The 236752-nt window shown below is 47.6% G+C and overlaps 9 protein-coding genes, 2 long non-coding RNA genes and 1 other non-coding gene across 27 annotated transcripts; 5 read left to right on the forward strand and 7 right to left on the reverse strand.

The window, feature by feature from the left end:
• Positions 1-6314: 6314 nt before the first annotated feature.
• Positions 6315-107218, reverse strand: SIL1 (SIL1 nucleotide exchange factor). 6 transcript variants are annotated; one of them, XM_072872752.1, is made up of 13 exons: positions 107178-107218; positions 102641-102808; positions 95956-96010; positions 83862-83976; positions 80459-80594; positions 52911-53028; positions 50446-50542; positions 47270-47461; positions 42379-42500; positions 27947-27997; positions 11528-11624; positions 9086-9250; positions 6315-6770 (listed from the first exon to the last, which is right to left on the reverse strand). In XM_072872752.1, exons 4-13 carry the CDS (start codon positions 83964-83966, stop codon positions 6420-6422), a joined length of 1434 nt encoding a protein of 477 aa, XP_072728853.1. In that variant the 5' UTR covers positions 83967-83976; positions 95956-96010; positions 102641-102808; positions 107178-107218; the 3' UTR covers positions 6315-6419. The 6 variants fall into 6 exon arrangements, with proteins under 6 accessions (XP_072728853.1, XP_072728852.1, XP_072728857.1 ...); XM_072872751.1 differs by lacking the exon at positions 95956-96010; XM_072872756.1 differs by lacking the exons at positions 27947-27997; positions 95956-96010.
• A 14963-nt stretch (positions 107219-122181) lies between these two features.
• On the forward strand, positions 122182-124037 carry LOC140656631 (uncharacterized). The gene is made up of 3 exons (XR_012044128.1): positions 122182-122332; positions 122724-122821; positions 123730-124037. It is a non-coding gene; the product is annotated as an uncharacterized lncRNA (long non-coding RNA).
• On the forward strand, positions 123322-123525 carry LOC140657174 (small nucleolar RNA SNORA74). Its single transcript, XR_012044232.1, has one exon. It is a non-coding gene; the product is annotated as a small nucleolar RNA SNORA74 (small nucleolar RNA).
• LOC140656632 (uncharacterized) lies at positions 124027-127383 on the reverse strand. Its single transcript, XR_012044129.1, has 3 exons — positions 127121-127383; positions 125912-126022; positions 124027-125823 (listed from the first exon to the last, which is right to left on the reverse strand). It is a non-coding gene; the product is annotated as an uncharacterized lncRNA (long non-coding RNA).
• MATR3 (matrin 3) lies at positions 126988-155005 on the forward strand. Of its 7 annotated transcripts, none has more exons than XM_072872573.1 (15): positions 127630-127743; positions 136221-137292; positions 141833-141894; positions 142425-142466; positions 142768-142871; positions 144001-144053; positions 144526-144651; positions 145280-145405; positions 145594-145764; positions 147095-147226; positions 148657-148700; positions 149144-149534; positions 151214-151607; positions 152204-152325; positions 153938-155005. In XM_072872573.1, the coding sequence occupies exons 2-15, from the start codon at positions 136402-136404 to the stop codon at positions 153986-153988; spliced, it is 2709 nt and encodes a 902-aa protein (XP_072728674.1). In that variant the 5' UTR covers positions 127630-127743; positions 136221-136401; the 3' UTR covers positions 153989-155005. The 7 variants fall into 7 exon arrangements, with proteins under 7 accessions (XP_072728676.1, XP_072728674.1, XP_072728678.1 ...); XM_072872571.1 differs by lacking the exon at positions 127630-127743 and adding an exon at positions 127770-127912; XM_072872574.1 differs by lacking the exon at positions 127630-127743 and adding an exon at positions 131443-131597.
• Positions 155006-158743: 3738 nt separating this feature from the next.
• On the forward strand, positions 158744-168377 carry PAIP2 (poly(A) binding protein interacting protein 2). 3 transcript variants are annotated; one of them, XM_072872579.1, is made up of 4 exons: positions 158744-158897; positions 163252-163417; positions 165810-165989; positions 167287-168377. In XM_072872579.1, exons 2-4 carry the CDS (start codon positions 163280-163282, stop codon positions 167350-167352), a joined length of 384 nt encoding a protein of 127 aa, XP_072728680.1. In that variant the 5' UTR covers positions 158744-158897; positions 163252-163279; the 3' UTR covers positions 167353-168377. The 3 variants fall into 3 exon arrangements, with proteins under 3 accessions (XP_072728680.1, XP_072728681.1, XP_072728682.1); XM_072872580.1 differs by having other exon boundaries at positions 158748-158897; positions 163258-163417; XM_072872581.1 differs by lacking the exon at positions 158744-158897 and adding an exon at positions 159262-159365.
• Positions 168378-170796: 2419 nt separating this feature from the next.
• On the reverse strand, positions 170797-175126 carry SLC23A1 (solute carrier family 23 member 1). The gene is given in 17 exon segments (XM_072872651.1): positions 170797-171050; positions 171226-171321; positions 171476-171619; positions 171862-171991; positions 172068-172173; positions 172292-172439; positions 172669-172825; positions 172967-173087; positions 173199-173380; positions 173464-173531; positions 173613-173701; positions 173796-173953; positions 174064-174165; positions 174388-174459; positions 174959-175032; positions 175035-175105; positions 175107-175126. Coding segments are annotated over 17 exon segments (1977 nt in total). The 5' UTR covers positions 175112-175126.
• A 125-nt stretch (positions 175127-175251) lies between these two features.
• MZB1 (marginal zone B and B1 cell specific protein) lies at positions 175252-176533 on the reverse strand. The gene is made up of 4 exons (XM_072873427.1): positions 176342-176533; positions 175922-176028; positions 175743-175847; positions 175252-175650 (listed from the first exon to the last, which is right to left on the reverse strand). The coding sequence occupies exons 1-4, from the start codon at positions 176531-176533 to the stop codon at positions 175473-175475; spliced, it is 582 nt and encodes a 193-aa protein (XP_072729528.1). The 3' UTR covers positions 175252-175472.
• Positions 176534-177129: 596 nt separating this feature from the next.
• Positions 177130-185081, reverse strand: PROB1 (proline rich basic protein 1). Its single transcript, XM_072873324.1, is given in 2 exon segments — positions 177130-178054; positions 178057-185081. Coding segments are annotated over 2 exon segments (4059 nt in total). The 5' UTR covers positions 181619-185081; the 3' UTR covers positions 177130-177557.
• Positions 185082-185484: 403 nt separating this feature from the next.
• Positions 185485-200726, reverse strand: DNAJC18 (DnaJ heat shock protein family (Hsp40) member C18). Its single transcript, XM_072872497.1, has 7 exons — positions 200568-200726; positions 200229-200374; positions 199243-199428; positions 196634-196746; positions 195165-195274; positions 192954-193126; positions 185485-188735 (listed from the first exon to the last, which is right to left on the reverse strand). The coding sequence occupies exons 1-7, from the start codon at positions 200603-200605 to the stop codon at positions 188611-188613; spliced, it is 891 nt and encodes a 296-aa protein (XP_072728598.1). The 5' UTR covers positions 200606-200726; the 3' UTR covers positions 185485-188610.
• A 3403-nt stretch (positions 200727-204129) lies between these two features.
• ECSCR (endothelial cell surface expressed chemotaxis and apoptosis regulator) lies at positions 204130-217114 on the reverse strand. The gene is made up of 10 exons (XM_072873066.1): positions 217063-217114; positions 213612-213653; positions 212994-213044; positions 210944-211054; positions 210382-210429; positions 208427-208474; positions 207732-207830; positions 206278-206376; positions 205642-205678; positions 204130-204256 (listed from the first exon to the last, which is right to left on the reverse strand). The coding sequence occupies exons 1-10, from the start codon at positions 217112-217114 to the stop codon at positions 204130-204132; spliced, it is 714 nt and encodes a 237-aa protein (XP_072729167.1).
• A 10930-nt stretch (positions 217115-228044) lies between these two features.
• On the forward strand, positions 228045-230634 carry SMIM33 (small integral membrane protein 33). 3 transcript variants are annotated; one of them, XR_012044141.1, is made up of 3 exons: positions 228074-228262; positions 228695-229272; positions 229722-230634. XR_012044141.1 is itself a non-coding variant. In XM_072872804.1 (2 exons), exon 2 carries the CDS (start codon positions 228711-228713, stop codon positions 229131-229133), a length of 423 nt encoding a protein of 140 aa, XP_072728905.1. In that variant the 5' UTR covers positions 228045-228163; positions 228695-228710; the 3' UTR covers positions 229134-230634. The 3 variants fall into 3 exon arrangements, 2 of the variants coding, with proteins under 2 accessions (XP_072728905.1, XP_072728904.1); XM_072872804.1 differs by having other exon boundaries at positions 228045-228163; positions 228695-230634; XM_072872803.1 differs by having other exon boundaries at positions 228695-230634.
• The last annotated feature ends 6118 nt before the right edge of the window (positions 230635-236752 follow it).

Consider the following 236752-nt stretch of genomic DNA (forward strand, 5'->3'; position numbering starts at 1 on the left):
GTTAATTTCAGTCTTAATCAAAACTTCCCGTGCGAAAGCGGCAGCATCACTCCAGGGCTGCACAGTGAGGGGGGTCGGGATGTGAGTGAAGCTGTAACTTTATTAGAGAGCCAATTGTAAAGAATTACAGTAATTACTGCTTGATGTAATTAAGCGCTGGGGAAGGGCTCGTGCAGTTGGTCTCCGCTGTGGCTGCTGGAGGGGAATGCTCTCTTCTACCACGAGGAAGCAAGCGTGACCCTGTCAGGTTGTAAAAGCTGTGCGGGTACAAGGTGTGAAAGCTGTTCAGCCGTGTTCCCCGATGGTGTGTGGTGAGCGGAGCCTCTCTGTCCCGTCCCGTCCCCTGCTGCTCAGCATTGCTCTCTGTTCAACAGGAGAAGAAATCTCAGGGCTCCAGGGGCTGGGATTGCAGGGGGCCTGCGACAGCTTGGGGCAGGGAAGGGCTATGGGACCTCCCTGCCTGCCAGCGTGCGTGGGTGGGAGCGGGGCATGGCTGCTCCCCAGTCACCACCTGAAACACAGCAAAATATTTGTTTAATGGGAGGGGTTTGGTTTTTGTTTCACTGCTGTGGGATGGCAGCGCCCGGTGAGGCCATGCCTAAGCCCACCAGCCCTCCTGCCTGCACAGGGGTGCTCAGGAAGATGAACCCGCATTGCCTTCTAAAGTGTATTAGTGAAACCACATTAAATCCCCAGGAGATAGTCTTACTCCAAATTTCAAGTGCTCTTAATTCAATTCAGTGGTGAATCAAGCCACTCTGAATTTATGCTGCTTTAATTGCATGTTAAGGCTTTGCAACGAGGTTTAATGCTGTTTAATGAATGCCTTTTCCATTCAGCGCTCTCCCTTCACTCAGACCAGCTTTGCTGCTGCCCAGCTCAGAGACCAACCCTAGGCAGTGGCGGCTGCGGGCTCTCCCGGCTGGCAGGGGCAATCCTGGTGGGTAGGACGGGATGGGTGCAGAGAGGGGAGCAAAGCGCCATGAGCTGCATTTTTTAATAGCAGGATGGGCAGCAGCAGGCACAGTTGCTGGGTTCAAAACAAGCCAAGGCGCCCAAACCTCACATAGGCAGTTATGCGGGAGGGCAGAGTGGGTGATGAGGGGCGTGTGGGTTCAAAACCCCCAACAAATGGGTGGGGAAGGAAAAATCCATTAAGATGCTCCAATCCAGATGCTCCAATGCTGAAGGCTCAGGAATTCCCTGCGCTGTGGATTTTGGAGGCTGGTGAGCATCCCAGGCTGATGGCCTCTGCTCCAAGCCCCCTCCCTGCTCACCACATGCCGGGATTTGGGTTTGGGGGAGCTCAGGCTGAGCCACCACAACCCTCCTCATGCTCCTGTGGGTGCAAAGGGAAATGATGCTGTTGCTGGCCTGGGCGCATGCGCAATACCAGCCCACACAGACTGCTGCTTAATGCCTTGCCTCACCTTGGGTGCATGGGGAGCAGGAGGGGCCCTGTTATTGCCAAAACCAAGGATGAAAGTAAGTCCCTATCCCACCTCCTCTCCCCTGGACCCACAGAGGTGTATGAGCCCTGCCCAGGGGTCTCCATCTGCCCCGGGACCCTTCCAGTCCCTTCTTGCTCCGTGCTGGGGTCATGCTGGGGACATGGTCCCAGTGCCGAGGAGCTGCAGCCACAGGTCCCGGCAGCGGGCGGAGGTGCTGCACCACCCTGCAGGAAGCTGTGGGAATTTGGGTCAGCAGAATGTGAGCCACCACAGTGGGAGGTGCCCACGATGCCCTGTGCCTCTGCTGCGGCATGGCTGGGCCGGACAGCAACTGGGGCAGGACGGGCCTGTCCCTGTCCCCATCCCTATCCTGCTCACAGCTGCCAAGGGAGAGGCAGGCAGCAGGGCAGCAGCCCTGTCATTACCCCAGGCCGCAGACCAGCAACGCCGTTGCGGGAACAAGCCTGTCATTAGCAGGGACACCAGCTTGGGCTGGCATTTATGGACAGGGAAATCAGCGCAGTGCTCGCCTGCGCTTCTCCGTCACCCTCTGGCGACACGCGGGGCCATGCACACTGGGGCAGGGTGGGCAGGTTGCCTCTGTTTCAGGCTGCAGCCCCTTCAGCGGCACAGCACAGCCCTGGGCAGCACCCCACAGCTGGGGATCCCCCCGGCCACAGGGACCCCCCACAGCCTGGAGGAGGTGAGGGCTGGTGTCAGGGAGGGCTCTCACTCCTAACAACAGCCGAGGCCACGGGGGTGCCCTGCGCCCGGCAGCCTGCCCCCCCCCCCCCCCCCCCCCCGAGTAATGGCTCTGGGCAAGAGCTGAAATGGCCTTCAGCAAATAAACGCCCCCCCCCCCCCCATGCAGAGGTCTGTGGTACCATGGTGTTCAGGGGCATCAGGCAGAGATGCTAACTAACTAGTACTAGTAACTAACTAGCAGTGCACCCCGGGGGTGGGGGGTGGGGGTCACAGGCTGCAAACACCGGGCCCCTACCCCCCACCCCCAATGGAACTGGCTCCCCAAAATACCTTGGCCCCGTGGTCAAGGGGCTGTTGCCCTTTGCAGGAGCTGCTCCAGCAAACCCCTGTGCCGTTGCAGTGGGGCGCTCCCGTTTCCCCCCCACCGCGCTCCGGCGCAGAGCCTGGACCCCTTTGGGAAGGGAGGACATGGGGTTTGCACACAGCTGCTGGATGCAAGGTCCCTGAGCAGCAGCACTGTCAAAGGACCTCAGAAAGCCTTTACACTGCAAGCGTCTTCAGCAAGCTTCCAAATGGCTTGTGATAAGCAATGCCAGGATTTTTTTTTATTTCTTTTTTGCTTCCTTTTAATATTATGCGCTTCCCCGGCTGTGTTACTCCACCAGAGTGAAGGAACCTGCCGGTGGGTGTCATGACTCCTCAGCCGCTCAGCCGGAGCCTCCCCTTGACCTGGTGCTTTGCTGCTGCAGAGCAAGACCCACGTATGCCAGCCCTGCGCTCAGTGCTGCGGCCAGGCCCTACGCCGGGGAGCACGCTGGAAAGTTGTACGCAGGGTGCAGGAACAGGAGCGGCAGAAGCAATTGCAGGCTATTTTTTCCCTCCCAGAGCCAGCCCTCGCTACAAGACCCCGCGGCGGGTGGGAACAATCCGGCCGTGCTGCGCGTGTTGTCCCTGGGCAGCAGAGCTGCATCCCTGAGGGCACCAGCAGCTTCGGCCAGCGCAGGCGTCACAGAGGACCCACACCAAACAAGATACTGCTCAGAAACTTTGCAGTTTGAAGACTTAGGATTAGGGAGTGGGGTTTTGACTCTGGGGGTTGAACAGGGAGGGTTGGTCCAGCTGGGTTGCTGCTGCTGCTGGTTGTCTCCCTGCACAGCCCTTAAATAGGTGTTAAACTTTCCCTACCTCCTTAAACCCTGCTGTGAAACAGCAATGAGGCCAGGCAGGGCTGAAGAAATCCGTGCCCTGATAACCCATGCACCAGCTCTGCTCCCTGGCTGGAGACCTGCTTCCCCATAGCATTGCTCCAGGGGTCCAGGCTTTGTGCAGAAAAGCCCTGTCCCAAGCTCGCCCTGGCCATTGCCATCAGATATATCTATTTTATTTTTTTTTAACCTACAAAGCAAAACCCTGGCAGGACTGGCTGGGAAATGCATTTCAGAAAAAAAAGAAAAACCAAGAAAACCACAAACAAAAAACCAAAACAAAAGAAAAAAGAAAATAAAAAATCATTTTTAATCCCAGCAAAACAGCCTGAATTGAAACCCAAAAAGAGAAGGACAAAAAAAAAATTATAATTAGCCCCACTACTTAACAGTGACAACTGACACACCGGAAACAGTAGCCAGAAATATTTTAGCATCAAGAAGGGCTGATAGCCTTGAAATAGCCCAATCGATCGACTGCTGGCCGCGCTGGCATGGGGGGTGCCTGTCCGGGTTAGCAGCAGGGGGGTAAATCAGCAGCCCCTTGCAAAGCCCCAGGGCCGCTTGCTGCGCAGGCACATCCCCAGCGGTGGCAAAGCCCCGCGAGGCTGCGCCGGCTCCAGCTCAGGGCTGGGGGACGGTGGGGGACCAGCCTGGCTTCTTCCTTAATTTATTTTTCTGCACTTGTGTTGCTAACGTTGGTGCTGCAGCACCCGGGTCCCGTTAAGCCGGCGACAGGAGTGGCAGTTATTGAAATACCTGTGACTGCCAGAAAGCAATTCTGAAAGTGAATACAGGAATTACAAATAATCGCCTCCTTGCAGCACTGGGCGCAGGGCGTGATCCGACTGCAGCCCTCGCTGGCCGGTGCAGGGTGGCCCCAGCATCGCTCTGCAGCCAAAAGCTTTGCAGCCCGGCACTGGGACACCCCAGTGCTCGCTCTGCCCTCGCCTCTCGTCACGCTGCTGGGCAAAGCCTGTGGATAAAAAGCTGCTGCCCCCCACAAAAGCCACCCTCAAAGAGGAGTTGGCAGGAAAACTGCTGGAAGCCGCCCAAGCCAGTGGCCAGCACCCGGCTGCCACCATTTTTCAGAGCTGCATCAGCGTGCCACTGTAGGAAAACAACCCCCGTGGGGAGGGAGTGAGACAAGCGCAACCCCCAAACCGCCATGCTGCTTGCTCCATTTCTGCAGACCCCAAATCCAGGCAGGTTGACCTCTGCTACCAGCTGCCCCAAGGCCATGGGGTGTGAGGGCTCCCATCCCCCCGTAGAGGAACAGCACCTGCAGCACCAGCTGGGCACAGTCCCCATGTAGGGCACCGGTCACCCCAGCTGCATGGGCCAAGAGAATATAAAAGCCTGGTGTGAAAGGGTCCCCCCATGCACATGGCACCAGCAGAGGACAGCAGGGAGGAGCTCTTCTCTTCCTCTTCTTCCTGTCCTCTCCAATCAGTGGCCACCACCCAGCCTTTAGTGCCCATTTCTCCGCAATGCCAAAGCCCCAGCGCTGGCCCGGGTGAGACTGTCCTTGCACAGGGACAGACCCAGGCAGGGAGGCTGGGGGGGCCACACGCCCGTCTCCAGGCACAGGGCAGCACTGTGGAGCTCGCTGGGCTCACTGCAGCGTCCAACCACACACGTTTCTCTCGAGGGGACTCATGAGAAATGGAATCGATCTCTCTTTATTAAAAAAAAACAAACAAACAACCCTCCCCAAAAAGGGTTCAGAACAAGGAGAGGGTTTGGACTGAATTTAAACAGACAAAATAATGAATAAATTTAGCTTTTATAATCGTCTTCGCTGATGGTAGGGGAGGTGGCAGTCATCTCCAGGCCCGAGGCTGGGCAGCCAGAGGCTTGGGCAAGACTTTGGTTTCTTCCTCATCTGAGGAAGGATGATGTGCGAAGAGATAGAATCAGCCCGATGAGGAGAGGGCAGAACACCTTCCCCAATGGACCATCCAGCATGAGGAGCACCTCAAAGGGGGTTCATGGGGGAAGGGGACCTGAGCCTAAAGGAAAGAGAGAAGCTGCACCTGGAAGAGGTGTATGAAAGGAGATGCCCAGCCTAGCACAGAAAGGAGAGCATGCTCTACATCATGGATGAAAAATCCGTGGCTGGCCAGCCTCAGTCCCTGGAGATCATCATCTTGGAAGCCATCTCCAAGGGCAAGAAGAATGCAAGCGGAGAGATTCAATGGTTTGTTGAAGGGCAAAGTGTGCTTCACCAACTGGCTGTCCCCTATGATGGCAGGAGCAGTTCCATGGCTGTACCACACCAGGGCTTTAGATAGGTGTTTTGACTCCCAGATCGTTGGAACTTGGCTGGCCTGCAAGCACAGAGGGGCTGCAGGAGAGCTGCCACGGTGGAGCTCTCCTGATCTACACAGAGGGGGTGGTGGAGCTGGGCTCCTTGGAGGTGATCATGGCCACACTGACTTGACCAAGGGATAGTCCTGCTCCAAGTGAAGGCTGGATTAGAGACCCCCAGAGAGCCCCTCCAACCAGCGTTTCAAGGAAACGACACTCAATCCTCCTGTACAAGCACAAAACGATCCAAAGGCAAACGGTGCTTTCTGAGTGCCGAGATGCATTATACAAAGCAAATAAATGATCACAAACACGACAGGTCATCACCAGGCAAGAACAATCACCAGAGCTGCGGGAACAAATGCTTCCCTTTGCGCAGCAGAGCTGCCTAACAAGGACAGTCCCACGTCCCTCAGTCCTTCCCACCCCAAATAATCCTGCAGATGGACTGAGGACACTCAGCCATGTGCTTAAAGTATCATGGTTGGAGGATGACAGGCAACGTAAGCTGAGACTCTACCTCGTTCCCTCTAAGGTACATACTTCTATTTTTCCAGCAGTACCCCATGCAAAAGAAAACATGCCCCCAAACACGTATGTTTTAATAATGAAGCTGTTGGCACACTCGCCCAGTGGTGGGATCTCATTTAGTCCAGCAGTTTATTCAAAAGTGCATTTACACTGGTGCCATCAAAACTCACGCTGTTGCCCTGAATTATCTGGAACTGAACTGAATCTACAGCTATTTTCATCTTAATTCCTGAATTATGGTATTTACAGAGCCAAGGAGTTCCTTGAAATAGCCGTCTTTGTCACCTTCCCTCTGCTCTTCTGCTGCCAGCTCCTCGTACTCGCTGCGCAGGAGGCTGAGGGTGGTGCTGAGGGCCTGGTCCCCCCGGTAGCGCTCCTTGCAGAAGGCCATCAGCACACCCACCGTCTTGAGGACCTTCTCCCGAGTGTCGTGCTCCGGCATGGCCAGCAGGTTGGAAACAACCACGCACCAGTCCTGCTCCACCACCGCCGGGACCAGCTTGACTTGCCGGTACTGCTGGATTTTCTCTTCCATTTGATCTCCGTGCTGCGAGTCCTCAAGCAGCATCTGTGGGAAGTGGTGGAACATGGATTAATATCCCTATCAGAGAGCAACCGCTCCTAGGAGGTGACACATCACAGGAGAGGAGGATGCACTCCCTGTAACACCTGCCTTGGAAGGTGACTTGCAACGGAAAACCAAGATGAGGTTGTGTCCTGGTTCACTGTTGCCCATGCATGAAGTTGGCCACAGGGGCTGGTTGCCCACCCTGGAAAACTCTTGGTGACCAGGAGGTTCAGTATCACACAGCCCTGAAAGGGGACTCAAGGGGAAGGAAGTTCAGCAGAAGACCTGTAAAATCTCTGGGTCTGCTGCTTTGGGCTGCTGGACAGGCTCTTTCAGCACCTAGCAAACATCACTGCTTGGCTTCATGCCGCTCTGCAGAAGAGATGGAGATCTCTGTCTCTTCCAGCCACGGCCAGACCTTCCCCTCCTAGCCTGGTCCAGAAAACCCCAAATACTGAAATTCTGCAGGGACAGTGCCGAGAGCAGAAAGGCGCCCGCAGGGAGCAGGACGGGCAGGGCTGCTGGCTCCCTTCCCAGCGAGACAGACCTGCTCTGAGCAGTGCTGGGGCCAGGGGGAAGAAAGGGAAATCTCCTGCCGCCACCCCAACACCTTTCAAGGCTTGGGTGGTGGAGTGGCTCCGCTCCCTGATGGAGCACTCCTCCCGGCTTGGCTGGTGGCCCCCTGTGATAATTACTATGTCTGTGGTTCACTAATTAGTTCTGAGTAGGCTACTCGCCTTGGTCTGCTGAAGGCAGATGAAGGCTTCTGCAAGGCTGGTGAGCAGAAATCCAGCCCTGGGGAAGGGAGAAGGTGGCCAGTGTGCACCGAAGCTGCCATGAAAAGTGATCAGACAACCCTGCCCCCAGGGGCCGCTTGGGTCCCTGAGGGCACCCATAACATTTTCTCTGACCTGTTCGTCAGCCTGGCAATGGACTCCCACCATCCCCTGGGTGGCTGCTGCAGGAAGCTTTGTCATGCTGTTTTATCCCACTGATTTATGGGACATGGTGGGGACAAGGAGGGACAACGCCAAGACCCCCCCTCTCCCTGTCCCCTGCAAGGGCTGCCTGCTAAACCCCCACTGGCCATGCAGGATTTGGGGTGAAAAGGAAAGAAGGCGGCAGAAAAAGCCATCCAGAGCCCTGGCAATTCGTGCTTCAGTGCAGAGAGCTGCCGATGGTAGCTTACAATTTTCAAACCAACCTATTTCACTGTCACCCAGCCCACCCCAAATCTGCCACCCTGTCTCGGACCAGCCCTGCTCCCTGCCAAGCACTGAGGGCTCTCCCATCTCCTCCGCAGACTCAGAAAGCGAAGGGGCTGGGATTGATACGTGGTGTTCCCAGTCTGAAGGGCAGCAAAAAATCATTGTTTTAACATAAACCCGATAATTTGCTGGGCCTGCAGACTGCCCCCAGCCACAGCAGAGCTGGGAACAGATGGGGCTGCCAGAGGGGCAGCCGTAAAATGTGCAGCAGGAGTGAACGGGAATGGTGCGGGTAAAATGCCCACATAGGCTCCCTTTCCATGCGAGCAGACAGACAGGATCGCTGCATGTTAGAGCCAGCACCTGATAAGATTTCAGACCCGCTAAAATAATTTGCACCTTTACAAAGTCTCCTGGAAAACAACTGTTTTAAAACGCAGACGTTGCTCTGCAGTGCCTGAAATCCAAGTATTACAGCAGTAATAATCTGCAGGGCAAATTGGCTATAAACTGAGTGAAAGTGGATTTAATTTCCATTCTCTGGAGTAAGAGAAATGCACAGACTAAACAACAAGCGATGGCAAGGAAAGATGGGTTTTAAAATGACATTTACAGCAGTAATCCAAGGTATTTGAAAATAAAACACTTAATGTTGTGGGCTTGGCTCCAGCGAGGGAAGTGCAGGCAGGCAAGGACCTCTCCAGCAGACAGGGGCACAGCAACGGCGGCTGGTCCCCCGGCACTTGGCTGGCAGCTGGATGCCGCAGCCGAGCTCACTGCAGTCAGGTGCCTATCTTCCCTATTCAGGTCATTGCCATTTTGTTATTTAAACACCCTCGGGTGGAAATGGCAATGGTGGTTTAATGAAAAATAAAGACTTAAGCTCACTCTGGGCTCTCCCAGGCACTCGTCCCCCACAGCAGTGGCCCGTGGGCTGGAGGGAACTCATCTGGAGGGATGGAGGGAACTAACAGCATGGACCAGCACCGATGCTAGATCAGCCCCTCCTCATCCTTGTCCTGCGAGGATGCTTGATGGCCCCTTTGGCTCGGTGCGGGGGTGGGGATTGCCTGGCCGGGTCCTGTCCCCTCCCTCCTGGCTCCTCACCTTCTCCACGATGAGGTCGTAGAGGAGCGTCACCACACGGACATGGAGGGTCTCCACTCCCTTCTGCCTGAAGAGGCTCCTGAGGACCTGGAGGCCACCCAGCTTGAGGAACTGCTGCTGGGCGTAGGGGAAGTGTCTCAACATGGAGGACAGCGCGAAGAGAGCCTGGAAGGCAGAAAGGTCCATCAGCGCAGTGGCCACAGCCACTGCATTTGGTGCAGCCTCTCTTCATGGCATCCCATGGGGACAGGAGAAACATGCTCCAACCCATTTGTGCAGAGCTCTCCAGCAGATGCATTCAAACCTCTCCTTGCTGAGGGGCTTCTCCAAGAGTCCCCTTTTCTCCAGATCGCAACCCTCCCCGGTGCTGCAAGGCTGCCTGAACTTGGGTGACTTCCACTCAAACTGCAACACAGACTGTCACCACGTTTGCTAGAACAATAGCCCAGAGGGACCTGTGGCCAGCACCTGAACGAACCCAACACCATCGCTTCTCCTCGCAGTTCACCCCCACCTGTCCTCAGTACAGAGCTCAGCTACGGGCTAGGGACGGGGCGAAGGGGCATCCAAGCACCGCTCAGCAGAGCCTGATCCCCTCGACATGATTTGGACACCTGGGGAACGTCCTCTCCCTTGCACCCACACGGCTGGAGGACAAGACCGTGACGTTTCCCAGGACATAGCCCCAAAACAGGGTCTGTCATGGTGCAGCATCATGCACTGCCAGCGAGAGACACCAGCATGCCTGCACTTGCCTCCCAGGCCTTGAGTGGCACGGGGTTAACACTGAGGAGGCAATTAGGGGCCAACTGGCTGAATCTTACACTCGTCTGGTTTTGACAACCATGGTTTGCAGAGGGGACGGGCTGACGCCGCTCGGGGCAGGGCTGCTGCCCGAGTGGGGACGGGGATGCTCATCTGGGCACCTGCCAGCAAGCACAGCCGGCTCCTCCGCACACCGAGGCGGATGTGTGCATCCCTGCTCTCTGCAGACATATCTGAGCTGACAGCCATATCTTCCCCAGTCCCACTTGTTTCTATTTTCCATCTTCTGAGTTGCCGCTGGTGAATTGGAGGATGTTTCCGTCTCCTTTTTTAACCATAGGCCAAAGGACGGGGAAGGGAAGAAATGCACTTTTGGCCTCGCTGCTGCACACCGCTGCGAGTGCCGGGGTGGAAAACCCACCAGAGCAGGAGCCATGGGCTGCTGCCCCATGCAGGAAGGGGCTGGGGCACCAACCTGTTGTTGGGATCCTGGCCTGGAGAGAGACAGGAGACCATACACAGCATGGGAACTGGACATTAAAAGCCTCTATCCTCCTGGAAAAGGAGGTTCAACCCTTGGAGGCTCTCGTAAGGCCGTATGTGAATGTGGACAATACTGAGCTCATCCCTCTCGCTCTTCTCCAGGGTCTGCCAGCAGCACGTGTTCAGGCTCACTAGAAAGAAATGTCCTGCACCCACCACCACACAGGGGTTCGAGCGATGCTGGTGAGGGTCTTTGCATGCCCAGCCATCCCTCCCCAGTCCAAAACAAGCTCCGGATTGAGCCACAGGCACTCCTGGGAGGAGTTTCTGAGCATGGAGCATTCTGTGGTGCACTTCTCTGGCCGGGACTGCCTCACACCCGTGGCCAAAAGCAAAGGGGTTCCCCAGCCTCTCCCATGCCTTTCACTCACTGGAGGACTCTTACCACGGACTAAAGGGGAACATGTTTGTGGGAGCTTGTTAAAACACTAGCAGCACACTGCTGTTTGCATAACAGCAGGTGCATTAAAGATGAATGAAAGAGCTGGTGGTTCCCTTGCCCCGCCAAACCCCTTCTCACAGGAGGTCACCGTGTTAAACGGTGGGGCTGGGTTTTCGGGAGCAGCCAGATAATTTTATGACCCATAAACAGAGGCGGCATGACACACTAAAGCAAGGGTAATGCTCTCATGCTCCAGGGAGTATAGTGAGGAGGGAGGGAGCGAGGTGGCAAGGAAGCCCCCACCCCTACGGACAGCACTGCACATTTGGCTGGGGGCTCTTGGCACTGCTCAGCTTGCTCCAAAGCCACTGCCAAAAGCAGGACACGGGGCTGGCTCCAGCAATTACCTTCTTCCACACATCAGCTCTCATGTTTGTTAGCCTCTGGTTGTTATGCCTGCTACAGGGACCCCCGCCTTTCCTCCCAGAGGAGCCGCAGCACTGAGTCCTGTGCCCTGCAGGGCTGGCAGAGCTGCCGCGCGTGCTGCTGCTGGCAGCGGGGGTGAGACCCGCAGCATGGGGGGCCAGGGCTGCCGGGGGGGTCCAGCACCATGGGGTGCACTGGAGCCCACCCAGCGCAGGGAGCAGCACAGGGTCCCACACTTTCACGAGGTCAGCGATGGCCTGAGGAGTGCTTACATTGAGTTCAGCACAAAACCGGCTTTACCCAGAGGTGCATCCCTGCCCACTCACCTTCTTCTTAACAGCCAGGGGTTGTTCTGTAGCCAGAATAACCAGGAGCTTCTGCAGTGCACCCCCCTCAATGGCTTCTATCTGGACTTTGGGGTTGCTGCAGGGACAAAAGCAAAAGGCAGGTCACCAACAGAGCAGGGCATGGCAGGGTGGGATGGATGCTGGGCCTGTCTGGGGCAGCACCCCGCAGCAGACACAAACGAGGGTCAATCCAGCCTGATCCCAGAGCAAACCCCCCCAGCTCCCACCGACCATGGCTCGCAGTTATAGAGAAGGTGCAAAGCCCTGTTAACCACCCCAAACACAGTACATGACCAATGCAACCTGACGCAGTAGCAAACAGGGCTGGGGAAGGGCATGCCAGGCCATCCATGTCACCCTGCCACGTGCCCACATCCTACCTGTCTTCCCCTGGCAAGGAGCCCTGCCCTGCCCTGCATTTTCCTCTCAGCTATTAATCCTCTCACTTTACATTGCATCTATTCCTTAACAGCCTTTTATTTCGGCTCTCGCTTTCCTCCTCTCATCCTCCTCGTTTGCTGTTAACATGCATGCTGATTTATTTAAACACTCCTGTGCTACAGCACCAGCCCTCCAGCTCACCCAGAGGAAGGTCCTGCTTGTCCCTGGCACCTCTGAATCACAAATTACTCCTGGTCTCACCACCTACACACCTCTTGCATCGAGCGCTTTTCTCCAAGGACTACAAATGGCTAAATCCATCCTTCTGCCTGCAAGAACCAGGCTAAAATTTCAGGTCTGGATGTGAACAGTTGCCCCAGGTGCAGGCAGACAAAGACAAGCCTTGCCCACTGTCTGCGCTGCCCCGGCAGGGGCACCTCAGCCACACAGACGCTTTGCAAACCCACTTCTAGAACGTCTTTGAAGGTGGCGGAGAGGTTAGATGCTACAGGCTCCCTCTTTGGCAGGGCTTTCACAGTCCAAGCACAACATACCCGTTGTCTACATCCCTGATCCCGGGTCTCTCGCTCTCTGAGGAAGAGCTCCAGCACTTCAGCCTTTGCTCGACTTTGAAGCAGCAATCGCACTGCAGCCAAAGGTCACGCATCCCTGCTAAGCAAAACACCCACAGCTCTTACCGCTACCAGAAAGCTGCTGGAGCACAGTCCAAGAAACAAAAGAGACAGAGGCAGACAGGGTCATAAAAAAACAAAAACAGAAGACAAATGGACTTGGGCAGGGAGCAGCTTTGAATTAAACCCATCACTTGCAGAAAAACAGCAAAACACTAAGCTCATCTATGTCAACTAAGGTGCTGAGCAATCTCTCCAACCCTTCCTGCTCCATCCAGGCTTTGTTTCTCACACCATTGGAGTCATCCACGGCACAGAGGCAGCAGATCTGGAGTGTGGGTTCCTGACTGCAATTACCAGGCTGACCTCAAGGCAGGAAAGAAGGGTCGTTGAAAGCCACCTTTGATTTCTCCTTCCTCACCCACTTTCTTGTGGCAAGCACTCAGGCAGAGCCACGGTGCAGACACTCTTCCAAGGAGGGGGACATCTGCGACCTGCCCAGACAGGGCAGGAAGGAAAAAGAACGAACCCAGGGGCTTCAGGATCCTCCTGCAGAAAAGGTTTTCTCAGTGTGGTCCACACATATGACCGCAGACCCCCATGTGCCGGCACTGCGGCACTCCCAGCATCCCTGGGAGCAAACCAGCTTCTGGTAGTGCCTGAGTCCAGGTGGGACCTGGTGCATGTACCAAGATGTGTTTATCCCCCATCCTCACCATGTCAACAGGCACAGCAGAGTCTCCTCCTGCAGCAACAGGATATTATTTTCAGTCTCAACGTGGTGGGAGATAATGCGTGTGGCCAACCCCCTCTTTCTGCAGGGCAGCAATGGCATCTCTGATGGCCTGGCCTGGGCTCTGATTTTGGAGAGTCAGCAGGAGTCAACGCAGGCAAACGGCATCAGCCCCAAAACTTTCAGCTGCCCCCAGGCAACCCCTGGACACAAGGCAATTTCCCCCCAAATTACAACCGCCGCTCTCGTCTCCAGCCATACCTGCAGTCACACGGACAGCCACAGCCCCTCCAGCATGGGGATGGCCCAAGGAAGGTGCTGCAGCCCTGCAGCATCACAGCGCCCTGTCCAGCCTCAGCAACTTCTCCCAGAGCAAAGACAAGAAGAGTACAATAGTGGGATGGAGGAAAAACAGCTCCCAAAGCACCCAGGGGTTGGCTGAAGACTGGTCTAACATACCCCAGCAGCTAGAAATGTGCTAAGTGTGACCCTTGCCTCAAAAGAGCCACAGATAAGTAATATCTGTCCTAAAGAAGTGAATGAATCCTGCATCTCCTTTCAGCCCAGATAGATTTATAAGCTAAGCTTGTGATTAAACTCCTTTGGGAGTCCAGAGACATGACACCCAGAAGGAAGGAAATGCAGCAGTGAGAAGCAATCCACATACCAAAGTCACTGAAGGTGGCCTCAGCAGCAAGTTGGGCACAGCCAGTGCTCAAGCTGGGATGGCTGAACACAGCTGTGCTCACCACAACAGCATGGAACCTTCTCCTGCAGAGGCTGGGCAACACGAGTGCAACTGCCGGGGCCGTGATCAGAGACCTGTGCATCTCCAAAACCCACCCAGCCGCTACAGGAGATGCACAGACAGCCCTCCTGCCGTGCCAGGCTCCACTGCAAACCAGGCAGGAGGGAGAAGAAGAGTTTTTTTCCAGCTCTGTTTTTCCAGTGATGACAGCTTTGGTCTCTGCCTCTGTCTGTGTACGGTTGGGTTGCACTTGTTTCTGCTTTGAGCTTTTCTAGGGGAAGGCATGGCATGGAGGTTCAGCTCTGCCTGGCACATCATCAGCCATGCTGGCACATCATCAGTTACACTGTTTTCAATGCTGAGGCTCCATGACCAGTGCGAACGAGAGGCAAAGAAACCACAGCTGCATTTCCAGACTCCAAGGAAGAGCTGCAACTCTGACACTCAGAAAATACAACTTCTGATCTGAAAACTCGCCCAAATTTTACATGCAAGTTACTCTGGGAAAGGGAGACCAGGGTAAGTGCAGAACAAGTTTGCAGGCAGGCACTTTTCTGAGTATAACTGCACTGAAAGGAGACTCTCCTATGCTGGAGACCTCTTAATGCTATTCAAGGAAGACGTTAAGTTTGGGATATCCAAGTTCTTTTGTCACATCTATCCAAAATAAATAATAAAGACTCTTACAGCAAGGGACGCAACTGAAAAATTGGTATGCCTTTTAATGCTTGGTTGGTCACCTGGAGGATTAGGTCTAATTAAAATCTCTGAACCGTGGAGTTTTTACCAAGGAGCACCTCTAGAGATTAGGAAGCCTTCCTGGATGGTAGGCATGCTGCTCACTTCTCAATGTTTCTGTTGTTTAATGTCTCTACTATCAATAGTCTGGGCTTCACACTAACAAAAAAGCTCGTTTGAGAGTTTAGAAAACTCAGTACAGATCTGTACAAATTACACTGTCAAGCCCAGGGAAAAGCAGCCTGAACAAAATAAATACAATGAGACAGACTGTAGAGCGCTCGCACGGGAAATTCAACCTGTGCTAATCTGCTAATGGATAAGGGGATAGTGGCACCAGCAAGGAAATTCACTGAAATGAAACTGAGGCCGGGATAGAAACTAAATACAGCCTGCGACAACACTCCCCAATGCTACAGTGATGGCAGATATTTGGGAGCACTCAACAGATGAAATTAACCAGCCTCAAACCTGGGTGAGGAACAGCCACAAGGCTACGGGGACTCAACACAAGTGCCCTGCTCAGGTTCAAGCAGCTTCCTAAGAGAGCCCCTGCATGTGCTAAACACAGCCCCAGTTCACCCTGGGAGGACCCACCCTGACTGCAGGGCCACGACACGTGCCCTCCCGATGTGGCCCTCACCACACATCTGAAGTTCTTGCGCCTTCCAGCCACGTGGCCCACATCCATCACATCCATCTCTCCTTATTCTGTTCCTGAAGAGTAGAAAACAAGGCTGGGTACAGGCTCATCGTGATTGATCCATGCAAGAATCCACCTGGGTGCTGGGACAGGCTGGGGTTAATGGGCATGCTGCTAGTGTTCACACGGGCCAAGATGCATTGAGCTGGGATGAAGAGGTTGGGGAGACTTGCAGGAATCCCTACTTCCCACAGGTGCCCACGCCATCATCTCTGAGCAGCTCCTGAGAAAGCTCTGTCCCTTGCAAGGTGGGCTTTGTCCTTGGACAGAAGATCCTAAACTTCTTGAGACATGGGTCATCCATCCCAGATCGTGAGAAGACCTCTGAAGAGCTTTGGACATGGGCCACCAGACCTCCTTGATACAGAACCTGGAGACAATACCCTCTTTCCCAGGGTGTAGTCTACGGTCTACTCTCTGTGCTTTCAAATCCCAACCCAGGCTGACCCTCCACCCAACTCAAGATGTCCCTGCTGCCTGCAGACCTCCCTGCTTCTCCCCACCTCTCCCAAGGACCTCTGCAAACGGGCTCACCCAGCAGTGACAAGGCTGCTACCCACACTGTCACAAGCACGCTGCAGCACTTACGATGCGCCCTTTTGACCACAAGACAAACGACATTTGTTTCCTACTGCTGCCTCCTTCTGAAGCTCCTGGAGTTGTGACTTTGCCAAGCACAAATTTAATGTGCCTTTTCATCAGTCCAGCACATTTCCCTCTTGGTGGCTGGAGGAGGGTGACCATGCCCTTCAGTGGAGAGGGGAAAAAACCAGAAGCAGGGGAGGGAAAGCCAACAGAAAACCTCCATCTGAGCCTGCCTGCTGCAGCTCGCAATGGCAGAAGGAAACACTCCATTTTCTGCCAGTTTATATTTCACTGCGTTGGAGTTACAGCTTCCCACGAGGGGCCAGAAATTATTACAGTCAAGGCTTGTTTGCCAGAACACTGCAAGCCTCAACAGCGCATGGAGAGGGGAGCAAAAGTAATAAAAACAAGGGCTGACAGGCTGTGATCAGCGCTATCAGAGTAAAACTGAAATGAAGTTGCCACAGCACCCCAGTGACCGGTGGCAGGTCCTGCCTTGGGTGGGTGGTGAAGGCAGAGATGGGACCTGGCATCTTCCACCAGCTGCCAGGTTGGGATGTTTGCTCCCTTCTTCCTTTTTTCTTCCATTATAGCTCCTTGTGGAAGCAGCAAGACCTTAGGACAGGGATGACTGGCCAGAGGACCCACGAGCATGATGGAGGCTTCCTAGAGGACACATGGTCTCACAAGCTGGGAAACAGCCTCTCCACATGCTGTAGCTTGTAATCCCTCACACGCTGCAATTCCCCCGCACCTTGTTGTTGGGCTGTCAAGGACCTGCTTGTGGGACAGCTGCCATTTCTCCCTGGACATTGTTTTGGTCATGCTAAGGAGCAGCACTGGCACAGGGGACGCAGCTGTTGCTCCTGAAAATCCAGCATGGGCTTCTCTGCCATTTTCACTAGCAAACTCATTACATGGAAGAAGCTCCCATATGCTGAAGAAGGGATTTTTTAAGAGTACTATCCATTAAGAGATACCCTTACCCTATTCCTCCTAGGATGTCCCCAAGTACACGTGCACAAATTTAAGAGAGATTTTTCAAAGTTTTTCCAGACTGCACATGCGAGGGGTGTGGGAAGACTGAAAAGCAGCAACACAGCCCTCAGGCAACATGGGCTCTTGACATGGAACTTGCAATACAGCAGCAAAATTAGATTTAGATTTAAAAAAAAAAAAAAAAAAGCCAAGCGGTGCAGAGGGACCTGGGGACTCAGAAGCACAGACCAGGACAGACAAGCAAACGCCCTCATCTCTACTGCTCCAGCAAGGACACACACAGAGAATATTTATTTCTTGGCCTGCTTATTGTACAAACTGCACAAGACCCTAGAAAAAAAAGGGTCACCTCCTTACTCTGAGCATCCTGCTGAAGCCAGGTAAAGACAGACCAAAAAGAGGTGCGAATGGGGGAGCGCAATAGAGGGGATGCTCGTGCCCAGCAGGATCAGGGTGCTGAGCACAGCACTTCTCCTGCCCTGGCTGGAGCATGTCCTGCTGCGGTGGCAGCCACACACCCACCTCTCACGCCCACTGGCTGCTAAGCTATGCCAGCATCCTCCCCAGGGTGCAGGGAGGTAAGTCTGGAGAGCTCGTGCTTTGATGAAAGCCCGGCGTGATGGTGAAAAGGCATGATAATCAACCAAGCTAGGCAGGACTTAATGGGTCTCTTCTCTCGTCAGAACCAGCAGTCTGCGATGCCGCGTGGGAAATCAAAGCCAGGGATCAAAGTCTGTAAGTCTGTAAAACAGCCTAAAAGATTTAGTACAGTCTATTTAGCTTGTGAGAATCAGAAAGAGGCAGCAAGGCAGCATGGCTTACCTTGCCCTCCCCCTCCCTTCAGCCCCCCTCCCCAGCTTTCACTCCAAAATCCATTAATGAAGAAAATGAGAGTGCACCAACGCTTTGCTCGCAGGAGAGTGAAGTGGCTTGAACCCGAAATGTGCCTACGATGGCATTACAGCTCCAAGCCTTGCCTGGCTTCTTGTGCCTCTCAAACCGTCACACCTGGGTAAGAATTTGAAAGGCAATGGAAAAGGTCATTTTTGTGAGTCCTGGAAACCAAAAGCAATACAAGCAGGGTCACACATGAAAAGGCCAACAACTTTTTCAGAGGCCTCTCTATTTGGAGAATTTCTGACAGCTCTTGTAAATATATTCACGTTAAAATTATCTGACAAATAATAGATAGAGAGAAAACTGATCATTATGATGTCAACGCTTAAAGGTTTGACTGGAATTCAGTAATTCCAGCCCGAACTATAGCTGTAAATCTGAGACTCTGCATAAGGGCAGAAAAAAGACGCAGGATGATCAGCAACTCGTTAATACTTGCATGATTGAATTTTAGATTGCAGGTTTAAGAAAAAAAAAGCATTAAAATAGTCGAGTGAGAAGTGACACATACAGAGAATACGCTTTCCTATTGCATTCAAAGCACTGGCTATGGCATGAACTATCTCCATCAGAAATGACTGCGGAGCAGCTGTAGCAAACCAAGCTGGCTCCAAATCCATGACTCCCCAGGTACGCATCAGCTGGCTACGTTTCCTTCCGAACTTTGTTCTTAAGAGGAGGATAACTGGGACAACTCAATGCGAACAATTCTGCAGCCCCCCGTCCTCTGGAATGACCACCCTGGCTGTGCCGTGGCACGCCAGCAAACGATGCTTAAGTGCAGGGTTGGTGAATCTCTTACAAAAATACATGTTTAACACAGAGGTTTTCCATTATTGCAGAGTCCCATGCTATCTAAAAGGACATTTGCACGCACAATACGAGATGTACAGGGTAATAATAAAATAACCCCAACAAGGCTGCCTGCGATTATTTGGAGTTAGAAGGAGGAGGGATGAAGCACTGACACCCCCAAAGTCCCCACTGAGGTCCGCATACAGCAGAATTGGCCTAGAAAGCCTCTTCTCTGAGCATCAGCTCAAACCTGAGTTTCACAGACAAAGGCCTTAGGAGCTACGACTTAAGGAGATTAAAAACCACCCAGGAAAATGGAGTCCTAAGAAGTTGTGCCAATCAAAATACAGTGAAGAAGAAAGTGGGGGTGAGGGGAGAAAACCTGACAAAAGAAAAACTCGGTTTCAATAGGCAACACAATACAACGATTTTGTATGAAAGATGTGAAGCATAAAGGGGTTGTTAGATGTTCAAAAGCACAGAATATAGGAGAGACATAAAAAAAAAACCCCAAGAAGATGAAAATCTCCACTTCAATGCAATGTTGCCTTCTGACTTTCTACCAAGCCAGGCGCTCATCACGGTAGTGGGGGAGCAGCAGCATCCCTGTGAGAGCAACACGTTGCAATGTGACATAATGGAGTACATAGATGCAAGTATGGTTTTTAATGAGCAATTAGGTTATTGAGTATTTGTTGCTAAGAGGAGAATAGAACTGCAGATAATAAGTTGGAACTGAGTATGTGATTCTGTGATTTTGATGGGCTAATGTGATACTTAAACCAAGGGAGCATGAGTCACCCCAGAGAGGCAGAAATAGCATGGAAGACTGCCTGGGAAAAGCTGGGGGAACCTTGGCTTGCTGTTGACCATATATCTGTGTCCGAGGTACCAGCAAGATATAGTTGAGCTTCTTATGAGCCTGCAATGTCCCTGCTGAAAGCAGGAGGGCTATAATGTCCCATTACCGACAAGCACTGAGCTCCCTGGGGACACAGTGACATCGGGTTTAACTGGAGCAAACTCTGCTCTCAGATATGCAATATAACTGGGAATTACCTAATGTGCCCTTTGCAGTCACAATGTTTTCGAGTTGGAAGCGCAGAGCGGAGCTACTTCTCACAGTGCGGCCAGGGTCAAGAGCCATCAGGAGCCCCGCGGGGAGGGGACCTGGCTCACCAAAGCCCAGAGAGGGCAAGGCTGAGGCGGCTAATATTTTGGAACAGGAATAAAATCAGACAAGCTGCAGTGCTGTCATGTAGCATAACAGATGGATAATTAGATTTATATGAAGAGCTGTAAAAGTAAGTAATTAAATAAAAATACAGAACAGTGAATCTGCTGCAGCAAGACACCTTGTAGAGGTGCAGAAAGCCCCAGCCACAGGGGAGCGGGTGGCAGAGCCAGGGCACTCGTCTGGGACAACCAGAATGAGGACTTGCCCAAAGCATGACTGCTCCAGAGAGGAGTGATGTGAACAGAGGGACGGAGTCGAGCTGCAGCAAAACCCCTCTTTCTCCTCACCTCTCTGTGGAGCAGAGTAGAAGAGTGACTTACCAGCTCTGGACAATAAAATCTTAGGTGCCACAACACAATCAACTGTGCCAGATTGTTCTGCTGAACACACACAAAAAACCAAACTGACAGGCTGTATTTGTATCCTTCGGAAAAAAGGTACCATGAAAATGGGCTGGAGATCGCACAAAGTGAGCCCAGGCAGGAACCCCACTGCCCCGGCACATGTGAGGCTCCTGAGGACACCCCCAGAGACCCTCTCTTCTCCTGACCCTCAGCTTTGCCAGCACTGAGCTTTATTTTGGTGCCAGCACATACCCCCCAGCTACGTGAACATAATTGCTGACGGCCGGGTGACTCGCTGGTCTGCTTTGGAGCGAGTTGTGCACCTGAAGCTCCCACCAATGCCAGGGCAAATGGAGGAGCACAGCTCTCAAGCCTCAGATACCAGCTCAGCTTCCACGAGTTTAATCAAAGACCCACAAACCATTTTATGATTAAAAATCAAAGGTTTTTGGATTCTTGGGGCTATTGCCATCACCCTGTCAGCACGGAGCTTGAGGAGCCTGCAGAGGAAAGGGTATGAAACAGCATCATCAAGGCTAGCCCATCTTCTCTGTTCTGCTGATGGTGAAGGATGGGCCCGTGCAGTCCACTCCGGAGGGTTTGTCAACCCTCTGTGATTTCAGGGCTGGACTGGTGACTCATGCCCCATCTGCAACGATCAAGGGAACTGTGTGAGCTCTCTTCCAGCACAACATGTTGAATGACTGATCCTTCCAGGTAGGTATGAGCAAGCGCTCCATCGTGTGTGGAGAAGGACATTACAGGAACTCCCCCCACTGCTCAGTCACCCAAGCTAATGCTTTATTTTGAGGGGGATATCAACCTTAAGGCTATATGTACCATGCTTACAAAACACTCCTTACGCATTTCTGAAAGCCTGTTATTTTACCATAGGTCAAATGCATATCGGTGCCTAAGGATGGGGTCTGTTTCATCAGAGGCTGCATTAATAAAAAGCGAGCGATTCTCTACAAGTGCAAGCAGAACTCATTTATTTCCATGCCATCTTAGCCATAGCCCACAAAAATTGTGTTGATTTCTTTTCAAAAATCACAACACAGCAAGGAGAAAGAACAATATTGCAGGATTAATACCACATCCTTGAGCTCATCCAGTGTTTTTCATCACAGAGACTTCAAAGCACCCCCTGATTTATAGACAGGGAAACCGAAGCACTCCCAGGAGCATTGGCAGCTGCACCAGGGTGCAAGTGTGAGTGCTGGACTCCTGCCTCCCCGCTCCTCCCCTTCTTCACACTCCTTTTCTCTGCACGCCTCCACCCTCCTGGCTCCAAAACTGAACTGGCCTAGGATGGTGGCAAACTCAGGAGCAACCAGGTTCCCACCTAGCTCTTTGTTGCTGCTGCAGGACCCCTGAACAAGACCCTTCTGCGACAGTAACTCGCAGTGGAACAGCTTTGTATGGAAGCATTCCTGCAAGATCTGCCATATCGCACTGAGCATAATTCAAGGCATGCAAAGTTACTCAAATATTCCAACAGAACCTATCCACACACCTTAGGTAACATGAAAACACTGCAAAAAGCTGTCTGAAAGCACCACAGGAAGAAAGCCTAAGTGCTAACCACTGGGCTCCTAACACTTCAGCTTATATTCTCCAGCGGCAGTGAGTGCCTATCCAACGCATCCCACTAACAATCTTGAGAGATGTTAAAAGATGGCCTGAGGGTAAGACCTTTGATTGTTATTCGCTTTATTTGTTTGCTTGCTCATTTGAGCTGATTTTTCTTTAAAGACAAGTGCTAATATTATAAATAAAAAAAAGAAAGCCTTTGCCTGGTGTGTCCCTGTTGGGAATGCCAGTAGAGCACAGGCACTCTCCAGCTCTTCCACGAGACACAAAGCGAAGTGTGAGAACAGGCACTTCACTTCTCTCCCTTCCAGCAGCATCTCCGTGATGCTCTGTCCTATTTTAACCCTGCCATCTGTTTCGCAACTCTGCGTTCCTCAACCGAGGAAGGCAGTGCATTACATCAAGCAAATTCTTCTATGATCTCCCACCCATTTTGCTTATGGGATGTGCCCTGGAGCACCCCCAGGTGCCACAATGGAAGGTACTGCTCTTAAACAACCGATCCACTCATTGCTTACAAGCCTCATCTCAACCCACCACACTCCTCTACAGGGAAGGGAAGATGCTGGATCACAGGGAGAATCACACCCACTGTGATGTCATGTTTTAAACTCTGGCTGTTCCTAGTCCCACTGGGTTTAACAGTGCTATTAGAATCATTTTAGACTAGAAAAGTAGATTTGTTTCACTGAGTCATGATTCAAAAACGAGACTTTGCTCCATTTATAAAAGCAAATCACCATCTTGCAAATGCCAAGCATAGATTTCAGCTCCAAAAGCAAAGCCTGGGGAATGCTTCCAGCCGGACAGAGAATGGAAAAGCTGCATCTGCAAAAGCTGGGAAACCTTTTTTTATTTATCTGGTCTTCATAAACAGAAAGCATGACCTGTGGAACACCAGCTCCTGGAGAAATCTAATAAACTCATTCTGCATCAAGTGACTTAATCATGCATTAATAGAATGACAGCAGGAATGCCACCACAGGACCAGGGACTGTGATGCTGCAATGCAACCCACAGACGATTCAAGCCAATTCCTGGGTGGGAAGCCCTCAAGGAAACTTGGGAGTCACAGGAAGCACCAGCAATTCTTTCTGCTTTCTGATTCATCCCCACTCAAACACCCACATGCCACGGCAGAGGAGGCTGGAACTGCTACATTTAGGATGACATTTAAAAATCAAGGTTGTGCTGCTGTTGGTCATTAAAAATCCAACAGCATTTTTCAGAAACAAGTGGGTACTCGCATCAGTGTCCCTGCCAAATATCAGCACAGCAGTAATTTTTCTAGCAGCTTCAGTTAAAAGGTAAAGGAAAATTGCACCCACCTATAATTACTGTTATTACTGTTGTTTTTTAAACATTCACTATATACCTTCATATTTTCTAAATACAAAATAAGATGGAAACATTTCCCCAAGCCTTTCTAAGTGTCAGATTCATCTCATTTAACATTAGACACCTAAAATTCAGACATCTAGCTCAGACGAGCTGCCTAGGCTCCTTCATGTTCCAACCTGTGGTCTGCACATCCCTGGAGACCCAAACACTGTTTCTGTATTTCCATGGGACTTGCCCAGGCTAATCCAGAAAGGCAAATCTACAGTCAAAGGTTTTAGATTCACCCAAAAGGGGCTGCATCTATTTTAAAAAGTGTCTGAGGAATTCACGGTCACTAGCAGTAAGCAGAAATGATGATTCGCCCCGTGGGAGATGGGGCTGTCTGACTCCTGTCTTACGATGGGATGATTTGTCTTTTGGAGGCTCTCTTTGGAGGTCTTTTTGTTTGTCTCGCCTGGTTGGAGATGGAGCCTGGATAGTTAGCTCAGGTGGACACTTGCGAAGGAAGACTGAAGCTAGGTGATGTGGATCCCATCTTCAGAGAGAGGGTGAAGGAAACACCTACAAATGCCTGAATCAAGCTGTCAAGAAGTTAAAATGACCAAGCTAGCTAATAAAATATGGTAATAATGCAGTGAATTCATATACATATATAAGAAACAAAGCCACAGCAGGTACCACAGCTAAACTGGATGCTCAGAAAGGGCTGGAGCAAGGAGAGGAAGCGCATTCAGAAAGGAACATTTTGCATAAAAGATTCAATGGAATAAGATAATTATGCAAGAAGAAGGGAATTTCAGCAGTGTGTCCTACATCACTGACAGATGGAGAGAACCGATACCTTGACAAAGAAAGCTGACATTGCAATTAAGTTTTAATGACCCTAAAGGCAAAGAGAAAAAGCCCTCATCTGCTATGGTGGAGGAGAGAGGCAATGGACAGACTTAGCCTGGCAATGAAATGGTTAGGAAAAGCCAGAAAGATCTCAAGATGAACACTGTCTCTGTAATGGAGAGCAGTGATACGGGCATCAGAAGTAGGTTCTGCGAGGCAGTAGATAAGGGCTTAATCACCAGGGCAGAAGAAAGCTCTGAGAGCTGAGTGGTTGTGGAAGATGAGATGCCTGGATTCAGAAACAGCTTGAATGTGAAGGGTGAAGGAGGAAGCGGGGTTCAATTTATTCAACGCTTTGGAACTGTGGAAAGACATACGCTACGCAAATGTTAGTTGTGATGATCACTTCCCACTGCTAGACTTCGTTAAGAGAGGATGGGAATGTGACACAACCAGAAGTTCACACATGTGCTGCGAAGGCGCCGGAGGAGAGAAGACTTGCCAGTAATTGCCGGGATGTAAAACCCCACCAGTCGATTGCAGCCTAGTAAACAAATCTGGGTTTGCGTTCCCATCTGCCTTGTACTGAGGAGAGAGGGAAGCCACCGCCCGTTGGGTCTGCTAAGGGCACGGCGCACATTGCCAGGTGGTCCGCCTGCCCCAGGGGTGACGGAGTGCTGTGTCTGCCTCCAGAAGCTGTAGATGCTTAAGGAAATCATTTCAGAAACAGATGGTCCTAAACCAATGCTTCCTGCCCGGATGGACATTCGTGAACCCACATGGGAGCACCCTGCGCTGAGCTGGTGTAGAGCATCTGCTTGCCAATGTCCATTAGCTCAGCACACAGCAGTCAGACTGATTTGGGGCTGTTTACACAAAGGAGGTTGCCACGGCCTCCAGCTGAGTACACAAACCCTATGAGATGAGAAGTCGCCTGCTCTGCGCTAATGACTAACGACATGAGTGCATCATCTTCCCTTGACCATCCCCTGGAGTGTGAAACACTGGCCTCCTTCCCAGGCAGAGCTGCTAGTACCTCCCGCAGACAATATCCACTACTGATTTGTGACGATGAGATCATATCCACAAACGTCCTGCCTTCTTCTGTCCTTACTCACATCCTTCCCTTTCTGCTCCCCCCAGCAGCAAGGACACCAGCTTGCCACCAGCCCAAGGAGCATCAGTACAGCTCTTCATCCTCCCCCACTGTATGGGTTGGCTCTTCGCCTTACCCCACAGCTGATGGTATCAAGTGGCACCAGCACAGCAAGGTGAGACATTCCCCAGGCTGGGCAATGCAGAGCCCAGGTCAACAGGTATCGTGGGTGATGTGACCCGTCTGAGCAGCTGCCTGGAAACCATCACACCATGGAGAATCAGTCGTCACACTGACCTACCTCCTTCCTTCCCACTCTTCTTCTGCCTATTGTACAAAAGCAAGAAAAAATTCTCAGTTTGATGTCAATTGATCAATTTGAAATTCAGCAATAGATGTCATCTATTCTTTTCCCCCAGGAAGGCTCACTGGACAGTAAGAGTTGGAGTCAAACTGATTATCATGTTCAGAAACAGGACTTGGACAGGCTTTGTTTAAGTCCATCTTGCAGAACCAATATGTTTAGTTCAAATTCTCTCTTTTTGTGTGCGTTCTCTGAATTCCCCAAATGCAGCACGAATCTTCAACATCTGGGCGAGTTCCCAGTCCTCAAATGCTCATCTATGTTTATGTCCTTCACACTGCGCTGTGACAGCACGTGTTGCATAATGCCTTGGACAATCTGGGTCCACATATTTATGGCAATGGACCGCCGTGTTTCACAGTACAAATCTGGGGACCTACAGCTGACTGCGGACATGTGACTCATTCTTGAAATGTAGGCCACAAAGCTACTTTAGTTCTGCTTTTGCTTGTAAATCAGGGGCTTACATATGTAATTGGCCTAACAGTAAGAGCAAACAACAGCAGTGGTAGCCCAGTGCCAGCAATTATTCATGCCTATAATAAACGCCTATAAAACTGAAAACCAGCCTTTAGAAATCTGTCTCCTCACTGCACATATGAAAAAACAAAAACTCATTTGCAGAGCTTGGTCAGTGGAGTTTATAATTTTGGGGGAGAGACTGAGGGGGGTAAGGATTTTTTTTTTCTTTTTTCATTCTATAAAAACACCACTCATGCCTACGTTTAGGTCACAGATTATTTTGGCTACATTTCAGAGTTTTGGAATAAATCCAGTGACAGGCACGGAGGACAAATCTGCCCTGAGTATTCAGGTCTCTGGGAACAAGCACAGCTGATCCCCATCCCTCGGCATGCGGGAAACAGTAAATTGTTTACAGACAGCCCTTCTTCCCTGCCTCTGTGCTGAGCCAGCAGCAAGCCTGCAGATGAGCTGTCATCCCTGGAGATGACATACAACCACTGGCCCTACCACTTCTGGGCAAATGACCACGCAGCGCTATTCCGTGTGAGAGCAGAGATACTGACCCGGTGTCTTGGACAGGTCCTACCAGTTAACGATGGCATCCTCACTGATAAATCACTCCTAGTCGAGCTGCAAACAGCATGCTGCCTCTCTTTGCCCTCTTCAACCAACCATGGCTATGTCTCACTGCAACAGGGCAACGCGGCTGCTCTAGGACTTGCAGGATGAAAGGGGTGTGGTGAGATCATTCTTTCTGCTATGCATATTTCTCACCCACACCACCAGAGCAACTCGTATAAAACTCTTCTAGCACATAGCTGAAAATCAACATGGTCTTCCTTGATGGCAAAGACCCCACTGGCAACAGAAGTCCGCCCACTGGGTGGTCCTCACAAGCCCTGCAGACAATGCCCTGCTGAGATACTATCCATTTTAGTCCTTGAATAGCTTTAACAATTAGCAAGGTTGAAAGGTGTTAACACAGTGAGCAAATGGAGTGAGGATGGAGTGACTGTCAGGGAGCAGACCTGCAGCCTGGTGTGCTGGAAGGCACCACACAGGTGTGGGTGACTTCCAGCACCCCTTCACACAGCAAATTAGCATGTCACCCATACCAGTGCCCTGAAAGGCAATGCATCAAGTCTTCTCCTTGGTCCCTGCTGAGTGAAACACACAGTCACCTATCACAAGATCCTACAGATGCCCTTCCACGCACACCTCCTCATACACCCATTGGCCAAGGGCTTCAGGGTCCATGGTCCAGCAGCTTTGCTGGTGTCATGTTCCTCCAGCATCACATCAGCCCTTTGCTTCCTCCACACTCACCAGGCAGCAGCAGATTTCTCCCACTGCAGCAGCAACTTGGAGCATGACACTAGCAGGGACCTTCAACATGCTTTGGACCTCCATGGTTAAAAGGTCTGAGGTACCGACAGACTTCCTTAACCACAAATCAACCGTTTTATATTCTCCTTTGGTATTTCTAGTTGGTTTTCTCCTGCTTTAAGCGGTGGCTGAGCATGAATGGGAAGAGCTCTGTAAGGACTGCTCTCCCTCTCTTCACTATGTAAAGCTTCCCGCTTCAGAAATTTTCTGTAACTACCAAGTTTTAGTATCTTCTGAAGGAAACCGTATTCATCACAGTTCAGAAGGGACCCTTTGGCCTAATACCCACTAGAAAAACTGCCAAACTGATCCTCCCATCTCACAATTAACAGTGACAGACTTTGCCATACTGGGCGATGTGGTGCTGCTATGACAACAGGAACGGGAGACTCGTTAAGGGTCTCATCGAGAGGGATAACAAGCAATCACGGCTCACAGAGAAGGCAGAAATCAGTGAGAGCTGTTGATATCACAACATTTTGCTGGATTGGGCCAGGTATTCGGTAAGCTTTGAAAGGTTGACTCACATTGTTACTGCACAGTCGCCGTGCGTGCAACTTCTGAGGACAGGCAGATTCCTGGGGAGTAGAGATGAATATTCATGAAGGAACTCAGTTTGGGAGAGGAAATGAATCAAGTGTGACAAATGCCGCCTATTAGGAAAAGAGGGTGGCGTCTATTTTTAGTGGAGTTAAGCAAACATTAAAGCTCACTCTCCAAGAACTCCAAATAATACCACTCACTGGCTCTGCCTCTCCATTGCCAGATAAGAATTTAGCAGCACATTGCCACCAGCCAAAACCCACTCGCCTGAACAGAAGTTTTCCGACTTAGCCCCCATATGTATTTTATAAAAATAAAAGTTTTAATCTCTAATCTGCATAGGAAGATGTGATGGTTTCCACCAGGATTCCCCCCCCCCCCCCCCCCCAAATCATAAGGCTTGAAGGAACCTTTTTAAGATGGAAGAAAACGCTGCATTCAAATCTCCTAAAAGAGCACTCACGCGGAGCTGTAATCACTTCAGATGCACAGAATTATCAGGAGGAGAAAATTCATCTCACTTAGAATCAAGACCCAATTTGAAGCAGAAAGGAAGAGGCTTGGTTTGCCTCCGTGCCAAGCACTCAGACTTTTCACTGAAGTCAAAGAAGCTACAGCTGCTCTGAGCCATTGAAAATCATGCCCAGAATCTCTAGCGAAACTTGTTTGCAGAGATGGCAGCAGGCTGATAAGGATGTTGACTATTCCAAATAGGCCCACGTTATTTTATATTTTTAGAGATACTTAGCCTGCCTATTATTATTATTAAGCAGAGGTGGAGTATTTACTGCCTGCTTCTTGGAAATCTGTAAAAATGCTGCCTTTCAGCAGGCTCCTTTTTTCTTCTGGTGAACATTAAAGAGTTTCCTTCTCTCACTTTTCAGGCTTATAAGATGTCCAATTAAATAAGACAACAGAGAGAGAATATTGCCTGATAAAAATAACACGATCCCCACAAAGCTATTTGAGATGCCTTGATCTCATAACCTAAGGTGCTCCCAACCTGAGATTCAGACCCGAGCATTTGCAGAGGTCTTTCCAGGGTTGTCCTAACACTGTGAGCACTCAGAAGACCCCTGGGCAAGAGGAGAACATGAGCCAGGGATGAAAGACCTTCGCAGCAAACTCTCTCCAGGCTCAGTCCAGGTGCCACTGGCTGAGCTGGTCCCTGCCGTGCACCAAGGGCCAACTCTTCCAAATCAAAATGCCCTATTTCTTACCGACTCCTCCACTTGCAACACCACATGGCTTCTGGCACCTCTCCTGTACAGCTTCAAACATGGTCTTAAAGAGGGCTTACAAAGAAGCAGCTCTGAAATTAGATGTGTCAAGTATTTATTATTGATATCTGTCTGCGACACCAATCAGGCTGAGGTGAAAATCAACAGCAGAAAGGCATGGTCTTTCCCAGAGCAGTCAAACCCTGGGAAATCTGTTGACTGCGCACACAGGCGGTATCAATCTCATCTATGACTTTGGGATCAGAAGTGGTGTCACCTCCTGAGGTTCCCTCTCTGGCCTCTCCCTCCCAATTGAGTGTCCCCACGATTTCCCTGGCTTTCAGGTTACAAGCTCCCCTGTCATCTAGAGGGGAAGATGTCCACCATTAATGAAGCGTGGCTCATTACTAGGTGCACTGGTGCAACCTGCATGCCTAGCACAGTGCATATGGCTAGGTCCCCACCAGGACAACAGCCAGCACGCGAAGCTCACCATACATCATCTCCTTGGCGCATTACAGCATCATTTGTTAGTAAAGTTAGGCCCGTTGTCCTTTAGAGAGCACATCTCGGTCCCTCATTGCACTGGCCCTCAGCAACTGTTGCCATGGTTATTACATTTGAGTGCTTTTCATCAAGAAGATGCTGCAACTGCTGAATTGTCTCTTACAAGAGTTATTTAGGAATAACTAGTAAGTAAGTAGGAATAACGGGCTCAGACTGCCCACAGAAGCCAGCAATCCCAATTATTTTTGCTTTGATCCTGCCTTCTTTCTGGTCTCTGCCAGGTTCAGGTTTAAAGTGGGGGTTAGAGATAAGTAGAAGAGAAGGAACGCTTCCTGAAGGGAAACGCACTCAGCTCTGCCAGGAGATTAAAGGTCTCTCTTCATACAAAGCCTCTGCTTTTCAATCAATCATAAATAGGCTATAACAAGGCACAGCAATCAACCAAGCAACATATATCCTCACCTGTCGGGTTCAGGTGGAGAAATGAGATGTATTTTCCAGCTCCATCATGTTAATTGTTAATCAAGATATTGTGGGCAAAGCCCAAAATCAGTTCATCAGTCAAGGGGAGTAACTGATGTCCCAGTGCTCTCCTCCTGCAAGGTGCGGGCTGTGCCTGCCCCGGCAGGCAAGAGCGGCTCTCCCAGCAGGCACCAGCCCACAGCTCTGCCGGGGGAGCCGGCGGTTCATGTTGAGAGGTGGCCGCGTTTCAGACCCACTTGCAGCATCACAAAGTGAATGAATAAAGCCTGCTCCAGAAAGCGAAGGCCGTTTATGTTTAGCTCTCATTTAAAGCTCTGAAGAGTAACTGGGTAATGATGGAGCTGATTTCCCCCTGCAGATCAGGTCCCACAGTGCAGTTCGTTAGGCTTTTAACGACATGCCTTTTTCTGCTCTGTGTTATCCCTGGCACAGGTTTTGGGTAGGGAGGTGCATACTGCAAGACCTGAAGAACACTGCAGCTAAAGGAGAGGCACGTGGAGCCCGCTGCAGCCTGTGTGTCCACTGGCACCAGCGTTTCCCAAATCCCATCCCGTTGCAGTGGAGGGGGCTCCCTCTGCACAGAGGGATCTAAAAGAGGGAGGAAGACCTCAGCTTAATTCACAGGATCAAGCCCAAGGGCATGAAAAACGTATTAGATGTAAGCCAAGCACATCTCACACCTGGAGCCAAGAAAGCATGCTGTGCTGTGCTGCGGAGACACTCAGCAGAGCTGCAGCACTGGGTTTTAAAAGGGTGGCTGCCCAGGAGCAACTGGTCAGGACACCTGAGTCCCTACCAGGGGACTCAGGCACCGAAACTGGAGCCACCAGCCTGCCTGCTGGGGTTGAGTTCACCTCCTTGTACTGACAATGCAACACATGGCCAGCAGAGAGCTGCAGCCCCACCCCGTAGCACTACCCCCAACACTCCGACAAGCATGCCACCGCACTGCTTGGTGACCACCCACGGATGGTGAGCTCTTTCTTGTAAACAGACTGTACTTTCGTAACAGCCACATGCTAAAGACAAAGAACTGAAATTTGGATGATGTGACGCTCAGAGACATTGCGATTCAGCCTCTCCTGAGTTACCAAAAGAGACAGAAGACAACTTCACTTATTCTAGCTGAAGTAGCTGGATTTAAAGAAATTAAATTTGTCAGTTCATTAGTGTGTAACATAAGAATGAAAAATGCATTTCCAATTCCTGATCCACTAATCCACAATCCGCTGATCTGCAATCCCCTGAGTCCCCAGGGAAAGAAAAGAAAATCCACAGCAGCCTTGTTATCCCACAAGTATTATAGTATTTCTCTAAGATTTCCTGGCCAAGTCCTGCAGAAAGAGCTCACATTTTGTTAAGAGAGCCTTCCTCCCTTAACAAAATACACCCTGGCAAATTTGCTGCCCTGCTAGGGTGCATCAGGGATAATAAAAACCAAATTGCACTTGTCAAAATAAGTGAACAATGGATATTTTGTGAGGTGCCAGGCGTGATGCTTCACATGTTTGCTCAGCTCCCCATTGATCTGCGGTATCAGCTCATTTGCAGCAGCCCTCCCACTCATTAGGACAATTAGCAAGGTCCGAGTCACATTCTTAACTCGGAAGTGCTGCTACTGCACTGCCGGAAGGGGTGCTGGCACCTGTGAAAAGACTGTCCTGGCTGGACTTAAGAGATGTGTCCCTCTGTACCTTCTTCCCAGCTGATATGCACCCGTGGATGCTGCTCCTCATCCATTTTGCCCCAGGAAGATGAGTTCAACGTATCCCTGCTCTCAGGCTACAACAAGGGTGCAGGGAGTGCAGATCTGCCAAGCATGCTCACTGGCATGGGCCCCTTGGCCAGTTTGCATACCTTAAACCATGATCTCCATAGGCAACACCAACTTTCTACACCAAATCCTTCTTCAAGTTATTTTAGACCCCTCTGCCTCATTCAGCTAGCTAAGGTGGAGGCATCCACAATCCTCTCTTTGGCAAGTGTGCCCCATGCCAGCACAATCCCGTGCACAGAGGGAAGATCAGTTGTGAGCACTGAGCCATAGGGTGGAAAATTGGGCCATCTCCTGGGGCTGCCACCATTGCACTTCACCCTCCCCTTCATACTCTCTCCAGACAGATGTGCTGACATAACTCCATAACTGATCTGGTTTTGCCTTTGCAAAGCACCTCTGCCTTCACTTGCTGCTTCTCCCCAACTCCGTAGCTGCTCAGAACTTGCTGCCTATGCAAGTGTGGTCATGGTCTGAGCTGTAAGGCCAGCTTGCATGTGGAGGACTTGCTCCCAAAACATAATGGAGAGATCACCTTTCTGCAACATCTTTTCTTTCTCCTTTCCAGCAGGTATGTTAGAAATGCTTTAAAGGTCTTTGGCTACAGACTCCAGAAACATCCACTAATGCTAAAGCCAGTGCAGATAACACCACCTGGTATTTCTCCACTACTCCCTTTCAAGAGGCAGGTTCACCCTCCACGTCTCACAAGGATATGAAACCACAGCCCCTGAGGGAATTGCTCAGGTCACACGTGGAGCAGGAGCTCAGAGCGGAGCCTGAGCTCACTGCCCCCCAAAACTGCTTCCACACCTCCACATTCCCGTTCTCAAGTTTTTTGGAACATGCCTCAAAATATTCCCCCCCTCCCAGCTCCGCTCTCCATTGCGGCAGTCACACAAGAGCCATCGTGCACAGCTGCGGGAAGCTGGAGGCCAGAAATAGCAGCTCATTACTAAAGCATGTCATCGCACGCCAAGGGCCCTGATACGCCCTTCGATCCCCTCCCCGTCACCCCAACGCGCACACTGCTTTCACCACTCCACCAGCCAGTCCTCCCTGTGCCCTCCTCCAGCAACAGGTCCCACCTGGAAGGGGACAACCCAGGGCTGACTCTACCAAGTGACATCTATATTTCTCCTGCTGAAGCTCCTCAGCCTGCGCTTATGGAGATTCACACCAGCAGAATTGATCTCCAGACACTGATGGGGTAGGACCAAGCCCTGACTCCATTCTACTTTTGAAGGTTTCAATTAATCATAAAGCCAATTCCATTTTGAGCTCCATCTGTCTTTATTCCTTCAGGGACTAATAATGCCTCACCATGTGTTTTCACACACTAGCTGAACTGAAATCAAGACAGATTTCAATATGAAGTACCCAAGAAGAAAATGCATTTTTTAAAAAGAAAATTTCAGAGTCATTACCATTCTCAGCTTGGAAAAAGATCTTGTTAAGTAAAAGCAGCAGGGTATTAATTTGGAAAACAACTCAGGTGAATTCCTGCTCGTTGCAAGACATGCAAACACACTAAAATCATATTTATGGGCTTTTATGACAGAGTATGTATGGACATGTAACACAATCTGCTTCCAAAGGGAGGTGGGGAACATGCAGAGGGAGATCAGAAACACTCGTGTGTGCAGCCGCCGACCAAAGGGACTCTGGCAGCAGACACCCTGCTGTACCAGGCATGGACCAGAATCCAGAAGCCCTTTTCAATCCTCTCTGGTGCACTGGCAGAAAGAGAGAAAAAACCCAAGAACCCTTGTGGTTCATCATGTATGGCAGGTTTTAGCTGCTTAAGGCTTAGGGAAATCTCATTTGCATGTTACTGTACCGTTACCACCCCAGGTTTTTTGTTCCTACCTCCACAAAATCCAGCCACAAGGGCTTTCTGACTAGCCAGGCCTGGATGTCTGCTTTAATAAGGCAATTCCTATGTTGATCTAGTGGTTTATACAAAGCAACAGACCTAATTATTGGTGTTGGCAGATGGAGCTAAGGATTAACAACGTGACCCTCGAAACAGCCACCGCGGGGCTGTGCCCATTGTCTCCCAACTGTCGGTCCAGCAGCACCAACACATTCACTCACTCTTCACCCACATGAAGATGCGGTCCCACTTGGGTGATAGCCAAGACTGACACAGGCAGGGATGCTCAAAGCACAGGCCAGCTCCAGGATGATTAACAAAGGGAATAGGTACAGCTGGGCAACAGGAGAGAGTAACTGAGAGAGTCATGAATGTGGAGAGAAGCAGCATGACAGGACATTTATGATGACCCACATATCGCCTAGGCTCCAGCTAACACCATCTGACTGCTGGAAGAATCCTTTCTCTTTCCCATCCCCTATTTTCAGGGCATTAAAAAAAAAAAGAAAAAAAAAAAGGAGAGACAGTCTGGAAAGGATGGTTGCAATAAATTATATGATGCACTCCATGTTAAATTCATAAGGGACAAAAACAGAGAGAATCTGTGAGAACTGAAGTGTGCTGGAGGGACAGCTAGATACTTCTGATGGAAGCAAAGACGCAATCCTTTGATGGTTGCCTTCTGGAACTGGCTACAGTACCTTGGAAACTCATTAAATGCAGCAGGAAGGACAAGTGACATACATCTATTGATGCTCTGAGCAGCAAATTAGTTTTCAAATCTATTCAGGTCTCATGCAGTGCCGTTCTCCACAAGTTCTCCAACTTGCGCGATGACTCCAAGCCACCCCGTGGGGAGGGGGCTGCCCACCGGTCCAGCTCCCTGGAGACATCTCGTGGCCACAGACTGCTGGCCTGACCAGCAGGGCTCAGAAGTCTGTGCGGCTTCTGAGACAGCCAAGCCAGTGAGTCATCCCCTTCCAAAACATGCCAGGCAGCTCCAAGGACCTCTGATGGGCATCTCCTTTTAAGCAGAAATAGGATAATCTAAAATAAAGAGAGATCAAAATCCAGTTCACAAGAAGAGACAGAATGTCAGCTCCTGAGGGAAGAGCAAGGAGTCAACAGTGATGATGAGTTTCTTCAGGAAAAGATAATTTCCAGTAAGCTGTTGTTTTCTCTCTCTGCAGAACATCACCCCATTCAAAGACTTCGAGAGCCTTCAAGGGGCTGAGGTTGGCAGCAATCTGGTGGAAGACCTGAGGAACAGCCTTCATAGATGAATAATCAACTGTTTCAATGAATCTTAAAGCACATGAATAGACAGATGAGGAAAAACTTATCAAAACACTGTATCGGGAGAACAGGTAGGCTGGAAGATGCCAACCTGGGAACAAGGTCATGTGCTGGGACTTGATCCCTCTTCAACCAGGACAGGCAAGGGTGAGCCTTAGATGCCGTGAAAGCCTGCAGCTGCTGGCTTGTGTTATTTTACCTCCTATGCAAGCTCCAGGTCCAGCAGCTCTGCCTTCCTCTCCTCAGCACAAGGGGAAGAGTAGGGAAACAACAGAGGGCTGGTGAGTAAGTGTGGCTAAATCCAGAAGACGCCCCACAAGAACTAAGGGCTGCCTCCCAAGACCCCTCCGAAAGCCTGATTCTGCTACTACCATTCACACCGCAAACCTGGCTGGATCTGCCTTTGCATGCTCGCTGCGTACAGCCTGCCAGCAATTAAATCCAACAAAAACCACAATCAGGGAAGGGGTAGGAGGGTGCACACAGCAGGACCTACAAAGGAAGAGATGGGATCTGGATCCTCCTATACAAGCTCAGACAATAGCCTTAATCGTAATCGCTGGGTCAGTTCTGTCCACCCCAAACCCTGCTGGGAGCAGGTACATAATTGAGGCTGGATCCTGCATTTCCTGCTCTCATTGTTCGTCTTCCTCCCATTCTTTGCTGCTTTGTTCTATTCAGTGCACTTTTTCAACCTCCCTTCTGAAACACAGTAACAACAGGCTGCTACAGCCTCCTGTACACCGCAATTAAAGAGTAGACGCAGATGCCTCTTCTTTGTGGAGCGTTTTGCACCTATTACTTGGAGAGAATGCGGAGAACACGCGACACAGGAAAGTCACAGCAGGTCAGGAAAATAATGTAGGTGTTAGGTGAAAATCTTTGAAGCTTGTGAAGCCATTAGCCAAGTGCACAGGCTGTAGTAAAAAGGATAAACAGAGAACATGGATGATGAATAAATAGTGGCTGAAGAGACAGAGGAATACACGTTGAGTCCAGCGATGAAACCAGGTCTACACTGAGAAACAGCAAATTTGGGCTGGTTTTTTTTTTTTTTTTTTTTCAGAAAGTGAAACCAGTCCAAATGCATATTTAAATGGAAACCACCATAACAACTCAAATGCTTTAGCGGAGAGCATTTACTAAATGAGAACAGACAGAAACAATGTGTTTTATATAATGCACGACCTGGCTGTGATGAGTTTTTCCTGCAGGTTGTGTCACCAACCTCCCTGCTAAAGAGAGGGTGCGGCCGAGCACCGCCAGAGCAGCTTCCTGGCACTCCCAACCCCGGTCATGTCCCTGGGCAGTGCCAGCTCTCCTGCAGGGCTGTGTTTTCAGGGCAGGCCACCGCACGCAGGTCTTAGAACAGCGAGTAGCAGGAGACCAGCGAGACCCTGCAAGGCTCTGGGAGCGCTCGTGTGAAGGACACATGAGGAAGAGACCACCTGCATCATCAAGGCTAAGCCCTGTGATAACTGATAAAATGCAGTGGTACTCAGCGCTGGGGGGGGAATCGTGTAGGTTTGCTCACTGCCAAAGTGTGATGTGAGGCCAAACACTCCAATTTCAGACACTCCAATTTCAGCAACCTGCATCCTCACTGCTTAACCTCTTTGTCCTCCCCTCTCGCACCACCAGCCCAACCCAGACACCCTGGAATGGGGTAACTCACTCCAGAATTCCCACACTTTACAGAAGTGACAACATCCTCAGCCTAAAACCAGTCCCACAGGGTTAGGCTAAGATGTCCATCCCACCTTGTCAACTCTCCAGCAGTTGCAGGCACTTGGGGAAAATCTACTTGGCATGGGATGAGCACCCGACCCTCCGCTGCTGCACCCTGCCAGGTTCCAGACACCAGCATCTCCCCAGCATTTAAATTACCAAAGCATTTATGAAAACAAAAACAGGAGCAAACCTTGGATTCTAGATTTTTCTCACAGGGTCTGCTCTCTCTGTCTTCCTGAGAGCACAAGGATGGCAGTTTACTATTTAATTGTTAATTACACTTTCTTGTTAGATTTCAGATGCTGAAAAATATTTAGGGATTTATTCTTCTGTGTAATTAACCATAATGATGAAACATAGTTTTATACTGCACTGCAGTTTTTGTTAAGGTTATTCATAATGGGGAAAGGCTAAATAGGTTGAGATCATTATTGTTACAGAAAAAAATTGAGGTGACCCAATCAAATTAATTTGAGATTAAGTGCAGTGAGGCTGATAGCTCCACACAAGTCAGGAGCTCAAATAAAAATAGAAAAGACAATCTAAAAAGCAAGAAATTACAAGCGGGCAGGGAGTTGAGCTAGAATTACTACGTCTGGGAGGCGGCAAACACACGGCATTGGCAAACAGGGCCACTGAAAAAAACAGTGAAAAATCGATAAAGAGATGGGCAAAGATTGTGGGATGTAAAAGGAGAAGCTGGAGGAGGAAGGGACGAACATGAAGATGGATTTGAAATAAATGGGTAGGGACAGTGCTTGTTAAGCTAACTAGATTTATTTCGCTGCCCAGAAATTCTTATGTCCTTACAAGACAGCATTGAAGCAAGGTCTTTAATTTTACTTTTCCTGGGTTTATTGCTCGGGCCTTAATGTTACTTAACAGCAGTGAGCATCAACCGGTTTCACTGCAAAGCTGGACTTAATTCAAAATCGTTAAATCTGGTGGAAGCTTCTTCCTCTTGACAAAGACATCCTGAAGAAGCTGGTGCTTCTCTGACAAAACATGGAAGTTGTGCACCCTAGGAGAATGGACACCACCGAAATACTGATGGATAGAGCAGGGACGGGGAAGGCAGCATTCCCCCATCCCTCCTCCCAAAGAAAAGAAGATGAGAAAGTGGAACTGAAAACAGCTGGACATCATGATGCTAAGCACTGCTCAGACACCCCAGCACAGCACTGCGCAGGGAGGCAATGGAGCCCATCGCTCTGGGCTCTACTTTTAGGCTTATCTTGAAAAGCAGATACATGTTTTATGCCTCTCCTTGCTTTGCCAAAATGGTGCAAGCTCTAAACAAGCCTCAGAGCCGGGTAACATGAATAATGGTGATTGGGATGTTCATGATGCACACTCATAGTTTAAGGGGTTTAATCTCATGGGAAATGGTTAAGACAAGCAATATCCTGATGCGAGCCTTCTCTAGGAAACTCTTGAGTGCTACTACAAGATGATGCTTGAGTTATTACCTGTGATGAGTTTACTCCCAAGTCTTTACCAAGTCCTGTAACATTTGTTTTATAACTCAGGGCCAAAAGAGGGAACAGCAAGATCCCAGTAGCGCTGGGCTTGTTGGAAGAGGCTGTGCTGGGGACTGTCCTGCATCCTGCTAGGACATACGGCAAATGCAAGCTCAGACCATCAGTTTGAAATCCTGTCCCTGGCTACCCAGTTTGAACAGCACATGGGTTTTTAAAGGACTGGCCAAAATGCCACAAATCTCTCAATGCAGCTGCACAAGCGACTTTCCTCCTGGCTCCCCAATCTGGCCATGCCGAAATCTCACCTTTTGCACTTTCTACCCTCTCCCCATGAAATACAAACTGCTTCTCTTTGCCTTGAAGGTACCATGGCTTAGCTCCTCTCCATCCTCACCTCTAATTCACCTCTAAGCATACGGGGAGCATTTGGGATAAAGCTTCAATAATGCATTTGACATAAATTATTATTCCCTTTCTAAACGGATTACAAAAATCCTTTTATTACAAAATATTAAAACGTTCAAATTATTGGTGTGGAAAAACGTTTCCTGGAGGTAAAGTTTGTAAAAATTGAGGGTTTAATCACAAATATAATCCTTTCTGGCTAACATTTCCAGTCTTGTGAAACATCTAGATACAAATTGCACAGAGGCCTGGCTGTGCTACGAACAAAGATGCTGCCTGTAAATAGCTCAGAGGACATCAGAAGACACTTCTCTCATCAGCAATCTTTTTTAGCTCAATATAGCTCCTCTTTGCATAAAACACTGACATTTTTGCAATGTTTGGACTCAATGGTGCAAATGCTGATTGTCATCCGACGATACTAGAGTGTACCTTCAAAAATATGCAAGAACATTTTACAGACAGTAGTTTTACTTGCTTCCAAAATGCTGTATCTTAATATTTCATACTTATATATATTTAAATGTTAGTACCACTGGATAAATGCTAACATGCTTTTATGCTAATGCAATCACTGAAAATCCAGATAATGTTGTGTATTGGCATATACTGTTAGCGAATTATGGATACCTAAATGTACAATCCCACACGCCTACCAATTATTTTTGTTAGTGCATTTAACTTTTATTTGCAATCAGAGCACTTGAGAATTGTTCAAATGAAGTTTACTTTTGCAAACTGCTGAATGGAAAACATTTTGTTAAAGGTTTAAAAACAGTAAGACTGTAATGAGGTTGCAGAGTTGCAATAAGGGCACCGCTCAGAAAACTCTACCAGATGGAACGATGTTTGATTTGGTCACAGACTCAGTGATTAAAACCCAAATGCCTAAAATGAAGGATATATAAGAGAAACAAGAGATGAAATCTTGATTTCCTCCTTACCAGATGACCCTCTTCCATGGCAGAGGCTCACAGACAGAGGCAGATGGATGCTGGGAGGACAGCATCCACCCAGGCAGCACCCTAGACCCTGGGACCCTTTGCCGTGAGGACCTAACTCTCCTATGCTAAGGCTGCTTTTCAAGTCCAGTTTAGGCCAAATAAATAGGAACAGTATCAGGAGGGAGAAATCCTGTACCTTCTCCTCCTACCGCCTTTGCTGATCCAACATCTTTGGCCAGCCACCTGGCCCATTGGCTCAAGAAGCTGGTCTGCTTGAAAACCCTTTTATCCCAAATCGGTTTTCAGCACAGCCAGACCTCTGAGGCAGGTTCCAGCCGGACTGCGTGCAGGCAAGGCTTGGGTGATGCAGCTGGTTGCTCCATCCCTTATCTGCTTCACTACCTAATCAGAGTTAAAGACAACGCAAATCTAGAGAAGACCTGGATATTTTTTAAGAGTTGAAAAGTTCTGGATGCGACCCAAACGCGTTTGAGACTGCTCAGCGTCCAGTGGTTTTTTCCTGCATAAAACAACTTGCCTACAGACAACGCCAAACTCCCTCTTCGAGATTCAGCTATGCCAGGAGTTAATGACCTCCCAGGCTGGGCTGAGGAGCTGCTATGATCATGCCCTGATTTTCCTCTGGGAAGGTTTGCCTGGCTTGAAACCACTTGCCTGAGCCAACCTGGCTGAAGAGACCTGGGAGGTGGCCACAGACGCATTTGGTGAGCAGCAGACCATCGCCCCAGGCACAAGAGTACAGACCAGATCGTGCCCCTACAGCCCAGTGAGCTGTGGCACCTCTGGGCATTTACTGGAAAGTCCTACCGCCTAACTGAGGCCCCTAGGAACAACCATGAGTGAAGGAAATGAAGAACAACCCCTCAGAAAAACAGAAGACATCAGAAAATGCTTAGCGTGAAGTACTTGAAATGCCTGCAGCAGTTTAAATGGAGCACGGAGTAAGCTGAGAAAATGTATGAACAAACAAATTAAGCAGATAGCACAAAGCAGACGAGTTGGCTTGTAGGTGTCTATTGAGAAAGCTTAAGCACAGCAAGGGGAAAAAAAAGCAAACCCAAAAACCAGGCATAATATTCCTCACATTTTGGAACTGAACTCTCAGACAATACATCATCCAAACCACTCAAAATTACCATCTGTCAGAATGTCCTTTAAAGAAAAAAAGGTCTAAAAGTTTTCAAAGCAGTATTTACTATTGTCATATTAGAAAACAGATTGTTTCTGTCCAAAGAAAGGCATTTGCAATTAATTGAGGAATACCATATAAACCCATTAGTTTCATGGCCATTGCTACACGCTTATATCATGAGACAATGAATTTATTGAGTCTTCATCATGTCTAAACATCATTTAGCATCACATTAGCTAAATCAGGAAAGAAGCGATTTAATAGCCCGTCATTTTGCAAGTTACCTGCAAATGTTTCCAGAGCATCTACATCATTTTTTCTTTATGAAACATATAATTAAAAGTCTACATGCTATTAAAGAACCTAAGGAAATAATTACAATATTGCTTCAAACATTAAGATACACCAGAATATGAAGAGCAGGTCTGTGTTTCTGATGTGAAAGATCACACCTTCTTGTGATCAGTAAGTCAAACTCTGTTTCAAAATACAAGCTGGATCTTTTCCTGGTGTAAATCTGGGTACCTGCTGCTGTCCATGAGGCTGTATTACTTCACACGTGCTGAGGACCAACTGCATCACATATGTGATTGCAAAAGAAATGCAGATTTGTAGACTATATATTAGACTAAGTGATAAATAATTGGCAATAGTGGAGAAGGTGACCGTATTTTTAGGCATAGAAATATGCAGATATAATGGTCCTGACTTTCAGTCTTCAATCTGCACTTCTGAAGTTTGGGTCCATCTAAAGCATTTCTAAAGTCTCTGCACAAGTGATTGTGCAACACACACACCCTAAAGCCCCAAAACCTGTAAAACAAAAAGGGACCAATAAAACCCATTGAGCCCACATGGTACCACCTGTAGCACTACGTTACACCCTAGCACAAGGCCAACTGGGCTCCTTTGGGCAACAGCCACCTTCCAATGAACCACAAACATCCTTCAGACCAGTCTCTTCTTGATTCAGCCTGCTGACCCCATTCCTAACCCTGTGTCTAATCGACACCCCTTTGGTTATGCCTGTGGATCAGAGGCACATGTCCATGAGGCTAAAAACCCCCTCCAAAGACCACAAGAGTTGCTGTATTTCCAAAATGAGCATCTCGCTATCCTAAAGCAGCCTGGGAGCAAGGAGCAGGAGGGAGAAAGGTGCTCCCTGGGGCGCTCATAACTGCACCATCCTTGAGAAGTCCCCCCGAGAAGGCTGCCAAGGGGAGAGGAGGAGAGGCAGAATTATTCCCTTCGGACTTTGTAAAAACAAAGAGCACGGGGAAATCAAGAAACAATCATAGCTTCCACACTGAATTACTTCTGGCTAAGTCTAATGAGTAGGGTGAGGACACACTGACAAGAAGATCAGGGTAAGTGGTGCTGCAAGGAAAGGGCTAGGCAGGGGAGAAGAGAATTTGGTGTGTCGCAGGATAAGAGAAGCTTTCAGCTCCCGCTATTAGAAATAAATCAAGAGAGCTGAAGAGAAGCACAGACCCTGTCTGGTCTCCCGAGGTTTCCACCCTCGCAGTCTGGGTGGGAGAGAGCTCACCTGGACAGCGCGGCTCCCAGGACGAAGGCAGCATGCTCCTTCAGCACGGCCTCGGTGCTGTTCAGCCCATTGATCATAAGCTGGAGTCCACCCATGGAGAGGAAGTCCTTAGCATTATCCACCTGGGAGAAAGCAAGTCCCCATCAGTAAAAAACCCCCAGTCAGATTCCACTCAGCAACTCTTTGAGAACGCCTTGCTTCAGAAAGCGCAGCATCTCTTCCCTCCCAGTCTAACCAGTGCTGAGTTTTAAAAGCAATTCAAAATTAAGACAGAACGACTGTGGCTCAAATTTCGTACAATACTGTCTGTGAGCAGTGGATGTCACGGTTGCAGAAGTCTAGTCTACTGACAGGTGGCTATTATCACATGCAGAAGGCATCGCTGAAAAGTCAAATACTTTGATTAGCTATCAAAACTATTCTTGATGCATATTTCGGTAATTCAGGTGATGTAAAAAATTCAGTAAATCTGATGATGTCAAAAAACCCCCTGTTCTTTGCTTTCTCACCTGAGCAGCCATTACTGGGAACCCAGAGAATTGTATGTTTTGCAAATGCAATTAATTAATTGATGCTCTAATTGTAGCACCAGGAGTTAGGGATGTTTAAGAGCCTGTCAGTAGCAACGGTACATGGGCAGCATCACCTCTGCTCGCAGCGAGGAGCATGGGTGGTTCTGGGTGTTTTTCATCAATACTGTCAAAAACTTCATGTGGACGTGAAAAGAAAAAGCCAGTCCCTGCTTGGAAGGGTCAGCCAGGAGCTTCCCCTTGGGGCAGCCTGAGCAATGATTTTTCTAGAGCAGATGATATTGGACTAACCGCCAGCAGGGAAAAGTTTAAACATTAGCAGAGATTCATCCGTCTTTGACTTTAACCAGACTTGGGGCTAACCAGGAACAAATCACAGTGGGCATCTGTTCTCAGAGAGTAAATCAGAAAAGGGCTCGAGTGGCTCGCAAACAAAATTTAGAGGAACAGCGCAAAGTGCTTCAAGTACAAAATTCAGTCCAAAGTCAAATCGATGCATTTTGGTTTTCAAGGATTTTTTTTGCAGTTTAAAAGGGAATCTGATGAATGCTCAGAATTGCGTGTGCAAAAAATTCGGTTTTAGAATTTCAACATTTCTCCTCCCTGAAAGACAGGGATACAACAGCATATGTTGGCGGATGGAAATAGAACATAAAAATGAGTTATCGGCTACACAAACTGACCTCCTTCAGCAAGCAGACTGCACCAATGGGGTGGGACAGGACGAACACCGCAAGGCATGCAGGGTATGTTGGGCTCAGGCACTTTTAGTCAACAGTGACTTCATGCTCAGTGTTATATTTATCTCAGCTGTGTACCTTCACCAAAATTGGCCATAAGTTTGATATTTTAGGTACCCAAGAGAATGAAGAAGCTACTTAGCTTTATGTCCTATGGGTATGTCTTTACCAAAGCAGGACCTGGGGAGCTGCAGCTCGTCTCTTCTCCCCAACAGGACAATACCCACCACTTGCTCTCCCTCTGCAAAGCCAGCAACAGAAAGCCGATCTCTGCAGGTCTGCTGGGGCTGATTCAGGATTTGCAGCAGCTTTTGTATCCTTTCAGATCCTATTCTTTTAACTGTCCCTATAAACTGGACCTGTCAGACCTCTTACTTTTCTGCAGGCCCATCTTTGTCTACAAAGAAATCTGTGCAGCAACCCAATTTCAGCTACCAGTGGGTGCTTTTATTGCTCAGCCTCTGTAAAAACTCCGAGGCTGTTTTAAGGCTGGAATTGGACATTGACTTCTGCTCAAGAGGGAATGCATAGACAAGCGGAAGTTTGCATCCAGCATCAGTCGTGGTAAAACCAATCGTCCCTGTATCCTCATCAGCACTGGATTCCTTCAGGCCAGCCCCAGCATCAGTGAGACCTCAACTGCAGAATATAAATTGTGCTGTAAAGCTTATTTTGAAGACGTATTTATTTTTTTTAACTGGAGTCTGTTGTGAGAGTTCCTTCCCTCACTCACCATTTTAAAACCAACAAAACCCCCAAACCCAACAACGCTAAGGTATTAACCTCTCTGGGGAGCGGAGGATGCTGTGAGGCAGCAGCTCGTGCCTCACTTCAGTCCACTGAAATCAGCACAGAAGAAAGCTAAAGATCAAAAGAGCTCTCGAGTAAAGTACACAGGCAAGGTGGGCGAGGAGAGGGATGGGAGAAGGGCAAATATGACAGCAGTTATTCAGGGAGCCGCTTCAGATCAGAGGAGAAAGAAAACAGGGAGGGGAGGCGAGAGAGAAAAATGTTAGAAAACGAGAGCGAGGAAGAAGCAGTATGTCAACCGTACACAATGGAGAGGAAATTAGCAGTGAGAAACGGTGTAGTATGTCAGAGGAGGGGAGAGAGGAAGATAAGGAGAGTAAATAATTGAGAGAAAGAGCCTGCAACGCATGAGAATGGGTCTTGGCTCTGCACACTGCTGTGCAAGCACCGTGAATTCTGTTTATAAATGAGTTATGCTCTGGCCTCTTCACATTTGCACTTGGTTTTTATGCGTTACAGACAACCTAGCAAGCCAAACCTTCCTGCTTTTTCTCCAAGATGGGCTCCCAAGCATGCCAAGTTGAATCCTGACTGATGAGAAGCAAACCAGAGCTGGCAACCAAAAGCTGAGCAAACACAGAGCCCTTGGGCTGACTCTTCAACAGCAGGAGAGAGCATCTCTCCCCAGGCTTGGGACCAGCCACGGCTTCCCCTCCGTTCCCTCGCAGCGAGCTCAGAGGCACGTGCTGCCTCATGTCCCAGCACTCTAGGATGCCCATGACCACGCCACGGAGCAGAGAGCATCCTTTGCCTGCAAACTCTGCAGGGCACCGCTTTTTCCACTCGGCAGGGTGTTTTGTGCCCCAGAGGCAGCGGCAAGGCAGCTGGGAGCCAAACAATTAGCAAAAGGTAATGTGGCACATTACCATTCAGACAGAGGCCAGGGGAAAAGGGAGCAATGGAACCGTCACCAGTCCCACGCATAGGTGCCTGCTGCCCTGGGCCACCCACGCCTGCAAGGATCCCTGTCCTCCAGTGGCACAGCCATGGCTCATTGCAGAGGACTCCTGACAAGTTCAGCCCTTCCGGGGTTATAACAGCACAAGCGTATTTGGCTGCTATTCAGTAATTACATTAAGCCAGTGCTGCTAAAGTCAGTACCAAGCAGAGATAATGCTCTGGACGCATTCAACTGGCTGGAAGAAGAAAAAGGAGGAAAAGCCATGCTGGCTTAGAGGCAAGTCATATTTCTTATCAGCTTCCTGCCTGATGAGAAGGTGCTGCCCAGCCATCTGCCCCAACAGCACAGGCACAGAGCAACGTTGTGATCAATGCACAAAGGGGTCCTCTGTGCTCCCTGCCAGCCTCCTTGTCATTTCCCCCCTTCTGACCCCTTTGATGCTGGATGTGGTTCCCTTTGATGCTCCAGGCTCCGCACAGGGAGCAGGGACCACTTCCCTGCTCCTCTCGCCTTTCTGAAATTGTTTGCCCCATCCCGTGCTGCAAGCACGCAGGATTTTATGCTGGAATAGTCCAGACTGTTATGCTAGAAACCAAAGCATCCCAGGGTATTTGGGGGTTGCTTTTTAGCATGCCTGGCCTGATGCTCTGGCACCCTTAACCAGACAGAATTAGCCCTGAGTATAAATACGAAGCTCTTCGGGTGCCCATTGTTCACACTTATTCTCTGAGTCAGACAGATGCCGTCAGTGAAACAAAAGCATTGAGAATGAACAGCAAGGAAGCCTCTGCATGTGTATGACAGAGATTTAGTGTGGAAATTCAAGACAAAGAGCCCTGGAAATAACACTTCTATTAGCTGGTGCATGGACTCCATCTCTCAGCAGCTCATTCCTTCAGCTATTTTCCCCAAAATACCACGTTTGGTTTTAAGAAGTGCCATTCCAGTGAAAGGTCTTGTACTGGCACCTCCCAAGAGTTGTCCCATTCACCCTCTGAAAAGATAAAGTCACTGAGAGTGACACTGGAAACTCTCCCAGTCTGCTCCAGACTCTCCTAGTCGCTGGGGAGGGAGAAGCCCAGCCCTTTCCCACAAGGCAGAACACAGCCTCGATGCCCAGACACCCACCCAAGCTGCTGCAGCACAGGAAGGCACCAAGCACAAGGGAGTAGAGTGGCGTGCCTGAAGCCTGCAACCAACGGGAGGTAAAAATGTGCAAGCTGAAAGCAGAGCATGAGAGATCAGAGGAGGGGTTTAAAGTGTGAGCATAAGCCTGAGGAAGTGAGGTTTCAGGAAATATACTCAACCTCACACAGAGCCAATTAGCATGGCTCAGCTAATGCTCAGCAACTTGCCATTCACCTGAGCCTCTTCAGTCATTTCTGCCACTGGCCCAGCTGTGAGAGAGGCTCTACATGCCATTTCTTACTCATGCCAAAATACAGGTTTTTGGGTGGCTGTTGTCCTCCCCGGTACAAAGACATTCTCTGTGAACTGGTGTAAGGGGACATATCTGCAACCACAGATGCTTTCCATGGAAGAAGTGAGAAAATAATTATTTTTTTTAGCAGCCATCACTATACTTACCCAAAAATGGCAGATAAAACCCCATTTCATAACATTTAGCATATACAAGAAGAAAAAGAGAGGGCAAGAAAAAAGCCTGAGAACAGACAACAAATCAGGCAACACTAACCCCTAGGAAACTGCCTGCTACCGGTACGAGCGATGATTTATTCAAACTTGGATATAAAATAAGCCTGCAGTAGCCCTCTGCTGTCTGTTATTGTCCCAGGATTATGATAATTAAGCAATTTGTATTACCTGATACTGATAAGACAAATAAACCCATGTTTATGACACTGTATCCCCTGGATTTTACATGGTAGTTACTAATGCATTTTTCTTACCTGGTGAACATAATATTCAAGATCATAAAGCGCCGCTACTTTTTCATCCAGCGTGGAGGCAGAGCTGTTGAATTTGCCAATTAATTTAACCATAATTTCATAATCTGTTTCCATCTTCACGTTCAGCTTTTCAAACTCCTCCTTCAGCTGCTCTATGGGCCGGAACTTCTTCCTCACCTCTTCCTCGTGGGCCTTGAAAGCAGAAGGAGGAAACCAGATACAAAGCCAGGTGATAAAGAACATCAAGGAAGATGTAGAAAGAAACCCTAGCCCCAGATTTACAAGGGGAACCTGTCTGTCTATGCAAATGGATTTACCGCTGTGCATCAGAGATGCAGGGGTAGCACTGGAGGGCCCTTCTGAGAAACCGAGGAACCCAGTTATCTGTAAGATACCCACCTTGGGTACCAGCAAGCACTCCCCAAAGAGCTGAGCCTGTACCTAGGGCTTTATACACCATTTCTACGTCCTATGCACCTTCCAAAACAACATAAAGCCAAGAGGCAGGCAGCACTGCTGTTCTCTGCCTGCAAGTGGATGTTCTCAAGACCTGACTGCAAAAGCCCTGAGCAACCTCCCCAATCTCACAGCTAACCCTGCTTGGAGCCGGAGATGGGGCTGGAGACCTCCAGAGGTCCCATCCAGCCTGAAATGCCCAGTGACTCCATGCCAGTGACATCAAGGAATCAAGGAGATCTCCTCGGACACGTATGAAGACGCTTTTGTCATCCCAATCACTTAACAGGTTTCAGGATGGCTTTATCTCTCAGGGAAATGTATGCACTTGCTGTTGGGGCCAGCAGCTGTCAGAAAGCAAGGCAGGAGGACCGGCTGCAAGATAGGGGCAGCTGAAGTGCCGTGCCATGGGGCTTTGCCAGGAGATAGCTTGTCCTGCAGTGCAGCTCGTCTCCCTCATACAAACAGCACTCCAAGGGCTGCGATGAACCAAGAGAGCTGCAGAAAGGTGTGCGGTGAGAAGGAAAAGGCTCTGCTAGAGATCTAAGAGAGCCCTAGAGCCAGCAGGGACCAATTCTTCAGCATCAGCACTAGTGACCCTGGGGCAGGCGGGGACAGAGCCTGCTGCTGCAGGGGATGGAGGAAGCAGAGAGGCCAGACTGAAATGGGCTGCCCCAAGAGCAGGAGAAAGCAAGAAAGCCCCTTTTGAAAGGGATTCTGCCACAAACACCAATACCAAAACATGTTTTTATACAGGAGTGACCCCCAACTAGAGGTTTTGCATGTGCAGTGCCCCCCCCCCCAGCAAGCACTGCCCCACTCCCCCACATGTGAACAGAAACAAAGGGCTCAAGCCATCAGAGAAAAAAAAAAAGAGTGATGGAAGTAAAGCACTGTCAATCTAATGGCAGCCGTACAATCAGCGCTAATGACTATGGGCCTAATTACCTTAGGTACCGCACGGTAACAGAACACCATCCCCTCCCCAACTGCACAGAATAGCTTTTGCAGGAGCATAGATGAGAACACGCTTGGTGTAACTCAATTTACTTTGACACAGTTACTTCAAGGATGAATTTGCTCCGTGCAGGAGTGATTTTAAAGGGAGTACTTTAGGTCCATTAGACATAGCTGGTTTTAGCCCAGTTACTGGGACAATAGTTATTCTAACAGGGTTTTTTAAAATATGGCTTATTTTCACATAATCGAGTATCACTAATTTTTGCATTTAAATGACACTCATTTCAAGAAGTCCTGCTATCAGTAATGCTGGCTGCTACATAAATAATCTTTCAGGAAACTAAATAATGCCCTGGTGCCAGATAGGGGGAAAAAAAGACTTTCTGCAAATCCAAGACTTTAGAGTCTTGACTCCTACCTCAGTTTTCCTTTGACCGAGACAACATCAAGGCAGCAGGAGGAGCTAGGGCCTAAGGAAATACTGCTGAGTGGAAGAAGGGAAAAAGGGGAAAAAGGCCACTCATCCACCTGATCAGTCGCATATCATCCCACCAGTGTCATGTCAGTGGCTAGGGACCGGCTCCAAGCCTCGAGAGGACTGAAAGCAGCGCTTATATTCTATTTTACTTTGGATTGTAGACTATTTGTAACTAAATGGGAAACTTACAGCTTATATAAGGAAACTTCAGCCTATACTCCACCACAGCCATTTGGTTTTTACTACCCAGGGCATGACATTGGAAACTTAAACCATGAGATCACTTCTGGATCCAGCTGTGCCAGTGGCAGGGGATGTTATGTCCAGTGGCTTGTCACCATCACCAAATCCAGAACAGAAGAGCCTCAGCTGCACAACACTTTTTGTACTTCCTCATGCCAAAAGGACGACAGTGAACAGCGAAGTAACTTCCATTACAAATAGCGTCACACTGCAATCCAGTCCACTTCGGGGGTCTGCAGACATTTTTGTGAACCAAGCGACAGTTGAACAAATCAGTCAAAGCAATGGATAAAAATACATCCAAACAATGGAATGGAAATCAGCCTGTGGGTTCACACAAGCGTTTGCAAGTTACTTTTTGTGTTATTAATTCAGGTCTAATCACATTGGTATCAGAAAACTTAGGGGAGCAGCATCACACCAGAGAGCTTGCTGAAAGTAACTGCTTTGGGTTCAAGAAAGCTTCACTTTAGCATTAGTACACCAAGAATGGTAGTAAGATATTTGGTGTCTGGATGGCTCATCAGGATGGTTATGTGGACACTGTGTGTCCAGTTTGCTAGTTGAGATCCCCCTCACTTGAGTAAAGACCAGAAAGCAACAGCATCTGATGGCTGACGTGTCACTAAACTGCAGATCTCGGCCCACTCCACCACTGCAGCCCCTCTCCCCCTCGACAGCCCACAGGATAATTATTACCAAGAAACACCCTGAACTGTGAGAATATACTTAAGAACTTACAAGCAGCTTACAACACAAGGCCTTTAAGTTTGAAATTAATAAAACAGACGTGAACAAAAGTTTTCAATTTTTACAGAAAACCCAGGATTAGTACAAAAACGGGTGAGAGTTTCCCAGGGAATTATATGGCTATTATATTAACAGGCTACCAAAGGTATTTTAGGTCCATATTCACCAGAAGATTAGTCTGCACAGTATTTTCCCAAGCAATTACTTTAACCATTATGCTTCTGACACATGGCAGGGCATTCACATCTCTGTAGTGTGCATTGCTTTAGAAACGAGGAACTCTCCTTACCTTTCTTTCTGCCTTCTCACTTTCCTTCATTTTAGCCAACACTTTTTTGAGCTCCTGGGATGTGAATGCATTTGAGTCAACATCCACCTTGCCTAGCCTTGCAGAGGAAACAAAACAAAACATTTCATGAGTGAACAATTGTATCTGTAAAATTTTCATTGTGATATACTAGCAATAGATAATGACAGGAGGAAAGGAGCTAAGAGCACTAGATTTCCATGCATCTCACTTAAAACACAAAAAAACCCCTCCACACTCAAGATTAGTCTGAGCGCTATATTTTGTGTGTGGTTTTCAGACACCTCACCCTGACAATCAAAAAAGGCTCCGTAATCTGCATGCCAACAAAAATCTCAAGTCCTAACACAATAAAAATAGCTGATTACTTTATGCCTCTGAATTTCATGTAGCAATATAGAAAAACAGGAAACGTTTCAGAGGAAAAACAACAAAGCACCACTGTACCACTAGATCATTGCTAAGGACTTGGACAGGTGTACTTGTACATGGCTTGGACGGGTGTACTCTTTGCTGGGTAAAGAACTGGCTGGATGGCCGGGCCCAAAGAGTGGTGGTGAATGGAGTTTACTCCAGTGGGCGGCCGGTCACAAGTGGTGTCCCCCAGGGCTCGGTGTTGGGGCCAGTCCTGTTTAATATCTTGATCAATGATCTGGATGAAGGGATCGAGTGCACCCTCAGTAAGTTTGCAGATGACACCAAGTTGGGCAGGAGTGTTGATCTGCTTGAGGGGAGGAAGGCTCTGCAGAGGGACCTGGACAGGCTGGATCGATGGGCCGAGGCCAATTGTATGAGGTTCAACAAGGATCAGTGCAAGGTCCTGCACTTGGGCCACAGCAACCCCATGCAACGCTACAGGCTTGGGGAAGAGTGGCTGGAAAGCTGCCTGGCAGAAAAGGACCTGGGCTTGTTGGTTGACAGCCACCTGAATATGAGCCAGTAGTGTGCCTACGTGGCCAAGAAAGCCAATGGCATCCTGGCTTGTATCAGGAATAGTGTGGCCAGCAGGAGTAGGGAAGTGATCGTGCCCCTGCACTCAGCACTGGTGAGGCCGCACCTCGAATACTGTGTTCAGTTTTGGGCCCCCCACTACAAGAGAGACATTGAGGTGCTGGAGCGTGTCCATAGAAGGGCAATGAAGCTGGTGAAGGGTCTAGAGCACAAGTCCTATGAGGAGCGGCTGAGGGAACTGGGGTTGTTTAGCCTGGAGAAAAGGAGGCTGAGGGGACACCTTATCGCTCTCTACAACCACCTGAAAGGAGGTTGTAGAGAGGTGGGGGTTGGTCTCTTCTCCCAGGTAACAAGTGATAGGATGAGAGGAAATGGCCTCAAGTTGCGCCAGGGGAGGTTTAGACTGGATATTAGGAAATTTTACTTCACTGAAAGGGTTATCAAGCATTGGAACAGGCTGCCCAGGGAAGTGGTGGAGTCACCATCCCTGGAGGTATTTAAAAGATATTTGGATGAGGTGCTTAGGGACATGGTGTAGTGGTGGTCTTGGTAGTGTTAGGTTTACGGTTGGACTCAATGATCTTAAAGGTCTTTTCCAACCTATACGATTCTGTGATTCTGATTCTGCGACATGCAAGCTTTAACACGGAGATCTACAGCTGAAGTGCTGATGATCCTCATACACAAAGTTAGGGCAAGGGTAAGTCCAAGTAGAAATTACACAGAAATGCTTAAAACCCATTGTGTTGCTCTTTAAGTCGATCTCATTGGTTCAGGGAACTTATCTGAGCCATAAACACCCTTGTACAGAAAAAAGGAAAGCCAGCCATTGAGACATCATGAAACTAAAGAGCTTCTCCATGCTCCTAACAGGAGTAACACGGGGAGTGAGGGAAGCAGTGGTAAATCCCACACGCTTTAGGAAAGAAAGTTCCCTGTAGTAACTAAACCTGTCTTTGTTAGGAGGGTGCCAAGTGGAAAGTCAGCACCAGTAAAACTGTTTAAATGAATTTTAAAATGTGGGTAACAGGGAAAGTTACATGATCTAAGGGGAACGTTGGCAATAACTGATGTATAAATTAACGCTGCAAGCCTGCTGACTGCCCCGAGTTAAAAACAAGGTTATCTGGCTCAGGTCAACACAAAGAAAGCCCCTCACAACTGCTCTGATGGTTTAAGCTCTGAAAGAAGTTTCAGACCGATTACTGCAGATGTTTCCAAGGACTAAATGTCATTCAAAGAAGCCACATTGCAAATTTAGTTTCAGCGTCACAGCATAAGAAACCACAGAGGTGTCTATGCAGACATACTCAGTGCACTTCTACCGCCATCCCGAAGGGACTGCAAAGGACAGGGCTCAGCTTTCACTGCTGAACCCTTAAACCAGCAGTTAAGTCTCAGGAAGAGACAGCAATGAGTGCACCAGGGAACCTGACCTCTAATGGAAGACATCAATCCTGCAGCACACCCACCCCTGATGCTTTGCATCACTGTACCTTTTTCTTCGCTCTTCTCTCGTGTCACTTTTTCCATTTTCGCTATCTGGGAGCTTGGCTTCTCTGTCTCCCGTCTGCAGATTTAATCGTACGTGTGACCCTGCAGGAACAGCTTGACCTACAAACAAAGGTCAGATTATTTTAGGGCATGTGCATTATTTCAGCTTTGCACATGAAGGGTGAGCTGAAGATGCACGCTCCTACCTGAGAGAGAGAGATAAAAGCCTTGTCCCGCATGGTGAACTGGAGCGGGCTATCTGCCACCGACCACTCTTCCCTCCAGCAATGTCCCTTTGACTCAAGTGCTGTTTTAACCCTGCAGAGATGCCAACCTGACCCACCGAACGCATCCCCATGCAGCTGGGTTGGCTCTGTGCTGCAGGGGAGGAGGGACCCTGAGCAGAGCAGAGCACTGGCTCCCTCCTCCCTCCTGGGCCAATTCCTAAGAGAGCACTAAAACTCCACATCAGGAGCTGATTTGGAGACTATCTGGAGAAAGGGGAATTGGTTGCTGATTGGGGTAGACAGCATAAAATACAGCTGCCAAAGTGAAATCAAAGCATACTGCAGAGTACAGCCAGGTATGCTGAGTATCAAGTGTACTGAGGCAAGGCTGTGTTGGTTTGGAAATATTGTATTAAAAGGAATATATGATCACTACTGTCTGCCAACAAAAACACACAGAATACATTAAGCTTTGGTTTTAAATGCAGAAAAGATGGGAAATTCAGAGTGTTTTTTCTTGGTCACAATTCACCACAAGCACGTCACAATGGTCAGCCGTCGTAGAGGGATGGAGGGGTGGCAGTATTTGGTTGCTTCTTCTTGATGTTGCTTCCTCTTCTTTTAATGCTAGAAATCTGCCTGCTTAGGAGAGCAGCATCACAGCTGAATGAATAGGGAGATCTTAGCTACACATGGATGGACAGACAGACCCAGAGCTGCTCACGCTCGTCTCTCTCAATGAGGTTTCCCTATTCAGCCTTTCCTTTATCTGTTTCCTTTTACCTAAGATGACACCTAGAATAAAATACCACAGCATGTAGGAGACAGGTAGCATCTCCTACCAAACGGAAGCGAAGACAAGGATAATTATTTCATACAAGAAATATATGTTCTCAAAGACAAAATCCTCTAGTCTAGAGAACAACCTGATTGATCCCCCTTCTTCAAGACCAAAGAGACATTTCACTGATCAAAGGACCTGGTGCTTCCTGGAAAAGACTGGGATGTTTGTCACAATTCAGACAAAAACATTTCAAAGCCTAAAACTCTCCAAGCAGGTATAAATACGTTTAGAAAAACCAGGAAAATCCATTTTGGAGGATTTCCTATTAAAACAGGGTGCATTTCTGATAGCTCCTCTTTCTCTCCACCACATCCTGTCTATAGGAAGCTGCGTTGGTCGGATATGCGAGGGGACACACCTGATTATCTTCCTATCTTAAACTATGCAAGGACATGCTAGGTATGCCTCCTCTGCACTTGGCACGCTTTCCACCGATGGAACCAACCCTTCTCCTGCTCCTTTACTTGTGATACACAGGAGAGACATATGTCTATATGCCTCTTTAATATATATGTCTATGTAGAGGAGCATCTTCCCACTCTGAAAAGGTGAGCTTGGCAGGAATTCACTGTGATAGCAGAGCTGTCCCCCTCACAGGCGATGCAGGCAACACAGCTGGAACATGCCGGTCAAAAAGGAGTTTGTAGGATCTCCACAAAAAGGACACCACCACATCTCCTCTCCCTGTTTCAGGAGACACTGAGGCAGGTGGCTGCCAGCAAGGGGGAAAAAAAAAAAATTATAAAATGGCATTGCGTGCTGAACATACAGATGCATGTGGATGTCTCCCTCCCCCACAGCCATGAACACCACTTAGGGGAGAAAGCGAGGGAACAAGCTGGGTCCTTCCCTTCCCAAAGCCAGGGGCTTTCCTCGCCAGGTCACAAGCACTGGGACAGCCCAGGTTACAACCACAGCACTCACTGAAGCAAGTCCTGAATTGTCAAGCACAGCCAGAAATAAATGTCCCCGTTAGAAGAGTACAGTATATTCTGGCTGCCGTGCTCCTGGTGCATCTGGCCACGTTAGTTCACTCGGTTGCCAGGGGAGAGGAACAAGGCTGATGGGCTTCGCTTAAAAGAAACATCAAAAGGGAAAGCAAGGGAACAGCCTCCAGAAGGGCTGAGCGACTCCCGTGTACCCAGTCCTCCCAGTTTCTATTTTCAGCGAGCAGTAAATAAAACAAAACACAAACCCCGGCATGCACGAGCTCACAAACCCAGCGCAACCGAATTAAGGAGGTTGCCATCAGAGAAGACACAAATCTTTCCTGCTTCTGCTTCTTCACATTTTCCTAAATGAGATTTGACCAAGACCATCCAAATCCCAGAGCAGAAATCTCAGCTCTAATGTATTTATGCAGCTTTCATTGCTACAGGGATTTCTTCTCGCCACTGTGCACCGCAGCACAGGTTCATGCCACAGCAGGACAAACATGCTGCTTTATTAAATAAAGCAAGAAAGATGTCTCTGTTTTCAGCAAAAAGATTGTCGTAGTCAGTTAAAATAGTCCAGATGTTTGAGACGGGATGAGGTCTTAAGTCTTGTTTAGTTTGGGGTATTTTGAAGTATTATTCATGAAGTGTGTTTGAGGGTGGGTTGACTTGAATAATGTGATTAAAACTGCTGATTTAAACAAGCACGCTGGAAATCCTGAATTTTAATCATCTTTCAATATGTAGCTTCTAGACATTTCCCTTAAAAATAGTTGATTCTCTTTGAATCCTATAATTTGATACTATTCAACAACTGGGAGCACGCACCGGAGCGATACATATGTAAGCAATTACACAGCTTCACATGCTGTTGATACAGAATCACACTCTTAATAGCTTTTTTTCCTAGATGAATTCATTTTTTAGTTATTGTTTGTATTAACTTGCATTTGGGAAATGAAACTCAATTAAAAAATATAAAAACAAGTTTATATTTAAGCAAGTTTCTGACCTTTTTTCCTTCTTGACACCTTAGAAAAATAAAAGATGTCTATCCAAACAGGTATGCATTGCATATCTGCATTACTGAATGAAGCTGAACGGTCTCACTTTCCAGAGATCTCCAAATCCTACCACTGCTAGATCTCATCCTGTCCTACTCCCTCACTCCTTATAAAGGGAAAGAAGAGTTTCCATTCTAATTAAATTTCCCAACTCTGAATCATCTACCCAGTAGATTAGAAATAGCTGTGAAAATCCCTCCATGAACTCACAGAAAAGGCTACAGCTGTTGGAGGAGGAAAACAAACTCCTTCCCCCACAACCGGTGTGTATTCTTTACCACTTAAAAACTATCCCATACTTGGAATTTTTAAACCACAATTGAAATTATTTGAATATGCGTTACTGCACCAACTTGGGTTGGCGGATCTAAGAGAAAGCCACAGGGTTTAAACAGGCCACCCAGCATCCCCGAAGGGGACGTGCCACCCACCAGCCCCTCAATCACAGCTCTTCACCTTGCAGCCAAAAAGATAGCGTCCAACAGGTAAAGTACTTCCAGAGGATAACAATCCCTTGCCACTACACAAATGACAAGGTATTTATTGGGAATAAACGTCAAAGCAAAGCGGCAGCGCTTGTTTTCCAAGCTGATCCTGTGGCAATGCGCAGCTATGACGATGTCATTCCTGTTCTTGATTTCATCCCTTTATCTATTGGTGCCCACTGTGGCTGCAGAAGATCAGGATGGGCTTTGCTGTCCTGCACAAGCTGGAGCACAACCGCTTTCTGACTTAGACCGCTCTCCAGACAAACCATCGCCACGCCTGGGTGCTGCCAGGCATCCAAGCATCCGCAGGCCTAAAAACGTGTGGTCTTTTGGAGGTCTTCCCGGTGCATTAGCATTCATCTTATTTGGATGTGTTCAGTGTGTCCTGAAAGTTGCTTAAAGTGATGCTGAGGAAGAATTTAATTTATAGCCCTATTCTTTTAATCTTGGTCAGCCAGATTTTTCAGACATCCGTTTATTTCTTCTTATAATATATTAGACGGAGTAACAGTACCGGAGTCTGCTTCAAGGCAGCAACTCACTCGCAGGGGTTCTGCTGACATTTATAAACTGATCCTATTTCTCTCTTGTGTTTTATGTTATCAGCTAAACCTGTCGACTTAAATTATTGCCTTGTAACCAAATCACAGTTATCTGTTATTCTGTTATGTGTACGTTTCTGAAGCTCTATACCTATATCCAGCTTTGCAGAGGTTGAAAACAACATGATAAATAAATAAACAAATGGAAAACAGAACACGCTTCCATCACACTCACAACTAAGGCAAGAATCAGGCGCATTATATACAGGATAACTAAAAGCAGAGGGCTGCTGTACTGAATATGCATCAAGTAGTAATATCCAAGTAATGCCATGTCACCTTCTCTAGACCAACCAAATGACCAACTGTGTTTCCTCACTGAATGAGAAAGGCCTCATCCTGCTCAGCTCCTTTCCAGTACTTTATTCCATTTAGTGCTGGCCACAAGTGGTTTTGCATCTCTCCACAGGGACAAGGCTGAGCCCCAACTCACTACACAGCAAGAGGCAGGCATTAAAAATAACCGGGGAAGTTTTACATCAAACATAGACACGCAAATCTCATACCGAGACTGTGCAATAACTCACTATGCTCCTGGCAGCAGCCTCCCCATCCCCTACCTTCCCCCGGACCCCCAAGCTGCCCCCTATCGACCTGCCCCGCAAGAGAAGCCCAAGAAGGACATGAGACTCTCCCCCTCCAGAAACACCTTCCAGCACCACTTCATCCCCTATGGCAGAGGCTTCTGCAAGCAGAAAAAAGGGTGATCCAGCTCGCAGAGGCAGATCCTCTGGTTTCTCCCCAAGTGAGCATCCTCATTTGCCATTGCAAAAATAAAATAAATCTATTAACAGTGTGAAAACAAACCCCAGTTATGAGTCAGTAACCAGCTCTGCAGTTCTCAGAAATCACCTTGGTATCTGAGCAAGAGCCAGATAGCATCTACCTTTCTTTACTCTTTGTTTCTCTCGGCACAAGGGAGTGAGGGGAAAGGGACTTTCTAATACAGGCAACAGAAGAATCCACGAATCAATACGTGAATGTTCCCAGCAAAACAAACTGGCAGTGCTGCAATATTGAAAATAATAAGGCTGCACAAGACTGACAGAGCATCCACAAAAATTATCTGATGGCACTGTACCTACTCCTTTAATAAAATAATGATTAAAAAAACCACAAGGAGACAAATCCCAGGAAACAGCAGAGCTCCCCTGTGCTGTATTGCTGGCACCACTGGCTCCAGGAGCCACCAGTGCCATGGGTGGGTAAATCTGAGAGACTGGGGCATCACGTGCTGGTCATGCATAGGGGGACACAATTGCCCTGGCACTCACCCAGGCTGCTGGCTCCTGCCGTGGGCTCTGCCTGGGGAGAGGACGGGATTTCACGTGAGCATGTGCTCTGGCTGCACGAAGATGCCGTCTGTTTCTCACACTGAGTGCTGGGCTCAGAGGAAAACAGATGAACCAGCCCTAGTCTGATGGGGCTTGGTGCGTGCTCTGACTCTGGACTCTCCAGTTAGTGCCACTGAGCAAGGAAGCAGCAAAGTCTGGCTTCTTTTTTTTCTACAAGGGTGAGTCATACTACTCCTTGGATTGCTTGTTATTTCAAAACAGAACATTTTTACATACAAAAGGAAGGGAAGATGTGTAGAAGACACGGGTCAAGAAGAGATGGATTACTAATGGGAAAAGGAAGCCCAGAGCCTGAATCTCATTTTGCTACTTCCTGCCTCTTTTTCACTCATCTACAGCCTTGTGTATTAGTTTGCTTTCTGGCACTCACCCCTCCTCCCAATTAAGTGCCACCGGAAAAGGTCATTAATATGCTATATATCACCTCTTCCAGATAGCTAGTGGAGAGGTTTAACAGCATCAGACCTAGAAGCTCCCCCCAGAAGCTGCCCCAGCATCCCCCAGCATTTCCCACTGTACCTCACCCACAGCACAGGCAGTGAGACAGCTCAGATACCTGCATCCACATTTCAAGTAGAAAACTCCTACGAAGCTGGATAAAATGCTTTACAAATGCATCTCTTATTTCCATTAGTTCTGTACTTCTGCTACAAAACCACAGCTGCCTGTTAAGTGCAGCACATCCTTGGAGAAGCACCATCCTGGTCACTGCCTGGTGCTCCCTGATTTCTCAGGTCCACACCATCAGTGACAGCAGGGGCTTTAATTACCTACTGTAATTAATTATAGAGAAAACTCTTTTATAATCACTGTATATTTGTCATGTTCATGAAGCGTTCCTTAAGCACGTGCTTGTGGCATCTGTAGGGGACGGGATGCTGGATGAACCCCTTCTGTGACCCACCGTGGCCATTCCCACCATGCCACTTCTCCCAGGGGCTGCCTGCCTTGGGGCTGAAGGCAGCTGTGCTGCCTCTGCCTGCAAATGAAAAGTCCTGGTGGTGTCAGGCTGGTCTTATCACCATTATTTTGTCTTATCATTGCACGTCGACACAGACAAAGATCCTGCTGTGCAGAGGGCAAACAAGGATAAAGAGATGTCCTTCCCTGTCGTGGTTTAACCCCAGTCGGCAACTAAGCACCACACAGCCACTTGCCTACCCTCCCCCTCCCAGTGGGATGGGGGAGAGAATCGGAAGAGCACAAGTAAGAAAATTTGTGGGCTGAGATAAAAACAGTTTAATAATTGAAATAAAATAAAATAATAATAAATTGTAATGAAAAGGAAAACAACAAGAGAGGGGGAGAGAGAGGAACAAAGCCCAGGGAAAAACAAAAAAACAAGTGATGCAACCACTCACCACGCACCAACTGATGCCCAGCCAGTCCCCAAGCAGCGATCGTTGCCCCCCGGCCAACTCCCCCCCACTTTATATACTGGGCATGATGTCATATGGTATGGAATAGCCCTTTGGCCAGTTCGGATCAACTATCCTGGCTGTGTCCCCTCCCAGCTTCTTGTGCACCTGGCAGAGCATGGGAAGCCGAAAAGTCCTTGACTAGTGTAAACATTACTTAGCAACAACTAAAACATCAGTGTGTTATCAACATTATTCTCATACTAAATCCAAAACACAGCACTATACCAGCTACTAGGAAGAAAATTAGCTCTATCCCAGCTGAAACCAGGACATTCACTTCCTGGGATTACGGAGGAAACCATGAGAGAGGAGTTTGGTCCTTACAGCACAAGCAAACAACTCAAACTGCTGTTTTCATCTGCCTCCCAGAGCATGCAGACAAATACTGAGCAGGAAGGGCCTGATCCCCAAGCCACAGATATTTAGCTCTCAGCAGCAATTCGCACCAGTGTCTTCCAGAAATGCCTAAATGTGATGAGTTGTTGAGAGACTGGATGAACAGTTAAAAAAACCTCAATAAAATCAAGGATGTTTCATGTAAGACACTAAGTTGGTTAGCTTATCTGACAAATCTTTTATATAATACTCCAAGCTATACTAATAAATATCCTGCAATTCAACCTGTCAAAATGGTGATGTCTACGACATCTTCTCCAACACGGATTTTGCTCCATGCTGCAGCAGAGCAGGGACATCTGAAATGCTTTCAAGCTCACTGAGGGTCAATCCGTTCCCAGTTCAATGCCCAGCACTGCTGCTGGCAGCAAAGCCACCCCTGGGAAAACACAAAAATCACTCCACTGATACATCACAACATAAAGTGTCACCATCTCTGCTCTTGCCTGGGGTCCTTATATGTCTCAAAGAGGCAGCACTGCTTTCTGCTGGACTTGAATCCTACTCAGGGTGCAGAGAAAGGGCCATTTCCATCCCAGTTTCTCATTTAGCAAGAGAGAAGCTACTTACTGGTGCTTGCTGGGCTACTGTTTTCCCATGGCTAATGCCACAGAGATCACTGTGTGGACTCAGGGTGCTAACAGCTCCACACAGCCAGGATTACAGGCAGATATGCACCCACAGTAAACCTTGGGAGGACTGACTTTCTTGCATCCTATGATTTTTAATGCCAACCGCTTGCTTGCTGCGGTAACAACCACGTCTTTAAAACACCATTCATCAGGCCTACAGCTCAAACATTTGTCTGAAAAGGGTTTTAGAGCCACTCTTTTGTCCTAGCGCTGAGAGATCTTCTCTGTAATTTGTTTCCCTCGTCAGATATAATGAAAACGTTTTTAAAATGATGCCAGAATCAAATCCCTCCTTCTGCAATTCGATCTGCAGCTAGAGGAGAACAAAGCGTTGCAAGAAAGCGGCTTTCCAGTAAGTAATACTTGGTTAGACATGCGAAAGCATCAGTTAAATTTGGACACTCAGTTGGACAACCACTTACGACTGCCAATTTAAACGGATCCAGTGCTCTCCCACAGCACTGGTATTTATGTTCTCTCAACTCATCAGCAAGCGCCGGGGGCCATGAGCCCAGTTATTCAAACTGGCGGCACCCCGTGAGCACAGGGCTCCGGTTCCTAACGCCTCTTGCCAAATCCACCCGCTGTCTGTGCTTGGCTTTGCCTCCAGCTCCAGCAGCGGGAGAGCGGAAGGGGAGGGAGATGCAGGCGAACCCAGCAGTGACAGGCAACAGACCCTGGTTGACACTGTCAGAGCAGGTCCGTTTAACACACACCTACCATTGCTGGCAGCCAAAAAGATTATTCTGCATGTAGCCCAGCCTCGTGCAAGGGCACGCACAGAGCCGAGCTAGCCTAAAAACCCATCAAACCTCAACCTCTCGTGGCAAGATAACCACCGAGGATGACAGAGCCGGCTGTCACACACAGGGCAGATCACATACTTCCTGCAAGGTGTCTGCCGCTTTCCGGGATGCTCTGAGATAGTAACCAATGGAAGCGAAGGCGGATGCTAGCTAGGTACCTGGGAAGGAAGACTCTTAGGGAAGGAGCAACGGGAAGGCTCGGGAGAGGACATATGGTGCCTCTCTGACAGGAGTTGCTGCTGTAGCGTCTGTTGATATATCTTCTGCTGCTGCCAATATAGAAAAGCTTCATATGGCAAAGAGCTCCTTGCGACAAGTGCTTCCGCCCTTCCACCTCCCTCTCTGCAAAGGCTTCTCTCTCACTTGCACTGCAACAGCAGAAAATACACTGGGGAAAAAAAATAATAGCAGGGAAGGAGGAGGAAGGGTTGCCCTTTTGTAAAATTGGCAAAAACATATGTTTTCACTTTGTAAGCATACCCTTATCTCCAGTTTCAAGCCAGTCATTCCTTATGCATTACCACACACCCTTGCTTACAGCATGATGCATGCGCTTAGTGATTCAATACAAAGCACTTAACTTATTTTCTCTTTTGACATTGGGCTCAATTCTGTGAACTGTAGCAGTTTAGAGAGTTTAATCCCACAAAGGTCTGGGCCGCAGAAGAAAAGTGGAGATCAAAGGTGTCCAGCCACACTCTGATTATTTCAGCTATCAAACAGCATGCTGGGCTGCACGGAGACTGCAGTGACCTTTGTCTCACCATGCCGCCAAGTCAACATCCAAGAGAAACATTATTTACAAAAGCCAGTTTTAATCCCCCTCTAGCTCACTAAGTTATTTATCCCCAAGCCTAAACTACTTCATAATGTCACTGCAACCTGTTAAATAACTGTCATCCCAGAGGTGTACTTGTTATACTAGAAAGCCCATCTGGGATGCTGAAGGCTTATCTATGTTCAGAGAAGATCAATGCAGAATGTAGGCAGAAGGGCAAGGGGGAGGACCAGAAGAATGGAAAGCCTGCCAAAATAAGATGAGAATTATATTTATTCTGCCAAATTTTAGGCATCTAGTACCTTTTTGAGCCAGGCAGCATTGGCTTCTTTGCTATGACAGAGATTAGCACCTCCAGAACATCATCAACCACAGCTGTCTTCCACATCTGTCACCCTCAGAGAACCTCTCTTCCTCTCTCTAGTGACTGTCAAGATGGCCACCACGGATGAATGTAAGGGCAGAGAAAACCAACCACAAAGAAACCAGCAACACAGAGGCATGGAAAGGACACAACTGCTCTCTAGGGAGGGATAATCCATCAGGACCAACATCAGGGTGAGAACCAGGAGGTCTAAGCTGGCCACAGTTAATCTGCAGTTGGTAACAAGGAGCTGAAGCCTAAGATTGTGCTAAAGAAGGAAAAAGGGGCAAAAAAAAGAAACTATTTTCAAGGGAAGGCTGGGAAGCTTGAGAAGAGGTCTCCATGACCAGGTCTCAGCGATCTCTGTTCCTGTCCTCAGCTTCTGTGTTTATAACTCAATCAAGGCTGAAACTGAAAAGACAGACACGTTCAACAGAGGAAAACCAAACTCCCTTCTCCAGCTATCACCGGGAGCATTTCAGGACAAACTGTACTGCTGGCAAGGCGTGCAGCTTATTGACTCGGATTGCATCTCCACTCGATGCATGTCAGCTGGCTCATTGCATGCTTTCACACCAGCAGTTGCAGTAACATCCCGGCACCAACATCTCCCCGAGCCTAAAGCACCCCCCAGAGCCAAGAGAGCCCAGGCCCGCAGACAGTTGGACAACGTTTCCCCAGGCCTAGAGCATCCCCCAGAGCCAAGAGAGCCCAGGTCTGCAGACGGTTACAAAACATTTCCCCGATTCAACGCTGAAAGGTGCCTGATCCAAACCGCCTGGCTGCGAGACTAGCAGAACATATTAGATAAACTCATCTGCCAGCTACACTGCCAAGCTATAGTGAGAATGAATTTGAATAGTAAAGGTGGAATAAGAAGATGCCTCGGAGAGAATGTTGGTACAATAGTGCTTTCCTAAGCTTCAATTTAAAGCTTCGTTTCTATAGCTAATGCAGTCGTAGGGAACATTAACCTAATTTTTGTCAAGAGAACTTGTCAACACTGCAGTATTTAAGATAGACGCTAAGGACTTGTTTTATATTGCAGATAGATCACTAAGAAAGAAAGTAGTTGTGCCACACTTGGTTCACAGGAAAATAAATTGACATTCTCCCTGGGCCTAATCAGGGGATGCTGTTTTATAATACCGCGCGTGCAAGCAGCCTCACATTTTATCAGTGTGCAGACTGCAGCTGAGATTGGATCCAAATTCACCACGGGGTTAGATAAAGGAACCCACAGGGAGGTGCTTTAGATGGGCCATCACTAGAGACGGGCACCCAGGGACACAGAACCTGTCATTTCCCTTCCACAGATATTCAGTAAAACATTTGGTCCAACTCCTGAAGGGTTCAGTCCTACTGACAGTGTTCACCAGTTGAGCCACCACCAGTGGACTATGATTTCAGGGCTAAGGGGAGAAAACTGGTGGTAGTAGAAGAGAATTGGCTTTGCCTCCTCAGGGGTTCAAGTAGGAGGTCAAAATCGAACTTGCCTAGCCTGATTTTGAGAGATGCTCCATGGGCAAGTCAGCAGAAAGCAAAGAAAAGAGATGCTGTACCCTGCATCTTTAGAAAAAACAATGTTTGCATGATCCTGCTCCCACCATACCCTGCTTTAAAGAATTAAAACATTCCCGGGAGCCCGGATGCGTTAATGCTGGCACGGCTTCATGCTTCCCACGTGCCAGCCTCAGAGCTGCGTTTGCAGTGGGTCCAGGAGAACAATGCTGGTTCCATGGCATAAAGGCGAGTCCGAGACTTGCAGCTTGTTCAGTGCAAAGTTGAAAATGCCCTTTTATTTGCAGTCATCACTTGGAAGTAACAGCAGAATAACCTTGGCTTTGGAACAGAAATCAGCTTGTGGAGGAAGCCTGTGGGAGCATGACCCCTGGGCTGCAACTCACAGGCAGGAGGGGTGGCTCTGCTCTGCTATGGATTCTGCACTCACAGAAGAACTAAATCATTACAACAGCCAGAAATGTCCCTCGGGAAGGAAATCCTCTCAAAGATAAATCAATAACTCAGTGTAATTTTAGCATGCAGCCAGGAGAATTTACATTGCCAGGAAGGCTGAGAGCTCTGCCATGGAGACAGAGCCACAGCATCACCAAACAGCCCTACAGCAGTCCCCCGCACAGGAGCTCAGGCTCCGGGTATTTACTGCAAAGCCAGGAGCCTAGGCTCTGCCATGCCAGGACCTCTACAGAACCAAAACGAAACAGCAGCAGCAGGGATGTGGTATGGCAAGACTCCCTTGTGACAAACCTACCTTTCCCCAGTTGTGTCCTAGCTGCCTTCCTCCGCACCAGCGTGGCTGCTCTCTGCAATCGTGGCAGCGCTGGCAAATGCTCCCGGATCTTACAGGGTAAGAGGCGTGCAAATACAAAGCACGAGTTAAAACAGGCACGGGAGTCCAGGGGGAGTGCTACAGCCACAGCCTTCCCCCCTGGCCAGGGTTACAGGGGTTCCCGCCAGCCAAACCACCCACAAAATATGGCAAGACAGTGAAACACTGCAGCACATGCTGTGATTAACGAGACTGCAATTTACATAATTAGATTAATGCAAAGTACACTTGGACCAATAAGTTCAAGGAAACTAATGACTCTTTATAGCACAGTTCAACACTGAGCAGTAACTCTAGCAAAAAGAAAAAATAAAATAAAAAGGGACCCTAATTATTCAGTAGTTCCTCTCCTCCCAGATTCTCAGGGTCAGCTTGGAGGAGAAGGTGGCCTGAATTATATTTTCATTTCCAGAACATCAACAGAATTGCTAACTAAGTTTCAGCAGCAAGGTCAAAGCCTGCTCATAGTTATATATGCCATCCCCCTCCAAACTCCCGGCTCCAGCAAACAGCAGCACTGCTGGACCCAGGAAGATCTCAGCCTGTCCGTGTCTGCTACGAGCATGTTTAAAATACTCGTACTCTGTGCTGCTCCTCCAGAGACATGGTACCAGTGTCTCTGCCATCTTTTTGCTCTGGTCCCCAGCATGGATAGATAAACTATGGTAACTAATTCCTTAGAAGCTAAAACTGGCCTCCATGAAGTGCAGCATGTTTTACATGTCTAGGAGTTGAATGTTACTGAAGATAAGCCTGACAAGCAAACACCCCAATCCAGCTGGCAGCAATTTACTGTATATCCACCTACATACTGCATATTCTTGCAGCCAAAGCACCCGGCAGACATAGCCTGTGCTGCCAATGCACAGAGGGCTTGGAAGCAGCCTGCCCACAGGAAGGTCAAACAACAAACACGTCCATACCTGCCCGGAGAGCCCTGGAGCGGGACTTCTCACCACTTTGCTTCACAAGAGCTTGAGGCATGTGCAAACCCCCTCTACACAGAAAACTTCTGATGCTGCTCTTTCTCCTTCGTGCTTTTAGGACTTGCCATGTGCACACACATACAGTCCTCTGTCCTCTTCAGCACGCGCTCTTCCCATGCTGCAGCCCACCTGGAGTAATAGATGAATTTTGGAGTGCCTGTGCTGGCCACAGCCGTGTCACTCCTCACACCCTCCTTCGGTCCCACCAGGCTCTCAAGCAGATGTGCCCATGCTCCATGAACACTTACATGCTCCAAGTGCCTATATCTGCAAATCCAACTCTACAGCAGCTACAGATGTGTCCTGTGCTTCCATATTATTTCATTGAGACTTGGACTTTGCACCTCTGAAATGCCAAGATCTGTTAGCAGAGCTGATTCAAGGGGCAATGTCAGAGCTCATGCCGGCACTGATCCAAAGAGCTGAAGATGCATTATGACCACCCCAAACAAAACCAGGACAACCTGTTAAGCTCCTACGATGCAGAACACGAAGGTGCCCAAGAAGCCAGGGCAGAACAATTCTACGAAGACTACACAAAAGATGAGACCTGACAAGCGTACCTCCACGTCCGATAAAAAAACAAAATCAAAACCACAGTTAAATGAATGGTCACAAGTTCAGTGTCTCAAGATTGCACTCATGGGCTACAAGCCAGCAAAGCTCTCCTGGTAGCTTCCAGGCTCAGCAGCAGCATCCTGCAAGAGGGAACACGCAAAAAGCCAACTCAGTGATGATCGGGAAGACACATATAAAGTAATCTGTCACGTGGCAATCTGTGGGCACCCAAATGTCCTGCAACACAATTAGAAATCAATAGCAAGATGCCGAAACCCTCAACCACACAGTAAAATATAAAGAACACTTGTAATATTGATTTTAAAAGTGCCTCAGAGAAGACAGTTGCGAAGAAGCCTGAGAAAGCAAAGCAAAATGCCAGAATTGAAGCCTTTTTCTCCTCAAAAAGACATTAATAATGGATTTTCAATGCAAGAAGAAAAACTGAAACCCACACCAGATTTTCCTGGTAATAACAGCTTTCTGCAAAGCCCAACTATTAATGTAACAGGGACGTCCATCAATCAAGCATGCAGAAAGTACTTCAAGAGCTAAAAAAGGAGCAAGCAAACATCTGCTTTTGGCAACTTAAATTTTGCCCTTAAGCGCAAGGAACATAATAAATTATCGGAAGGTTGGACTTGAACTCATTGTCTTTCACCCTGGAGAGCTAAATGCTGAGGATGGGGGTAAAGGTATACAAACGTGCCACTGCTGTGATTTGTGCCTGACAGAAAATTGGAGCAACAGGCACAATTTCATTTGTAGACTGAGGAACTCTTGAAAAACGCCAGTGCCATTCTCAGCACCAACAAGGCAGTGAGCTCCCAACAGCGAATGAGTGGCAACACCTGCAGAGAAGTGACAGTGAATATTCTTTGAGCCCATGGCTTTAGCGACAACCCTTTTGTCATTAAGGAAGGTCTTGTGAACCCTTCTCCACCTTCAGGCTCCCTCAGCCTGTCCAAGACTGTCCACAGACTGGAACAGTACCAGGGTGGGATGACAAGACATGCAAACTTGCTCCAAGATGACAGTCACATCCCTCCTCACTATGGCTCTTCTCTTTCCGTTGCCGCACGCTGCCTGCAGGAGGCTGTGGTAATTAAGGCAGGTCATCGGTGCCTGCATTTCCCAGTGCTCTGATCAAGCAACGCTTCACATTTAGGGTCCATCCACCCAGATGAGCACTGACTGTGGTGTTAGCAGCAAACCTGAGAAAAGCTGGATTTACACCAAAAAACCCAGCTGCCAAAGAAAGTAATTAGGGTGCCCCTATACCTCCAATATTTCCTCTTTTTTAAAAACACAGTAGGTCAAAACGAGTGCTGGAGATAATGAACAGAATTTACTGATTCAGCCAGAAGAAGCTGCAGGCATCACTGCAACTAAGTCTTAATAAATTCTGAAGAGTGACGCTATAAAATGACATTATGGAAGTCTATATTTATTGTCTCCCCATGGTTTCTGTATCCAAGGTGCCACAGTACACTTAATAACAGTTTTTCTCCCCAGCTGCCAGTGTTGCAAATCCTGCCTGACACCTGACAAGCTAACAGTTGGGGTTAACGCCCCCCCCCAAATACACACTTCTCCACCCAATATGTGTGGTGTGAACAGGGATAAATTATTAAACCAGTACTACCCAGGCAATGCACAGGACAGTACAGACTGTGTCCTTGCCTCTCAGGTGTGTGGCTCCACAGGGCTCACTGAGATGCAGCTGGAGGGTATTTTTGTCCCTCTCAATCAATGGAAGTGATGCAGACAAGGAGCAGCTGTTATAGGAAGGTACCTTCACACACAGCCTTGTTTCAGAACAGAAGCACGCCGAGAACGGCCCAGCACCACCACCACGCAGTCCCCGGGAGCGCTGCCGGGCTGCACCACAGCCTGCACCAGCAGAGCAGCCTCGCCAGCAAGCTCCTGCCCCATGTCGCAGCAAGTTCTGTGTGAGGCATCACAAGGTCCTCATGGAAAACCATGGAGAACCAGAGGTCCTCTGGTTCCTCATGCCAGAACTGCAGGAAGTCTCCCCTTCCAGGGTTCCCAGCTCAGCTACCACTGTGAAGTACACTTCAGTGACCCCATATCTGGCTTTTAGACCGTGGATACAATCTTTCTCGAGTGTGGTCTTCATCGAGTGTCTTGTTTTACTGTTTGTGTAGTATTCCTAAGTCTGCAAGAAAATCACCTTTGCACTCAGGCTGTACCTGGGCAGTGCCTTGGGTTGTGGATAGATACTTGACAAGTATAAAGATGCTATCGTCCCACCCTGTCTGTATATTCTGCACTGCAGAGGATACAAAGGAAATCACATGAATCACCTCCAGTCCACTTCAGATAAAAGAAAAAAAAACAAAACAAAACAAACCACACTAACAAAACCCCCCACACAAATCAGTTTATCAAGCATAGCAGTGAGCAAACAGTAAAAATAGCCAGTGTAGGTGGTCTGACCTAACCTGAGGATCTTTGTTGGAGTGGATGAAGGAGAGCATATACATTTCCTCCTCATAAAGCGGTTGCATTAACACTTCTGACCGACACAGCTTGATTTGGAAGAGCCTTGGCTCTTTCTCCTCTCCTGCTTGCCAGCAAGACTGGGCTTTCCCCGCAGGTGGCAGGATGAGGTACAAGCTCTCCTCTGTTGGCAGCCTCATTCTGCTCCTCCTTCAGGAATGTCCTTTCCACTTCAGGACGTAATCCACCCAAATGTTTGGAAAGCACCTGATGAGATCAAAGTGGGTGGAAAGATGATAAAACAGGGCTCAAGTGAAAAGCCTCTTGGCTTATCCTCCAGCAAAGGCTCTGGTCCCACGAGGTGCCTTCAGTCCAGCTCCTGGCTCCAGCCTTCCTGGACCAACATCTCCCCAGTAGCTGGTCTCAGTAATCACTTTCTGCTGCCTCTCTTCAGAGAAGTCTCCAGCAACTCTTCCCATGTTTGTTCCATTCAGGTTTCAGCTGATGTTAGCAAGGGGAAACAGTCAGCATCACTATCAGGATTTGGAGCTCTCTGTGGAGGCCATCATGAGATCTTCTGTCTTAACAAAGGTACTGCCATACAAAGTCACAGATTGGTCGAGGCTGAAAGGCACTTCTGGAGATCGTCCCGTCCAACCCCTGCTCAAGCAGGGTCACCTCAAGCAGGTTGCCCAGGACCGTGTCCAGTTAGGTTTTGTACGTCTCCTAGGATGGAGACTCCACAACCTCTCTGGTGGAGTTGACCTGCTCCAGTATTCAATTGCCCTACAGTAACACAGATTTGTCTATGTTTAAACAGAATTTCTTCTAGTTCAGTTTTTGCTGTTGAAGTCCCTCTGAAGGGCAGCATACCCATCGGGTGCAGCAAGCACTCCTCCCAGCTTTGTATCATATAGTCTGTAAATACCTTCACAATACCTGTAAAAGCCTTCACAATTTGCCACCTCATTACAGCTCTAGCTAATTGAGATACAGGGAGGTCTAATCATTTTTGCATATTATCGGCTGCAGAACAGTGAGATAACTGTAATTAGTAGCAACCTGGTTAGCAAGTTAAATGATAGTATAATTAATGAAGAACAGGTTGGCTTTGTTTCAAATAAGAAAAGCAGCAAGTTATATCAAAACGTAAATGCATCTTAAAATACAGTCTTGGTGATAACTTAAAGGTGCTTTTAGAAATACCACCAGACAGAAATGGAAAGGTTTCTCTTGGGCTGAATGACAAATCCTAAAAATAAAACCTGGTCTGGGGTTAAAATGTAAATTGTTGATTAGATCTATTTATTCACACCCTGCAGTGATGGGAGAGACATGCAGCTTAATGTTTCTCCTTTTACTTTGCAGGATCATAGGCACATTCCTGCTATTGCCATTGCCGCTTGCAAGGTCTTTGCAACCCTGGTTGATCTCCAGCAGAAGAATAGAAGAAATACCAGGTGACAGATTGCATACATTAATTCAGTATTCAGATAACATCCTATTGAAGTGAATGACCCAAGCAAAACTTCCTGCAGTCTTAAGGAGCAGGCAGAAAATCAGGAGAGAGGTAAAAGAATCGCTGGACTGAAGAAAGATCTTTTGAATCAGAAATGTTATCCTTAATTAGAATTTCCAAACACCACCACGCTTAATCCTTCCAAAATGTAAACACATAATAAAAAATTAAACTTGAATATAGTGTTGTAAGAGTTCTTGCAATAAATGGAAATTAGTTCTACAAAACACCAAGACAGACCCAAAGAGATTACATTTCTTTCCCAAGCTTATGCTGGTAAAGGAGAGCTGGAAAAACAGAGCTATATTTATTTTTTAACTCAGAAGCTTCCCTGAGATGCTAAAGGAAGCTGTTTCAGTAAAGTGGAGACATTTGTTTCAGTGTGCGTTCAAGTAAGAACAAATGCAAAACAAGCTTCTAGACCTCAAGAAACATCAAATAGCTTTCTTAATTTACATCCCAAATTCATTGCAGATTCTAAAATGAATGGAGGGCAAAGATCAGAGAAAATGTCTCACTAAATCAGGACAGCATGATGGATATTCAGAGTTTTCCTCAGAAGAGCAAGGTGCTTTTAAGCCAGAATGGAGGAGGCAGAGCATACCTCTGAAAAGGGTTTGTGGAAAAAGAGGATCTGTTGCTAGTGTGACTTATAAAGAAATATGTGGAAAAATAAAAAAAAAAAAATTAAAATAGCTGCAGCCACATCTGAGTAAGAGTGCTAATTTGCCAGCGTGAACTGTGAAGGACCAGGATGAAATATTCCTTGCAGGAACCATTTGACTGTGTGTTGACTGCCTGAAAAAAAATCTGACTTTGTGCTCACCCACCTAAAATAATTTCTGTAGAAATTTTAGTAAGTGGGGTCTTACCGCACATGCAGACTGTGGGGGAGACTGCAGGAAGGAATGGCCAGAGCAAGACAGTGGGAAAAATATTTTCTTCCTAATCATGAAAAAGATAATGTTGTGAAACTGTGTTTTAGTGATGTACATGGATCTAGACTGAACGCCAAAGAAAAGGAGGGTATAGCTCCCAGAGCCAGGTGTTTTTATAACAACTGTCAAACACACACCAGGGACCACAAGCTGCTGGAGCATATGGCCACATATGTGTCCTGGGAAAAGGGTTCAGAAATGGTCATTCTGGCCACAGGGTGTACGGTACTATAGGTCTGCGTGGGCTAAACAGCACTTCTGCTCCGAGAAACCTTCAATGAAGGCCGGCAGCCTGGATGCGGAGCTAGTGATACTAAAGGGACAGATGTGGAAGGAATTGAAAAGACGGTGCATGCCTTCGGGGACAAGGCAGACCACCTGCCTCCATCACAGCCAACCTCAGCCAGCAAATGAGATAAAATACAGGAGAGTGGTCTGAAAACACAATGTCTGCATTATATCAATAGGTCAGAGATTAATTTATGAAATTACACAATAAAATTACAAATGTAGAAAACAAATCAACTCTGCAGGAAGGCCTGATCTCTAGAGCTAACTGCCAACCTCTCCAAGAGTGCGTGGTCAAACACGTCCCGCAGTCCCACGAGCTGCGCTGCTCTGCTGTCATGCCACAGCCTGGGAGAATAACTCCCAAACCAGGAAAATAATTGCTCTGGGAGCCTTCTGTCACCAAAGGAGAGAGGAGGACTGTTTCAGAAGGTGATCAGGAGGCACTGAGCTCTACTAGCACAAGAGGTTTCCCTCGCAGCTCAGAGCTTATGGTGTGCAGCAGCAGCCTCTCAACCAAATGGCTGCAGCGGGCACTCTAGATGATTTGTCTGATCCCCAGCATCCATGATGGTGCTTTGGAGGGAATTCAATGCTTTCATGGCTGTGAAGCAACCTCCACGGTTTCATGGGGATGGTGGTCTGACCCACGGCTAAGCAAGCACGCGTTGCAATACTTGGAAGGCTTGTCTCACAAAACAACATCATGCATTTGAAGTGTAAGGGAGTTGCTCTGATTATATTCGGTCAAACCTTCAGAACCGTTTAAGTGACTCTGGAGCTCAAGTCACACTTTTTAAAAAACACTTTCCTGTAACACCTGATAAAAATGTTGGAGCCAAGGTCCTGGTCTGGCTTGCTTGCTCTGGAAGGAAGAGGGAAGATACTCAGACTGCAAATTCAAGATAACCAAGACTGTATGCACTCCCAAAATGTTTTCCAGGAGGGAAAACATTTTTCTTCCAAAGCACTGTTACAAGCTTGAAATAAATGCACAGACGGTTAGATAAAGGCAGAGATAAAAATAGGCCCATTATTAAATACCTCTTCTTTAATGAGGTCCATCCTTCTAAACAGTCACATAAAGGTTATTAATGTTATTACAGAAAATATAGCATGCTTGCACATAAAACCATAGCAAGATATTCCTCATCACCTAGAACAACATTTAAGCATCTCTTAGCAGCTCACATGCTCACAGCATCCGTGGTTTGACAGAAAGAAGATAAAAGAGAGGAATGAGAGATCTCCTCTCTGGGAAACAGTCTCTCTTCTTTCAAAGCACTTTTTCCCCTCCAAACAATGTAAATTTAACCACGTGAATGATTCCCACTGCTTATGTCTACTGTTATACAGCTGATATACTTAATCTCTTTGCTAATGCTACACTTACACTATAACACCACCAGTCAGAGCATCATTAAAGCTAAGTTCGAAAATATTTTGAAAAATGCAGCCTAATTTCCTCCTGTTGCACAAAAAAAGCCGCCTGACTCTCAAACACCTCCATCACTTGGTTTTATGACCATTTTATAACTAACCTGTAAAACACTGTGGAGTCATACGCACAACTAGCAGGAGTCATGGATTGTCTCAGGTGAAAATACATCATTACATCCTTGTTTCGGTTATGCCCAACATCCAAGCCCATGGCTATGTGTTAGAGAAGCTGCAAACTTTTATCTCAGCTGCTCAGAAGTGCAAATAGTTTTTGGCGGTACATGCATCGCTACAGAAGACTTTATATAACCAGCTTGTTTAATGGAACCAGTAACAACACAGCCAGTAAGGGACAGCATTTATCCTGATTCACCGAAAGCTCATCTCGGTCCCCCTCTGCTCCTAAACCTGAACAATCCAAATAGTAAATTTAGAGGTTTTTCTCACCAACACTGCTGCTGCCAGGATACCAGGATGCCGGGGGGGTGGGGGTGGGGGGTGGAAATTGGATCCCAGTTCACTTCACAAATACTAAACCTGACACCCTCATGGACATGCTGGGAAAACAACAGCTGCAAAACTTCCCAGGTCATGGAGAAGCAGATAGAAAACACAGGGAAACAACCCTGCGGGCCAGACCAGTACCCGGCCACGCTGAACGTGCTGCTCCACTGAGCAACACCTTCCCACCCATTCCACCGCTCCGAGCGGTGCTGCACTGGGGCTGGGCACAGCACCAACCTCTGCAATTATGCTTAATTAAAACCTACAAGTTAAGTGTACTGACACACAGCAGTCCATTTCTGCCCAGTTCCCAGGAATGATTTAGTACAAGGAGCTATGCAGTTCTGAGGTCCCACATTATTAAAATTTAAATATATCTATACTGCATTTACAGCATGCTACAAAATATATAATCAAAACTGCGTTACTACACTTTGCAAATTACAGAAGCAGAGTGCTTTTTATAATGTGGGAGGGTTTGGGGAGGGGGGGGGGTGTTTTGTTTTTTTTTTAACATGCACATTCAGCTACTGGCCTATAAAGTTCTGTAATTTGCTACAATTTCCCATTTCTTAGTGTGAATGACAAAGGTTCTGTAGTTCTGTCCTCTCCTGGAAAAGGTCAGCTTTGTGCCCAAGGACCCAGCCCAGTAACATTCATGGTTGTTTCACAAATGTTTCAACTATACGGGTCCAAAGCCACCTACACCAGCATCTCATCAGGATGCTGGCAGCAGCTCACAGTGCAGGGGACAGCCAGCCCATACCTGCCTTGCAGCCAGGAAGCCATCCGGCTCAGCGTGCAGCACTGCGTTGCCCTTGTCTGCACATTGAAGAGACAACTTGACAAGGACCAGGTGTACATCCCTGGTGGGCACCCTGTGACTTCCCACCTCAGGGAACCTGCCAGTAAAGAAAATCCAAGCAGATAACACAGAACGAGGCTGGAGACAGGTAACAGCACTGCCCTCATCTGCACAGCTGAGCTGGAAAGACGCTCGTACAGACAGTATCTCCATGCCCAAAAGCTGGCATCCTTCAAACACTCCCTACTCAAATAGAGGCTTGAGATATCTCCTGTCTGCACATTCTCCGAGTGTCTCTCGAGCAGTCCCAATCCTGCCTCTTACCAACAACAAGCAGGGAAACACTGTTATCCCTCTTAGATGCATCAGGAGTAAGACATGGAGAATTTGCTTTGTTTTACATGTCTGCCCTCCAGTGCCCCACACCAGAGCCAGAAGCAGAACATGAAGCTTCAGCTCTGGCACTTCTGCCAGAGAAGACTTTCAGTGTAAGGAGTAATTAAGCCCAAGCCAGTGTTAGGGAGACCATGCATCCTGTGATGTGAAGGTGAGAAGTCAAGGAAAGCCCACAAGGATGGGGAAGCCGAGAGAGGAGAGCATGAAGGCATGTGGCAATAAAAAGGAGGACAGGCATGAGATACATTTAAGATATCAAAAGCCTCGTATGCGAGAGGTCAGATGGAAAACAAGCAGAGGGAGTGCTACCAGTGACCATAGCTCTACCTCCAAGCACCGCACGTTCGCAGTTGCTCTCGAGACTGCCTGGGCTTTCCTACCTGCTGTAATCACCCTGCAGCTATCCCTGTTGCTGGCCAGAGAAGATTATAATGACTCCACGTTTGAGATTTTTCCCCTCTGCACATCGGTAACAAGTTATTTTAAAAACAAAACAAAAACAACTTGAAAAGAAGCATTTCATCTGGTATAAATGAGGTTTTTAAAATCCCATTTGCCTTCCCTCTTCATGCAAATCTGTGCTGATCTGATGAGGCTCCTATTTCCTGGATTACACATGTCAAGCTTTGCAAAAATGAGCATACCCTGGTGGTTTAATGCCATATTTCACAGCCCTCTCTTGCCCGTGCTGACATAAATATTTCAGAGACCTGCACACAACTGTTTGACTTAGGTCTAGGTCACTGAGAAGCCAATGGTTTGGACAGATTCATTAATTCAGCAAAGCAATTAGCAGGAGTCAGCACAGCTCAGGACATCCCGGTGAAAGGCAGGAGCAAGATATCCACCGACGAGGTGTAAGGAAATCCTCGCCAGCCACCACATCACCCATACAGGCTGTGGGACAGGCCTTGGCTCAGACTCCTGAGCCAAAAGGATCCCTTCCTGCCATTGCCTTTCTCCCCAGCTTTAAAAACCTCTTCTTGGCTTAGAACAGTACTGGTTCATTCAGACGCTGAAACCTCTTGAAAGACAAAGACTGGCAATGAAACTAGACAAAGTTATGTCCCATCCCAAGTCCTGCTCTTTCTAGCAAAACCACGGAAAGTCCATCAAAGCAGTTTCTGAAATTACCTCCCCAATGTGAATGCTTTCTTTGAGAACTGTGTTTCCATACACGTAAAACAGAGAAAGCAGCCCGAGGACCCTTGGAAGCTGCAGCAATGGATATTTAAATGCTAAGCAATGTATCATCAGCTCCCCGCTGAACATAAGATGGTTTCATCTTTGCAGAAGCAGCAACAACAGCATGCTCACATCAACTTCGCTCTGGCAGTTTGATCAACAGCGGCAGTCATGGCTTCTTATTTTTTAACTGCAATATAATTAGGCACTTAGGAAAATGACTCTGAACAGTACAAATGCTATAGAGTAACTGCAGGTATCAGCACAGCACTCTGCAAGACACAAGTTTAACCACAGCTAAAGGTACAGGCCGGCCGAGCTCCTGTAACACATGCTCTGCCTGGCTAGATACTGAGACATGCTATCCAAACCTGAGAAAGATGCAATGCTGCAACATTTCAACTGCCAATGCAAGATTTTGCTCCGTTTCTCCGGTCTGCAGGGAGCTGCTCTGAACCAAAGGAAGCCTTTCTGTGCTCCACTGTTGGCTCCTCTCAAATGGAAAGCATGCAGAGAACACTGTAAATATTTTAATATTTCAGGCAGATGAGGGTCTCGCTTGGTCCATCCGTATTTGGAAACTGGACACATTAATTCCCAACTTCAAACTGCCAGCTGAGAAACCAGCCAGCAAGTTTCTGCTGCATCAGGGAGCAGGAAAGTGCTGCTGCCATGGAGGTGGACAGAGCCCATCTGCAGAGGCACTGCACAGCCCAGGCTACCTGCAGCACTGGTCGCTGCCGAGGAGATGATTAAACCCCCTTCTTCTTTCCCAGTGGAACCCTTGCCTCTTATGTCCTTTTTCTTAATCTTCACAGCAATGTCTTCTCAGAGGAGCCACTTCTGACCCTAATGTTGAGTGGAAAATCTGCTGGTCAGTGATGTGGTAAAATGGTCAGAGCAATCCGACTTTCAATCATCACCAGGAATGCTAAAGGGAACAGAGGGAAACAAGGTGCCCAAATAACAAAAGGAGGTAATTCCTGGGAAATGAAGCATTCATGTGCTCTAGAATGTTGCATGGCAGATTTGAAAGTCACTTACAGATGTGGAAGAAATGCTTTTATATACAGAACCCCGAAGAAAACTGTCAATTTGACAGAGAAGACCATCAATGCCATCCAATCCTTCCATTCATCTCTGCCATCCTGAAGACTAAGGAATCACTATTTGGTTGCCATAACCAACAGGCAAAGATCACCTTGAAAAGCGGTGGGGTGTTTCTGTCTGCTGACAGACTCACCTCCACACACTTGGAAGAGCTTAACGTAAGCAGTAACAAAAGCAAGTCACCTCTGCTATGTTTCTCCAGAGAACTTCCAACTCACAAGGGTACTATGACCTGGTAAAAGTGCATTCAGAAAGGACAAAGACATCAGAGGAAGCACAACTTCAAAAAAATTATGTGTCTGTAGAGGAACAGACACCTGACCATGAGAAGTGATCTGACCATGGGCGTGAACATCCATTCAGTGCAATCCCACTTGTTAAAACCCAAGTAGCCTGCAAGTTCCTATGGACACCAACCAAGAACAGAGCAAAAAGCCCTGCAGATGTCTTCATCATTTCCTCAGATGATACCAAAAAAAGTAAAATAATGGAGGTGCTGGGAGGACTTTCTAAGGTGCACATACCCATCCCATCTAACCCAGCCGTGCCCGGTGCATTATTTAGTGCCAAATGTGAAAGAAGCAAATGTCTAACAAAGCGTTAAAGGACTTTGTGAAGTTTCACCAACCTTTCTACAGTCCATCAGCTTCCCGGCTGGCTGACAGAAGAGACAACTGATCTCCTTCCTTCCAGATTACAGGCAGCAGAGCTCTTAGGGTAACTGTCTCTCTCTGTTTGCATCCAGCTACCTCCAGCAGCTTGAAGCATGCTCAAAGTGCAAGAAAGCACTTGATCAAAATCCAACTCACACTGTAGGCAGTAAGGGAACAACCGCACAAGCAGCACTACATATACAATAACAATTTAATTAGGTGGAGGGATTTGACAGGTTACAGGTTGATGACACTGCTGCAGTCTTGGCGGAAGTGTGGTTTGATGCAATTAGTAACAGGGAACTAGAAAAACAGCAGAGTAAAACTGGAAATACACGTATAAAAGATGAGCAACTGCAGATGAGCAACTGCAGGACAGAAGCATAAAAAAATCCTGTGCTGAGGTCAGAACACGAACAAGATGAAACAGGAGTGCGACGGGGGAAAACACTCCCTTCTATTATTCAAAACTGAAGATTCAGATTTTAAATCAAAACATTTGCTTCCCCAGGACAGACTGGCCCCGTTTGCTGCAGGGATACAATAGAAGATGGGGTGGGGGCATCCTGAAGAGGAAGGCAGCAGAAAGCAAACTTCTGAGCATTGTGCTGCAGTTCGCTTTGGCCTGTGCTGAGCACACACCAGCCAGCCCAGCCAGGACTCTGCTCGGCTACAAGCAAGTGAAATCACACCAGAAACATTGGAAGATGCAGAACCACCGGCTTAGACACGCTGCCAATGCTTGCACCTCTGCTAAAGGACTGAAAGGCACATTCCTCATGCAGCCACACTGGCTGCTTCCCTCGTCCTGCGGGTCAACTCCCTCCCTAGCACTCCCACTCCCCCTTCCCCTGCTCTAGCAACGGGAAACTCTCAAGGCCAGAGGCATGGGCTTGTGAAGGCAGCAGGTTCCTCAGCCTTGCTTCGGGTAATACACATGCTAGAAGTGCAAGTCAAGTCACAGTCCATGCACAGGATTTTGCTTCAGAGAAACCCACAGGATACAAAAACCCAGGCTGGCAGGGGGAGACCAAGGAAGACTCCTCTTTCTGTCATGTTTGTACCCAAATCTGCACGCACACCTGAAATGAGGATCCACAGCAACCAGACGATGAGGCAGGTCACCATTTAAGTCTTTTACAAGAGTAACTGAAATTCTTCTCTGTGAATGCTGACAAGCTCTCCACTTCCACAAGCCCCTCACTGCACATGCCCAACGTGGCATTGCTACAAAAATAAAGCAGAACAAGACAGCTGAGCAATGGAGAAGGTGCTTCTGAAAAAAACCGGCAACGACGTTTATAATGACTGCAAGTATATACATATTCTGCTTCAACAAGGGTGGTGGGGATCTGCCAGTCTGAATACTAAGCAGGGACACCACATGCCTTCCATACATAATAGTATAAAAATGGAATATAAGTATACACTGCAGCTTTTTGAAATTCAGGGGCTTTTACTAGACATTTATGTTATACAAAGATTTACATTTGGAAAAGTCATTCTTCTATATTTGGCAGAAATTTCAAGACGAATGGATCCCATATTTATTCATTCAATGATAATACTGAGCACAGGATAAAGCTCTTTTAAATTCAGAGCACTTTATAAAAATTAATTACTACTTAGTTCACCCTTCTGAGGTGGGAAGGTATTACACCTGCATATACATGAGGACACCAAAGCACAAGTGGATTAAATACCTTGTCCAAGACCCCAGAGGCAGGCTTACTGATCATCCTACTTGCTGAAATGTGTGTGCACACATGCATCTGTGTGTGTGTTTAAATGGGCTTATCCTCTCCAGAGCCCTTCCCAGTGCACAGGGTTTTGCAGCAAAGCCAGCCTGCTCAGTTGGTGTTTTCTCACCATACGTCTCCCATATGTGTGTAATAAAAGATACCAACCCCCAAAAAAGGGAAGAGTTTTGTTGGGGGATGTACGGATAGGGATAAAAGCTGGATTTCAAACAGCCAAGGAACAGAAAACCCATTGTTAAAAAGCTGGGTAGTGTTACATTAACGATCCTCAATCAGATCGCCACTGAGCAGCATTTCATCAGCCCACACTGGAACACAGCAGAGTTGGGATATCATGTGCCAAAAAATGCTATAAAATCTGTCCCTTGACAAACGTACAAAGAGAGAAAGGGCTTCTGAGCTAGTGACAGAGACACATCGCCACCTGCAATGTGACTGGCAGCCCACTCGGCCTGCTCCAGTGAACTGGATGCACTTTGGCAACCACTCCCGTTGCCAGCCGGTTCGGTGACAGTCTCCTGTCCCTGTACTGGGTCATTGGGTCCATACCTCTTTGTCTGAACATCAGAAAAAGAATACATTGTCATGGGAACAAACAGGTATTTTGAGCTTCTGCGAGGCTCCTGTCGGTGCTGTCAGGTGGGGTTTCAGAGGGATGCTATAATTAGTCATCAGCATGTTACCTGGACGGATGGTTTGCCACTGATGTGTGGGGTAAAACACTTCCAGGTCTTCAGGATCAGCATCATCTTCTGTTATCGGCTCTTTCCTGCTGTCATCTTTTATGTCGCTCTCTTCTAGTTTTGTAAGGGCAAACTCCTTTTGGATAGAAGAGATTCAGCTCATTAGCAATTGCATCTGGGTAATTTAGTGCCGGCTGAGAATACAAAATTTTTTCCCTTGCCAGCAGATTTTTTTTTTTTTTACATCCAAGATGCTTTCCACATGGTTAAATTTAGATTTAAAGTATATTAAAGGTTAAACATGCATAACTAGCATGACATTTGTGCTGAACAAAGCAACACAGCTTATTTCCTATTCCAGTGCAGGCTGAAGGTTTAAAACAAGCTTTTGCAGAGCCTCACCTATACTACACTCAGAGCCAGGAGCCCTGACTATTATTAGGGTTGTGTAACATTGTAAGACCCTGTTTTCCCTTGCCTAAAAATATGTCAAACTTTTAACTTTTTCAGCTGAAATTTTCCACACGAGTTGAATGCCTCAAGTGTTGGGGTTTTTTTGTTTTTTGTGTTTTTTGTTTTTTTTTTTCCCCTTAAATGCACTTATTTCAGGCTTGGAGAAGATTTCAGCTAAAATAGCGCAGTTATTTCCAAAATAGAACACAGGGAAAACACACCAAATTGCCCACACAATAAAAATGCGAGTATCCTTTTCTTTACCCATTCCCGGTGTCCTCCAAGTCTTTTAAAACAATGAGGCAGCGATTTCATCACCACCTACGTTGTAAGTGCAGCACAAGAATGGCAGAGGTGTGGTAGACCAGCTAGCACGAGTGGTACAATATTGCGCAAAGATAAAAATGAGGATGAAAAGCAGGAAAAAAATCCTTGCCGCGAGGGAAACCTCGCTGTTCACTGGAAAGTCTCCCTAGGGAGCTGGTGGGAGTCATGTAAAACTGAAACGGATACAATTATTGAGAGTGCATAGTAAGTAACGACCTCGTACTATCTCACACGACGCTATGAACTGCTTGGGAAGCAAGTCTTTGCTATTCTGGTTTTCACAGGAACAAATAAGCTGTTCCAGGCTAATCGTCCAAACAGCTCAATTTCTGTTGCAGGGAGTATTATCAGCTTCTGATATTGCCAAGGATGACACCACTGAATAATTTCAAATAACCAGCCTATAGGGAAAAATTATTCCTAATTGTTGGCAATTAGAATAAGAGTTACAGCTCACTTCATGAAGTGTTTTGATATTAATCCTTAGAACGTTTTTACAGGGAAAAAAAGAAGTCAGTTAAGAGGTTAACTGGAAATTTTAGGCCATGTTCTGCCTTCACTTTTTCCACTTCTTGGAAAAAATGTGTGCATAGTTTCTGGCAGAATCTGGGTGCTTTGCATATAAATATCCATTATCCAGCCGAGGTGAGTATTTCTGAGCAAGAGAAATGTCAGCCTGAACAAAACATGTACAATTAGCAACAACAGTGGTAACACATGAAGATGGTTGACAAACCTATAGTATGTTTTTATTTTATTTGTCAAATGGGATTGAAATTTCGGAAATGCACTGGAAAACAGCGTTTAACGCCTCCTTTCACCTAGTGCATCAGAGGCTTGAAATTGTTAAAATTATGACAAATGGTTAAAGCTCAGTAACAATCATAAACGTAAAAAGCCAGGTTCTACTGATGAAAATCAATGTTAACATTTTCTGAGCCAAGACTCAACAGGACTAAAATAAATGAGTCAGAGCAGTTATTACTTAGCTTATTTATGCTGCTATATTATTATCCAAGAGGGACTTAACGATACAGGCCATTGTAAATTTACCAACAGGCCTCCGAGTGTTGTATCTGTTAAAACACATAATGGAGATGGCTGACGTTTACTGTCTCTGCTCAAGAGAAGTGCCATCATCTGAGTGTTCGGTAAGGGTAAAAGGATGTGACTTGGATCATTTAAATGTTACTGCCACTGCTTGGCCCGCAATTGCTTTGCAATACCCCATTTTCATTAGTATTTCTGGCAAAAACAGGCAACAACATACAAGAGATTCTTCATTTATGCAGAAATTAGGTAGGATTCTTTTCAGTTTGTTTTCATAATTAAAATAGTAGAAAGAAAGATGTTTTCTAAAGAACGATGGAAATTTCCTTAAAGGCAAAAAGCCTTCTTGCTTTATCAGTTTGAAATCAACTGCAATAAGCTGAAAAGCCTCAGCAGGGAGGGTGTGAGACAATCTGCAGTCTGTTTGCAATAAAGGAGGGACATAACCACCATGGAGCTGTTGTAGTGGGAGTGCAGAAAAAGGTGATGGGAGAGCTAACCACCCATTGCATTAATCCTGTCTGAACCTCAGTCAGGCTGCCTGCCAATTTAGGCACGTATCACTGGGTGGCTGTCCCAGTGCTTGTTCTCCAGCTGGGATGACTGTGCTCTATCTCCAGCCTCCTCCCCTCCATCCCTGAAATGAAGCCAAATTATCTCATCATTACATGACTCCAGGTGGGCCTGAGGCACTGGCCTACAGTGCTTATACTGTAATCTGTCCCTTGTATTTGCTCTGGGTAATAGTACAGCCCCCAAACAGCTGCATCACACAGCCAATAGACCAGTAAGCTGCAATGCAAAGGCAGGAGTGAGTCTCCAGGGATATGGGGGTCCAGTCATCCCCTATGCCAGTGTTGCTGGGGGACCCACTGTTTTAAGCCACAGCATTAATTAAACTAAAAAACCACCACTCTCTACTGCTCAAGCTTCCTCAAGGAAGCTTTCCAGATCTGCTCATCTAGCAGGGCCTGGCACCTGGGGCTCAGCAGCAGAACCCAAACTGGGGGAGTTTTGCACACTTGTATAAGTGCAAAGGGGCAGAGAGCATCCACTCACCTCAACTGCGGCTTCGAAATAACACTGCAAGTAGCAAAATCCATGCACATGGGACACAAGGACCTGCGAGGATGCTCTTCTAAGCCTGACTCACTTGTGGTGACTCAAGAGAGGCACAGCTAGGAACCTAATCGAGGCCACCTCTTCCCCTATTCTTGCCACTAGCCCGCATAATTAGCTTTGCCTCTTGCCACAGGGGGAACGTGCAACAACTCCAAATAGAAAAAGTGACACCTAGCAAACAAGAGAGCTGCCTGAGTTGCACTGTTCCTGTTGCAAACCCTCTGGATTGAGCATATTCTTGATTTCCTGGGGTGAGGCAGTCTTAAGAAAGAAGCCCTTCTGAAATGTTGTTATTGAAGACCCACTGTTGAGAAAAGGTGATTCACCAACGGCTGCAACACCCTACTTGGTACTACAGAGGGATCAGGTAAGGCTGTTACCCCACCAGAGACTCTGGCAGCCGGACAGCCCTTTGTGAGCCCAGCTCTCAGCCGGAGCAGCTGACACTTACAGGAACTCTGTCACTTAGGCTTGACCAGGAAAACACTGCAGAAACCACCAAGATCAGCAGGTTGACTTTGGCAGCGGTGGAGAGGATACTGGCCCAGTGAGACATTGCCACCAGCCTGAAATACAAAGGAAGACAAAACCAACAATATTTTACTACATGTTTTTACAGGTTTCAGCATTCTTCACGTGACATTTTGCAACACAGCACGGGTTCAGGGGTGCAACACCACAGGACGCAGAACACTTGGAGGTGTTAGTGCACAAGTCTCATCAGGGGCAGCTGATAGGAAGAGGTGCCAATTTTACTGCTAATGGAGTTTATGACAGGTAAAAACAATACAGCTTATATTGACCCCACAGGGGCTTATATGTCTCCTGGAAAATATGAAGAGACTGAAGAGACCTGTAAGTCTTGTTTAAAATCACTGTATTAGTGCCATGGATGACGACAGGGAAAACTAAAAATCACTGCAATCCTGAGAAGGCTTTTTATGCTTGTGCTTCATTTTAAGCACAGAAGTAGCTGCGTTAATTCAAATTAAACAAAACTACCAGCTGTCAAAGGATCAGGAGTTTATCTAAATCCATATGTAGGCTTTGCTTGAGGAAAACAACATTTTGCAGAGGTCAACAAGGTTTACTTGGTGGTTGCTACAGCGCAAGGCTGCGGAGTGATGCTCACCTGGACTGTGAGCCCAGGAGCCGGCTCTGCCCATGCTTGCAGTGGACCATAAAGCAGTCCTATGGCATACAGTCACCCTGACTAACCACAAACCACCTACTGAACTAGAGAGGGGGGAAAAAAAAAAAAAAGAAGGGTCCTGCTCTTGTGGCCGCCAGTCACCCAGGTACAGAGCTCATACCCTCACCGCTACGTGTGTAACCATGCTCACACACACGCGTGCCCCCACTGCTTCACAACATGAGGCTTTAAATCTACCTAGAGCATTCAGCTCACTGCTTCTCATGCTGGGGTAGGGAACAGAGCAGCCTGCCAGCACACAGGCTGAAGAAGTATTTCCTTTGATTGGCTCTAAATTTACATGCTGCTAAATTAAACTAAATGAGGTCTTTTGAAAGAAGATGGGGCTGATTAGTTCCGTTCAAACACTCCTTCATTACTCATCCCTCCATCAAGTCTGCTCCTACTCCTATCCAGGTTTTAAAGAATTTCGTCCCATACATGCAGTCCTAAACGTCTTTCTTTCTGTCTCTGTTGTCCATCAGGACAGCACATCACATCGCAGATATTTTTCCTTCCTTGAAGCAACCATCTTCTATTCCACAAAGCAAAAAATATGCTCACAGGTGCACCCAACACCAACTCCTGCCACCAAAGGACCTCTCCCCCAAAAAAACTTTGGAGACATGGAGGAAGTGGAGTCCTCTCCTTCCACCCCTTTACTGCTATCTTGTCTCCCTGCTCCATTATGTTACTTCTTCCTCTTCCTGCTTGGTTTTTGCTTTGGCCAAAAAAAGAAAATAAAAGGAAAAGACCACATCATGCTGGTCCATGGTGGATATCTAGGAAAAAGCAGCAGAGCAGGGATCACAAAGAGTAATACATCTGATGCACTTCTGCATCTTCCAAAAAATCCTGACTCAGGGTCTTCCTGAACAGCAGCCTGTATCTGGGAGCTGAAATCCAGCTCAACCAGATTTTTGTTTTCCCATTAATTGCTTTTGGAGTGGATCTGGACTTCTGACATCCACAGCATCCGTCAGCAACGAGTTCCACTGCTTAATTCACACTGTGCACAAAAGTACCACCTTGTGTTTCTGACCTGGTGCTCGATATTCTCCTTTGATGTCCTCCTCTTTTCTAAAGGGTCAAAGAACTCTCTCAAAGACTCACAAGCCCTTATTAAACTACAACCAGAGTAGAAGAAAGGCTCTCCATTTTCAGAAGACAGGCAAAGACAACCTGTGGCCAAAGCCTCCACCTCTCTCCTGGGGCACTGCCAAGTGCACCCAGGCTACAACCAACACCCAGGTTCCTGAGCTGGAAAACCCAGAGCAGAATTCATGGGCTCAAACTCCATCTGCTCCCAGATCTACGTGCCCTTCTGGCTGATGCCACAGTCAGGACCTCAATCTCAGACTGACCATGACACACACTTCCCCCCTCAACTCATCTCGGAACAAACTGCTGCTTTTTACACAGGAAACAGTTTTTTTGGTTTGTTTGTTGGTTTTTTTTTTCAGTTATAAAACAAGTGGCAAAACTGGGATAATGAAAAATAGATGTATCCCTAAAACTTTACCTGAAAGCCTGGAAATAAAAAGAGAAAAGAAGAAAAAGAAATTCAACAAAGCAGCAGCTGAAAGAAAATGCGCACTCCCATAAAAATAGAGCTCACGTGTACCAAGAAGGCTGGTAGCAAATGACAGTGCAGCCTCTTTAAAGCCTACCTCATGCCTGCCTGGAAGATGATATCTGCACAACAATTAGCAGTTTGCTTAGGTCCCAGGTAGGCAGGAGGAGCCAACACGTGAAACATGGGGGTTTGAAGCTCCTGGAGAGAAGCCTGCATATGCTGACATCTCGTTACAAGACAGACACACACAGAGGGTATGAGAGGATTTCCAAACTGCATGTTATGTGGATACAATGCACTTTTGGAAACAACCCTTGCAACTTGCAAAGCAGAAAGGGTGGTAACCATGACTCCACCTGCATGGGGAGTGTTTACTCTGATTTAAGGACATCATTTTGGGATCCAGCAGCACTCACGTACAGCTGCAGCCCATCAGCACCAGAACCACTACAGGAGGACCACACATTCCCTTTCTGCAGAGTGGGGTGGTTTGGTTTGTTTTTTTTCCCCCCCCAATAATCCTTTTTTGTCAAAGAAAATCAGGTATTAGGGAAAAAAAAAGGGTCACACTCAAAGAAGCCTCCGTTCTCGGCAGCAGTCCTCCCGTCAGAACAGGTGATGTTCTTGGCTTCGCAGCGCAGGGAGGTTCTGCTCCGCGGCTCCAGAAAACCCCATCTGCACCAGCGGCAGCAGAAACAATAGCATTGCCATTATGTTCTCTATTAGCAGGAACATTTTTACTGATTTTACTAGCTGCGCATCAGTAAGTGCTACACAGCCCCATGAATGTGGCTGCCATAGTCAGAGGTGACAGTTCAAAGCAAGTCAGTAAGAGGAACATATTTCATTAATGCCTTCTGCTGCTGGGAACACACCACTCTTTCATGTCCTAACGCAAAGCCCACGCTGCATATACTGTGCCACTCCAATAAATCCATCTGAAGCCTCATCTGAATTCTGATCTGCTGCTCTAGGAGAGCACACAGACATCCTGGAGAGCGACCCAGCCCCCTCACTAGGCTCTGGTTTTACAGACAACTGGAAGCAGTAAGAATAAGCTAATCCTTGTTCTCATCTAGGGATCAAGGGAGCAGCATGGGAATTATAAACCTTGCAAAATCGTCTCCAAATTTACTAGTTCAGGCAGGGTATCTGTCCAGCCACCCTTCATTGAGATGGCCAGTGGTAACGAAATCACCAACAGCACTTTGTGTGTCTATGAGCACAAATAATTCACAGAGGTCCCCTTGCTGAGTGTAGGGCAGCACTGGAGAACAATCAAACGATGAAAGACATCGAGGAACACAGCCCAAGCACCCTTCAGCTGAACCAGTGACATGAAGACCTCCAAGCACTTACAGCCTCTTAGGCTAAAGCCAAAGTTTGATGGGCAATAACAGTTAAGGAAACTCTTTTAAAGATAGACGTGTAAATTGGGATGCCTGATTGAAGAGATGCACTCAGGACAAATACTACAATCAGTGTCGAGTCATGATCCCTGTTCAAACACAACGTCATTTTAGTGATGCTGGCATCTATGGCCGAGACCAGCATGACGTGCTAAGTGATGTGCAACGCAACAGAGAAAGAGAAGGAAATTTAGCTGACCTGACATTTTCTTCCTCTGAGCAATAGGGTCCCTAGGTTTGTAACAAGCACCTATTTTTGCTGACTTGCTACTGAAGAGCAGAGCAGTGCAGTCAGATGCCTTGGGAACGTCCCGTGGCCGTCAGTCCCTCCTCCTCCGATGACTGTGCAGCTACTCCAACAGGAAAAAGAGGAGGTTTTAATCTGAAATTCAGCCTGTGCCTAAGAGACAAAACAGCTGGTGGACAAACGGAGAATTAGTAGGAGGCCACAGGACACTCTGCCCTTCCCCATTCATTACCGTCAGGTCTGCACAACCCGCTGCTTTCAAATAGATGAGCAGGACCAACCTGCAAATACGATCATCCTCTCTTCTTCCCAGAGGCACAGAGACACAAAGGCTCCTGTTAAGTACAAACCAAGCTAAGAAAAGCCAGCCTGGAAATACTCATGTTTTGGTGGACACAGGCCCAGATGACCATGTGTCTGCTTAGCAGGTCTCAATCCTGAAGACCTGCCTCAGCTCTCCCTGCTCTGACAGTACTTGGACATTGCACCATGGCTTCTGGCATGAAGCACAGGATTTCTTGGATTTCCTCTGGAAACAGGAGCCATGAGACGACAACTTGCCCATCTTAAAACTCCAGTGGTTCTCATAAGACAGAGCACAGGTCCTGTCCTTCCAAACATGTCTACCTGGAGATGGGTTACCTGCAGCACATTTTAATGTGGAGGATCCAGCAGGAAGATGCAAGCTGATGGGCAAGACGCTGCAAGAACCACAATAAGCTACCAAGTCTCGCACAATGTGAGCGTTCCCCACTGCCTTCACTAAGAACAGGACTTGTGAGTCTCTGATACCACTTTTTCCCCCTTAAAAGCCATCTTCACCTTCTTTTCATGCTTTTTTCTTCCCCTAGACAAGGCCTAGAAATTAATTGCAGTTGTCTCAGGTGCAGTGCCCAGGTGAGCTGCTGTGACTCTGCACAGCTGATCCACAGGCACCCGGGATGCACCAGAGACCTCCTGCTCTGTGTGTCTGTCTGAGCTCCCTCCTGTCACAGACAGGCCCTGATCAGCAACATTTCCAAAAGGAGGCAGGAGTGAAATTTCCTCTTCATTAAAGCCAATATTAAAACTACAAAGATCCTGGAAGAGATCTGAATACACGTGACTTATCAAAGAACTGGATCTGAATAAAAATTAATAGTAAAACCAGAATAAAATAACAAACCTAACACCTTAGGTAAAGCAGGAGAAGAGCCCTGAATGGCAAAACCAAACATAATGAGGAGCTTCCTTCAGGGACCCGTGCAATGCTCCCAGTGGAGCCCCAGTTTTTTTGTCCTCAATTCTCCCAGGACACACCGGGCAGGAACAGACTTCTCCGGGTACAGAGCCACCACACTGGGCTGGCACAGGCTCCACACAGCTTTGTTCAAGGTCTGATATTGCATCTGCTTCTGCCATGTTCCGGATGCTCTCAGCAGCTCTGTTCCTCCTGGTGTCCTGCCACTGGGAAAGCACACTTGTGCCTCCAGCGAGTATCCCCAGCTCCACACAGGAGTCCACTGCACCAAGAGCCCCCAACCCCTACCAAAGGGTCCCACCTGGGCACAAAGCCCCACACTCATGGGTGAAAGACAGGACAGTGAGCACCAGTTGTTTGCAAACACCCTCACACTACCAAGATTTCAGCAGAGAGGGTGCAGCTGCAATACAGACTGTCCTGTTGACGCCGCTTATGAAATTGCTTAAAAAAAGTTTATTCTTTTTGCTTGCTCCTCATCATTTACTCCTACCAGGACTCTGCTCTGATGTGTTAAAAACACTCCTACACAAGGGAAAAGTTGTGGGAACACCTTCCCGTATTTGGCTGCCCATGGAGAACCCACGCAGCAAGAAGGCCATGCTTTTAGGCTGACAGGAATAAACTGCAGCTCAAGCTCTGCCGGTTAGGCACAGCCTGCCCCCAAGCAGCAGGTCCTGCTCTGATCTGCAGCAGAAGCACCGCTCTGAATTGGAACTAGTGCACAGGGAGAAATTTTGACACGGGGCGGTGGGGATGGGGAGGAAGGAGAAGGATAACCATGGCAGAAACACATGCTTACAGAGCCTGGCATCTACTGTGCAATCATGCAACTTTTATAACCGCCACTAGCAAATAATAACAGTAAACATTAATAACCCCTACAGGCCACCTGCTTAGGCATCAGCTAATATCAGCCCCTCTAACAGCAGCTCAGCTACGATACCACCTAACATTGGTCTTTCTACAAGTGCTGCCGGGTGCTGACACAAGTAAGAGCAGAGCACAAATGTATCCAGTGACAGGAGACAGCACAGCACCACCTGGGCATGGCCAGGGCAGCTCTTAGCACCCAGCAGCTTCACCAGCACCGGCCATGGCTCCGCACATGGGCAAAGGAGTGGGTTGTTGTGGGTCATTTACGGATAAAGCCGGCATCGCCTCTTCTACCTGACCACAGCAACTCCGACCCTGCCTCCAAACCTCATGCAGCGTAATGTTAAACATCATTTAGTCTATCAATTAAACTTACTTAATGAATTCCTTCAGAAACCAGCATTCACAGAAAACACTGCTGTCCAGAGGGCAAGAGCACAGCTTTATACTTCGGTGGTTTGAAGTCTGAGCAAGGCTGCCATCATCCTCTCCACCTGCTCATCAGTGGCAATGGTAGAAGGGGCCACTCTCTACCATGGCTCAGCAAGATCCCCAATTCCAGGGGCTGCAGCTGGCATGTCTCCGGCAGTCCTCAGACCCTCCACACCAGAGAGCCCTGGGTCCAGGATGGGGGGGGATCTTCTGCTTCGCTCAGGATTGAGTGTACAAAAGCAGAGCATACCTCAGAGGCCAGAGGACTTAAATTACCATTTATTATTTATAAAAAATGCATCTGAATTTCTGACAGCTGCTCTCGCAGGGCTCTGTGACCGCCTGCGCACGCACGACACCCTCGCTCTACAGAGCTCTGGGGCTAGCAAGCACGTTCAAGTCCGTACCAGAGCGCAGGGGCTGATTTGCACCAATTTAGGACTTGCCTGGAGGTAAGAGATGCCCAAGGACCTTCAGGACAAACATCTTTCTGAAAGCTGCCATACTACCTGACCTCAACCATACGAAACGGCTTTCCCTTTCCTCATCGCCTCCCCATCGCCCCAAACCCCAGCCGAAAACGCCTCTCCTCCTGCCTGTACCTATTCCCTTCTCCTGCTCTTTGCTGCAATTGATATTTTTCCCCCCACATGTATCTATCATTTCCATCAGCCCCTATTTGCAAGGTGACGCCTTACCTCAGACTAACCTGGTAGAGTCTGCCAGTGTTCAGTGTATTTTTTTTACCCCCTCTGCTTTCCCAAGCTTGGAGGATCTAACAGGAAAGAAAGCACACACTGCACTAGCCAGGGCATGGGGCACCCTGATGTCCCGCTGCAGCTGGGCCCACAAAGAGCCAAAGATTTAATTGGTGTACTCTCAGCCTCTCTGGAAACAACTTTTTAGATTTTCCAGGTTCCTGCTGTTCACTCGTGGCTCTCACATCGAACAACCACCTCCTTCCCCTGTCAGGTGCCGGCTTCCCTATAAAGATACTCAATTAAGATGTTAAAAAAAAAGTGCAAAATTCAGGCTCAGTATTATAGAAATCTGATGCTGATGTGTCAGGCACACAACTCCTGCAGCAGTACCCACACCACGCCGCCTGCCCCAGTACAAGCATCTATCCCCCATGTCTGTATCTCAGCCTGTCCCCGCCAAGACCCTCGCTGCCGGCTCCAGCTCAGCCTGGAAGTTTCCCATTGGGGTTGCCATCTCTCTCGAGCCAACAGCACCTACTGCCACAGCCCTGCGGAGCACCCGGCGCAGAGGTGCCCCGACAGCAGGCAAGTGAAGGGCCTCTCCAGCAGCTCTATCGCTCCGCCAGAAACTGTGAGCTGTGAAGTTTATGAAAAATGCATTTCCTCACCTCTCTACAGTGCACTGGCCAGCGGTGACAGCTCTTACTTGGCCTGATGACCCACAGGCACAGGTCACAGCAGGGAGCAGCACAGCACATGGGCAGCAAACTTGTGGCTCGCCCGCCACATGCTTCGGCTATGCAGCCAGGATTAACGTGGCATCGCATCCCGTGGGATTAATTGCACAGGATGCCTGGTGGGATGCCCAGCTCAGGACTTCCCTTGCAAGTGAGCTGGGCTCTCCCACCCTTCCAGTTCCATGGCAAGTTCCCAGTTGAAAAGCCACTGGGATCCACTTTGTGGGCCAAACCCACCCAGGAGGTGCCAGATCAGCCACTGGCAGCAAAGCCCAGAATAAAGCCCTAACAAGACAATCTCAAACCCTCCCCTGAAGGGGAATAAGGAGCTCTCCGGGGATGAACGTAATCTACTGCCAAGCAGGTTCCCTCAGGACTGCTCCTGGCTTTGTTGCAACTCTCTGCAAGAACCTGGGCAAGTCGCTCCCCATGCTGGGGCTCAGTTCCTCCACTCCTAACACAGATGCCACAGTTATAACCAAGGGAATCACGAGGCTCCTTCCACTAAGGTCTGCAGCAATATCTTCACGTGCTTGGATGAAAGGCATTATTCAAGTTTGCTTATTTTTTTCACTGCATCAATACTTTTAAAGTGGTCTCAGAGGATGCTTTCCATAAGCAATTAAAAAAGCTCTGGGACAGTAATGAGTATGAAGAGAGAATGGAGAGACTACCAGTACAATCATCTAGAAGCGACTCTCACCATGATTTCCATTCTTCTACCCAGGCATTTCCCACCAAGATTAAAAAGCAAGTCTTGCTCCCCAAGCGCAAGACCCTCCCCAGTCTGAAACCAAAGCAGAACAGCCAGCCAACAGCAGGCAGCATTCCTTCAGCAGTTTTCTCCCAAGGAAATTTAAAATAGCAAAGAGCTCCAAGAGCTGCAAATGCAGAAGTAAATGCACAGACATGGGAAGCTGAAAGAGAATATAATTCCTTCCCTCTCCTGTTCTTCATCATCTGCAACCTCTACTTTGGGGAATGTTTTTTTGCCTTTTTGCTTGTGAGATGGTTATAAACTGACATGTGCCCATGCTGCACCTAGGACCAAGATGGTACAGTCTTCCTTGGTCCTTGGGCACTGTTTTAAGCTTAATAAAAATCAGGGAAGAAGCAAGGAAACTGCCTGCACACAAAGCACCATCAAATGCCAGGAGTCCACAGCTGAAAAATATATTTCTTCTCTCATCTCTTGTCAGATAGGGAGAGCTATTTTAGATGTTACTTGTAGCAACATATAAAAAAAAATAGTTGAAAAAGTGACAGTGCAGCATCCTTTTAATTAAACAATCCCTCAGGTACTGCAGAATCGCTCTGGCCAAGCGCAGGCACTGGACACTGCACATCTGCTTCCTCGGGAGTAGATGCAGGCCTGAGTCCTCCAGCAGAGGAGAAGGTTTCACAGACCACTCTGGAGGCCCATCTGCTGTTATCAGATGGCCCCAATAATTTGCATGGGCTGTGACCTTCCTGCTGTCATCCTGCCTTTTGCCTCATCAGCCTCCGCTTAAGCAGAGCTTTGATCCCTCAAGTGACTCCCAGTTCAGAGACCTTCTTTCCTTTTGCTGCCTAGACACGAAGGACACTGAGCTGGAGTTCCTGAGCATCTCTGCTTCTGACGGGCAGACTTTGATGTTGCACAGAGCGCCTGTCTCTGTGATTCGTCTGGTCTCTTCAAACAGCAGCAGAGCCATGGCTTGTGATCTGTGCAAAACAGCGTTTTCCTTGGGGAAGAAAAGTCATGCTGGCACTCATCTCCACCTTGTCACGGCAGAGAAGGCTGTACTGGTGCTTCAAAGAGCTCCTCAACCTTAAATCCTTATGACATGGTGACAAATCAGGGAACCTACCTCTGTACATCTCACGAATCCCAGCAGAGGTTATGAAACAGCATTTCTGCGAATGCCTTAGCCACCACAGGAGCCTGCGCATGCTGTCAAGTCATACTGGTCACTGCACTCAAGGGCTGCAAGGTCCGCATGGCTCCTCTCCACAGGGAAGGCTTGAACAACCACTTCGATATGGAGGTTTGAACTGCAAGTCTGGGCCTTATAGGTGTGCAGAATGAATGGTCATGGAGAGAGACTCAAAGAAGTAGTAAACCTTCCAAGCAGTAGGACTGCTCCCAGTCCACAGGTCCCTCCTGAGCTTCATGACAATGCTCACTGCTCTTCAGAACCATGGGGTTTAATCAGGAGCAGTAGCAGTACCTTAGCTCCATCCCATTGCCTCTCAGCCACAGCAAAGGTAGGCTCCAGCAGCCCAAAACCTAGACTGGGGAAGGAGGAAAACAGAGACGCAACCAGAAGTGAGTGGTTTTCCTCTGTGATTTTCTCTTCCAAGGGACGACAACTGTGTTGTAACCTCAGCACCCTTCAGTCCAAAAGAAAAGACCCACTGTTTTTCATCTGGAGCTTGGACCAACAGCAGGAGACTCAGCCACTTAAAAGGAACATCCTTTTGTTAGAGAATATCCTATAAAGAGCCACTTTGTGGATAGGCATGTCTCAGTAGCTGAGCAGCACCAGTCCATGATGGGTCCTTTCTTTGGCAGTCCTGGCTGTCACTGCACCTGCTGCCTCTGCAAACACCACACAACGCACCCAGGCAGCGGGAAGCAGCAGCCAAAGGATACAGTGATTTTCATGCTCCATTTCTTGGCTTTTGCTGTACGTCTACTTGCAAAGCAAAGGAGGACTCTCAAAATCTCCCTGTCTGCTGTAAGAGCTAACAGCAGGCTGTTAGCCACTCATACTCTTTAAGCTCTGTTGAAAGATGCATCTGCAGCACCGTTCTCTCTGCTCAGAGAGCAGAACATCCTGAGCGGCTTCCTCTACATCCTGGTGATGCCACAGCCTCATCTTGCCACATCAGGCAGGGAGATGGCAAGTCCATCACAGGACTGTCAGGCCACATTTGTACAGAGGGGGCTCCTTCCATGAAGGCCACAGACTTCAGCTGTCCCCTCCTGCAAGCAGATTTTACCACGCAATGGACAAACCATTCTGCAGAGCATCTCCATCAGCTGCCGTCTAAATACAGCTGCCATGCAAATCAAGGCTGTTTGTGACTTGTGACACAGTGACTTCCAGTGACCGCAGACGTCACACATTGAGACAAGTTTTGGCACTGACCCCGATCCAGGGAGTGAGAAACCTCAGTGCACCCAGAACTAGGCAGGGACAGTTACTCACATATAGAAGAGTTTGCAGCATCAGGGTCAGACCACATATGTTTTCTGAGGCAAGGACCCTGTCATTTATGCATTAAATGGCACATTTATTCTGCTGTTCAGGAAGAAATAATAATTACAGCAGCCTCCAGTCTCCAGCTCTTTCAGCCTGTACTTAAAGAGCAAAAAAGGACCAAAGCAAACAGCACTTCCACAAAAATCTCTGAACTGGCTTTTAGTTGCTGGACAAAAGAGGGCCAGCTGATGAACCGCTGCCTTTATTGTCCTGTCTAATTTCTATTTCATAACAGTAGCCAGGCACTGCAGGCAAAGCACTTCAGGAGGCAAAGCACCGCTCGGGTGGTTGAACAGACCTGACCTTCAGCCTCCTGCCTCATCACAGTGCTCCAGGTGTGCCACAACTGCCCAGAAACACGTTGCCTGCGGTGCTTTCTTCTTTAATTGTAGGCTAAGGAGCACTGAGCCAGCCCGGGCATCTGGCAGGCTCTATGTGACTAAGTGCTTTCGAACAGCGCTGGAGGAGCCAGGACATGCCGGTGGGTCCATCCGTGCGCACGGCTACAAGATGCTCTCTCACAAACACATTTCTAGCACACATAACTCTCCTAATCAAGCAGTCAGTCCTGTTTCAGTGGAGATTTACAGAGTTTTTTTCCTCTCAGAAGCAATAATAGATGGACAGCAGGAAAGATAAGAAATTTATGAACAATTAATTATTCCCAAAGTTGCAAATAGGAGCAATTCCTCACCCTGAGACAACTCTGGAAAACAAGATTAAAATACTTAGGGGATATATTCTCAAAACTGCAGGTAATAGAACAGATAAAATGCATTTACAGTATCTCACAGGGGACGTGTACTTTTTATTCTGCTGAGGAATGTAATAATCCACTTCTCATTACAGAGTTAAAAGGGTGCCCTAAAAAAGGCAACTTAACAAACCGTCTTTAATGGCAATTGGGTCCAGTTCCAGAAACACAGGCTCTCCTCTTCTGCCCTGCACACCAAAGCACAACAAGAAACATGAGCACCTGCAGGAACACCTAGCACATAAGCAATACTAATAATCTATGCAAATAGCACAATTTAACAACCAGCAAAAAGGAGGCTGGAACGGGAGGTGGGCTAAAACAACGCTCCCTCTGCTGACACTTTCTAAGAGAAGGAGAACGGCAGGCTTGCCTTCCCCAACTTCCTCGGTGCCCGCCAACCCACGGCTGCCACCTAACAGACTGCGCCTGAAGTATCCGCCAGCAGAAACAATTTGTCATATGTCAGATCAAATAAACTCTTATGAGACCAATGTACTCCCTGAAGCAGACGGCTGCCAAATTCCAAAGGAGAAATCCAAGAAACCTAGCTGGCCGGTGTCAGACCCAAGTGCTTACAAAGACCAGGACACTTTTCATTTTTAAAACACATCCATACAACACAATCTGTTCCTGTGCAGCACTCCCATGCGAGGCAGCCATCAACAATATCCATTATTAAAAAGAATTCGGTGTTTAAATTATCACTCTGGGCTGAAGCTCGTCATAGTCCAGAAACTTCACGTTCCTCATCCAGCAGCACAGCATCTCGCTCATCCTAGGGAGGCATTAAGAAAGCTAATGTTTGTCAAAGAGCCTTGGCACAGTAACGCACTGTGATGGATTATCATCTGCCTAAGCAAGTGCTCCTCCCCTCCCAGCCAGCCTCACACTCTCTCACTAGAAGTGAATTCCCCAAAAATTGAATTACAGATTACTTTTTTCTTTTAAGTAGTCCTAGAGCCCTTTTTTTTGTTCAGTCCCCAGCACTATCACAGCTTCCCATGCCCTGGGCTTCTGTCATTCCAGACCTTGTGTCAAGGCCCCTTGTGGGTCCCCCGTTTACTGCACGGTCCTGCAAGAACAATTAGAGCACAGGCCCTGGACTCTCCAGCGCTGGCTCTGCTGCAGGGCACGTTGTTCTCTCTCTGTTATCCAGCTGGGCAGGAGAATGAGCCCCTAAACCTGCTCTGGGCACATCTACCAGATTTAATCATGCCAGTCAGTACCCGTGGGGAATCCAAATCACTCGCCTGCTCCTGCAAAGACCAGGCTCAAGCGCCTACTGGTCTGCACAGAGAGCAAATCCCTCAGCCCAGGGCTCAGCCACCAGCTCCAGATGTTCCAAATGCTGGCATGCTTCATCTGGGGTCAGCCACCTGAGCCCCACCACGGCCAGGAAATCTGCTCCTTCCATAGAATATGAATAATGGCCTCAGAATAGTTTGCCTGCCCAAGGGTGGGAAGCTTGACCATCCCACAAAGAAGGTTAGCTTATCGCAAAATGAGAGAGAATGGGAGAAGGGCAGGAAATCCAAAGGAAGGATGAGGGAAGCAGGAGACACTGCCTCAAGTCAACAAAAAGCAACTGCCTGCCCCAAAACCCAGCAACAGAACCTCAAGTGACACTATATATCAACAAAAGGAAGTGAGAAAAGGGAAAACCTGACAGCCTAAAGCAAGGAAACAAGGGAAGAACAAGGTGGCAGGCATAGGGCGTTTTCCTTGGTATTGGTGGTACCAGCACAAACCCTCAGCTGCATGGGGTTTTTTCCAGAATTGATTTAAAGAGCATCTGATGCCTCATGACAAGTTATATTTAGACACCATTTTCTCTGTACCAGGACTCCTCTCCAGCCACAGGGACAGGCATCAAGCACAGGACACTGTCTTGCCAGCCTTACTTGGACAGGATCATTGTCTCCTACAAGCATCTTACCCAGTACAGAAAACACCATCAGCCAGTATGCACACCAGGAGAGCTGTAAAGTACTCATGGCACTGCTTTCCAGCAAGGAGCAAAACACAGGCTGTTACCGTAATGCAGGAAGTGTTAAACCGAGATCTCATGGAGGAGGAGGTTAGCAGACACAAGTCTGTCATTTACAGTGATGCTGTTCAGGCACTTACAGCTGCAGAGATGCCAGTCAAAAGCAAGGTTCCCACAGCCTCTCCCAGGCTTTACACGCTCTATTTTCCACCCAACAGCTCTTTGGACAGTGACCCACCCTGGGTCAGCCGGCAGCGAGCAGAGCCAGCATCAGGCACAGCCAGCCTGCGCCCCCAGCCACCCCACTGCCGTGGCCCGGGATCCATTTGCAGGCAGATTAAGCAGGCAAAGCTTTAGGCATCAATCCAGGACACAGCTTGAACTCACATATCTGAAGAAAGGACAGGGGGTCCTCTAAAAAATTTACCTTTTTTTCGGCTCTCTGACTTGGAGAGATTTCAGAGAGAAATCAAAGGGCTGCAGTACTGGGGGAGTCCAGGGCAACCGCACTGTTTCCTCAGCAAATTCTGGTGATGTTTCTGAACAATGGAAAATTTCCCAAACACTAAGAGAGAACAAAACCCATGCTAGCCACCAGAAACCAGCCAGAACTCAACGATGCTTCAGCCAGCAATCTTGCTCTGCTCCTCAAGCAATGCTCTGCACAAACCCAAACAAAGGAGCCCATTTACATCATCACCAATGAATTTCTTTACCCCTAGAAAACTTGTACAAGTGCCATGCTTCTGAGTACCATTATGATTTCCAACAGCCTCCCGCTGACGTTGAACAGACTTTCCAAGCTTCTCTGCATACATTTTGTACTTGATTACCCTACGCTTGCTGGAAGAAAAGGAACAAAATGCACTCAAGAGCCACTTGCTTTTTCCCGATTTGGGTACAACAATGTCAATGCAACAACATCATTTTTACCTCCCAGCAACCTCCCTGTGCCAGTGCTGGCACACACCACATCCAGCCACTGGAGATAGGCATTTCCCACCGAAGGAAAGAGAGCCTCATACCCAGCCCTTTGGTTTTGTAACCCTCACGAGGGCCCATCTCTACAAGCCATAATGCATTAAGCAACACAATATTCAAAACTAGGTCCAGAGCTTGCAGCAGAACCTAGCTCACCCAAGGCTCCTGCTGGAAACTTCCCATAGCGTAAGAGTTTATTATTTGGGCAGGAACAGATCAAGAAAATTTATAAAGTCAGAATAAGAAGAAAAAAACTCCCCCTAAAGTGAGTAACTGCACTAAAGCTGCAATCGTGAGCAGGCCAAGTACATTTTAAGGGCTATACATTTTCACTTCCACAGTCTTGGAAAAGAAAATGGAGTGACTTTGTTCTGTATGCATATTGTCCACCATTTGTTATTGTCTGTCTATTGATGCTTACTCGAAAAACAAAATTTAATTAAACCCCACAGTACTGCATAGCCTGCCTTTGAAATATGCCCGCATTAGTGGATCATTACAGTAAATGAAATACAGCTTCATGTCGTATTTTTCAAATAACGTCCTAAAACATTTACAAATTAAATAATACTCCTGCAGAGAGAAATTAAGAGACACAGTGTTTAGCAAGGGCAAAGAGATGTTTACAGATGAAGTCTGAAATGAGACGCGGAGGCAATGAGGCAGAGAGGTGCTGGAGGGCTCTTCTAGACCTTATTGAAACGGTTCTCCGTGTACCAGAAACTAGACAAAGAGTGTGCCAGTGCTAGGCAAGCAGAAAGGGCAGCATCCCCAAACCCCCAAGGAGGTTTCAGCACAAGCTCATTCAGGGTCTGGGGTGCGCTGGCACAGTCTGCCAAGCCAGGGAGGTGCCTGTGCTCCTCTGCATGCAGGAGAGTTCAATGCACCTACGCACCCTTTGTGTCCTTTGCAAACACAGCCAGAGCCGTACCAGTCATAGGGAAGCGAACCCTTGCAACCGACTCAGAGCAGTGAAAATCCTGACTCTCAATGGGCTGAGGAAAGGGATGCAGAAAGTTGCTTTTGTGGCATGATGAGAAATACACTGCTAATATTTACTGGGAGCAGAAAACAAAGGGAGCTTTGGTTTCTCAGGGTAAGTAAAAGCACAAGCAGGTTAGTGAGTCAGCACTGGTCATAGCAGCAATGCCTGATGTTGAGCAAAGCAAAGCAGCATGTTAAAAAGCAAGTGAATATTACATGAGCCTCACAGCTCGGGCTTGAAGAGATCCAAGATTTGTCTTTTCCTTAATAGCATCTGGGGCGATGCCAAGTGTTCTTTGACAAATTATCTACTCCGAGAAATCATTTTCCCTAAACAAGGGTAGCCCATTACCACATCCTTCATCATGTGAGCCTGGAAAAGGCTGCGCCCTGCAGCTCCTATGGCCCCATCTCCATGGTGATGCACCAATGGAGGTACCAACTCCAGCAAGAAGGCAAACCTCCCCCAAGAAAAGGCTGAAGATGGCAGAGCTCTCACTGGCATGAGCCCTGGAGAAAGCATGAGAAGCATGCCAGCCTATGAGCAGGCTGGAAATGAAGAAGAAAACCTTGCAAGGGCACCCCTGGATCCATTTTACAGGAAGACAGTAAAAGATTCACAGCTGCTGCCCATGCCAGGGATCAGCAACCGACACCTGAATTCCCATAGGTCCTGCTGAGTTCTCATCAGCCTGTGAATCTATTAGAGGAAAAACTTTCAGCCTGGCACATAATCATTGAAAACTGTTGACTCCCAGCCTATGCAGGGCTTCCTCTGCAGCAAGGATCCTTCTCTGTGAATCAGGGACTCCTCACCAACTTCACATCACAAAATTAAAATGAACATCTGCAGCAAGGGGCGATCCATTATGCATCACCTTATCAGTCCTACAATAATAATGAGCACTGGGACCCCAAGACACTACACAGCACATAGCAAGGTTGGGCAAAAAACACTGGAATATAGAAAATGCAGCCCAGGATCCTTCCTAAAGGAAAAATATGGTGGTAGAGAGGCATTGGGAGTGCCATAAAAGAGCTGGCACACAGAGCATCCTTCCTGCACTGGGGATGGAGACTTCAACAAGGCTGTGCAGGTCCAAACTGCAGAAGGCAAAGTACAGCTCTTGTACACCAGCAAGACAGCTGGCTCCTACCTACTGACATGCTCTCCTCACCTCTCACACCAAAGCCTCCATCGGGATCAACAACTCATGTCTGCTCACCTACACACCTCCACATCCGCTCTCACATCAGTGGCAGTGCAGCTGCCCAGCAGCACTCAGGCAGATTCAGGCTGGCTTTGTGCTTTCCAGGCTGTGCCAAATCCTCCCTGACACTTAAAAGCAGCACAACTGGCTTGCATAAAAGATGAAGATTGCTGAGCCTCCTGCAGCCTTCCTGAGGTGAGAGCAACCTGTGCGTGCTGTAATCATCAGGCAGCGGGAATGTGCCAAAACCAGGGCGGCCAGACTGCAGAGCAACCTTAAAAATTACCAGGCTTCACATTTATGGGTATTTTAAGAAATGTGCTAATCTACAGCTCAGCAGCACTTTTCTCCACCTCTGAACATACCGAGAATGAGGTCTGAACATTTAAAACAGACCAGACTGTTACTCCCAGTTTGCTGGAGGAAATAAAAGAAATGGGATGTCTGACAGGGAAGAAGGGGTACAGCCCAAACACCTCTGAAAGTGCCCTGCTTCTGCAGTTCAAGGTTAAACATCCCATTTGCACTAATTTCTGAGTCTGCCTCGCTCAAAAGCCGCGCCAGGTAATTAGAATCATTATAACTATTATTAGACCATAATATTATTATAGCATTTTTGCTACACTTGACATCTGTTGGCTGATAGATTTAACTGGTACATAAGAAATAATTGCGCGTAGATTTCTTGCAAATGAGCACCAACATGGAAGACATTAAAGCGTTCTGCGTTGAAAAAGTTAATTTTATGGAAGCATGCTTGAAATAAAAATTCTAAAATTAACAGTTAAACCTTTAAAAACTCTCATTAAAGAAACTATTTGGGTTTAAAGTAGGCAGCCGTTAAAAAAATCCTGACTTTTCTTTAGATGCTTAAAGGCATATACCTGGCTCGGTATCTCCTTCAGATAAACATCTTCTTCCCACCTATTCCAGTGACCCAGAGGTTTCTAAATCGTCCTTCCACCTTCCTTCCCCTCTCTCTGCAGCAGGGTTTTGAATTATTTGGGCAAAGAGTCTAACTGCGCAGAGAACCAGTAAAATCAGAACTCTTACAACCTGCTCACCAAAAATCCTACAGAATTATCAGCAAACACACGTCTAGAATAAAATACAGGTTCTTGCATCCCACGAAGCCCAAAGGGCTTTGCAGACCGGACTCAGGATGCAATTTATCCACCACTGAGATTCAGCCGTAATCCAGAGTGGAACACAACCTTTCCACCAGTATTTAACTACAGCACGCAGCCCCCCGGAGAGAAGTAAGCAAGAATCCAACAGAAACCACAGGAATGCTTTAGGGAGGCTGAATTTTCTCCCCTGGAACTGAAATTTGGTCAGAGCACCCACCATCAGCCATGGACCAATAAAGGAGAACAAACAAGGCACAGCTTCTCCATCCCGTTGATGATGTCCTTGAAGCACAGCCTGAGCAAACAGCTGTGGCTGGGTACCTCAATTTACCAGCCTTGAGAGGTGGAAGAGATAAAAACCACAGAGGAACCCTGTGTTGTCCCTGAATTCAGCAGGGCCCAAATTTCACCCCACAGTTACACTGATGTGCAAAGAAAGATGGTATAGTGGTGGAAGCGCACTTCAGAAAAGGACCAACCTCTTAAAATTCAAAAAGCTGAACAAAGCAGCTCAGTACTTACAGAACTCAGGGGCAGTTAGAGCTGGTCCTGTTTGGACAGTGACGTTTTCTCCAGTTAATGTATTTCAGTTAAAGTAACTCCTCCTCCTTAAGCTTAGTTTGTGCTGCGAAGGTGCTCAGCAGAGCCCTGTGGAACAAGGTATCCTGCAACTGCTCCCACAGCGACACACTATTCAGGGATAAAAATGAATGTAATTAATTTTTCCAGAGCAAGTCTTTTTTTTTTCCCAGAACAGAGCAACCACACAAGGAAATTTGAATTGCTTGAGGAGAAAGATGTATTTTTACTACCTTAGTCACATACAGACAAGCCTAACTTTCACTGAGGACAGACTCATGGAGAAGGAAAGGGGAGCAGGATACTACAGGCACAAATTCCCCCCATGCATACCCCTCTGTTACCGAAGCAGAAACACCCAGGGAGCTCTTGGTGGAAAGCAAGGCTGAGCAACCAGAAGACTGCCTCTGAGCAATGCCAGTCCTAGCGAGCACCAGTGAGAAGCTCCAGTTAAATGAGGTTCATGAAAGCTCTTGAAAAATCACCTGAGTCTTCAGAAATGGGGCACAACTCCCCTTCTATAGAGATCTGCCCGTCACACCTCTGACCAGCACAACGGCATTAAATCAGGCTTTTCACTCGATCCACCTGACACTCTCAGGCAAACCAGAGGAACTCGGACTAAGCAAGCTCACCTTAACGAGGTACAGTGCTCATTACTAACTAAGGAAAAAAAAAACAACCAAGCAACTCCCCCATACACACACTTTAGGGGTAGCTATCAATGATTCCCTGTCACAACAGGAGCAAACCTCATGTATGGGCCCTCAGAGCTCAGTGCAGGTCTGCTTCTATTCATCCTTTTCATTAATGGCCTGAACAATGAAAGAGAAAGTACTTCTATAAAACCTGAAAGGATGCCCAGCAGTTAAGAGCTGGAAGCACTCTGGAGGTCATGATCAACATTGGTAAACTGAAGAAGCGTTACAAAAACACCCACAAATGAATATAAAGAAAAGCAAGGAAAACAGTGCAAAGAACCACACTTGGAAACAAGAAAACCAAAGATCAAGCACACAAATACAGCACAGGGGAAAGCTTTCTGGACAGAGGTAACGCTGAGGAAAACCAGGGACCGGACTAAAAATGTGACGTGTCAGCGCTGTGACACCACAGCTCCAGCTGCAAAGAGCTAAACATTATTCTGTGATTTAAGAACATAAAATTCCTAATTCTGGGCTGGAAGGCCATGCTCAGTGCTGGGTACCACCCCTAAGAAAGTTGCAGACAAACTAGGGGGTCTGGGCAACAAGTAGAGCACTCAGCCACGTAAAACATGGAGCCCCATAGCAGCTGTTGAAGGGTTTCTCCATCCCTGCTCCTCTCCAGGGGCGTTACCAGTTCTCAGCATTTAACAGCTGTTTACAAGAAGGACAACCATCCACTGGGCTCCCCAGTCTCTGAAGACAAGAGACACTGCGGTCTGCTTAATTTGCTGCACAGGCAAGTTAGACAAGGTATCAGGCTCTCTGAGACCAGGATTTCAAGTCCCAGAGGGAACTTGCCCCCAGTTCAGATCTGCACAAACATCCACCGCTTTGAGTATCTCTCACCTTCCTCAGGACAGAGGCGTGGACAAGAAGGCTTTTCCAGCCCTGCATTTCATTTTAGCATCCTCCATCTGGCCAATCCTACACCGCTACAGCAGTGACACCTTAGAGCTAAATTAACAGCCTTCTCTTCCCCAAAATACAATAGAGCTCCTGCCGAAAGGGCACCCACACAGCAACACAGAACAAGCACAGCCATAACCATTTCAATTCACATCTTCATTACCTTTCATAAACGAAGCTCTTCAGCTTAATTTGCCACCAAGCTACTTTGGCAGTGAAGATGGCCTTCCCACATGCTGTAGGGCAAGGGATGCTGACGTGGGCTGCCTGTGGGAAAGGGCAAGGCTTCCCTCCTCCCCCTCTTGCCCCCAGACAGCCCCACAGACCTGTGCGACAGGCAGTAGCCCATAAGGGTCACCACCCAGGTGAGCAGTCAAGCCTTCCTTACCCCAGACAGAATAACATGAGGCAATGATTGCTGAAAGCAATTGAAATCATTGAAACAAGGTGTTTCAAAGCGGGCGAGAGCAGCTGTGTCTGCACAACAGATGCCATACACACACAGCTGCACCAAACCCCGACTGAAGGCTCTGTGAGAAATCCGGCAAGGGGGCAAGATCTACAAATCTTAAGCAAAAGCGGGGCTTAACTTCCAGGAACATTTAAGATTTCCCAGTGACTCAAGAGGATTTGGGGTTTTTTTTTTGAGTCAGAGCTTTAGGAGCAAGCTGCCTCGTGAACCGCAGCCAGAAAAGATTTGACAAAGCCTTCGTTAGCACGTGCTGTCTCCTTTCACAGGGCTCTTTCCCAGAAGATCCCCAGTGTTGTGTCATTTTTCACTTCAGGTGCTAAGAATATCTGTGTGTTAATGAAAAATAATAACTAGCTTTATAGGGAACATATCAACAAAGCGCTCGACAAATCTTAATTAAAGCTGATTCACCTACTTCACGAGTGCAAGTTAAACATTATTTCTCAGAGGGGAAAGCTGAGTGGTAAGAGAGCTGAGGTGGGTTACAAAAGCCACAGAGGGAGACAGCAGCAGAGAGGATTAGCACACAGAAAGGCTATTATTCCTAAATTTATCCCAATAATTCACTGCCTTGCAAATTCTCAGGATATAGTCGACATGCTTTCAACCACACCTGCCCAGCTTGACCACATCTGTATTTAAGTAGTCTTCCATTTCCTTGCTAAGTAAGAGCAGACAGAGAGAGGGTTTGGGGGTGTTTGAGAGTTTTTCAGGTGTTTTATTGCTCAGGCTAAAGAAATTCTCAACTGTAAAAAAAGAGAAGTTGGCAGCAGTAGCACCAGCACTGGTCTTGTGCTGCTTTAGGGCAGGGGGACGGCATTGCAGGTTCAAGGGCTGTTCTGGTAACTCATTAGGAATTGCCAGGTTCCAGCTTATTTCTTTAAAAGGATTGTATTTGTATCCCTTCAAATCTAGCAACTACATGGTCACATGGATGGCAGACCCCAGGAACTTGCAGACGCTGCTCTCACCACTGTTAGCTGCACTTCTACATTAAAGTTTCTGGGACAGTATTTTGGATGCTTCCACCATGGAAATGCCTTGGAGGCTGCTGAAAAATACCTATGCGGTCCAGGCTTAAGGCAGGGTTGGGGGAAAGAAAAGAGAGAAAAAAAAGAAGTCCATCCTTTAATAATGCTACTCCCAGAGCACAAATGAATTCAAGAGGATCACACAGAGCAGAAACACTGTGGTAGCACGTTCAGTAAACAACAGGGTGTGTCACTGGCTTCTAATGCCACTGTAGAGACTTATCTGCACTTAAAAGGTTTCCTACCACAGCTGTATGCCAGAGCAGCCTCCTTGCACAGACAGCTCTACCAAGAGAAATGCCTGTGCCAATTACACTACTTTGGCAAGCAAATTAAACAGTATCAGTGAGGTCATACTTTCTGCCTCTAAGCCATCTTTGTACTAGGTTAGTTCTATCAGCGAAACACTGTAAAATAACTAACTTGCCTCTGAGAAATCGTGTCTACATAACTTGTTAGCACAAACCCAGGCCATCTCGAGAGGCGGGTAGTGTTGGTTATTTGTCAAAGATTACTTCTAATGCAAGTGTTAGTCAAGCACTGAAGTTAAACATTTTAAGGCAATATTCCAAATAGTGTTTATATACAAAATCCCATTTGCTCAGTTTTCACTCCTTAGCTTTGTGCAACATGTATTTTCACTAGTTCTCCAGCAAGAGAGACATATGCAAGCTTGTACCAAAATAATTAAAGTTTAAAAATTCAGGCCTCGTGTTACTGAGTGCATACCCTAAAGAAAAATCCATTTTAATGGTCCAGCGCTACACCAAAGGTACCAGGACACTTTTATTCTACAACTGCCCACGTGCAAGGGGGGCCTGAGGTCACCCAGCCTGTCCTTGTGCTCAAGGCAGAATCCAAACTGCTCCTGTTTTGTTGAACTTGTTGTATTTAAAACCCTTCAGTGTAAGGGATTCTTGTCCGCCCGGGGATCCTGTCCCACACCTTGCAGGTAAGTGCCCACCACAGGGCCCTGATTTTTGGTCACTTCTAGAACACGACAGCCCAGGCAAGCTGCCTTTACTTCCCAGCCTTGCCCAAGGAAGGCCGCCACCCCCGGGCTTAGGGCAAACGCCGTTACCACACCCCCAGAAGCAGCTCTGCAGGCTCCGCGCCCTCAGAGCCTGGGCAGGGCCCCCTCTGTGGGAAAGCTGTGCGGCGGACAGCCCCCCGCCCCGGTAAGGCCTCACCGCCGGCTCCCCTCGAAAGAGGGTACCGGCAGGACAGGCTTCGGCGCGGGAGGCGAGGCTCAGCCCCGCAGAGCCCGTACGCGGCCCGGTCCCCCGGCACCGAGCGGCGGCCCGAGCCGGGGGGGTACCAGGACGGCGCCCCCCGCCGCGGACCCGGCCGCCCCCCCCACTCACCGCTCCGCACTGCGCACGCTCCTCTCGGCTCCCGCCCCCGCCCAACCCGCGCTGGCCGATGCAGCGGCCCCGCCCCGCCCTTGGCCCCGCCCCCTCGGGGGCCACCCCCGCTCCCCGTGAGGCGACGCCGCCAGCACGGCACGGAGCGGGGCTGCCTCGCGTCCCGGGACGGGGCCGCCGGCTCCGGGAGCGGCCCGAACGGGCGGTAGCAGGCCTCACCGGGCGTTCAAGAGACGCCCTAGCTGTGGGCAAACAGCATGTCCCGGACAGCGGACACCAGCCCCGCCGAGGCAGTGCCAGGCCCTGAAGAAACTCGGTCACCCTGAGGGAGGGACTGACTTGACTGTCACCTCTCCGTACCGGTTTTAGGGGAAAAGGGTAAAATAAATGGCTTTTCTAAATGCCATCTGCTTTCTTCCGGGGTGGCCATACGCCGCAGCAGGAGTCTGAGCACCGGGACCTTCGCTCGTCGTGCGTCGTCCCTCGGGCTTGCGTGGCACCGCGGGGATCGCCCTCCCCTCGATCGCCCTCCAGACAGCCCCAGGGTGCCGGCAGTGGGCGGCTCTGCTCGGGGGAAGCTAGGGTAGCAACAGGGGGGCACAGGGACAGCCCTGAGTCCCCAGATGTCAGGGATGCAGCCAGGGAAGGGTGCCTGGTCCCGTGGGCCTTCCCTGCTCCAGACTCGACCCGCCTGCCCTGGGGCGTCCCGAGCTCCCCCGTCCCCTGCGCCAGATGGGTAGTGAGGAAAAAGGAGGTGACATCTGCAAGGTTCATGAGAGTGGTTGGCCCGAGCCATCTTGTCTTCCCTGCCGCTGGCTGCTTCAGCACCCCCTTTATTTTTCACACCGTTTGAGGGAGGTAGTGAAGTTTCAGCTAAGTACAAGGGTGTTAATTCACAGCCTTGGCACCTAACGTCCCCTGGACCGCACTGAAGAAGAGGTGATAAAGTCAGACTGGAAGGCATGGGGAGTGCTGGGCTGCCGCAGGCGTGAGCCCACAGATCCCTTCTGCCTCATTAGCTCGCAGCACAGTGCTGATTAAAATCGGGTGCCAAAGCATTTCCCACCCCTCTCCCAGCCAGTGACTGAGTGACGGCATTGCAGAAATGACAGAAAAGCCACAGCCACGAGCTATGCAACCCTCCTCCCCGGCAAGGGCTGGGCTGTGGCTGAGGAACAGCTGATGCACGAGGATGCCTATGGGCTCCACTGCGCACCAGGCAGCGGCCAAAAACACCCTGCCAGCCCCAAAATTAAACCTGCAATGCTTAATTATCCAGCGAAGGATGCTCAGTGATAGCAAGTGACAACTGACAGGATGGCACAGTGTAAAGGGACTGGCGGGAAGCTGTGTGCCCACTCACTCTGTCCCCTGAGCCAGTGTCCCCATGGCTCCACTCACCTATGCACCGAGCTTTGCTGCCAGCTTTGCTGCCACTGTGCTTTGCTGCCAGCACCCACAAAGATCCTGGAGGCAGGAGATTGATTGTAAGCAAATCCTAGCTTTCATTTCCAGTAAATGAAATGTTTTCAGTCTTTCCAGGTTGGATATAAGCACCTCAAAATCGGAATCCAGAAGCAAAACCCACAAAGCCCATCAGGAGTGCTCCACAGATTTATTGGGGTTTAATGGCATGATTTTTCAGGCAGCTACGTGATTTCTGGCAAGGCATAACTCCTGTCCTGTGGATGCATGAAGGCACTGCTGTACTCCAGCCTCTTCCTTCTCCTTCTTTTGGGGCTCTGGGCCCTCTTGGCTCCCGGAGCAGCATTGCCACCAGCTCAGGATGGGGTTTAACCATCCGTCTCTGCTCAAACCCTGCCATGGTTTCTCCGGTGGGGCAGGCGAGCTGGATCCAGCTCTTGTTTCTGCCAGGTGGAACAGCACTAACAGGATGATCAGCCATCTCTCTGAAACCGCAGTGAGCCGTGTCTTTCAGGCACAGCAGGAGCAGCAATAAAACCCTTCCATGCACCAAAGTCAAGGCTGGTAGCCGGGCAGGGCTGGCCTCTCCTCTTCTTGCAGCCCAAGAGCCAAATGTAGGCTGGGGCACAGAGAAAAGGAGCTTCTCCCTGGCTGCAGCCTAATGGCGACGCGGCAGGGTGCCGGCATGCCAGCCTCATGGCCCTGTGACAGCCCCAGGCGGTTTGGGAAGTCTAGCTGAGATGCTTGGTCCATCATCGCAGAGAGAAGTGCTGCTGCATCCTCGGGGGATACCAGCCTAATCCTGCCGTCTGAAACCGCTCACACATCAAAGAGATTAGAAAACATGCTCTGCATGTATTATCTTTTGCATTTCGAGTTACTCTGTTTGATCTGATGGGGTGGAGGTTTTTTTCCAAAGGTATTGGAGAAGATGGGTGTGAAAGAGTAATTTAGGCCTGGGAGTAATTTTTCACCAATGTACTTAAAAGACAATCACAGCACTAGGAGGGAGGCCTAATTGTGGAGTTGTGTAATTAGTTTTTATGTCACTGCAATTATTCTCTTGGCTACATATAAAGAACATGGCAAAATGCAGCTCTTAATTTTAAATCAAGACTTGATTCTCTTTTAGTAGGTAATTGATGTTGATCACATCACTTAGCAGCGACTATAAAATGTGCTATTTAGATTGTAAAAGGATGGAGAAAAGGACTAAGCAGATAGGTAATTGATGGATCATGGCCTGCATTGGTGGGAAGCAGCATTAATCCATCAGACTTCAGTCGTCTTTGTTTCCAGACACTTCTGGGCATCGTTAGTAGCCCAGAGCATTAATGAGTGCAGAGCTGCTGATCCCCGCAGCATCATGTGCCACAGTAAATGGCCGCTCTGCCCCTGGACAGCAGCATCAACAGATGAATTTGCACTTAACACAATTGATTCCTTGTGTTTAAATACCTCCTTTTAAGGGCAAGCTTTGCTCAAAGTGGCTGGGCTTTGAGCGCAGGGTGGGATTCAGTGCTGGTCTCCCTGGGCAGAGCATCCTGCCCAGGCGTGTGCTGGGTCTGCCCGCTCCCCTCTCCCAGGCAGAGACCACTGGGCACTGCTGCCCAGGTCCCACAGGCTTCCTGCAAGCCCAGAGCCACTGGCATCCCCAAATACCTGCCACAGGGACCTTGGTCTTCCCTTATCAATAGCAGACAGCTGTTTGAAAGAGGAAATCAGAAAAGCTGAGGATGCAGAAATGGGTTATTCCCTGCGAAACGGCACTGATAGCTTCTCAGTCAACAGCTTCACAAGTTTAACAGTGAACTAGGCTAAGGGGCCGGAAGAGTTGGGCCAGTCCTGTGCCTAAGCAGCAGCGAAGCAGCAGGGAGAGCTTGGTTCCCCCCACACAGGATGATACAAAACTTCCCCTTGCTCAGCACAAGCCCAGATCAATAGCTTGACACCGCACTGTCACAATAAAGTCAATAAAACTTTTCCTTGCCTTTGTGACTGACCCTAATTACTTGATTTCAAGAAATTGAAAATTCAGTTCAGTTCTCTTCTGGGCAGGAGCTGGAGGTGAGACAGTACAATCGCTGCAGGGATGGACAGATCTGAGGTGACTCTTGGGCCACCAGGAATTCAGATTTTCTCCAGGAAAAGGCGTGTGGGTTTGTACCCGGGACCACTGCATGCTTGGCTGGAGCCACCTCCCCTCCATGGGCTCCTCCTCGGGACTGTGCGGCTTCTTCACCAGCTCAGCCATGGCAATGTGTTCACAGGGCTCCTGCGCGGAGTAGCTGTCACCAGGAGGGTTTGATTGCCCTTTTCCCCCTGGGAGGATGCCAGGAGAGGAGGAGACGCTCTCACAGCCAGGGGAGCCTTTTCCAGGGCATCCCAGGTGAGCACGGGTTTGCTCCCATCCCAGGGCCAAGGCAGGCTGGGGAGGAGGACGACGAGGGATGAAAGGTGTCGTTCGCCTGTATAAGCAGCAAACTCCACAGGCTACAGGAGACTCATTAGGTCGAGTTTCCAGGCAGCAGGTCTAAGCTTTGCACTCCACGCTTGCACCAAAATAGATGGAGTTGTGGCCAGACAGTCACTGGGAAGAGGACTGTTGTTCGAAATGCCTTTCCCCTCTGGCCTTTCCTCCCTTCCTTCCACTCAGCCTTTTGTGTCATGCTGTAGCTCCAAAAATTAGATGAAATTCAGGCTGCAGCAGGTGTAATTGTTTAATGACCTGCAGCTCCAGTGCCATGCTGCATCACCTCCCAGCCTGCCCCGGCCGGCCTCGCCACTGCCAGAGAGCTGACGGTGGCCACTTTCCACTCTGAGACGATGAAACACGTCTTTGCAACTCAAGAAGCGAGTCACGACCCAGTCTAAGTTCAGAGGAGATGATTTTTGCAGTGCAGATGCATCCAGAGAGGACAGAGGTGAACCCCAGGCTTGAGATGGGGTGGCATCACAGCTGCAGGGTTACCGTGCTTGCTTTTAAAAATGCTTTTTCTCACGCATTTTGCGTGCTGGGACCTGGGAGCTTTTACAGGACCAGTTCTGCCACGTCAGCATCAGACTCCCTGAATTGCCGTAAGGATCAGACAGGTCCCACTTGCAGCCTCTCATCACCACCAGCCCAAATGCTATTTCATTCACTGAAAAAAAAAAAGACTCATCTGAGGGCTTTTGCCATCAATCCCTCAGAGGCTCCGGAGTGGTACATGGGATGTGACGAGCCGAGGGTCTGTCCCTGCTTGCGGGGAGGCTCTGCCAGCAGGGCCGGGGGCCGAAGCATGAGGGTTTCCAGGTAAACTGCTGCCTGTGCAGTGGCAGTGCAGCTCAGGGTCGGGATCCTGGTGGGCGTCAGTCCCTGATGACTCTACTCCCTCTGGAACGCATCTGCAGGATGGCTCGGCCCTCATGGGGCTCCAGCCAGAGGAACGAGAGCAGGCCCTGCCTTATTTCAAGAGCCAGGCAATGCCAGATGACTCCAGCATTTCATTATGGGTTATTAACGATGCCGTTCATGACAGCCAAGTGGCTTGCCACACGCAGGCTTCCCTCTCTTGCTCCCGTTTGATATCAGGTTTGGATTAAATTAGATAAGGCAGCAACAGTGATCAATTCAAAGCTGCTTTCCTAGGAAGCCATGTACAAATGATTTATAAGCGGAGAGGAGAATAAAGCCTGTAGCAAGAGCAGAGGGACCTGGTGGGTGCGTAACTGGTGTGAAGGGAACATCACGTTTTTAGTGCCACCAGCTTGGCTGCGATTGGGGTGGGACTGTGTGGGCAGCAGCATCCCCAGGGACCCTTTCTAAAAACAGTCACCTCTAATGACCTGAGCAGGAGCCTTTCCAGGTGTCCAAGCAGGGATTTAGGTAAGAAAAAAGTCATCTGCATGGGGTGCCAGAGGGGGACTGTGCAGGCAGCAAGGGGGCAACTCTATCCCCAGCCTCCTCCCCAGGGACACAGGGGCCCTAGGCACAGACTTGCAGTCCCAGTTATGCCCCAGCAGAGCAGCCCGGGCTGAGCCAGGCTCCCTTGGCCCACGGGCAGACGGTCCATCCCAGGGGCTGAAGGTTTCAGATCCTTGGAAAGCTCCCATCCCTGCCACTCCAGCTGCTGCCCCCGGGAGCCGCATCCCACGCTGCCACCTCTTCTTATGTGCATTTGAAGCATCCCCACACCACAGCACACACAGGTTCAGGAGCAAGTGCAGGGATGATTAATAAAACACTTCCCATAAGGTGGAAACAAGGAGACCATAAATCTTGGTGGTGTCGCACACTTAAAGGAGAGGGGACAGTTATGAGCCATTATTCCCTGCAAAAATGGGCTTTAAATCATCATCCATCACCAATGCCCAGTGCTGGATACTCCAAAGTTGTCCAGAAGAGCCTTTGCGACTCCTTTCCACCACAGTGCGAGTGAGCCTGATGCTCATCACCTGGAGATATTTATTGCTCATCAGCACCCACATTCTGCTGCTGCTCACAGTACTTACCAACACCTGGAAGGAAAACAGCCCAAGAAACACCAACAAGACCAAATGTGCTTTTTTTTTTTTTAAGGATCTCAGTTCCATATCCCCATAACGACCAGGCTGCAGTCTTTGGGAAAACAGCTGGGCACATCTGCAGCAGGGGTCACACGATGACAGGGCACGGGGTGCTCCGCAGAGAGGACCCGCTGCCCCATCCATCCTGGCAGCACAGCTGGGGAAATGAAGATGTTATCGAGCAGCAGCGCGGCATGGTAATTGAAAGCCTTTTTACTGCTGGAAACTCTCGAGGCTGCCAGTCCCTTGGCTGAGCTGCTGCTTACCAACACTTTTTCATTTCCTCTCTGTTTCATCTAAACTTTCCATCGGATTCCTCATCCATCTGAACTGCAATGATAAATATGGAAATAAAGAGGCATTTACAGCCCCTCTCCTGGGTTGGGTTTGTATATAAATAAGACATGCTCTCAAAATAAGCAAAATAAATAAGCCTCCTCTCTGCAACTGCTGGCCCGGGAGCAGCAAGGTCTGACAGGTGAAGCTTTTGGGGAAACTAGGTGGCAAAGAGCAGTGGGGGCTGCCAGCCACGTCTCCAGGTCACTCTGGGGAGAAAACATCAGCAAAAGGGACAGGGCAAGCGAGGCCCACAGGGATTTCTGTACAGAAGTAGAAGGGAAAAAGCAACATCTGAAAGACTGAAAGTGTGAAGTATGAAGAAAGGCTTTAATTTTCACAAAATCTCTTAATCCATTAATCACAGGGAGACTTCTATATAGAAACCTCCCTTTCGCTTAATAACATCTCAAGATTGTCCAAGGTGGTAATAACTGTTTGGCAGGGGAGTAGGAGGAGCAAGGTAGGACAGGCTGAAGCCGTGGGCTTGTCCCCAGGGAGAACAGATCAGCCCTTAACAGCAACAAGCCAACACAGGGATGAACAGTGATGAAGAGCACAGGACCCAGCAGCAAGAGAGCTATGGTGGGCACCAGGGATGTTGGTTTTGGCAGAGGAGGATGCCCCAGTGCTTGTTGACTCTCTGGAGGTTGCCTGCAAAGGGTGGACAAACCTGCCTGGGTGCCTGAAACAGAGGTTTTAGGGGTTTTAAGAGCAGACTCTAGTATCTTCCCTTCTCCTCCACCACCATGCCCTTCCTCTCCGTTCACACTGCTGCAGCGTTCCTTCCCTCACCCCCAAAGAGTTGGGGTTTGTGAAAATCATCCTGGACACAGAGGGAGGCACTGGCGGGACAGCAGCTGAGCCCCCAGCCCCACACCATATGGTAGAAGGCCCTGGACACCTTTGAGATGCCATCTGAGAAGGCTTTGACCCAGACTCTGGCCCCAAAAAGCCATTGGGATTCTCTGCAGCACCTTTCTGCTGGTCACTGGGGCCCTCCAGGGTGGTCATGAGCCTGGGAACCCTCTGGCTAATGGATGGGCTTTGCTGCAGAGGCATCAAGGCAGTGGACACAGCAGCTTGGGCCAACAGATTCAGAGCTGCCCAGAACAAGCCCTTGCCCTGGGGGTCCTGAACTGCTACCTACAACAAGCATCACCCTCGTGCATGACAAGCAAGGGATCCCCTCTGCCTGATGGGGTGCCCTCTACCTTTAAGCAGGGTGCCCTTCCTGGCTGGACCCTGATCCTCACCTAATGCTTTTCTCAGGCTTAACCCATTCTGCTTCAATCCCACATGCTTCACTTTACCAGCAACACTACCTTAATCTCCAGACATTTCACCAGACCAGCCAAGGTCTCCTTCTTTCCCATGACGGTCCCACAGACCTCAGACTTTCCTGTCATCCAGCGGGTGAACATAATATCTACAAACCCAGCTGCCATACTGAAAGTGTTACCTGCTTTCCTCATGGGAGGAAAATAGGAAAAATTAGTATGCAGCTTCTTCCTCAAGAAATCAATGCAATCTCAACTCACTGTGAAGTTCCCTGACTGTTAGAGATCCTGCACTGGTAAAAACTAATCCTCAGAGGAGAAATAGTGGGGGGAAAAAGAAAGAAAAATAAATTCCAGTGACTAGACAAGGCTAAAATGTTGCAGAGTGCTAAACTCCTGCTAGTGCTGGAGCTTGTTTGGAAGTCCCAGAGCAGAGAGGGCTGCAGAGTGGATTCAGTCCAGCTGTTTATCACCCAGCTAAGAATCAGCTGTAATTGTTACTTCTAATTAAAGCTGTTAGAAAAAAATGTAATCAAGAGTTTCCTTTCAAAAAAAGACATTTCAGCTAAATTAAAAATTTTGGGTTTAGAAAAAGGGGGGTAAAATGTTGAAAATTTTGAAACAACCCATTTCAGCATTTTCAGGATGAAAAGGGATATATTTTTGTTGTGAAATGCATCATCAATTCAAATGTGTTTTATCTTACAGTCCGGAGAGCAAAAATAGTTTTCAAATCAGAGCAAAAATTATATTTTTAGGCTTTTTCTTTAAAAAAGCCTATCTGGGGGTTTCTGTCCTAATGAAAAATGATATTTTTCCTTTTTTTTTTAATGGAATAAGTTGTTTCTAGTTAGCTCTACTCTAAAATGCTGGGCTGGTGCTTTTCTTGGTGTGTCCACTCATCTCCGCCCACCACCTGACCCCAGGATACATAGGCCATGCTTACACCACCCTCCTCCTGGTGCCAGCGCTGGCTAAAGTCCCCTGGTGCTTGAGTCAGGCTTTATAAGACCTCACAGAATTAAACCAGCACCAGCAAAATGGCACCCAGAGTAACTGGGTTTTATTATCATAGTATGATTTAGAGTAATTAGAGATCCAGAACAGCCCACTTGCATGCTCAGGCCAGTGCTGTGCAAGCCCTCCTACAGGTCTCCTCCAGGTACTTAATCCCATACCTTGCTGCTTGCCCCACAGAGCTTCTTCCTTGCTGAAAAGTGACCTGGCAGACCACTGAAAGGAGGAAGATCTGCTTTGGTTAGCCTTGCTGCATGTGTAAATTCCTAAGATGAACCCCCAGTGGAGGTGGAGGGGCTGGGGGAGAGGAGCAAGTTGTGATGCCCATGCTTGGTGGCAAGGCAGCTACTTTACCACTCATACGTTTGCAACCAAAACAGACCCTGTGGCTTGATGCTGTGAGAGCTGCCACAGATCCCAGAGGTGGCTTGTGTCCCAGGGGATCCCCCTCCATAGGATTAGCAGATCACATTTATCACGCTGAGAAAGTGGCTTATGATCTGTTAGACAAAAGGTACTGGGTAACAGCGATTGCAGTTAGCAATCTGTCTTCTGGATGGGAGCACTGAAGGAGGGAGAGAAGTGAAAAAATGGGGGTTGAATAGCAGCTGGAGAGGGACACCAGGGAAGGAGACTCAGCCAGGGGGGAGCTCAGCAGGAGGACAGGAGGGGAAGGGAGCAGAGCTCCAGGGCTCTGCCAGAGATAAAAGGGAAAAAAAATTGCTCTGCAGCAGTTTCAGCCGAGAACAGAGGGGAACTGCACAGGCTCCTCACGCTGCCCGAGCACATTTTGAACAACAAAAAGACCCGGGCTCCAGCAGCGCGATGAAACCCAGGCAGGCCTGGACGGAGGGCAGCTCGGGAGAGGGGCTGCAGGTAGGGAGGGGAGGCAGGGCTCTCCCAGCAGGCAGAGCATGCTCCTGCGCAGCCAGATGTGGAGCGGCACTGCACTCGGTGCTGCTGCATCCACCCCTCTGGCAGGCTGATTTTGGTTTATATAACCTTTTTCAATTGCTCTTTCCTCTGGGCCAAGGGAGATTGCTCTCTAGCTCCACGGTGAAGGGAACAGCCTGAGCAGTATTTCCCTGCGCTGCCCAATGGGATGCATCCAGCTACAGCCTCAGAGACAGCTCAGAAACAGATCGTGCCCCACTGCTATTCCCGCAGCAGCTGTGCCAGGGAGAGCTGTCACCCCAGGAGACAGCACAGCCACCGATCTATCAAGGCAGACAGATACTGAGCCCCAGCGAGAGGCTACAGGGCCCTTGGCCAGGGAAGGATATGCAGTTAGATCACAGCTGCTTCTTGCAGGAAGCAACTGGTAGATGAAGCCTGGAGCATCCAACAGCAAGCCTCACATTAACCCAGCCCTGCATCTTCCTCTCCTGACACAGCCACTGAATACCACAGCAAAACAACTTCCTCTCACCAGGTCCCAGGGAGGTCCATGGGGAGTAGGGTCAGTGTAGAGACTAGCAGGTTTTGTATTTACTCTCTTGCAACAAGATGATGGGCCCAGCAGGGAGCAGGAAGGGCCAGCTGCTCCCTAAAGGAGGGGAAACCATACGACCCCAGCAAAGATATCACCATCACCAGCAGGCACAGTCCCACTAGGTCTGAGCACAGCCCAGTGCTGGTTACAGCATCCACCAGCAATTCCAGCTTGCAATAACCACAGTCCAGAGCCCACCTAGGAACAAGAAGAGGTGAGCCAAGGACAAGGCTAGAGACACAACTACAACACAGGTCCAAAGCTCATCTAGAAAACAGGGCCAGAGACATAGGTACAACACATGTCTAAGAGTCCTTCCAGGAGCCAAGCCACCAGCAGTACAGAGCCAAGGGGTCCATTCAGGAACAGAGGCAGAGCTAGAGCCAGGCACTCCTGCAACATCACTCGTGGGAAGAGTGAAGCTCCAGGGCTGAGCTTAAATGGGGCTCCTGACCTATGGGTATAGGGGTGTCAGGTGAGGCTGGTCAGGGTCATTAAGGGCTGTTGGTCCCTTGGGGCTGATCCAAGCTGCATATAACCCTTGGCAAACAGAAACTACCCAGCAAGTGAGCACAACTATAGTAGCCTGATCTGGGAAAAGTGTTGCCTCCTTTAGTAGCAGCAACAAGGGCTGCAGGGGAGCGCAGTCCTGTATGAGCCAAGGCCATTGCTGATGCCCTCTCCTGAGCTGATGGGGCAGTGTGTGTGGGGCTGGAGCTTCCTTACCAGTGGGGCCAAGCTGAGCTGTGGCTGTTGGCTGTGGGTCATGCCATGGGTGGGCAGGCTGTGTCCTGTGAGCGCAGAGGTAGCAGGGGGGACACAGAGGGGATAACGCACCACACTGGGGCTTTGCACGCCTAACTCAAAATAAGCTTTATTTTTTAAAAAACATATCTAAGAAGAGTGATTTTTCTCTTTTTGTTATTATTTTAAAGCTGTAAATTATTGAAAGACTTATCATTGCTCTCCCAAATTACTCTCAGGCAAACAAAAGACAGTACTAAATTTGACAGTGCTTTGCAAGAAAATGAGTCTGGTGTATTTTGCTCATGATTCGCCCTTGGCTCCCTTTAGCCATGTCTTAAACTACTTCACCGCTTGGTCTGATTAGCAGTGTCTCCTCGGGGGCAGAGGAGGCCAGGGAAGAGCCAGAGGTGTTGGAGGTCAATATTAAAGCACTCTGCATGCCATTAACTGTCAAAACTATAACTAGCTTAAATCAGTGCAATTAGATGGCTCACAGGTTACAGGAGTAACTGCTGCAGCTTTTCATTCTGCATGCTTAAAGCACAGCTTTGACATTAAAGGGATGTGATTCAAAGCAAGTGTCAGGGGCTGAGACCTGGCAGAGGTGCTCAGCAGGCAGGGTTAAGTCCACAGCTTCTTCTGGGGTCTTCTGGGGTTGGACACCCCAGGGTCTGGGAAAGATCTCAAAGGATTAGCAGAGCCAGCTCAGATTAAGTCTGTAATGCCATCTTGTGATGGTAGCTGGGAAGTGGAAATTGCAGGGTCCCCTCTGGAGGTAGATGAAATGCGTGGCTTTTGTTCAGATGGATAGAAAGCCCAGAAGCACCCCAGTATAACAAGTCGGGGGCTAAGAGAAAACTTGTCTCTGATAGAAAAGTCCCTATTCTCGCTTTGAGAGAGTGAAAAGGATTAATTCCATTAATATTTCTCTCTCTAGTTCAATTATCCAGCTAAGAAAGCAATTTCTTCCAGGATGAAGAATATGACTTGTCTCTCCTTGAGTTCTGAGGGCTAATTTTCCTTCTCAGAATGGAAGGACGCAGTGCCACCTGTGTGATGAGCTGCGGTGGAAGGACCTCTGGTTCAAAGTGCTATATCCAAGCAGTAAAGGTACTGCTTCCCAGATTGAAGCTGGAGAGTTCAGCAAGATCAACTTTGCTGTAAGCATCCACGCTGACCTCAGTGCTGACATGCACACGTAAGGGCATGGAGAACCAGTGCAGGAAACACAAGATCTGTGAAGCTATGAAAAAATGAAATCAAGCACTAGCTAATGGGAACTAGAATGCAGGTGAGCTGGCTCTCTGCTTACCTCTGATACTGCACTTCAGACACACGAGGTAGGAAGAGCCAGCTCAGAAACAGCTGTGGGCTGCCAACAGCAAAAAGCCTGCCCTGAAACAAGCATACTAAAGATGTAGTCCTGCCAAATCCCTTGCTGGGGGAGAGATACAGCTACACCTTCCCCAGCCTCCATCAGATGCCTTAACGCCGGCTCAGTGCCCCGTGTGTCTGTGGCCAGGCACAGCAGTGTACTCACTTGGGATCTGTTCAAAGGAAGTTTTTCACTGGGGCTTTGTGCTCCAGTGAGACATTTCAAACACCTCTGGGGAAAGGCTGGGATCCCTGCCCCATGCTCCTCCTGTAGGTTAGGCTCTCAGAGCTTGGGGATGCCACTGATGCTCAGCTGGAGCTGTCTCTTGCTTCAGGCAATCTGCTCCCATCCCTGTCTTCTTCAAATGCTTCTTAGTCTTTTTTCAGCGCAAGGTGGGCAGCTATTCTTCCTGGATGTGGGGATGCTCATGCAGGCCATGATGTGTGGGGTGCTCCTCCCCGACACAGCCTGCCCCTGCCTTGTCCCAGGAAGCTCTGGGCTTGTTCTGCCCAGGACAGCCACAGCTGTGTGTAGTGAGAGTGGCTGGTGCTGAGCGGTGGAAAGTGTTAGGTGCTTTCCCATCTAGTGATGAACCTAGCGAAGGACAACAGTTTCCTGGCTATGCTCCAGTGCAGAAGATCCACAGCTGATGAAAAGCTGCTATGGTGGAGGGACAGGTAATAGCAAACACAGAGAGCACTTCATGATTTTTTTACTGAAGGTCTTACTGCCTGTGGCTGAGGGCACGTGCCCACAGATGGGGATGGATGATGAGCTCTGCCGAGACCTGGAGCAGGCTGCCTAAGCGGTGGCTCCAGTCTGGAAGCTGTATAACTCATTAGCGCAGCATGGGGCCCAAATTAATATGCCTTGCCTCTTATAATAAGACATTTTCAGCAGGACCAGGGAGATGATACTTCAAAAGCTTTCTGAATGCCAAATACCAGAACTCAGTGACTCTTGATGCCAGGACCAGCCTCTCACTTCACAGCATAGACTTCCCTGTGTTCCTGCACAGCTTTCCCCTCTAGTAACTGGGCTTGGAGCACTGGTTTATCTTATGCGGCAAGGGGGGCTCAAACAAATGCTTGCACATTATTTGTAAACTTTGGATAAAAGGTGTCACACCAGGTGAAACACAACGGCTCTGCCATGGGTATCAAGTAAAGCCCTTTTCTGTCACAGCTTCCTGGTGAAGGTGCTCTCTACACCAGCTGCATCCCTCTGAGGGGATGGGAAAAGGCTTCTGAAACAGGCTGAGCCCAGCAATGCTGTGCTTGGAGTCCGTGCTGCAGCAGCCTGGGCAGACGCCAGTCTGCAGAGCTGAGCACAACCACGCTGTGACTGGAGACAGCACCTGGCTGGGCAACAGGTCCTCCTGTCTGACCTCCCACCTGCTTCCAGACCTGGGGACGCGAGATATGGGCAGTTGCCTGCAGCAATACCCCAGCAGTGTCCACAGCACTGGCTTGACTATCTGAGAGCTGGTTTCACAGTGGCTTCATCTACTTAGCAGTGTTGGCCTTCCCTCTCTCTCAGGCCATAGCTGATGTCAGCAAACATCACATTGTTCTTTGATACTGAGATCCCTGCTTGGCCTGTTGTTCATCTTAGCTTGGTGGAAGCTAAATACATCCTTTTCTCCTGCAAGTGCCATGTTGGGGACTGAAGGGATTGAGATGCTTTCTTTCAGGCCAGATTAGAGATACAAGTTACCACAAAATAAAAGCACAGCCAGCCTTCAGAAGAGCTCCTCTAGTCTAGACACAGCCTCCCTTGAACTCCCTGCATCCCAACGCAGCCCTGCAGTTTGTGTTCAAAGCAACTCAACAGGCTCCAGAAGCTTGTTTAAGCCCTGTCGAGTAAATGCTCAGTTACAGAATAAAGGAAGGATCACATCCGAGAGATTTTGCTCCCATATATTAGCAGGATGGGTTAAATCAGAACATGAACCACTCTTCTGCTGGCACAGCTCATCTGCTCGAGGGACTTGCAGTAGCATGGAGCTGTAATGCTTCAAAAATATGTGTGCTACAAGCCTCGGGTGGGACAGACCAACATCTGGAGCTCCTGCAACAGCAAGAGCGATGCTTTACTGTTACACTCAGCTCCTAAACCACCTGTGCCCCGGGACTTGCTCCCTGCCCCGTGTCACCTGCTCTTCTCCAGCTCCAGCACTGCAGGATCAGTACCGCGATTCTTCTGTACCCATCGGACCTTGGCTCAACAGCATTTGTGCTGCACAGTCAGTCCCCAGAGCAAAAGAAAGGCCAATACTGTGGGGAGGGGGAAGAAAATTCAGTAAATTGTTGCAAGAAAAGTTGTGCAAACATGCTGTGTCGGCCAGTCCCGTTTCCCTTGGCCATTACTGCCGCGTGTACCGCGGCTGTAATGTCCGGCCTGACCGCAAAGCAGCTTTGGGGAATTAGCTGGGCTCTGCTGAAAAGCACTTTTATAACCTTAATTGCCTGTCACAGCTAGGGCCTGGAGACGCTGTATTTGTAACACGCTGTATTTGTTCCTACAAGCACTGCATGATAAGCTACAAGGTAATACTCGACACCAGCATTTTTCCGGCCCCCGAACAGAGGAGATGAAGGGAGAGCCACGCCGTTTCCACTGCCATTTCTTCTCTTTCACGGGAGTATCGAGTTTACTTTTACCCAGCCTGCCCCGAGCCTGCCGGGCCCTGCCATCGCCACCCCACCGGCGCCGGGCCAGGCCGGGCCGGGGCCGCCCCGCCCCGAGGGGAGCGGCCGAGGCGAGCGGGGCGGCGCCTGCGGAACCACCTCGGCGGCGCGGGGGAATCCGCCCTCTCTCGGCGCCGGCCGCCATGGGTGAATGCAGCGATGCTGGGCCGGGACGGCCGCCGTGAGGTGAGGTGAGGTGAGGTGAAGACGCCGGTCCGCCTCCCCCGCTCCCCTGCCGCCATGAGGTGAGGTGAAGGCGCCGGGGCTCCCCCCGCCCCGGCCGCCGTGAGGTGAGGTGAGGGGCACCGGGGCTGGAGACCTGGGGTGTCTCACCCCTCCCCAGGGCTCTGGAAACGGAAAACGCCACGTGAAATATTCCCCCTTTTTTTAAAATTGGTATTAATGGCCGAAAGGTGGTCGTGCCCGGCGGCCCGCGCTGGCTGATAACCTGTGAGGCCTTGGGACCGGAGGGTAATGTGTTCAGGCTGTGTCGTTTAGAAGTAATTTCTCAGCCTATTATTCGGTTTGATTTTTTTTTTTCCCTTTCCGCAAGCCAGATCCCAGCTGTTTAGCTCTATTAATACAGATTTAATTAATTGAATATTTGAAGTGATGTTTCTCTTGTGCTCTCTTTAGGGCTTCCAGCTGATATGTGGCTTAAGCGTGTGTGAAAGGATCGCTGTAAATCGGAGGTGTTGGGTGGCTAAGAGCCGTCTGGAAGATACAGCCCTCAGGTAACGGGTCCTTGCCGGTGGCCTTCGTTTATGAAAGCCCTCGAATTTTGCAGGAGGTGGAAGCAGCCAAATGAGGCGTCTTCTGGAGGAGGCTGCTGCTCCAGTAGCGTGACCTGTGCCTGTGGAGAGGAGATGTAAAGGAATAACCTGCACATGAGGCACAGGGAGAGCTCAGGAGCCTTTGGAGCTACGTCTCTCGTGAAGAGACATAGCTCCATGAGCCAACAAGGGTAGATGGGCAAAAAGACTGCTTGTTCTGCTATACTGAGTAAACCAAATGGCCTCTGCTGCTTGTGAATGGGCTGTTGTGTCAGCCTCTGGCGCTCAGAGGTGGAAATAATGACCTGGTTTATCTAGTGAAGCAGGCAGTGCTTCCCGTTGCTGGAGGAAGTCCTGATGAGAGGAGGTGTTAGAAGCGAGGCCTGCATCACCAGAAGGATGTACTTTTGGGCCTCTACTTCCTTCTGTCCTTTAAAAATTCAGTGTTGAGTTCTGTTTCATCCAGCGGTAGTCAGCTACCCGTTGCTGCTCAGTGCCTGTGATAGTGTTATGCTGCTGGCAGAGAAATGTGCTGCTGAGTTGCTCCTGGCACCACCAGTGCTGTTCTAGTGCTAGATGGTGCCAGGTTTTGGCAGCACTCTGCATGCTTGAGAGTGGAGTAGCTCCTTCTCGGTGGAGTTAATCCTAGATTGGATGCAGACAATGTGCAGTCAGAAGATTTAAAAAAAAAAAATCTGTTGCAGACATTTTGTTTAATATTGCATCTTTTGTATAAAAATGAAGGTCATCTAATTAACTGGTCAGTGTTAGGGCTTGAATTCGGTGTCTTTAGAGATACTCCTGTTAACTGTCTTTGTATGTTTATTGCCTGTTAATTACAGGCAAATGGTTTGTGTGTTTTGCTGCAGGTGGGGGCTTGCTGGAGCAGCAGCAGTTGTCAGAAGAAAAGAAACAAGCTGTTGGTGCTGCTTTGAAGATCCCCATTTGAAAGAGATTGAGAAGATGGAATCTTCTGCCATTTAAATGGGACTGCTGGAGAAATACTTGTTTTCAGGACCTGGATGTAGTAACTTGAAACATCAGAGGTGGTTGGGGGCAAGGTATAACAAGAATTACATACACAATTTGTTAATTGTTAATCCTTCTCACTGCTTGTTTAAAACTATATTTTTTTAATGTGAACTCTACTTATTAAACTTATTTATATTTAAACTTGCTCATTTTGGTTTTCATTACATCATAAGGGTGTCGGGTACAGCAGGATTTGAAAGCTGTGCTGAATTCTTGCCTGTGGGAGACTGGAGAGGCAGGAATGCGGCACTGGGTGCCTGGTGCCCCTTCCTGCCACATGCACACGCTCTCCTCCATAGCCTCTGCTGCAAGGACAGATTTTTAACAGGGCTTCCTTTCCTCCAGCACTTGGAAGGAGATTAGATATTTAAAGTTTTCCATAACAGAAATAAGGTCTGGAATTCCTATTTCTGCTGCGTACATAGCCAGTACAAGTTCACAAGGTATCCTCCCTGTGCTTCAGGTTCTGACTTCAAAGAACTTTCTCATTATCTCCCTTCCCTGGGCCTGAGGAGAGGTGAAGCCCACAAAAGATGGGGGAGTTGGAAAGGGCTGCCCAATATGTAAAATACATTGAAACTGGTGGGGAGGGGAAAGATGGATTCAGACAAAGATGCTGTTTAAACTCAAAAGTGACTTAGTTGTCAGAGTAAAGGAGTCTATTGCTCTCACCGAGATGCCTGACCCATTTGGATTCAGTGCAGTCTTCTGGAGAACCCTGTGTTTGTAAAATAATCCAAACTTAGAAGTTTTTCAGGCTAAAACTTCAGTTTTTAAAAAATGTTTCAATGGTTTTCAGTCATGTTAAATTACAATATCCTGTCGTAGATGCTGCTGAAGCTACAGTGCCATCTATATACAAATTAAACTCGGAAGCATGGACATGAGACTGCTGTTGCACACCGTGCTATCTGCAGGAGGTTAACAGTGTCAAGGTATTCAGGTTGTTAGTGGCTGGAGTTCATAAATGTGAGGCTTTTGATAAAACACCAGCATGCAGCAGGTTAGTTCCTGGGTTATTGATGGTTTATGTTGAATAGGTGCTTCTGTCATGTAGTTAGTTCTGTACAAATGAATGACAGCACTGAATTTTTCTGGGCTGTCATTATTTTTAAATGTCCCTGGCACTGCTTGCTTATCTGTTAGCCCTTCTGCTGTCTGAATATCACTGATCTTCGAATATGCATTTGTTACACTCTATAAGAAATATTTGTCAAAGTATTCAATGTTATTGGGAAAAAGTTTTTTCTCAGTTGAAGTCTATGACACACACGAATATAATTTTACTGGTTCTATATGAACAAATTCTACCTGCAAAACTAATGATCAAGTTTCCAATGGATTTATGTTGTGTCCAGCAATCTTCCTCTTTCCTAGTACTCGCCCAGGAGGGGAGCGATGGGCGTCCTTATGGCTGGCTACCCACTGCCCTCAGGATGGGTGTGGGTTTCACTTCTCACTGCAAAGGCTTCCTGCCTGTCTGACTGCCAAGAAACAAGCTCACTGTGTCAGGGGACTCTGCTTCTGTACCAAGTATTTCTGAAATTGGCAAAAAATGAGGAATATGCACTCTGTCAGCCACATAAAGCATGTGCTATATGGACAATAAATACATGCTGACTGGCTTATTTCCTTGAAAAACTGTTTCCACAATAAAACTCTACTACATTCATCTCAGAGCTGAACCCAAGACTTGTAGGCCTGGTTGTGCTGTAAGAAAAAAGGCAGTAGAAAAGGATGGAGGAAGTCTCTTGGGGTAACCTCGCAGCATGCCTGCTGCTGGCAGAGGTGATTATCCCATCAGAGCACTTGGGAATGGCTGCAGAGCTCTGTGCATGCCTTACAGACCATGAGAGCTCTTGGCCCCACAACTCTCAGACAGCTGGAGAGGTAGCACTTTTTCCCCAAATCCACCAGGCTTTGTGCACATACTGGAAAAGAGAAACACAGGAATGTCATAAACATTCTCCAGTGATCTGCAAGAGTACAGGCTTAGGGAACCGGAGCTCTGTGTCTTACCGCAGCAGCTGTGTTAGCAGGGTAGCGATGGTCAGTGCTGTATGGCTCCTTCTGCAGTTCAAATGCAATCAATAAAGGTCAAAATGATTCACCTTGCCGCCAGTTTGGTGCCTTGACCGAAGGACAACAAAGGAAATTGAGAAAGAACCCATGTGGTCTCAGAGGAACAAAATACTGGCATTGAAATAAAGCCAGGGAAATGGAGCAAGACCCACTTTTGTACTCGGGAAATGCTAACGTGATTTATAATTCTGTTTATTAGCACTGTACATTTTGTAGTCTATATATGACTTTTACTGGGCAAAAGTGGCTGGATTGCTTTACATTTCATCAAGGCACTTTGCTCTGCTTTTACGGCTCTGCAGTACAGGAGCACAGAAATATTGTTAACTTAGATTTATGTGTTTGGTTTTGAGCACTTAATTGTTTTTTATCCTGAGCTTGTTAAGAGAGCTGCATTTCTTGTGATTGTTCTCTGAGCATTCATATTATTTCAACATGTATTTTGTACCAATCCCCTGTTTTTTTCAAACACCTGTGTTATTGTTTCATTGTGCTCTCCAGCCACATATGGAGAAGAAAAATCAGCCTGTGATGAATTCAAAAGCCAGACTTTTCTTTTCCCCTGCAGACTGAGTTCAGCCACACTCCCTCACCTTTGTAAAGCTGCTGGAACGTAGCAGCTTCCAAGATGATGGCGATGGAGTCTTTAGCCACAAAATTAAACTGGAAAGAAAGATATTGACTATGAAAGACTTTCAAATCATAAATAGTATTTGCCCGATTATACGAGTACTACTTTGGTCATAAAATCAACAAATTAAAGGAGCACAGGAAAAGTGAACTTTCCTCATACCATCGCAAGGTGGCAATATTGGCTGAGATTAAAAGGAAAGCCTTGCACATAAGCTGTGGGGCTTTTTTTGCCAGAATCTTCTAATGAACCTAATAGGCATCGAGAGCCCATTGTCTTAAATATTTTAGAGATGGTAACATCTTCATTCTGCTGAGGAGAGCAGTCCTTAGGCCTGAGCTGACAGAGCATGGCCACGCTGGTTGCCAGGAGGCCGGCCTAGGGAGCTGCAGGGACTATGAGTGCCTGCCCTATTACAAAGGTAACAATGCTTTGGGGGTTAGAAGAGCCAAGTGGCAGCGAGGAACCCTTATTATCTTGGGCAAATACATGGTAAAGCGCTTGGCTAGCGTTACCCGTTCCTCTGTTTCCAGTCATGGAAAGCGGGAGAAGCTGCGGCCGGGTCGGGCTCTGGCTGTGTCTGAGGAGGATTTGCCTCCGCCAGGGCTGGGGACACGTTTCTTCCTGGAGGAGCCTGGAGTTCAGCGGGCACCGACCCCGGGACTGTCCCTCCGGTTGTCACCCCGCGCCGCTCCTGCGGTGGGGGGGGAGGACGGCGGAGCTGCGCGGGCGGGAGGCGATGACACAGCTCAGGGCGGCCGCGAAGCCGCGGGCCCGAGCCCCCCCCACCCCCGCCCCCTCAGCCCGGGCCGGGGGGCGGGGACAGGCGGGCACTGCCGAGCCCCGCCCCCCGAGCGCCTTCCCATCCGCCCCCGCGGGAGCGCGCGAACAATGAGCGGGGGGCGGGCGGCGGGCCGACACCGCGCGGCGCGGCAGGACTCTCGCGAGAGCAAGGTGAGCGGCTCCCACCTCTCGCGAGACCTGGCCCGGCGGCGTTTCCGTCTCCCCACCCCTCCGGCCACATCCACACACGGCGGGGCGGGGCGGGCGGCCGTCGCCAGCCAGCGGAGCGGAGGCGAGCGGCGCGGAGGCGAGCGGCGCGGAGGCGAGCGGCGCGGCGCGGAGCGGCCACCGCCGGGCACGTGAGCGGGCGGGCAGCGGGCGGGCGTGCTCTCGCGAGCGTGGCGAGACGTGCGCGGCGCTCGCGCAGCCGCCTCCCACCCTCCGTCCCTCCCCTCCCCCGCCGCTGGTGCGACAGCGAACGGGAGGCGCTGCCGCGCTCCCTTCCCGCCGCCCCCGGCCCGCAGGTAGGAGCGGCGCTGCGGCCGCCCCCGGCCCGCCGCCATGTTGGGAACCGCTGCTCCGCGGCAGGAGGAGGGGAAGGGGGGAGGCGTCCGTTAGCGAACGGCCGCGGGGGCAGCGGGGCTGGCGCGCGGCGGCGGCAGCAGCAGCGCGCGTGCAGGAGCGGCGGGCCCGGCTCGGCCGGTGCCGCGGCCCCGACGGCTGCCCCCACGGGCCGCCCGCCGCCGCCAGCGCCCCCGCCCGCCGCCTGGCGGTACTGCGGCCGGGCCGGGCGGTGCGGCCTCCGGCGGGCCCGAACAAAGCCCTGTGGCCTGGCCCGCCGGCGCCCCGCAGCTCCCCTTGCTGCGCCGCGGCCGGCCGCTCGCCGGGAAGGGCCGGCTCTGGCGGCGGTGCGCGGCCTGCCCGGCCTGCGCCCTGCCGTCCTCCCCGCGGGGCGGGGGCGGGCCGGGCGCCCCCTCCCCTGGCCACCCCGTGGGCACTGCCCTTGCTGAGGGCAGGGAGAGGGGTTTCTTCTCGGCTGCTCGGTGTTGCGGCAGGTAAAACGTGTTTTCAGGGGTGACCCCAGCTAAAACCACGCTTCGCCCGCCGACCGAAACTTTACCGGAGCGCCCTGCTAGCGCTTCTGGTTCCAACTGAGGCCTCAGAGTCGGCATCTTTCATCCCGAGCTCCCAAAAACGTCTACTCAGAAGCTAAACAGCATGTCAGTAACGTGCGTGCCTTCTTAACGTCTCTGAAGGCCGTTAGTGTCAAAAATTGCTGGGTTTGATGTTTATCTAGCATTAAGAATTAATGAATTGAGCATTAAGAGTACTGACAGTGGAAGCATCCGCTTGACTCCTCTTTCTACTCAGTTTCACTTTCATATAATTTAGGCGGTGGTTACAAATGCTGCAGGGTTGGGTTTTTTTTCCCTCCTGTGGTGGATTAATAATGGTCTATGTTTTTTATGTACATATTTTCTTTTCAGAGTCAAAGTAATGACATAAAAAGTTCACCTATGCTGAAAATAAGCAAAAGTTAAAAAGAACTTTCTAGGGACCTGAGGAACTGCTTTGTTCTGATAAATGAAGCATTTATGCTGTAGAAAGCAAGCTGAAAAATCCCTCTTTTAAATATGCCTCTCTTTTCCTTTTCACAAAGCATACCTTTGGGGAAAAAAGTATCTGATATTGTTTTAAACAATTGAATAGTCTTTATTCTTTTTATTCAGCCAGGTTTTTTTGAACTGTTGGTGGAGTAGGTGGTCCTGACTTCCTCGAGTCAGATAAGTAGGGAGCAACTCTTGTTAAAAACTGAGTCTCTTAAAGCAGTCTGTGTAGTTTTCATGCCTCAGAAGAGGAAAAGGAAGTGTTTTCTGATACTTCTTTATAAAGAATCTGTTGATCCAGTGGTTTAATCTTCCTGAATTTTGAAGCATGTTAATATATTGAAAACTTTTATTAAAATAACGTATTTTTTCAAAATGTAGTGAAGCATATATTAACATTTTGAATGTGTTACTGAGAAATTAATGAACTTCTGGCTTGAGTTTTATCAAAAAACACACAAAATGATTCCTTACTGAATTACATGGAATAATTAAATTTGAGTGAGGATATTGGCCTTGTCCGTGTGTTTGTTCAGTGGTAACCCAATATCTGTACTTTTACGTTTTGCACTCAGTAAGGAGATGAAATCTGAACAACAAGTTCAAGAATTTTGATCGCTTCCTAATGGTTCTGGTGAGGCTTGCAATGTCATGGGCCTTCTTTGGGTGTTTGTTTTGGAGAAGCTATCTGAAGTTACTGTGTATTGAAAACTTCAGTTTCCAGTGTTTTGCCAGTATTTGCCAGTATGTTTAACACCAGTATCTAGGTGTTACATACATCCCAGCACTAAAAGATGGGAAGAATAACCATGAGATATTCCTACGTGCATCCTTAAAATGTGAATATCCGTGTTCCTAAAGGTGAAAACTAAAAACCAGTTGAGGAGGAAAGAAGAGTCAGCCTTTGAGGCTCCAAACTAAATTAAGGATCCATAGTATTATGATCCATGCAACTGAAATATGATTGCCACCTGGTTTATTCAGGACTACACTTAAATAAAAATGCTCGTTAATTTAGTGGGAAATAAAGAAGTAAGTATTGTCTACTGCCGTTCTCTGTGACTTGCACACATCTCTGCTGAGAGTTTTGGTGAATACGAAGATATTTTGTAATCTAATGCTTGACAGTGTTCTGGGTAGCTCAGCAAATCTGGGAGAGAAGCTGTTGTAAGCAAAGCTGCAAATAAATTATTTCCATTCAGTTTATTTGTTAAATGTATGAGTGTATTTTTGTAGCTTCTATGCTGCTTGCATTCTTCCTCAGTGCTCTAAGTCAACAAGTCTTGAAAACAAAAGCAAATACCTCATAATATTTCTGAACTAATTCAGTTTGCAAGTGTTTAAGTACCATATTGTGTAGTCATAACTTAAGAGAGTTTTTATTTTGAGCACTAAAACAGTCAAACAGTCCCTTGATTCTTCTCTGGAGCTAGAATACACCTCTACAACCTCATGCAAGATTTCAGCTGGGAAAGAATGCAATTTTATCCCAGCTCTGGAAATACCTGGAGGCAGACTTACATTCACTGGTTAGTCAGAAGGCTTTTTAATCACTTACCAGATCAGAATACAGAAATGTTCTGTTTTGGTTTAAAAAAAAAAAAAGTGAAATTGGTTCTCTGTTACACTGATTAACTCTCTGATATGGTCTGTCTTTGGATCACTTTATGTGTGACCTATTTATTTTTAAAAACTAATTATGTTCTGTGGTTTTTGTCATTGTTTTGGTGCCTGTGAGGCTATTCATCTCCAAGACTGATGTGAAAGAATAGTGATTGTCTCCTCGCTTTGCCAAGTGCATGAACATATGGTCATTATTGCCAGAGCTTCCAGTCCAAGATCCTACATCATTCTGCAATGACCCTGTTTTTGGCAGACCCCTTCTGTTAAACGAAGTCTTAATGGCTTCATGGAGCTTTTCGTAGGTGCTGGAACCTGTGTGCATCCATATTATTGTAGAGTTGGAGCTCTGAAGGTAGGGACAAAGAGTGGGCTTACAAGTAGTAGGAAGGAGTGCATGGAAGCCATAGAGGTAATCATGTGTTTATGGAGCGGTCAGTGCATGTGATGGCAGTTATTCTATACGTTCCTGGCTGTTTCTTTTTTCCTTTTCTAAAAATAAACATTTTTGCCTCCTCTACTCTTTCTGTACTGTTCCTTGGATGCTTTTTTCACTTCTGTTGTTTCTATAAAGGAATAAATACACTTTTTTCCATGCAATTCTTACAAAAAGAAGGATGCTTGAATTTAATAATTATATAATGTGCAGAAATAGGAAATCAGCCTCTTTTACAGTGCTCTTTTCTGCATTACAATGTTGAAAACTGTGCAAGTTCTTTTAAGATTCTTAATTGCTAAACTAGTCATTTTGATTCCCCATTTATAAATAAGTCTTTTTTCATATGTAATACTTCTCTGTTCTGAAGCAATCCTCTGTTACTGTAGGTTCAGATCTCAGATTATGATGTGCTCCTCTGATCAAGGAAGTCGCTGAGATGAAGCTGAACATAATCCTAAGAAATGAAACTCTTCCAGTTCTGCAAGGCCTGAAACAGATTGTCTAATCTGTGTACAAAAAAAGTGCATGCATTCAGTGTGCCAGGTGCTGCTTAAATTTTTGAGGTCATGACCTTTAAAGATCAGTTGAACAAGATGAGTTGTTTTCTTGCATGTGACACAGCAATATTAAATAACCACTCTGAATACTGGTACCTGAAATGGGTGATAATCTGCATTTTTTTCCTAAGGCTGCTAGACAATTCCTCCTTTGCCTTTGGAAGGACAGTGGCCTTTTCTGTATTGTCCAAGTTAAAGTAATCCTGTAGACTTCAAATATGTTCCACTTGGTCATTCAGCAGCTAGATAACATCTGCTTCTAATTTCCTTGCAAGTTCTTGTTTTTACTGTCGTAATTTCTCAGAGCAACGTGGGGAGCTGTCTGTCTAAATTTTTCACTTAAACTTCCAGATCTCTTCTGGTGATAACCTTTTTTGCCATTATGTGTTGGAGACAGTTTTGCCAAGAAGCATATTAATTCTTCCATAGCAGAACAGACTGCTGCAAAAGGGATTGCTGCACTGAGTGTAATGCATAAGGGAGAAGAAGAAAAATCTGTAGATTTTTATTCAAAGAGCAAGGATTGTGGATGTGAAACTTTGTGACTTTTTTCCCAAGGGTGTACAGTCTTCAAAAGTCTTGTGTTGTTACAAACTGAGGGTGTGTTTTCAGCTTGCAGATTATTTAATGTTTTTACCATAATTGAGTTTAGTTGATTAAATTCAATGTGTTTTGAGTAATTTTGTTTTTGAAGTGGAAGTGAAACTGACTAGAAAGTGAAAACCATTATTTTTCATTTTTGAGACTTTTCTATAAATAGTAGAAAAGGAATGGGTAAAAGATGAGTTGTTGTAAGAACAAGTTTAATATTGAAGCTATAATATCTATTCACAGGTTAAAAAACCTGAGAGTGGTAGAAGGAATAGGGAGCTAGGGAATTATTTTCAGCCTACTGATGTTCCATAAAAGGTGGTAATCTAAGGTTATAGTGTTCAGCACGATCATACATCCCAAGAATTCACTCAATTAAACTGTTTTGAGGAACAAAATTAGTATTTATGTAGAGCAAGAGTTCTATGAGTTCTATTGAAAAGAGTTTATAATCAATTTTACACAAAAAGAAAAACCTTCTATAGTGTTTGAAAGTCAGCCTCATTTTGGCCTTTATTTGGTAGCAGTGTATTCTGTAGGATTCAAATTTCTTATTTTGTTGTCTACCTTTACAGAAAACTCTTTTGCAACTTGGAGATATAAAATGTTTTTTCATTGTCTGCATTTGTCTGGAAATCTAGTAACATTTTGACTTTCAACTTATTTTAAGATTGCTTTATATTATATATTTCAAATCTTAATATGGCCAAATTTCTGTCCACAGATCTTAAAAGTGTGTGTCTGAAAGCCTGTCTATTCCCAGTATAGCTGAAATTACGTGAAGAACAATTAGCATAACACTTTCAACTCAGCTAAATCATGTCTGGATCTTCAGACAGCTTTGTTCAGTCATACTTATCTTGTTGCTGTGACTCAGTTGATGGCACACTCGCTTACAAGCTGGCATTGGTCCGTGGGAACCTGTCTCTATCAGATACTGACATGAAATCTTTCAGAAGGGATCAACGCAAGGAATGCTGTCTTAGAATAACATATTAAACCTGACCATGTGGAAGTTAAACATTCTTTGGTGGTATTTTTAGAGCTCTTCCCCCACCTTGTTTTGTTGTTGTCTTCATCTGATCTTAAAGAATGGGGATGGTTAGGAGTAGAGTACAGCAGCAATTGCAAGATGACAGTGATGTGATAAATAGTGATTTTTGAGCATAACTTGGAAACTTAGTCTTTGTAAGTACTCCACTTGAGTACCTAATTAGATGTAGGGCAGTTTACTGGCTAGCACACCAACTGCCAACGTTATATTCTGTCTTAATCATACAATTGTCTTCCTGTCCCACTTCATGCTTTTTCATAAGATTGTCCCTCTTTGTCTCTGTCTCATTCCCCTACCCCCCCCCCCCCCATCTTTCCTGGTTTTATTTTTCCCTTTGTTTCTTTCTTCTATGGGTGTTTGCAGCAGCAGCACACTATGGTTATGTAAAACCTCCATGTGTATGTGGGGTCAAAGCACGGCATGTAATCGGGTTCTTTGCAGCCCAGGTCCGCGCCAGACTGGGATGTGATAGGTTTTGTTCTCTGCTAATCTCTTCAGAGCAGCGGACAATGAGCTGACAATTGAAAATTGTGACAAGAGGATTAGTGAGCATCTGTTCAAAGAGAAAGGGTATTTTTTGAAGAGTGGAGAACTTTCCTGATTTAGTGAAAACTTGAACAGTGCAGGTCCTTGTGTTAACAGCAGGACGCACCATGTCTTTCCTGACCATGTGGTTGTCTGCTGAATCACTGTCAGGGTCTGGTTTGTAAAGCCCTCTGCAATATCTGATTTTATGAAGAACCTAGTAAGTTCAGTTTCAAACCATTCTGTAAGTGTGTGAATGAACTAGAAGGAAATTTGAATGTAAAAGTGGAAGGAGTAAGGATTAACTTGTAAAATTGTCATAAAGTACTTTGAAGATTACTGAATGTATGTAAGATAAAACATGGAATATTAGTGTTTGAACTCAAAAGAGTTGGTTTTTACAATATAGTTCTTAAATGCTTTCTATTCAGGTGTTCTTTAGTGTGGTCAGCCTGTCCTGCGTATCTCACTTAGAATTTGCCTCATCTGCGCGCTCTATATTCTTGTTCTACTGTGTTTGTCTGAAGTTTTCTGCAGCACTTTTCTGTCTTCTGCCTCAGATACTTTAACTTATTTGCATCCCCATGTTTCTCAATCTCTTATTAACCGAATGTTACACAATTAAGCTTACTTTAAGTGACTCCAGTGTATGTGAATCTTAAAAGCCTAGCTGAAATACAAGTTCAGACGTACTGATAACAGAATATGTAGCAAACTGTATAAAGCAGTTACTTTTAAGAGATGGAGCTCTGTGTGGGTTTTGTGTCCTTCATGTATCTCTCATAGAATCCATTCCTTTTCTATATAAATGCATAATTTTGTAACACGTAGCTACCAAGAAAGAAAACCTAAATGCTTTTCAACTTAAAGTAGAAAAAACTTTGAGCTATTGAAACGGCTCTGGATTGAGTAGGCAATTGGGATAGAGACATGTTCATAACCTTGACCTTTTTTCTTCTGTTTCCAGTACAAGAGAAATTGCCTTCTGCAGAACTGGCGTCTTCAAGGAAAAATCCTTGCTTTCATTTTGTCCTTTCCATTCCTCCCCAAACATACCTGTTCTCTTAGAAGCCGATTCCATCTGGAGCTATGCAATTTGTGCCCGTTTCTTTCTCAAGTGATTATGTGTTTTATGTGTGTCTAAGTGGCAGTGCTGGAGAAGCAAAACTGCTCTGCAGAGATTTGAAAGGGCTTTACTGCATCAAGGACTCAAGAACAGTGTATTCCTGGTGGAATGTTTTCATGTGTGTTGAATTGCTTTGAATTTTGTGTATCTATCCCAAGGCTGAAAGAGTATGGGGAGAAGTATTACAGTTTTTCTGCTCTGCACTAAAAAAAAATAACATTTTATGAAATATATCTGTTGCACGATAAAATATACTGTGGATATTGACACATGGGTTAGTTAAAACTTAAGTAAATGCAGTTGAACCAAATATTTAAATACAAGGTTAGTATTTTAGTGGGGCACGGGGCAGATATCTATCTCTTATGAGTATTGTTTTAGGATCTTTAACTACCACACGTGGTCATGGTATCAAAGTGTCAGACCTGAACCAAGAAGGAAGCAGTATGCTGGTAAGAGACACGGACACCACTGTCCTGCAGGTCTGGCTGGGGACGTAGTGCCATCTCCTGACTCACCTAGGGTCTCTTTCTGTAGGAGTAGGGTTTTCCTTGGGTCTCCCATTCCAGTACTAAGCCTGACCTTGTTTAGCTTGAGGTCTGAGAGTACAGGCTGATGTTATGGCTGCAATATAACAGAGTAAAGAATCACTTCCTAAGTGCTGTTACCTGTATAACTGCAATTTGAGCAAGAGGTCTTGTTTACTTCCTGCAAAATTTAAAACTTATTTTTCTTGTCCACATCTGTCTTCACATCAGTAATTTGAATTTTACTGCATAAAGACTGAATATTATGTTTGTCTTATTTACCGGATCTTACAGCAGAAACTTTTTGCCCAAACTTCAGTTACTTTTAACTTCCTTTCGTCCTATTCTGTGGTGGTATAGGTTTCATTTTCAAATATGTATTGTATGCCAAAGTCATCTTGGATTCTATGGGCTTAAGTTTTTTGTAGTCTTCTCACAGACACAGTATAGTAATGTAGGGTATAAACAAAACCATTAATGAGAGATCAAGGCTTATATGCTAGTGAACTTTAGATGCTTTCAGACATCCCAAACTTCTGAAATTCACTTGTCTTCGGTATGAAAGTAGCTTTTTGTAGAAGAAGAGTAGTATGTATAGGAAACACGACTGTATTTTTATCTGAAATAATATATGCAGGTTCTGGGTACCTCTTGAATCTGTTAAGTTATGTAATAAAAGCCTTGTAAGATTGAGATCTTTAATGTTTTTAGATCAACATGATGCATAAGTTTAAAACTGCATCTGTTTAAAGGGATTTATGACTAAAACTGCTTGTTTTTCTACAGAATTGTCTGGTGTTTCTCAGCTTGAAGAAGATCTGCAGTCATTATTGATCCTCTTTCTTGGCGTTACCATTTTTGAAGTGAAGTTTGCCTAGCTTTCTAGTGTGAGCTCTCTTTTCAGCCATCTTATAAAAAAAAGAAAAAAATTTTTTGATCCATAAAGTAGACAAGCTATAGTTCTACAATGTCCAAGTCATTCCAGCAGTCATCTCTGAGTAGGGATTCACAAGGTCATGGGCGTGACCTCTCTGCAGGAATAGGCCTTCTTGCTGCTGCTACCCAGTCTTTAAATATGCCAGCATCTCTTGGAAGGATGAACCAGGGTACTGCACGCCTTGCTAGCTTAATGAATCTTGGAATGAGTTCTTCATTGAACCAACAAGGATCTCATAGTGCACTGTCTTCTGGTAGTACCTCTTCCCATAATTTGCAGTCTATATTTAACATTGGAAGTAGAGGTCCGCTCCCTTTGTCTTCTCAGCACCGTGGAGATGCAGACCAGGCCACTAACATTTTGGCCAGCTTTGGTCTGTCTGCTAGAGACTTAGATGAACTGAGTCGCTATCCCGAGGACAAGATTACTCCTGAAAACTTGCCTCAGATCCTTCTACAACTTAAAAGGAGGAGAGCTGAAGAAGGTTATGGTAGAGATGGCAGATCATCCACACGGGAACCACCGTACAGAGTACCTAGGGATGATTGGGAAGAAAAAAGGCATTTTAGAAGAGATAGCTTTGATGATCGTGGTCCTAGTCTCAACCCAGTGGTTGACTATGACCATGGAAGTCGTTCTCAAGAATCTGGTTATTATGACAGAATGGATTATGAAGATGACAGATTAAGAGATGGAGAAAGGTGTAGGGATGAATCTTTTTATGGTGAGACTTCGCATAACTATCATAAATTTGACAGTGAGTATGACAGAATGGGTCGTGGTCCTGGTCCTGAGAGATCTCTCTTTGAGAAAAAGAGAGGTGCTCCTCCAAATAGCAATATTGAAGACTTCCATGGATTCTTACCGAAGGGTTATCCCCATCTGTGCTCTATATGTGATATGCCAGTTCATTCTAATAAGGTGAGTTATGCACCAGATACTTCTATTTTCCTTTACGTTGTAGTATCTGTTCTGTTTTTACCTATTTCTTTAATTATTTCTATAGCCTGGTTGCTTTTGAAATGATCTGAAAGTTGGTTTGAGAGTGAAAAAGGCACTTGGTTTATTTACACGGTAATTGTTAACAAACACTGTAAACCAGGGCTTTACATTAATGTATTTTGTTTGCCCAGATTGCTTAACTTCAAGTCAAACAGCTATCATCTACGGGGATATCTTATTTATATTTTACATCTACATGTTCTCTTAACCACAAACATCTGGCATTCAAGCAGGTTTTGGGTGGGTTTTTTATTTTTTGTTGGTTTGGGGTTTTTTTGCAGTGTATCTACTGTGCTATTCAAGAAGCTAGTTTCAGCTCTCCTCCACATCTGTCTTGATTGCTGATTTATATGTAGTTAAGATGCATTCTTGCACAGTTCTGCTTTTTCCCTGTCCAAAGGGAAAGAGTTAATGTAGAGCCCTGGAACTTATTTGCAAAAGTAAAACCCACATTTTAGATTAGCTCATTCTTGCCTTTTTAATTTCACTTTAACACTCTATCTCATACTATGGCTGAAATTTGTCGTCATTTTTCTCCTTTTTCACAACTTTCTTAGATACTTCAGACTCACTTTTTATTGTCACATGTTGCATCTATCCCTGTAGACTCTCCGAGCAATCAGTCTGCTGTTGCAGTATCCTGCTCTGTGTTCCTAGTAGTGTTCTTTACTTGGCTCACCAGTAGAGTGGATCTTCGGGTATATTCGGTTATGCTGAGACTTCCCTCTTAGTTTATTCATGAGTGGTTCAACTCTCTGCAAAGGTAGCAGGTTACTCAAAATGGCCTGTTTACTCAGACATTATTTTCAGAGCCTTCTCACTTTCAGGTTTTCCAATTTTATACTCATCTTGCTGATTTTCAGTATACTAGGCAATTTAATTGGCTAATTGGCTAATACAGTGCCCCTCTTGTCACAATTAGTGGCTAATTAGCTTGAAGGCCTTCAATTGAAAATATAATACATGCTATTACTGTAAAATTGATACAATGTGGAATTGCTGTTACTAACCATTTCTTTACAGTTACCTCTCCAAACGTGCTGCTTCTGTACTTCTGATCTTTTTGAAAGATGAGAATTATTCTTTCCCTGCAAGGAAATGATCAAACCAGTTTTGGAGCACACACTGTATGACTCCAGCTGATCTGACAGTTTGTGAACTTGTGTTGCTTTAATTACTTTTCATATAAAATAAGCACAGTAATCCGGGTTTCTTGTCTCCTGTATTTGACATTTATTTTCATAAAAGGTTTTAAGTGTTAACAATTTAGATGCCATGCTCAGTTCTGTAAAAGGACTTCATTTGGTTAGATTGAAAACATAAACTTCTGAGGCCCTTGAAGATGGCAACCAGTAATCCTGTAAGTAGGGTTCTTTTTAGCACTTTATTTTAAAGCCTCATGGTTCTTAGTTTGCTTTGGTTTGAAGATCTGTTGAAAAGATATCCAACATGTAATATCTTTCCAGGTATGAAAAATACCAAATTCTTTTGACAGCATAACTTAAGTGGCTGACTTCTTGTGTAACATACAAAACCATCATTTTTTTTTTTTTTTAGGAATATGCTTTGACTTAAACTGCTAGTATACCATAAAGTATTTGAGATTGGATCATCTGATTCTTGTGACCCAAGTTTGGGCTTTGTTTCTAATTTCAGAAATCATGTCACCGCAAGAATTTTTCTCTTTCTCTCCTTTTTTCCTCTGCTTTGCATACCTAACAGTTACAGAATTTCTTACTTTGTCTCCCACAAAATTGAATCAAGTAGAACTCTTAAAGTAATCTGATCTGAACCAAAATTTGTGGAAAGCAGAAAGGGAATGCTTTTCTTAGCTGGGACAATGTAAACTTATTACTATAGTATTAAAATCTCATTTTCCCCACCTCCAAATAAAAATATCATAGAAGATTTTTTTTTAAAGTGTATGATAAAGCAATGTGTATTTTAAGCCCGAGCAAGGAGTTAAACACCCTTAGTGTAACTTAACCTGTCAGACTAGTCCTCTGTTCTTTCTTTTGTAGTGATGTTCTTAATTGCTTCTTTAATTTGATGTGTATGTATTTTAAGACCCAGTTTGTTTTCTGTCTAATTGTAAAGTAAATCGTGCCCCAGTTTGTTTAGGCATTTTGTCAATCCTGATTCCTTTATAAAGGAATGAGGTGTTAGATGTGGAGGGATTGTTATCCCTGCCAAAGAAAAAGCCTGATGCAACGTGAGCAGATGAATTTGGAGGTTAAACACCTGAAATGGTGATACATCTCAAAGGAAAAACATGGCCGTGTCCCTAATAGAGGGCTGTCTAAAATTAGGTGCTTAAGTTTGGCCTAATTTTCTGAAGAACAGTCTGTCCTCTTGCTTGCATCAATTGAGGCAAAAGGTAATCTGAGTTTTAAGAAACTCAGTTCAGATTTTCTCTACCTCAGTTTTGGGCGTTCATGTTAATTAGTGTCTGTAAATATCTAGTGCCCTGAAACCTCAGAGGAGTGATGCTTCAGACTGGGTAGAGGAAGGGAGTAAAGGGAAGTCCAGATTAAGAATTTTATTTAATAAAAAGTTAATCATGTAGATGAGCCATTGTTGTTCTGAAAACCTTCACTGAGGGGAAAGAATCCTAAGTTATATGTCAGATCTCCCTGTTTTTGCCAATTTAAAAGCATTTGAAGTATAAGGAGAATTAGAGCGCCCAAACTTTGGCTCTAGTTTGCAGATAATTTCTATTTCAGTTTATAATAATTTAAAATTGCGTGTTAAGACAGCTTCAAAGCATGTTATATCTAGCAGAATCAGCCATTGAGGCTTTACAGATTGTGCACCCAAATTTAGAGGTTTTTTTAGTGTTTAAACGACTGTTTTTTGTAGTATACAACTAAAACTTGTTAGCAAGTTTTAAACTGAAGAAACTTTGTTTTTAAATATTGAATGTTTCATAGATAGGTTTGCTTGGGGTTTTTAGTGTTGGGTTTTTTTTCATCCTAATTGCTAGCATATTCATTCATTTATAGTTGCAGAGCCTACATCTTGTGCAGTTAACAAGAAAAAGTGGTGTTCTCCTTTTACATCTTCTTGATAAAATGAATGAAGGTTTCGTCCTGCTCCACGTTACATTCTGTGTATCATGGAGTAATACTGTAATGTAGCTTAACAACAGTGCTTTATGGTAGACTTTAAATCCAGGCTTTTCTCCTTTGTGGAAAGTACAAGGTAGGCATTTAGCATATGAAAACACTACAGTAGGCCTCAGGAGTGTCTCATTGTATTCAGAAGGATGGCTATAGTGTGGCGGAAACTAAAAATCAGGAAAGATGAGGGATTAGGAAAAAGTCATTTGTGGGTGCTGAGCAGAAATATACAGGTAAGAAGAGACATATAAAACAGTTGGCCAATGCAGTAGATGTGTTCACAGTTGAAAATGTAGCTGAGAAGAGAAGACCTTCAATTGTTAAACTGCCCCCCAAAGATCTATAACTACTCTTCCCTTCATTTCTCTGTGAACCCAAAGCTAATTTACCCTGTGTGTGTCTGCTGATGCCTTTGCTTACTGAAGAGCAGCAGAGTGGACATTAGATTGTGGCTCACAGATGTGCAGCAGTGAAACTTCAGAAGTTCTGTCACTTTACAAATGTGAATATAGCACAAACTAGCGCTGTTACTTGTAAGAACGTAAGGATATGGAGGTCAGGTACTCTATACTTTGATAAAGGAGGAGTCCCCATGCTGTCTCTCCTCTTGAAATAAGTAACTCCCTTCATAATCAAAATAATCTGCAGAGAAAAAGTAGAAAGCCCTCATTCCTTTCTAGTGCTAAAGCCAGAAGCAGAAGGAATTTTTCCTGGCTGATTTGGTTTAATTCCATTATTCCTCCTTTGTACCATCTTGATTTAGATCTCCTTTTTTTTTCTTGATTATTCCCCACAAATGGTCTTATATTTTTGTCACCTGTATACTTGTAGTTTGTCCTAGCTATGCACTTTCATTTATTTTAGTCTTTCCTTTCTGAATTCCTTGCAATTTTTTGGCTTCTTTATGGTTCTAAAAACTTGAGTTTTTAGTTCACATTAATCTTTAAAAGTCTGAGGAATGAAGCAGAGAGAGTGGAGGAAATTCTAAAATTACTGAAGGAAAAAAAATATCTTAGCATCCAGTTCTAAAAGTTGAAATTGCAGTGATACGCATGTATGCTGTAGCAGTTATCCCCTGGTAAGCTTTGTACCTCTGAGGCAGGATCAAGCCCATAGATTGCAAGACATTTTTCATCAGACACCTTTTCACCCAGGTTAGGAGTTAAGAGGTAGGTCCAATTTCAGTGTCTCTTTAAAGCACTACAAAAAGAGATTTTGTTATCTATGTATGTATCTTCAATGCTTCAGCTTAGAAGAGAAGATACTGCAGTATACATTATTTTGTTAAAAATGGCTTGCCATATGTGGCTGTTAATTTTTAATTATTTACTTTGCTGCAGGAGTGGAACCATCACATCAATGGAGCAACTCACAGCCGACGCTGTCAGCTGCTGCTTGAAATGTATGAATTTGAAGTATAGTAAACATTCTTGTGGCATGAGGGCATGTACAACTAAATAATGGTCAATTATGTTGCACAAAGCAGGTTTAGAAAACGTGCTGTGCTTTGTAGGGAATAAAAACATGCAACTTAAAAACCAGCATCTTCAGAACAAAAAAAGGGATCTTGGTTCATAACTTGAATTGTACTGACCTATATGTAATGTTTTAAAGAGTGGGATCTTAAGAGTTGAGAATCTACTGTAATAGTCACTTATACCAACTTCTAAATTTGTGTTTTAAAATGAACTGTGTGCAATTTGTATTATAAATTGGAAGACATGTTACAGTGTGGGAGGTTTCTCATTAAGAATAACACTTTTCTTCTGTAAATAGATACTGCTCATGTCTCTTGTAGTGGTCCTGTAGTGGGCAGTGTTACCATGTGTTTTATCTGTGTTAACATGTAAAGGTATTGCTGCTTGTAAGAAATTATTACATAGGTAGAGGAGATTGTATTTTTCTTACCTGTTTTTGTTTGTTTGTTTTAAGATATCCAGAATGGAATCCTGACAGTGATTCAGGACATGGAATGTAAGTAGTAATGAATTTTAAAGTATTTGTGATTTATTTATTTATTTATTTGAAGCAGAGGACGTTCTTAACATTTTATGTGAAGCAACATACCTCCTTTTCTTCAAATGGATACCTCCCTTTGTTTTCTACTAGCTGAAGAGCAGCAGTAAAAATAGCTACAGTTGATTTCTCCTTGGATGCTCTGCAGAAATTAGTTGGGGGTTTTTTGGTGGTGTTTTTTTGTTTCTTTTTTTTTTTAGAATGAAAGTGTCACAGTTTTTTGGTTTAAAATTAAGGTGGTGTTTTCCCCTCTTTCTAGGGGTGATCCCTTTATGTTGCAGCAATCCACAAACCCTGCACCAGGAATTCTGGGACCACCACCACCTCCATTTCACCTTGGAGGACCTCCTGTTGGGCCAAGAGGTAACGTTAATAGGCACCTGCTTTTACAAGACTTAACATCTTTCTTTTTCCTTGTTTTAACTTCTTACTGGTGTTTTAGAACAACAAAACAAAAAACTCAGTTTTCTGAGCAGTGGAACTGAAATACATTAGTCCCTCCCTAACTGAAGACTGGTAGTCAGTTCCCACACTTTCACCTTTCCACCATCTGTGAACTACCAGCCACGTCATGGCTGGCTTTTTAACTGTGTTTGATTTATTTTTTGGCTTGTCCAGAAATTTTTTGCATTGTCTTCCATTTTGCTACACATTGGTGGGTTTTTCTGTGAAACTTGAAAGAATTCAATGTCCCAAGTGTTTTTCCCCCTTAATTAATTTCAAATTAATTTGACAAATAGATTTGAATAGCAACTGAGAAATGGGAAGATAGATAGATCATGCAAGCCTCTTCACAGGAAGGCAGGCTAAGAATCAGGTTCTTGCCTGAAGTTGTTACTTCCTTTGAAGTTGTTACTACCTTTTAAATAGTTCAAGTGACTAAAAAGCAAAACTAGTTGATTTACCTAGCTATCCTGACAGAGTACAAGCATTTCAGACACTTTAAAGGAATTTTTAGATGATAGATGCATTCATACTTAATTTCATTAAATTAATACTGTTAATTTTTCAAACCATGTCAAACTTGACCGAGCCAAACTATCTGAAAGGCTTTTTTCAGGTGTTTCCTAGTAAAATGGGTATTATGAAGAAGTGGTGTTGGTTTAGAACCAAAACTAGGCATCTAGATCTGAGATCTCATCTTTTGTGTACAGAGACATTTTGCTATGGCAAATCTTACTCTAAAACAGGAGAGATTTTTTTTTTCAATGGGCTTTACTTGTCTGCTATTTCTGTACATCAGCAAGTGCAGCTCTTTCTCTAATGTTGAACTGAACAGAATGATCAGGAAGGAGGACCTCAAGTTGCAATAGCTCTCAAATAAACAAATTAACAGCCTTTTCAGACTGTAATGAAATAATTAGTTTTTAAAACATGTCATTCTGGTTTAGTATTACAAGTGACTTGTATCTCTTAAGAACTTGTAAAGAGACATGTTAATAGCAATCTCACAGGTTGAACTAAGCTTGCTCATTCTTTTAATTTCTTAAAGGAGCTGGAAATGGAAATATGCAAGGACCGAGACACATGCAAAAGGGCAGAGTGGTTAGTATTAAAATTTCTTTTTAAACCCACAATTTTATGCAAATATGCTTTTTGTTTGCTTTCATAAGTTTTTTTTATATATATGGATTTTCTTTAAAAGTGAGATTTTAGGATTGATTTGTGTGGAAATACTGAAGCTTTGGAATAAGACTGGGGTGTTGTTGTGCCAAGTACTCTACAAAGTATTCATTCCAAAACTGCAGGGATGCTATTTAAACATTCTCTTATGATGAAGCTGTGGGACATGAACATACAGAAAGGCAACTTTGGCACAGCAGGCATCTTCCTCTGTGCAAACCCCTGGAGGTTCTGTGCCTTTTCTATATGCATCTCATTTTAGTTACTACTGAAGATTTAAAAATTAAAAAAAAAAAAAGATAAAAGCAGAGCAGAGCCTTGACAGACTTTCTTTTTAGGTTAGCTGATACACGTTTTCTTTTCATGTTGTGTATGCATGCTCTGTCTTCCACAGGAAACAAGCAGAGTTGTTCACATCATGGATTTCCAGAGAGGAAAGAACTTGAGATACCAGCTGCTTCAGCTTGTTGAACCATTTGGAATAATTACAAATCACCTGATTCTAAACAAAATCAATGAGGTAAGATTGGGCCCTTTACTGCTGTACTGCTGTTGGCACTGCTTGGTAATTTTAGTATGCTTACTGTCTGAGCTTAATTTTTGTGAAAGGACTTGCTCAGCCACCAAGCAAGATTACACACATGTCACCAAGGTCACATGTGTGAAAGGAAGAGTTACTAGTATGTTTCTTTCCAGAAATGCTGTAGTACTGTATTTTAACTTGAATAAAAAAAATCCTTCTTGTTGGTTGTTCATAGCGTTCTTAAAAATACACTATGCGTGCAAATTCTGTTCTTGTTCTAACATTCTCTGAAAACTTACTTGGTCTTAGTTTGTATTATGCAATGTGATATTTTGAAATGTGTAAAAAGCCAATATCATAGAAGAGAAAAGGCAGGAAACAATTGAATGTTCTGAATCCAAATCTAGGTGGAATGTAGACAAACAACATAGTTCTGTTTGTGCACCTAAATAAAGTATGTGAAATTGATGCCAGGTTCTGCAGGTCAGTTAATGTTGTAATCAAAAGGCAATTTTCATTTTTGATGCAGCTGTTTTTACAGGAAAGCAAGGAAGAGCTTGAGATTTTAAACAAAAATACTAATTCTTGAAGGAGTAGCATTTAATTGGGTTTTATATGATTTCAGGCATTTATTGAAATGTCGACCACTGAAGATGCCCAGGCTGCAGTAGAATACTATTCAACAACACCTGCACTGGTATTTGGTAAACCAGTCAGAGTCCACTTGTCACAGAAATACAAAAGAATAAAGGTAAAACACTTCTGCTTTTTTAACATTGCCTTATTTTAATATGGGGCAGTCAGTGTTATGAGGCCATTACATAAATTAAGAATAACTTCAATACACTTCTCAACTGTGTCAACTTAATCAAGGCACAGTCACCCATGTATATTTTATGTAGTATGTACTTAGAAAATTTTATTCCTTCTTAATTTTAGAAACCTGAGGGTAAACCTGACCAAAAAACTGAGGCACCAAAACCAGAACTTGGTCGTGTGATTCACCTCAGCAATTTACCTCACTCAGGATACTCTGACAACGCAGTACTCAAACTGGCTGAACCGTATGGAAAAATTAAGAACTACATACTCATGAGAATGAAAAGCCAGGTAACTGACCATAGGAGCATACATGTGTGAAGATTTGAAACTAAGATTTGAAACTGTGAAGAAATGATGTGCCTTTGGTGCATGTGTAGACTTTCTGCTCTAGCATAGATATGGAAATTATTAGAGGACTATGTAGATGGTGTTTCGCTATCTAGCTTACTGCGAAATGTTACTGTAATGTGAGCTGATTTAAAAAAAAGAACAGGCCTCAGCTGTGAAGAAGGTATATTTAGCATTGAGGCTTAATTTTTGTTATGCAGATTTCTTCTAGGAGTCTTGGAACTTTTTTAAGGCTGAAAAAACATTACCTGTGAAACATTAACAAATACATTCCACTATCACACATTTCTTTCATTTAACCTTTGTTTTTTATTGTTTAAAACTAAACAAAAGCAGTCCTGCTGTGGCTCTCTTAACTTGAAAAAAAATGTTTGAAGATAGTGCATTGCACATGTATAGTAAAATGCTTTGGATGTCCATATACGTGATTTCTATAAATACACAGGAGTTTAAAGTATTTAGTTCTAAGTTTTTTTTCAGCTTTGCTGTCCCAGTTTGTTGCTCCCTGGAGTTAAATAGGCAATTCCAGTGCTTTTTCAGAGAGATGAGTGCCTGAATCCCCTAATGCCACACTTGTGGGATGAAAAATTACTAGAATCTATTGTGTGACCCCTAGGAAGTCCTCCCTGACTTTACTTCACTGGAAAAATAAAATCCCTTGCTGTATAAGTTGGATGCAGAAACAGCTTGCCTTTATCTGCCAATGATGCTCTAGCCCAGATGTTTTTAAAGCTTGTTCAGCAAACTTAGCATGTCATAGGCTTGTTTCTTGGAGGAACACCTCACAAAGCAGGGCTTATAGACCAGCAGCTGCTGCCTTCATGTTTCAGGCTTCTCGAAAGGAAAGAAAAGAAAAAAAAAAAAACTGGGGTAGTTTCTCAGCTACTCTGGAATACCCAGATACTTAAGCACCAAATAAATGAGTTTCATTGTCCAGATGCTTTTTATTTGGAATAATATTTTACTTTATGGTGACTTTTTTTAGATTATTTAAATGCCTGTTGTTTCATTTCAGAACTTTCTATGGGACAGATATTACTGAATTGAAAAGCTGGTGTACATAGAGCACTTTGGTAAATTTTAAAATGTAAGGCTAGTTTGGAGAGGATGGGTATAGCTGAATCTCATAATTTTGTTTCAGCATTTGGAAACGCTGTGTTTTAAATTAAATAGTTTTGTTATATACCAAAATACTTTTGGTAGTTGTTAAATACCAAAAGTGGTGTGTATTTCATAGTTGTTTTTAATGTGTGTGTTATAATCTTTTCAGGCTTTCATAGAGATGGAGACCAGAGAAGATGCTTTAGCTATGGTTGAGCATTGTGCCAACAAAGCGCTTTGGTTCCAAGGCAGATGTGTGAAAGTGGATTTATCTGAAAAATACAAGAAACTGGTGTTAAGGGTAAGTAGTGGTTTTAGTTTTTTAATTGTAGTTAAAGGTGTAAAGCGAAGTACAAGACAGCTATTGCTTATTGAGAATTCAATGCCACTTTTAAAATGGAAGGATTTGCGTTAGTATTTTCTGGCTACTTAAGTGCAGTTACTTAGCATGAGTGTGGTGTTATGAGGCCTGGAACAAAGTAAAAGGATTTTCCTTTCAGATTAAACAAAAACCAAATTACTAGAAGTCAGATTTTAGAGTAATTGGTGTAGATTTTAATTAAAATTTCTCCATTTAGAATGTTCTGTTATGGGGGTTCTTTTTTTTTCCTCCTTGCCCCCTGCCCCGAAAATGATCAGTGAGTAAAATCAAACTGGGTGGCAGAACTATGTAGTCATACATTGTGTGCTTAATTCTTGGCTTTTCTTTTCACAGCTGGTGGTTGGTTTGTCCATTTTGTTGTACATGTACTCTTGTGTACAGAACAAAGACAAAATGTTGTTATGGACGCCTTTTAAAACTATGAAGTATTGCAACAGAATGTGTTCCCTCTGTTGGATGCCATCCAAAACCTTTTTTCTTTAGAACCAGAAAGCTTTTTGATGCCTGTTGTGGACACTAACCCCAACTACCTAGACAGATAGATTTAGTCTTATGATCTAATTTTTAAGAATAAGTTTTGTCAAAACTTATGATGTAACTGCACGTTTGCATGTGCAGCTCATATCAATTAAGGGAAGGGTTGGCTGATAGCTTTTATTTTTTTGACATAACACCAGGCTAATACTCTTGCAATTATAAGACTTTCTCCATCAGATTAGGACACTAGGTAGAAAAGCAGGAGAAATCTGAACTGTCGAGCTGTCTCATAAAATACATAAGCTTTCTATTTTGGAGTATGAAGAAATCTTACTACCACACATGATCGTGTACCAAAAATGAACACTTTGTAAAAAAATTAAAATACTTAACCAATGCATTGAATAGTTTTCCATGTTACTACCACATAAGTGGAATTTCCTATTCAGTAACTCCTAAATAAGTGTTTTGAGTCTTCAAAAGCTTTCCATGTAGCCCACTACTAATGACAGGGAGAAGCATATAGATTAAGACTGATTTGTGCCATTGCCTGCACCACACTGTATCAGTTCATAAACAAAAGAGGAATTGTATATGACTTTTCTGGAGCAGGATATCCTATTTGTTTTTGTATTGAATAACTTGATAATTACTGTGAATAAAGACATGGGATTTCTAGGTTGGTACGGTCCTGTCTAACATAACAGCAGTTTATTAATTGGTTGGTAGGTGGGCGTGGTAAAAGAGTACCTGTGGATTAACATAATGGGAAGTGCTTGGCTAGATTGTGCTGTCTGGTCTGAATTAATGCTGCAACAGTTGTATAAGTAAAACCCTACTGTGACTTACAATTTTTTTAAATTTTATTTTAGATTCCAAACAAAGGAGTTGAACTGCTGAAAAAGGATAAAACTAGGTAATTTCCTATTGCTAAAGCATGATGTTGTTTAAAAGAAATATGAAAATACCTTATCCAGAGTATAGAAAAGATAAAGAAGTCAGGCAAGCTCTGAGATCAAATTGTGTTTTGTTGTGCCCTGAGATTAACTGTTTCTAACATGGTATCTACCCTCTTCCTCTAATCATGGAGATTTCACAGCCTTTTTTCCAGTTAATTAGCCTTGCCTTCCTGCAGTTTAAACCCATGAGCAGTTGTCCTGTCTTGTAAGGACAGTTCCTCTTTGCAGCAGCCTTTTGCATATTTGAAGAATGGTATCCTTCAAGGTTTCCCTCAACCTTCCATTTTCTGAACTAAAACACAATCTTTTTCAGGCTTGTCTAGAAAAAGATAACCTACCTTTTTTAGTAATTTCTGGGCTCTTTTCAGGTTTACAAGCAAGTATTCTTTGTTCTTTACAGAAAGAGAACATACTCTCCAGACAGCAAAGATTCTCCAAGTGATAAGAAGTCTAAACCAGATGCTACTCAGAAACCTGAAAGTGGCAGTGTAGAAGATAAAGTGAAAGAGGAGAAACAAGATGATGCTGCTGAGCCATCAGGCACTAAAACTAGTGAACAGGCAGACCAAGATGAGCCTAGTTTACTCCTTGAATCTGAAGATGAGCTGCTAGTAGATGAGGAGGAAGCAGCAGCACTGTTAGAAAGTGGCAGCTCAGCAGGAGATGATGCAGATGTTGCCAATTTAGCTGATGTGACTACTGAAGAAAAAAAGGACACAGCTGATGATGTGACCGTAAAAACTGAGGGGAATGTTGTGGCCAATCCAGCAACAAAGAAAAAGCTTAAAAAGGTAATCATATAGCAAAGTATCTGAGTGTGGAAAACCCTGTGTAACTTAGATAGCACACGACAGTACATTCTATTTCAGATCTTTTTCTGTGGATCTTTAAAACACATGTATGGCACACCTCTCTGAAGAGAAACAGGTGTTAAAGCTCCTGTGAAGAAAATGGAAGATCCCATTGGATGCAATTTGCAAATGGAATCAGTTATAAATCACTGTTTCTGTTTTGACAAACTGTTAACTTGTGGGCTTCTACCCATGTCGCTTCCTGGGGTTTTTCTTGCCTTTCTCTTCACCCCTTTTTTTGACTAATACTAAGCAACCAGGAACTGTTTTCTCCTGAGCAGTTTCTCATGAGACTGTCTGTAGTTAGTTACTCTTTTGACCAAAGAGCAGAACAATGACATTCAAAAAATTATTTGGGACTTGAGGCTGATCTAGACTTTGACAAAGTTGTGTATACATCTACTCTTTACGCTTAGCCAGAAAGGTAGGCAAGTCCATCTGCAGTTAGCCAAGGCCCATTTCCAATTGGGGAGGAAAAAAAATAAGGTAGTTTCAAGGTGTCTTCAGTCACAGGCTACTTGCTATGAGTTTCCTTTTTCTCACCAGATGATCCCACACTCACATGGTTTTTTTTATGTCCTACCAGCTGCTTTTTTCCTGTTTAAATCATAGGAGTAGCATGCAAAGTTTTAGTAACATTATTGACTTGGAATGTTGTTTTGCAAAAAAGTAAGGCATGTTCCTTACTCTCAATGAAATCAAGTGTGCATGGTTTTCAGTTTTGGGGGATCCTTCTATCAGGAAGCTAGTTACGTGGTGTTGGGATTAATACTGCCAATGCAAATGTCAGTGATTATTTCTTACTATGTGGGTATCCATTACGATAAACTGCCTTAAAACCCAAACTTGCTTCCTTGAAGACCTACATTTTTAGAGCACAGATGTAAAGCTAATGCTGAGTACTACTCATGATTGCTGTCAAGCATGTGGAATACTGATGTCTCCATATCAGCAGGAATGTTTAAAAATATATATATATATATCAGAATTCAGATTCACTGTCTTTTAATGAAGCTGGATTTTAAGAGACCTCCACAGTTTTGGTGGTTGGTGTTTTTTGGGTTGTTTCTCGTTTCTTTTTTTTCTTGTGGAAGCTCCAAGCTTTCCACTGAAACAGAGCTCTCAATTTTTTTAAATGAACTTTCATACTATTAGTGGGCATAGAAGTGTTCTGGTAAGGTTTTACCTTTTATGCAAGCATGAATTGGAGGATCTTGTGGGATTGTCTCAAATAGAAATGAAAATTGTGTATTCCAAAATGACTTCCACTTAAAATTAAAATACTTGTTAGAAGGACTTTCAAAGTAAGAATAGATCAAAAAGATAGTGAAATTCTCAAGTTGAAGATCACATGTTGATATGATAAAACAGCGGACCCTCACGATGCAAAAAAAAAAAAACTTACTCTGAAATTCTGGGACAGTAGAGTACATTTAAAAAGAGCTTGTTACACTTCTGCATGCTTGAGTAACATTTTGAATGAGTGAGGTAGGTCTTGAAGGAAGAATTTGAGCATTTTTCCAGGGAATTTGGAGAAGATATTTCTCTTCTGAAACTTAAGACAGTTTGAGGGAAACATTTAAGAATAAGCTGACATAAGGAAAACATTTTCTCAACAGCGATACGTGGGTGGCTTTCCGCGGAGCATGGAAGGTTTTGTCACTCTAGATGAGGTTGGTGATGAAGAAGACTTGGATCATCAAAAACTCCGCAAGTCGGGTTTGGCAGTAAAATCTGCTGGGAAAAATGATGATAGTTTGGCAGAAATCAAGGTAGACAAGATTGAGGAGCCAGAGCAGGAAAATGAAACGTTAGAAAATGGAACCAAAACCGAAGATAATTTGAAGGCTGAAACTGTTGAAGCTTCTGATACCCCAACAGCACAGGATACTGAGAAAAACGCCCATGAAAATACAGACACCCAGGATGAACAGGAAACAAAGAATGTCCAAGAGAAATCTCTTGTTCCAGATGAATTTAGGATTGGGCCATACCAGCCAAACATTCCTGTTGGTAAGATTGTTTCCGTTTCTTTTCAAATATGTCTCTGTGCATTGCAGTAGCATTTCTCATTTCATTTGCCTTTTATTTCTGGCAACACATTGCCTCTGAGCCTTTCATTTTAGGGCTTCCCACTCTTCTCCCCTTCTTCACTCCTCCCCTAACCCTAGTATTTTCTTTTTTTCCTTTATTTTCATACAGATCTCCATAACACTTTCCTTAGGCAGAAATTAGACTGGAAGAGGTATATTTTAGCAACACAAATTCAACTAATAGCACAAATCACAACAGTGGTAATAGTTTAGATTCATACTAAATACTCAGAACTCAAACTGATCACAGAACGTTGTTAGTTCTTTTGAAGGAACCAATAAAATGGACCCTTAATCTGAAAAGTTGATTTTAAATTTAAAAAAAAAAAGCCTGTACATATTTAGTTATTACTAGGCCCCGGCTTGACTAAACTAAAACAAGGACTTTTAAAGATAAAGCAGCTTTTAATGTAAAGTGAATTATGGTTTTAAGATTCAGCTGAAATGACATATGACATTAAAAGAAATGCTGTAGAGTAGATCTCTTAGTTTATTTTGTGGTGTTTACTTCTCTAGGTGTGAATTATGTGGTACCCAAAACAGGGTTTTATTGCAAATTGTGTTCCCTGTTCTACACAAATGAAGATGTTGCAAAAAAGACCCATTGCAGCAGCCTTCCTCATTATCAAAAGTTGAAGGTAAGGCAAAAACTTGTTCATTTTAAATGGCGTGATTCTTTCCTGGGGAATAGATCTGAACGAGACTGGACTGAGGGAAAAAAAAAAAGGCTTTCAGGCAGTGGAAATTGGCTTACTCTATAACTTCTAACTCAAGCTAGACCTCTCCAAAACGTCATCTTTTGAAAATAATACACAGGATAGACATTTTAAAGATGGGTTCCAGCATTTTTTTTTGTAAATTTGGATTAAAGAGGGCGTTCTCATTGGAGTAAAGGCCAGGCTTAGAAGTAGTGGTGCAGAGTAAATACAGGTGACTCAGATCCTTTCCAGTTGTCCCTTTGAGAGTATTTTTAACCAGTGAACAGAGCTCAAGCTGAAGTTTTTATATATCTTTAAAAAATTTCATATTTGCAACTTCTGATTTTGTGAGCATGTTTTACAATTTCTAATTGGATTAGGTATCACATGATTGCATGGTGCGAATGAGAGTGCTGCTGCTGTATCTTTGTGTACTGTGAGCTGCTTTTAAATATCACCTCTGAGAAAGGGAAATCCTAAATGAAATTCTAATAATAATGCAGTGTTCACATAGATTGATTTCATACCAGTTGATTATTGAGCTGAAAACAAACCCTGGGGGGTCCATAGAAAAGAAGGTGGCATGTCAGACTTAAAGCATTTGCTTTCTCCCTTGCAATAATAGGGAACCCTAAATAAACATAGGGCCCTGGAAGGCAGATGGCACAAACAAATGTCACAAAGCAAACAACATTATCAAGGAGTAGATCAGAATTCAGTTACCATGCAGAATCTTGTAGTAAGAAAAACCCACCTCATCCATCACCATAGCTTTTTTTTATTTTTTTTCCATTGAGGTAACGGATTATGGGACTTTAAAGACTTGACGTAAAAGGGGAAGTGGGGGAAATAATCCCAATTTATTAACTTTATCATGTACTTAAATGCAACATGATTAGATTTGCTTTTTCCATGGCACAGATGACTAGCAAGCTGCTCTTGAATGACTTTGGTGTGGTTTTAGAATCGGGGAAGGAAGGGCGGGAAATGCAGCTTTTGTTTCACAATGGCAAGGCACTTCTCTAGCTGGGAGTCTCGTTCACTTTGAGAGCAGCAAGAGTAAATAAATAGATGAATTGATATTGCTACCAAATGTCATGAAGTGATAACAGATTTCCTCAAACTTCCAAAATAACCATTCTCTAGGGAGGGGGAGATGTTTTGTCCCTAGCCTTATAGATGGCAAATTCTGACCAGGTAAGTGGCACAACCACTGTCACAAGTCCGTGACAAAATGGACAGTAATTATCTTGGCTTGCCAGCCTGTTGGGAAGGCATTAATGGCAGGGCCAGGTAAATGCTTGCAGAGGCTGCCATTTGGCATTTACTGGTGGTGAGCTGTATATTTGGTGACATAATGATAATGTCGTGCTTCAGAGGAGCTCCACTTCAGTATATGGAGAAGTGCCAGTCTTGTCTTGTTAGTTATGACCTTTGCAGTTAATATTCACAGATTTTACAACTTGAAAATTTGATTTATGTTTCTGTTATTGATGTTGTGACTGAGAAGCTCTTCAAATGTATCCAAAATATGGTTGCTTTCTTTTAACAGAAAATTCTGGATAAAATGGCAGAAGACCACAGGCAAAAGAAGGAAGCTTAAAAGGAAGAAGGATGTAAGGAAAACAGTGGCTTTGTTTTTAATGTTAATCTTTTTTTAAAAGCAGTACCAAGTAGTAGATGGAAATAATGTATTCTTTTTTGTTTTAGTGAAATACCGTAGGCATTATAGGTCTGTTCATGTGTTAAATGTTGTAGCAAAAAGCATATGCAGTTAAGTTAATGACAAAAATTTGTTCTTAATGTGAGAATGGCAACAAGTTTTCATTTTGACACTTCAAGTTATTAAAGAAAAAAATCTTGCACCCTTGTGGAAAGCTCATCTATGGGAAGAAAACGTCATTTAAGTGAAATTTACTACTTTCAAGCTTCAGAAATTGTCTTTCAATTCCATTCTCAATAAAAAATAAAAAGTAACACTGTATTTTTATTTTATCTAGAACATTCCATATTTCAGTCTGAGCCTAGCAGATATTTAATTTGGAGCGCAAGGCTGTCATTGCATTTCACTTTTGAAAAGTCTTGAAATGTAAGTTGCGTTTTTAAATGTTGAATTACAGTTTCTTTTAATGTCACTGCTGTTATATAGCAAATAGGAAAATTAGTGATTAGTCAGCTTTACAACTTTGTGATTTTTTTTTTCCCTAAGCTCTTGATAGACTTTCCTATTCAGCTATTATGTGTATTTTTAGTGGAAAGTAAATGCCCATTCTCCTCTGACCAGTATTATTTCCTTGAGCTCTTCCTGCTTTTACTTGAATCTTGTAGCTGTCGTACATCTCTAATATATTCAAAAGCAGCATTTGAGTCCTGAAATGTAAAAAGGTATCTTTCTATTCTTCACATGTAATTTTTTCATACCTGCGTTTTAAAACCATTTTGTTAAAATCTGGTTTCGTCAAGAATCTTTAGAACTGTGCTCTTAATGTACCTACACATGTGATATGTGAACAGGAATTTGCATGTGTAACCTGTGTTTATCTGTAGTTTTTGTTATTTACTGCTTATTTGTGAATTCAGGTTACTAAAGTGATTTACCAATAAACAAAGCTAGGCAACAGTAATTTGTTATAGATGTTTGGCATGTTAACCAATGTGTCTACTGAACTCTTTACTCCTGTGTTCATGATACCACACTGAAACTCTAGTGCTGTTTAAAATTTGCATGTTTTAACACCTATGATTTAGCAGCTTACTGCATAACTTTTCTTCCTCTTTCCTAAAACCTCTTTTGTTTCCAAACAAATTAAAATATCACTTGTTAAAACACTTGGTAGGTATATTTGGCTGACAGTTTTATTTCTTGAGTTTTATGGTATTTTCATCAAAGCTGAAGTTCAAGCCACATCATGTTTGTGTGACTAGAGACAATTCTTTCAACCTGAGCCTCTTGGCCAATAGGGAGGCTTCAGTGCTTAGAAAAGTTTTCGAATGTAGGAGGCTGTGAATCTTGAGGAAGTTAATTTACTTAAGCAAATACATCTAGCAGACACAAGATACGTGTGTTTTGTGGAAGTCTTGATAACTTGTTTTTCCAGTTGTAACTTTCTGCTGTTGCATCCTCACAAAAAGGGGAGGTGTGCAATCCCTTTTGTGCAAGAATTAAGTGTAACTTCAAACATCTGCTGCTGTGATGGTAGCAGTTTCTCTGGGGACTCTGTGTAGAGTGGTGAAAAGCTAATCAACTAATAGCACAGATTTTATTTAAATAGCATATCCAAATTACAAAAACCTTATGCAGTGACTCATTCTTGGACTTTTCAAAGATAAGTTACTGCTTTGTACATGGGACTCGTGTGCAAAGTTTTGTTTGTGTTTGTATGAAATCAATTAAATGTAATGCAGTGTTTTAGTCTTAAAACTACTCTGCAGAAAGGAAGTGGAAGCAACAGCAGCCCTGCAGTCAGTTCTATTTTGATTAAGTCACAAGGATGTACTTGGACTCCCACTTGCTTATGAGGACATTTGTCATTCATCTGTCTCCAAGAGGCTGCTGAGTTCATCAGCCAAGCAGAGGACCTGACTTCAAAGCAGTCAGTCAGTGTTTGGCAGTCATCCCCCTTCTCTCTAAAGATGGTAGATAAGAATTTATTTTGAAGGTCTCCATCTCCCCCAAGCATTTTAAGTTTCCTTACAACATGCAATTAAGATTAATGTATTGAAATACTACAGCTCTGTATGTTTTATTTTTAAAGTAGCCTTTCCTTAGCTGTTGCCTGCATCTTAAATAGCTGTGCAGTTTGGTGATTGCACCTAGTGTCCTCAGCCTGTCATGAATGCTAACTTGTGTAACTGCTGGGGATTAAACTGTAGGAGGATGTTACATCTTGTTTAGTGTCTAAACATAAATAAATCCCAGGAGTAGAGTAGTCGCAGTGTAGTCCAAATTCAGAGTCAAAAATCCCTTGCTCCCATCAACTCAGTTTCTGGTATTGGTGGATGTTAGATGCCTAACGCATGTACTTTCAAAACCCTCATAAGCTGTATGTAAGTCTTCACACCTGTACATGTGCAACATCATGCTTTTATACATCAGAAAATAAGTCAAACCTCATCTGCTTCTGCAAAATGTCTTCTGTTTACATGCAAAGGACAGGGAGAGAATATGTGCCTTGCCTTCTTTTCATCAGAAATTAGTGTATCAGAATAACTTGATCTTGAGGACAGATGCCAGGAATACACTTTGGGAGGCTGATATGTGCTCTTGCCATGTGCTGCTTACTCTTTGGAAATAATTGTATCTGCACTGCTCTGTGATTTAGATGCCAGCATTCATATGTGAATTTCAACTCAGAAGAGTAACCCTAGAGGCTGTTGCCCCTTTGCTGTGTGTGTAGGTCATAGCACCTCTGCTGTTCAGCAGAGGTGCAATGAGGCCCTGGGCTTTCTGAGCACTGTGGGAAGTAAGTAGAAAAAGAAGCCTCTATTATCGATGGGAAAGCCATGTGTCATGCTGGATTTATTAAAATAGAGTTGGAAATAGTTGTGGAAATAATAGTAGTAAGACCAGAGTAGTTTTGGGGTTTTTTTTTTAAGGTTGATCCTTGCGGGGGTATTTTAAGATTATACTTTGCTAGAAGGTAAGCATTGAGAGGCCATTGAGAAAGCTCTTAGGCCCTGGAAACAAGTTAGTAATGGTGACCAATAAAATCAGTATAAACAGCTTCCTCAAGGGAGAATCAGTCCCCAGAAAATGTGAGAAAACTCAGATTTGCTGTAGAGTTGGTTATCCCTTACTGAAATTTAGGAGGAAGGAAGTAAAGGGCTGAGCCGAGAAATGTTAATGAAATCGTTATCCTCAGATAGCCCCTTTCCTGCTTACAAGGCAGCCTACGCAAGTGTTTTGATAGCACAGGAGACTTTCCAGCCTAACAGGTGGTGTAATGGGAAGACGTAAGCTGAGCGAGTTCGTCTGTACATTGCTAGCTCACTAACTGTTCTTGAGTCTGAAACATTCTGCTTGCACTGGGTAACTCTTTAACCACTAATGGATTTTAGGGTTATCGAACGGTTCTTATTTCTGTGCAACTTAGTCCTCACTAACACACACTGTTGGGCTTTGCAGTTGCACACAGAAACGTTTTTCTGCCATACGTTTCCCAACTTGCTGTGGGGGCAGATTTCCTGCTTTTTGTAGTGGTTAGCTTACATGTCCATCATACTGAGGTGGGTGTTGAGTGGAGGTGGTCTTGTGGCACTGCGTTTTGACAGCAGATCAACTCAGATTGTGTTCATCAGTGGCTTGGATGGAACCAAGGGTCTTTAACTCTGTTGGTGTCTAGTTTCTTTGCTTTTTAAGAGGTTGTGACGATCAGAGGACTGGACAAGGCTGTACCTAGGCAGAGTATTTGGGAGGATGGGTAAAACACAGTGAGGAGCACAGCATGGCTCTGATCATTGCTAAAACCTCTGTGCAGTAGTGTCTGAAGGAGAGAGTAATTTCCACCTTACCTTTAAGGAGAAGGGGGAGGGTAGGAGAATCGAAGGAGAGAATAAAAATTGCTTTTTCACTACTTTTTGTAAATAGGGTTGAATTCTCAACACTTAATGAACGCCCTTTTCTGGGACCTACCTTATCTCCTAGTTCCTAATACAGAGCCTTAAAAAATGCAGGAGTCTAGCGTGGAAACGTTTATTTTGTAAACAGGTGTGGTTTTCATGAAGTATCACATTTCTTCCCCCGCCCCCGAAGCCCGGCTGGAACAGGTTCGCGAGCCCTCGAAGCACGGCAGGGCAGATTTTTCTCGCGTGGTAACGCTCCCCGAGGCCTTTTCCCTCCCTGCGCTGCCCGCTGGCGTGCCCGGAGGGGGCGAGGCTGCCGCAGCTCGGGGCTGCACACGGGGTGCGGTGCTCTTCCCGCACTAGTGCCGCTGCAAGCGGGGCAGGTTGGCCCTGGACGCGGGAGGGTGTGTGAGGACTACGTCGTTATTAGCAGGACTGGCCCTCGGGCCTCCCCTGGCCGGAGCCGCGGCCCCCCGGCGGGCGCCGTGCTGCCTCCCTCCCAGCCGGCGCCACAAGATGGAGGCCTGCCGTGTCCCGGCGGGACTACGTTTCCCGGCGTACCCCGCGCCGCCACCACGGCGCGAAATGGCAGCCAGGCCGCCAGGCGGAACTACAGCTCCCGGCATGCTGCGCGGCCCCGCCCCGCCCGAGGGCTGGGGCGGTGGATAGACTGCGCGTCCCGGCATGCAGCGCGCCGCCTCCCCGCCAGGCTGACGGCCGGGCGCGCCGCACCGCACCGCCTCTGCCGCCGCTGCTTCCGGGGGAGAAGGGGGCGGTGTCTATGAGGTCACGCAGGTAGCGGAAGTGATTTCACGTCCGGCGGCCTGCGGCGCTGGGAGGGGAGTGGGGCGGCGGGCGCGGAGCGCAGCCGGGAGCGAGCGGGGGACGAGGCGGCGGCGGAGCAGTTCGGAGCCGGCGTGCGCACCCGCGGCCCTTCCCTCTGCGTGCAGGTGAGGCGGCGCGGGTGGGGGCGCGCAGCTCCGGGCCGCCGCGGGGGGTAGGGGGAGCCGCCCCCTCCCTTGAGGCGGCGCCGGGAGGCGGCCCCCCCCCCCCCCGCGGCGGCGGGGCCTGCGCGGCGGGGCCGCCCTGTGGCGCCGTCTTTATTGTCTCCAGCTCCATCCGGGTCCTGGGGGGGGGGGGGGGGCGCTCCGGTGGCGCGGGGCCTGACGGGACGGAACCCCCGCCGCGGGGGCGGCCCTTGTGGGCGAACAAAGCGGGCGGGCGCGGGGGGCGGCCCTGGCTCCCAGCCGCCGAGGCGCAGTACCACGAAGGCCGCGCCGGCCCGTTGGGCTCCGGAGGCTGCGGGTCTGGCGGGGTGTGGGGGGGGGCAGGCACTGGAGCTGCCCGCGCCGGGGGCTGGGGATCTGCGATTCCAGGGTGTTGATCGCCAAGGCGAGCACGCGGACGCCCCGGGAAGGGTAGGGCCCGCCCCGCCTCCGTAACCGAGATGGTATCAGCGGAGAGCGAGCGGCCGGGCTGAGCTTACCCGCGCGGCCCGGCAGGTTCGCCCGGTTCCCGCTGAAGCGAAGCGGCTCCGCGGGCGTCGGCGCTCGCTGTTGCTGAAAACATCAGCACTGAGAAGGGTGTCTCGGGGAGCAAACCCTACTCTCTCCAAGAGGTTTCGTTAGCCGACGTGCCTGCCCGGCTCCCGGCGGAGCTGCTCGTCTCTGCGAGGGCTCTGCTCTTCATAGCCAACTTTGTTTTTAAGTCTCGGTGCTGGCATGCTGTGTAAATGAGTCGGCTGTTTTCAAGTAAACTCCAGTGCAACGCTTTGAAGTGTTTTATCAGATAGCATTGGCATCCCTCATGAATTTGATTAAGAAATCTATTTATTATACAGAGCATAATCAGTTTACTTGATAACTGCCACTTGCTAATCTAATTAAATAACTAGAAACTTGGCCGGCACTCCTGACTCACAAGAGTAATCGCTAGTTAATAAAAAAATAACACCATTTTCTGCAGAAGTGCAAAGCACTCCATGCTGCACTGAAACAGCTTTGCTTAAACTTCAGCTTATGCTAAAATCCTAACGTGCTGCTTGCTGTTCTGTGTTACGTTTGGATGCTTGAAGCAAGTATCTTAATTTTTTTCCTTTTTGTTTTTTCTTTTTTTTTAATCAAGGGTAAGGACCTGGGTTTTGCTATGTGGAATTAGGCCCGTTAACCTTAACTTCTGAAGTAGGTGGTAGATAATCTTTCATGATTGGGGTTTAAATGCAAAATCTTCAATCACAAAGCTTTGAATTTTAATGATGGTTGGTCTAGGGCCCTTTGTTGCTTTAAACACAGCAAAAATCAGAGAAACAGGTAAATTAATGGACCTTAATGATGTTCTGGAGTAACAAGTTCCACACTTCATACAGAAAACACTTTGAGTCAACTGGAAGTCCTGTTGTTGCAGAATTTTTAATTTCTGACTTCGTTCCTAAGATAAAAATCCTATTTTCTTCTGTCTTTCCATGTAAATTTACACTATTCTTCCTGTATCGCCCCCACCCCCTGGATCTCTAATCATATCACTATGGCAGAATTCTCCATATTTTCTGTTCCTTAGCTCTCCTAATGTTCTATTTCCTGTTCTAGTGTAAGGAGCTTTGAGATTCTCTGCTTTCTACCTACTCCCAGATGGAAAATGTATTTTTTTTATTGACAATGGTAGTGTAGCCGGTCACTGTGGCTTGTTTTCTGCAGCAGCCTTCTTAGATTGTGACTTTTTGCAAGACTAAAGTGGCATTTGGCTCTCCTCCTCAGAATTGCCTGTACCTCATGACTAAAAAGCCTGTATCTAATACTGGTGAAACGAGACTAATCTTGTCCTTGCAGATGAGCACGTAGAGCCAACTGGTTTGTACCTTGAAACAGTGAAATGGAAAGCTCCCTGTACAGTATATTTTATTACAAGTTGCAGAAAATCAAATTACAAGGAGTGCTTATTACAAGTGAAGAATTACAAGTGAGTAAGGGACTGGCCTGGGGCTTCCCAACTGTTCATGCAGGATAAGTGTGTGTTGACATGTTTTCCTGTGGGAAAACATTAGCAGACTTCGGGCTTCGTCAGATAAACGTCAGATATTCAGGTTGAGCCTCTTATCTTTCTTGAAGATAATAATCCACATCGTCCTTGGGCACTAATGGAAAAAGTTGTTTCAGTCCAAATGTGAAACACTGAACTTTTTAAAAATTATTTTTACCTTTATGGACTTGTCTGGGTGCAGTCGACTTTGTACAGAAGTTGCCTGGAATTTGGCCAGAGTACCTTACACTGCTAATACAGTTATTCACCTGTAGTCTAAGTTGTTGGTGTGCAGAAAGCCCAGTGGAATATTGATATCAAGATTCACTCCACAAAATAAAAGGTGAAAACACTTGCCAGTAACAAAACAAAAAAAAAGAAAAAAAAAAAACCCAACCAAAAAAAACAGAAGAAGAAATTAGGCTTTTTAGTCTCTGAGGTCTTTTATTTCTTTTAGTCCATCCTGTTTGTTACCTTGTGAACAGCTGAAGTTGCTTAAAGCAATTTCAAGCTTGAACTAGAGTGTTAAATGCAATGTCTTTTTCTGTTTTATGTTAAATGCTGCCAGTAATCCTTTGCAAGTTTGTTTTGAAAGAACATGAAAAAGAACCTGTTTTCTCTTGCTAGAATAGCTGGGTTCTGGTCTCATTTGTTGTACTTCCTAGGGAGCTAAAGTGACTTCCGTACTGGGGTTTGCCTTTGATTTAAAAACCTTGCACAGAGCAAACCAGGCAAGTTCCTTTTTCTTTGTGCTTTTCTTAATTGATCATTTAGATATGACAAGCCTTTGACGTGGTATTATCAAGAATACATTTTGAACCAAAACTTGCATTAATTCCATTGATAATAGGACCAGCTGAAATATAAAGAGAAAATATGAGCTGCTACGTGGTAAGCCCTTGTACTCTAATAACAATGGAGGCTGTATTTTGATACCCTCTTCTCCAAATAAGCCATTTTTTGATGTGCAGACAATGAGCTAAAACGTTGATTTGAGAATAAAATAAAAATATTTTCACTCACTGCTGCATCGTTTCATTGCAAATTTTTAGTACTAGAAAAACATTGAAGTTTGATTTTTTTTTTTTGAGCTCATTGCCTCACATGCTTTGTATAGTTGTTTTAAAAAAAAAAAAGTTAATACTGCCAGTATTAGTATCTAAAAATACTCATCTTTTCTAGTATTGGTACCTGTACTTAAGCATGGTATAGGAAAAACAGCAGCATTGTCTTATTTACTTTACAACACAAATGAGATTTTCAATTAGAACCTAGGCTGTGAGCAGACTTGGGTCTCTGAACTTAGAGTTACAAGCTTTGGACAGGCTTATGAACCTGATGGAAAGGCTGCAGTACCATTCTTATGACAAGGATTCACACCAAATTTAGGTTTTGTCCTGCTTTTGATTGTGGTTAGGTTCAACAAAACATGCTTGCCAACTGTTCCTTCATTCCTTGAGTTCAGAATGTTGCGGTATCACATATTGTGGACACGCAGAAATCTTGAGCGCTCTCCAGGCATGACTCAATCCATATTAATTAAGTGGGATGAGAGGCAAGCATGTACTGTCTTCCAGTGCCTTACGATATTGTCTTTACCTGAAGCTTCCCAATCAGTGGGCTTTTGTTGATGAAGTAGCTGTAAGAACTGTTATGCTAACTTGTCTCTGTGAGGAATCACTGTGTAATGGTTTCTGTCTCACTTGCAAGATGTCCCAGTGGTGAAATGGCCATGAAAGTTGGTTCATGCGATCACGTAGAACATCCCGTAACTGAATTTGAGTAGGCTAAAAGTCACACTGAAGTTTCCCCTACCATGGGTATCCTTGGAAATTCCCCTGAGGTGTTGCCCACCGCCTCTGAAACAGTATGGACACTGGGCAGTTCATTTCCAGTGGAGTTTGTTGAACCTCAGGTGGGAACTTTAAAAGTATTTTGGAAAACAAATTTTCCTTTTGTTTCCTGAATATTGCCTTAAATACTTTCCTACTGGCAAGGACGCATGCTTTCTGTTTTTTTTCTGTCACTTTTCATTGGCCTTGGTGCTTGGCATTTGCTGATTTGGTGAGGTTTAATTTAGGAAATTAATTTGTTACTCAAATCTGCATACAATGGAAACAGCGTTTCTTATACTCTTTTACTTGTTGTGATTAGCAGAGCTCCTCTGCCACAGTCATGGTAAGGCTACCCGTAGCCTTCAAATATAGGTGCAGCCTTCCCTTGGGCTGGGCTTATGCAGAAGCAGGGTGATGAGCGAATCTGCACATCTTTAATTACTGCATTTCTTAGTTGCAGACTTCAAATCAAAGACACAGCCATGAAAGATCCAAGTCGCAGCAGTACTAGCCCAAGCATCATCAGTGAAGATGTGATTATAAACGGTCATTCTCATGAAGATGACAATCCCTTTGCGGAGTACATGTGGATGGAGAACGAAGAGGAATTTAACAGGCAGGCAAGTAATTTCCCTCTATAAATGTCTTGTGATGTGCTTTACCATTTTCTAGCAGAAGGGAGAGGTGCTGTGGCTTAGCAACCGGCATATAAGACTGGGAATCCTTTAGAGACGGAGTTTTTAGATAGGGTTGCTAGAATAATGGGGGGAGCAGACAGATCTCAGTTTCTCAGGCAATAAATGCCTATTTTCTGTAATCTTGGTGGAAAGTATGGGAAGTGTGGCATGTTCTAATGCATCTATTAATTCCCTACTTCTGTGAGAGGGAATAAAAAAAAATAGTTGACAGACTTTTTGTGGCACTTTGGAAGGGACAGATCTTGCTAGGCTGCTGAGCTGTGGAGGTTTTACACATGCAAACATGGCGGCTGTTGTAGTTCTGAACTGAATACATCCAGGTGCATACCTGCCTTGTCAACAGGGCTGTTGTTCCTAAGGGAGTTGGTGGACATAGCTGTTGGATGACAGTCCTGTTCGTTGCTTAATACTTAAGTGTCTTACAGCTGGCCTTCGCAATCACGTTGGAAGGAAGCCTTAACTTTGTCTTTCACCTTGCATCTGGACACAGTTTTCTCTCCTGTGGAGGCCTGGGAACAGCCTACGTCTTTCCACCGCCTCTTTCTTAATCAAAACTTGATCTTTGTACTTAAGTAGCTGCTTTCTCTGCACTCCAGCACAGTATGGCTGTGCTGAAGTCTGAGCTTCTGAAATAGAATATGTCTGCTGCTCTCTCTTTAGGGTGCCAGCAGGGCACAAAGCTAATCTGAAATTCAGGTTGCTTGCAAAATCTTAATTCTCTTGTGCATACTCCAGGATGGTCTCAGTGTCGTTTCCTGTTTGGTGGGTTTTTCCTCCTGGGGACTGTACTGTAATTAGCATAAGGGATATGTAGTTCTTGGGGAAGGAGCTGAGAGTTGTGCTGTGAATAAACTATTTTTCAGGGATGTGCTCCATTTTTGGAGAAGAGGAAAGATGGGAGCATGGGGGGAGAATGGTCTTATTCAGGCAGGCAAACACCATGTGGCGGCCTGGTGGCCTGCTGCTCTCTGTGGAAACCTGAACAAGTTAAACTTGGGCTGGAAAATACAAACAGGCAATATTAATTTCAAGACATTTGGAGAATTAAACGTTATCTCGTACTTCTGGAGCTGCCATTCGAGGCACCTGTAGGTGTACAACCGTATAACAAAAAACCTGGAGCCAGGCAACAATACTAGCTTGTGGCTGTGTGCCCATGGCTGCCTTTTACCCGCATGCAGGACAGAGACAGTGCCTCACAAGAAGGATTGATGGGAGACCGCTGTCCTTGCTGGAGTGCTTTACTGAGGAAATCGGTGTCAGTGTTTCGTGTGGGGTTTGAATTGTCTGGACAGTGGCTTAGAGCATGTGGTGATGAGTCCCTGTTCCCCAAAGCTGTGTGTCTTGAGCACCAAGTGATCTGGTGAGCGTGTGTGCCCCAAGCACAGGGGACCTAGATTTGACAGGAATCCTGAACTCTGGCGTTAACTTTTTTGATTTGGTATTTGTGGTATGTAACTGAATTTCCACTTTAGGACCAAGTATGTGTTTGATTTCATAGTGAAGGATAGATAGGAAAACTTGTTTGAGCTTCCATTGAGTGAACTTTTAAATCTGTCCTGAATAATTTTTCATCTCCCTTATGTCTGGCAAGTCATTCGCACCAGCTTCTATTTCCCCACTTTCCACTCCTAAGTACTGTGATGCAGGACATGGAAAATTTGTCAGGAGGAACTCCCTCCAAAGCTTGTTTACTGAACAACCAAGCAAAACTTTCCTTTAATCTTTGCAATGCATGTCAGTTCTGCATCAGTTCATTTGTCCTTCTTATAGTACAGCAGGTCAGCATTCTTAACAACTGCTAAGATCATGTGGAGTTCCTTAGGAGAACTACACTGGGTGAACACATAATCTACAGCCAAGGAGATGCTGCTTGTTCTAAGTGGCAGTGGTTATTTTTTTCCCAAGAATCTTGCAGGACACTTTCCTAGGGAGCACGCCTGGCTGCATGTGTTGTCCCTGGTTCCCTTCTCGTACTTGCATTGAGTTCAGTCCAGACTAGTTGGTACAACTGAAATTTTCACTTGAAACCAACATTTTTCATTCTCCTTGAGCTCGTAACAAGCTGCAAACGAAACACCTAGGGCTGGGAGGTTCTCTTGCCGTTGCCTTTTAACTGCAGCCCAAGTTCCTGGGACAAAGCACTTATATTAAAAAATCAAAGCCGATCGCTTTCCTGCAGCACAAGTGTGGTGTTCTGCTAGAAGTCCTATTGCATAGCTAGAAAGAAGGTCAGCTACGGGCACAAACGTTGGAATGAAGACACAAGCTCTCAATAAGTTTGTTGATGAAGCAGTTTCTTCTCATTGTATAGATTGAAGAGGAGTTGTGGGAAGAAGAATTTATTGAGCGCTGTTTCCAGGAGATGCTGGAAGAAGAGGAGGAACACGAATGGTTTATTCCAGCCCGTGATCTCCCACAAACAATGGATCAAATCCAGGACCAGTTCAATGACCTTGTTATCAGTGACAGCTCATCACTGGAGGATCTGGTGGTAAATTCAGTTTCTCATCGTATTTCTAAAGCTTGACATCTTTCTTTGCCCAAGGCTGATTTTTGTTGCTGATAATGGCAAGAGAAAATCCTTTACACATAGGCCAGAGACGCTTAAACCATGCCTGGTTATGGTGGAGGGGGAAATGTGGAACGGTTGGGTAAGGGATGTTTCCTCAAGTGACGTGACCTATTATTCAGTGGTTTTCTTCATAACCGCGTGGTGCCTTCCCTAGCCCATGGCATACATTCAAGTGGCTTTGGGTATGCATAGTATGTTATGAAAGAAAGGTAGTGAGCGAAGCACGCTGACCCTGTGAAGTGCCATTCGGTGACAGGACTGCAAGAGTTAAATTCAGCATCTGTCAACACTTACGTGTTGGGTAGGTACGAGCCATGTTCTCAGGTCTGGTTTGGATTCTGCGAACCATAGCAGATCTCTTTGTAGAAATCCTAAGGAAGAGGAAAGCAGCTAAACTATGATTATTTCCCTCTTCCTTGCTGTATGACTTCTGTCCAGAGCTTAACTAAAAGGAAAGAGCAGTGTGTACATACTTTCCCTGACAAAATACAGAGTTACTGCTACAGAGTACAAAACCCACACCATTGTGTCACACAACTGCTGCGAAATTCCGATGCAAACCCTTATTTTTCCAAGCTTAAGCAGCTGCAGGCAGCAGTTTTAGACTCAATTAAGAACACAAAAGCCTAATCCTCCATGCCTTTTATGATAAAGAGCTCATTTTGGAGATGCTGACTGCCCACCTATAACTGCAGGACATTGTAGAGCAGCAGCTTGCCAAGAGGGAGGACAGGGTAGTCACAGACATAGATATTTAAAAAATCAATACAATGCTCATATACATTAAATTCCCAGAAGTGGCTTAAGTTCCTGGAACAAGTCTCCTCTTGCTTAAATAAGCAGCATCTTAAAAACCTCATGGTGCGTTTTAACAGCTCATCTTCAGAAAAAGCTATTTCAGCATTAAGCGAAGTTGCTGTATTTGATGCAGCACAAGACCTGTGGTTTTCTTGTTTCTTATTCTCTGAGCCCTTATCTGACTGAAACGTCCAGGTGATGCTAAGGAAGGATGGATAATTCAGGTACAAGCACAGCGGAGTGGGCTTTTCTAGTGATTATAAAGACTTTTGGTATATGCAGAAACCCTATTATATGCCTGACTGTTACTCTGAATCTGTAAACTGTTCCTAATGCTGTCTGCCTAGAATTGTATTCAGCTTGAAAAAGTAAGATGCAAATAATGATTCAACTAGACTTCTGTTTTTCCCTTCCTCAGGTCAAGAGTAATCTGAATCCAAACGCAAAGGAGTTTGTTCCTGGGGTGAAGTACTTAAATATTTGAGTAGACTGGGCCCTCTCTTGGTGGATGTAGCACAATTTCCACACTGTGAAGCCAGTATTAGAAGATTTAATTGTAAAAGCTCTCTCTTCTTGTCACTGTGTTACACTTATGCATTGCCAAAGTTTTGTTAGTCTTGCATGCTCAATAAAAGTGCTGAGACTGTTATTAAGTAAATCTGTCAAAAGTTTAATGGAAACATAATTGGGCCCTGGCTCTCTGCAAAGGAGACAGTGAGGTAAGAAGCACCAGTCAAGTTGAGACAAAGTACCATGTTTGTAAAACTTTCTGCAGACTCTGTCTTTTTAAATAGGACTTGGAATTTGCTAGTGATGGTCTGTTTTTAACTAAAGATGTGTTAACTGGTGCTAGTTTGCACCTGATAATGCCTTAACTTAAAAATGAAAGCAAGGAGATCTGATTGTTACGCAAATTAGCTAACTTTCCTTTGAAATATCAGTATTGTTACTAATGTTAATTTTTCCCCTTAAAAAAACTTCATGCTCCTTTTAAGCAGCATGAGCTTTAACAGAAATTTTACAGACCTGTACAGAGTCGTAGATCTCAGCTACTGAACTAACATCCAAGCAATTGGAAGGAAGAAATTCCCTGTACTTTGCAGTATGTTATCATGTTAGAAACGTTTCACTTCCTAATTATGTTAAAGGAGATGTGAATTTCATCACAATTTCTTCCAAGAACCCAGATACGTACATAGCATTGCCTATGTAACTTTTAGCATACAACTTTATTATAGCTGGATTTAACCAAGAAAACCCTAGCATTAGTGATTTGAGTGGTGCTTTTCCCTTGCTTTGTTTAATCATCACTACACAATAGTCTACAGCACAACAACTTTTTTTTTTTTCTTTTAATAAAGCTAGAACAGTTTTGGCTTCTTAAACTTCATATTCGGGTAGGTTAAGCTGCCATACGTGTTCAGTGTGAATAGTGTTTAAGTTGAAAATATTGTAAAAAAATTATATTTTTTCAAAAATATTTAAAAAAATAAATAATAGTAGAACTCATGTGGTGGCTGTCTCATGAATATGCATCTCACATGGAAACTCATTTGGCAACATGCAGAGGAAAGGGCTGACGTTATGGGTACGGGGCCTGCAAGGCTGTTGGAACACAATAGCCTGAAATAATTCATCTGAGGTTGAACTCTGACTGCTCTTTTATTTCTTTCCTCCTGCTTTGTGCGCTTGCCTGGGCATATTTTCCTTCGTTCTCACCGCTGCTAATCCCAGTTCAGCTCCACTGCTGTTGGCAGCATGGGCAGTCCTAGTTAACAGCTGATGGCACTATATAAAGCCCGCTGCCTGGTGTGTGCTGTTGGAGGCTTTGGCACGGTGGCTGTTAGAGCTGGGGTGCTCTCAGTCCTTGGGTATGAATCTGGTCCACTCTTGCTTCACAACTTTGCCCAGCCTTGCTGTTAGTATTTTTTTTTTAAGCTCCAGTTAAACCAAATGGAAACACTTCAGAAATTACACAGTACTGCAGAACAGGAAGAGTGAGATGAAGCCTTCATGCAGGTGTTAGCCCACAGCATAACCACATTGCTGTGTTGGTCTTGCTCCAGGTGGAGGAACCCCTCTCAGAGGAATTCAGTCAGACCAAATAATTTTGCTCTGCAAAATGCTAATTGCAATTATCCCAGGCTCCTTACTGAGCATTACCTTCCCCCTTCCTAACCTGAAATCTGCTGGCATTCCTAGAAGCAGCAAAACTACTCTGGCATATCCACTGACTTGGAAGTAGTTTGGACTCGAGCACCAAAAGACACAAGGTCAGGAAATAACATGCTACCATGCCCCGGCTTATTTTTAGCTGGAGTGGGAGTTTCACCAGAGAACCCCTGCGTGGCTGGCAGCAGCTGTTTGTCGGTTAGCTTCCTCCTGGGGTTTCAGCCCCAGTGCGATTACTGGGTGATTGGCATTCAGGGTGATTGGCAACTGAATGCTGCTGCTAGGAGCCAGCTTGTTGTGAAACAGCCAGCCTTACTGTGGTTTGGTTTCTTTGCTGTGTTTTTTTCCCTGCCGTATCCCAGCCAACTATATAACATGGGGAAGTTTATTGAAGAGCTGAACTTCCCGATGGTCTCTGCTGGGATGGAGATGGCCTTCTCCATTGCAGCCCCTGCCCTGCTGTGCTTGGGGTTTGTGACTACAACAGAGTTGATGGCACACCAGTGTTTTGGCTGTTGCTGCACAGTGCTTGCACAGCATCGGGGCTTTCTCTTTCTCTTGCTCCAGCCCCAGCGAGCAGGCTGTGGGTGGGCAAGAAGCTGGGAGGGGACACAGCTGACCAAAAGGGTATTGCACACCGTTTAACGTCACGTTTGACAACAAAACTGGGACAGCAGAAGAGGGGGGGTTCTGCTGCTGCTCAGAGCCTGGCTGGGCATTGCTGTGCTTGTGGGAGATGGTGAGCGATTGCTTTTGCATCACTTGGGAGTTTTTGGTGGTTGTTTCTTTCCCCTCTTCACTTATTAAACTGTCTTTGTCTCGACCTGTGGGTTTTCTCACTTCTGCTCTTCCTGCTCGGGCTGGGGAGCGAGTGTGTGGCCATGTCACCATGCTAGTGCAGACAGCCAGTGACAGGGTCATGCAATGCTGGCTTCAACTTTGGCATTTTGGTGCTAAACTCAAGCCCAGAAATGGGCTTGACTGTCGTCAATGAGGCCATCGGCTGCCTTCTGTGCCTGCTGCTGGAAACCAACCAGCTGCACAAGGCAGCACTTCACCAGAGCGGCCGGGATGGAGCCGGCTGTCCAGTGCCCTCTGCGGCAGGACATGTTTGCCGAGTGGGTTGCACCGGGGTTCAGGCAGAAGCCCACCGAACATGCAGTTGCTAGGCCTGCACGAAATCTAGCGTGTCTCCATGTTGGGCAGCCCGGGAGGGAGTATGGAAAGCTGCTGGAGCCTTCGAAATGCAGAAGGGACGAGGGAGTGGTGCAGGACGCAGCAAAGACACTGCTAGGGCAAGTGGGCTTGAATTGTTTTTTTTAATGTATAATCTTAAAATAGGCATCCTAATGCTGGTCTGGATACTGTACCCTGCACAGAGCCCACTTCAGCTGCCAGGTAGCCCTGCTAAAGCCAAGGGCACAGCATGAGAATTCGTGGCCCCGGGTCGGACTTCGTGGCTCTGGGAGCTCTGGCTGGCTCCGATGGCGGCTAATGAGCTTCAGCAAGCGCCAAACGAGGCTCAACCAGCTAAAGCTTGAGATGGAGCAATGACACGGGGGGTGGTGGTCCCCAGGCAGGTACCCCGGGAGCTCGAGATGTCCCTGAAAGGCACCTTTGAGTTTCCCTAGCCCTATGTTCGAGATGAGCACCAGAAGCCTTGTCTTTGGACTTGGTGGGTGCTAACGAACTCCGACAGCACCCGTGGGAGCTCGGCTTGGCTTCTCCGGTGCCGGGGCGCGAGGCCTCCCCTTGCTCAGACCTTTGTGCACACGGAGAGCCCGTCTGCATTATCTTGCATGTCTGCGGCTGCCGCTGCCACGCCACTGCCCTTCGCCCGGGCCTTAAACCCCGTGAACACCGGGCAGATGGGCACGTGCGTCAGCCACCGGCTCTTCCTCACTGCACTCATCCCGAAGGGGAAGTCGTAGCTCCTCAGGCTGGCTCTTGCTGTGCTGTCCGAGTGCGCACCCGCCTTCCACTGCACCAGCCCTCGCTCCTCCTGCGTCCCTGCAGCAGCGGGCACTGCGTCAGCCAAGATGCCGGTGCCTGCCTGCCTGTAGCCAGGATGCCCAGCATCAGCCCCCCCCATCGCCCTCTGATCCCCTTTTGCAGCTTTAACCCAAAATTAATCTGCCTCCAACCCCCTGTGCTTCCTCCTGCTGGCTCCATGTGCTTTAATTACCTGGGATGGTGTTATCCAGGACGAAGGCGATGGTCCCCCCGACGAACATCTCCGTCGTTAGCAGCACCGTCAGTATCTGGTCCAGCTCGGGGACACCTGCGAGGGTGCAGGGACTGAGCCAGGGCGTACTGTGGTAATCTGGATTTGCCTAATTAATCGTCGCTTACCCAGGGTGGGAAAGCGCCTGCAAGAACTGCCCTCCTGTCTTCTTAAACACCCAAAACTGGGGCTTTTTGTGGCAGGCAGGTACCTGTGTTAATGGCCTTAGGGTGGGAATCCAGGTAGTTTGGCAGTGTCAGCCCAAAAAACATGGCAAAGCCCAGCACAAAGAGGTTGCGGGAAGAGTTCATGTCGACAAACTGCAGGTTGGAGAGGCCAACAGCCGTGATCATGCCTGCCATGAGAGACGGTGGCTGGGTTGCGGGCAGACAGGGATGCCCATGCTGCCGGCTGAGAGCTGGGCATTGGGTGGGCTGCCCGCAAAGGCAGTGAAGGATGTTCAAACCTAGCCGTGGTTTGACCCAAACCCTCAAAGCCCGCCCTCTGCATCCCTCAGGCTCGTCAGCCCCCGAATCCCTGGGGAAATGGCCCGGGGCTGATGATAATGGCGCCCTGGGCTTGACGTGCCGAGGTTACCGAATAAGGTGCAGAACATCCCGCCGAGGATGGGGTCAGGCAGGGAGGCGAACAGTGCCGTGAACTTGCCAATGGTCCCCAACACAAGCATGATGCCAGCCCCGTACTGTATCACCCTCCTGCTCCCCACCTGCACGGAGAGACCAGCAGCAGGTGATGGCACCCGTCCCCCCGACCGAGTCGGGACCTCTCCCCGGCCCCAGTACCTTTGTGATGCCCAGGACACCAATGTTAGGGCTGGAGGAGGTGGAGCCGTTGCCGGTTCCCAGCAGCCCCGCGATGATGCAGGAGATACCTTCAGTGAAAATGCCCCTGGGGAAAAACACGAATGGGCTGGTCCCTGCCACTGCTCTCCTGCGGCATCCCTGCCTGGTGGTGCCCCGGGACGCCACGGCATGGGCAGGGTACCAGCAGGGCCAGCTGGCCGTACCTGTTAATGGCATGCACGGGGGGAGCGGGGGCTCCTGCCAGCCGGGCGCAAGAGTAGTAGTCCCCGATAGACTCAATGATGCCCGCCAGCGTGGCACTGAACATGCCCAGCACGGCCGCTGAGGTCACTGTGGGCAGACCCCACTGGCCTATCCGGGGGGCAGAGCGGGGCGTCAGGGTGGGGGGCATCCCAGGTCCTGGCCCCCCTGGTGCTCACTGGTGCTGCTTTGGGACATCCCCCCCACCCCACACCCCCTCCCACCCCCCCTCCCAGGCGCTCCCCAGCCCCAGTGATGCTGGGCTGAGTCCCTGCATTCCCAGGGGTGAAAGGGTGTTGGGAGAGGGGTCCCACATGCTGCAGGGCTGCCTGGCACTCACAGGGGTAGGGGACCCGAAACCAGGGTGCCACGGACAGGATCTCCCCCCGGGCGTCCGTCCTGGCCTTGTAGCCGTATGCCTCGGGCTGGCTGGGGAAGACACCGGTGCGTGTCAGCACATAGCAGAGCAGCCACACCACCATGATGGCCAGGATGATCTGCAGGGGGGGGGAGCAGAGACTGGGGATGCACTTCACATCGCGTGGAAAAAAGGGGGATTTTTGGGACATCACCACCACCATCACCACCACCCACCCCCCACCCCCCCCAGGACCTGGCAGCTCTCAGCCAGTCCCTACCGGGAACATCTTGAAGATCTGGACGCGGAGCAGGACGAAGCCACTGCCCCGCCGGTAGCCAGGCAGGCAGACGGTGACGTGCCGCAGGTACTGGGCAAACAGAACGATCAGGAAGATGGTCCTGGGGGGTTGAGAGAGAGAGAGAGGAGGTCCCTCGTGCCCCAGTGTGCTTCTGGCTCCATGGGGGACACCCCTAACCCCTTGTCCCCTCATCCCCATCCCCATGCCGTACAGCACCGCGATGCCCCAGTGGGAGCCGGCCCGCTCGCCGGCCGCCTGGAAGACGGAGAGCCCGATGAGGGAGACGGTGGGGGTGACGGTCAGTGGCCCAATGTAGCTGAGCAGCGCCCCAGGGAGGCCCAGCAGCCCGATGGCCACCTCCACCAGGCTGGACACCACGATGGCCCCCTGGATCTGCAGAGCATGGAGGGGGGGAGAGAGGAAGTCAGCACCTGCTGGGGGTGTTGGGGTCTCCTGGGGATGGCAGAGGGGCATACCTCTCGCATGCGGGGCTGCCAGATGTGAGAGGTGTTGAGCGGCAGCACCCAATTGCCGTAGATCTGCTCTGGGGATGGAGGGGGGGTGAGGTGGTCCCTGGGGTGGGGGGAAGCAGCTGGACGCCCCTCCTGCACCCCTCTGCCCTCACCTTCGGGTGGGCATTGCCACTTCTCCAGGGCCAGGATGGACTTGGCAGGGACGAGGAAGGCCAGCGCGCTTGCCTGGAAGAGGGGCAGCCTGGGGGGGGGAGGGGGGGAAGGGCGAGAGGGGACACCTGCGCCCATGGCCTGGGGACGGGCAGCGGGGGTCTCCACCAGGGCCACGGCTCTACCTGATGCCCACGGTGGTCTGGATGAGGGTGGTGATGCCGACGCAGGTGAAGATGGTGCCGATGAGGTAGCTCACGGTGAGCTGGTCCTTGCCCACGCACAGGCTCTCGGCCAGCAGGAAGGGGACAGCAATGGTGCCGCTGAAGCAGGTCAGGTAGTGCTGGGGGGCGAGGGAGGGCTTAGTGGGCTGGGGTGCCGTGGGGTGCCCGTGCCACATGGAGCGGGGACTTGGGCTCTGCCAGTGGGGGGTACCCCCCTTCCAGGCCGTACCTGGAAGCCGAGCAGGATGCAGAGGTACCAGGGGGGCACGTCCTCGATCCTGTAGAGCATGTCCACCTCCGGCTGGGGGGGCCCGGTGCCTGCCCCGGGGTCCTGGCATGCAGGGGGCACAGCTCAGCCCCAGCTTGCCCAAGGGAGTCAGGGACGGGGGACACACACACCCCCCACACTGTCCCCAGGGGTGGCACAGACTGCCCCATGGGACCCCCTGCACCCTCAGGGATGGGCAGGGGTCCCAGCTGACTGGTCTGCATCTAATGGTGCGTTACAGAAGGATTTGGGGTGTGTGCTGTGTGGGGGTGCCCCAGTACTCACCCTGCCCATTGCAGGCAGCTCCTTCGCAGGGGGATGTGGGGGGCCGGTGGGAGCAAGAGCTGAGTTCCCATTCTGGCAGCAATGGCGAGGCGGGAGCTGGGTCAGTGTTGCCCTGGGTGTCCCATGGGAATGGGGATGGGCTCTGTCCCGGGGACGTGAGGGCCACTGGCCCACAGCTCGGCATGCAAGCCTGGTCAGCCCCACCCGTCCCCAGCTCTGCCCCCCATGAGCTGGCTCCAAGCTCGGAAACCTGTTGTCCGCATGCAATGGTTTGTCCCCAGGAGAGGGTGGAGGGGGTGTCTCCACTGGCCCTGGGGTGCCCAGACCACCCTGCAGGTGCCAGGAAGGACAGCACAGCCAGTCCCAGCCACAGCGTCCCAGCACGTTCCCTTGGTCCCGGGCTTCACTGCAGCCCTCGCGCTCATCCCATCCTTTGCCAGTCCCGGCTGGGCATCATGGCCCCGAGCTGGCCATCATTTGGGGTCGGTACCCCCAGCCACCCACTTCCCTCCCCACTGCCCCGGGATATGGCCAAGGAGGGGACAGGGACGAGGACAGAGGCTGCATTCACCTGGGGCTGAGCCAGGTCTCCCGAGCAGGTCCCCATCCTCCAGCGATGCGGCCCCGGCACCGATGTTACCACACGGGGGGTTTTATGGCCGTGGGAAGGACTTTAGTCACCACCCGGGCTGCGGCGCCAGGTGGCAGGCTGGAAGGTGGCCATTGGCTGTCGGTTGTGAAACTGGGGAGCACTGCCTTGGGGACGGATCAGCTATTAACTCCTTTAATTAGGGCTGGCACTGCCGGCAGGGCCAGGGCGCTCCTGCCGTGAGCACTATGTTGGTAAAACATTAGAGCCGGCGGGTTACAGAGTAATTCCCAGCTTGTGGGAGGTCCGGTGGCACGGGGCACCAGCCGCTGCCAGCATCGTCCCGGCACGGCTGGGCTGGGCATCGAGGGATGGTCGCGACACCGGTGATGGGCGACGCCAGGAAGGCGCCCACCTCCCGGCGTGTGTTGGCTCTTGCTGGGGACGAAGTCGGCTCCGAAGGTCGCCAGGGCATTAAGCATTAACTGCACCGGGGCTACAGCTCGTTCTGCATCGCCTTGGGTGGGGCTGGCCCCCCAGCTTTGCCACCGGCACAGGCCCCCTTCTCCCCATGGCAGAGCAGCTCCCGCAAGGCAGCCGGGCCCTGCCGGTGCGCCCCATAGATCTGCGCCTCTCCCCGCTCGCCCACGTAGCTGTGGCACATCTTGGACAGCCTGCAAGGAGCCAGAGAGGGTCATGCCGTGTCCCCCTGCCATCGTGGCAAAGTGGTGCCTGGCACTCCCCATTGCTGACCCCCCTGACTTACCTGCCCGGCCAAGGCCCCCCCATCACCATCACGCTCATGGGCTCCTGTCTCGGCAGCCCTGGCCCTGCCAGCCGCTTCTCCCCATCCAGCTCCTGCACCCCGTAGCTGTGGGGAGAGGCAGGGGTTGGGGACTCCCCAGTCCTTGGGGACACCCCCATCCCTGGAGACGCCTCACTCACCTCTCCCAGCCCTGCGAGCAGCTCCTCTCCAGCACCTCCATGTAGTCGGGCTCACTCAGCGCCTTCCTGCCCACCTTCCCTTCTGCCCTGTACAGCTGCTCCTCAATCTGGGGTGAAAAAGGGCAGAAACTGGCCCGTGAGGGTGGCAGCCTTCCCATGACCCTGCTCCCAAGCAGGGGACGGGTCTGCACCCCTTCCTTGCGGCTCCGGCAGCTGAAGCACTTTTGCACGGGGTGGTGGGTCCATGAGTAGCTGCAAGGGGGCTCGCTGGCCCCAAAGGGCCTTTTTGGGGTGCCAGCAGGGGGCAGCCATCAGCAGGGTGCCCCAGGGGAGCCAGCAGCATCTCCCCAGGCTGGAGCATCCCTGCGAGGGCTCTCACCGCTCACCCTGGTTTCAGGGTGCCATCTCCCCGATCCCCACCTGGAAGGCGATGGCATGGCAGGCGTCGCAGCGGAGGGATTCGGGCATGTGGGGCGAGAGCCGCTCCTCAGGGCTGAGCTGGGGCGCAGGGACAGAGCGGGCTGGGGCGGCGGGGGGGCCCCCGCACATCTCCTCAGCCCCCGTCCCTGCCAGCAGGCTGAGGGCCAGCCACACTGCCAGCGCCGGCTGCATCCTGCCACGATGCCGAAAGTGCTGGGGCGGAGGCACGGGGTGGCTATAAACCCCCCGGGGCTAGCAAGTGGGCGCTGATGCGCAGCCGACACACCTGCATCCGGCTGACGTGGCCCCATCCATCCCCGGGGCATCAGGACAGGGGGTGTGTGAGAGTGCGTGGGGTGTCCCCAACCGACTGTGTGTGTGTGGGGGTGTCCCCAAATCTCCGGGAGGTTTTTGGTGTAATTCAGTCCTGTAACACCTGACCCCTCCTCCTCGACCGAAATCCTCCCTGGGTCGGCGTGGACCCTCCTGGGCTGGGGCTGGGTTGGGGGCAGGGGTTTGGGGCTCAGGGCTGGGGTTGAGGGCTGGGTTTTGGGGTTCAGGACTGGTGTTCAGGGCTGGGGTTTGGGGTTCAAGGGCTGGGGTTCAGGGATCACCGTTGACTGCAGAGTCCCCTCCTGCCCCCGGGGACCAGGGATTCATCCAGTGGGTGCTCCAGGACAGACAGACGGACTGCAGGGTCCAAGTGCCTCAGCTCCCCGACAGGGCTGCGGGAGCCCCTCGCACCCACCCCTTTACAGACTATACAAACACGGGATGAATATGCAGGATTGAATGCTGTCTCAGCATTTTTATTACTATTTTAGGGAGTCCGTGCCGCAGTCGTGGCTGTGGGGGGCTGGTGGTGGCCAGGCCATTGTTCCCCTGTGCCGACCAGCCTGGGTTGCCCTCGGGATGGAACTGGCAGTGTGGGGGAAAGCGGGGCCCATGCATCTGGTCCCTTTGCCAGCCAGGGCCCATGACTTCAAGCTCCTCCGGGGCTGCCAGGTGCTCACATTGGAAAAAATACCCTTTTTCTCCCCGTTCCCATGAGGAGATGGTGAGGTCCAGCCAGTGCCCATTACCCCTCGGGGCTTCACCAGATCAGCTGCGGGCAGGGGGTCTCTCCCGTGTCGGGGGGGTGATGCTGACTGTGGGGTTAATGCCTGGTTGCTTGGGAAGGGACACGCCACACGGGTCCGTTCCCGGCTGAGATCCATCACATCTGGAGCGGCAGTCTCTTCTCGGGCCCGGCAGGGCTGGCGCAGGCAGGGGGCTGGCCAGGGCTGGGTCCGGGGCTGGCCTGCATCCCTGTGGGGATGTAGTACAGGCTCTCCAGGTACCCGCAGTCAGGACCCCCCGCAGCAGGCGGCCCCTCACCCTTGGGAGCAGGGCTGAAGGTCCCGGGGAAGCCGGGGTTTTCAGCAGCTGGCAGGTCAGGGTGCACCGGGGAGGGGGCGGCAGGTGGTGCAGGTGCTGGGAGCCCTGGGAAGCCACCATAGGGCATGTAGGGTGGAGCGTAGACCCCTGGGGCCATGACCAGGGGGTTGAAAGGAGCCTGGTAGAGCCCGGTGTGTGATGCCACCGGTGGGATGAGCACCTCCAGGTACTGCCCCGTCTCGGGGTCGTAGAGCATTTTCAGCTGGGGCTGCCGTGGTGGCTCCATGTAGTAGCATTTCCCACTGTTGGGATCAACGAGCATCCTCCGGTGCATGGGCGGGGGGGAAAGGGCTTGGTGGGGCTCAGTGTGCTCTTACTGCTTGGTGAGGTGCCATCAGTCCTCCTTAGGAAATGGGGAGCATCCTCAAGGCGAGGCTGGGGCTGGGCTGGGGGCAGCGGCACCAGGTGCTCCCCAGCGGCCAGGCCCTCGGGAGGCCGCGGCAGGGGGGGGTCAGGACCAGGTTTGCTCCAGGGCACTTCCCCACTGGCCAGGGGACACACCCCGGTCCCCAGTGAAGTGCTGGATGGGTTGGGGGCCAAAGGGAATCCTAAGGATGAGCTGGCCAGATTAGGGACTGAGGGGTTCCCAAAGGATGTGCTGGATGGATTGGGGACCAAGGGGGTCCCAAAGGATACGCTGGATGGATTTGGGACCAAGGGGGTCCCAAAGGATGTGTTGGCTGAGTTAGGGACCAAGGGGGTTCCAAAGGATGCACTGGCTGGGTAGGGGATCAGGGGGGTCCCAAAAGACTTGTTGGTGGGGTTGGAGACCAAGGGAGCCCCAAATGATGTGCTGGCCAGGCTAGAGGCTGATAGGTAGCCAAAAGATGAGCTGGTCTTGTTGGGGACCGTGGGGGTCCCAAAGGATGTGCTGGACAGGTTGGGGACTGTGGGGGTTCCAAAGGATGCGCTGGCTGGGTTGGGGACCAAGAGGGTCCCAAAGGATGCACTGACTGGCTTGGGGACCACAGGAGTCCCAAAGGACGTGCTACCCGGGTTGGGGACCGAGGGCACTTTTGGCATCGGAGAGGATTTGGGGGCTTTCACGGGAATTGCTAAGTAGTTGGAGTTCTCCGTCGGGGAAGCAGGAAGGTATGGCTCAGTGGCTGCCAGCCACTTCGGTAAATGCTCCCAGGCCTCCCTCCGGTCCAGCAGCTGGCCAGAGGGACCTTTGCCAGCCTCCCCAGCTCGAAACGGGGCAGTGGGGCCAGTGCTGCCTGCAGAGCCGCTGCTCTCCGCCAACACCTGCTCGCTTGTGGGTGGCTTCGGTGTGCTTTTCTCCACTGGTTTCCCAGGCTGTGGGTGCATGCTGCTGCTGGCTGGGGGCCCGGCTCGGGGGTCCCTACTGTCACTGCTGCCATGCCGCTGCACCATTGACTTGGGCCCCTCGGCAGCGCGGAGCCCTCCGGTGCCATTGTGGCTGCATCTGTCCTTTCCCTCTGTGGGACCTGGAGGCGGTGGCGGGAGGAGAACGGTCTTCTCTGTCCTCAGCATGGCGCTGCTCTGAGACAGGGAGCCCTCCCGGGCTGCTGCCGGGGACTGCTGGCCCACCAGGACGTGGAGGTGGGTCTCCACGTGCGGCACCTCCTTAGCCGCCGGCGCTCGCGGTGGCACCCTGAGCTCGCTCCGCTCCAGGCGCGGGGGGGAGGCTGGCAAAGGTCCCTCTGTGGCGGCCACCCCCTTCCGCGTGGCCTGGACCGTCGTGATGTGGACAGGGGAGCCCTGGGTGGGCGAGGGCTGGCCAACAGTGAGCTTTGCAGGGCCCTCGGCACATGCCAGGGCTGGCTCTGGGCTGGCAGCTGCCAGCACCTCGCCATCCCCCGGCTCCATCACTGGCTCCCGGCGGCAGACCGAGGTGCAGTGGATGACAAGCGGGGTGGCCGGTGGCAGCCCCCCACTGCTCACAGGTGCCGTGGTGCCATGGGATGCGCCGGCAGTCCCGAAGCAGAGGCTGTAGCTGCTCCTCACCAGCTTGCGCACATCCCGGGGCTGTGAGATGCGTCCCTTCCCCTTATCTTCTGGCTTGGGGGGGGTGTCCGGCGGGGACGCCCGGGCTGGGCTGCCGGGCCCGGACGGCCGACGGGGCACTGCTGGCGGCTTGTCCTCCTGCCGGCTCTGCGGCACCAGCCTCACCTCCTGCGCCCGGGAGGTGAAGAGGCGGCGGGGCGGCGTGGCGGGGAGCGCCAGACTGTTGGCTTCGAAGGGGAGGGTTTGGGGGTGACCGGGGTGGATGGCTCGTTGCTTCAAGCTGGGCCACGGCTTTGGTGCTCTCTCAAATCTGGGGGCAACGTCCAATGCCTTCCCCACCCCAGGGTGGGCTTCAAACAAGGCACGTGCTCGCGGGTAGCGGATCCTCTCCGCCGCCAGCTCCTCGGTGGCACCAGGCAGCCAGTGGCCCTCCAGCACCTCCTGGTACTTCATCCGCTCGTTGAGTTCATTGAAGGTCTTCTTCAGCTTGCAGACACTCTCCCTCGTTGCCTCACTCAGCACCACCCCCTTAGCAGGGTGGGTGGTGGTGGCATTCCCCACGGCCACCGCGGCCACTGGCATCCCGCCGCCCCGCAGGTCTTCGGCTGAGATGCTGCAGTCTGACCGGGAGAGTGAGCTGGACTTGCCCTCCAGGCTGTCCCCCAGCAAGTCGGTGCCAGCAGAGGACGGCCCCGAGGAGGTTGAGCTGCCCTGCAGCCCCTTCTGCTCCATCTTGATCCTCTGCTCGTACTGCATTTTCTTGGCAAGGACGTTTTTCACCAGGCAAGAGGCTGCCCTGGTCTTGCTGGCGTCGGCATCCAGGGAGGCCGTCTTCATGAACTGCTTGTAGTTGAGCCTGAAGTCCTCTCCAGTGGCCCTGCCCTTGCTGGGGGGCTCTTTCCTGGCGGGGGGCAGGGGTTGGGGGGCCGGGCTGTCACCCCAGGGGCCGAAACTCGTCTCCTTCCTCTCCTTCCTCTTCAGCAGGATCTGGCGCTTGGGGACGGTCCTCTTCTTGCAGTGGCCCTTCCTGGCCTCCCCGCTCTCCAGCTCCACATCCACACACTCAAACTGCTCCTTCCCCAGCAAGCTCAGCAGCTCCCCGTCCATGCCGGCAGGGAAGGGCCAGCCCACCCTGCCATGGAAGGCTGCCACTGTGCCCCGGGACTCGCCGCCGGCCACTGGCCACCGCCACGGCCGCCCGCCGTCCTCCGACAGTGAGTTGGAGAGGCTGGAGGAGGTGTGGGAGCTGCACATGTCGAGGCGGGAGCCGGGGGGACCCGAGAGGCTGTGGAAAGCCCTGGCCGTCAGCGCCTGCACCTCGCCGTCCACCTCGTCCGAATCGCTGGGCGCTCCGCCGAGCATCCCCCTGGGCTGCTGGGGCAGAGCCAGCTCCCCGCTGCCGGTGGTGGTGGCAGGCTGCCGGTCCCCGCCGAGGGGACCCATCCCGCCCCGCTGCCCCGGCGCCAGGCTATTCTTAGCCACGACGGACAGCTGAGCCTGCCGCGGGCAGGCGAGGGGGCCGGGCGGCGGGGGGACGCTGGGGGCCCCCGCTGGAGCCCAGCGCCCCGGGGCAGCCCCCTCGGCACAGCCGCCCCGCCGCCCCGTGTCCCGGGGGGGCGTCCCCTCCTCGTCCAGAAACTCCAGGCAGTCCTTGAAGGTCTCCGTCCCCTCTGAGCACAGGGCGGAATGGTAGGAGGAGACGGAGGAGCCCGACATGCTCTTGGCGAGGTCGTCGCGGGGGAGGCTGGGGAGGTGGCCCTCCTCCTCCGACGCGGACCGCCGGCCGTCCCCACCGCTGCGGGGACTCTCGCCGTCGGTGCCGGACAGCTCGGCGTGGGAGAGCAGCACGGGGTCCCTCTTCCCGCAGGGCATCGTGGCAGGGACGACCCCGGGAGTGCCAGCCAGTGCCAGGGGACCCTCCTTGGTGGCGGGGACGCTCCGCTGGGGACGCCGGCTCGACCTTCTGGCTCCCTCGCCGTCACGGCAGCTGGACCCAGCGGTGGGACGGAGCAGCCCCTCGATCACATGGACGTCAGCGAGCTCCAGCCCGGGGGAGGCGATGCCAAGTGCATCGCAGGGATGCCACCACCGCCCCGGCCTTAGGGGTTTGCCGGGAGGCTGCCAGCACCGTCCCCTGCCCCCTCACCCCGCGCTGCTGCTCCCCAAACCTGCAGGGGAGGTGCCAGGGCGTCCCCACGCCCCACGGGGGTACCCAGGCTGTGCTCCCCAGCACAGCGGGCTAGGCTGCCCTGGGGCTGGGGGACCTGCAGACCCCTCTGGGGACATCCCATCCCTGGTGCAGAGGGCACGCCTGAGCCCCGGGCTGCCACTCCATCCCCTCCATGGCTCCTTTCCCAGCTCCTCTGCGTGCCTCGCTGCAGAGACAGTGTGTCTCCTTCCAGGGGGCTTCCCCAAAAACCACCCTGCCCCAAGCAGCAGCTCTCCCAAAATGAATCACAAGCCGCCAGGAGCAAACTCAAGGCTTGAAATCAAACCGGGCACCGAGCACCTCTGGGATTCACAAGAACCGAGTGATGGACGGCTACTATTTGCCTTTTTCGGAGGGACCCAAAGCAAGCGGCCGGAGCGCCTGGCGTGGCACAAGGGTCTCCGCATCTTGCTGGCCCTGACTAGTGGCAGCAGAGCTCAGCCCTGGCTTTCGGGGGGATTTTTGCAGTGAAGCAGCGGTAGCAGGTGCTCCCTGGCGCTGCCAGCCCCAGAGTAACCCGATGCCCAAGTCGTCTGGGTTCATGCAGGGACTAAATTTAAACCTTGGCAAGGAAGAGGAGTAGAGGAAAGCTTCCCTGATAGCTGGCCTGGCACTTAACCCTTTGCTGCTGAGCAGAGCTGTGCTTGCAGGTGGCATTTGTGGCCACGGGGAGCGGAGGAGACCTGCCATGGGCAGCACTCACCAGCACAGTGGCCTTGTGCAAGAGAGCAAGGCAGGGGATTTCAAATCCCCAAATCCCTACAGCCTGGCTTTGCAGGAAGCTGGTGGGATGTGGCTGTCAGCAGAGGAGCTCCCTGTGCCGCCTGGATGGCTTGCAGCACCCAAAAACCTTGGGCTGCTGCTTGGGTGCTGCAACCACCCTACGATCCCCATGCGAAGGGGGTCTGGCTCTCAGCCTGGGGCTGGCTGGGAGCATCCCCAAGCCCCGCGGGGCTGGCTCCCCACAGCACGGGCTTGCAGCATGGCAGCCCAGCAGGCGCCTGCTGAGTCACTGCTGGCTCCAGCCCCAGCACAGTGCAGCTGGGTGCACCACAGGGACATGCACGCAGCCCCCACCGGCTGCTGGATTTCCAGTGCCGGGGGGGATGTACAGACCCACAACAGGGGGGAATGCAGTTCCCTGCGGGCCGAGCTGGCTCCTCAGTCCCTGGCCAGTCCAGATCCCAGAGAGATGCTATTCTGTTCCCTCTCCTCTGGTGAGGGTCGTGCCCAGTGTCCCAGGGCCACTGGTAGCTGGTGGGAAAGGGAGGTTGGTCCAGCCTGGGGTCACTGGTGTCCTGCTGAGCCTCCCTGGGGTGCCTTGCCAATGCCTTTGGTGCATCTGGGGTACCACTACTGGGAGCAAGGAGGAAAGGCAGAGAAGGCACAAGGGGAACATGGGATGTGGGAGCTGGTGAAGCTCTGGATAAGGTAAAATAATCAGCTCAGTGGGAGGATCACTGCAGCTCTCCCTGGGCACAAAGGGAAAGGTCCTTGTGCTACTGCCTACAGGTCCTGCTGCCCTGGCAGTGGGTGCGAGGCAGATTTAGGGCAATGGCTTGTATAACCACTTTAAACCTTTCCTCTGCCTCTTTTCCAGCACTCACACTAGGCACAGTTCTTGCTGCTGCTTCATCTTTCACTCCGACACTGGGTCCTGCCAAAACCAAAACGGTCAGAGTGTCAACAGCTGCGACAAGCAGTACAGCAATACCAGAGGCTGTGAGGGTGTCTGGAAAGTACCGCCGTGCACCCAGCCATTCATCCGCTTCCCCGGCACCCGCTCTCAGCTCTGCAGGAGATGGGATGGCCCCGTACATGCCCTGCTCCATAAGACTGGCTGTATGGAAAAGCATGGCTGGGTTGCAGCAAGGACTGCTTGCTTGGCTGGTTTCTTCCAACATCCCCGAGCTGCCACGAACAGCCTGTCTGGGTGTGTTGTTGAAGCACACTGGGAACAGCTGGGCAGTCCTGTCTCACCACCCTGGCTGCAGCCTCAGGCTGCCAGCAACCTGCTGGGCAAGAGCCACGCTCCAGCACCTGCATCTCCTCCTCCTGGTTCTTGGGTGCATCCCCCATTCCTTGATGTGCCTCGGGATTTCTACACAGGAAAGAGAGAGGAGGGCATGGCGGAGATCCCCAGGGTCCACCTACCAACCGAAATACAACCATTTTAGGTTAAGAGGCCGTAAACCTGTCTTCCAGCACCTGAAGCAGTTCAGCGTGTGTGGGCGAGCAGCCTGTTAGGCACAAGCATGTTACAGAACAACGGGCAGACCCAGGCTGAGCCAGACTTGCCAATTAAACACTGAATACTTCTATGTTTAAGCCACTGTGATACTGCCTGTAGACCTACCATTTGCTTATTAACTTGTTTTTTGTGCCAGGTCTGTGCATGCTTGCCTCTTAACGCTGGCAAGCCTGAAAGGGAGGCAGCAAGGAGGAAGATGATGGCTGCTAGTGGCTGCCAAAACCAGGACATGCCTCTCCCACGCTGGAGCTACTTTTTGCAACTCCAGAGGAGCAGGAAACACTGGCCCAGCTTGGCAGAGGCCTTCAAAGCTGCCTCTGGGGTTCAGAAGGGAACTGGGCACCCGAAACACGCCCGCAAGTCTGACAAACCTCAAGCACTTCGGTACCCAAGGGTTGGATGCATGAGCCTGGAGTGGATACAAATAGCTTGGCCAGCCCAAGCCTGCAAAGTGATCCACCTCCGAGTCTGTGCAAGGACTTCACCATCCTCTCTGCCGCACTGCCCACGTTGTGCAGCCACAGTGTGGGGGGTGATGCCCGAGCAGGAGCCCGGGGCTGCACAGCAGAGGCGACCCTAGAAGCTCCTGTCCACTGAGATGGCGGTTTCAAGCGCCAGCTCCCAGAGTGCAGGCCCGGGCCCGGCACACGGCAGAGCAGCAGGGATCCTGCCCATCACGCAGGAGTTACTCTGGGGCCATGACACGCAGGGCTCGGGCCTGCTCCCACACCCCTCTGCCCCGGCTGGGGGGGGGGCAGCGCCACATGCGGAGCGCCATGCGCCCAGGGCGTGGCCTGTGCAGGCCCCGCCCTCCCGCGCAGCAGGGAAGGCGTGGCCTCCCAGCCCCCCTCCCACCGCGAGGCCCCGCCGCCTGCGCGGAGCGGCTCCTGCGAGGAGCGGCCCCCTCTCAGACAGGGAGGGGAGGTGATAGTGTGCCCCGCCGATCCCGGCCGCGGCCCCGCTTCCAGTCCCGGTCCTCGGCTCCCGGCCCGGCCCTCGCTGGGGCCGCCTGCGCGTCGGCGAGGTGCCGCGGCTGGCGGCAGCCCAAGGCCCCAGCGCCCGCCGCCATCTCCCGTACTCCCGCGGCAAATGGCGGCCGCCGTCGCCGGGCCTTCCCCGTCTCCTAGCAACGCGCGCGCCTGCCCCCTCCCTCCCCCCCTTAAAGGGGCCGCCGTCAGGAATCCCCCAGCGTCCCCTGCCCCGCAGCTGCACCGGGGCAGCGGCAGGCCCACGGCTCCGGAGCCCGGGGGAAGGGCTCAGCCTCCACCGAGGCCCCGGGGAATACCCGCGGCTCTCCCGGGCGAGCCGCCGCCTGAGGCGGGCTCTCGCCGTGGTGACGGCGGTTAGTTCATGGCCCATCCCCGCAGATGCTGCCGCGCCTCCACTTCGCATGGAACAAACTCCCAGACGGCACAATTCTCTCGTTTCAAAGTCAGGCTTTTTACCACGGTACAGACAGGCACAGAAAGGTCAAGTCTTTCATTTTTTAAAAAAAAATACCTATATACATAAACCCATTTGTGAGTCCCTGGTATTCCCCAAGAAATAGGACCATCCCACTGCGCCACCAGCACCCGGGGACACAGTGTGGCCGGCGGCGCTGGGTGCCCACTCCACGCAAACCAGGCCTGCTCAGGTGCTCAGAGAACAGCTTTTTCTGCCTTTAGAGACCCAAGAAATAATTAAAGTCAATCACATTTTGGCAAGTAACCTTTGGTTAATGACAGGAATGCATTTCAACAGCCACAGGCACGAGATATTATTTTCCTTCTCCCCCCCACCGAGTAGGATGCCAGTGCTTTACAAAAAGAAGTACTTGTGTTTATCACTGAAGACATTTTAGAGCCAAATGCCCTTAATTCAGAGCACACAACACCAGCATGCAAATGGTCATCCGTAACACCCTTGACTGTGATCATGAACAAAGAACATCTTATTGCTTTTTGAAATATTTTTACCTTTCAGTCTCATCTTCCGTTTCATCCTGGCCTCTTTCCTAGTCGCAGAGAAGACTCTTAAAATTATTGTGCTTCTCACAGGTGGTCTCCCACCTCCATAAAGCACTTTGAGATCTTTGGATGAAAGGTTTAAGTGCACAATAACTACGTATAAATTCAAGCTCCATACAGGACATCACAGGTCCAATGAAGTCGTGGTGTTTGGTCTCCCCACCTGTATCATTTTACAAGCCATGGGAGTCAAACAGGAATGACAGGGAAGATATCAAACCTGGAACAAAGGTCAGCCACTTTATTTCAGATATATTCTACAAACTATTTAATATATAAAAAGCAACATTAAAATAATTTTGCTTTTTATACACCCTCATATTATGCACTCAAAACCGGGAAATACCAGAATTAAGGCTGCCTGTCCTACTGCCAGTCACATTACCAATCTAGAATAATCAAATCAAACATTTTTGCCCTTACAGACTCTCACACTAAACGTGTTTCACAACAACCCCCTCTAAATGCGGTTAGTAAAAAAGGGCACTCTTCTGCCCTGAGTGGCTGACAAACTCTGCTCAACTTCCCCAAGCGGTCCTACAAAGTTGCCCAATGGGGAACAAATGTTAACACGAAATTGCTGTTTTAAGGAGTCACTGGTTTTTTTTGGTTTTTTTTGTTTTTTTTTAAACACACCACCATTTCACAGCAGCAATATTGCTGTAGTTGCAATGGTCTAATCATACAGGGGATGCGTATGTCTTGTCTGCAGAAGCACCAAGTCTCAAAACCCAAGACAAACACTCCCCCTCTGGTGCAGATCACCAGAAAAGCTTCTCTTCCTGCAGCTCCCAGTTTCATTTGCTGCCCAACCTCCCACCGCTTTAACGGACAGGACAGGGACACCAAGGGGACACTTCCTGGTACCCACAGTCCCAGTTCCCTGCTCTCAGCTGCCTTGTCCACCATGCCAACAGGACACCCTCAGCGCACGAGCAGAGCACTAGCACGCGACTACACTGTAACTCCCAAGCACGTGCAGACTTGAAGTCTAAGCTTTAAAGGCAATTTTAATTCTGGCATTTCTCAAACTTTTGAGCACTTTGCTTCCTAGGTTTAAGCCAAGGCCATCTGTGGCATCCCGCACTACTTGTAGCGAGTTTTAGGAACAGGGGCAACAACAGAGAGTTGTTCAGTTTTAACAGGCATGTACCTCCACGTCAGAGAGGCGACCACTGCCTCTGCTGCGGCTACGCTAAGTCCCCACAGCAGGGATGGAGGGCAAAAGCCTGCATCTCCAGTGCCTGCACTGCTTGGAGATGTCCTTTGTAAGAATAGTTCATTCCATGTGTGGTATGCACCTGCAAGCACCCCACCAGAGAAACTGGCTCAGGAGGTTAATGACGCTCAACTAGAATAACACTCTGTTCTCTGCTGCTGATGAATATAACCCATCCTCAACCTGCCTTTAAATGCCTGGTTTCATAAAGGAGGATCAAGAAAAAAACAGGACACTACTACACAGATCTTTTTCTTTGAAATACTAATCTCTACAGTGAAACATTCATAACTGCTCAACAGAGTAAAAATGTGCTACATCAAAACTGTACCAGAAAAAGCAGGACCCCTGTAACAGCTGGAGAAGAGTTTGCAGATAAAAAACAGAATTGAACAGCCAGCTTAAAAATATGCCACTGAAAACATATGAGAAAATAAATACGGTTGGTCCTTTCTCTACAGTTTGGCAGACATTGGAATTGGTGCAATTCACAGGCTCTCATCTTCTTGTTCGATGTTGCTGTTGCCATCTCAGCATATTGTCTCCCCATGGAACAGAAAGGGCACGGCCACACAGTCAGACAAGCACAGGGCTACGTCCCTTTGACAGTACAGAGAGCTGGGAGCATGCTCAAGTGCTCACCTGAAGCAAGTACTTGACTCTTCTGAATTAAGCATTGCATATTACACTTGAACACAAAACACGCTGCCTTCCATCTAAATTCCATTACGAACCACTGTAGAAGCAAGGACATCCGCTTGGTATCAGTGTGAGAAGGCTAGCGCACTTAATACTGAGAACTACACTGTTTGTACGATCGAGTGAATTGCAGGTCCGTATAAAATACAGAAAGCTAAGACATTTGTCTGCTCTCCTGGGAATTATAGACTGTTTGGATGGCAGACAAACTACCAATGCAGACAGGTTCCAAACTAATAGCATTTCCCAGGGAATTAATTTACGAAGTGCCACTGGTCCTTGGAACCAAATATAGTGTACAGTATATTACAGCAAACACTAGCTCTACAGCTTGTGTTGGCCCATCTCTGTACTATATGCAGAAGGAATCAAATGTTCAGACTCTTTACAATAGACTCCTTCCCTTTTTATACAAAGGAAAATAAAAACATAAGTTAAACTATCAATAAATAAAACTGCAGAACGTGTGTGTCCTGGTCAGCCCCCTTTGTGCATTCCAATCAGACTGGAGAGCTTCTCACAGTGCTCAAGTTTCAGTGATTCTGCTTTCTGTTTTAACCGCTCATCTCTGTATAGCTTGGCCAAATTTGACAAATCAGACTCTGAAAGATGAAAAAAAAAAAATTAGGATGAAGTCATGAGCGTACTTTACATAACTGTTTGTCAGTGCTGCGTTATCCTTGTGGCATGTTTTCTTTTAATTCACCTTGTTTCAGTAAAACTGGGCATGTTAGCAACTTTCTTTAAAGAGAGGCCACCAAGTTTAACCAGGCTAGCTACTTAAGAAAACAGTATTTTCATAATTGCTTGAAAACTCAGTTATAATAACCCTCTCTACCAGTGCACTAGGTAGGACAATAACCAAAACAACAAAAAAAGACTGATTATTACTGTCTACAAAGAAAACATGAACTATAAAAATATAGCTTAGAAGTCACGTAAGATTTAAAATTATGCTAATGATCTAAACAATATGTGATTGCTTTAAAATATATGTATATATTTAAACTAACTCTGCATAAAAAGGGGCTAGTAGGATACCATTTGATCTGCTACACAGCACCTGTCTTGGGCAATACCGCTGTTTACATTTGAATTAGATCTCATCTCATTATGTATTGATCCTTACTGAGGTATCACCAGGTGCAATCAGCAGAGGGGGGTTACTCTACACCTACCAGTGGTATTTAAGTGACAAGCCAGAAGGAAAGGGAGCCTTGTGACTACTTTTCCTATCCTTCCTTGGGGCTGCATCAGCTGTCTGCAGCCTCATAAACTAAGCAGGAACTACAAGACATACACCTCTGCGCATGTAACTGAGAAATGCAATTATTTTGGCAGATCCATTCTGCAAGGGCCCAGAGCACTCATCCAAATATATACTTTAAGGTATAGATAATTGTTTTTTTTGATGTTGCATTTCCCAGAATTCAAAACCTGTCTGACAAGAGGTTTGCCCAGAAGGCATTATAAATTCTCTCTCTTTTTTTTTTTAATTGATTACAGGAAGGTGAACAGCTAGCTGAGGGACTTGTCTGAAAGGCCTCTGTGCCCATTCATTAACAATACAAACTCGAATGTACTTTGCATATTTTTTCCTCTTCTTCTCAAAACTGAAATAATCCCATTGTTTAAATTATTTCCCCCCAGTAATTCAGAGAAATTTATTTTGCTGATTAGCTAAGGAAGTCTTAATATAGCTTTATCCCTGAAGAATAATTTAGATCCAGGATTAGATGCACCTAAGAGAATAGCAGTAATTTGTTTCTGAAAAGGTCAAAATTTTGCTAAGCACAGGCTACCTGATGACACTCAATTTTTGAAAGAGCTTTTCTATATCTTACAAGTCCCTCATTTTACAAAATCATTCAGAGTGGAAAGAACTTCAATAGGTCCTTCCATGTCTTATGTCCTCCGTCCCTGTCCCACTGAAATTTAAAGCCATTTAACCCTCCACCTATTTATTGAAAAGCTTTACAAACTGTCAGGCATAAACATTGTATTTTAGATCAGAAATCAATTTTCAGGTTTTATAACTAAAATGCCACTAAAGCAGAGCTGGGCAAGTAGCCTTGACAAGCCTTCAGCAAAACTAGACTCAGGTAATTGTCTCTGAGACCAGAGTCCCTGGAGTTCTCCAGTGAAGAATCTTAGTTTACACTTACCCAACTGAGGAAAAACATTCACTGCAAATGCTTGTACTTTTGACAGCATTCATTCTGTCATATTGGTTTCTTATGTTTTTCAATCTTTTACACCGAGTTGTTCCTTTCTACTTTTTCTCTTTAAGGAATTCCTAAAATACCTAATTCCAACTATGTATCCTTCTCCTCTCTGTTTTCAGTTGCCTCTTTGTAATTTCCTCTGACTTCGAGCTCTTTGCAGTCGTTACTTTACAATTCTGCTATCACAGCTGAACAATCTCCTGTAAAAACCTGGGATGTGCTTTTTATACTTAACTGTATCAAAGATTTCAGAAGACCAAAACCCACAGCATATGCAACTTTTACACACTATTCTGCTGTGAAGGGAGGAATGCTGTCTACTGCAGCAGTAATAAAGTGACTGGTTGAACAAGATACCAATATATCAATTACTTTTAAAGTTTTCATTAAGGTAGATGGACACCAGGTAACACTTTTCAAGTCATCAAGGACTTTAAAAATCGATCTGTTCCTATATAAAACTAATCTATGTCCATTTTGCTGGTGCTAAAGAAATGCACCCTCAGTAAATAAAACAAACATACTATTAATAGACATTCAACTGACAAAAAAAAAAAAGTTCACCACATGAAGTTAAACACTTAAACAAGAATTAATGGACCAAAGTTATGAAGCAACAGCTGACTAACAACTGCTTCAACATCTCCAGAGAACTCTTCCCCAGCACTCCATCTTGTATTCACAGTTTATTTTTACAAACTTGGCTGTACTAAAGTTAGCACAGTCTCAGCTGTGCTCATTACCTGCTCGCTGTCCTAGATGGTAATCATTCTGAAAATGGTTTTGTTTTTTTTAATTACAGTGGTCTCCTCAGGCTTCTGCTAATTGTGGACCTTGTAAATATATTAGCAGATGTGTGACTAATAGAGTCTCTTAAGTGTAAAAAGCTCCAGAGAAGCACTGTTTTGCAGGCATTACTTGGCATTCAATGCTGGATCACCTCCCCCTCTGACTACTGGTCTCTCCTTGACTTGCAAACCCTGTTGCGCATTTTGGGGCACAGCACTCCTTAGCTCAAGGTCTACGTGAAAGAGACAATATGGCAACTTTCAGTGGCACGAAGTCAATTAAAAGGATTTTTCTGTAAGAAATAAATTCTAACCCTATAGCAAGCCTATGCATGAAGCTTACATTTATGGTTATTAACAGCCACATTATACCTAGAGGCTGCTACTGCCAGCCACAGATGCTCAGAGATCACAAGTCAAGCACACCAAAAACTAAGGGATTGTTTGGGATTTTTATGGTCTTATATTATGTGTTCTTTTATTTTCTAACTTCAGAGCCTACATCTGTATATTTCTCTTTAAAAGCAAGATTGGTAACTTTTATGTAAAATAAAACAAAACAGTGTCTGGATGAAAACAAAACAACCCTTCCCATCAAAAACCTGTGAATAGTTTGGAGTCAGCAACACTATTGTTACCTCTAGCACAACATTAAACAAGTCTTGTTTAGACAAAGCGTATGCTTCTATAATGATGCAATTGGTAAAGAAACTGTAAACAAGTGCAAAGTCATTTTTTAGTAGTGTGCTGAGGACTGTTTTACATGGAACAATTTAGAAAGCCCTAGTAGTGTGTGAAAGCAGCTTGCCTGCTACTGTTAAACATTTACACAGAAACAGCTTCTTCCAGTTTCTTTATGCACAGCAGTAGTTTGTGTTTACTCATTTTAAGGTGATGAGTTCTTTAGCTGAAACAAAATCAGTCACAACATCCCAACTTCAGCTAGTCCCTGTAATTTGATTTCTGTTATTTTGTACAGTTACAAAAGAAGCAGGGATTTGCTCTATTTTAAATAAACTACAAGAGTAGTAATTAACAAATAATACAATATGGGGTTAAAATACATGCCTTTATATGTGCCACTGATTGACTTAGGACTGACATGAGAATAATGATTTTGAATGCTCACATTTTTGTGTTCTCCCTTTCTGCATTCAATTCTTGTTTTTAAAATACTGTCTTGACTATGGTGAAAAACATGATCTCAAACTCATCTAAAGATAGAAAATGCAAATAAGCGCACAAAACAAGTACAGAAGCATGCTCTTTGAAAACTGATACTAGTAACACAGTCCACTGCAGGATTACCAAAAGCACCTGAACAGGCTATAGGCTCTCCTTCTGATGAAGTTTTGAAGAAAAAGTTAAATAATCTTCTCATGGAGCCAGTTGGAAAAAAAAAAAAAAAAGAAAAGGATTCTGCTCCAGCAAAGGAAACATGGAATAGGTGATGCCTCAAGATCTTTTCTAACCCTAACAATTAGTCAGAGCTAGATAAATGTGGTGGATTACATGATTAAAACATCATCACTAAGAGTTATTCAAGCATAAAAACTGAGTGGAAAAAAATGTCTCAAATGGTGAAATCTACTTTCCACTTGTCTCTCAGAATCACCTAAAATGAATTGACAGAACCTCAAGAATAGCAAATTCAGTGTTAAGAGCAGACATGAGAAATACCAGTACAAGGTTTGTGATGTTATAAGCATCAGAAAATGAGGCTAAAAATGGCAGCGCTTTGTGAAGCATAGCCATCATACAACTACTGATGGCTTGTAGGCACACACTTGTAACAAAAATAACTTACTTTGCTGTTTCTCCTTCCAGCAGCTGGTCTGAATATAGTCTATGTAATCTTTTTCAACGGTTTTCTCTAGCTCTTGAAGTTCCGCTCCTTGATAATTCTTTTCAAAGTTTTTATCAACATAGTAAGGCACCTGCAAGTTCTCTGTTTCTCTACTAATAACATGGCCTATGGACCTGTGAAAACATCATGGAGAAAACAGATTTTTTTAGCAGTTAAATGTAAAGAAATCAAGAGATATTTCTCCATATTATCATTTCCAGAGGACAGTATTTACAACAATTTCTTTACAGTTACTTTCTGCAGGACTATAGCTCCATCAACCATCCAATAAGAAAATTACAAGTCTCAGGCACAGCAAGCTGTGCGCTACAAACAGAATTCACCCTCCCCACTAAAAACCAGAGGAAAATATCTAATATTTGGAGATATCTACAAAGAACTGACTCCAAGCTGACACATACTCTGTGTCACCTTCCACATACTCTGTGTGTTCTCAACAGCTCAGTCAAGACAATTCCAAAACATAAGAGCAAATTTTATCTGTGAACGGAAGCTCCACACACTTTCTTCTGTTTGCTGGTAATTTCTGGCAAACTAGCTCCAGAAATCCATGGGAATTGATAACAAACGTAGAGATTATAGGAAAGGCATATGGCCCTAGTATTGCTTAGGGCACAATGCAATTTGATCTGGATTTTCCCAATTTCTGGATCCTTTAGTAGAAATAAAAATTAGCAGGGGAGATTCTACACTTTCCTTTAGGGTTTTATAATCATCAGTAAGCAAAGTGGAGCATGGAATATCCCAAAGAATATCCTGTAGGTAGAATTAGCCACTCTGACACAGTCATTGGATTAAACTATACTCTTATACTGAATTTCCTTATTTGAGCAAAGATACCCAGGTGTTTTTTCAAGTCACTGACTAGAGAAAGAGGCAGGCAGCCAAAACACAAAGGTTACACTCTACTCAATGGAATCCAGTTTGCCCCTTCTATTTCCTGGACTCCTCCTTTCCTTCTCTCTCGCTATGTCTCAGAGGTGTATGTTCTCGGTATAGACAAATTCTTTTAGTTTTCAAGCTGTTAGTTTTTTTAAGGATATGATTCAGAGGAACAGCATAACTGCGTACCAGGCTCAGGCCTGACTATCTCATCAACAGGAGAAGTGGAGGTACTGAAGAAAAGCAGGAGAGATTAGCTGCTCTGGGGCAGTGTGGGAGGTTTCATATGGGACTGGCAGATAGCAAAAACACTGAAAAAAAAACCTCACCCAAAAAACCACCACCCTCCTGTTCTTATGTTAGGTTTACACACTGACATCTTGTGGTAAAAAAATGATAAAGGGTGTTGAGCTACTATGACAGTGGAGAGGATATGGACCTAAACCTAAGTGGTTTTGCTCCTAGAAGAGAGCAAAGGGAGTGTTTGGAGCGCTCTGCTACTGCTGCGTGCAGAAGGTTCTCCAAAACCTGCTGACTCCCACTATCTCTGTAAGAGCCAGTGAAGGCGACTGAACTGAGCTCTTTCCCACTAAAGAGCTTTCCTCCTCCCAACACTGGATGCTGAGAGGATCTAGTGGGTTTTCCTCTGCCCCACAAACTCAGATTACAGCAGGCCTGGTGGTGTTCCTTCTGCTTCCAGAGCTGACCAGTTCAGTTTGCCCTCTGCAACCCTGGGGTCCTGCTTCTTTACAGATGTCAAACCAGGGCATTTCAAGGCTTTAATAATTTGTGGAGCTTGACAATTCTTCCAGTGGAATTCAGGCTCCAGAGCAGATTTGGATTTATACTGCAAACCGCAGGCTTCATTTTTTAATTGCTTTACATTGGAACCTCAGCAGTGGTCCACAGATCCCTCAGGGCTGGGCAGACCAGAGGCTGATGAGCACTGTAGCTGAGCTACACCCACATTCCTGCTACTCTGTCACTGTGCAAAACATTTCACAACAGTTGAGAAAGCTTTCTGGCTCAGTGCCTCTATTTGTTCAGCACACAATACAATAAAGCACACCATAGTTAACTTCATAGCGATAATGCTTAGGAGAACTCGTCAATAGAGACTGTTGGTACTTCCTTATTTACAAATTGATAACACTTTCTAGAAAGAGCAGAACAGAACACTAACATGCATTTTTCTATCAAGTCCAACTTCCGTCTATCTCCTTATCGTAAACACCAAAGATGAGAAAAATGTGTTTTTAAATGACTTACGATTTGTAGAATAGGCTGTAGGGTGGGTTTGTGGCCATCAGTTGAGTTACAACGGACACTATTATTATTATGAAAACTGGCATCAACTGAATAAATGCAGAATATGAATTCTGAAAAGAACAACAATAATTAGTAGTCAAGAAAAGATATAGATGGAAAAGGATGCATTTGTTCACAGAAACCAGGCTATCTATCATAGATCAACAATGTATTAAATGTAAACTGAAAAGAAAAAAAGAGGAAGTACTTTCAAATTTTGAGAGGGATGACATTTTAATTTCAAAAAAACCTTTATTAATAATCTCAGAAAACTCTTTAAAGCCATTTTCTTTCAATTATATTTTCAAGACATTTCTTTCATCTACAGCTTCCTTCACAAGGCGATAGATGCCCACAGCACTGTACCTGTCAGTGACCAGCTGACAATCCAAACCGAAGGAACACACTGCAATTCCCATTTGTGCCTATGGCTTTCCATGCATCTTCTGAAGTTTGCTACATGCATTCTAAAAATCTCAATCTCTGTTCAAACACTGGATAAAATGGCTGAAAAGTAAAGGGTTAAGAGACCATATGTAGTGTAACTTGGGACAGAATGCAAGCACTTGGGTTTTTTGTTTGCATGAATTTCGTAGAACAAAAGAGTGGAAACAATATCAAAAGAGAAAACACAGCTCTTTACTTCTGCTCTTCACTTGATTTCTAAACCGGCTTCTAAAATGCCTTTTCTAATCAGGAGCAAAATACAGCTATTTAGGTTTGCCCTCTGCCCTGGGATAGCAACAAGGACACATGACAGTAATAGGTGGGATTCATTTGCCCTAGCTTCGCTGTCTATAGGCTGTATCAGGTTTTTTTCAGAGCCTGACTATAAGAGACTCACAGGGAAAAATTAATCTTCCTTGGAGAACGATCTTGTTAGGTTAACAGACTACCTCTGGAGGAAGATTTTTGCAAGGCAGGTGGCATGTGTGTATGTGCACTAGCAACAAATGACACCTTGTGTCTCATCCGGAGATTTCAGCTGGCAGAAACGTATCCCAGACCCATCCTGTCCTGGGGGCTGGAAGAAGACTGTGCAGCTGCTGGGCAGAAGTTGTGTGCTAATTTACAGAAGGATTAAATATGCCATGAAGACAAGTCAGTACTTACGTATCCATTATCAGTCCACATTTGGACTAATTGTTGTTGGATTACCAAACCATTAGAGATTGCAAAAATCAAGCACCAGCAAAACACTCAGTGACAGAAATTCCCAGCCTGTAATCTTATCAATAGAATGTATTTTTAAAGTAGTGACTAATAAAAAACAATCTAGTTACTTTTGAAAGCATCCATTTTAGCTGCAGCACTTGAGGATAAACACTGAGCATTTAAGGATGGGAAAGTCTGTCCTGGCTTCAGACATGTAAGTGGACCCCTCACCCTGGTGAAATATTTAAGCCCAAGAGATCCCTCCTCCTGGCTACCTGTGGCCTGTTTTCTTCCTCCTCTTGCTCCTGTGTCCATGCTCTTTCATTTCGGTGCCTCCGTGGATAATAGTGAGCATCTCTGGCTACGTTTGAGAACATATGGATATTTCCTGTTAAAAGAAACCAAGAGAGAGTCATGATTTTCATCCAGTTGCTGGTACTCACCTGTATTTCTCAGAATTTCTAGTTGATTATCCACACTTAGACTACATGGCCTGAATTACAGTTGCGAGACTTCAGATTAAAAAGCACAAACACACCTCAGATTTAAATGTCAAAATAGTATGTCGCTCCAAAAAGTGTACCAGAGAAATTATAAAGCTTGACCCAAGTCCATCTTAATTTAAATCAAACTGCAGAAACATGCTATAATTTTTCTTATTGTATCTCATATTTTATCACTGTTTTTGTCACATTCACTTGCAAAGCCATAGCTTGTGTGCATCCCCAGGCTCTAAGCAGGAAAATTAATTTGCTTCACCAGACTCAGGCCATGAATTATGGCTTCCCATAGTTACTGAATATGGTCTTCTACGCTCATTTCTACTTCCTCTGGCTTCAAGTTAGTAACAGTTTCACTTAATGATTTTATAATAAGGAAAGAGATTTAAAAGATGAGAAAAAAAAAGAGTACAATTCAGGATTTCCTTTCTTGCACGCTGAATATAGTTGATTTATTTTTAAAAATTCTAAAATGAGGAAAGAATTGCATATGCTGTTTTGATTTGAAGCTTCAACTCCGATTTTATCACCATATGAATATCTTAATAATAGCTGTGCTTTCCTCTTTTGAAATTCAGAATGTAGAGTGTTGAAATTTATGGCCTTATCATGACAACAGAAATGCAAATCTATTTTTAAGCCCTGGGAAAGATGTCACATTATTTTACACTCTTACACTGTCCCTTCTCTGAATTTCCCAGAGAATTCTTCAAGAAACCTGGGTGGAAGTGACCTTTGCTATTGTGTCAAAACATCTGTTTCATTGCTTGTTCAAAGATTTTTCCAAAGGTCTAGGCATGTTTGCAGTCAAGAGCTCCAACGGAGAGCCAAACAAGGCTGGGTTGAAACATGAAAGTTTCCTTCTTGAAAAAGAAAGTTTGTTTCTATCATTCAACACTGCTCAGACAGTATTTTATCAAGCTGTGAAAAAACAGAAGCAAGTGTGGGAAGAGAAGAATGGCTTTTGCAGGGTGCTTAGAAAAAAGTTTTCCTAAATCCTAAGTTTCTCCAAGAATTTCTGCCACCAGTTTCTTTCCTTCCATGTGCATTTATTTTTTAGGAGAAGGAAGTTCAACTTGTAGCCTCTACCTCTCTTGTCGCCCTCAGCTACACAGCAGTCACATTCCACAGGGGCAAAGTTTCCCTGGTGGCCGAGACAAAAGGTACATGCAGGTGCAATTTCTTGCAAAGTCAGAAATGGAAAACTTGCAAACTCAGTGTGGAATTAGGCCCCGTTGAGTTTGGCTCACTTTGCACATCTACTGATCAAATTTTGAAAACAATTTGAGGTACCCTGAGCTGCAAGATGCCACCACACAGACTAAGGTTATGGGGAGCTTGTAAGTAATTACCTGCATCTGTGGCTTTAGGCTGTAGTAATTGGCACTTATGTTGCTTTATACCATGCCTTGGAAGTGAGTAAGTTTACAAGAGTGCTAAAGCAATTCGTTAGATACTGCCAGGAAGACCCTTGAGCTCACCATACCTTTCAGATTTACTTTTAATCCAAACCTGTATTCCATTGATCTTGCAGTATCTTTCTATTTTTACTACAAATACAAAAGCCAAGGCTGGACTGGGACGTGCATGGAGCTGCTACAGGAACGGATCTACTGTTCTGTTACTGGATACTGTATATCCAGTAACAGCCAGCCTTTCCTGGCAGGCATCACTTTCTAAGCTAAAAAGTTTTAACTTCTTTACAGTACACAAGCTGCCACAAGCTAAATGAACTCCTATGTTTTCCTAGTTATAGGGGCACTGAAACCACAATACCAGGAGCTGCTGCCATGCTGTACTGGAATGCAGTAAGGTGTCTCAAGTACAACACGATCAGCAAAGATACCTCTGATCCCTTCCCATTCACACCTTATTTTACCTCCCATACCACTGCTGGCTTCAGACAATGGAGGGAATAAAAGCAACAACAAAAAGAAGGGTCTTCAGCTACAGCTAGTATTAAAATGTTGCCTACCCAAGAATCAAACAGCCTAACCCCTTGCCAGACTAAAATGTTCTTAATCCTAACTAGTACTGTCAGAAATGTTCAAGAGAGGCTGCGAGGTTATGAACTTGCCCCGGCAGCAACAGCCATTACCCCACTGGTAGGTCTCTCTTCTAGGAGCATTCCTGGACAGCAAGGCTGGGCTTTGACAACATCTTTTTGGGAAACGGAGTTGCTAAAATTTGAAGTTTAAACTGTGCATTAAGGGAGCTTTTCCAGGCATAAAGAGCTAGGAAAGGAGAAAAGAGTAAATAAAAAAAATTGTTGCTCTTTTCAGATGTATAATCAACTCCCTGAGCAGTACAAAGAGAAGCTGAACTTCCTTTATGGTCTAGTGTCAGTTCATTGCATTTCAAAAACACTACAGACAGATACTGACCTGTAGGAAAGTGCCCACCAAAAAACACATTGAATATTTCTTCTGGTGTAATGTCTGCTTCAAATTCTGTGTAGTAATTATAGTGCCTGGCCTGGCCAGTGCTGACGTGCTCTTGGTCACTTCCGAATTCATCATATCGTAATCGTTTTTCAGGGTTGCTCAGAACTGCAAAAGCATTGCCTATTGCTGGAGAGTGAATTAAAAGAAGTGTTACACAGGCATATCACGCAGTATTTCCATATCTCAGACTTTTAGAAGCAGAGCAGCAAAAAAGCCCAAACAGGCACAGAGAATTTGTGCTTGACCAAAGAATTTATGCTTGATTTACTTTTGAAAGAACTGCCTTTGTAAAAAAAAAGTGTTACAATGCTGGCATTACCTGTGATGGAACCTATTTCTTGCTATCACTGACACCAGGAGAAAGACAAAAGTGTTAAAGTATACAGAGAGAGTTGAAATATTAAACTTACTTTCCTCATGCTGCCTTACAGTGCTGTTGCAGACAGCTGCAACACAGCACAGAAAAGGCAAAAGATGTAAGAGTTTAGATGCCAACATTGTTGATACAGGTTTAGACATTACTGAAAAGTCCAGACTCAGAATATTGGACTCAAATTTCATATGCTTGCATATATATACAAAATTTTATTTATGACACAGAGCAGTTATTGATTACACAACAACACACTCTCCTGCAAGACCAGCATAATTTCCAAGAATCGTTCTGAACCTTTAGCAGTATCTAGGAATGAGATCTGGGATACTTTTCCCTTTGCTTCTAATAGAAACCTGTATTATGAAGATTAAAAGGTAAAGCCTACCGACCAGCTGCAGGATTTTGTGGAGATGCGCATATCTGTCTATAAAAATGACAAGCTATACGAGCCCGTATGATGCCTTTATATAAGGTGGAGAACTGTAAGTCTGAGGCAGTCTGTCCTCATCTTGCTTTACGGCTTTCGAGATCGGGCCAGCTCCCACCTCACCTTTAAAAGCTTCCGTTGCTCCGGGAGCGCGGTTCTTGTCGGGGTGAAATTTCAAGGCCAGTTTGCGATAGGCTTTCTTCAGGTCCTCCTCGCTGGCGTCCCTCTCCACCCCCAGAATTTCATAGTAGTTCCGACACCTCTTTATTCTGGAAGCGCATATACAAGGTTATCTTTACCGGCCTACCCTTCCCGACACCGCCGCAGGCTCCCACTAGAGACCCACCGCCCCCCGTCGCCTGTCACCGAGCCGCAGCTCCCCCCCGAACCGGCCCCCGCTGCTCCCTCAGGCGCTCCTCTCCCCCGGCACCGGCCCGGCGGAACCCCCCGCGCCGCGCTCACCGCCGCACGCCGTCCAGCTGCTCCGCCGTGTAGGTCATGGCGAGCCCCAGGGCAGCCCGCCTGCCCCCGCACCCCTCACAGCCCGCCGCCCCGGCCCGCCCGCGCCGCCATGTTGTGCGCGGAGGCGGAGGCGGCCGCGCGGGGGCCGCTGGGTACCGGAGTCCCCAGACCCCCACCGGCAGCGTGCGGACTACAGTACCCAGCGGCACCGCGCGAGGACGGGGCGTAAAGAGGGTCGTGCGGATGCAGGGGGGACCCTGTGACGCAGTAGCGAGGCTTGGTGATGTCATAGGCAGCTTCCTGAGAGGAGTGGGTGCCGGCAGGAGCACCACGGCTGCTCCTCAGAGCTGCGGTGGTGGCTTGCGTGGGCCGAGCCTCAGCTGCACTTCTCCCTACCGCAGCGTGTCCCAGGCCTAACTGGGGTGAGGTCAACACTGTGACTGGCGCGATAGCTTCAGGGAGTGACATTGCTGTCGCAGCGCTGAAGGCTCCTTCCTGGCAGCACTGCTGCATTGGCAGGGCCATGGGAGATGGTCTTGAGTCGTTGTGTTGAGGCTGGAAGGAGCCTGGAGAAACGCTTGCTCCACATCTTCTGACCAAGCTTTGGTTGGGAACCCCTCAAGGGCCTGTCCTGCAACTCCTTCCAGATGCATTCATGCATTGCTTGTTTCCCCTCATCCCATGTGCCAATTAAAGCTAGGCTAATGAGCTGTGGGAGTGGAGTCATGGGGAGGGAGTTGGTATCTTTCACCTGTGTGCTTTGTGCTTTTTCACCAGTGTGCTTCTCCACAGCAGCTTGGAGAAGATTTCCCCTTCCACGTGAGCAGCAGTGACTGGAAATGAGAGATTACAACACTTCTATAGTTTATTTTTTATTCATTCTTTCTTTTGAACAAGGTCAAAGTTGGAATTTTGGTTTTGGATGCGGATCAGTTTTAGAGTGCAGCAGGTTCAGGTTATTTGTCAAGACCCTCAAGAGTCTATGGGAAGAAGGAGCATAAAGGAAGGAAAATTAAGCATGGGACCATCTTTCAGAGGTCATTGTGGAGGGGAGGTTAGTTAAAGCTTGACAATTACTGAAGTGTCTGATATTACAGGTGTTTACCAGCTGCCTTTGTGATGTTTTCCTGGGACTAGAAACCTACTTGTGAGGCTCCATGCACTGAGTCACAGGTCTCTGAGATCTGGAGCTATCTGGATCCACCTACCTAGGAATCACCGGGGATCTTGTGCTTAAGCAAACTCACCAGTCTGGTGAAGGCTGGGTGAGTGGAGTGTTGTCATTTTACTTTTCAGGAATTTTACCAGAATGGCTTCATTTCTTTAAAAAATAGCTTATCAGACTACCTGGTGTGTATGTTAAAGATAGAAGGTGTGTTGGATCTTAGCAGGAGTTGTGCAAACGTTGCATTTATTTTGCTGAATGCTTAATTGCCAGCTGCAAAGCACAGCTACCTCTAGCACTGCACATTCCACTAAACATCTCTTATCCATCCTATAAAATTAAATCAAGCTGAATTATTATGTTTCATCAAACTGTGCTGGGGAATGTGTGCAGTGATACCTATTTTGAGTGCTTGGCTAGATCTTTTTTTTCCTTAACTTCATGGTTTACCTTCAGGGTTGATGGATGTTGATGGTCATGTTAGGAGAAGGCAGTATCTCAGTGTACTGCTGCTGGGTAGACGAGGTGCTCTGGAGGTCTGTGTTGACTGTGGAGCTGCTGAAGCTTGCAAGCAGGAGTCATGGTGAAGATAGGCAGAGGCAAAGGTAGTTGCAGAGTTAGTGCTTTAGTACATTATGCTACTGAACAAGGCAGCTGAGACTTCCAGAAATACCCAACAGCACATGGTTTCTCTTAGGGTCATGTGGAGGCTGAGTATTGACGTCTCCATCATCCTTGGTCGCTTGGCTTATAAGGATATATTTTGCTGTAGGCAGTAAAAGTGACTGGCAGCTGGGTCTGAACCAGCTCGGGTTGTGAACCACCTAGCTCCAAACGTGAGCTGTTGCACTGTGGAGCCTAACAGAGGACTGTTCTTGTTATTGTGGTGACTCGGGGGTGCACTGGTCATTCTTGGTGCTGCTATAAGGTGGGTGCTCTGGCTGAACTGGAAGAGGCATCTGCTTTTCTGGTCTATCAGGAAGCTCTGGGAAAGTGGTAGTACAGAAGATGGAAGCTCTCCCAGCAAACTTGGGCTACCAGACTTCAGGAGCTGAAGTAGCTCAGCATTTTGCTTGTGGCCACTCCTTTTTACACTCAGATAAAACCCTCTCTATGCAGAGACCTTGTTCTTTACACTTAAGGTGAGTCGTCTTTGAGCGTGTCAGACCTGTGGGAAGATAGCGATCTGCCTGCCTGAAGCTCAGTTATTATTAATAAAGTATTTAAGATGGCAGTTTGCATTTCAGCAGCACCTTTAATTCATGGGTCTCCAAATGCTTTACAGACATTGATTAACATAGCCTCACAACAACCCTGGAGGTAGGTGGATATGATCATTGCCACTTCTATGGGGACAGTGAGGGCACCAAGGATAAGGGGCTTGGAGCAATTGTGCTGGGATTTGACCTAGCACTTGGCCATTTAAGTCCCATTAGGCCTTCAGCTTCAGATCATGCTTTTCTAATGCACAGGTTTGACTCAGTGTGGGGCTATACTGATTAACGAGCCTGTGACTGGCTGGCACAGACTATAAAGGCCGTTAATCTAAGGCAGCAGTTTATTAGCCAGGTAGATGGTTCCTTGGTGCTTCTTGCTGCTGGAATAATCTGAGGGTTTGAAGGCATATAAAAAATAGTTAGATATCAACCATTGAGCATGGCAGGCTGTAACTGGAGAAAGCCCTTAGACCCCAGGTGGGGAAGCTATGTGGGATGCTACTGTAAATGTATTGATCAGAAAGGACATAATAATTTACATATAAAGCCCACCCTTGCTCTTTCTCCAAAGGAAAAAAAAAAAGAACCTAGAAAGTCACTGCTGGTTGTCATGTGTCAGCTTCAAGCTCTGGGCCCTTGGCTTCATAGCACCTGCAAAAGGAAAAAAACATGGTGCATCAGCAGCCTGTTTGGGCTGGCAAAAGAAGTTAAGTAATGTGTTCCCTCAAACCGAGTTCCAGTGCTAGTTTAGCTTTAAAAAAACTTAAAATGATGTGAATTACTTGTGTGGGATGGATCTGAGAGTACTGATGGGAATGTGTTCCAATATCACCTGCAGAGCAGGAGTGCGGTAAGCTTGGACTAGAGGGTGAGACCTTTACTTCATGAAGGCTAGCTTATTTACGTCTTCATTTAATGACAAACCACTCTAGCTCTGATGGCTGGCCCTAGGTGATGGCACCTATATACGTGAGGTATACGTGATTCCTTGAGTTCAGGTAGCTTGGATAAACCTGAGATGGGCATCCAAACTTTTCACCAGGCTCACTGGAACCAGTTTGGATCTTTAGGAGTTTGATGGCAGCTGTTTTTTATTGTCTTTCTGAAGGAATAAGAGAGCAAAGAAATAACTCAAAGGCATGCTCTTATCCAGCAAGACAAATAATCCCCAGCTAACTCTCTAAAAAGCGAGGCTCAAAAGGGAAACCTTTTCTGACGGTGGGTAACTCATGCTGTTGTTCATGTTGATGTTCTTCATGGAGATCAGAGTGATGCTGTTATCCTTCTGGCTTGTGCCTGCCGAGCAGCTGTCAAGAAGAGAAGGCAGTATTAACTGCTCTGGCAAATGAGAGAAGGGAGTTTCTTTGCACACAACTAGAGGCAAACTGGCAAGGCTGTGGCTGGCTGACACATGGGACCAGGGCTGACTTACGCTGCCCTTTGCGTTGCTGTCCTGATTCAGGCACATCCTTAGTGCCAAAGTCCCCATCCCCTGTCTGAACACAGGTTCCGAGATCTCTGGGGAAACAAGCAGTGTATTCAGATTCAGGTGTGGTGCTGGTTTGCTTGACAGAAAGCACAGTTGTCACCTGTGTCGCTACTTGTAGGCAGAATCAAGGAGCAGTTTGGATCTGGTTCTCCATGACTGAATTACCTTCTAGCCCTGCAGCCATTGCCAAAACTGGAACAAAAGGAAACATTACCGTGTCCCTCTGTCCTATGCCCTTAAGTTTATTTGTCTTACAAAGGGAGCCACTGATATATGTATGTCCGATGCTGTTGCTCATGTATTGCCAGTGTCTCTCTTAAAGTGAGAGTTACAAGTGTTAGGAAGGTGGAATTCCCCTTTCTCCCTACCCTGAGGGCTGGGATATACATTTAGTGTCAGTGGAGACTGCATGACTTTGGGGATTAGGGTGCCTCGGAGGTACAGTCCTCTGCTCTGATATGTCCTGCCTTAGTGGCTGCAGATCACTTAGATCATGATCATTAAGGATATTTGTGAACCATTGCCATTGATGCAAATTCGGCACCTAAATACTCAGGGACTTTGCTCCCTGTGTCCCTTGCCTCTTTCCAAAGCAGGGTTTATTACTTGGGTAGGAAACTATCAGATGGAAAAGTAGGAGCAACATGTTTTGATCCCTTCCAGCTCTTGTTTCCTGCTGCTTTCCCATGTGCAGCCTCTCTTCTTGGGTAGCAGTGATGGACCATGGGGTTCAGATGGACCACCCTCCGCTTGGTGCTTCTCTTCCAAAGGTCTCTCTGGATTGGGGCCCCCTTATCCTGCTCTTGCTAGATAACAGTTATAGGTGCCTTGGAAGATATTTCTGGGGACCTGATCTCATCTCACTGAGGGTGCTTTGAGATCCAGAAACCCAGGTTTAGACCTCAAGTCTGTATCTAGGCAAAGACAGACAAGCATACTGCTTTTGGAAGGTGATGAGTCTTCACAGATATCAGTGCAGCTTTGAAATGAGGCCCCTAAATATTTGAACTTCTACCTTTGACTCCATCAGGCAGAGGATGAGGTGCTATCAATGCTCATTTTGGTTTTTTACCTGTCTCAAAGATGTCTTGAAATGCTTCCTTCCACCTGAAATAACTAAAGCAGCCTCTCTTCCCTGCTAAAATTAGTTCTGGAATAAAATAGGCACTTCCAATAGCATGTGAATAGTGTGAGCAGCCTTACCTCTCTGATACCATGGAGGTCCCTGGTTTCTGTTTGTCTGGAGGGAGAAAGGCAGTTGGTGATGTACAGGTGACAAAACATCACAGCCAAGCAATAAAATAAGTTGGCTATATTCAGAACTACGTTGTACAGGGTTATAAATTAAATCCAAATGAGATTAGAGACACCACGGGGGATACTTGAGAGTTGATTAGAGAAAATTCTTCAACTAATGTGGCATACAGGCAGGACCGAATGCTTTGCGGCCTGTTTAGTCACTAGCATCCTTTGGTCTTTTGGCAGTTACCGTCTTGCTGTAGAGCGGCCTTGCCCTCTAGTGGGCACTGCTTAGTGGAAAATGGGATTCCTAGGGAAGAGGCGTGTCAAACTCCATCACTTTTGCTGGAAGAGCTGCCCACCTCTGCACATTTAACTGCAGGAAACTTGAGACTGTTTCCTTGTGCAGATGGGTCTGGGCTTGGGCTCTAAAGAGATGGTCACACTACATTCCTAACTGCTGAATCTGTGTTCCAGTTTGGCTTCAAAACCTCCCCACCATGTAAGCTTTCTTTTTAAAAGCATCTTTTAGGAATTGCCAGATCCATGTAGAAACATGAGATTTTGATTAGGGAAAGACAGATCACCCCAGGCAAATACCTTCTGAGTCCTTTGAGTGGTTACACTTGAACCTCAGGCTGACCACGCTGACCAGAATGATCACAACCACTATCAGGATAACTATGAAGCTGATGACACCTGGGAATGGAGGAAAGAACAGTCTGTGACTGATATAACAATGTGCCTGTCCTTGGCTTCTGGGGTAGTGGAGGGACTTTGACTGTCACCAAAACTTGGGTAGGAAATCAGTATTTTCATTAAAATGGGCATGGTATGTAATAGGCAGAGAAGTAAGTGGTCACTAGAGTGAATGGCCTTATCCTCTTGTGTTTTAGCCTCAAAGGGCTTTTGATGAATACTTAATTGGTAAGGCAGTGCCAAGAGGGCAGAAGTCAGCTGATTATACTGGGGATTGATTGAAGTCAGTATGTCCCTAGTACAGTTGGTAAATCTTATCTTAAAGGTGTATAAAGTCAGATGAATACATAACATAATGGGGAGAGGCAAGCTAAAGACTGTGAATGATGAGACTGTGTAATATAGAGGTGTCTATATTATATATAAATAGAGCTGTCTATATTATATACCACTGGTATATGAGACTGTCTCATAAACCAGTGGCCAACTGCAGATTTGATTCGTACATCTGGCATCAATAAATCAAACTATTCTTTGCACGAGAATCTTGTCTTGTTAAGATTGCTTCAGGACTTCTTGTGGCTTCCCTTGGAGGATATAAGCAAACGATACTTATGAAGTTAACACTTGACTTTTAAAAATGCTTCTGAAATAACACTTTTTCCTATAGCGTGATAGAAATGAGCAAATTGGTTTTTTTGCTCATCTTCGTGGAGGAGGGGGACAGTGTAGCCCAAGGCAAAGTGGGTCTCTTAAATCTACCCTGTGCCTATCTTCAAATCTATTGCCAGGTTAAGGTATGGCATCTCTTGCTCCATCCTTCCACAGTCTGAAGGATGCGGAGGACTTGGCTGCTGCCTGCCAAGCAGGGTGCAGCTGTACAGGGGATGGCAGTAAGGCAGGGTGGGAATGCAGTCCCAACAGGTTTGCAGAGAAAAAACATTGTCTAAGCTTCCAGGCAGGTATTGTATTTATTCTAGACCCTGTCAGGGAAACGAGGGCATAGCATGGGATCATTTGTGCCCAGGTCTTGTCCTAACATGGAGCTGGGGCAAACACTGGTGCTGGGAGCAAGATCCCAAGCTCAGGTGTAGCCATGATGGACTTTCAAATTGTCTGTCCCTTGTATACTGGGCATGGCTGGAAGTATTTATTAGGTGCTTTATTGCCTGCTGGTGACAAGTCTTTTTCTCAAGGGCTTTCCCTTGCACTCTGAAAACTCCAGGATCAGGTATGCTGAAGAAGAAAACTGTGGAGCCATCTTCAGGGAAGCATCTTTGAAGCTGGGTGTCCAAAACAGTGTGGCCTGGCGAAACAGACCCCTCATCCTCTCCCCAGGTTGCACAAGACCTTACCAAAAGCTGCCACTGTCAGTGGTGATTTATCATCTGTTGGAGTGGGCACAGGCAAGTAGCCAGAGGACTTCGGCGTTGGGGTAACTGGCTTTGAGGTGCCTACAAGAGAAGAAAAAGGTAGCTTTATATAGAAGTTTTTCTTCCAAGGTTGGGAAGAGAATTCCTACCAATGCTAGAGGACCTAACTCACACTTGCACTTTATTGAAGAGAATAATGTTGGATCCTGGCCAGCCCCATCAATGTTAACAGCAAAGTGACCAAGACCTATGTGGGAACCATATTGCCTTGGTGTGGCCCGTTTTATCGACAATCTGAGAACACCCGCAGGGTGTTCTGCCGGGTCTCTAGTGATGAAGCTGAGCATGGCAGGTGAAGGACTGATCTGGCAGTGTGTTTGAGGGGGAGGCTTGTCCTGTCTCCATCCTTTTACAACCTTTTGCCGTAGTGGCACCTTTCCTGCTGTGACTCACAACCACTGTTCCCAGGCTCAACAGGTTGCCCCAAAGTGCTGCTTCTGTGGCGCTTTACAGGCTTTTCAAGGGCTAGATGGGATGGCCAGCATCCCTCAGGTTCTTGTTGTCCGTTCACCATGCTGCCTTGAAGATAGCAGTATGATGGCCTTGCTGTTGGCTGTGAAAAGGGCTATAAAATATCTAACGGTAATCATTTTTCTGTGAGAGAAAGGAGAAAGCACCTTGAGTTGCTGATGTTGTGGTACTCTCGCTTCTCTTGGGCTCTTGACCTGCATAGAGGAAAGGCAGAATGTAAGTCTTGTCCTTGAGTGTCATCTAATAATCAAAAGAATTAACGGACATGCTGGAGAGATTCACAGTAATGCTGGTGATATCTGGGAAAACATGGAATTCATACTTGGGCTAAAACCTTCCCACCAAACGTACTTTGTACTATTTTCCATGTCCAAATAGAAACTCAGGGAACCAAAATTCAAATACCCTTGTATAAGCTGTTCAGGTTCTGCAGTCCCAGATGCAGTTTTTGGGCAGATACAGCAATTGAATACTGGAAGAGTAAACTGGGAAGGTTATAGATTTGCTATTGCTCATAAATGTTGAGACTTAAAAAAAAAAAAAATCTGCTTAGGGGAAGAAATTCTGCAGATTATGGGTGTGGATTGACTCTTCGGCTTGTCCTTGTAATCAGTGGGTATGCTGTCGTGGGTTATCTAGAAGTAATTAAGCTAGTTTGAGTTGGGATAACTTGTACACCATATGTAGTCTAGCTGTGGCAGTGTAGAGGTTTGTTCAAGCAAGGCCTCCAGTTGTCAGTGGGATAAACTGGCTTATATGAAGCTGTTTGGTTTGTGACATCTGCTTCCAATGCCTGTGCAAGCAAGTTTAAAGGTAGCCTGTGTGTTTCACTTGTACAGAGAAAAAAAAAATCCTTTGCTGCCTCCTGGATGTGTGTTGAACAGCCAGATTATCTGCATTGACCTTAATGAACAGCTACAGGCCCTGTCAGGAGACTAAAAATGATACGTTAGAGCTGCAGAAGATCATCTCTAAGTCAAGTAGGATCTTCTTTCCTCCTTTCCCATCCCCACGTTCCCAATAGCAGCGCTGGCCAAAAGTATGTGCTGCCTGGAGAAGTGTGAAACAGCTCCTGGCGCTCTGCAGTGGAGCGCAGGGTGTGCAGCTGAAACTGGGGTTCCTGTCTTGCAGAAAACATCACTGTTTCGGAATGTAATTTGACAAAAATCAGAAGAAAAAGGGAAAACAGTATGAAAAGGGGAAAAGGTATGAAATAACAAATCTAACTGGTGCAGAAACCGCATGGAGCAGAACAGTCCTGAGAAGCAGGTACTACTGCTGTACAATTTTTTCACCAGTCATCAAACCCTTTGTTTCATTCTGAAATTGTTCTTCCAGCCACAGGTGGTGGGCAGAAGCTGTGGTTTGCTGAGCCTGGCATCGTCCCTGGGAAATGCTGGGTCTCACACACAGGAGACCTGGCTTTTGGAAGCATCAGCAACATTTCAATAGTCAAAGATTTATGGAGCTTTTCAGACATAAAGCAGGGTTATAATTAATAGCAGTCTGCTCTGATGCAAAGGGCTCTTGGCTTAGGTGGGCACAGGCATGCTGGTTGGACATCTGTGCAGGCAGAGCTGACCAGGGGTTTTTAACCTTGCTTGCATTAGAGAAGATCTGAGAGGTACTTGGAGAGGCAGGGCAGTTTCTGTCTTGACCATTGCAGATTTTTGAGACTGAATCTTTAATGGGGAATCAGCTCAGTTGTCAGATTTCAGTCTTCCCACTCACTTGGATTCTGCTCTTATTCTGAGAAAACCCTTACTGAATTATCTAATTTTTGCTTACAGGCTGGGTTAAGCAAGCTGTCAAAAGCAAAATGATTTTTTTTTTTTTTAAAGTATGTTGAAAGGGCTCCCTTTTCCTAAACATAGATCAGTCTTTCAGCTGTTCAAGTTCATCCCAGGCAGAGGATGTTAAGTGCATTTGGTCTTGTGTTTTATCACTGCTTGTGAGGATACCAGATATGATTTTGGGTGTTAATGATAGCTCAACCCCAAGATAAAAGACTAGTGCTTAGGTAACCTGCACTATGTGAACCAAGTAAGCTAATTGCCGTAAAGTTATCTAAACATTGTTACTCTATAAAAGGACAAAGTACCTTGTGGTGGTGAAGCTGCTGTGTGTCTGCTTCCGCTAGACTTTTCATCTGGATAAAGAAAACATAGAAAAGGAGAATTAACTCTTGAAGCTGCTACTAATTGTGCTACAGAGAACTGTTGGGTTTCCATGGGGTAAAAAACTTTTTTTCCATGAGACTTCCCCTCCAAACAAACATCAAGATGTCCAGCTAGCAAGCTGTGCAGTCAGTTTAGAGAGTGTACATGAAAGGTGAGCTTGGGAGAGGTCTGCTGGGGAGACTGGGGTGCCTGTAGCTCCTCCACAAAACATTAGCTGGTAAAGTGTGATCTGGCTTTTCTAATATGGGCTTGCTGTGCAGCTGCCCCATCTAGGTCATGGTTGTGTCCAGTCCTGTGCTTTTGGGGAGCTGGAATGAGCTGCAATTTTAGCAAAGACTCAGAGAGATTCAAAAGTTGCTGCTACTGAGTAAGTAGTATGGCGTGGACTAGCCCAGTCTTTCTGATGCCCCCAGTGTTGCTTGGATAAGGAGGGATGCATAAACAGGTCATCCCTGAGCAAAAATTTGAGTTTTCCATACTTACCTTGCACAGTGAATGCTAGGAGTGTTGTAGTGATGGAAGAGGATTTGGCTGTAGTAGTTTGACCCACCAAGGTGAGATTCAAGTCGGTTGGTGTTGATTTTACTGAAGGCTCTGTAGAGGAAGCATAGCGTTACTTCAAAGAGCTCTGCTCACCACAAGCTCTGCTCAGAAACAGCTTGGAGGAGGGCATGGCTATTGCAAAGAGTCCTCAGACTCCTTGGGAGTTGTGGATAATCTGCTAGGGAAAGCAGGGGCATGAGTAGACAAGGAAATAGTCTCAGAGTCAGGGGGCTCTTCTACTTTGGCATTAGCTTTTGCTTTTTTTTAGTGTACAGAGGTGGTGAGCTGGCAGAGCTCAGGAGACACATGGAGAAAATCTGTTTTTTGCCACTGCTTTCTTCCTGCTTTGAAAATGAAGGTATTTTTATCACTGGACACTTTAACTGGCTAGAGCTGCCTGGCACCCACGTGTTTGCTTGTTATCCGAAATGTTAACTCTTATGTTTCATTGCACTGAGAGTCTCTAGGCACAAATAATTCAGTTCTTGCAGTGGTCTGGAGGCTCTGTCATCTTCCTCAACCTGCTACTCAAAGCTGCATAGCAAGAACACGACCCAGAGCAAGATGTGGGCCAAAAAGCTTTCAATAAGCCTTCTGCAAGGAAGAGTGAATCACCAGCTTGGAATTTATAGGCAAGTTCCTTGTCTAGACTTCTCTTGGGTTTCCAATAAAAATGAGAAAAGAGTGAAAATGGTTTTAAGTTTTTGTTGGTTTTTTTTTTCCTTTCCCCTTTTATCCAAATGCTTCACCAAAATATATGAATTTAGGAATAAGTTTCTTCTTTCTGCAAGGCATGGAAGCAGAATCTGAGGTCTTTTTGAGATGTTTTTCCTTTATATTTTTGGGGTCCCTTTGGAGGGGTAGCTATGCTTAGAAAGATCCCCCCAACATATCAGGAAGAGATCTGTCTCCAAAGATCCAAGTGGGCTAACAGATGTGGATCTGGAGTTGGAGAGATCCATTCTTGTGTATTTGGTTTTGTGTATTTTCAGACTGAAACATGTAACTTTCTGCTAACACCTCCCTACTTCCACTTCCAGGGCTTCTGTGTGACCACATACACGTGGTGGTGTCCTGAAGCTCATTTCAGCAGAAGGGGAGAACAGAAAAAAGAGAATAAAGTGGAGGAACTCCTCAGAGGTTCATATTACTTTTAAATATTTTTCTATCCTTATGAGTGATTGCTGTTTCCATGAAGGTAGATAAGAAAGCAAAACCCCCAACATGAATAATTGAATTAGAGCTAAGGCAGTGTTCAGTCCCTGTGCTGACACAAACATTGTACAATTTAGAACAAGCCTCTTCATGCTTCTGCTTTTCCTCTTGGAGAAATGGGGAACATGTTGATCTGTTGTATGAGAGGTGCAGAGGGTGTGCAAAGCACTGGAAGTTTTTAGTTTTAAAAAAAAAAAAGTTGTCAGGCTTGTCAAGAGAGCTGTATTGAACAGTAAATGTAATGCAGGGAAGCTCTTACAACGATGACTTCATTGCTGTTACTTCTGTCACAACACCAGGAGCCAAGGCCAGACCTGGCGTGTGAGGCACTGTGCTTGCACGTACTGCACACACCTGGTGGTCCTTGCACAGAAGAGCCGCTAAGCAAAGCGGGTGATGCCAGGCAGGAGGATGCAGCAATGCAGACACCACCCAGCCTCGCTCCTTGCCTGGGCTCTGGGCAGTTGCATCCTTTGTGCACACAACGTACAGAGCCCAGGGTTTTCCCTGGATTGTGACCTGCCGACCCTGCTTCTTCCTGTTCAATTTAGTGATTTTTCTGTTCTTGCTCACACCTGTGCCTTGATCCCTGTGGGGTGAGCTGGCTGGATCAGAAGCCCTTATGCCACAAAATTTCTTTCTTCCCCACCACTGTTCTCATCTAACCTGCTGCTGCACAGCCCCATTTATTGCTGGATGGCCCAGCTGAAGGTCAGACCAGTTACAAGCCAGGATGCCCCTGAGCTGCACTCTTAGGTCTCCAGATGAGCGTTACCTGATGTATGGTTCTTTACTTCAGGGCTGCGCGTTGCTGATTGGGATTGACCTGTAACACAAGCAGAGAGACATGGAGGTAACATGTCCTGCGTGTGCTCCTTGTTGGTGGGATCCCCAATAGGGAGGATTGAAGGATGGGCCAGAAAGGGGCCATTATAGGCAATAAGAGCTGAAAGGGTGAAGGGGGCAAGAGATGCTAAGGAGGGAGTTTCTCACTGGTGTGAGAATCTGTGGAGGAGAGCATGCTAATGGAGAACTGCTAGGAAACAGCTGGGGGGGAACTGGGAGCAAAGATGAGGCAGGATCCCTCTGCTTTCAGTAGGCTTCCTAAAACACAGCATTGCTTTCTTCCAGACAAGGTTGGGGGCAGAGCCCAGAAAAAGGGGAGCCAGGCAAGGTCATCCTCTGGGGCGCAGTGCCCTCCATGGCCCCGCGGGTGAATGATAATAGATGGGGCAGACAGAGGTGGGCAACACAGGGTCCCGGGAAAAGGATGGGAAGTGAGTGGGAGTTCTGAATCTGGTTCCCATTTGTGGACTTGCTATTTGCATCCCCACATGGGCATGTGCATCCACATCCAAATAGATGTTTAAAGCAGATCATAACCAGGAGGTACCTGTTACAGCGTGGACAGAGGAGTCTGTGGAGGTTGTAGTACCTGAAATGAAAGAATAAGAGTATTAGTGGTGCTAATCTGTGACTGTCATTAATGCATTGGTGATCTTGCTGGTTGTGTGGTTTGGGTTTTCCTCATCTTCTGTATGAATGACTTTGAAATACATGATTTCCCCAAAAGCATTAGCAAAGAAGTAGTAGCAAAGACTGAGTGCAAAACTATCAGGTTCTGAGTAAATTAGTACTGGAGTTTATTCAACCAGGATAAATGCCTTCCCTAGATGGAGCTGAACCCTTCAGGGAGCTGTCTTCCTCTGTTACAGGGAAAATGCAAGGCCATATAAATGAGTGGGGTAATTCCCTCCCTATGAGCTGTTTGCCTCCAGCTCAGTCTTGGCAGAGAAAGGCTGTTTGACCTGTGTTCTGGAGCTGTTTAAAGAGTTAAGACACATATTTGAATGCTTTGTTCCCTTGAGACCTTAATGAGTGGATGGATGAGGTTTGTAAAGGCTTCCAGGAGCCAATGGGACTGTTTTCCATTCTGTCTCCTACCTCTGATTCTTCTGTCCCATGTATTTGTATCCTGGGAAGCTGGCTGAAGCCTTGTGGCCGCGTAAGTCCGGACACAGTGAGGGAGCTGCAGCTTGAGGACTGACTGACTCAGAGCTGCTTCCCTGGTAGTGGTGGGTAGTCCTGTAGGTCCATACGGGGCTTTGCTCTCCCAGGGTTGTAGGTGTTGCACTGAGTCCCTAGTTTCTCAACTGAAAGGTGTTTTTGTTAGGCATTTTTTTTGTTTTTGTTTTGGATTTATGACAAAGCATCGCTGCACCAATCCCCCATGTTGCCTACTCTCAGGATCCCTGGTGTTTTTCTTTAAGCTCCAGCTCCTGGAGTCCTATGATTAGATGAGATGCCAATTAAAAATGCTGCCATTTAAAATGGGAAAAAGAAATGTCCAGTTCCCACACTTGGGGACAAGAACTGGAAAATGTAAATGCACTTTAAATACTCAAATCAAACCCATCTGGCTTAACTTTGAAAAGGTGACTTTGAGCCTGTTGTTTTTAAAATCACAGAATCGTATAGGTTGGAAAAGACCTTTAAGATTATCGAGTCCAACCATAAACATAACACTACCAAGACCACCACTACCCCATGTCCCTAAGCACCTCATCCAAACGTCTTTTAAATACCTCCAGGGATGGCAACTCAACCACTTCCCTGGGCAGCCTGTTCCAATGCTTGACAACCCTTTCAGTGAAGTAAAATTTCCTAACATCCAGTCTAAACCTCCCCTGGCGCAACTTGAGGCCATTTCTGCTCGTCCTAGTGCTAGTTACTTGGGAGAAGAGATTGACACCCACCTCTCTACAACCTCCTTTCAGGTGGTTGTAGAGAGAGATAAGGTCTCCCCTGAGCCTCCTTTTCTCCAGGCTAAACAACCCCAGTTCCCTCAGCCGCTCCTCATAGGACTTGTGCTCTAGACCCTTCACCAGCTTTGTTGCCCTTCTCTGGACACGCTCCAGCACCTCAATGTCTCTCTTGTAGTGGGGGGCCCAAAACTGAACGCAGTATTCGAGGTGCAGCCTCACCAGTGCTGAGTGCAGGGACACGATCACTTCCCTAGTCCTGCTGGCCACACTATTCCTGATACAAGCCAGGATACCATTGGCTTTCTTGGCCACCTGGGCACACTGCTGGCTCATGTTCAGGCGGCTGTCAACCAACACGCCCAGGTCCTTCTCTGCTGGGCAGCTTTCCAGCCACTCTTCCCCAAGCCTGTAGCGTTGCATGGGGTTGCTGTGGCCCAAGGGCAGGACCTGGCACTTGGCCTTGTTGAACCTCATACAATTGGCCCCAGCCCATCGATCCAGCCTGTCCAGGTCCCTCTGCAGAGCCTTCCTACCCTCAAGCAGGTCAACACTCCCACACAACTTGGTGTCATCTGCAAACTTACTGAGGGTGCACTCGATCCCTTCATCCAGATCATTGATAAAGATATTAAACAGGACTGGCCCCAACACCGAGCCCTGGGGAACACCACTTGTGACCGGCCGCCAACTGGAGTAAACTCCATTCACCACCACTCTTTGGGCCCGGCCATCCAGCCAGTTCTTTACCCAGCGAAGAGTACACCCGCACAAGCCATGAGCAGCCAGTTTCTCCAGGAGAATGCTGTGGGAAGCTGTGTCAAAGGTTTCACTGAAGTCTAGGTAGACAACATCCACAGCCTTCCCCTCATCCATTAGGCGGGTCACCTTGTTGTAGAAGGAGATCAGGTTGGTCAAGCAGGACCTGCCTTTCCTAAACCCATGCTGGCTGGGCTTGATCCGAGCCAGCACGTTCTAATTGGTATTTTTATACCAATGCAAAATTTATAAAATGCATGTCCTAATTGGTATTTTTGAATGGTTATTGCTGGTGATCCTAGTGCTTGCTGTCTGTACTTAAGATTAATGAAAGAAACTACATTACCACTACAGAAACCAGCTGAATCTGATCCCACTGGTGATCCATCTTGCCAGAGTCCCACAAGAGCTAAAGGTTTTGGACAGAAAGGGACAGCAGTGAAGGTTAAATCCCTCCAGCTCTCTGTCTTCTTGTAATGTTGCGTAGCTCCATTGCAAGAGTGGTCTGTGATGAGGTGCAGTGCCTTTGCAGGATGCTGTGCCTCGTGGGGTGGCAGGAGGGGAGGTCCAGCAACGCAGCGCTAGTCAGAGCAGTGCTTGTGCACCCATTTACAGCCAGAATCTGTCCTCCCTGTACAAGAGATTAATCTCACCTGCTGCTTTACATCTTCATCTCACCTGCTGCTTTACATCTCTCATGAGCCAGCCTGCAAGAGAGCTCATCTCCAGGCTCCCTTTCTCATCAAAGAGAGGACCAGGCACTTCTAAAACCCTATTGCTCTGACTTATTTCAGATCTCTACCTTACCTTACCTACTTCAGTTTACCTTATTACTTTACCTTACCTATTTCAGTTTTCTACCTTAGTCTAGCTGTGGCTAGAGGAGCCACAGCCTGCAGCATCCCGTTTCTTATGAGGAGCCGTAGAGGTGATGTAGGTGATGAACTTCGTGGTAGGTACCTGTGCTGTAGGTGTCTGAAAGAGGTCAGGTGAGTGCCCTGATAGTGGTGTCTATCTGGAATGAGATCTTTAGCATCCAGTGTATGTGGGTTATCGGGGCTTGGCTCAGAGCTCACCCCTTGGGACCATCTGGGTGTAGCGAGCTCCTGATTGATCTCATTTTTCTTGCATAACTGTGTTGGAGCCATAATTGTTTTTTTGTCTGAGGCTTTATGACAATGATCCCAGCCAAACAGGAACCAAAACAGTGCGTAAACCACAGTGAATATATAATAAAGCATGGTCTCTTTCCAGATAGGATTTGACTGTGAAAATCAGACCTAACTTTTCAGATCTTTTCCATGCTTTTCTCTTCTAGCTTACTGGGCAGCAGGCTGGCAAAACTGTCTTGGTCAGTCCATGAAAGAGGAGACATGATCGGATCTTTAATTACTTAGTGAGGAAGGGACTAACCGGTTTTCTAAATCCATTGGGAACAGGACCAGAAAACAAGGACTTTTAACTGCAACAAGGAAAAGGGAGGCTGGGCAATAGGAAACCGCCTTAACATAAGGATAGTGAGTTGCTAGGAGTGATTGTGTAGGAGAATTATGGTATATCCTTCTCTGCAGGTTTTGAAGAGCAGGTTAAATGAGCATCAGTCTAATAACATAGGATTATGGACAGACGTAACATCATTTACTAAATCAACTAATATAATGGAAAAAAAGATCTTTTGGGCACACAGTTACCCTTCTTAAAGAGGTAGAGAGGCTTCTTTTGAGGAAGGGGGATGCACCCCTTTGCAGCCCTGTTGCCTGGGATGCTGTGGGGCACTGCCTGCTCCCCAGGGGCACAGCTGACTCCATGGAGAACGTGCGGGGACTTGGGCTGTTTGCATCGATCTCAAGAGTTTGCAAAGTTTTCTCTTTGTCACTGGGCTTCCTCTTCTTAAACAGCTTTACAACACAATTTCTGGACATTGGTTTGCAAATGCCTTAAGGTAGTCTGTATACATTCAGCACAAAAAATAATGTGCTGAGATCATCATGGGGGCCAATATCCTCTAGCAGCTGCCAAACTCAAACAGCTCCTTTCTCCAAAATTCCCTTGCAGAAGCCATTGTCTTGTTCCTCCATGGGGAGAAGTAGCTGCTTGTAACACATTTTCTTTTTTAAATTATCACAGGTGCTTTTTAGTGTACATGGCATGTGAAAGCATCAAGAATCGCTGAAGAAAGAGCTATTGTCTACACTTAGTCTTTGTCGAAGGAAAAGGGCAATAAAGGTGCTGAGCTGGCAGTTTATTCAACCATTTTTGGTGCAGATGAGGAGAAATCTGAGAGCTTGAACGGAGCCTCTAGGGCTGGGAGGAAGCTGAGAGCAAGGGAGATGACATTGCTGCCCTGTACTGCCATCCCTGATGGAAGCATCCTGTGGGCTAGCTCCAGCATCCCTGGCACTAGGGCAAGAGGATTGTACTCAACGCTTTCTTCCACCACAGCTCAGCCCCTCACTGAAGGTGACACCAGAGCACTAGCTCATAAGGAGTTCTCCGTTTGCAAAACTAAACTTTGGGGTTATTGTAAATAAGATGAATAAGCAGTTTTTTTTCAGTGCTCAGTCCCTGGAGTTCACCTGGCCAAGTAGATGCTTGCCCTGGTCTGCTGAGTTTGAGCTTTGCTGCAGAGAAGTGACTGGTCTTGCTGTGAAGAGGCCAAGGGATGGAGATCCACTTCTGGTACTTTGCTCAGGAGTAAATGTCCCTGGCTCTATAAACACAACTGCACATTATTTCAAAGTGGAGCATGTCTGGCTCTGACTTTTGGCCACTGCTGCTTGTTATGCCTTCCCTGCCAACTTAAATAATTAAAAGTCCTGTTATATTAGGTGTTTTCTTTCGGTGAAGGTGCTTAGCATCCTGGTTGAATTACAGCAGAGAGGGATGGACGTGCGCAAAGCAGGAAGAGACCCGAGTCACGTCGTGGGGCTCGGCAGCAGGATGGGTATGAACAAAAAAGTGCCACGTGTCATGGCTCCCTGCAGACGTCCCCGGGGGACTCTCGTGCAAATGGTGCTGGAAACCGTTTCCTCCCGGTGCCTCTGCCAGCACGGCCCTGCTCCCCTCCATGGAGGGCCCTGGCTATATAAACAGCTAACAATAATAATCAGGATGCAGCCAGTACAGCTGTAATTGCAATAAACATCAAAGCCATTCAAATGACTTGCCATTGAGCATAAACACTGCCAAGATATTTGTTCTGTGTTTGGGTGCAAGTGATTTATAGCCAGATTGTGCAGTTCTAGGTGGAGACGGGGAACTTGCTGAGGGATTTATGATGGGAAAAATGGCTTTCTGCTCTTGCTGTAATGGGAGACTCCCAATTACCCACCAGAGCCACAGGGCTGCAGAAGAGTGCATTGGAGCTGCAGGTGCATTTCAGCTCTGACTCAGCGCTAGCTGCTTTTTGATAATTTTTCCAGAGGATGAGCAGGGGAATTTTTGATTTCTGTTATTTGCAGTAGTTCTTTTGTGAGCTTAGATGTGAGTGTTAGACTGAGAGCAGAGGGTTTTTACATGGAGCCTTCTCTCATGGCAGCCGAGATGTTCCCAGAGCCAGCTGCTCACCCTGCTCACTCCTCAGTACAAAAAGAGAATGATGTAAAATAAAAAAGGGTGAATTTTAGGTATTTCTGCTTTAGTATTATGTTTCGCAATCATAGACATTTAAAGAGTGGTTTCTCCAGCTGCTGACCAAAGAGAGGCACTGACATTTACAAAACCCAGACTTTATATCAGAGCCTCCGTATAGCAGCAGAGACCTGGGCCAGCTGTTGGAAACACTTCAGCAGGGTTTAGATGAGGCTCAACAAGGGCTTGTGCTGTCCAGTCTGTATTCATAGAGGGATGGAGTCACAGGGGAGGATCTCTGGCCCCCATATGAAGGCACTGGGACTGGTCCTGTCCACTGAGAACTGGTGATGGAGAGGGACTGTCTATCCCCAATGACATGTAACCCTGGACTCACTGGACCCTTCTCCTTCCCTGGCAGTTTTGGGGGGAGATGTGGTGATGTCCCCAGGTAGCCCATTGCATGGCAGGGAGCTGCAGAGCCTGTGTGGCATTGTGCAGCCTTGCTGTACCAACCTTGGTGTCACCCTCTGCTTGCAGGTTGCATAAACAAATGCTTTCAGAAAAGAGACCTAGCCACCTAAAATTAGACTTCTCAATTCATATATTAGCACTTCCGTCAAACAACCCATGACAAAAATACACTGACTGCTTAATGCAAGTGCAGCTGTTTCCTGGGTGAAGCACAGCAGCTGCTGAAGCAGCAGAGAGCAATGACACTCAATTCTTAGGACTTTCACATGGAAAAAAATCCTGTATTAGGAAACCTGGAAAGCAGAGAGCTCTGCAAAAGCCTAGGTCACATTTTATTAAGCGCCTAAAAAAGGTGCCTCTGCCTTGAGGGTCACACAGCAGGACAGGTAAAGTGGAAATTGTGGAGGAGAGAGAGGAAAAGTGTCGTTATGCAGGCTGGATAACTGACAGCCTAAATCAGGTCCCAGATCCACAGAGGTATTTAAGCGTCTAATTCCCAAATGACATGGGGGGTTTGGCAGCTCACTGCTAAGTGGTTCTGAATTGTAATGACTCGGCCAAAGTGTTATGGAAAGTTTAGAGAGCCAGGAATTAAACCCGGATCTCATCAGCAATTAAAATTAATTTTAGGCTTCCTCTGCCCCTCCTCAAGGGCTGCACTCAGCTCTGGGCATCCTCTCTGAGCATCACACTCCATGCTCCTCTCTGGTGAGCTGTTCTGGAAGCAGATCTTAGCGGAAGTCAATTAAAAAACACTAGAATGTAGAAAATGAGCCGGGAGACAAACAATGTGGGGAAACCGCATGCACGGAGTGGGCTTTGCCACATCACCGTGTGTGCTGGAGTCTGTTTTTTTCCACAAAAAGTTGTTGCTCCTGGAAGAGGAAAGAAGCATGGCTTTTCTTCTGTCTGCACCACCACTGTTCCATAGTGTTTGGGGAGTATACACCTGCTCTATCAGGCTGCTGCACTGTCACCCTCCCAGCTGCTTACTGGTTCCAGTTTCCTCTGTGACCTGCTTGTTTTAGAGCTCTGTGTTTGCTCCTGGTCTCCATAGTGCTGGTGATGTGGGTCCTGCCCTTCTCCTGGCTATGCTGCTCCTAGGGTTTGACCCTGGGTCTCAAGTTTTGGAGGAGGAAGTCACTCCATGCCCAGTTCAAATGAAAGATGGGGGGACCACCTATCCAGGCTTGATGGGAGCTGGAGCCCAGTGCATACTTTTTGCCTACCTACATTTTTTAAAAAATAATATTATTCATCAGCAGATCTCAAAGCACTTTACAGAGGAGAGGGGCAGTGTTAGCTCTGCTTTGTTTTCTGTAGATGGGGAAACTGAGGTGCAGACTAATTGTCGCGAGTTGCATGCTAGTTCAGCAGTGCTGCTTTCACACCTTGATGAGGCTACCAGCCAAGGTCCTGCCATTGTACAGGCCACCTCGCAGGTGGTCCTCATCAGTTTGTATGATTTTGTTCTGAATGTTGTGCGCTCCAGCTGCTGTAGGAGATCAGCTGCTGTATTTGCTTGTACGCTACACCTCTGGACAGGCATCTGCAGAGCCCTGTGACAGCACCCGTGTTGCCATGCCCTACAGCAGCACAGCCAATGTGGTGGATCAGTGGTAGGTGCCTACCAGGCACGTCTTGCTTCCCCCAAGTTCATGGAGGTTCTTTTCTACCGTTTCCAAGTTTATTCACAAATTTATTATTCTTTCTAGTAATTCCAAGATTCCCCAGGTTTATTTGGGCATTGCTGGTTGCAGCCAGGCTGTATGGTGTTCATGAACCACCATGCAGGAATGTGATCTGTTGGGATCGGTTCAGCTCCCACCCAGTGACCCAGGAGACAAGGTGCGTAAGGGGCTGGTGGCAAAGGGATTTCTCATAATTCCTGTTCTTTCCACTTTCTTTTCTTAAGTGTCCTGGCTTGAACCCCAGGGGAGCGGCTGAAGGACATCCCTGCCTGGATGCAGTAATTTCAGCGCATTGGTGCTGGGGAGGCACTGTGCAGCTGCTGCCTGAAGTGTTGAGTCTTGCAGAAGCAGCAGCTAAAGAGCAGGTAAAGCATCTTGGCCTGACAAGCTTCATCTGAGTCCAGATTTTAGGTGAGTGACCCTGGTGATATCACCTAGGTTTTATTCCCAGATTTCAAAGCACTTTATGGAAGAGGTAGTTTTATTATCCCTATTTCATATCTGGGGAAAACAAGGCACAGGAGCATTATGTGGCTGTGATAAGTGGCAGACACAAAGCCCAGCGGTCCTGTGTCTCCATCCGGTGCATCGTCAGCTGTGACATGTTTCTCACTCATTTCTAATCACACTAATTTCAGTGTGATTCCAAGATTTTTAGCAACTCCAGAGTCACTTCTAGCTAGCATATGAGAGGAGTGTATTGAATCCTATGTCTGGAGCTGCTCACCCAGAGCTGTGCTGCCCTTGGGAGTGTGCAGAATCTGCAGTTGTGCCTGATGTGGTGGGAAAGGTGGGGGACACCCACCTTGGGTCCCCTCTTTTGCCCAGAACCAGGGGTGACTGTCCCTGCTGGCTGTCCCCAGTGCCAGAAGGGTTTGCCTGGCTTGCTCCAGAGGGTGGACAGACATACTCCACATCTCCATGGCCCCTCTTCCACATTTCTGCAACAAACAGCTCCGTGTGAGCTCTCTGCCTCCTCTTTATGTAGGGTGGCAAGCCCAAGCCACTATCTTTGCTTCTGTACTATATGATGCCCCTGTCCCATCACTGTGTCCTGGATCAGCAACCTTGATCTCAGGGAACGGGGTCCCAAACCAGAGGTTTCTCACCAGCCAGTGGTGAGAAGATTCTCCCTAACCTGTGAAATCCAGCTGCTAGTAAGGCAGTGCCATTTAACTGCATCCCTGGTGTTTCACCAGGTTTGTAGGAAGTTTCATGAGCTACTGGCATTAGGGGCAAAGTCTCCTTGAAACTTTTATATCTCCAAACATCCCCACAGCCAGAGATACTAGAGGGGACTTTGCTCCTTTCTGCTGTGCTGGGATCATTCAGCTGAAAGGTAGAAACAGCCCCCCCCCCGCAAAAAAAGACTACAAAAAAGACTGAATGGGAGGTTCCTCCTTGTTATGGTGGTTGGGTCATGCTGAGTGGGCTCCTCAGGGCAGCGGAATAATGAGACCTTCTAGCCGAGGCTTGGCAGTGGTGCCTTTTGCTGGTGCTACACAAGGTGCAGATCTCCCTTTTCCAGCCTTGGGTTTAAGCTCATGCCTTGGCTTTCCCAGCAGGAGCGTTCCTGGTGTTGGGTTACCAACACCGTCCCTTCCAAGGACACCTGTTGTTGACTCACCTATTGTAAATGGGACATAATTCCTGGAAACTGTCTCTGGCCACTTTGGTCAGATTTGCGGAGTCATCTGTGGGGTTTCATGTTACTAGAAGGGAGCAGTTTGTTTTGTGAACAAACATTTCTCCTAACCACCTCCTGCTTTCTCTTCCTTCTTCACCAGGTCAGGGTTGCACTGGCTGCTACTTTTTGGCCAAGGAATCAGTTTTAGGATGCACCAGATGCCCTGGTTTTAGGATACAAGGACAGTGTCTGGAAGGTCTCCTGGTAGCTCAGTCTCTGTCCTCTAGCTGCACCCCACGTTTTCAATTATATAAAAAATATATATCGACATATATGTTTTCAATATACTATGCTTCTTGTGGCATTATCCATCCACTGGCTGTGGCACAGGTAAGGAGAGCAGTGGATGGAGTAACAGTGGGAAAATCCTGCTGGATTCTCATCAGCTTCGAGGAGGAATTTTTCAGTGGAAATCTTTTGTCTGTAAAATGCCTGCCCATTGTAATGGAAACCATTCATAGGAAGAGGTTTGTTTGGACAAATTTTCTGTTAAGTGTTTCTGGGGGAGGAAAAACAGGTTGGAAGTGTTCCAAACCTGCCCACTTCAGCAATTTCAAAATAACAGTATTTGAATGAACCTTCATTTAGAAATAACTGTGAGAGTTTCAAAGTTTAATTTATTAATGAATTTGTTATTTTTTAATTTAATGAACTTGCACAAAGTAAAAAAAAAAACAAAAACGCCTGTGTGGAAACAGGCAGGTATTAGTTTCCAGCCAAAGCAAATTCTGTCTCTCCTGCAAGGTTACTTCCACCTCCTCAGGTGAAGGGAGAGCTCTGAGCTCTTCTCTCTGTCTTGTTCAAGAGCCTCTAATTCCCTTCTCCAGCTGCCTGTGTGTCGGGGAACCAGTGGCATCACTGACCCTGTCTCTGCCCCTTTTGCTAAGCCTGCTGCTTTGCCTTGAGCAGAAGCTTTCAACCCCCAGGTACTATACCACCTTAGTGACTTTGCTAAAAAATTAAAAATAAAATTAAAGCCATTTCAGAACTATTGGATCAATGCAAAAAAGTGAGACAGGATATATGACAGTGGGGAAGGCCAGTTTTTCTGATAGAAGCCAGAGAGTGCACATCGAGCATCAGCAATGCCATTATCATCATCTGTAGGCATTGGCCCCGCTGGGGTCCGGCACTAGCTGCTAGACATATATCTAGCGAGAACGGTCCCTGACCCATGATTTTAAGCAGACTGCAGGGGACAAAGTGATGCACTCAGGACAGAAGGACAGAGGGTGGCATCCCTTCCACCTGATGCTGCAGTAGCTGGGTCCACTCGGGAGGTGAATCTCGGGGGGCAGTGCAGCCAGCGGTCCCGCACCAGGCGGGGGCTGGATCTCGGCGTGATGCAGCTGAGCCAGAGAAGGTGTCTGGCAACCTCTATGGCATTCCTGTCCTGTGCAAACCATACCAAATACTTTTAAGGGAAAAACAGCATTCTGGCCAGGCATTAAGGAGCATAGCAGTATGGCCAAGGGGCCTCAAAGCCCCTTGTATGATACCGGGCACAATTTGCCCTTCTGCTGAAGCCAGCAGTATTGCCCTTTAATGAAAGGAGAAATTTTCCAATCCATGTGCTCTTACTTCTCAGAATTACACAGCTACTAACTGAATTTGTTTCTATATTCTCTGACTTTTAAAAATCCCATTATTACCAGCACAGTGGCTGTAACCCATAGGCAACTTCTATGGTTTAATGATAAAAACTTTGGATGGAGACATTATTTTTAGGTGGTTTTCTATTAGAAGCAGCGATGATGTTTCAGTCTATATTGCTTTGAATGCTTTTCAGCTCCTAGCTACTACAGCTGTCAGCAACACAAGATGTGCCTGATGATGCAGGAAAAAACAACCTGTCATCCTTCAGAGCAGGAAACCAATTCCTTCATCCCACACCGCGACTCACGTGGGAAAGAGAAGTTAAAGCAGAACTATCACAAAGGAGCAGAATTATTACAATAAGGATGAGGCATGCTCTGCATGAGACTTGCACATGGTCTTTGTATTTATATTGACGAGAGGAAAAATGAAAATCGGCCAAGGAAAAAATACCTTTGAGGAAAATAGTCCTGTACATTTAAATGTTCTACCTTTATGCTTATTTGACAAAAGTCACTTACTAGAAAACACCTCAGCATCGCAACCCTCAGCAGAAACACTCCTTTTGTTAACCAGGAAACAGGTTCTTTTATTCCAGTGCTGTCAAATAAACTCTGTAAACCTGGTACGGCCACATTTTTCCCAGCAACCGGACTCCTGCCACCCCTGAATTTAAAGGCTGAGCTTTCTGATGGCAGCTACTACATGTTCGAGCATCTGGCCGGTTCCCTTTGGTGCCCCCCATGAAGCCGGGCTCCCCAAATCCCCCCGCCCAACACCACTTCACCCTCCCTGGGGCGTGAGTGGAGCATCTCACCTTGGAACAGCATGCAGCCAAACAGCCAGAGGAGCGGATGGATGGACGGAGCCAGCATCTTTTCGGTGGCTTGTGGCTCTGCAGCCCCGCTAAGGCTCTGTCCATCCTGGGAGGGACAAGAGGGTGAGGAGCGATTTGCCTGCCTGGGCTGACTCTCACAGAGCTTCCTGTTGAAGAATAGAAGGAAACGGGCTGAATCCACAGGGGAACTGTGTTTTTTAGCCCAGTATGGTTGGAGAGGATGTGAGACATTGCTTACCGACGGCAAAGGAAACCTCACCATCAGTTTCAGCTGATGGGGGATTTGGCTCTCATAGTGGGGGAGAGCGGCGGCACGGTGGGCCTGCCCTGCTTTGGGCCTCGGTGGCTTCATTATGGTGCTTGGTTTTTCTGGGAGGTGCTTTCTTTGTTGGTGAGGATGTGCACCCCAGGTCCAATCTGCTCTGCATCAGCCGTGACAGCTGCAGGCTGCATTGGTCCTTCCTGGGCGAGGAGCTGCTGGGGGAGCCGGTGCTCCCCTCCCACCTGAGAGGGAATTTCTTAACATCTCCGGGAGGGATTTGGAAATATTTGCTCCTCGTGGGGCCGGGGTAACTCAGCAGCTGGTGCTGCCTCGTGCCCTGTGCTTCCCTGTGCATCTCCAGTGAGTCTGAGCACCAGGATGTGCTGGTTTTGGGATGCTGGCTTTGGAATGCTGTTTTTCGGGGAGCAGCAGTGTTCTTCCCCACAGGACATACAGCACACGGCAGGCTTTGACTTGCCCTAACCCCAGTTCCTTGACAAGGGGAGGAACTGGAAAATTGGGCTAGTTCTGCCCCGCATCCAGCCCAAGGGGTTTGGGGCATTTGGTTTCTTGGCCCCAGCCGTGTGGTGCACTTGTCTATGCACGACCTGTCTGTCCGCCTGTCCCCTGCTGGCATAGTTTGAACTTCAGAGGTAACACGTTGCTCCGTGTTGGATGTGAACGGGTGTTTGGGGGGGAGGAGAAGGGTCTTAGTGTCCCCACGTGGGAAAGGCTCCCACGTCTGCCCGTCTTGGAGGGTCCATGCAGGCGTTCAGGATGTAAATCCACAGGATTGTGTCTCCTGGCTCGAGGGGCTGGTCCAGCCCCCTCCCGCAGCCCCCTGGAAAGCTGCAGAACCTCGGCCAAGGGCAACGGAGCTGCTCCTTCACTGCATGGAGCACATCAAGCGGGTGTCTTATGCTGCTGGCGAGGTCCTTGCTTTCCACGACCAGGAGATGGCGGCAGGAATGGAGGGAGAGATCTCCCGTGCGCTGCGCAGCTCCTTGCATTTCAGTGGGTCTCTTCAAACATCTCCAAAACCCCAAGCAAACCGTCAGGCCAAAAGCAGCCAGCATCCCACAGCAGCCTTTGCTTTTACAAAACCTCTGTTAGCAGCCTCCCCCATCATTTTCTCTCTCTCTTGCACAGATGTGATGCTCAGAGATTACGCTGTAGATTAAGGTTTTACTGAATCCTGAAATGAGTGCAAATTCCCAGAAGCTCTAATGTGTGGCCAAATCTCTTCTGGATGCTTGGCTGGATGAGGGAAGAGGCATTTCCCACCCCATCCTCCCCATGTGCAGGAAAGACAGCTCAAATATTCACCCCAGCTTGTCTGCTGAGAGCCTCCAGGTAAGAGCAGTGTTTTGGGACAGAAAGATGGGGAGACATGTTTTGTAATGGCTAAAACTCCAGAGAATCCATCTTTTCTGCTCTGAGATGTGCTCAGGGTCACTCCAGGTGGCAGAGGGTCTGACTGCACGGCATCCCTGGACCAGGGGTATGGTACCTGCCTGCGTGCAGGTGTAAATGCTGCTGGACTTGAGGGCATCCCTGCAGCCTTGCTCGCACGAGCCATATGAGGGGAGAGACGTGTGAGTACTGACCTGGCACTGGCTCCTGCCTGTGACCCTGAGCGGGTCCCAGGGTCCAGAGCTTCCCTATGGACTCACACCGCTGCCGGCCATAGCAGTGCTAATGGTCCTTCTGCAGCAGTGGGACCCCCCGGAAGAGAAAATCAACCCTGGGGCTGCATCATCTCTCAGGGCGAGGGTTCTTCCAGCCCGGAGCATTGTGTGGGTACACTTCGCTGGGCTGCGCAAAGAGCTCACATGCAGAAGGGTGATTTTTTACACTGATTTCTTAACCACGTTAAATTTAAACGCCAAGCCGGTGGAAGGAGGGAGGTTTCCTGCAGTTTCGTGGCTGGGGGTTGCATGTGTGCAGCCGAAGGCGCGGTAGGTGCTTTCTCCCCAAACAAAAGGGCACTTGTCTTGCAGCGGGCGAGAGGAGTTTTTTTCTGGCGAGGGTGTGTGACAGCGAGGGAGGGGGCGGCTGCGCTGATGTGGCACTGGGCTGGGTAAGGGAGCACCTCTCCTGCCCACGGGATGAGCAAGCGCTTCCTCCTCTGCCCCGGGGAGTCCCGGGGGGGGGTGTGGGGCCGAGGCATGACGTGGCAGCCTCCGAGGTGAGTCTGGCTGCACCTACACCGGAGAACCATCCTGGAGGTTTTTCTGCTGGTCCTGCCATCAGCTTCCCAGCCTTGCCACTGGAGACGATGATTCCCATGCAGCAGGGACGCCGAGGTACCCCTGTGGGACTCGGGAGGGCTCTCCCTCCCTCCTCTCCCCTCCGCTGCCCCCTGCTCCCACCCGTGCTGGCTCCCATGGGATTTTGCAGCTGTGGTGAGGGATGCCTCTCTGTGTGTTTTGATGGGGTTGGGGTCTCCCAGGGAGGTCCCCGTGGGGTTTGGTCTTGGATTAGCACTGTGGGGCTGGGGGCAAAGAGAGGAGGGTGGAGGGCTCCCCACCAAGGAAGCCCCAGCAAGGTGTAGTGGGGAAGGAAGAGCCCCATGCCAAAGGTGTCCAGGACAAGGGGACACAGGGCATCGCCTCCCCACCTGAACGTGTCTGGGGCACCATCCTGCAATGCCAGATATAACCACCAAAATTTATCCTGTCCTGCGAGCCCGTGGGAGGGAGCACTTACGGGACCTTCCCACTCCCCAGCAGCTGCAAGCGCAGGCAGGAGATGCCGACTCGAGGGCAGAAGATAAGGACATAGGATGGCCTCTGCTCTGTGGTCACCCCTTTCCACCCCATCTTTCTCTGTCCCAGGTCAGCCTACTCATCCATGAACACCTCCGCACCCAGCAACCAACTGAGACAGCCCACGCCCCAGGACGTGGCCGCCTTCACTCCCATCTCCGTTGTCAGGAGCATGACGAAGAAATCTGATGCCCTGCCCATGATCTCAGTGATCGTGGTCATTTTTGTCCTCTTGGCTGTCTTCATCATCATCGTGGTGCACTATGGCCCTCAACTCCGCACCATCCAGATCACTCTCTACCATGAGCCCATGCCACAGGACCTGGACAATGGTGTGCACCTCACGGACTGGAAGAAGCTGGGGTCCCAGAAGAAGCTGCCTGCCCAGCCCTGCCAGCAGGAGCCGGCTGGCACGGATGCAGCCAGTGTGAGCTGCCAGTGCTCCTGCAAGCATCACCTTCCCTGCGGGAGTGCTGAGCCCAATGTCATTGAGATCACGTATCTGTGACAAGGCTGTGGGCCACCTGGCAGGACTCAAGGGACCATGTCCCACTGGAAAAATAGTGACTGGGATGTTAGCTTAGCCCGAGACTCACCAATTCCCGCATGCGGAGGTTGTAGCTCCCCAGAATTGTGTCTCTTCCCAGGTAGGCTCAGCCAGGAGGTTGAGTGTCACTGCAGTGACCCATCATCAGCCCCCAGAAGTCCAGCCTGGGGGGTGCCACTGTCCCCAGGCAAGAGCTGGGTCCCCAGCTGAGGCTCTGGGGCTGGGTTAGCTTACCTGGGACAGCGTTAGCATCTCTTCTGTTTTTTCTCACCCTTGTTTTACCTGTCCCACCCTGTCTGGGAGTGGCCAGGAGAGCTGTCTTGGTCCTTGCCCCAGCTGGGGAGCTCTGGGTATATGCTCAGCCCCTTGGCAGGAGCTGGAAGTTACATCATCTGGAATTGCTTTCCAGATTAAAGATATTTCCACATGCACAGTGTCCTCATTATGCCATTTATATGGCACAGAAAAGCCTCCAGCCCCTCTTTTCCTCCATGCCACAGCCCCTTTTCCTCCATTGGAGGGCTGAAACACTGTCCTCCCTCCTGCCAGCCCTGGCAGTGGGCTCATCCCATCGTGGCAAACAGCCAGAGGAGAGGAGGCAGCACCTGAACCCATGTTGGTGTTTCAGCAGTGGAGCCAGCAGCAGAGGAAAATGTGTCCAGTCCCCCAGTGGAGGTAGGTGAGAGAAGAGAGGTGACATGGCAGAGGCAGGAGAGGTGATAACGGCACATCAGCCACCCCTTGCAGTTGGCTGAACATCTCAAGGTGTTGGCACCGGTCGAGAAACATGTGCATCTATGGGCAGAGCCTGCAGCATCTCTGTGCACAATAGCAGGGATGGGGAGACCTGAGGTCATCTTCATGGTGATCATCTTCATTGTCCCCATCGCTGTCTGCTGTCCCTGTGCCAAGGGAAGGTCTGCTCAGGGACCTGGGAATTTGGGTGGTTTCAGCGTTGGAAGAAGCAGGGCACGTCCCAGCTGAAGAGGGAGCAATGGTGGGGTCGGTGTAGCCAACCATGGTGGGATGGATGTTGATGTGGCTCGGTCACCTGGGGCAGAAGCTCATTGAGGTGGCACAGAGGGAGCAGATGGAGAGGTGAAACATCCTGGGCCCCTTAAGGCTCCTGGTGGTAGTAGACCGTGGTGACCTGTTCAGCCCCAGGAGTCTTTCTGCTGCTGAAGGCACTGGGCATCTCTTTGGACAAGAAATTGGTCTTGGTTTCTCCTCACTCAGAGGAAGCTGGACATCAAAGCCTGTCTTCAGTGCGTGGGCTCAGAGGACAGTCCCTGGGGAAGGATCGCAGCCTCTGGGATCACCCTCAAGGATTAATTCTGCTGAATAGTCCCAGAAGTCAAAATACGGTTCCTGCCTCTCCCCTCCCCAGAACAGAAAAGCCAGATCCATGTCCATCCTAAGCCGCATCCCCAGCACAGATCCCTCTGTGCACTGTTGGACAAGAAATGGGGTCTTTTACCTATTCCTCTGGGCACTGGAGGTATTTCTGGCATGGCAGATGCTCCAGCGTCCTTCCTCTCACTTACTTTAAAGCTAAGTAGCAGTTGGACTTGCTGGAAAATTTTGGTCTTTACAATAAATGTAATTTATATTACTTTTTTTGGGAGGTTGTTTTCTGTTTTGATATTTTTCCCCTTTTGTTTTCCAGAGGTGATAGTGCATTATCAGCTTTCCCGTGCCTGTGTTAGAGGAGATAAGGTCTATCATTTCAATTGAAAATCACTGAGAGTCCCACCTCCCTTTGCATGTCAACACATGGCTTATTTTTTAATTTGTACATCCCTAATTAGCAGCACCACCTGAAGAGCTAACCACCTTCCAGGGACATCTCTTTAAATGATGGCTGTAGGTTGTGATAATCCAGGTGGTCACCCATGGTGAGGGCTCAGTCCAAGAGCTTAAGAAAATGCCTTACAACCGTCACAAGATCTGCGTCGTGGTACCCAGACTGGCTACACTGTGCCTGGAGGACAGCGGCCGTGCACTGAGATGGTGTCACCTGGCCAGGGTGAATCGGCAGAGCCGTCACCTAGCTTTCGTGGTTGTGTCGTTTCAGATCAGGCAGCAGCTTGGTTCAAGACAAAGTCTTTAATCGGAGAAACAGGAGCTTTTGTGGCAGCTCCCACTGAAGGACACCTGCAGCAGGGAAACATCATGTTTGCAAAGAAAAGATTAAAAACATCTAAATATTAATAAAGAGAGATAAAGTGGGTAGTTATTACTAGAACTCATTGATTTGCAGCTGCTGGGGACTCGTAAAGGTCTGATTTATGTTATGGCATGCTGTGGCCTAGATCTATCACTTACACTGTGGAGGAGCTGGGGAAACCCCACTGCTGCAAAATGCTTGCCATTGTTCAGGTATTTCAGGTTGTCAAACTAAAAGCAAATAAAACTGGCAGTGAATGGTGGTGTTGATGGGGTTCCAGTTTCCCCCATATTTGTCCTGTGCTCTGATCCTTCCAGCCCAGTCCAGGAGCTGTCAGCGGCCCCTTCTTCTATATGACCTTTTCTGGAAAGATCTAGTATTGAAGTTCTGGCCTTCAGGATTTTTCCCATGTATTTCATTTGCAAACAGATATTTAGATGTAATCTTTTGAAATACAGGAAAAAACTGACTGTAAGACTCATAATAGCAAACTAGATCATATAAGCAAGTGACAATCTTTTGCCAGCTTTCTCCTCCAGAAGGACACCAATATCTCAACTCTGCTTCTCATTGCTTTCTCCTACACAATAAAATGTCATTTTTACAGATTCTCCGCTTTTATATTTGGCCAGCTCTACTACTATCCGCTTATAGGATTGCTCTTTGTAGTGCAAGACTTTATAAAATACATTAGGGTTTTTGAGTGGCAGAGGCTGTGCATGCAAATTATCATAACATGATTACTCTCTATTCAAACACTGAGCTTGTTCTAATTTATTTCACTTATAACTTTCTTCTCCTGCTTAACAATAATCTTTTTATGAATGCAGAGCAACAATAACTCTCCTTATCATACTCTCTACACAGGGGAGCTCCTGGAGCACAGCAAGCAGGAGCTAGCATAGACTTTGCAGTTAGTTGCTTTTCTTGAAGCCAGATTGCTGCCTTAGGAAGCTTTTAAAAGCTGCCACATCACCTGTTAACTCTGTCCTGATTAGGGATCCCCTGCACCTCCTTTTATTTCCCTCCTAATTAGGGTGTTACCTGCTGCAGGGGGGAGCACCTATATAACCCCTGCACAGGCACATAGCTCCTAGGAGTATTTAGTAGGGGTTTTACAGCTGGGCTTTTAGGAAAGTCTGCTCATGATGCTGCAGGGTTGCCTAAAATTGTGCAAAATTGAGGGAGGCATCTCCCTCAGCAGAGGCTGATTATGGAAGGGAGGTGCAGCATCACCCAGTGCCTCCCTGCAGGGCTGGGAGCCAGCTGAGCCCGACCAGGACCTCTGCCTTGGGGTGAGGGTGGTCAGAGACCCTCTCGTTGGAGGTTTGGTGGCTTTCTGCACCTCGCTGCCCATCGGCCTGGGTGCTGGGGAGAGCCTGGGGACTGCGGCAATGCTGAGAGTGGAGCAGCAGTGGGCTCTTGTGGTGGAGGCAGCCAACTGCACGCTGCGCAGGCAGGGGTGCGGGCAGCAAGCTGGGGTGGTGACTTCTCCTGCCTCTCTCCAGCACCGGTGAGAGGGCAGCTGGGGTAAGCTTGTGTTTGGAGCGATGTGCCTGGTTTTGGGCTCCCCGGTGCAAGGAAGGCATTGCTGGAGGAGGTTGCAAGGAGATACAGAGAAATCTTCACTATGATGAAGGATGAGGTCCTGGGCAATCCAGCCCAAAAGGGACCCGATTGAGGTGGGAGGCTGGACCAGGTGGCATATGGAGGCCACTTTCAGCCAGTGTCACCTTCTGATTTTACAGAGAAGATGATGAGCACAGAGAGCGCCAGGGCCCCCTGGGAGAAGGTCCATCCACCGCTTGCAGATTTGTGTACTTGCTGTTTGGTGTGAGAGGGTGAATCACTTACTTGCTCCTGAGAAAGGTCCCCCAAGAGCCTCCCCAATCCCTGCAGGCAGCTGAGCATGGGACAGGTCCTGGGCCACCTTGTGCATCTGCACCCAGCTCCTAAAACATCTAATGCACAGAGATGAATTAAGAAAACATATTTTTTTTCTACTGAAAAGGGAGTGACACTTCTAGAGAGGCAAAGCCTGTCTTTGAAGGGCTGAAAATTGGGACAATTGAGGGGAAAAAAAAGCAGGATCCCTGGTGTAAGGGCACCAGCTGGTGAGAAGCAGCCATGCTTTTACTTGCTCCATCTAGATTTGCAGCTGCCCTCCTGCTGAGGATGGTGCTCTGAGGTACGGAGCTGAGCCTGGAAGAGAGTGTCCTATGTCGGGGTGCATCTTGTTGCCTATGGCCTCTGTGTCTTGACCTTCAGACACCATTTCCTACCCCATGGAGCAGCTGTAGAGCAGGGATAAGACCAAGTCCTGCTTTCCTGAATGGTCCGCAGGATATGGTAAGACCTGAGCACCCTAATGAGTCCAATCTTGGTATGTCTTTAGTTGTGCTCATTTTGAACTTATCTCCTTTTGATGTTGTTTTTCATTATTAGATTTGAAAAAAATTTCTCTTCCCTTCTTGTTTTTTTTGTTGCCCTATGTACCCTGCTGGTGATGTGCAGCACAGCTTGTGGTTCCCAGCTAACACCAAGCCAACCCAAAATGACAAACAGAATTTGAAGACCTCCAGCTGTGCAGTGGAGCTTGAAATAATGTGGTCAGGCTGCTCTCTGCCATGTGATGGACAGCAAGTGTGTGGCACCTCAAGTACAGCTCTGCACCCCTGGGAGTGTCCCCTGTGTCCATGTCTTGCTTTGGAGCCTGGAGAGCAGCTGAGCTTCAGAGGAGCCAGATTTTCACACCAGTAAATAACATTTACATCTGCTTTGGGCACTAATAGTGTCACTACTGAAGAATACTACTGCAATAACTGAATATAACTGATGCTCTTTCTGAGCTTTAAATGAAAGGGCTTAGGTGCAGCCAACCTCCTATGGGGGAAATTTTATGTTCATAGACACAACATTGTCTATGGAGGTCTTGAAGCACCTGCACGTTGGAAACATCCCTGTGTGTGAACAGGAAATGGGAGGAGACATTTTTGTTTTTAGCACCAGATCTTATTTTACTGTTTGTGCTTCTGATAAGTCTCAGCTCAACCCCATTTTTCTTTTCTGTTTTCTTTGTTAGCATTACTTTGCCCATCTTCCACCAATATGCAGCCAGTGTGGTTTGCAGCTCAGCAATGCTTTTGCAGTGTCCTGCAGCCATCCTCCCTGCAAACTGCTAATGTTCTGATGGCTCTGGGTCACAGGTCTAGTCTATAGGGATTTATTCCTGAAGCACTGTAATAATTAATGTGTTCACTCCTTTTCTCCTGGGCACTCCAGATCTGTCACCAGTGCCGGTATCTGTACAGCCGAACCACGGACAGCACAGCTGGTGGGGGGGAACAGTGCTCAGGAGGGGGGTCACAGCCCTCATCTCAGTGAGATGTGGGCTCATCAGTGAGGGTGTGACCCCCCTCATCCCTGCAAACTGGTGCTCAAAATCCCATCTGCCTCCCTGCCTTTGGGGAGAAAAAGGAGTGGTTTGGGGCTGCAGTAGCCTAAAGGGGCATCCTCCCTCCAGCTGGTGTGACAGGCGCTGCACCAAGAGTGGTCCAGCACATGTAGGTGCTGGTGTCGGGGGGGGGGGGGGGGAAGGGAATACATCTCCTGGCACATCAGTGGTGGGTTAGATGTGGGGCACTTGGTTCTGCAGATGGCTTGGGAAGTGATGGGGAGAAGGATACATCTTGCAGGGCTCTTTGGGGAACCCCCACAGTTCTCAGGCATAATATTTATTTTCTTTCCTTAGTGATATTTCAGTGCAGTTCTTCTGTTCCTCTCCATCCCTGAAAAGGAAAGGCATAAAAAAGGGAGGTGGAATGATGAGACTCCCCCCAGAAGGAAGTAGTCTTCCCACTCCCCCCACCCAAAAGCAGGGCATGGGCTGGGAGACATCCGTTTCTCCATCCGCAGGTCAATAGGCAGCTGCTGAGCCGGAGAGCATCCCTCTGGGAGAGCCTGTGGGCTGGCTTTGCTCAGCTGAGGAGGAAGCGAGAGCACAAAGCAGGGAAATGACTTGGCAAAGGTCACCTGGAGCTGGGGCTGAGCCCAGGAATAGTACTGGGTCTCCTGCCACCCCCTGCCATGGCCAAGTTGCACTGGCCCTTCCTCCCAGTGTGCTGAGCTGTACTGATCCCTGCTCAGGCAAAACAGCTGGTTGGCACTGGGGTGGTTTTGCTTTTGCTGTTCATTGTGGCATTAAAATTTACCATAATAGAAAACAAGGGATGAGAACCAGGAACTGGGAGGGGAGGCAGGCAATAGGGAGCCTCAACTGGGAAAATCAGAGCTGTGAGGAGAGGGATGGGAATAGGATGGAGGTATGGGGGTGCCCAGCAAGGCTGGAAAGGCAGGAGGAGAGGGGCAAGGCAGGCACAGGACACCAATGGCAGCCACAGGGCTGCTGGAGGCTGCCTCGTAGACATAGGGGCCAAGATGAAGATGAAGTGGCTGGTGGGACTCAAACCACACCATGAGGATGCTCTACTCTCTGTAATGGCCAAGGAAACTTCTGCAGTGACCTTCCCTGTCCTGAATGCCTTTACTCACCTTGAGACCCAAAGTACAGCCCAGCTTGGGGTAACTGGGCTCTGCAGGCAGCCAGCTGCCTGCTCAGGAGGAATACATGAAACAACTTTAGGCTGTGCTACCTATGCATGAACATTTGTGTGCACAGCTGGCCAGCGAGCGGGTGGTTTGGCTGTGCAGCCTCACATGGGCTGCTTGAAGGTCGGGGCTTGGGGTAAGATGCTGAAATAAGGCAAAGAAGGGATTTGGTGGTGCAAAATCAGTGCTAGGTGAGGAGTGACGCTGGGGAAATCAAAGCAAGAGCTGAGCTGGGAAGAGTATGTGCCAAGATGGGGGGGAGCTGGCCAGGACAGGCAGACGTAAGGGGTGGGGAGAGGCCTGACAGGACATGGCTTGCATCTGCCAGAGCCTCCTTTCTTCCCTTGTGCCCACCTACCTGTGCTTGATGTGGCAACTCTCCCAGTGATTCATTAGCTCATTTTGGTGTGTCCAGATGAAAATGAAGCAGTGACATAATCAAAAGCCATACATTGGAAAAGGTGACGTGGGCGCATCGCCCTTAAAACCAGCAGCAAAAGGCAGAGCAAGGAGCAGGGATTACACGCTGGATTTAGACACAATGAAAATAAATCAGAGTAAGTCAGAAATCTAACAGCGTGGGGAACAAGCCTTTGGGGTAATGCAAGAGCAGAAGTCCATCATCATCACTGGTCCTTGCAGACATCTTCCTGAAGCATGTGTGAGGCTTTGCAGATGGGTTAGGAGCTGTCTGCAGGAATCACACCTTCTGTAAAATGCATTGTACAGGTGACAGTAGGCAGTGGTCATGGTCCCTGCAGGCTGGAAACTGAGGGCACTTCCACACCCCTCTCCCAGCTGGGAA

The sequence above is a fragment of the Ciconia boyciana genome, chromosome 9, assembly GCF_034638445.1.
Source record: "Ciconia boyciana chromosome 9, ASM3463844v1, whole genome shotgun sequence".
In the NCBI taxonomy this organism is placed as follows: Eukaryota; Metazoa; Chordata; class Aves; order Ciconiiformes; family Ciconiidae; genus Ciconia; species Ciconia boyciana.

Bases quoted from the DNA above. Each gene is read 5' to 3' on its own strand.
- SIL1 (XM_072872751.1), bottom strand. From the start codon at position 83,966: ATGTCTCACTGGGCCAGTATCCTCTCCACCGCTGCCAAAGTCAACCTG. The intron at 11,625-27,946 runs GTGAGTCAACCT...TTGTCCCTGCAG, and splicing joins GGCGACTGTGCAGTAACAAT to CAACCCCAAAGTCCAGATAG. The intron at 9,251-11,527 runs GTGAGTGGGCAG...TCTGCCTTCCAG, and splicing joins CCCTGGCTGTTAAGAAGAAG to GCTCTCTTCGCGCTGTCCTC.
- MATR3 (XM_072872573.1), top strand. From the start codon at position 136,402: ATGTCCAAGTCATTCCAGCAGTCATCTCTGAGTAGGGATTCACAAGGT. The intron at 137,293-141,832 runs GTGAGTTATGCA...ACTTTGCTGCAG, and splicing joins TGCCAGTTCATTCTAATAAG to GAGTGGAACCATCACATCAA. The intron at 145,765-147,094 runs GTAACTGACCAT...TAATCTTTTCAG, and splicing joins TCATGAGAATGAAAAGCCAG to GCTTTCATAGAGATGGAGAC.
- PAIP2 (XM_072872579.1), top strand. From the start codon at position 163,280: ATGAAAGATCCAAGTCGCAGCAGTACTAGCCCAAGCATCATCAGTGAA. The intron at 163,418-165,809 runs GCAAGTAATTTC...CTCATTGTATAG, and splicing joins AAGAGGAATTTAACAGGCAG to ATTGAAGAGGAGTTGTGGGA. The intron at 165,990-167,286 runs GTAAATTCAGTT...TCCCTTCCTCAG, and splicing joins CATCACTGGAGGATCTGGTG to GTCAAGAGTAATCTGAATCC.
- MZB1 (XM_072873427.1), bottom strand. From the start codon at position 176,533: ATGCAGCCGGCGCTGGCAGTGTGGCTGGCCCTCAGCCTGCTGGCAGGG. The intron at 176,029-176,341 runs GTGGGGATCGGG...TTTTCACCCCAG, and splicing joins GCCATGCCATCGCCTTCCAG to ATTGAGGAGCAGCTGTACAG. The intron at 175,651-175,742 runs GTAAGTCAGGGG...GGCTCCTTGCAG, and splicing joins GGGGGGCCTTGGCCGGGCAG to GCTGTCCAAGATGTGCCACA.
- DNAJC18 (XM_072872497.1), bottom strand. From the start codon at position 200,605: ATGACCTACACGGCGGAGCAGCTGGACGGCGTGCGGCG. The intron at 199,429-200,228 runs GTGAGGTGGGAG...TTCACTCTCCAG, and splicing joins AGCAACGGAAGCTTTTAAAG to CAATAGGCAATGCTTTTGCA. The intron at 195,275-196,633 runs GTAGCCAGGAGG...TGTTCTTTTCAG, and splicing joins AGGAAGAAAACAGGCCACAG to AATTCATATTCTGCATTTAT.
- ECSCR (XM_072873066.1), bottom strand. From the start codon at position 217,114: ATGTCTCCTCTTTCATGGACTGACCAAGACAGTTTTGCCAGCCTGCTG. The intron at 206,377-207,731 runs GTAAGGTCTTGT...CTCCATTCCCAG, and splicing joins ACTGACAGTGGCAGCTTTTG to GTGTCATCAGCTTCATAGTT. The intron at 204,257-205,641 runs GTAAGGCTGCTC...TCTTCTTGACAG, and splicing joins ACCTCCATGGTATCAGAGAG to CTGCTCGGCAGGCACAAGCC.
- SMIM33 (XM_072872804.1), top strand. From the start codon at position 228,711: ATGAACACCTCCGCACCCAGCAACCAACTGAGACAGCCCACGCCCCAG.